The 288,358-nt window shown below is 44.9% G+C and overlaps 3 protein-coding genes across 4 annotated transcripts; 1 reads left to right on the top strand and 2 right to left on the bottom strand.

Moving 5' to 3' along the window:
- Window positions 1-42,609: 42,609 nt before the first annotated feature.
- On the bottom strand, window positions 42,610-76,039 carry LOC115460479 (forkhead box protein H1-like). 2 transcript variants are annotated; one of them, XM_030190243.1, is made up of 4 exons: window positions 75,970-76,039; window positions 70,557-71,125; window positions 50,668-50,772; window positions 42,610-44,548 (listed from the first exon to the last, which is right to left on the bottom strand). In XM_030190243.1, exons 2-4 carry the CDS (start codon window positions 70,800-70,802, stop codon window positions 43,379-43,381), a joined length of 1,521 nt encoding a protein of 506 aa, XP_030046103.1. In that variant the 5' UTR covers window positions 70,803-71,125; window positions 75,970-76,039; the 3' UTR covers window positions 42,610-43,378. The 2 variants fall into 2 exon arrangements, with proteins under 2 accessions (XP_030046103.1, XP_030046104.1); XM_030190244.1 differs by lacking the exon at window positions 75,970-76,039 and adding an exon at window positions 75,132-75,259.
- Window positions 76,040-110,443: 34,404 nt separating this feature from the next.
- On the bottom strand, window positions 110,444-272,025 carry OPLAH (5-oxoprolinase, ATP-hydrolysing). Its single transcript, XM_030220113.1, has 28 exons — window positions 271,967-272,025; window positions 271,722-271,790; window positions 256,989-257,156; window positions 250,896-251,087; window positions 243,268-243,382; window positions 241,044-241,167; window positions 236,133-236,328; window positions 231,452-231,617; window positions 217,862-218,000; window positions 217,324-217,391; window positions 208,030-208,286; window positions 197,659-197,771; window positions 193,480-193,650; window positions 193,252-193,389; window positions 192,392-192,530; window positions 191,593-191,705; window positions 169,526-169,677; window positions 158,690-158,850; window positions 158,224-158,325; window positions 157,375-157,549; window positions 147,781-147,965; window positions 141,104-141,250; window positions 138,700-138,834; window positions 128,706-128,855; window positions 127,729-127,886; window positions 118,170-118,330; window positions 113,065-113,162; window positions 110,444-111,184 (listed from the first exon to the last, which is right to left on the bottom strand). The coding sequence occupies exons 3-28, from the start codon at window positions 257,139-257,141 to the stop codon at window positions 111,017-111,019; spliced, it is 3,876 nt and encodes a 1,291-aa protein (XP_030075973.1). The 5' UTR covers window positions 257,142-257,156; window positions 271,722-271,790; window positions 271,967-272,025; the 3' UTR covers window positions 110,444-111,016.
- Window positions 272,026-272,608: 583 nt separating this feature from the next.
- On the top strand, window positions 272,609-277,028 carry EXOSC4 (exosome component 4). The gene is made up of 3 exons (XM_030220100.1): window positions 272,609-272,922; window positions 274,353-274,559; window positions 275,190-277,028. The coding sequence occupies exons 1-3, from the start codon at window positions 272,752-272,754 to the stop codon at window positions 275,547-275,549; spliced, it is 738 nt and encodes a 245-aa protein (XP_030075960.1). The 5' UTR covers window positions 272,609-272,751; the 3' UTR covers window positions 275,550-277,028.
- Window positions 277,029-288,358: the final 11,330 nt, after the last annotated feature.

The raw sequence follows: 288,358 nt of genomic DNA, 5'->3' as shown, positions 1-288,358 counted from the left end.
AAATTTAAGCTCTTCCAGTATGACAATGAACCAGGGAGATTGCTAGCTAACCTTACTGAAAGTTGGATAAGACCTATGGAGATCTCCTTGCTTCATAATGCTCAGGGTCAGGTTGTGACGGGGCAAAAGCAGTTGGAAACTTTGTGAAATGTTATAGTTCACTGTATAAGGCAGACACCCAGGGCACCCCCTAAGCAAATAGATGCTTTTTTGTAGTTTTGTAACATGCCTACTCTTTCAGAGGAAGATAGAGCACATTTAAATGAGCCCATCACGGGGGAGGAATTACAGAAAGCTATAAAAAGGCTTAAACTACATAAATCCCCCAAGCCCAATGATTTTAGTGGAGAGGGTTAATCTTACAACCTCACGTGGTGTGCCCTTTGGGTGCTTACTTTGAGCAAGCTGTAAAAAGGGAGGGGCTTTCCCTCCCAGTCCAATCAGACCCTTATAACAGTTCTGCCTAAGCCTGGGAAGGATCCCCTTCTCCCTGAGTCTTGTAAGCCAATATCCCTCATTAATGTTGATCTTATTTGCTAAGATTTGAGCAGATAGACTGGCTTTCAGGCTTATTTTTGAAAGAGAAGGGCGCCCATCTTTCGACACAAATCGGGAGATGGGCGTCCTTCTCCCAGAGTTGCCCAAATCGGCATAATCGAAAGCCGATTTTGGGCATCCTCAACTGCTTTCCATCACGGGGACGACCAAAGTTCACGGGGGCATCAGAATCATAGCGAAGGCAGGACTGGGGCGTGCCTAACACATGGGCATCCTCAACCGATAATGGAAAAAAGAAGGGCATCCCTGATGAGCACTTGGGCAACTTTACTTGGTCCATTTTTTCTTACGACCAAGCCTCAAAAAGGTGCCCAAACTGACCAGATGACCACCGGAGGAAATCGAGGATGACCTCCCCTTACTCCCCCAGTGGTCACTAACCCCTTCCCACCCTAAAAAAAACTTTAAAAATATTTTTTGCCAGCCTCAAATGTTATACCCAGCTCCCTGACAGCAGTATGCAGGTCCCTGGAGCAGTTTTAGTGGGACCATCTCTAAGGTCGACCTAAATTTCGTGAGTTGGGCGTCCCCGACCGTATTATCAAAACGAAAGATGGATGCCCATCTTGTTTCGATAATACGAGTTTCCCCGCCCCTTCACTGGGACGCCCTGCGAAGACATCCTCAGGAAAACTTGGGCGCCCCTTTTGATTACCTTCTCTCCCTCACTGCTTTCCAGCACAGAATATCAACACATTGGTATAACATTATTCTCCCTAGATGGTACAGTAGGATATCATCCTGTTACCTACTACTCCACGGCTTAGCAGCCTCTTTTAATTTATCTATTTTTCCCATGTTAACGCTTTTCTAATAATTACCATTTTTTTGACTGCTGAAAGATTGGGGGGGTTTTGTAATAAGCTGATAAAATGAGGTAGTTCATTAGCATAAACATGGGCCATATGCATAAAATCCAGTGCTGGGCCCTAAGAAACATGCTTAAAATAAATCCTATTAACACCAAAGTGCTCTAGATCTCTAAGGGGGTCTTTTATTAAAGGTTAGCTTGAGTTATCTACAGCAGGGCCCATAGGAATAAAATGAGCCCTGCTGCAGATAACTCGAGTTAATCTTTAGTAAAAGATCCCCTAATTCTCTGTTGACTATTCCTGCTATTATACCATTGCGAGATGGAAAAATGTAAAAGTGGATCGGGAGTCTAGGGTCTTGGGGATAACATTAGATTATTTGCTTACTTATGAATCCCAAATTAATAATGTATGGAAACAAACGTTCTATTGCTTGAGACAATTACGACTGTATAGGTCATGCTTCTCTGAGTTTCACTTTGCAGTATTGGTCCAGATGTTGATGTTGGATTATTGTAACTCCCTTTATGTTGGGCTGTGTGCTTAATTTTTGCATAAATTACAGATTGTACAGAACACAGCTGTATGTTTGGTTTTCCTTTTGAAAAAATATGGCTCTAAGGTCACAAATTGTTTTTAAATCTGTTTGTGTGATTTTTCATGTTATCTTTGGGAGCACATCGGAGTTGTTTATTTATCTTTTTCAAATCTTTTTCTTTCTTACTCTAGGTTGTGGGGTCATTTTTTATTAAAACTTCTTCCCTGTAATGGTATTCGACTAAAGCGTTATCTTGAAGCTATGTTCTCTTTTTGAGCCATTTCAATTTGGATTGCACTTCCTCTATATATGCGATCAGAGGTAAATTATATGTTAATGTGTAAAAAATTGATAATGTTTTTATTAAACTTTAGGAAATTATTGAAATCAGTATTGTTTAAAAAGGCTTATTCCCCAGGTTCAACTTAATCAGAATTATACTTTACCATCATATGACCCAATGGACACTAATTACACATTATTATCTTCCTCATTTTATTATTGATTGTTAATTTATTTTACTTAATAACTATTGCTGTTCAATTGTTATTCATACCTTGTTTCTCAATTTGCAAAACTGTACTTATTTGCATTGCAACTTTATTACAGTACTATTGTAAGCCACTTTGAGCCTGCAATCAGTGGGGAAAAAAGTGGGATACAAATGTGATAAATAAATAAATAAATATGATAAACGTGTTTGTATTGTCTATTTTTTTCTAGCTCTTTGTACTGTTCCAAGGTTTCTTAATTTGTTAACCACCTTGAACCTCACGCTGGGATTAGTGCAGTCTACAAGATTAGATTAGATTCTTGCCATTCAGTTTCTGTCCTAATTAAATTCATCCACCTGTGGAGACCTGTTTCTCTCTCTCTCTCTCTCTCTCTCTCTTCATTTACCTTCTTTTGGGGCAGGATTTTTGGACTTTGTTGCCAGTCAGTTTCTCTCTATGCTCATGGAAGTTGTGGTCTATCAGTTTCAAAGACAAGAATTTTGTCAAGCTGTGTGAGGAGAATGTTTTTCTTTTTTTTTTTTTTTCTCAACATCTTTCCATTACCCTCCTTGGGGGTCTAGTCTTTATCTGGTTTTGGTTCATATCAGAGGCCAATGGAACTTGCCAGTAAATGCTGCCATACAGGCTGGTATTGTCAAGTTTTAGTTCTCCTTTCCCCATGTATATGCCTTCCTATGCTTGGCCTGTTACTAAGGGCTAGGCCTAAGGCCTGTACTGTCAGTTTGGTTCTCACATGATAGCCTACTAACTCAGCATCTTGTGTAACAATCATTACTTTCTCAGGAGCTGAGAACTGACACTTCATAACATTTGTTTTTAGCTGAGTATGTTTTTCATATAGGGTGGATGTAACCTTGTAAGTTGCTAGGAGACAGACTGAGGACACAGTGAGCCTAAGAACCACAGAGAGAGGACACAGGGTATTGTTCTATGTGCACGAAGAACTGATAACTGAATAGCCAATGGCCACCGACTGTTCACGTGCAAACACATCAGGAAAGAGTGATATAATACAGGAATATCCATAGTTTCTGATTTCTAGTTTAGGGGAAATCACATGATTTGGGAGAAGTGAAACTTATGACAGTATTTATGTGATAGCAGGGGGGGGGTGAGCTGAGCAGTTCTTGTCTTTCAGGATGCGCATTGCTGACTGACAACCTGCTCCAGGGAGAGAACTATTATTTGTATTTGGCTCTGTGAGATACCAATAAAGGTAATTTACTGGCTGCACCTAACTGAGTCCAAGTTCTCTTTCTTATCTGTGCTTTCCCTCCCTGTGAGGGCGAAGGGACGGAAATCACACCCATTATTGTTTTGTTCTTCTCATTTTGGCTCTGTGTGTTCTGCCCAACAGAGTTTTGGTCTTTCTACACCTGACTTTTTGTACTCATGAGAGAACCATTATTGCCAGAGGAAATGTTCACTGCCCTTGGGAGAGAAAGTTACAGCCTTGTCTGAACTGTGACACATATGGGGTAATCTGTAAGTGATTTTAGCATGTAGAACAGCATTTTTACATGCTGAAATAGGCACATACAAAATTGCTGGATGGTAGATGTTCAGAGAAAAGTATAGGGCAATGCTATAACCGTGCGCCTGTGGTTTTGTGGGCAGCATATGGGAGGACTGATGGTGGAATACTCAGTTACATGTGTAACTTACAAAATACACTTAGGTGCCCACAGTTACACCAGGTCTTTTAGTGCTTTAACTGTGGGTACCTAAATGTAAGATGTGCCAAATCCAGTTTACATCAGTATTCTGCAACTGAATCTGGGTGCCCAGTGTCTTATAGAATAATGTCTCACATGTGTGATCAGGGTGGCTACAATGAGGTTTCCACTTTTAAGGTTCTTATAAAATGGGTATGCATGTATGAAAGGTAGGCACACCACAGGACAACACTTATTTTTACATGATCTGCATGTAGCTGGTGGTGTAGTTTGGGAGGAGTACATGCACACATTCACACCTTTTTTGGCGAGATCATTTGTGCACTACAAGCACTGGTACTGGGGAGGGATCCATTTTAAACACATACAAAGTAAACTTTTGTTGTTGTTGTTGTTGCCATGTGCACTTCTACTAAGTGAAGAGGCCAAGCAGGTGCTTCTTCTGTGGCTGTTTTATAAATATGCATGGCCACCTATAGGAGGGCCCTTTTACTAAGCCACGGTTGGCTCTACGCGCATTCAGTGCACACCAAAATGAGACTACTGCTAGGCCAGCATGGCCTCCTGGTAATTTCTGATTTGGTGCGCACCCATAATGCCTGGATCTTCTTAATTTAAGTGTAGTATCACAGCTTTGGGAAATATGCATCCCCCACCCCCGTCCTCTCACTTAGGGAGCCACCCATCACTTGGGGAGCAATGGCATTACAGGGTTCCACCTCAATTTTTCTGCCTGGGGTCCATTCAAGCCTAGCTACGCCAGTGCATGAAGTAGATGCTCAACTTAATAAAATATTAGCATAGGTGTGAAAAAACACACACATATAGACACTAGCACGTACACAGCTCAGAACCGGTGTAAATGTTGGCATGTACTTTATGCACATATATTCATAATTTAAGGAATTCTATCATCTACACATGTCAGTGCAGGCTCCCCCAATGCTCTGCCGAAACTCCGCCTCTGAGCACCGTCACAGTGAAAGTATGCACTATGACATGTGCATACATTCAAACTATTTTGGTTTTAGGGGTTTTTCTTTTTTACTTTTCCACACCAGAAACAGAAAACTACAAGAACAGGAGGCAAGATAAACAGGACAATGAACAGTGTGATGGTTTTCTCCCCCCCCCCCCCCCCCCCAAAAAAAAAAAAAAAAAGACATATTGGAAAAGCACTAGGACCAGCATTCAATCAAAAAGTCAAAGGTGTAGAGTGTTCAGAATAGCAGATTGGACTCAGGGAGCCAGAACATTCAAGTATGGAGTCCACATCTTTAGATAGTGTTTCTTGATTTTCTGACCATGAGTGTCCAAGGAAACGCGCTCCATAGTCAACAAAGTATACATTTGGTTTCTCCACTAAGTCAAATTTGGTGGCTCAGCACGAATCGACTGCAATAATATACAACGCTTTGCCATTAAAGAGACCTTGCAAAGAAATATACTGGCTACTTGAGTGCCTTTAACAATGTCCTGCAAATCAGTGGTGTAGCTACAGGTGGGCCTGGGTGGGCCAGGGCCCACTCACTTAGGGCTCAGGCCCACCCAACAGTAGCACATGTTTAGCTGTAGCTGGTGGGGATCCCAAGTTCCACCAGCTGAAGACTTCCCCCTGATGGTAATTAAAACACTACTCTCCACGATACCGGCACCTGTGCATTCTCAGTTTTCAGGAAGCATTTTCCCGCCAGCTGAGATATTTTTCTTTTTGGGTGGGGAGGACACTTGGTGGCCACCCACTTCTTGCCTAGGCCCACCCAAAATCTGTTGTCTGGCTACGCCCCTGCTGCAAATCATCCAAAAGGCACATCTGTGGAGTCGCCATCCACGTTAAATGATAAAGAGAATTCAAATAGGCCCAAACATCTCCCATAATGCACATATAGGTGCACGATCCCACCCACAATGTTTATAAGAAGCGTTGTGCTGTCCACATTTAAGACATGTCCTAGCACATAAAAGGTATTCTACTACTACTACTACTACTATTTAGCATTTCTATAGCGCTACAAGGCATACGCAGCGCTGCACAAACATAGAAGAAAGACAGTCCCTGCTCAAAGAGCTTACAATCTAATAGACAAAAAATAAATAAAGTAAGCAAATCAAATCAATTAATGTGAACGGGAAGGAAGAGAGGAGGGTAGGTGGGGGCGAGTGGTTACGGGTCAAAAGCAATGTTAAAGAGGTGGGCTTTCAGTCTAGATTTAAAGGTGGCCAAGGATGGGGCAAGACGTAGGGGCTCAGGAAGTTTATTCCAGGCGTAGGGTGCAGCGAGACAGAAGGCGCGAAGTCTGGAGTTGGCAGTAGTGGAGAAGGGAACAGATAAGAAGGATTTATCCATGGAGCAGAGTGCACGGGAAGGGGTGTAGGGAAGGACGAGTGTGGAGAGATACTGGGGAGCAGCATTTATAGGTTAGTAGAAGAAGTTTGAACAGGATGCGAAAACGGATAGGGAGCCAGTGAAGGGTCTTGAGGAGAGGGGTAGTATGAGTAAAGCGACCCTGGTGGAAGATGAGACAGGCAGCAGAGTTTTGAACCGACTGGAGAGGGGAGAGGTGACTAAGTGGGAGGCCAGCAAGAAGCAGATTGCAGTAGTCTAAACGAGAGGTGACAAGGGTGTGGATGAGGGTTTTGGTAGAGTGCTCGGAAAGAAAGGGGCGGATTTTACGAATGTTGTAAAGAAAGAAACGACAGGTCTTGACGGTCTGCTGGATATGAGCAGAGAAGGAGAGGGAAGAGTCAAAGATGACCCCAAGGTTTCGAGCTGAGGAGACAGGGAGAATGAGAGAGCCATCAACAGAAATAGAAAACGGGGGGAGCGGGGAGGTGGGTTTGGGGGGGAAAATGAGAAGCTCGGTTTTGGTCATATTTAATTTCAGGTGGCGTTGAGACATCCAGGCAGCAATGTCAGACAAGCACGCTGAAACTTTGGTTTGGATGCAAGGCGAGATATCAGGGGTAGAAAGGTAGATTTGGGAGTCATCAGCATAGAGATGGTAGGAAAAGCCATGGGATGAGATTAATGAACCAAGGGAAGAAGTGTAGATAGAAAAGAGGAGGGGACCAAGAACAGAACCCTGAGGTATGCTGACAGGCAGAGGGATAGAAGTAGAAGAGGATCCACCAGAGTGAACACTAAAGGTGCGGAGGGAGAGGTAGGAAGAGAACCAGGAAAGGACAGAGCCCTGGAATCCAAGTGAGGACAGGGTACCGAGAAGTATGCTGTGATCGACAGTGTCAAAAGCAGCGGAAAGATCAAGAAGAATGAGGATGGAATATTGACCTCTGGATTTAGCCAGTAATAGGTCATTGGAGACTTTAGTAAGCACAGTTTTGGTTGAGTGGAGAGGGCGAAAACCAGATTGTAATGGGTCAAGAATAGCATGTGAGGAGAGAAAATCAAGGCAGCGGCGGTGAACAGCACGCTCAAGTAATTTGGAGAGAAAAGGAAGGAGGGAGATGGGTCGGTAATTAGAGGGACAAGTAGGGTCAAGTGAAGGCTTCTTAAGGAGAGGTGTGACCACAGCATGTTTAAAGGCAGCAGGGACAGTCGCAGTGGAAAGTGAGAGGTTGAGAATGTGACAGATAAAAGGAATAAGAGCAGGAGAGATGGCATTAAGAAGGTGGGTGGGAATGGGATCAGAGGAACAGGTGGTACATTTTGAAGAAGAAAGGAGAAGTGTAGTTTCCTCAATAGTAACTTCAGGAAAGGAGGAAAGGGAATGAGGGGAAGGAGAGAGAGGGGAACGGACTAGTGGAGGGAGAGCTGGTGAGGTAGAGAAAGCAAGGTTTATCTTTTGAACCTTGTCGTGAAAGAATTCAGCAAGGGTCTGAGGAGATAATGAAGGGGGAGTTGGGGGAGGGGGCACCTTGAGGAGAGAGTTCAATGTGGTGAAGAGAAGTCGAGGATTAGAGCCAAGAGAGTTAGTCAGTTGGATATAATAATCCTGTTTGGCACGTAAAAGAGCAGATTGGAAGGAGGTCAGCATGAACTTAAAGTGTAAGAAATCAGCAAGGGCCCGAGATTTCCGCCAGAGGCGTTCGGTGGAGCGGGTACAGGAACGTAGGTAGCGGATATTAGAAGTCAGCCAAGGTTGGGGTTTTGTACGCCTTACAGGGCGGGTCATCAAAGGTGCAAGAGTGTCTAAGGCAGAGGATAGAGTATTGTTGTAAGAAGAAACAGCCTCGTTGACAGACGTGGATGGTGCCACAGTAGAGAGGAGGTTTGAAACATGGGAGGATAGAGATGAAGGGTCAATATCGTGAAGATTCCTAGATAAATTAGATAGGATAGGACGGGACTGGGAGGGAGGAGATTTAAGTGTGAAAGTTATAAGATGGTGATCAGAGGAGGGATGATCAGAGGCAAGGAAACTAGAAGGTGAACAGTTGGAGGAGAAGATGAGATCAAGACAGTGACCATTTTGATGAGTGGGGGAGGTGGAGCATAGTTGGAGATTAAAGGACGACGTTAAAGTGAGTAACTTGGAAATATAAGAGTTGGAAGGATCATTAGCAGGAATATTAAAGTCACCAAGGATGAGAGAGGGGGAGGAAGGATCATGGAAGAAGGCAAGCCAGGCATCAAAGTCACTGAGAAAGGATGAAAGGGACTTATCAGGGGGACGATAAATGACCACTATTCGAAGAGGCAGAGGAGAGAAAAGGCGGATAGAGTGGACTTCAAAGGAGGAAAAACAGTGAGATTGAGGTGGAAGAAGGGGTTGAAATCTGGAGGAGGGAGAGAGAAGTAGTCCAACACCGCCCCCACGGCCAGTAGGGCGAGGAGTATGTGAAAATAGATAACCGCCATGGCACAGGGCTGCGACTGAAGCAGAGTCATCAGGGCAGAGCCAGGTTTCTGTTATGGCGAGCAGATGGAGGTGACGCGAGATAAAGAGGTCCTGGATATAGGGGAGTTTGTTACAGATAGAGCGGGCATTCCATAGGGCGCAAGAGAAGGGCAGAGAAGAGGAGGGGAGTAGAGGAATAGAGATGAGGTTAGAGAGGTCACGGTGAGATCTGTAGAGTTTGGATAATAGTTGGTGAGGAGGGCCAGGATTGGGATTGATGTCACCAGCTGAGAGTAAGAGAAGGAGTAAAAGAGAGCGGAGGAGAGTAGGAGAGGTGTGGCCACGAAGGCGTCGAAGGCGAGAGGTATTTAGGTGGAATGGGGAAGGCAAAATGGAGGGAAGAAAGAGACGGAGATTAAAAGCCAAGAGGGAGGAAGAGGGTAGGAGAGAAGGTGAGGAGATGAAGTCAATGGATGGGAAGTGAGTTCCTGTAGCGGAGAGAGGTAGGGGGTGAGGGAAAAGATTAGGAAGGGACAGAGCTAGGAAGAGAATGTGAATAGGGGCCATAAACGATTAAGGTACTTTAGCAACTGGAAAAAGAACGGCGCGTGGCACCTAGAGCGGAGGCCCTGAGTGGATCGGGGTGGACCTGGGTGTCACCCCGGAGAAGGCTGTAAGGATATGCAGATGAGCTGCAAGTCCTCCACAGCACCTGAAGGGCAGCTGGTGGTAGAGGTGGGCACCTCTCAGCTGAGGAAAGGCTTACCAGGGGTTAGGCCGAAGCCAGCATTCCTCTCCCTGAGGGTCGCCTGATCCTAGCCAAAAAGGACCTGGAAACTCTGTGCACTTGGAGGGAAGGCCCTGGGAAGATCGGGGTGGAACTGGAGTCACCCCGGATACAGCTGTGAGGAAATGCAGAAGGGCTGCAAGTCCTCCACAGCACCTGGTGGGAGCGCTGGGCACCTAGAGCGGAGGCCCTGAGTGGATCGGGGTGGACCTGGGTGTCACCCCGGAGAAGGCTGTAAGGATATGCAGATGAGCTGCAAGTCCTCCACAGCACCTGAAGGGCAGCCGGTGGTAGAGGTGGGCACCTCTCAGCTGAGGAAAGGCTTACCAGGGGTTAGGCCGAAGGTATAATATAGGTAGCAGCTTCCATCCCCCTCTGTTTTCCCCTCCCAAACAGAAACACACACACTTTGCACATCACATAATAAGGACAACAGCTTTCACCTCCTTCTTTCTGCCAGTCACACACTCTACCCCAGCACAGGACAGCAAAAAAAAACAAAAACACAGTTCAACAAAACCAAAGGAAGATGATAACAATAGATAAATCTAAATAAACAACTTAATTTTCATGTCTTTAACCTTTCTTTATTAATTACATTTTTCTTTTTCCACATTCCCTCTCCCCTTTGATTTCTAAGTTTTTTTTTCTAATACTCATTTTCCTCTCCCAGGTATTTCTCTTGAAAATTTCCATGCAGCTTAGCGAACTCTTTAATATCACGATCCATTTCTGTATAGCGTCATCATCTTCAGAAAATGAGAAAAAAAAAAGAAAATCTGTTGTTAGCACAATTTTTTTGTTTACAGATTCCATATTGCAGTACAAGGGTGTTTCCTTGATAAAGCCTGTGATGGCGAAACGGGACCCCGTCACCATACTGCACTTGCGGCACTAAGATATGTGTTCGTTTTTTGTTGGGATGAATTGTTAATTAAAATTTCACCTGGAGGTTTTTAGCCGATGAAGATTCCACCCCGGTCTAATAGACTGTTACTATATTCTGAATCGGGAATACAGAGGCTTTTTCCTCCAATAGCATAAATAGCAACTGCCCAATTATATTTGGCCACTTCAGGTGGTAGGTTAGCACAATGTAGACAAACAGTTCTAATCCTCAGATCTGCCACGGAGTTTGCATATGTGTATGACCTTTAGGAAGTCCTTTTACTCCCTTATGGTCCCACTTATATGTATTTTTTTTTTTGGACCTTGAAGATCTATCTGCTCTTTTGCTCTCCGGCACTGTTAGAATCAAGGATGAGATCTGGTGCCATGGGCTTCATTTGCACTATGGAGGGGGAGGGGGGTTCTCTCCTAGTTTATATTTCTCTCCCATTGGCTGGTGTTAGACACCCTAGGGCCTAGGGTAGAAACAAGGGAAGGGAGAGCCAAAAGCCCACTGGCAAACTGTCTTGTAGCCCCATGTGGCATGAGGGCTCAGAGCAGTTGAGTAGCCTAAGGGTTAGTACAGTGCACTGAGAATCTGGGGAACTGAATTCAGTTCCTACTGCAGCTCCCTATGATACTGGGAAAGTCACTTAACCCTCAATTGCCCCAGGTACACACACAAAACAAAAAAAGCCTTAGATTGTTAAAGTACCTGCATATAATATATATGAAAAATGCTTTGGTTGTATCACAGAAAAGTGGTTTATCAAATCCATGACCCTTTCATAAGCAGAACATAAAACAGCCATAATGGGTCAGACCAATGGTCCATCTAGCCCTGTATCCTGCTTCTAATAGTGGCCAATCTAGGTCATAAGGATCTATCTGGCAGTAACCCAATTAGTAGTAACATTCTATGCTACCAATCCCGGGGTAAGCTGTGGCTTCCTCCATGTCAATCTCAATAACAGACTATTGACTTTTCCTCTAGGAATTTGTCCAAAACTTTTTAAAATGCAGATACGCTAATCACTATTACCACATCCTCTGTCAGTGAATTCCAGAGCTTAACTATTCTTTGAGTGAAAAAAATATTTCCTCTTATTTGTTTTAAAAGTATTTCCATGTAATTTCATTGAGTGTCCCATGGTCTTTATACTTTTTGAAAAAGTAAAAAAATTGATTCACTTCTACTCGTTCTACACCACTCAGGATATTATAGACCTCAATCATATCCCCCCTCAGCCATCACTTTTTCAAGCTCAAAAAACATAGTAGCATAGTAGATGACGGCAGAGAAAGGCCTGTAAGGTCCATCCAGTCTGCCCAACAAGATAAACTCATATGTGCTACTTTATGTGTATACCTGATCTTGATTTGTATCTGCCATTTTCAGGGCATAGACCATAGAAGTCTGCTCAGCACTAGCGCTGCCTCCCAACCACTAGCCCCGCCTCCCACCACCAGCTCTGCCACCCAAACTCCGCTAAGCTTCTGAGGATCCATTCCTTCTGAACAGGATTCCTTTATGTTTATCCCACACATTTTGAATTCCGTTACCGTTTTCATCTCCACCACCTCCCGCGGGAGGGCATTCCAAGTATCCACCACTCTCTCCGTGAAAAAATACTTCTTGACATTTTTCTTGAGTCTGCCCCCTTCAATCTTATTTCATGTCCTCTAGTTCTACTGCCTTCCCGTCTATGGAAAAGGTTCGTTTGCGGATTTATACTTTTCAAATATTTGAACGTCTGTATCTTATCACCCCTCTTTCTCTTTTCCTCCAGGGTATACATGTTCAGGTCAGCAAGTCTCTCCTCATACGTCTTGTAATGCAAATCCCATACCATTCTTGTAGCTTTTCTTTGCACTGCTTCAATTCTTTTTACATCCTTAGCAAGATACGGCCTCCAAAACTGAACACAATACTCCAGGTGGGGCCTCACCAATGACTTGTAGAGGGGCATCAATAGTTCCTTTCTTCTGCTGGTTACACCTCTCTCCATACAGCCCAGCAACCCTCAAGCCATGACCACCGCCCCGTCACACCGCTTCGTCGCCTTCAGATCCTCAGATACCATCACCCCAAGATCCCTCTCCCCTTCTGTACATATCAGACTCTCACCGCCTAACACATATGTCTCTCATAGATTTCTACTCCCTAAATGCATCACTTTGCATTTCTTCGCATTGAATTTTAATTGCCAAACCTTAGACCATTCTTCTAGCTTCTGCAGATCCTTTTTCATGTTTTCCACTCCCTCCTGGGTGTCCACTCTGTTACAAATCTTAATATCATCCGCACAAAGGCAAACTTTTCCTTCTAACCCTTCGGCAATGTCACTCACAAATATATTGAACAGAATCGGCCCCAGGACCGATCCGTGGGGCACTCCACTACTCACTCAAAAGCTCTAACCTCTTTAGCCTTTCCACTTACGGGAGGAGTTCCATTCCTTTATCATTTTGGTTGCTCTTCTTTGAACCTATTCTAATTCTGCTATGTCTTTTTTGAGATGTGTTGACCAAAATTGAACACAATACTCAAGGTGAGGTTGCACCCAGGCAAATTTGATAGTGCTTCGCCTTCTTTGAATAAATTGCATTGGTTGCCAATGCAAGCAAGAGTAAAAGTTACATGAGTTCGATTTTGGTTCTAGGGATCATACACTGTTGGGGTTTTCATCTGATCCTCAATTCTCCCTAAAAGCAAGTTCAAGGAGTTATTTGCTTACCAAACTGCTTCAAAGTGGAAAAAGTTTCTCTGTGATGTTTAAACTGGTAGTTCCTATGCTTTTGTTTAAAAGATTTCTTCTTTAATGTTTTTGAAGTTTAATTCCTATTGTAATGTTTTGTTTTGTTTTAATTTAATGTTTATCGTTAGTTGATTTATTGGGTTTCTTCAGTTCTTTTCATCATTATTATTATTTATTGTTAGTCATCATTTTTGTTGTCTAATCTTATTTGATTTATATATTTTGATTCTTATATTTTGATTTATTTTATATTGGATTCCTTTTGATTTAATTGTGTTTTTTATTTCTTTCTATGTTTTTTTTAATTCTTATTGTTATTTGCTTAAAACTTCAGGGAGCAAAGTGGGCTCTTGTAATATGTGTTCATATATGACTTTGGGTTGGGGGTTGACTTTATAAAATTATCTACTTGATAGATATCTACAGGCTTAGAAATAATCCAAACACTAATTCCAACTTGTCTCATATGATCCTTGATGAAACAGTTTCTTTGTACTAGGAAAAGAGAGACAGAGAAAGAGAGAGAAGGGGAAGAACAGGGAGACGCAGACCTTTTCTCATGTTGAAGCTGACTGAGATTGTTCCGATTCTGAGCTCCTAGCAGTGGTCTGTTAAGGGCCCGCTGTCTCCTACCATACTCACCAAATAAGACTGCCATACACTTCAAACCATTGGGGGTCTCACAGCACTTTGCCATCTTGCAGTCTGCATCTACTGAGCAGCTGTGCCCCAGGGATGCGTCATGGTAAGTATTCTCATTTTGGGAGTCTTCTGGCAAGCCTTGAAATGTCTCTTCACCCTCTTTCTCCAAGGGCCAGGTTGCATGATCATGCATGTATTCAGGATACTTCCTAAAGAAATCTCCAGGGCATATCCCATACTTTTTGTCTAGCTCTGGAGAAGAAAGCATGAATGTTATTTATTTATTTCTTGGTATTTTTTAGCTGCTTTTATGAAGAAATTCACTCAAGGCAGTGTACAGCAGGTACTGTTTAACATAAAACTTACAGCAAAACAATAGTAAAATGACCAAACAGAAGCATAAATACAATCAAAGATTAACTAGGAAATGGCAGACTGAAACCTAGTAATAGGACTAAAATGATACAGTATCAGAAATACAGAAATATACACATTTAACAGCACTGTAGAACATCCATATAATAGAAACATTATAAATGTCAGTACAATTTAAATGATAGGCAGCATGTAAGAACATTCAAATGACAGATAGAATATGATTTCAGCATAATACCAATGAAACACTTAGGGCTCTGTTTACTAAGATGCACTAGCCTTTTTAACACATACTAAAATGAGCGTGCACTAAACACTAGAGTTGCCCATATGTTCCTATGGGCAACTTAGTGTTTAGCACATGCTAAAAACACTAGCATGCCCTTAGCGAGGCTTAGTAAACAGGGTCCCTAATAAGCAATGCATTATTACATTCAAATAATATAGATATGATAGGATATCATCCTACTACCAATGGAAGACCTAATAAGCACCCATTAGACCATTGAAATAGGTGATGCTTATATTGTTCTTACAATACAATGAGGCATCATTTTATGTAACCGAGGGGCCAAGTGCAATAAGTCTATTAGCAAATGAATAAAAGTTTGGAGCCCTTTTTCCTCTGTTCAAGTATGAAGTTTTGTGTATGTTTTGAAAATATCTTTTTGTGTATGTATGTGTCCTTGAGTAAGGTGAAGGCTGACTGCTCCCCTACAGTTCTTACAGAGGACAGGTATCCTGTTCTTCTCCCATCTCTTTTTTTTCTTTATCCCCTCACCCATCCTTTTTTTTTTTAAATTTTTCTTTAGGGTTTTTTTTTTTAATTGTATATGTTTATATACAATTCTGCAACTACTGGAGGTTACAAGTATTCCACACTCATTATTGGTTGATTTTCTACTGTTTTGTTACCTATAAGCGTGAAGATATTCAACTTGAATTGTCAGCTGGGAGCTATAAACAGCTTTTTTTTTCTCTTGCTTTGTTTTATTGTTTGCAATGTATACTGTGTTAAATGTTTAATATAAGATCGCTGTGAAATTTTTAAAAGAAATTATTGATGTTAATGGAGCACTCAATTCTTTCAGAGTCCCTTCTGTTACAGCAACATCATCCATATGGTTCCTGCTGTTGTACAATATATACACCTCTAACTCTGGACTATATTGTGCAGATCTCCTCTCACCTTTATATTGATCCCAGGTCTCCTCATCCCTCTAGGAACCAGGAGATCTCTATCAACTTACCGTCAAAGTTCATTAGAGCCCCAGTGAAAGCAAATAGGGCACAAAAGGCCAAGAGGAACGCCATCTCCACAGGTCAGTCTAGACAAAGCCTTAAATTCAAGAAGAAACAAGGAACAGCTTTCCCTCAGTTGCCCAGAGTGAGGGCATTCCCATATTTATAGCACCTGGAGGACGTGACATTGATTGAAGAAACTACCTTTATCTAATTGGATAATCTGAACATCTGACAGTGCAATCATCACCAGTGTCTCCCTCAGGCATGAAAAATATTTCCAAGACTGATGTGACCTTTTCTAATATCCAGCATCCTGAATACTTCATTGTTTCAAGACAATGAAGATCCTGCCCTGGGGTGGACATTTGGGGAGAAAGTAGTTATTCTATCAGTGCACTGATAAAAGCAAAGCATATGGGAGCTGGGATGCTTTTCCACCTTAATGAAAAAGCCATGAGTTGGCATTTGCTGATATCTAAGGGCAAGAAAACATTGTGCATAAAATACAATCATATCTGTTCTTTGTAGAAAGGTCATCGCCTAGAACTTATCTGTTGGAAAAACAGATTAGACAGTTCTGTGGGTCAGAACCAATGCCAGGAGTTCCTACATGCTCATAGAAAAACTAAGATTGATGCTAAGGGTGGGAAAAGATGTAGAGCTGGGGGCTGGGGTAGAAGGGTGCAAAACGAGAGAGAGAGTCTGTTGATAAAGAAAAAAAAAGCAACTAGAAATAATAACAAAACTCATGTGAAATCCACTGAATGTGAGCTCTGACCAGCCATGTTTGAACTGGGCAGGTGAGGGGCAGTACAGGGGGAGGAGCTTCCCTACACCCCTTCCCATGCACTCCGCTCCATGGATAAATCCTTCTTATCTGTTCCCTTCTCCACTACTGCCAACTCCAGACTTCGCGCCTTCTGTCTCACTGCACCCTACGCCTGGAATAAACTTCCTGAGCCCCTACGTCTTGCCCCTTCCTTGGCCACTTTTAAATCTAGACTGAAAGCCCACCTCTTTAACATTGCTTTTGACTCGTAATCACTTGTAACCACTCGCCTCCACCTACCCTCCTCTCTTCCTTCCCGTTCACATTAATTGATTTGATTTGCTTACTTTATTTATTTTTTGTCTATTAGATTGTAAGCTGTTTGAGCAGGGACTGTCTTTCTTCTATGTTTGTGCAGCGCTGCGTATGCCTTGTAGCGCTATAGAAATGCTAAATAGTAGTAGTAGTAGGAGCTGGGGTTATATGGGTGCTGACAATATTCAGCACTACTACTAAAGTACAGCAAGGCTATTACTAAGGTTTGTGGCAGCCACTAGGGGCAGGAGTAAATGGGGTTCGTCCTGCCCCCACTGCCGCACTGGACTACCAGGGACTTCAGGTAGGCCCAGGGGAAACCTATGCTGAGTGGAGGGTTGGGAAGGGGTATAGACTTTGTTGGGGAGGAGGGATCTATCTTGCCTTGGCAGGGATGGGAGGTGTGATTGAAGGGACAAAGGCGGTTAGCATGGCACAGTTTAAAAAGGGGTTGGACGGTTTCCTAAAGGACAAGCCATAGACCGCTACTAAATGGACTTGGGAAAAATCCACAATTTCGAGAATAACATGTATAAAATGTTTGTACGTTTGGGTAGCTTGCCAGGTGCCCTTGACCTGGATTGGCCGCTGTTGGGGACGGGATGCTGGGTTCGATGGACCTTTGGTCTTTTCCCAGTATGGCATTACTTATGTACTTATTAGGCACCTTTTGTACATTATGCATGTCCCAGCCGATATTCAGCTGGTGCCCACATAACTGTCTTGCAAACCCTGGCTGAATATCAGCCGAGACCCATAAAAGCTTCAGCGGCCACTGCCATCTCAATTAGCCCCTGAATAGTCAGTGCCAGTGCCCAGTCATGGCCTGGCACTGATGGGCAGATGATCAAAAGACCTGCGCTGTTCAAAACAGCACTCTAAAAGCGCTGGAACAGCGCGGAGCTTTACCGCCCCTATGATCAGAAATAATTACATGCAAATTTAAGCACGCTGTTCTCTCTGATCATAGAGTAGAAGTGCGGGAGGATTGTGCCTGAGTATGCACTCAGGCACAATCCTCCCTCACTTGTTTGACAGGTCTGGGCTGTCAAAAGCCCAGACCTGTCAAACACCGGAGCTAGAGGTCCTTGGAACCACCAGACCCCAATTATCTACACCCCGAGCCAAGCGAAATGGGGGCTGGAGGTCCCCCCGACCCTGAAACACAAGTTCAGGGGGGCTAGAGATCTGGGTGGTCTCCAGTCGCCCCTAGACCCCCAGCATCCCCTCAGATGTCCCTGTTGGCCCAGTGGGCTGCAGTCAATCCCCCCCACCTGGTGGTCTAGTGGCCCTTCCCCACCCCCCATACCTTCAGTTGAAGGAGGAAGGTGGCCTCCCTCCTCTTTAATCAGCTCCACCTAAAAAATGGCAGCGTCCAGCCCTGCCCAGTGCATCCTGGGATGCGCTGGGCGGGGCTTGACACCATGGCGCCCGTAACATGAGGCAATAAGGTTTAAGCAGGAGGGACTTTCCAAACAAAGATTAAAAATTTGATTGCTCAGTACTGGAGGAGTGTGGATAGGGCAAATAAGCCTGGAGATACTGGGACTGCAAGTTTGAATTTTTCCCACCCATGAGGACTGCAAAACTGGCAACACTAACTGCCAGAGCAGACCTGAAAGATAGCATCTGACCTGTGAGTACCTGAGGCGAGTAGAGGAAAGATCTGCTTTTCCCATGCTTAATGCTTTGGTGGGATAGAAGAAAGCATGCCAAATTGATAATCGCTGTGTGGAATACTAGGAGCAAGTTTTGATTGGACAGCTGACTCGCGTGATCTCACCCACTGGGTATGAGGGCAGAGGTTGAGCATGAGGACTGAGGGTGGTGCACAGGGAGATAAAAACCAGAGCGGAGCACATGGAGAGCATGAGTTAGAGTTCGTGTTCGTTGAAGGACAAGATGTACTGGGCGAGATTGTCCATCAACTGCTGGCAATGATCAAACAGTTGGTGGAGGATGGCACTAATGTGAGCCGAGTTACCTGTCTGGGGTACATGTACCAGAATGATCCATTACCGGTGCACCTATGCTGCCAGGCATGTGATATGAGCTTCTACAGGAGAAAGGAGAGTTCAGTGACACCAGTCAGGGAGATTTCGAACCAGAGAAAGGCAGGAGAGGAGCCTAAGGCTGCAAGTGACTGGAGTTACATCTGGACACGGATACAAGAAAGGAGGAGGGGCAAATCCACAGCTGCAAGTTCCTTGCGGAAAAGCCCCAAAGGGATGATAGTGGCTGACCTGGAACTGCCTTGGCTGGCGAACCTACAAACCTGTTCGGGGACCAGGAGGCCCAAATCTGCCGGAAAAGCCAGAAAAAAGATTGGGAAGTAATGGCATGGACTGTGGAGAGATCAGGAGGTGACACCATCTAGATATTTGTATTCACTTGCATGGCTGATATTTTGGGGGGAATGAGGTGGAAGAGACTAAATTTGCGGGTTTTTTCTTATTATAGTTGGTGGGTTCTTAATGTAGTTTGGCATTACTATTTTTCCAGTCCAAAAAAATAGTGGAAAAAGATTATACTTAGGGGCTCAAAAATCTGTCTGTTCATCTGTCTTCCTGAGGATACAGTATTTCTCTGAAGACTCAATGGACTGGAACCAAATTTGGCTTAAGGGAAGAACTAGGGAAAAGAGTTTGAAAATAGGGCCAGATTGGACTGTAGGCTCCAGAGGAAAATTCTCCTCTCCACCCCCCCCCCCCCAAAAAAAAAGAAGCCCAGTGCATTTCTATAGGAAAGCCAGTTGCAGCAGCTACAGATCTGGGATTTAGCTCACCCTTTTCAGTAGTAATTCAAGGTAAATTATAGTCAGGTACAGTAGATATTAATCTGTTCCTGTAAAGGCTCACAGTCTGCTTGTACCTGAGGCAATTGAAGGGTTAAGTGACTTGACCAAGGTCAGAAGGAATAAGAACATAAGTGTTACCCACTATTGGAATTGTTTGTCATTAGATCGTAGACATGAAATCAATTATGGTTTATTTCGCAAAAATCTGAAAATGTTTTTATTTCAGGAATATTTAGAAGTAAATGTATAGATGATTTTGTTATTTTATACTGATCGGTGCAAATTGCATTTATGATTACTTAATTGTATGCTTGAGCAGTATTATTTTACACTGCTTCGGACCCATTTGAGGAATTTAGTGGTATATTAAGTGCAAGATTAGATTAGATTATTATGTATCAAGTTTCCAAGTTTATTAATACTTGATATATTGCCTGGGGGAACAATCCATCTAGGCAGTTTACAATATCCTGATATAGAAACATGATGGCAGATAAAGGCCAAATAACCCATCCAGTCTGCCCATCCTCTGTAACCCTTAACTCTCCCTTTTCCTTAGCGATCCCATGTGCTTATCCCATGCCTTCTTAAATTCTGACACAGTCCTCAACTCCACAACCTCCACCGGGAGGCCATTCCACTCTTCCACCACCCTTTCTGTGAAATAATACTTTCTTAGATTACTCCTAAGCCTGTTCCCTCTTAACTTCATCATATGCACCCTCGTTTTAGAGTTTTCCTTCAGTTGAAAAAGTCTCACTTTCTGTACATTAGTGCCCTTGAGATATTTAAACGTCTCTATCATATCTCCTCTCTTCCAGCGTATACATGTTGAGGTTCATAAGCCTGTCCCTATATTTTTTGTGTTCAAGACCACTTACTAATTTTGTAGCCGCCCTCTGGACTGACTCCATCCTGTTTATATCTTTCTGTAGGTGTGATCTCCAGAACTGCACACAGTACTTTAATTGGGGCCTCACCAGAGACTTATACAAGGGCACTATCACCTCCTTTCTCCTGCTGGTCATCCCTCTCTTTATGCGCCCAAGCATCCTTCTGGCTTTGACCGTCGCTTTTTCTACCTGTTTGGAAGCTTTAAGGTCATCAGACACAATCACCCCCAAGTCCCGCTCTTCCCTAGTTCTCTATTAATTTGAAATCGTCTTATGCTTGATTTTTAGTTTTAAATTACATAAATAAAAGGATTTTTTTAAAAATGAAAGGGATTAAGGGGGCAACCACCACCACCTCAACTCCTCCAGTGGAGTGCTACTCAATAGCAGTTGTTTACGAGATATTAAATTTGCTTGGTGGCAGGTGTAACTCCTGACATCAACCTTTTATGACATCCAGGTTTAGTCCCCTTCAGAAACGGGCATAAATGTGTATTTATCTGTCATGCCCTTGTCACATCCAAAACATGCCCAGACCACACCATCTTGCAATTTATATGCAGTTGAGTTAGAGATGGAAGTAAAAAATGCATGAGATAACCACATAAGAATCCTATGTAGAAGGCATGGAACCAAACATGCTTAGTGGTAATTAGATGGCAACACCAGTAATTAGAAAGCAAAGCCAGTGCTGGGCAGATTTCTACAGTCTGTGCCCTGAAACTGGCAAGGACAAATCAAGATAAAGTATGCATATGTAGTATCACATCATATCTTATGCTATGAGTTTATCTTGTTGGGCAGATTGGATGGACCGTACAGGTCTTTATCTGCTCTCATCTATTATGTTACTATGTGCAAATCCCAGCTTTGTAAACTGGGGGCTTAGACGCTTATGCAAAATAGACATTTAAGTGCTGGTTTATGCATATCTCAAACACCAAAAGGGCTTGGAAAAAGAGAGCCAGAATCAAAATAAAATGGTAGAATGAGTAGAAGTGAATCAATAGTTTACTCTTTCATAAAGTACAAAGACTAGAAGACACTCCATGAAGTTACATGGTAATTTTATTTATTTATTTATTGCATTTGTAGCCCACATTCCCCCATCTATTTGCAGGCTCAATGTGGCTTACATAGATTTGTTGGCATTATCATAACAAGATATCAGATACAATTAGTAATGTGTAGCGATCAGGTAGGGAGGAGGGAAGATGGAAGGGAGTGATTAGGATAGTTGTATAAGGTGAGCTTTCATAATTGAGTGGGTTGGTGAGGTGACTTAGTGAGATTATAGGTGTTCATTGTAGGCCTTGTTGAAGAAGAATGTTTTCAGATATTTTCGAAAGATAGTTGAAATAGGAGAAAATATTTTTTCACTTGACAAATAGTTAAGCTCTGAAACTTGTTGCTGAAGGAGGTGCTACCTGGGTTTAAAAAAAGGTTTGGACAAGTTCCTGGAGGTAAAGTCTATAATCTGCTATTAAGATAAACATGGGGAAAGCCACTGCTTATTCAAAGTCTCTGTCAGATGTTAGAAACTAGAGAACTGCACAGGAATGGGGATCGTAACCTTGGGGTCATCTTTGACTTCTTTCTCTCTTTATCTGCACATATTCAACAGACTTCTAAAACCTGTCGTTTCTTTTTCTATATCACCAAAATTTGTCTCTTCCTTTCTGAGCACACTACCAAAATCCTTATCCACACTCTTATCACCTCTTGGCCTGGCTGTATCTCTTGGCGGCCCTGATACGATGATACCATTTTATTGGACTAAATACATTTTTCAATTAGCTTTCAGAGGCCAAAACCTCTTTCCTCAGGTCAGGACAGTATACTGCTGTTGTGGTATTGAGGGTTTGGTCTCCAAACATTAGTCAAAAATGTATTAAAATTAGTCCAATAACGATATCACCTTATTTCCATTTTCTATATTTATAAACACAGCTACCACACTACTTTATCTTAAACTAAAAATAAAATTCATTTTTTCTACCTTTGTTGTCCGGCCATTTACTTTTTCTAATTGTGTTGGTCCCAGTCTCTTGTTTCTGATTTGCTCATCTTCTTAACTCTCTTGCCAGCATCTCTAGATGTACGCAGTGCTGTACACTTGAACATGAAGAGACAGTCCTTGCTCGACAGAGCGTACAACCTAACTGGACAGACAAACAAGACAAGTAAGAGATAAGAGAACAATACAGCCCCAAGAAGCTCTTTAAAAACTCTCAAAGCCTCTAGGTTCCCATATTTTTACAACTATCTAAACTCACCACTCTCTCTCTCTCTCTCCTCCCTTTTCCATTCAGTGTCTTCCCCCCTCTCTCTCCTCCCTTTCCATCCACTGACTGCCCCCTCTCTCTTTCTCCCCTTTCCATCCAGCATCTGCCCCCTCTCTCTTTCTCCCATTTCTATCCACTGTCTGCCCTCTCTCTCACCTCCCTTTCCATCCAGTGTCTGTCCCCCCCCTCCCCTTTCTATCCACAGTCTGTCCCATCTCTCTCTTCTTTCCATCCAGCATTTGCCCCGTCTCTTTTTCTCCCCTTTCTATACAGCATCTACCCCCTCTCTTTCTCCCCTTGCTATCCAGCATCTGCTCCCTCTCTCTCCCCTTTCCATCCAGGGTCTGCCCCTTCTCCCTCCCCTTTCCATCCAGCATCTGCCCACTCTCTCTCCCCCTTTTCCAGCTTCTGCCCCCTCTCTCTCTCTTTTCCATCCAGTATCTCCTCCCTTTCCATCCAGCGTCTACCCCCTCTCTCCTCTTTCCAGTCACTGTCTGCCCCTTCTCTGTCTCTCTTTCCATTGTCTGCCCACTCTCTATCTCCCCCTTCCACCCAGCATCTGACCCTTCTCTCTCCTCACTTCCATCCAGAGTCTGGCCCCTCTCTCCCAGGTTCCATCCAGTGTCTGCCTTCTCTCTCCCTCCCATGTCATGTAGCATCTACCTCTTCTCTCCCCCCCCCCCCTTCCATCAAGTAATTGTCCCACCTCTCCCCCTCTTCCAGCATCTCTCCCTCTTCTCCCCCTTACATCCAGTGTCTGCCACCTCTCTCCCCCCTTCCATCAGCATCTGTTCCCTCTTTCCTCCTCATCCAGCACCTGGCCTTCCTTTCCCCCCTACATCCAGTGTCTGCCATGTCTCTCTCCCCTTCCATCCAGCATCTGTTCCCTCTCTCCCCCTCATCCAGTATCTGGCCTTCTTCTTCTCCCTACATCCAGCATCTTCCACCTCGCTCCATCTGTCCCCCTCTCTCCCTCATCCAGCATTTGTCCCCCTCTCTCCTTCATCCAGCATCTGTCCCCCCTCCCCCCTACATCCAGCATCTGCCACAACTCTTCCCCTTTCCATCCGGCATCTGTCCCCTCTCTCCCCCTCATCCAGCATCTGGCCTTCCTCTTCTTCCTCTATTCAGCGTCTGCTACCTCTATCACCTTTCAATCTGGCATCTATCCCCTCTCTTCCCCTCATCCAGCATCTGGCCCTTCTCTTTTCCCTAAATCCAGCATCTGCTACCTCTCTCCTCCATTTCATCTGGCATCTGTCCCCTCTCACCCCTCATCCAGTGTCTGTCCCTCTTCTTCTTACATTCAACATCTGCCACCTCTCTCCCCCTCATCTAGCATCTGTCCCTCCTCTCCACCCTACATCCATTGACTGCCAGCTCTCTTCCTCTCATTAAGCATCTGGTCCTCCTCATCTCCCTACATCTAGCATCTGCCACCTCTCTCCCCCTTCCATCCGACATCTGTCCCCTCTCTTCCCCTCATCCAGCGTCTGGCCCTCCTCTTCTCCCTACATCCATCGTCTGCTACCTCTTTCCCCCTTCCATTTAGCATCTGTTCCCCCACTCCCTTTATCTGGCATCTGTACCCCCTCCCCTACATCCAGCATCTGCCCCCTTTTTCAGCCCCCCCCCCAACATCAAGCATCTAACATCAAGCATCTACCCCCTCTCTCCCCCTTCCAGCAGACATCCCCACTGCCCAGGCTCTCCCCACTCCCATCCAACACCCCGCTGCCGCAGCCACCACTACTGATGCTGTGGTGGCAGCAAAACCAAAGAAAAAGATTGTGGGGCTGCACAGTTCCTGCTCATGGCTGCGGGCTCTGTCCTGGAATAGGAAATGATATCAGAGGAAGGCAGGACCAGCAGCCGCAATTATTAACACTAATTGGTATTAATTAGAATTCACGTGCACAACTATCTAAGCGTATTCTGAAATGCAATGCGCATAAATTCTAAGTTGCATAGTTGAAAAGGATGTGTGGCCAGGGACAGGTCATGGGCATTTCTAAAATCTATGTGCATTGTTATAGAATACACGCATCCTGTCCGCACCTAATTTAGGCGTTGACATTTAAACCAAGTTTTACTTGCTGTAACTGCCCGCAACTATATTTAGTCACATGGACAGGCGGTGTATTCTATAAAATATGCCTAAATTTTGGTGTAATTTATAGAATATGCCTAGGCATATTTTTTTCGGTAACAATTTTTTTAGGTATGATATATAGAATCTAGCTCCTAAAGTGTAAACGAAACATCTCATACACTATCTACAAATTTGCCATTATTTTACTACTTTGAAACACAAATAGCGTTAAATACTGCTCAGTGTCATGAGCTGGATAAAGACTTTCACGGATTACCCCAAAACCTATTTGGAAACAGGATGGCCTTTTGGCTAAGGGGATAGGTCATATAGAAAGTTTGGCTCAGTCCTGGATCTCTGATTTGGGAGTGGAATATACTGTGGATAATTTGGCTAAATTTTGGAATGAATAGATTTCTTACTTGCGCGGATTATCAGGAAACTTTCTTTAAAATGACATACCGCATAAATATTATGAGAGAAAGAGGTCTTAAAATGAAGTTGTGGGACTCAAACCTTTGTTTACAGTGTAAAAGATATACTGGCACATTCCTGAATATTTTTTGGGGTGCCCACATTTAGGTACTTTGTAGACTCAGGCCATTGATATACTTTTACAAAATTGTGGGAAGTCAATTGCCCTGTACGTAAGGGATCCTGCTGTTGGGAAGGGGATGATGGACTTGTACCTACCCCCAGGGTATCTTACCATCTTTAGCAGTGAAAAGGTTTATATAGTATGCCTTGTTGGGAATGCATAAAGTGATTTTTCATTTTGGGAAACAGGAGGAACCTCCAAGTCACCAAAGGTGGATACAACATATGACAACTTCAGTCCAGCTAGAAATTTGGTCTTAGCATATGAATAAAAATCCCAAGTTTCTTCAATACATTCGATATTCGGAATGCTTTCTGCAATACTATGGACACGATAGCCCTATGGAAGAGCGAATTACTCTTCAAATACGTTTTGTTTTGCTGTTACTTCTGTTTACTGTCTCCTTATTATGGGTTGTCTGAATGGAAGGGATGGGGAGAGTGACTGTGTTTTGAGTGTGTGAAAATGATTGTTAGACTGGTTGTTGGTTAATAAAAATGTTTGTAAAAACCCAGTCTTGGATATTAGCTATTGTTCCTCATGTGGATAAGAACCCACCACAGGGGATCTGTGTATCTTTTGAATTTGCTGTAACTCGTTGTTTTTGTGGTTTTTTTTATTTGTTTGTTTTTTGGATGTTGTTTTTTAATGAGTGCTGTTCATATGTTTCCATGACTGTTGAATAAACAACATTTTTAAAAACTATGCCGACTGTGAAAAATTGCAGAAAGACCTTAGGAAACTGGAAGACTGGGCATCGAAATGGCAGATGAGATTTAATGTGGACAAATGCAAAGTGATGCACATTGGGAAGAATAATCCAAATCATAGTTACTTGATGCTGGGGTCCACCTTAGGAAGCAGCACTCAAGAAAAAGATCTCAGTGTCATTGTAGACAATATACTGAAATCTTCTGCTCAGTGTGCAGCAGCAGCCAAAAAAGTGTGTGCGGTGGCTAGGCTGCAGGTGTGCCATGGGAGCTGAGGATCATTTATATTAGTTGAACCAGCTTAATTTGTTCTGGAACCGAGTGTACCTTTTATGTTTTCTTATCTCTAGTGGTCAGCGGCAGCAGTTCATACAGCCTGCTCGCGCCAACTCCGGAGTCTTCTCTCTGATGTAATTTCCTGCTTTCACATAAGTGGGAAGCATCAGAGAGAAGGCTCCGGGGTTGGCACGAGCAGGCTGTATGAACTGCTGCCGCTGACTGCTAGAGACATGAAAACTTTTAAAAGGTACATGGGGTGGGAGGGGAGATGCCTGATCACTGGCTGGTGATTGGACCGGAGGAAAAGATGGTGGATTATTTGTGAGCGTGGGGGTGGGGTGGGGAAGAGAAAGTAAATGCTGGACTATTTGTGTGGTTTGGGGGGGGGGGGGGAGCAGGTAAAATACTGGACCATGTGTGGGAGTGGAGTAAAAGATAAATTGCTGGATCACGTGTGGGAATGTGCCTTCATAATTTTAGTGCTGTGTAAGTTTGCCATCAGACAAAAAAGGGTGAAAATCTCTGGGCTAGATTCTGTATATGGTGGCAAAAACATCATCGCCAAAAAAGCGTTATTCTATAAGTCACGCTTAAAGTTAGGCATGGTTTATAGAATAGCACTGAAATGTGGTACAAATGTATAGGTCTACATTAATCGCATATCCCTGTTATCCTATAACAACACATATTAATTTTAGCAACACTCCCATTATGCCCATGACCCTCCAATTTCTTCAGCCCCCTTTTTCAGATTGCATGTACATTTTGGCTTGTAAATGCAAATTAAATCTAATTAGGGCCAATAATTGCTTCTTAAAAAGCCAATTATTGGTGCTAATTAGGTCATTATTCAATTAAATTGCACACACAAATTTGGGCATGTGCCCAAATTTGCACACTCAACTTTCGGTGGCTTTCATTGAATTAGGGAGTAAGCGCCAATTCCACATTGGCAAGTAAGCACGTAATTAATATAATAGAATTACTAGCACAAATCTACAGTTATACAACTTTAAATGTGGCTACTTACCCTAGCTCAGTCAGGGAAGGTCCAAGGCAAGATGCCACCTGAGGCAGGGCTGAGATGCTGCCCCCCCCCGGCCAAGTTTACCTTCTTTCTTCATGTGTCAAATGCCAGTGGTGGCAGCGATTCCGATATGCTGCCCAGTTGCCGGCACCAGCCTCTTCTCTATTGCGGCCACCACTGACAAAACAAGAAATTACATGAGAGAGGCAGCCGCAGTAAAGAGAAGAGGCAGGCAGCGTATTGGAATTGCTGCTGCCGCCGGCTTTTAAAACATGAAGAAGGTAAATCTTGTGGAACGGGGTGTAGGAAGGAAGGAAGGGGGAAATGCCGCTCTCTGAAGAGTGCCACTTGAGGCCCCCGCCTCAGAGTGGCCTAATGGTCGAGTTGCCTCTGAGCTCAATGGCTGGTGAAAATACTCACACCTAAATGCTGGCAGTTACGCTCATAGGACTAGATTCTATATATGACGCCAAACAATTTGGTGCCAAAATGAAATTCGCTTAGTCATCTACTATAATAAAACTCACCCTCAACATTCTGAAGACAACGTTCTGAAGTTACTCAGTCACTCACTGAAGGGTTCGTGGATTCATGGTGGTGAAGCCATAACACTGACCATGTCTCTCTGCCCCGCCCTCGCATGACGGACCAATCAGAAAAAACACCCTCAACATTCTGAAACACAAAGGACCATCACAACACCGCTCCCAGGCAACACAAGACGGACCAATCAGAGGAAACTACGTGACAATAAGGGAGGAGCATTCCCCAGCAGAATGGCTCATTATCTGTGCAGCACGGAGAGCACAGAACCACCGCTGGAACGAGAGAAGAATATTCCTGCTGTGGGTATGTGCAAAAATAGACCGGGGGGGGGGGGGGTGGGGGGGAGAAATTTTTAAATGCCTAATGCCAGTACTGAAGAGTGCCAGAGGGCCTATAGCACAGACTATATTTGGGATCGCTTGACATGGAGTCAGAGGTGTGGGAAAACAACGTGCCCGCCACCATCTGGGACATGGGCGAACAGGACAAGCTGCGGCCCAGCTGGAAGGATTACCCGTGATCCAGCCAGCAGCAAACAGCGACCAAGGAAGGGGAAGGAGTACTCCTTCCCTGCCTAGGAATCGCTGGAGACTGGCTGTCAAACTAACAAAACAACCGCACACCGACGCACCACCTCCATCATTCGAAAGGCATCCACTCTTTCTTCAACAGAAATGCAAACTAATAATACAAAACAAACAAAGAATACATGGTTTCTCAGGCGGCTGCAGGTAACTCCCCACCCCCTTCCTCTTCCCCTTTTGCCGAAGCGGCCAAGGACGTGCCCAACCATCCCCAGCCTCAGGCAAGCAGTATCCCACCTCGGGGATTCCCCGAGCACCCGGAAAAAGACGGCGCTGATTCCTGAAGCGTATAAATGTTCCAGCATTCCCCTGCAGCCGGCCTGAAATGGACCAAACATACCGGATCACCCCCCGACGGCCCGAGACCGTGCTCTTCTCCCTTCTGCCAACTTAAAACAACCATCCCCGTCCTCAGGCAAGCCATCACCCACATCCCCCAACCCCCAAGCAAAAAACAAAACAAAAAAAAGACACACATCAACAACCTGCACACACACCGCACCCTCACACACTCACAAAATAACTCTGTGACACATACACACACACAAAAAAAAAAACCACATGCTAGTGCCCCTTTCATTAGTTTCGGAAACGGGCCTTTTTTACTAGTATTCTATAAGGTATGCTTTCATTTAGGCGTATCTTATAGAATAAGCCTAAATTTCCGCATGGTTTATAATATATGCCAAGTTCCGGTCCATGCAACTAAAGTTAGTAGCGGTCATTTACACCAAGTAAAACCAGTCCAGATTACTTCAAAAGATGCTGAAAAACATTTCTTTTTGGAGAAGCATTTGGAGAAGGATTTTTTTGATGGTTGAGAGTCTGATGTAATGATGGGCTTATATGCATTTAAGGAATTATTGTTATATAATTTATTTTTATGGTTTTATGACTGTGATATTGATGCTCTATTATTTTTATATAATTATATATGTTCACTATGAGGCATATTTTCAAAGCACTTTGGGAGGCTAAGTTCCATAGGTTTCTATGGAACTTTGGGAGGCTAAGTGCTTTGAAAATGAGCCTCAATGTAATCCGCTTAGAATCTATCACATTTCAGGATGAGTGAGCCCTTGGACTGTGGTGGAACAGTAGCGCCTGCCTGCCCAGGGGACAGAAAAAGTGCAGCAAACAGTAGGCAAGTCCCTGCAGCGAGGATTGCTCCACTAGAAGTGTCAAGAAAGTTGGAAGCTGGACCAGAACAGGGAGCTGAAGCTGTGCTGGAAGCAGAGGCTATGCTGGAATTGGAACCAGGACTGGAAGAAGGAGCTGTGCTGTGCTGTAAGGTGAAGCTTGTGCAGGAAGCAGGAGCTGTGCTGGGAGCGGAAGCTTGTGCTGGTACTGGGACTGGAACCAGGACTGGAAGCTGTAGCTGTGTTGGAAGCTGAAGCTTGTGCAAGAAGCAGGAGCTGTGCTGAAAGCTGGAAGCTGTAGCTGAGCGGGTAGCTAGAACTAGGATGACCTGTTGCAAGGCAGAGAGCAGCAGCTACTGCAGAAGAAGGCTCAGGGTGATGACATCAGCGAGGGGCGGGTGCAAGCTGTGCCAACCCAAAACCAGCCTCCCCTGGATGAGCACGCACACCTGTCGGCAGGCCAGAGGAGCGAGCAGTGTGGAGGGGAGCAAAGCACGTCATACAGGACCCCGATGTGGAGGTAAGGGGTGACCGTGACAGAATCATTGAGATAATGCAGAATATAAGATTTTTATAATAAACAATAAGGTCACCACCACAGGTTTTACCTAGCTGCTGTCTGCTTTGAGCCTAATGTATCTGTTCCTGCATCCATAATTTTAGTATAATTCAAAATAAGAGTCTCCAGAGCCTGGGCGTCCACAGTTGCCACTGTCTTGGTTTCCCCCAAGTGCCTGCCTGCTTTGACAAGAAGATTGTCAAACATCCCACTTTAACAGAATTTGTGTTCTTGATCCAGCTTGACAGAAGAGCTTGTTTTCCTACAAATTAACATTTTTATTTATTTATTTATGGGATTTATTAACTGCCTTTATGAAGAGATTCACACAAGGCAGTATACAGCAGGTACAGTTTAACATAAAACTTACAATTTTGTTTACAGCATAACAATAGTAAAATAAGCAAGAATAAAACTAAATACAATAAATGAGGTAAACTTGAAAAAAGTAGATTGAAACCTAATAATAGAACTACCGTGAAACAGTATAAAAAACATACACATTTAACAGCACTGGAATTCAAATACCAGAGGTATAATACAATGTTAGCATAATACTAGTGATACACCTAATAAGCATGCATTAGAGCATTCAATTAGCACAGATATGATGCTAAAGATTTTCTACTATATGGCTTAACATATAGCTGAGGAACCAAGAGCAGATATAAGATGGGAACAAGATGCATGGTACAGATTCAGTTGGGATAATTTGATGGTTTGCTAAACTCAAGGCAAGTTCTTTGTATAGTTATATTGCCTCCAATGCAATCTTTTTTTCAGTCTCTCTTTGCTTCGCTTATCAGTGCTTTGCATTTGATTTGCCATTCCTTATGTTATTTCTTATTATTTTCAGTCAGATCCTTCTTCCAATTTCTGAAGGATTTCTTTTTTTAGCTTTAATAACTTCCTTCACCTCACTTTTAACCTTGCCAGCTGTCATTTGGTCTTCCTTCCTCCTTTTTTAATACATGGAATATAACCGGCCTGGGCTTCCATGATGGTATTTTTGAACAGCATCCACACCTGATGCAAACTTTTGACCTTTGCAGCTGCTCCTCTACCGTTCTTCTCATTTTATCATAGTTTCCTTTTTGAAAGTTAAACACTAACGTATTGGATTTCCAGGGTGTGCTTACTCCAGAGCTGATATCAAATCTGATCATATTATGGTCACTGTTATCAAGCGGCCCCAGCACCATTACCTCCCACACCAGATCATGCGCTCCACTAAGGACTAGGTCTAGAATTTTTCCTCTTCTTGTTGGCTCCTGAACCAGCTGCTCCATAAAGCAGTCCTTGATTTCATCAAGGAATTGTATCTCCCTAACATGCCCTGATATTACATTTACCCAGTCAATATCAGGGTAATTGAAATCACCCATTATTATTGTGTTGCCCAGTTTGTTAGCCTACCTAATTTCTGATAACATTTCTACATCCGTCTGTTCATTCTGACCAGATGGACGGTAGTACACTCTTATCACTATCCTTTTCACCTTTACACAAAGAATTTCAATCCATAGGGATTCCAAGACGTGTTTTGTTTCCTGCACGTGATTTAAGGCCCTCCCTAACATACAGTGCTACCCCTCCACCAATTCGATCCACCTTATCACTACAATATAATTTGTAACCTGGTATGACAGTGTCCCACTGGTTATCCTCCTTCCACCAGATCTCAAGAGATGCCTATCACATCTAATTTTTCATTTAGTGCAGTATATTCTAACTCTTCCATCTTATTTCTTAGGCTTCTGACATTTGCATATAGACATTTCAACCTATGTTTATTGTTCCTGGAGGAGCCCTCTTTTTCTTTGGTGGCTCCCATCATTCCTCTTTTCCTTTCATCTTTGCTGTAAGTCTGAGTGAGTTGGTCCCACTATTGCTTATTTCCAGTGTTGTATAGTAACAAAGTAAACATAAGTTAATTGAGATAGCATGCACATTCATGGGCAGCTAAAAGCTTGAACAATGAAAGAATGGGAGTAATTTCATACAATGCATCTGATTTCCGCCCCCAAATCTTCCTTCTTTCTGTGCCTGATTGAATTATGCTGGACTGCGATTTTGGGCTCAGTTTTGTTACATCACAAATAGCTGCAAATTGCTTCTCTGTTTGAACCGTCATTGTTCTTCCCAGCTTTGCAGCTCTACGATCTGGACCTGCCCTGTAAACTGATAAAGTTATATATTGATCAGTTACCATGTACCAGAAAAAATAGCTTACTGAAATTAGAGTAATCCTCTTCCATTTACCCTTACATCATTCTGTCATTCCACAACAGATTTTTGTATTAGCAAGTTCCAACAGACTACACACATTTCTCTCTTGCTATATAACATCTCACTGTGGGGTCCTTTTACTAAGGTGCCCTGAAAAATGGCTTGCGGTAGTGTAGGCGCGGGTTTTGGGTGCACGCCAATCCATTTTTCAGCGCGCCTGTAAAAAAGTCCTTTTTAAAATTTTTGCCAAAAATGGACGTGTGGCAAAATCAAAATTGCCGCAGGTCCATTTTAGGTATGTGACCTTACCGCCAGCCATTGACCTAGCGGTAAATCTCATGCCATAGTGACCTATGCACACAAAATGCCACTTGGTGTGCATCCAATACGCGTGGTCGATAAAAATAATTATTTTTCAGACACGTACCAAAAATGAAATTACCGCAAGAGCCAGGCGGTAACTCCATTTTGGCGCACATTGGGTACACGTACAGCCTTACACGGCTTAGTAAAAGGGCCCCTGTATTAATTTTAGATACCATAGCCATATGTATGTTTATGTAGCAGTTATACTGCACTTGACAGCACAGGTTACACATACCAAAAAAATATGCGTAGAAAAGAGAGCAAGATCCTCACAGATAGAAATAAAGAATAAAATGGGTCTAATCAGGTAAAGCAGGTAATTGAAGAAGTCAGACTCAACACATACGTGTTTCAGTGTAGGCGCCTGTGTCAGGGGTCCACTGTTCTAGTCATTTGTGAATCGCAGCGTATCACATCGCTTCCAATGCAAGGAAGGCTAGTATGTTCACTAGTGCCGGCGAAAAGACAAATTTCTGCCATAAGAATAAGAATGCATCTGACAATCACAAACTGTAACCAGATTTAAAAATAGAACATTGGACCCCTGATGCAGGCACCTATGCCGAAACATGGTCATGTCGAGTCCAACTTCTTCAGAGGGAGACAGGCAATGCTGGATGGGCTATAGACAGAGAGCAGAGAGGGGAAATACTACATCGGAGGGGGAGAGGGGCAATGCTGGATGTGGCAAGAGATAGGCAGTAGCAATGATGAATGTTGTGGGGACAGGGATGGGGAGGAGGGAGGGAGAGAGGAAGATAGGGGCAGTGCAGATAAATAGGCAATGCTGGATGATGAGGCTGGGGGGGGAGAGAAGGAGAAACAGAGGTAATACTTCATGGGGGGAGAAAGAGAGAGACAGAGCAATGCTTGATGTGTGGAGAAAGAGCAATGCTAAATGGTGCAGGCAGGAGGGGGAGGAAAGAGATAGGCAAGGCTGCATGTCAGGGGCAGTGGCAGACAGGTGCAAGGCTGGATGGTGAGTGCAGGGGGGGAGAGAGAACTAGATAGGAGATACTGGTTGGGGGAGAGGGGGACAAGAGAGGGAATGCTGGCTAGCAAGGGGGAGAGAGAGTGAGAAAGTAAAGAGGATGCTGGCTAGTGGGAGGAGAGAAAAAGACAGGAGAGGATATGCTGGTTGGCAGGGGGGAGAGACAAGATGCTGGATGGTTGTAGGGGGAGGGAGAGACAGAATATGCTGGATTGCAGGAGTAGAGAGAGAATATGCTGGATGGAAGGGGGGGAGTGGAAAGAGTTAGTGAAAGACTGGGGAGTGAGAGGAAGGAGAATGGGAGGTCTAGAGTGGGGAAAAGAAATGGAAAGCTTTAGGTAGATGCAGTAAAGAGGGAGATTAAAGTCTGGATAACATGAATGAAATCAGAATGGACAGGCAGAAAAAAAATTTAACAAAGCTGAAAGGAACAGATCAGTGCTGAAGTTGTATGTAGTGGAGGAGGTGAAGAAAAAAAAGGAGACCCTTGGAAAGAGTTAAAAGAAAACAGGAAAGCAGTAACCAGAGACTGGGACCAACACAATTAAAAAAAAAATTTAAATGCTTGTCCTAACTTAAGGAAGGATGTTTTGACTTCTGAAAACTAGTTAAAAACTATGTTTAGTCCAAAAAAATTTATTACCTTATTCTCGGGGGGGTTTTTTTTTTTTGTTAATTTATAATGTAGCAATTTGACTGTCAGTTTTTGAAATTTACATCTGCTCTTTTTATATTGCATAGTACAGAGGGTGTCACATTCTATTTCTCTGGTGTTGCACCGTTTGCAGAGTATAGCTTCTTAGGGGTTCAGTTTAATTTTTGTCTACATATTTCTATTTTTAGTTTGTGGTTACTTGTTCTATACTTGAAAGTCTACCTGTGTTTGAAAAAGATTCTGTTTGCATTGATTCTGTATAGGATTGATCTGTACTAATCCAGCTTGTTTAGTTTTCCATTAGGTGTATTAATGTTCTACTGCCTACTATAATGTTTATGGTGCTGCCTTTTCCTGGGAAGGCCTTTGTTGTGTGACACCTAGAAATTAGTACTGTTTATGGTATGATAGAATTGCTTAACATGTCCTGAGTGATTTTGTAGGGGTTTTCTTTTATTACTTCACAGTATGCCTGGTACTGGATTGTGGATTTGGCTCATGCCTCGGTCAGCTTTCTTTGGATATATCTCCTTTTATCTGATGAAGAAATAGGAGCAAAGGTTAGAACCTTTGGCACCAAATACAGCATTGATGTTTCTTCTTCAGCATTGTCTGAAGAAATAAAACACTTAAAAGCAATTCACGCAGCCAATATTGGAAATGACCCAATGGAGCCACTTGAACTATTGAACAAATTAAAGTGTTTGAATCTGTCCTCACTGTTTCCTAATGTCTGTATTGCTTTACGCATATTTTGTACTCTACCAGTATCTGTGGCTCAAGCTGAACGATCATTCAGCACCTTGAAAAGAGTAAAAAGTGTACGATCAACAATGGGGCAGCAGAGACTCAGTTTAGGATTGCTTGCCACTGAGGCTGAATTAGGAAGACATGAACTTTGGCAAATGTTTCTATGAGTGTCAACAAAAAAGCTCGCAAAGCATTCCTCCACTAGAATACAACCACAGTCTATTTAAGTATTCTGTATAATTACTGCAATATATTAAATTATATAAATATCAAATTATACAGTAGATATTTTCCTGTCTCTGAGGAGCTTACACTGTTTATACCCAAAGCCATAGAAGGTTAAGTGACTTGTCCATGAGCTCAAGGAGTGGCAGTGGAATTTGAACCATGGCTTCCCTGGTTCTTAGAGTAATACTAATAAAACATATTCCAAACATGTTTGTTAACTTAAAGGCTGGCAGATCTGAATCCTGGTGGCCTTTTGGCAACCTGCCAAAAAAAACTGATAGGCAAATCATTTTATGGTTGCTATTAACCACAAGATTTTTGTTACAGTATTGCTGAACATCACTGCTCACATGGTGAACAGGAAGATGCTGGACAAAAGCTAGGTTGGTCTGGGAGCCAAGTGTTAAAATACTTTTATATATTTCCAGAATACTGCAAATATTATTCTGTTTAATATGTTGCATTATTTTTATTTTTTGGAGTATAATTTCTAGAGTATATTCAGTGTACAGTAACTGTACGTACTGGGGAGACAGCTGACACAGCTACACTAGAGCCACATAGTGAAGGATTCATTCCATGTCCTTTTACTGTTGACATAGGTGTTGTCCTCCACTCCAAGGACTTTAACTTGCTCCATTCCATTCTACTCCTCCCCATACACCACCATAGCCCCACCCACTTTAGCCTCCCCAAACAGCTGAGTCACTGAGCACCCATGAAGACAGCAACCAACAAAAACAATAGTCCAGAAGTTTGAGTGTTAGTTGTAACCCACTTGGATTTTATAGATAATGCGGGATAGAAATTTGTTAAATAATGAAATTAACTGCATCTACACATTCTGAAAGGACTGTGAAGCTTATTTCTTTCCTTCATAAAGTAATAGATATGGCAGATGGGAAGGTAATATCCTTGCATCTTTGTGTAAGCTCACTCACTACCTGGGCCACAAACAAACCTTAGGTCCACCGACAGTCAGTATCTAGTCTCAGTCACTGGAGCTTGGGCGCAGGCTGGGGCCAGACTTACTAAGCCAGGCTCGCTTGAATATTGTTGAACAGTCCAGGAGCAAGGGTTTCACTCATTTCCAAGAAACACTGAACACACCAAGGATTTGTAGTTTTATGCAAAAATCAAACTTTACTGACCGCTGCACCAGGCAGTTTAAATCCTTCATGCAAGAACACTCAATTTGTAATCCAACTTGCTATCAAATGCAAACTAAGTCCAGAGCAAACTTAGGGATATGGTATATCTTCTTCAAATGCAATTTATAACCCTACTGTGCGTACATATTTACAACTCTGGGTGAAAATCTAAGGCGGTGCCTGCAGCACTTGTGCAACAAGCAGATCTTTTGGCCTAGACCTCCAAGGCTGTTCACTCTCTAGGCTACCACCTGTCTCTCCAAACAGCTCTTCAGTGATACTGCTCCCAGGCCAGGACCCCCTGTCTCCCCCCTGGAGCACTCCTCCTTCTCATGGTAATTTTTGGAATTAGCAGAAACCACCTCTTTGGTCAGTCTTAGTTTATTGAACCCATCCAGGACTCCCCCTCTCCTCCCAAGGTCCCAGCGGGGGTACAGGCAGCCAAGGACCTCATGCACTCCCCATCCATGATACTCACTCCTCTCACCGTCATACAACAACCAGAAACATTTGCCCCTGCCTCTTACCAAGGAACCCATTCCCTTGCACGGGCTCTCACAACTCAGAACCCTCCCCTTATAAAAAAATCTGGAGTTCTCTCATGATAATTAGTAATCCCCAATATAATTACACTTGGGTGACATCAGGAGAGGCATATAGCAAAGTGCAATGATAGGAGTACACAACAAGACAGAGTATTGTGTTCAGTTTTGGCAGCCATATCTGGCTAAAGATGTAAAAAGACTGGAAGCGGTGCAAAGAAAAGCTACAAAAATGGTATGGGATTTGCGTTGCAAACCGTACAAGGAGAGACTTGCTGCCCTAAACATGTATACCTTGGAGGAAAGGAGAAACAAGGGTGATATGATACAGATGTTCAAATATTTAAAAAGTCATTAATCCGCAAACGAAACTTTTCCAGAGACAGGAAGGCGGTAAAACTAGAGGACATGAATTGAGGTTGAAGGGGGGCAGACTCAGGACTAATGTCAGGAAGTATTTTTTTCACGGAGAGGGTGGTGGATATGTGGAATGCCCTCCCACGGGAGGTGGTGGAGTTGAAAACGGTAATGGAATTCAAACATGTGTGGGATAAATACAAAGGAATCCTGTTTAGAAGGAATGGTTCAATGGAATCTTAGCGGAGATTGGGTGGTGACGCCGGTAATTGCTACTACTACTTATTTCTAAAGCGCTACTAAACAAAACGGGAGCTGGGCAGACTTCTACGGTCTACGCCCTGATTGTGACTGAATAGATAGGGATGGGCTGAGTGTAAATTTTAAGGGGCTTTGATGTTAGCTTCAGAACTTAGTACAAGAACAGTACTGGGCAGACTTCTACGGGCTGTGTCCTGAGAAAGGCAAGGACAAATCAAACTCTGGTACACATATTATCACATACCATGTAAAATGAGTTTGTCTTGTTGGGCAGACTGGATGGACCGTACAGGTCTTTATCTGCCATCATTTAATATGTTACTATGTTCATTGTGTGCCCCCTAGTCCTACTATTTTTGGAAAGTAAACAGGTGATTCACATCTACCCATTCCACTCCACTCAGTATTTTATGGACCTCTATCATATCCCTCCCCTCAGCCATCTCTTCCCCAAGCTGAAAAGCCCTAGCTGCTTTAGCCTTTCCTCATAGGGAAGTCATCCCATCCCCTTTATCATTTCTGTCACCCTTCTCTGTATCTTTTCTAATTTTTTTTGTGAGGAAGGTCATTAAGTGTTAAGCTTAAGAAATGTTGCAATACAAATATACAGTCAAGTATTAAAGGTTTATTTTTAAGATAAAAACTTTAATCACAAAATGTAAAACATTTTTTATAAGTGTATTTTGAAAAGGTGAGGCAGGGGAGGAGTGGAGTAAACCAGGGCAATACCATACACATCTACTGTAAAAAGTAGATCGACAAATGGTGTCCATTACATCAAGATAACATATTGCATGAACTTCTTTGCTTGTTATAGTGAAAATAATGCTCTTTGGAATGTTTGAATAAGATTTTATCATCAACTGACACCACACACAAGAAATCATCCTGGCCATAGGAGGAAGAAATAAAGAACTCCATGTTACACTTAGCTAAAACGCCCAACCAGGGTCACTGTTTCACTGTGGGGGGGTCTTTTACTAAGGCAAACTGTCGTTCTTAGCATTTAGCACATGCTAAAAATACTAGCGTACCTTAGTAAAAGGCCTCCTGTGTCTTTTACTAAGCTGCAGTAGAAATCAGCTGGTGGTAAATGCCGAAACACCCATGTCTCCGCTTTTAGCGCCAGCTAATTTCTACTGTGGCTTAGTAAAAGCCCCCCCCCCCCCTCCCTCAATATGGAAGACAAGTACCAAAACTCACCTCTGCTCCATGACCAAAGAGGCCACTCACACCCCCTACTTTAACAATTTTTCTCTACCTTTCACACCCAGACTATGAAAGTTGTCATTTTTTTTTTTAAATAAATTGCATTCACTTAAAAACAATTAAACACACAGCTCAAAAAAGGTACCTGAAATGTACCCAGTTTCTCCTTTTAAATATCCAACGAGGAAGGGAGATGGGAGATATATTCACGCCTTATCCTCACTATTTCAATCACATACATACATACATACCATGCAGTGCAAATGCACTTCTCTTCATTCTAACTGTATTCAACCTTAAAATCTATAAACATCAATTGAAAACCACTCAAGATAAGAGATTGTTTACAAAACCAAACAGGAATTGTTTGACTGTTAGAGTTAATATTGTGAACTGGGGGTTGCACAGAAAATCTTAGTGGATATAATAGAGCAATTAATAGTCATCAATGCACAAGTTGAATTTCAATCATGGACATGAGTTAATGTGTATTATTCACACTGTGATGTTTATAGATTTTAAGGCTGAATATCCAGTGACCACCAGAAGACAGCACAGCAAAAATGGCTGCCCTAGTTTTCCAGGCACTTACCCAGTTAATGGGCTGAAAATAGCCCCTAACTGGGGTAAGACCCAGCTCCACCATGGTACTAACTGGGTAGCGCCACCCTGGTCTATGCTGCCCTTCAGTGGCACAATCCAATTAAGTGCTGCTGAAAACCAGCAGCTGAGCTGGCAAGGCCAGATAGGAGCCTTTCTACACAGTTAAAGCCTTCTAAATATTTGTCCCTAAACCTCTCAGGCCACAGCAACTCAGTGAAGCAAGAGAATAAAACAGACAGATGGGCTTTACACAAAGAAGCATTTATCACAAAACCAAGAGAACTACAGTGTGCTGGGAAAAACACACAACAAACCCAATGCATAAGTTCCACCAGGGAACATTAAAGAACAAACTGCTTAGTACAGCTCTGGCACAAGGCAAAAGGCACACAATAGTCTAAAACCTAGGCCAGTGTTTCCCAGGTCCAGTTCTGGAGAACCCCGTATCAGGTTTTCAGGATATTCACAATGAATATGCATGAACTTGACTTGCATACACTGCCTCCATTATATGTAAACCTCCCATGCATATTCATTGTGGAAATCCTGAAAACCTGACTGGCAAAGGGGTCCTCCAGGACCAGACTCGGGGAAACACTGGTCTAGGCTGTAGGCCATGGCAGGAAGGAGGTTTCCAGCTGTAGCTGAACAGAAGTCTGGAAACCCCACTTCTTTTTCAGAGTCCCCAGCTCCCTTTATGCATGTACCCCAAGAGCTGTCCATCCATCCAAGCTACCCTCAAGCAGTGGAAGCACAGCCTACCATCTCAGAAATGCAACTGGATGTCACTGTCAGAAGGTATAGGCAGTATTGTCCAGAAGTCACTGGCATAGTGTCAAGGGATCAATTTAGCAACAATAAAACCTTGCTCTTAATGTAGTAACAAAAAGTGCATGTGTGTTAGAAACATGCTACATTGTATTACAAAAGCCTGTACCTTCTCATTGCTTCCTCAGGCCACGTGCTTACACCATCTCATACACTGCGTAGCTAATATATCTCTGCAATCTAAATGCTGTACAGCAGGATGTCAGCGTATCAGAACACACACAGCACAAATCCAAGCTTCTGGACTGTAAAAAGCTGGTATCTAAAATCTACAGCTTTTCTGTAAGGTTAGTTTATGAGGGATGTCTCTTGGCATAATAGATGCCAGCTTGCCCAGGTTGGGGGCAGATGGGGGGGGGGGGGGGGGGGACTTGGGTAGGCCCTAACTTGCTTCCGCTCCGGAGAGACATTTCCCACTACTTGTTCCTGTTAGAGACACCTCTCACACACCAGCTTAAAACCACTGCAAGTCCTGCTGGGGATTTGCATTAATACTGGATTTAAGAGCCACTTACATATTTCCTGTTTTACGGTGAGCAAAGCTCACAGGTGCTAGGAGTAAGGAGAAAACCAGCAAGAGGATCTGCACAAGATAAGATGTCACCTCACACAGAATTCAGGACAGATAGAACCTGGCTGAGTCCTCTGCCCCAAATCTGCCTTAGGCTAGACCTCCTTAGCACCTCTCAAGGTCACACACAGCAGAAGCATATCATCAAACTGGACTTAGAACCTGGCTGAGTCCTCTGCCCCAAATCTGCCTTAGGCTAGACCTCCTTAGCACCTCTCAAGGTCACACACAGCAGAAGCATATCATCAAACTGGACTTAGAACCTGGCTGAGTCCTCTGCCCCAAATCTGCCTTAGGCTAGACCTCCTTAGCACCTCTCAAGGTCACACACAGCAGAAGCATAACATCAAACTGGACTTGAAAGGAGGACTTTAGAAGCAGACATCAACCCTTCACTTCCAGCAGCCTGGCATCAAAGGACAGCCATATTCTACTATGTTTAAAGGGTTATATGGAACAATCTGGTAGTAGTTCTTTAATATTTGAAAACAGACCATAAAGAGAAAAGTCTAATATAAGCATTACATTTTGCAACCAGAAGGACCAAGCCCAATTCTATAAATGCATCGGTAAACAAAATCCATGGCAGCGCACCTCGGCTCTGATCCTGCCCGCCAACACTGAACATACAGGAGACATTGTCATATATTTGGTATTACGAAAAAAAAATACTAAGTTAATATAAAAACTTTGTTACCCTGGAAGACAGACCTGTTTGGAAGGACCACAAGGGCTGATACAGAGAAACTCTCAAAACTAGGCCTCCAACACAGTCTTCAGACACACCACATCATGCACATAACGGGAGAACAAGAGAGGATCATGTTAAAAAAAAAATAAAAAGAGATTCCTAGGCAAATTCCCAGCCAGGGAAAAGTCAGCCCTGATCTAGAATTTAGAGAATATCTTGGATCTAGGCTAGTGGCTCCGAAATTTGTCCTGGGGTCAAGCATATTCTGAAAACACAACTGGCTATGAGGTCCCCGGGACAAGTTTGGGAACCTGTAATCTACAGCAAACACATACACACAGTCCACCAGGGGCAGATGTGACGAAAGGAAGGAGCAGCAAAAAAAAAGCCAAGAGTACAACTCTCTGGTCCAGTTCCTTCACCATCACACACAAATATATTCATATAAAAAGATAAAATCCTTTAAAAAGGCAACGTTCTCAGTCCTCATTTAAGGCACTTTTTTTTTTTTTTACCTACTATCACTCATTTCTATCCATACGTTAAATGCAAACCCAGTTTCATCAGACGACCACATTCAAGCTCTATCCCCCCCCCCTCCCAAAAAAAAAAACATGAATAAAAAATATTTGTAGAGAAGAACCAAATTGAATCCAGCCCTAGGTACAAGACTCAAATCAATTTGCCCCTCTGACTTCAATCCCTGGTTTGACCATCAAGCTCCTTAAAGTACAGGGTCAGCAATAAGGGTCAAATCAAGCCATTTCAGCTAAAAGGAACAACAGTCATGCATAAAGATTATCTTCATCCCTCTCCCTCCAGTTTTTTTTTTTTCAGGCCTCTAAGTATGCACCCCACCACACATGCAGCAGAGCATGTAGAAGAATTGCAACACTAAGCACCTTATAGAGGTTTCCTCAACCTTCTCCTCATTACACCTAGAATCCAAAGGACCCCCCCCCCCCCCCCCCCACAACTCACATACTCCAACTCATTTTTGCAAAAGAAGTTACCGTTAACAATGGCAATTGTGTGACCCATGCTATTGCAATCCCTTAAAGGCTCCCTTAGGTTTTATGCAACACTTAGTACAAAACAACTGTAATTTAGGTGGTCATCTGAATGGGGATTTTTCACAACAGAATAAGCCCATCAAAATAAATTTGCATTTAGAGTCTCTGAGCTGTGAAGGTAGTAAGGTACAATGTGGACACATACAATGTTAGCAATAAATTTGGAAAATTTCTCTGAGCTTACTCAAGCACCATGCATGTCAAAGGTGCCAGCAGTACACAAGATTGCAATCCAGATACTGTAGCTTGGTGGGAGCTTATTTCATATGAAATGTTTTAGTTAGACTGCAGTTATTTTCCATGGCACACACAATTGCAAGCAGAGTTAGCAGCAGCTCTCACCAAGTGTTGATTCTTATAAATATGAAGTCTTTCCCACTGAGAATGCAATGGTCATCCTCAGGAAGAGATCATTCCCAAGAGCAGAGATTAGCAGACTGCAGGGAGAAGGACCTAAATTTAGTTTCAGGTATTCTATACCCTTATTGCTCAGCAACACTGGGACCATCTGAAATAAAGCACCCTTAACAAAAAGCAAATTCCTTACACACGCACCACTATAGAGATTTGTCTTATGAGTGTAAAATATCTATCGCCACATTGCTCATTATAAATTCAGTCAACCTGTACAATCTCTATTTAAGATGTCAGAAGTGCCCATGTCTCTCTCTTCCTACCACCAATCTTTAGACTGGATTATTCCCATTCTTAGTTAAATTACTAGCTAATAAATGTTGAGTGAAGAACACTGGGTGTAACATGTCTCCCGGGTGACTTAACCAGACATCAAACACACTTTTATTGGGTGGGATGACCTGCAACATGCTGTCCAAATCCATGAAAATAGGAGGCTGGAGACTCTGCTGTCCAGGAATAGGTGGACCTGGTACCAATCCCCAGTATGACGGGCTGATGTATGTGGTTGGACTATAGCTATAATAAGGCAAGCTTGGCAAGCTGGTGAATGACAAGAAAGGATTTAAGCTAGAGGGGGCCACAACATTAGGAGGCACAGACTTGGTGTAAGATGTTGGCAATTCCCATGGCATTAATGGGACCCTCTTTGAAGGCTCTGGGGTATAGTCTCCAGTATCCTCAGAGTCTGAGCTAGAACTGCCCTTCTCATTGTCCAGTCTTGGGTATTTTGATGGTCGTTTTTGGACCTCTATTTGACGTTGATTTCTGTGGTCTCTTTCATCATCAGAAGAGGTGTTGGAGATGCTAGAAGAGGAAGCCGACGTTGTTAGACCTGTTGAGGCGCCAATTGAACAGCCTAGACTGCAAGAGGGTCTCCAGGAAGCACAAGTCATGGAATCCACAGGAGAACTGGAAGAAAGCATACCTCTGCAGGGAGGTCTCCATGGAACTGGAAGGGATCTGGAAGAGGTAGCATGTGGTGGTGGTGGTGGTGGTAGTGGTAGTGCTAGGTTGTGGAAGCTGGTGTTCCCGAGAAAGCACCATTCTGTGGACTTGTTTGCAAGAGATTCGTTAACTTGGGTACTTCTCTCTGGAGTTTTGTGTTTTCCTGGAAAGCTCATACCCTGCAGATTATCAAGCAATGAGTCGATCATAAAAGAGTTATGGAGTTTGGTCCCATTGCTTCCCTGGTAACCACTCTCACCCTGGGGATTGGAGCTGACAGATGGACTTTTGACCCCTGGTTTCCAACCCACCGAGTCCTCACAGTGGTATTTCAGTCCATGAAGAATGTAAGGAGCAAGGTCAAAGGCAAAGAGGGTATTGTTCTGCCGGGCAATTGAGGTGTTCTGCAATTTCAAAGCCTCTGGGGGGATGCGGGTGACATCCACCATCCAGAAGTTTCCTTTGGACTGAGGCTTCCCTGGATCTTTGAGAACCTGAGAGAGAAAAAGAATTGGTATATTACTGGTAGAGGTGACCACATACGTTAAGGATGTTACAAATGGAAGCTCCTATGGTGGCCATTATAGCACCATGGAGGAGATGCTGTACTGGAATGCACCTCACCCACCCCTTGTTCTAAGGGGTTTTTGTTCAGGTTAGACTATCAGTTACAAGAAGGGCAGTGTCCAAAGATATATTCTAATCCATTGTCCAAGTGCAAGATAGGTTAGATTAGAACAGATCTTTCAACAGTGCCTCTCCTACTATACATACACTACCCAAGAGGACACCTCTGTGCTGCAAAAATTACATAATCTGGTGGGGCTATTTAAACAGTCCCCGACTGTTCTATGATCCCAGCTACAAGTTATCCCCAAGGCACTAATACCATCTTTGCTGGATTCTAGTTCTCTAAAGAGGACACTTGGAGCTTGTTTACCATAGATAGATTTATTAACCACCTTTATGAAGAGATTCATCCAAGGTGGTGTACAGCAGGTACAGTGTAACACAAAACTTACAATTTTGTTAAGAGCATATTGGAGCATAACAGTAAAATGACCAAATATAAATAAATGACGTTAAATAGAAAACAGCAAATTGAAATCTAATAATAAGACTACCATAAAACAGGATCAAAAATAAACACTTAACAGAACTGAAATTCAAATACCAGAGATAACCAGAGATATTAATACGATGTCAGCATAATACTAATGAAATGTCTAATAAGCACACATCCTATATAATAAAACGCACCTCCAACATTCTGAAGCCTTCAAGCCCTGAAGCATTCCTGCAACGTTCCGGAACTACGTGTCATCAATTGAGGAGATGGAGCCTTAGAGCGCACGAATGCTTCAAGGCTTCACTTTCTCACACACACACTCACTCTCCGTCTCTCAGACACACAACTTGTCTCTCTCTCTCTCACTCACTCTCACATACACACCATCTCTCACCCACACACACTCCGAGGAAAGGGGGGCATGGAACTCTGAGCCCCCCCCCCCCCCCACACACACACACTGTCTCTCACACACTCTCTCTCTCTCTGACACAAACACACACACATTCTGTCTCTCTCTCTCTCACTCACACACTCTCTCAAACTTACACACTCCGAGGAAAACCTTGCTAGCACCCGTTTCATTTGTGTCAGAAACGGGCCTGTTTTACTAGTTATTAATGTTTTTCTACAATACAACCTACCATATATCTGAGGTGCCAAAAGCAAATAGATGGGGACAAGATGCATTATAGTGGTACAGGGTCAGTTGGGATAAATAGATCGGTGGCTAAACTCACGGCAAGTTCTTTGTATATTTAAGCAAGAGATAAGGAACTGATTTAAGTTACAGTGTATGTAGCAAGCTAGTCCGTAACCCTATGTATTAAAGACTTGGGAGAAGAGCCAAGCTTTTACTTCAGTTCACACAGGCATTCATTTTCAGTGATCACCTCCTCAAGATTTTTAATTGTGGGACAGATTATTCTATTGTTCAGTGGAGGCTAAATACTGTCATCCCATCCAGGGAGTGCTGATAAGGACCTGAGAGCATCCCTGTTTATCCCCCAGAGCTCCCCAACCCAGCCATTTTTTTTTAATCTGTTTTCTGCACCCTGCTATACATTTTCAGCTAAAGTTGGTCAGAATTCTATATCTTTCCGTGACCTTATGAAGGAACTCCTTAAGACCACGTTAAAGGCTTTCACCTGGTCATGAGAGAGGACAAAGCCCCATGTACCCCAGCGACTCTAAGACGCTTTAGCTCAGCAACAGCTCCTAGTCTTGTGCAAAGACCATCAGCAAACATTTATATCCAGGATTTTCACTTGCTATCTTTTCTTGGTATTTCCAACGGGTGTTCAGTTCCTTCTTTTTAGTTTAAATCATTTTTAATGACAACCATAACAGAACAAAACAAAGAAGAACAGCTATACATGTATCATCAACAATTTTAAGCATAGAGCTGCCCTCATCCCACTCCCCAACGACCATCCATCCACTCCCCTGGGAACATTCAATAAAGCCATAACAACTGAAGAGGAAGTCTTCCAGCTCTCCCCTTTCCACAGAAAGAAAAAGGAACATTCCCAGTAGTACCCCACCCAACAGAGTCAGCCCATAATCCTATCACACCCCATTCACTTCCCAGCCTCCCCACCCCCCAAGAGGATAAAATAAAGAGGCAGAGCAAAACCAGGGATAATACACCACCACCTCTAAGGTCACAGAAGTAAGGTATTAAGGAGCAGGCTGCGGGCTCAAGGAGAGAGGTATTATATAAAAGGCTCCCAAACCAACCAGAACCATTTCCTATGTTTTGCTGTTGAACAGGCAGTCCGAGCCTCCCAGGTCAACAACTGGACAGCATTACGCCAGTGCCAAAAAGTGGGAGAACACCAGGTTTGCAAAACATTTTACTCCCACCACACAGGCCTTATATAGAAAGTAGCATCGCCCTCGTGAAAGGGAACCACCATATATTCCCAACCCCAATAAAATGCCAGAAGGAATAAAATTAGGGGGCAGAGGGAGAAAAAAAAAAAAAAAAGAGCACCTGTTGCCAATCTCCCTGAATGGTTGGACATGTTCAAAGCGCATGAGATAAAGTGTTCTCTATCACCCCAAAAGCACCATAATTAGGAGCTAGAATACACCTGGAATGGAATGCCTGCTGAGGTGAAAAATAAGCATTTCCTATAATGGGCATTGTAGACTACCTGTGGGATAAGGCGCAGCATTTTAAATAAAGCATCCTCACCAGATGTAGACCCAATTCTAAATTCCATCTCGCTATGGTGGGGGAATAAGATTTCTTAGGCATCAGCATTGTTAAGGGATTTATGAAAGTAAGACATTGACGTACAAACCACCTGAGAGGATGTAAAAAGATTTGCAATCGAGCAACCATCAAAACACACCTTGTGCATAGGAGTTGACACAGTGGGCAACTTATAAATATGCATAGAAGTTTCCTGGGTGTGGAGACAAGGTACCAACAATTCAGTCATAAGTTTTGAGGGTGCCTTCCTCACCCAGGAGATCCACAGCACACAGATACCCCTGCCGACCCCATCCATGAAAAAATGAAGAGTAAATACCAGGCATGAAATCCAAATTCCCCTTCAAGAGTAAAAAAAGAAAAAAAGTGTTAGTGGGTGTCCTACACCAGTACCATAGTAAGGACTGCTAGGTAGCCTGCACAGATTTAAGCAGGACGTTATTCAGCTCAAAGACAGGGTTGTCAGTGGTGCACATAGGAGCCAACTTTCCAAAATTATTGGGGGTGCTAAGCCCAATGAAAATAACCCCTCCCTGGACACATACAAGAAATTTTCTCAATATTGGGGGTGCTCAAGCACCCACAGAGTCGGCTCCAATGGTGGTGCATGCAAAAGATAGTGAGGATGTAGTGGCCAACTGCCCTCTCCATAAGCCAGGGGGTATAATCAGTCTCCAATACCCAGTCTCTTAGATGCCAAAGGAGACATGGAGGTTGGGGATCCCCAATCTACCTGCTGCCCAGGACCTATACAGCAAATCCATGCGTAACTTTGGTTTCCGCCCTCTCCATAAGAACCCACTCACCGCTCAGTTCAGGGCCTTAACATCCCACTTCATAACCCAAAAAGGAAGCTGTTGAAGTAGATAAAGCCAGCGTGGGAACAAGGACATTTGATACAAGCTAATCCTCCCATGAAGAGACAGGGCAGAGTTCCAGATCACCAGCTGTTGCTTAGGAGATTGCAGAAACACCTTAATTTAATCGAATATTGCACCGTGGGGTTAGCCGGGAGTTGGATACTCAAATACGTAACCTGATCTGTAAGCCAGGACAAAGGAAAAGGGCCCACCCAGTCCCTACTTATCATCAGGAAGGTTGGTAATGCCTCAGATCCATGTTCAACCAAAACCCTGAAAACTCCCCTTATTCCTGAAAGCTCTCTAAATGTTGGGAGGGACCTGGAAGAATTGGCAAGATGTACCAAAAGGCCATCAGCAAAAGCAGAGATCTTGAAAATCTTCATGCACATCCCCTTGATCTAAGGGTTAGCCAAAATCTCCCGTATCAAGGGTTAAGAAAACAATAATGGAGAGTGGACAGCCCTGCCTAGTACGCTGGCCAATAGAGTGGAGGCGTAGCCATTAACCAATACTGATGCTTTAGGTGCATGGTAGAGTGCACACACTGCATCAAAGAAGCTACCATGACCGCCGTATGTCTACAGCACTTTGAACATAAAAGGCCACGCCACTGTCAAAAGCTTTCTCCACATCAAAACTGATAAGCAGCATTGGCTCATGACATATATGAACCACCTCCAAAGAGGCCAAAATCTAACGTTTTTAACTGCATGATGATCATGCACAAATCCAACCTGTGGGGAGACAATAAGAGAAGGGATCTCCCTGGCAAACAGCTTAGCCTCAAAACATAGAAACGAAAGAGGCCGATATGAGGCGGGTAGGGTGGGATCCTTACAGGGCTTAGGAAGAACTAGAATATGAGCCAAAGTCAGGGAATCAGATAACTGGTTATAATAAACTCATTAAACATGGCTGTGAGAGGTTTAACAATATCCAAGGCCAAGAGTTTATAGAATTCTGCCCTATAGCCATCGGGCCACAGCACCTTAAACCGGGAGCTGTTATTTATGGCCCACATGACCTCATCCTCTCCAACAGGGCAACTGAGGGAGGCTGCTTGAGATTACATCTGAGTTAAGCAGATCAATACTAGAGAGATAGGTATCTGGGTGCAAGCCCCGGTCTGAGTCCCCTCTATATAGGGTTTGATAGAAGTAAAAGTATCAGCACCCCTCCCCCAATCCACACATAGCATCAAGATTTTAGATGAGGTTACAAGGGGTCTTGCCAAGCATGCCAACAGCCTCCCGCCCTTGACCCCCATCTATAGTTGATACTGATAATAAACTATAGATTTCTGTCTTCAGCCGCTGACCCATCTGATTCACTTTTCCACCCCTCAGGGACTATCCTTGGGATAAATCTTCCCCCTCTGTTGCATCTACTGCACTAATCTATGGAACCCTGGCAGCATGGCTAGAGAGGCTCAGGCCCCACAAAATTGTTCCAAGACATGGACAGCGCTTGTCCCTTCTCACCAGCAGGGCTTCAGTCTCTGTTGGCCCTGGGGAACCATGTCCTAGTTTAGCCTATGCAGAGTCCCACAGCACAGATGGTGCTTACCTCCCTAACCCATCAATGCCACACCCAGCAGTTTAGTCTTACTGCACCATGCCTCACACTGCTCCAACTCCCTGCTGGCAGGAAAGCACAGTGTCTGCTCCACCCCTGATCACATGCTCCTCCTTCAGCACCTCCCACCACCCCAAGGTTACTGGTGGAAGGAGTAGTATGGGCCTTCTTGCTGCCTGTGGTAATGCCATCAAGTGTTGGACCCACACAGCCCAAATAAGCACTGCACAGAGGCAAGGTCTACAATATGAAGAGGTACTGAACCTCTCCCGAGGCACATTAAGCAAGAGGGGTGTGTCACCGCTGCTATGCTCTACCCATTCAAGCTAATTCCGTTGGAGCCTTTCGAGGCAGCATTGGATTGACATCACCAGCATCTGGCTAATTCATCCTGCTGTTCACAGAGAATCTTCATTATAGGTAAAGGCTCTCTCACTTACTGGGGAACAGGAGAGAAAAGTATTATGACAAAGAAAATTGGTCCCAAGGAAATTAAATAATGCAATTCACTCCTGCCCTGCAAAAACCCCTGCTGTTCCAGTACTGAGCCTGTGTAATTCTGGTAATGCACCTCACTCCTGCTCTGTAGCACCCTTTACAGTAGCAATACTGAGACATCCATCTCCCCACCACCAAACACACACACACAACTTTGCCAATGCATCTCACTCAAGCAGAAACTGATAATAAATGGTGATTGGGGGGGGGGGGGAGGTAGAGGGGCTGTTGAGATGGAGAAATTTCCATAGGATATTAAGGTGAAACTAATAACCCACTTCCCACTGTCTTCCTTTACTCTCCACCCCAAGCACTAAGTACTACCTCAGCCCTTGTCCAGTTTGCTGTGGACCTGTTGTGGAGAACCATCCCTGACTTGTTCTTTACCATTTGGAAGCAGTCACTGGAGGATAAATTGTGACGGATGGAATCTTTCCACCCCTGATAGTCTCCTTTAAAGAAAGGGAAGAGGGTGCTGATCTCTTTCAGGATCTGAAAAGAAAATGAGAGATTGTTAGATTTCCTCCCAGGACAAGCAGCAAGTTTCAAGCCCCAATGGTAAGGTTCGCACAAGGGCACAGTCTGTCCTATGTCAAGGCCTGGGTTTGCTGTACATGTGTCTTGACCTAGGGAACTGGGTTCAATTTCCACTGCAGCTACTTGTGACCCCAAGTGAGTCCAATAGGGACAGAAGTACTTGCATACAATAAATGTAAACTGTTTTGGCTGTACCATGACCCTTTAACAGATGCTTGAAATACTGCCCTAGGCTTCTGCAGGATCCATCTCTAACAAACCCCTCCACTTTCAGCTCAGGTCTCTCCAGGACTCTAGCAATGATCCCAGGCCTCACAACCAGGGTGTGGTTAACAGGAACAGTAACCCCTCTTACTGCACCCCCTTCCCTACTATGGGGCTCAAACTATGGGTGCATTGAATTCTCATGAATGGCCCTTCCCATCGATGATCTCATGACATTAAGGACTTGCAGCCTCTGAGTTTAACACAGCTGCTGTTCCAACCCCCCATTGTAGGGAAGGGAAGCAGTAATACAAGCTACCACTGCTAGCCACGCTCCGGCTTGCTCCAAGTGCATTAGTTTTGCTCAGTACAGGAGAGATGGCGTTTTGTCTTTCATGCTAAGCTACTCATGGGTCCAATTTTATTTTTTTTGGCGGGGGGAGGCGGGAGATCAGAGCCAGGATGCTTCAATTTATGCATGTTCAGAATGGCGGACAGCCTAAAGTGGGGGAACAACTTTCAGAAACACAAATTGAGAAATTTAAAAAAAAAAAAAAAAAGGACCTTACTACTGAACAAGTGGGTTACCATTTCTTAAAACCTACGTTGCTAGTTTTCATGGCTGAGAACATTCTACACTGGGGGGGGGGGGGGGGAGGAGAAGAGGAAAGCGTGTAGTATCAAAGGTTGCCTGCCTGGTCCAGGTGACCCTCTCCCCAGTGCAGAATTGCCTGGAGCAGGTCTCTCTAAACTCAGGTCCATGACTGAGATGTGGCCCTCCATGCTTTCATGTCACCAGATCAGTTCCAGCTCCCAGAACAAGCAATAATTTTCTCCCATGTACTCTATTCTCTCTACTGTAGCTCAGGGATTTCAGACTCAGTGCCCCTTCCCTCTCTCCCCCTCCTTCCCTCTGTCAGAAAGTGAAAACAGCCCCAGGAATAAATCAGAGTGAAAGGGGCTAGAAAGTGCTGGCTGTCTCCAGAACACAGGCCTGCCAAAAAGGGAATCCATCCAAATTGCCTCTGATCTCCATCTTTATGGGTTGGGCATCACCACTACCAGGAAAGGAGGGATCTGCCTTACTTTTGGGGCTGCAGAAGTTTGTCCACCTCTTTTAGGGCTTCAGCACCTGGTATCTCCCCTGCTCTGGGACTGCAAAACCAGGGTGTGCGTGCTGGGGCTCCCTACGTTAAGTGATGCAGTACCGGGAGAGTATGTTTCATCCTGCTCCAAGATTTCAGGACCATGGAAAGGGGGATGGAGGGAAGAGACAGGGAAATGAAGGAGAGTGGGCAAGAGAGTGGAATGAATTTAAAATTTATTTTTTTCTATACCACCCATTCCCCTTTCAGGGCTAGTCAGAGCAGATGTTCAAGAAATAGCACTCACCACACTTAAAAGTGTATATCAATTATAAAATCACTTAAAAGTCTGAGCAGCAAGGGCTTACAGTGCTAAAAAAGCACAAAGGTTCCCTCAGTTTTCAAGACCTGGGCATTGAATTCCATGATCTGGGCCCCGTGTCATATAAAGCCGTTCAACTCATCACCAGCAGTCTTAACGCCCAAAGAACTACCACTAAACCTTGTTGTGACAAAGTCCGTATTGGTGCAAACTCCTGAATATAATACACAGGGCTGCAAGAAGGGTCATGGGATTTGATATACCACCTCTCTGTGATACAACCAAATTGGTTTACATTTCTATGCAGGTATTTTCTCTGTCCCTAGTGGGCTCACAATCTAAGTTCTTGTACCTGGGGCAACGGAGACTTAGGTGGCTTGTCCAGGGTCACAAGGAGTAGCAGCAGGAACTGAACAAGGTTCCCCCATATTCTCAACCCACTGCCTTAACCATTAGGCAACTCTTCCACTCCAAGGGGCTGGTATGAACATAGAGGAGCCAGATAGTTTTCCATCAATTAATTGTGTCACATGGCACTTAGGAAGACCAATTAACACCACATTACAGTAATCAAAACACAAAGCAGCAAATGCCTGATTGCAGCATCAATGCCTCCTGTGACAGACAAGTGTAAACTATCTTTCAAGGAAGGAAAAAAAAAAACCTTTACCATATTGCTTATGCAGGGGAAAAAAATCTAGGGCAGCAGAATTTGGAAGGGGAAGGAAGGAGAATGAGTGCGCCTTCTACATTGTATCTTGGGAGAGGGGGACCCATATGCCATCAGATCCCTTAGGCTGTGCCTCTCATAGCTTTATGTAGCCAGTTGGTAAAAATTGGGGAGATTCTGATAGGCCGATGCTCAGAACTCCGGCACTATAGGGAACAGTGCCAGAAAATACTGCAGAACCAGCTCACAAAAAAAAAAAAAAAAAAAAAAAAAAAACTTCCCAGTGCTCAATGTTAACAGCATGAAAATTATATGTGCACTGTGCAAGAGGGAGGATCGTGCCTGGCACAAGCGCAGGTTTTAAGGTAAGCAAAGCTCTTGTGTGCATGCTCATTCAAACCCAGAAGCGCAGGCACACATCAGCGCTGCTGTTCTTCTGCTCCTTAAATATAAGATTTTCAAAAAAAAAAAATTTTCACTTGAAAAGCTTGTATTTAAGCACAGAAAACAGTCACCAAAGTATGCTTGCACTTTCAGGTTTGCTTGGACTCAAAACTGGCAGATTTTAAAAAGGAAAATCATGAGAAATCCTCTCTAACCCCTCAATGCGACTTTGGAGCTGGAAGTAGGTTTCCAGCATTAGGGCAGGGGGTTTTTTGTGCACCGTTTCTGAGCATTGGGAGGAAATAGCTAATGACCTCTTAAATCTGTTTGCCTACATTTATGTTTCAACGATTTTTATTGATGACAAGTTGGACAATACAACTTACTGTACCATATTAATAGCATGTTTAACAGGGACACCACTGACATACATTCTTATTATTAGTCATCAAGCTTTTACATTTAACCCTCCCCCTTCTACTAAATGTTCAACTGTTGACAACTGATTAATTATAATACAGCCAATCTTAAGTGCAGTATAACAAAACATTTAAACTTACAGTGCTTAAACCGCCTGTTATTTCAACAATGTCAAGTTATTATTATTCAGCCCTCCTCCCCCCTCCCCCCCACCCCTATTCCCTTGCGTTGCTGGAGGATGCTAATTTAACCAAATAAGTTGCCACTTTGCCCACTCTTATCTCCTTTTTGCTAGGAACCCCCCAGCCTTCGCCCCAGACGCTATCGAACCGATCGTCGCTTTAACCCCCCAAAAACAAATCAGAACACATCCATGGAACTCTGCAATTTGACTTCTCATCAAGTCCTTGACCTCCACCTTATCACACAAGCCTCCATCAATCCAAACCTCCCAACTTGATCCCAGTTCCCCCCTCCCCCCCCCCCAGCAAGCATCCAATGCTCCTATTCTGTCTCCTGCTACGGGCTACCTGCACGCCCCCTCCGCTTCCCATTAATTGTATCAGGCATTAAGAAGCAAGCTGCGCCCTCTTGGGCTAAGAATTTGCAAGTACGGCATCCAGATCTGGATAAATTGTGCTCTACGTTTGGGAGATTGTTTTGAGTCCCTGGCCTCCCAGGAAGCCAGAAGGTGCACCTGGTTTCGCCAATGCCAATAGGCCGGCTCATCCGGTGAAATCCAATATTGCATAATGCACTTTCGAGCTACCAAACTCAGCTTCCTACATAACTTTATAGCGGGGGCACGCAACGGGGCAAAAGCTCTCGGTTGATCTAGCAGAAACTGCCTTTCCGTGCCTTGAATCTTATTTCCCAGTCTAATCAAAAACCCCTTTACTCTTTGCCAAAACGCCCGCACCTTGGGGCATTGCCATAGTGCGTGGTAGTATGAGCTGGGACCCCCGCCACATTTGGAACATGCTGAACTGCCCGGCCCCAACACATGAGCCAGCTGTGCTTTAGACATGTAACCCCGAAGGACCACTCTATATCCACATTCCCTCAGTCTTTCATCCTGTACCAATGTACGAATGCCCTGCAGAGTAGCTGCCACATCCCAAGATGCTAATGAGGATCCCAAGTCCTGTTCCCATTTGTTTTTAAGGCTGTCATATTGTCTTTTAGGTCTACGCCGAACCAGGGCTCCGTACAGAACGGAGACCGAATGCCTCTCAGTCCTCAATTCCTCAAGGAAACCTCGAATTGTCTCACCCATTCTCCCCTTCAGTGTTGTCTGATCCAGAGATTTCATGTAGTGCGTGATCTGTGCATAAGCGAATCTGTTGCCCCATGTAGTCCCTGTTGGAATGTAATTGTATTTTACATGCATTGACTGTCACCTATTATTTCTCTGTGATTACTCTGTGACCTCTGATGTGAATTACTTAGAGAGGTCACATAGCTATGCAACTTCCTGTGGGGGTTAGATGCAGCACATGCAGCACATGGAGCTCATGATCTCTCCTAACCTGAGAGGATCTATGGTGGTGTGAGCATCCATTACCATCTAAGCACATGGAAGGAGCTGATAAGACAAATGTATAGTAATATGTAAATATAAGCCTGTCTGATTATAATCTAACTACAAACTGTGAGTAAACAGATGTTTTGTTACTTCAACTTTAAAGTGACTCAGCAGTGAATTATTCAGGGGTGAATGAGAGAGAGATGAAGAAAGAAATTAACATTTCTAAAGCTGAAGCTGTGTGTACTAAAATCTGCTAATTATTTACTACAAATAATCCAACAAAAGGGTTATGGGCCCAGGGCCAGGAATTGAAAAAGAAGAGAAATATTACCAGGCAGAAAAAAAGGCCACATTTTTCTCTTAAGTTTTAAAGGAAAGATTCAGTCTGTCTCTCTCTCCCCCCACACAGCAGACAGAAGGCTAAGAAAATGGCTGAGGGAGGAAATTCACCATTGTTCTATTCTCTCAAGGTGCCTAGATTAACTGAGTTTAATTATCAGCTGTGGGAACTAAGATTCATATGTCTCCTTCGAGCAAAAGGATTAATATATGCTTAGACCAAGACAGAACAGCTGAAAATATGGCTGAATGGGACAATGCAAACTATTATGTGAAGTGCATGCTTTTGGAAGCTCTCTCAGAGAAACAAGCCATATTAGTGGAGGGAAAAGATACACCAAAGGACATTTTATATAAACTGAGAACAATGTATGCAACTACATATGCAAAGCAGCAACCAATTTGGTTGGCAGAGTTGAATGAAACCAAATTAAGGGATAAAAGTAAATGTAATGATCACATTATGTATCTTATGTCTTCATTTCAAAAGTTAGAACTTTCTGGAATTCCCATGTGTGATGCATTGAAAGAGCATTTCTTTTTACCTCACTATCAAAGAAGTTTGATGTTTTTAGGTCTGTAAATGAGGCCATTGAAGGGCAATCTTTTGAACAGGCAACATCAAAACTAAGGCAGGAATGCATAATAAATGATTCTGAGGAGATGTGTTCTCAAAGTCAGTCAGAGAGAAATGAAACAAATTTCTTGGCAAAGAACAGAGGAAGGCGGAGCTATGGGAAAACTCCACCCAAGGGCAAGCTGATTTGCTACTCATGTGGAAAGGAGGGACATGTATCTAAATGGTGTAAGGAAACACAAAACACTCCCTCTAGCTCACCTAAGCCAATGGAACTAAAGAATTTTCAAACCAGGAAATGTATGAAGGACAAAGATAAACACAAGGGCTTTCTAATGGCAGAAAAATCTTTGACTATGGTAAATAATAATTCAAATGAAAGTACTTGGATTTTGGATTCAGGGAGTACATGCCATTTAACCAATTGTAAGAATTTCTTTCAGGAAATGTGTCCAGAGGAAGGTATTCTTAAAACTGCAAACGCAGGGACTGCTAAGATCCAAGCAAAAGGTATTGGATTCTTAAAATGCAAAGTGTCTAATGAAGTTAAAGAAATTCCTGTAAGTGATGTCTTGTATATTCCCCAAGCAGTTTGCAATATGCTTAGTGTATCTACATTAGATAAGAAGGGATTTGCGATTCATTTTGAAAACAGTAAGTGCACAATCTCTAAAAATGATGAAGTGTATGCTGAAGCTTTTATGCATAATGATGTTTATAAACTGAGCATTTCAGGTGAAGCCTCACATATGGCGCAAGTAAGGAAGAATGATGGTAAATGTAGTCTGGAAATCTGGCACCGCCGCCTGGGACATCGTGATTCTAAGGTGATCCAGGATCTTTACAGTAAGCAACTAGCCACCGGCATTCAGATAAGTGCAGATGCTGGTAATATGGAGAAATGCATAGACTGTGTTACTCAAAAAGGTGTGAGACCCTCATTTCCTGCAAACACAGGAAATAGGAGTAATAAAGTGCTGGACTTAATACACAGTGACTTATGTGGACCGTTTAATATCCCATCATTGGGAAATAACAGATTTGTGCTAATATTCTTGGATGATTTCTCTAGATATTGTGTGGCCTATTTGCTGAAAGAAAAAAGTCAAGTCACAGACATGCTGAAGAAATACGTAGCCATGGTGAGCAATAAATTTGAAAGAAAACCAAAGGTTCTTCAGACCGACAATGGTGGTGAGTTCACTTCACAAAGCATGCGCACATTTCTAGAACAAGAAGGCATTCAGCATATCACAACAGTAGCTTATACACCAGAGCAAAATTCTGTTGCAGAGAGAAAATTTAGGTCAATTGTGGAAATGACCAGATGTATGCTGTCAGATAGCAATCTCCCTAAAAGACTATGGGGGGAAGCAATTCTCACAGCAGTGTACCTACAAAACAGAATGCCAACTAAAGGCGCTGAGCGCACACCACATGAGACATGGCATGGTAGGAAGCCAAACCTGTCACACATAAGAACATTTGGAAGTGCAGCATATGCTCATATACCAAAGCAAAGAAGGCATAAGCTGGATTCCACAACAGAAAGGGGCATTTTAGTTGGCTATGCTCCAGGACACAAAGGATATAGAATTTTGAATCTGAAAACTGGCATTGTTGGCATAAGACATGTTACATATTTTGATGAAAACAAAAGGGTTGATAAAGGCTGGATTATCCCAGATGAGCCTTATCATCCAGAATATGAAACTAGAACCATAATAGACATGCCAGTGTATATAAATGCCATACCAAGGCAGATGTCTGAAAGCAACTCACCTGTATCTAACGAGGAACAGGCAGAGGAAACAGACACAGAAAGGATCATTGAAGAAGACAGTACAGTTGGAGAAGGGGAATCAATTGGAGAAGAACTCTCAGATTTAGAAGATGCGGAAAGGTCAGACCAACCTGTTGTCAGACGCTCATCCAGGGAAAACAAAGGTGTTCCACCCCAAGACTGTCTTACCTAACAAAGTCAGCAGAAGCTCAAGAGCCCTTAACATGGGATGAGATTGAGAAAATGCCAGCAGAAGAAGCTGCTGAATGGCATAAAGCTGCACAAGAAGAAATTGATGCATTGGATAAAAATAATACTTGGATTCTTACAAAATTACCTCCTGGCAAGAAAGCTATAGGATGCAAATGGGTATTCAAGTTAAAAAGGAATGCACAAGGAAAAGTGGAAAGGTATAAAGCCAGATTAGTGGCAAAGGGATATCTTCAAAAATATGGAGAAGATTTTGATGAAGTGTTTGCACCTGCAGTGAAACACACGACAATCAGAACACTTCTGAGCATTGCAGTCTCAAAAGGCATGCAAGTCAACCACATTGATGTGAAAACAGCGTTTCTTCACGGAGATATAACTGAAGACTTGTACATGGAACAACCAACAGGTTTCATAAATACAAAACAAAGACAGCTAGTGTGTAAATTAAACAAAGGTCTTTATGGATTAAAGCAAAGTGCAAAATGTTGGAATGAAAAATTGCATGAAATATTGACAAATTTAGGATTTAAACAAGGTGAAGCAGATAAATGCTTGTACACTAGGTGCACAAATGGACAATATGCATACATTTTAGCTTTTGTTGATGATCTGCTCATTGCAAGCAAAAGTGAGCAAGAGTACAAGGACATTGTAAAGTGTTTAAACCTCAATGTTGAGATAAAAGAACTTGGTAATGTGTCATACTATCTTGGTATAGAAATTGAGAAACAAAATGATGGTTCTTATCTTCTAAGCCAGAAGCAGAAAATAAATGAGCTTATTGAAAGTTTAGGTATGCAAGATGCCCAAGTTGTAAGCACTCCCATGATCACTGATTTTCTGAAGGATGAAACAGTAAGAGAACCTTTACCAGATAACATCCAATATAGATCAGCCATAGGTAAGCTTTTATATCTAGCTACCACATACAGGGCTGATATAGCAAATGCAGTAGGAATTTTGAGCAGAAGGGTCAGCTCACCTACCAAATCAGATTGGACTGCAGTTAAAGGATGGTAAGGTATTTAAAGGGTACCATTGATTGTAAATTAAAGATTTCAGCCAATAGTAATCCAAAACTAATATGTTACTGTGATTCAGATTGGGCAGGGGATCATTCTGATTATAAATCCACAAGTGGATATGTGTTTATGTATGGAAATGTACAAATTTCATGGGCCAGTCATAAACAAAGTATTGTGAGTTTGTCTTCTACAGAAGCTGAATATGTGGCCGTATCGGAAGCGTGCAGAGAACTGATGTGGATTGAAAAACTTATGCTGGATTTCGGAATAGCTGAAAAGAGACCAATCCAGATAATGGAAGATAATCAGAGCTGCATCCGACTGTCACAGAATGACAAGGTTCAGTCACGTACCAAGCACATCGCAACGAAATACCACAACGTGCGAGAGTTGGCAAAAGAAGGGGTCATCAGTCTACACTATTGTCACACCAGTGAGATGACAGCTGACATCATGACCAAACCGTTACCCAGAGAGTATTTTGTGAATCTGCGTATAAAGCTTGGACTTTGTATGAATAAATAATTGCATGACAGTTATGCATGAGAAGGGGTTTGTTGGAATGTAATTGTATTTTACATGCATTGACTGTCACCTATTATTTCTCTGTGATTACTCTGTGACCTCTGATGTGAATTACTTAGAGAGGTCACATAGCTATGCAACTTCCTGTGGGGGTTAGATGCAGCACATGCAGCACATGGAGCACATGGAGCTCATGATCTCTCCTAACCTGAGAGGATCTATGGTGGTGTGAGCATCCATTACCATCTAAGCACATGGAAGGAGCTGATAAGACAAATGTATAGTAATATGTAAATATAAGCCTGTCTGATTATAATCTAACTACAAACTGTGAGTAAACAGATGTTTTGTTACTTCAACTTTAAAGTGACTCAGCAGTGAATTATTCAGGGGTGAATGAGAGAGAGATGAAGAAAGAAATTAACATTTCTAAAGCTGAAGCTGTGTGTACTAAAATCTGCTAATTATTTACTACAAATAATCCAACAGTCCCCACCTTTTCCTGAAGATCGTCAAATGTTATTATCTGCCCGTTTTCTGATAGCAAATGTTCCAAGCGCGTGATACCCAACCCTCGCCAGCTACCAAAGGCTGGGTTGTCCAGCCACGCCGTGAAAACTGGGTTACCCACAATTGGCAACTGATCCGTTATGTGTGGATGTCCTCCCATCTGCCTCATCCACCACTGCCATGCCTCCCGGAGAGATTGGAGTAAAATACTTTTTTTAAATTTAGAAGGGATCAGGCTGCGAGGCAAGTGGATAAGGGCCATCACCTCGTATGGCGCAAAAAAAGCTTGCTCCAGAGTCAGGGGTGTGTAATATTGCGTAACATTGAACACATCTCCCAGATGTCTTAGTAAACATGCCTGATTGTATAAGAACAGATCCGGGAAGCCTATACCTCCTTGCTTCCAGCTCCCAACTAACATGTCTTGGCTGAATTTGGGCTTCTTCCCTGCCCAGCAGAAACGACTGAAAAGGCGTGTCACCCTTCTCAAATCCCTCTGCAACAAACGGATTGGCAGTGTTTGTAAAACATACAACCATCGAGGGAACAACACCATCTGTATTAGGTGCACCCGTCCCATTAATGACAGGGGGAGGTTCATCCAGGAGTCTAATTTATCCCTAGTATGGTCTAGTAAAACCTCAACATTTAAGTGATACAGGTCCGAGGTGTTCATTGTGAGCCGAATTCCTAGGTATTTTAAAGAATCAGTGGCCCACCTCAAGGGGAAATCAGGCCCCCAGTCCCCTCGATTCACCGCCTGCAAGGCCAAAGCCTCGGATTTATTCAAGTTTATCCTAAATCCTGCATAGTCTCCATATTCGCGAAATATTTCCCATAAAGTATCTAGCGACTCTCTTGGATTCACTAGGTGTACCAAGAGATCGTCTGCAAATGCAGCGATCTTGAATATATGGGACCCCACTCGGACTCCCTGAATCATGGGATTCCCCATAATCTCTCTAATAAGGGGGTCTAATACCAAAACAAAAAGAAGGGGGGATAAGGGGCATCCCTGTCTCGTGCCCCTCCTGATAGGGAAGCTCTCTGATTCAAGCCCATTTACCCACAGTGTTGCACTAGGATTAGCATAGAGAACATGAATTGCTTCAACAAACCTCCCGGAGAATCCATATCGCTCCAGTGTGGCAAAAAGGAAATCCCAGTGGACCCTATCGAAGGCCTTTTCTGCGTCGAAACTGATTATCAATGACGCCAAATTTCTCTGCGAGCTATGTTCTAATGATGTCAGAATCGCCCTGAGGTTTTTACTCACCGCCCGACCCCCCACAAAGCCAACCTGGCTCTCATGTATCAATCTAGGAAGCAATCTCGCCAACCTGTTGGCCATGATTTTCGCCAACAGCTTTGCGTCATAGTTCAGTAAGGAGATAGGACGATATGATGTCGGTTCCAAGGGGTCCCTCCCAGGTTTGAGCAGAACTATTATTTGAGCTCTGTTCAAGTCTGAGGGCATCGCCTGTCTCTATTAGTTGATTCAAAAATCTAGTGAGGGCCGGTATAACATTGCCTTCCATTAATTTGTAAAATTCCCCCCGTAACCCGTCGGGTCCCGGGGCCTTCAACCGTGGACTGCGAGCTATGGCCACGCTAACTTCATCTTCGGTGATGATTTGATTAAGGCACCCCAGCTCTTGTGGCGTAAGTTTTGGCAGTGCTACATTGTCTAGGTACATCTGATTAGAAAGGCCCTCATCCTCTGGGGGGGTGTACAGCTCCTTATAGAAAGCTCGAAAAGGGTCACAAATTGCCCTGTCAGTTGTGAGGAGACCTCCCTGTCTTTGCCGAAGCGCTAAAATGTTTCTAGTCCCACCCCAGGGAGTAATTAGTTTTGACATTAATTTACCCGTTTTATTACCATGTTTATAAAGCATATAGCGATAGTAGACCTGTGACTTATGTGCCCTCCCCTGCAGGAGCTCGTTCAAAGCTGTCTGAAGCTCCAGCACTTGTTGTTTATCGGCTATCGCATGTGTGTCCCCATACCTCTTCCGCACCTGACAAAGTTGTTTGCTCAAGCTTTAGCTGCCTCCCAAAACAAAACTGGGTCGTCTAGATGTACTTGATTATGGGTACTATAGTCTGCCCAGCTAGCGTGCAATCGGCCCTTAAGTATTGGATCTGAGCTTAACTCCAAGGGGAATTGCCATCTGCCCACCCGCTGGGCGCTACCCCTAGGGGTCCACTCTATCTTAACCCAGGCGTGATCGGAGACTGCATACGGCCCTATTTCCGCCATGGTCACCTCCCCAAACATCTGACGCGATGTCAGTGTTTGCCTACATTTAAATGCAATTTGTAGGCATCTTTGGTGCGTATGCCGTTTCCTGAGCCAGAACTTTAACATTCTGTGCACATCACCACTGCATTAATTGCCTCTAGCGCCAGTGTTCAGAGTCGCTGGGAGGGGGGGGGGCAGGAGGGGCAAAATTCCCCAGGTCTGGCCTCCAAGGGAGGGGCCCAGGCAAATTTCTTTCTGCCTGCTTCCAGGATGGGTCCGTCTTCTCTCAAAGAGATTGGTCTCTCTCCTGCTACTTGTCAGCAGAAGTACAAGAGGACGGCGGCAGTGGGTAAGGGGCAGGCAGTGCAAGTTGGTGTGGCGGTGGTCCGAGTGTGGAGAGCTAGCGTGGATGCAGTGGCAGCCCAAGTGGGGGGCAGTGGTCCAGTCCTGCCCTGGGCCCGGTTGGGTCTCTCGGCTGCCCTGCTGGTCTTTACAGCCCATGAGGGACTGGAAGAGGCAGACCACAGATCCTTTACCCTGAAATTTAGACTGCTTTGGTAACTTTCATACTACTAAAGAAACAAGACCCCAAATAGCATGGATCTATGAGACAAGCCTAATAAGGTGATAAGAGTTGATCAAGGAGGTGCACCGAATGCAGAATATCAGGGCTTTGGTGAGGGACTAGTACAGAAAGCTGCTAACGGGGCAAGAACTGGATGAGCAATGGCTTATGAAAGCACACTGACCACTGGATTATGTTGGGGCCTGACACTGGCTCTGTTCCATTTCTTTTGCAGCAACATTTTAGAGGAATCTGAGAAGGAAGAGTGGTAACTTTGCAGACACAAAACCCTCAATATATTGGAAGAAAGTGAAAATCATGTCTATGCATGGATTTTCCAGCACCGTTCAACCTTCTCCCCCTTGGAAAACGTTCTTATTTTGTCAGATCGAGGTTATTAATAATAGAGACAGGTGCCAGACCTCGGCGGTACCACCTTCCCCTGGGTACAATATGATGTTTTGTGGAAGTCATTATATCCCATGTGGAAGGGCAGATTTAATTGCTGTTCCCGATGAAAGGGGACTGGCAAAAATCAAAGAGCATGGAAACAAAGCTTCAACGCAGAGTTTAAATTCCTAAACTTGGAGCACAAAAATCATTAGCTACTTGACAGTTAAGAGGGCAAGAAATGGTACATTACTTTTTTGTGTCTGGTAGTCTACACCTTCTACTGTAGAATGACACGGGGACAAAGTTAGTCCCCATCCCTGAAAGGCTCTGTCCCCATCCTGTCCCTGCAGGTTCTGTCCTCATCTGCAGAAGCCTCGAACACTTACGATTTTATATTTAAATCTTACTAAAGTATAAAAAGGAACAACATGCTGTGCAAGTTGTTTAATCACAAACAACAACGAGGCAACTATAATAAACCCCCTCCACCACCCTCCACCCTTCCAACCCCAATAGCTGACTTCTGCTACCCCAAGGAATCCTAATCCACTCTGTTAAAGTGTCCAGGGGTACAAAATACAACCTGTTCTGTATGCCCTAGTGGGGGAGATATGCCCTATGAAGCACCGTTATGACTTTTTATTCTGTGGATGAATAAGTCATCAACAATCTCAGGATTCAGTCTAGCTCTGTCTTCCACAGTCTTTTTTGCTATAGAAAATGTTCTCTCAGCAGATGTGCTGGTAGCAGGAATGTACAGAATCCCCTGTGCAAATTTTGCAAGTTGTGGCCAGCATGTCTGCTCGTTTCTCCAAAAATGTCAAATCATCATCGTCTGCATCATTCAAACAAATAACAGTCCAGTTCATTAGTACAGAATGACATGGGGACAAAGTTTGTCTCCGTCCCCATCCTCGCCCTGTCCCTGTGGGATCTGTCCCCATCCCCATGGGTCCCTGTGTCATTCTCCACCTTCTACTTCATCCAGTTCAAATCTATATACTAGGGCTGGGAGCCTCCATTAACAATTGCCTGGGGTGGGGGATTCCTATTTGTTTAGCCCTCTTTCATCCCAAATTAGTCCAGCCATTGTAGCCACAAGTTACAACTCTCTCTGGAACCCAACAGGGTCTAAGTCTGTCCAGTAGGTGTCGATGTTGCCAATGAGTGGCAACGAGCACTGCCGCTTAACATCTCCAACCCACGAAGGCTCTCTTGCATAGTACATACACCACTTGGCACAAAGCCTCCAGACTGGCATCTACACTTTGGCATCCAAGCTCACTGTTAGCTTGCCCATCAGAAACAGGGATAAAGAAGTAATAAGGCACTTGTACAAGTCAACAGTGAGGCCCCACCTTGAACACTGCATTCAGTTCTGGAGGCCACACTTTCGTAAGGACAGAGGATGGCTGCAGTTCAGAGGAGGACTTGGCCTGCAACACAACTCTACGCAGATCAGATTAAGGGACTCGGAAGATATTTAAAGTGGGAGATAAAAAGATGAATAAAAGAATAAATATCAAACATCACTTCAACAAAAACAAAAACAGCTGGCTTTATTTCCCCATGGAAGTTCAAGATGAAGCTGCAAGGAGGGACCCAGAGGAAAAAAGAAAAAAAAAAAAAAAAAAAAGGAAAGATGGACAACATTTGAAGAGCTTAATCAAAGATAGGAAACCAAAATATGCCAGAGTTGATCCCTGCTTGAACTATATACAGAGCATGGTGGTGAGGGATAGCTGTCCACAGGCTTTGCACTGGACATGGAATTTCTTACATCCCTTTATCCACAGGATAGATACATCCACAAAAGTACACAAAAAACAGAAGCCTGGCTATTTGGTAAGGTCAGAAACACAAGGGCAGGAAAGAACCTCTACGCCAGGAAGTCCAAGCAAGCAATAGAGGCTGACTAAAAGACGAATCCAACGCTGGAGATACTGTAAGGAAATATTTACTGTTGCCGATACAAAGGGACCCGACACAGTCCGTGTTTTGGCGTCATGAAATGCCTACATCAGGGGTCTCATAATAGTTCCTCAGAATCTACAGTATGCTTGAAACGAAAAGGAAGCAGCTCAAGGAATTATAGTGCAACAAAAGCAGCCAAAAGGCATGCGTTCAAACAGAAAACAAGTGCTGCTTTCCCCGATGGGGTCTGCTACAATAAATATTTCCTCACAGTATCTCCAGCGTTGGATTCGTCTTTTAGTCAGCCTCTACTCCTGCTTGCGTATGTCATAAGGTCACCCAGCATGGATCAAACAGTGATCAGCTTTAAATGTAAAACCAAGGAATATATTGAAGGAAATGGGACAGAGGTCTACTGTCTGTTCTATTACACTCTCCTAGCTAAAAGGAGAAAGACAGTGATCAAACTCCTGCAGACAAATGAAAACTGAAAGCACAAGATATGCACAGAGGATCCCTAATGGTGGGAAATCTGGAGACTGGCTGGGGGCTGTGGCATTGCACCAGTAGCAGACTAGACAGATTCAGACACACTTATCACATTTGATGACAGTGGTGGTAGAACAGGGTTGGGAGGATGCAGCATTGGACAAAGGTGCTAAGGGCAATTGAATGGTGGAGGAGGCAGTACAATGCTGCAGGCCAAGGGGTGGCAAGCTGCTGCTCCCAGACACTGATTGATCAGTAGTGGCCAGGAAGAATCTAGAAGTTTGGATGTTTGGGCAATGTCCTCAGTTTTGGCAGCTCTTTATTAGCAAGAGAGTTAAGACTTTGTAAGGGGGGGGGGGCAGGGGAGAATGACATTGGATGTTGCATAGTATTGATCCATCATGGTCAGTAGAGAACCAATGAGAAAGCAAAAGAAAACTGGACTTGGAGCAAAAGCATAATAAACAATAAGTGATAAGGACTGATATCCTACAAGCTGTCAAGCTTCTGTGGCTGGCAGCTGGAATAGATCTTTGCAGCGTGGACAGGAATAACTGAGCAATACTATTTTTATGGAGGTTTTGGTTCTGGTAGGCAAGTGATTAATGTTATGCAGTAGGCTCAAGGGTTTGAAATAGCTGAGCGCTATAGGAGATCTAATAGCATGGCCACTGAAGGATGCCTATGGTTCCTTTTTTTCTCCTCCTCTTTCATTTACATCACAAGATCTTTTGTTCCCTTTTGATATATGATTATTCTTGAGGAGCATTAGCGTGTTAATTACCCCTCTTTCTTTGTTGATGACTATTTGGGTTTCTGCCAATTGCTTGTGACCTGGATTGGCCACTGTTGGAAACAAGATACTAGGCTAGATGGACCATTGGTCTGACCCAGTATGGCAATGTTCTCTATCCTGGTTGGAAACAGTCTCGCTTTCAATTATGCATGTCTAATATATTTCTGGATCTCCGACCACCACTTAAAACTAAATAAAGAGAAGACAGAAGAAACTATCAGGATGAAAGATTTAAATGAGTTTACATGAAATCTTCAGTCTAAAATCCTAGAGGTTGAACTAGATAATTTGTTAACAGCAAGCATATGTTTCAATGATCCTGAAGAAAATCTACACTTCTCTGAGAAAACAGAGCTATTAAATATATTTCTATTGAAACTTTCAGAATGTTTGTTCAGGCACTTGTATTGGCCAGATTTGATTACTGTAATTTGGCTTAACTATTTGTTCCAAGAGACTATTGGATCGATTGCAAGTTATGCAAAATATGGCAGGCTGATTTATGGCCAGACATGCTATGATTAAGTGAAAGAATACTATCCGAGATTACGCTGCAAATCGAAGAACACATCCAATTTAAAGTTATGTGTAATGGTATTCAAGATCTTGTTGTATGCAGCTCCTTTCTATACAATGAACTTAGTAAATCCCCTTCACAGATCTCGTACACAAAAATCAATTCTTTTGTTTTTTCAATTCCCTAGTGCCATTTTAAAATCAGTTAAACATTGTTCTACATCACTTTACTATCAGATGACCAACATGGAATTCACTTTATTTTTGCAATGCTGTCAACATTATGTATCGATAGTTTGCGGAAATATTTTTTAAAAACCCAATTAAGTCATAACTGCCGCAATTGGAGGGTATATGCCAGTGATTCCCAAACCTGGTCCTGGTGGCACCCCAGCCAGTCAGGTTTTTAGGATACCCACAATGAATATTCATGAGAGGTTTGCATGCAGTGGAGGCAGTGCATGCAAATCTCTCATGAATATTCATGGAGTATCCTGAAAACCTGACTGGCTGGGGTGCCTCCAGGACCAGGTTTGGGAGCCACTGGTATATGCCTCAAGTGCTTCAATTTTGTTATTGTAATTCCCAGAAAGTTTGGACAGGTCTCTTACTTTTTGTAACCCGCCTTGAACTGAGACAAGATATATGGCAGGCTATAAGATGTGTTAAGGGAAAGGGGAAGGGAAATGGGACTTGTTTGCCAAATTTTTTTTTTTCTTCATTATTCATATTCGGTAAAATATGCAATTTAGTACAGTTCCAGTACATAAACTTGGCCTGGTTGCAAAAATACCCACAAAAATTAGCAGCCTCCAATATCTAACAATTAGAACTACAGAACTCAGCAGTGCCTCTCAATGGATCATACATTTTTGCCAGCAAGACTTACGCATTGGTCACAATGTTTAAAAAGTGCTAAAAATTCATACTATTTTAAACAATTTTTAAAATATTTTAAATTTAGAAACACCAAATCAACACTCATCTTAAAAGGTGCATTACTAGTCAGTCAGTCGGGGAGTTGGGGGTTTAAATCCAACGTAGGCTATGTTTCGCTTTGAAGCTGAATCAAGGAACACCCCCTTTCTTTCCAAAAGACGCTGGCATTTCTCAGCCTCCATGCTCATACAGCTGAGAAATGCCGGCATCATTTTGAAAGAAGGGGGGGGGGGGGTGATCCTCGATACAGTTTCAAAGCAAAACATACCCTATATCAAATTTAACACAGCTACCATACAACCCCCAACTAGAAATGCACCTTTAATATGATGAGTACAGATTGGCGTTTTAAAATTTTTAAAAAATGTTTAAAATTAGATTCTAAAATGTGTAAAAAAAAAAAGGTTTTATAAAATTCATACAATGACTGATAAGGAGGTGGAGATGGGTGTGAAGTCTTGCTGGCAAAAAGTTATGATCTAGCTGAGGGGCACCACTGAGGTCCGTAGTTCTAATTGTCATATTAGAGGCTGCTAATTTTTGTGGATGTTCAAGGGCCTCTATAAAAGTATTGTGTGGTTTATTTGAGAGTATTACTACTAAAATCATAGTTGCAGTAATAAATACACAATAATTACTTGAACAAAACGGGAACCTAGCCCACAGATACAAGCAGAAAAAGGCAGCACAGCAATAAGCACCCTGGAACAAGTGCCCAAAACTACTGTATTACACTCTGCCCACTGCATGTAGAAAAGAAGGTGACCTGGAAAATGGGCAGCACAATCAAGGCCACGCACTACATGTTACTGTAGGTTGTTTAGGAGGTAGTTACGTGGTTGTTTTCAGGGGCGTAGCTACCTGGGGCCACAGGGGCATGAGCCCCAGTAGATTTGGCCCTGCCCCCCCCCCCCGCCAACCCTTTGACTCCCTGCCGCCGTTGGGTACCTTTGCTGGCGGGGGTCCCCAAGCCCTGCCAGCTGAAGTTCTCTTCTCAGGCGCAGCTGCATTGCTGATCTGCAAGGGCAAGCTTCTGTTTCTGTGAGTCTGACATCCTGCACGTAACAACCAGAAGCCTGCCCTTGCAGATCAGCAACACAGCTGCGCCTGAGAAGAGAACTTCAGCTGGCGGGGCTTTGGGTCCCCGGTCAGCAAAGGTACCCGACAGTGGTGGCGGGGGAGGGTTGGCACTGGGGGGGGGGTCTAAAATGTGCCCCCTCACCTCGGCCTCTGGACCCCCCCTCCCGCCGAAGTCTGGCTACTCCCCTTGCGTTCTTTATATGTGAGAGAGTACGTACCTGTCTTAATTTCAATGGATATTTTGGGATTTTCTCTGTTTTGTAGCCATTTTGGGAATGGAGGAGAAGCCTGATGGTTAAAGCACTGGGCTGACAGAGAAGCCGGGTTCAAATCCTGCTGCCACTTCCTGCAATCTTGTGCAAGTCATTTAACCCTCTTCTGCCTGAGGTGCAAATTTAGGGACCTTCGTATTAAAGGGCACCAAGCCCTTAACACAGGGTTAGCACACAAGAACCAACTGCCACAAAACACATCAAAGCATTTTGTAGTATTTTACTTGTTAGCACATGATAAATTTTTGAAAATATTTCCAGACAGCATGTGATAACTGGATAACACTGGGTTAATGTGGGAGCACTTAGAGCTTCCTAAATTGGATTCATTCAGCATTCATTATCTGTATGCAGGCATCATACGCTAATGACAATGCATGACCTGCATCAAAATATTTTTTTTAAATCCCCCTCCCTCCCGAGTGCTGCTTTACATCTGGATTTAGTGCATGGGAAAGACCCAGGTTAGAAATGCACAAAGCCCAAATTTACTGTACTTTAGTAAAAGGTCCCCTTAGGATTTATGTTCCTTGAGGATATGGAGATACCTAGTATACCTGAGCGTAACTCATCTTGAGCTACTTCTGAAAAGGTGCGAACTAAATGCAAATAAATTACAAAATAAATTAAAATTGTCAAGCAGACTCAATGTGGTCCTGGAGCTGGTTTACAAAAGGAGCTGCAGGGCATTAACTGTAGTAGACCCAATCACCCAGCAGGCTTAGGCTGCACCATAAAACTTTATACATTTCTTCTTTGAACACTAGACAAGCCTTTACTACTACTACTACTTTTTATCATTTCTATAGCGCTACAAGGCATACGCTTATCTGTACATTTTATGTCATTGGTTAATGGGGGGGAAAAAAGCTTCAAAAGCTCACAGAACCACAGATATCTTAAAGAACAGGGTGGTCTCTAGAGAAGTTTGGACAAAGACCCACTTACTTGGGACAGCTTGAGTTTCTTCTCAGGTGAGTTCTGGATCACCAGGGCGATCATGGCCAGGTAAGAGTACGGGGGCTTGGCGTAGCGGTGATAATTTTTCTTCTTGCTCTTCTTGCTCCTCTTGCCGGATTTCTCCTCTTCGATCTCTGGTCCCTTCTCTTCCTCCCCTCCAGCATCATCTGTCTGCTCCTCCTTAGGATCCAAGGTCGACCTCTCTGCAACTGCCAAACCAAGCCCCTGCTCCATGCCTCTGCTGCAGACTCCTCTCCCTGGAGAGACACCCAACTCTTTCCTTCAGGATGGGTCAGATTGGACCTATGGGAGCAGGCACCAGGAGCAGTCCCAGACTCCTGCAGCAGTGAGTAGGCTCTGCTCCTAAAGCCTGGGGCTCTCTGAAGTTGAAGGTGGGCTCCAGGCAGGAATCTAGGGAATCTGGGTTGTTGATGGGTCTTTTTGTCCTCTCACTGATCTTCCAGAGCTTTATCAGACATCAAAGCTGGAATCACAGACAGCTGGCACCAAAGTGGTAGGAGGTTGCACAGCAAACAGCCATCTTCCAAGAAAAGCACCTGAAAGAGTGATCAGGTTAAATGCAGACCTTAGAACATGTGTTAAGGAAGGGGAGGGGGAGGGGAAGGGCTCAAAAAAAAAAAAAAAAGCTGTAGCACACTAAGGTCTCAATGCTCAGAATTCCCGGGGTAAGACAACAGCGCAGAAACCTCTCGCCAATGCTCAAAGGAAATGGTATTCAAATTATATGTGCCCTGCAAAAGCAAAGGGAGGGGGGTGTGCTTGACACACATGCAGAAGAGTTTCACAGTAAACTCAGCTCCTGTGAGCATGTACCTAGCAAACCCTGAAGTACAAACTGGCGTCTGTTCTCTGCACATTTAAATATAATTATTTCAATTTTTTTTTAATTTGGAAGGCTTATATTGAAACACAGGAACCAGGCGCCAATATGTGATTTCAGTTTTGGGTTTGCTCCGACTCACACACATTCATATCTCACTACCAGCACTTAGGGCTTGCACGGGCTTCCTTCTGCTTCCAAATTAAATAAAATCCATCAGAGTTTAAAGAAAGAATCATGAGTAATATAGTAACATAGTAGATGACAGCAGAAAAAGACCTGCACGGTCCATCTAGTCTGCCCAACAAGATAAACTCACATGTGCTACTTCTTGTGTATACCTTACCTTGATTTGTATCTGCCATTTTCAGGACACAGACCGTAGAAGTCTTGCCCAGAACTAGCCCCACCTCCCAATCTCAGCTAAGCTTCTGGGAGGCACCCCACACCTACTCTGAGCTGGGGGTTTTTTTTTTCAGTAGTTAGGTGGCTTTGTTTTGTGTGCTGTTCTCTGAGCATTTGGAGGGAATAGGAAATGACCTCACTAACATTCGTTTGACAACATTAGCATGCTACTTGCGCTAATCTTTGGCGCACACGTTATCTCCTGTGCTACAGCATCTGGGAATTCTTAACTCACTAATGCGGGTGGCTAGTCCAGCGCTAATCACTTCTAGCAACCACATTTGGTTCTGAGCAGCGGCCTATCAGTGGCCAGGCTCTCTCTCTTGCTACAGTCTCTTAATCAGGAGGGGTAAATACCATGCATGCTTAATTTCAGTACTCAGTGGGAAGGACTAAAGACTATGGCATCGATGTTCAGTGGCCCTTCCCCGGGGAAGAGCAGTTCCTACCCACATAAACTCTGCCCACTGTGGCCAGCCACTGACTATTAGCAGCCATCCGGATAATGCCACTGAAAATCTTCACTGACTGCCGTAGCCCTAGTCTGTTATTATCATGGTAGATGACAGGGGAAGGGAGGTGGCCTGAGCTATCTGCTACCTAGATAACTTCTGGTGACCACCCTACACCCAAACATCCAGGGCAGTATCCACATATAAATTTAAAATGACACGCTCAGTGGTTTGAAATTCACACTGACTAATGTTTACATATATTGGGGAGGAAGGGGGCGCTATGTCAATCTTTCCATATTCCAGTTTTCACAGTGGGTCACTAATAAGGATTCTAGAGCCAGATGGATTCACAGTCATTCCAAGTAAACTATGGATTTCTCTTGTAGGCACATCTTATATTTCCAGAACACACATATACAGATTACCTATGTATACATTGCAAGTGTGTGAAGAGGGAAAGCAGTTTCCAAGGAGGTTTGATAAACCCAAGGTGGTTTTCATTCTCCCCAGTGCAGCTGCCACCATCTTGGTACACCCAAAACAATATAACATAGGGCAACAAGCTCCACCTACTGAATTGAGGCCAGATAATGGGCCAAGCATGTGCCTACTGTCTCCTGTTCACCAAACCTCCTTGGCAGTATCTATCAGCCATGAATGAAAGCAAATATTTAGCACCTCTGTAGATGCCTCACAAGATGTGCTTTTAAACACACTAATTAGCCCCAGTTCCTCTGGCTGTACCCGCATTCATGAACGTTAGTACTACTTCCCATCCTCCATCACAAAACCCCATACATCATTAGCTACCAGGCATGTGCCAGTTTTCTGCAATCTGAAACAAGGGTACCTTTCAGCACAGAGCATCCTTGACTATAGGAGGAGTGAGCAGGATTGGAGTTAAGGGGATGCAAACTGGGCAATTGCCCAGGCCCTCATGCCATAGGGAACCTAATCTTCTTGAAGCTCCACAAGACATACAGGCTGGAGCCCCTCCCAAATGGCTGTCTGGGACGTTTAACCCAGACCCTAGAAGTGAGGGATAAAGCCTGTGATAAGTACAAAGGATCTTTAGCTGAGGAGGGGAGGAAATGAGGGGTAAAATCTGGTTTAAATAGAGAAAATTCTTAACTGTAGAAGCCTGGAATAAGCACAAAAAAAAATCCTTGGGGGGGGGGGGAGAGAAAGTGAAGGGTAAAAGCTGGGATAAGGAGAGAGGATCCTTAGCTCTGGATTAGCGAGAGGTAAAGCAGGACCAGCCCTGCCACTAGGTAAACTAAGCATTTGCCTATGGTGGCAAGATTTGGGGGGGGGGGGGAGCAGCATCATAGCAATAGAGTACTATCATCTCTCTTTTCTGCCACCCCATCTCTTTCCAGCTACTCCAAAAAGTATTCAGCAGTGATGCAGGACCTTTCAGTGAAGTCTCAGGCTCTCTGATGTGTAGAACTGAGGGAAGTGCTTGAGTACAAATCCTCCACCAGCCTTGAATATCTTTGGAGTGGCTAGAAGGAGGTAGGGTGACATCAGTAGGAGAGAAAAAGATGCCAGGTGTGACTGAGTTGGGAGTGAAGTGAAGATGCCACATGGCTATGAGTTCACCTAGGGCATCAAGTGCCCTTGGGCCAGCCCTAGAATAATGCCTGCAACAGGTTAGGGGGGGAGGGGAATACCCTTAGGTGTTAAGAAGCCAGGGCAAGACAGATCAACCAGGATCTGGTATTTCACCAGGAGTAAAATTAGACTAGATGGGCCTCGGGTCCTTATCTACTTTTTGAAAGTCTTGAAACTTCACCACCCCCAGTCCCCATGCCCTTGAACCTCTGCCAGCAGATAATTTCTCACACAGGGCACAGACAGAGTAGCCCCTTTCCCCAATATGTCACTGCTTCTAACGAGGCCACGGCCAGGAGCTCAACTTCAATTTACTGCATTGGCGTCTGTCTCTTGTGGTCCGTTCCGTTGTAACCCTGACACTGTTGGGAAACTGGGGGGGGGGGGGGGGGGGTACACTGCCCTGTCCAGGTCCCTATTCTGCTTTCTTAGAGGCAAAGTCACAGTCGCCGACCATTACAGAATATAAAACGTTTCAATCTCATCATAACAACCAAAGTCACCATCTTACACACACACACAAAAAAAAAAAAAACAGTTTTAAAAACCCATGTTATCTACAGTGTTAGTATTACTGCATGTATTTCAATTTTTTTTATTTTACTTTTATTTTTACTTCTTTACTTTCCAATGGCAGTAATTGCATTTGTTTTATTACAAACCGCATGATGCCATGTTGGCCCTTTGCGGTATATCACGTTTCTGTAAAATAAATAACATTCATCCCTATCCCAAACCGCCTGCAAAGCAAAAAAAAAAAAAAAAAAAATCACCCATCAAGCAAAACACCGCGCACCTGAAAGAGCAAATTGTCCCCTCTGCACTTATACGGATTTCAATCCCTGGAGCGAAATCCCTCCGACGGCTGGTGACGTTGCAACTCTAAGACGGAGGATCAGTCTCTTTTACCTACAGTACATAGATTAAGTTTCTTGCATTAACTTATTTTGGTTTAACCACAGGCAGGTTCGAAACCGTTGCAACTTATAGACGACAAGAAGTGTTCACGCGTCTAGAGAGTGCAAGAGATCCGTTCTCAGAACCCGGCACCGTGTAAAGCTCCCCATGGAACAGCTCCCTTTTGTCCCAGTGAGCTCCTTAGAGAATAAAAATCTTGGGATGCCTACTATGTTGAGAGAGAGAGAAGGGGGGGGGGGAGGATGACATAGGGCAAAAAGACATCTTCCCCAAAATCAAACAAGTCATTGGGGGGGGGGATGTAAGACCAGGCTGGAGGGTTGTCATTACCTGAAGTTATTTAGATGCTTCGGGAACAGGAGCTACGGACAAGCCTAGCCCAGAGGCGACAAAGTCAAGTCCATGCCGGCTGGAGACAGCAACAGGTCTTCCTTCTCTCTCTACTGGTGTGAACAGACGCCTCCTGCGCTCCCCGAACCACGTTTAACTATGAGCACAGCAACAACCTGCCCATTCAGCCTTTACACAAAAGGTTACTCTCCCCCCCCCCCCCCCCCAAAAAAAAAAAAAAAAAAACAGCCCTCAGGCCCCACTTCAGCTATAACTAGACACTTCCTTGCTGCAGGGTACCAGGTCCTTGTAGGCCCATCAGCTGCTCCACGGCTTTCTTTTCTAATGCTGAAGAGGTGTTTATGGGCCCCTCTCAGAGCTGGATGGAGTCGGTTCATTCATACAGATGTTGATGAGAGTCTCGGCACAGTTAATAGCTCATTCGGGATGGGAGGGTCAGTGACTTCTAAAGATTTGGCCACTGGATTGTTTGATTTTAATAGTACCCAAACGCTAGTCATGTTACACAGTTAGGCAAGAGATGAGGGTATAGAAGCCCACTCAACCTCAACATTGAGTAGGCTACTTCACTGTGTTCAGGGAGGGGTCATTTATATTGTGTTTGACCACCCTACCCCTCTGATCAATTTTGAAACGTCGGCATCTATAGATGAGAGCTTGCTAAAGCACAATGTGAAAGTCAAAGGCTTCAGAACAGAGAAGATCACTTTTTCAGAGTAATTGTTGAAAATATTTAAAATAATATCACTAGGTAGTAGGAAGAACTTCTCTGTCAGTCTAACACATTTAAAGATACAAAGCTTTTCAGTCTACTAACCTCGTCTCCCGTAGTTAATATCGGAGGAGCGACAGTCCTTGGTCTCTCTAAATATATATATATTTTTTTCCACTAAAGTATTTTCCTACAAGCAATTATCCTTTTTCACTCGTTTACCTGTGCAAAGAATTAATTTGCAAGACTTTAGTTTTGAAAGTAGGAAGGCCAACTAATTGTAAATGAACGAACATCAAAGCTAGGTCTTAATAGGTCTTAATGCCCTTAATGGCAATACAACTTGGACTGGAGTCATCCAAGAGTTTGGAGGAGAAAGGTCGTGAGACAGCTGCTAAGCGAGACCTATTAGCAATCATTTTCAGCTACTCCCCCTCTTAGAGAAAATCATTTTCAGGTGTCTGCAAAGGGCTTGGTTTAGGGGCACCTCAAGCCTGCTCATTATGAAGCTTACTTAAGGTAATGGGAAGCCAATCGCCATTTTGACATCAAAGTGAAACCAAAAACTTGAAGGAAGGCAACAGTGAAAGTTAAAGGCTATTTTGTCAGGGTACCTTTTCAAAACAACAACAAAACCTTGTACAATGTGGTAAAACAGATATAAAATACAACAGAGAGAGTTGATCTATCTCAATATATCAACAGCTTAAGTAAGGAAATCCAAATGTAAAGAAAATAATGAAAAACAAATGTCACATGAAAGCAGATTAATTGCACAATAGACCATAAAAAGCAACCAAATATATTTTACAAAATTTAAGAGAAGCATGAAAACAGACATCAGATTTACTTGTCTGTAAAAACCAAGGTAAATCCACAACCAGTACAGCTCAAACCTTAAGAACCTTGCACCAGGAGGTTACTTCTCTCAAAATAACCAAACGGGTACATGTTTTCTAAAAATCAGATAATCCTTGCAGAATTCTAGGGAGAGCATGGCACAGTGTCGGGGCGTAATAGGAGCTGCCATTCCAGGAGGGAAACTTTTTGGCCAGTCTTGGGTTTCTGCCAACCTTACCCTGGTGTATTATGGGACCTGTAGCACTGATATCAATGGATGAAATCATGGACTACAAATACTACACTGCTTTGGGTGGGAAGTTTAAAACCAGGACCGACTAAAAAGTCTCCCTTTTGGAATGGGTAACTTAAATGTTGGCTCTGAAGCCACAATACGTTTTTTGGTGATGAGCAGAATGATTACCTGGGACCCACAGTTTAATTTTCTTCTGTAAATATTTGGGTTCAACAGAGGACAAAGTTTTACAAATCACAGTCAAAAGATTTAAAGGCACTTTCTACCTGTAGAGAGTTGCATTTGGCATAAGAGCAGGGGTGATAATGAAGCTTTAAGCCTGACATGAGAGTTTGTTGAATAAATGTGTTAACCTTTTCCCATCCACACAGCCTTGTCCTCAATACAAGCTTTATGTTTGAAGTAATCACCCTTTTTAGCCTCTGTAGGAGCCCACAGCCACCCATTCTGCCTCCTGGAAGACCCCCTGCCTGCCATGAGGCTGCAATCTAGCTTCTGAAGCCCCACCTGGTTTTTAGTTGAAGATGTCTTTGTGTATTTCCTATAAATTGGTGACCTGCATTAGAGTCCAGATGGCTACTGTGGGTGCAAAACATAGATAAAACTGCAGGTAGAGGAATTCAAATTCTATTTCTGCAGCGAAAGGCACTCATGTAAAGAGATGGTGTGTAACCTCAACAGGCCAACCCAACCATTAGGCAAGATGAGGCTGTCGTCTAGGGCAGCAGCAAAGAGCGGCCTGGAGTAAAAGCAACATTATAAGTCCTGACAGCCAGACAAACCTAAAGAACCATCAGAGTATAGTTTAGGAAGGGTGGGTAATGTTAATGGAGGAAATTAGTTTTGGAAATTGCCATGATGATGTGTGCTTGATACAGAGATGCCAAGTTACCCAGTTCCAGGCTGGATATTTCAGGACAGTCCTAGATTTCTGACCACCCCCCTTCCTGGTGCATTATGGGTCTTGCAGCACTGATTTCAATGGGCAGGGCCAGGCACTTTAAATCCCACACTGCTTTGGGATGTAAGTTCAAAACCAGGACTATCCTAAAATCTCCAGTCTGGAACTACGTAACTTGGCATCTCTGTTGATACTCCCTCCCCCACCCCTCTAAATAATACACACACATGCAAACACACAAAGTTTAATATTTAAAAGCTTGATGTCTTGGGGGTGGGGAAATTAGGAGCCTGAAAGTTATTTGAGGGGGGTCCTAAAGCCCTAGGGTGCCCAGTACCTTTGCACCAGCTCTGGGCACCACCAACCTCAGTAGTTTCAATGGAATTATCCCACTCCCCCCCCCCCATTCTCCTTTTGACCTTAAGCAAGTCGTTTATCTCCCACTGCCTTTGGTACCCACTTAGACTGTAAGCTCTTGACAAAATTCCAAGAGTGCTGTAAGCCACCTTGAGCATCATTTGGAAAGGTAACTAAAATCCTTACTTATCGCAGACCGCTACTACCAGCCCAGAGCCCAACTAATCTTTGGTCTGAAGCATCACATTTAACACAGAAGTCTTCCATACTCTTTGGGCCGATTAGTGACAGTGTACATCTTGTGCATCTTTTGCTGGCTGGTACATCTTCTTTGGAGGCCCAGATGCTGTCATGGTGAGGTCTGATTGAAGAGTTCAAAAGTTCCAATTATCCAGCTGTTTGGGAGATCAATTACTTCTGCACATTTCCTTCTCATCCTTTGTTAACTATGTTTTAATATTAAACTTCTGCATTGGAAACACATTTAAAGTCACACATTTATCCTTTCATGTGACAAGCTAAGAATTCAGCTCTAGTGCCTTCCAGCCTCCAGTGCTATCCATTTGTCCCAGGGGTGGGCAAGCACAATCCTCAAGATCCACAACCCAGTCATGTTTCTAGACTTGCATAATGAATATGCATGAATATATTTCCATACAATGGAAAGCAGTGCATGCAAATCAATGCCATGCATATTCATTGCGGAAATCTTGAAAACACAACTGGGTTGTGGCCCTTGAGGACTGTGGTTGCTCACCCCTGCTTTCCATGAGGGAGACTTTTTGGCCAATTCTGAATCTGCCCATTGAAATCAGTGCTGCAGGACCCATAGTGCTTCAGGATCAGGTTATCTGAAATCCAGGACTGGCTTCAAATCTCCCTCCTGGAACTGGGTAACTTGGACACCCTGTACACCTGTAGCACTATATTTGAAGAAGATTAACTTTAGCAACAACCAGTGGCTTTTTTTTTATATATACTTCAGTTGGCTGATTTCTGGGTTAAGATGATTTAAAAGCCATGATAGCTAATGGCAAAACAGGAGATCCAGTTTCTGGAATGAGGCATCTGGCTTTTTTATGTCCTCCCCTCCCCCTTTCAACTGCAATATGATTCCTGTAGGGCTGATGGAATCAATAAGACTACAAACCCCACAATACATTGTTGCATGGGCATTTATAATCCAGGAGTGTCCAACAGTCTCCCTCTGGCAATGTCATTTTCTGCTCTGCCTATGTGTTGTCCATTATAGTAGGTTGAGTTGCTAATGGGCTCTGCTGAGTTTTTTATTTTGTCTGACAGGCCGGTTCAGTTCTGGTTCTATCCACAGCATGCAGGGAGATCTGCAGGTCCATACGTGTCTTGGTTGGGAGGAAATGGAACCAGTTAGCAGGGTGAGATGGCACTAAGAGCAAGTGATTTTCAAAGACAATATCAAGTCAGCGGCTTTATAATTGCAGAGTTGCCAAGTTACCCATTTCAGGAGGGATACTTTCTGGCCTGTCCAGTTTTAAACTTACATCTCAAAGCAGTGTAGTACTTGTAGTGCATGATTCTATTCATTGAAACAGGGTCATTCCATGTCAAGTGGTCTGGTGGTCCCTGTGCGAAGGCTGCAGTATGGGGTCAAACAGATTACTATATCTCAGCAAATATTGCATCGGCAAATGTAAAACTTTACCAATGTTCATTGGGGACATGTATGAATGTTCACAGAAAATTTCATCGAAATCCATGATGGTTGCGCAGGGACCACCAGACCACTTGACATGGAATGACCCAACAGAAACATAGAAACATGATGGCAGATAAGGGCCGTATGGTCCATCCAGTCTGCCCATCCTCAATAACCACTAACTCTTCCTTTTCCTAAGAGATCCCACATATCTGTCCCACACCTTCTTAAACTCAGACGCAGTCTTTGTCTTCATGACCTCCACTGGGAGGCCATTCCACGCATCCGCCACCCTTTCCGTGAAAGAGTATTTCTTCAGATTTGTCCTAAGCCTATTTCCTCTTAACTTCATCTTATGCCCTCTCATTCCAGAGTTTTCCTTCATTTGAAAGAGGCTCACCTCCTGTACATTGATGCCACTGAGGTATTTAAATGTCTGTATCATATCCCCTCTCTCCCGCCTCTCTTCCAGTGTATACATATTGAGGTTCATGAGCCTGTCCCTATATGTTTTATGACTGAAATCACTGACCAATTTTGTAGCCGCCCTCTGGACCGACTCCATTTTGTTTATATCTCTCCATAAGTGTGGTCTCCAGAATTGCATACAGTGCAAATCAGTGCTGCAGGTCCCATAAAGCACTAGGTTGGTAGAAATCTAGGACTGGCCAAAAAGTGTCCCTCCTGGAAAGGGTAACCTGGCAACTCTGTAAAAATTGCAGATTGGTCTTATCTCATGGCACAAATAAGATCGCTAATGAAGAGTGAGGCACAAGGGACAGACCAGCCTTAGCCTGGTTTTGACACAGAGAACTGTAGTTTTGAATTCCCAAAGGAGAAAAAGCAGGCCTGGGTCAGCCTCCCCCATCAGTGAGTGGAACTATTTGGTTAACTTTGTTTCATTACCTATGCTGCTTGCCAAACATCATTCCAAAATACTTGTGTTCCGCCTGCACCAACAGCCCTCAACGTAAGCTGAGAGGAGAGTTCATGCTGTAAAGACTTTTCTGGATAAGTACGTTTTAATCTTAATTAAAAATTGGAAAGGGGAGGCTCCATTTAGAGATTTAAAGGGAGCCCATTCACATAAAAGAAACCAACAACATACACTGAGATATGCATGCAAGATAAAATTCACATGATTATTAATATCTGTTTACTGTTTCCAAAAATACTAGGACTAGGGGGCATGCAATGAAGCTACAAAGTAGTAAATTTAATATGAATCAGAGAAAATGTTTCTTCACTCAACATGTAATTAAACTCTGGAATTCGTTGCCAGAGAATGTGGTAAAGGCAGTTAGCTTAGTGGGGTTTAAAAAGGTTCTGGATGGCTTCCTAAAGGAAAAGTCCATAGACCATTATTAAATTGACTTGGTGAAAATCCACTGCTTATTTCTGGGAAAAGCAGCATAAAATATATTGAGCTTTTTTGGGGATCTTGCCAGGTATTTGTGACCTGGATTGGCCACTGTTGGAAACAGGATGCTGGGCTTGATGGACCTTTGGTCTGTCCCAGTATGGCAATACTTATGTACTTATATACTATTATGATCCTAATTAGACATTTTCAGCTAGATATACAGATTATTTAGAAAGCACATATCTTGTAAAGAGAATAGTAGGTTTATTAAAGACTTACATGCCCAGAACATGTAGCCATCACTGGGGCTTCTAAAGTGTGGCACTTTGAGGGTTGTATCTGCCACTCTGTATTTTAATGTTTTCTTGTTGATCTGATGGAATCGCACCAATGCTCTTTTGGATCGTATCCCCATGCAGGTTACCCCAGTAGTTCATATCCATCCTCTTGTCTCCAGGATCCACTTTTTTGAAAGCCACTGCTGTTTTTTGTCTCTACCACCTCATCCCTGAGGGCATTCCATGTTCTACCCCCTTTCCATGGGAAAAACATATTTTCTGATATTCCTGAGTCGTCCCTTCCCCCCTGGTTCTAGAACTTCCTTTCCATTGGAACAGGTTGGCCTCTTGTGCACCATTAATACTTTTTGGGTGCTAAATGTCTCCACCATATCCTCCTTCCTTCATCAGTCTTCTCCTCTAGGGTTTTAAAGTTTCATCTTATAGGTCTTTGTGTGCACACCCTTTCCTCTAGGCATCCTCTTTAATTCTTCATGTGATATGGAGGGGCATAATCAAACGTCGCCGGCGAAATAGATCGCCGGCAATCTATTTTGGCGGCAGCGCTACAGCTGGCCGGAACCATATTATCAAAAAAGATGGCCGGCCATCTTTTTTTTTTTCGATAATACGGTTTAGTCCGGCCAAATGCCAGAGTTCGCCGGGTTTGAGATGGCCGGTTTTGTTTTTCAACGATAATGGAAAAAAATGCCGGCGATCTCCAACCCAGTGATATCCAAGGCATTTGGTCATGGGAGGAACCAGCATTTGTAGTGCACTGGTCCCCCTGACATGCCAGGACACCAACTGGGCACCCTAGGGGTCAGTGCGGTGGACTTCAGAAAAAAGCTCCCACATGCATAGCTCCCTTACTTTGGGTGCTGAGCCCCCCAACCCCCCCCCAAAACCCACTACCCACAAATGTACACCACTACCATAGCTCTTAGGTGTGAAGGGGGCAACTACATGTGGGTACAGTGGGTTGTGGAGGGCTCCCATTTACCAGCACAAGTGTTACGGATAGGGGGATGGGCCTGGGTCCACCTGCCTTAAGTGTACTGCAGTACCCACTAAAAGTGCTCCAGGGACCTGCATACATGCAGGCTTCTAGGACTTGTTGCTGCTGTATAACCTTGGTACACCAGTTGACACCTGAAGACAAATCTCTTTGAAAAGGTTCTTTATTTGAATAAGCACATTTACTCACAGTTAACTGCAGATCAGAGGTTGTGCCCCACTGGCAAAGAGTCTCCCTGGTACTGAGATTAGCAGTAGGTCAGAGCTGGCAGAATGGTGTACCATGCCCTCTTTCAGCAACATTCAAGGTAATAACTAAGTTCTCTAACGTGGGTAACACATGAAAGGGATCTAAAAGTGGCTGACAAAAATGGCCACTACCTCATGGACTATCGGAAACAAAACTTGACACACTCTGACCCAGTTAGCAGGGGGAAAAGCACGATGGAAGTAGAGCCCACTACCCTACACCCACCACAATGTATTGCTGATGTGACTCTGCAGGGCACCTGACAGAAAAGGTGTCACACTCACCCGAGAGCCACATCACAACCAGGGAAAGGCTGTCAGAGGATAGAACACATTCTGCTGTCATAGAGGTGGGTACGGCATTTGAGGCTGGCATACAGGCTGGCAAAAAAGGTTTTTAGTTTTATTGTTTTAGTGTGGGAGGGGGTTGGTGACCACTGGGGGAGTACGGGGAGGTCATCCCCGATTCCTTCCAGTGGTCATCTGGTCAGTTGGGGCACCTTTTTGAGGCTTGGTCGTGACAATAAAAGGACCAAGTAAACCCGGCGAAATACTGCTGAACACAAAGTTTTTTTCCATTATCCACGAAAGCTGGCCATCTGGTAGCCACGCCCATGCCCGCCCATGTCCCGCCTTCGCTTCACCGCCGACACGCCCCCTTGAACTTTCACCGGCGAGGCGACAGGAAAGTGGCGATGCTGTCAAAAAAGCCGCTTTCGATTATACCAATTTGGCCGCTTTTGCGAGAACGCCGGCCATCTCCCGATTTATGTCAGAAGATGGCCGGCGATCACTTTCGAAAATAAGCCCGATGGTCTCCAAGACTGGTTACAGTACAAAGAAGATACATACCTGTAGCAGGTATTCTCCGAGGACAGCAGGCTGATTGTTCTCACGACTGGGTGACGTCCACGGCAGCCCCGAGGAATGGAAATCTTCCTAGCAACAAAAGTTTGCTAGAGCCTTTGAGTGTGCGGGGGTGGCTATCTTCCCACCCGTCGCGCAAGAGTCAAAGCAAAAAGGAAAAAGACAACTCCAAAGGGGAGGCGGGCGGGTATGTGAGAACAATCAGCCTGCTGTCCTCGGAGAATACCTGCTACAGGTATGTATCTTCGCTTTCTCTGAGGACAAGCAGGCTGCTTGTTCTCACGACTGGGGTATCCCTAGCTCACTCAAAACAACAAAGAAAGGTCAATTGGGCCTTGCAATGGTGAGGACAGAACAAGGATTGACCTACGAAGAAACATCTAACTGAGAGTTCAGCCTGGAACAGAACAAAAATTGGCCTAGGGGGGTGGAGTTGGATCCTAAACCCCGAACAGATTCTGCAGCACCAACTGCCCAAACCGACTGTCACGTCAGGTATCCTGCTGAAGGCAGTAATGAGATGTGAATGTGTGGATTGATGACCACGTCACAGCCTTGCAAATCTCTTATATAGTGGCTGACTTCAAGTGGGCCACTGACGCTGCCATGGCTCGAACACTATGAGCCGTGACATGACCCTCAAGAGTCAGCCCAGCCTGGGCATAAGTGAAGGAAATGCAATCTGCTAGCCAATTGGAAATGGTGCGTTTCCCAACAGCAACTCCCCTTCTGTTGGGATCAAAAAAACAAACATTTCAGCGGACTGTCTGAAGGGACTTGTCCACTCTACATAGAAGGCTAATGCTCTCTTGTAGTCCAAGGTGTGCAACTGACGTTCAGCAGGGCGGGTATGAGGACGGGGAAAAATGTTGGCAAGACAATTGACTGGTTCACATGGAACTCCAACACCACCTTCGGCAAGAACTTAGGGTGCGTGCGGAGGACTACTCTATTATGATGAAACTTAGTATAGGGAGCATGGGCTACCAAAGCTTGAAGCTCACTGACTCTACAAGCTGAAGTAACTGCCACCAAGAAAATGACCTTCCAGGTCAAATACTTCAGATGGCAGGAATTCAGTGGCTCAAAAGAAGGTTTCATCAGCTAGGTGAGAATGACGTTGAGATCCCATGACAAGGTTCAAAAGATAAACCTTGAATTCTCTACCTCGTCACCTCTCCCTCCACTAGTCTGTTCCCCTCTCTCTCCTTCCCCTCATTCCTGTTCCTCCTTTCCTGAAGTTACTATAGAGGAAACTACACTTCTCCTTTCTTCCTCAAAATGTACCATCTGTTCCTCTGATCCCATTCCCACCCACCTTCTTAATGCCATCTCACCTGCTCTTATTCCTTTTATCTGTCATATTCTCAACCTCTCACTTTCCACTGCAACTGTCCCTACTGCCTTTAAACATGCTGTGGTCACACCTCTCCTTAAGAAGCCTTCACTCAACCCTACTTGTCCCTCTAATTACCGACCCATCTCCCTCCTCCCTTTTCTCTCCAAATTACTTGAGCGTGCTGTTCACCACCGCTGCCTTGATTTTCTCTCCTCACATGCTATTTTTGACTCACTACAATCTGGTTTTCGCCCTCTCCACTCAACCGAAACTGCGCTTACTAAAGTCTCCAATGACCTATTACTGGCTAAATCCAGAGGTCAATATTCCATCCTCATTCTTCTTGATCTTTCCGCTGCTTTTGACACTGTCGATCACAGCATGCTCCTCGATACCCTGTCCTCAGTTGGATTCCAGGGCTCTGTCCTTTCCTGGTTCTCTTCCTACCTCTCCCTCCACACCTTCAGTGTTCACTCTGGTGGATCATCTTCTACTTCTATCCCTCTGCCTGTCGGCGTACCTCAGGGTTCTGTTCTTGGTCTCCTCCTCTTTTCTATCTACACTTCTTCCCTTGGTTCATTAATCTCATCCCATGGCTTTTCCTACCATCTCTATGCTGATGACTCCCAAATCTACCTTTCTACCCCTGATATCTCACCTTGCATCCAAACCAAAGTTTCAGCGTGCTTGTCTGACATTGCTGCCTGGATGTCTCAATGCCACCTGAAATTAAACATGACCAAAACCAAGCTCATTTTTCCCCCCAAACCCACCTCCCCACTCCCCCCGTTTTCTATTTCTGTTGATGGCTCTCATTCTCCCTGTCTCCTCAGCTTGAAATCTTGGGGTCATCTTTGACTCTTCTCTCTCCTTCTCTGCTCATATCCAGCAGATCACCAAGATCTGTCATTTCTTTCTTTACAACATCCGTAAAATCCGCCCCTTTCTTTCTGAGCACTCTACCAAAACCCTCATCCACACCCTTGTCACCTCTCGTTTAGACTACTGCAATCTGCTTCTTGCTGGCCTCCCACTTGGTCACCTCTCCCCTCTCCAATCAGTTCAAAACTCTGCTGCCCGTCTCGTCTTCCGCCAGGGTCACATTACTCATACTACCCCTCTCTTCAAGTCGCTTCACTGGCTCCCTATCCGTTTTCGCATCCTGTTCAAACTTCTTCTACTAACCTATAAATGTACTCACTCTGCTGTTCCCCAGTATCTCTCCACACTCATCCTTCCCTACACCATTCCCGTGCACTCCGCTCCATGGATAAATCCTTCTTATCTGTTCCCTTCTCCACTACTGCCAACTCCAGACTTTGCGCCTTCTGTCTTGCTGCACCCTATGCCTGGAATAAACTTCCTGAGCCCCTACGTCTTGCCCCATCCTTGGCCACCTTTAAATCTAGACTGAAAGCCCACCTCTTTAACATTGCTTTTGACTCATAACCACTTGTAACCACTTGCCTCCACCTACCCTCCTCTCCTCCTTCCTGTACACATTAATTGATTTGATTACTTTATTTTTTTGTCTATTAGATTGTAAGCTCTTTGAGCAGGGACTGTCTTTCTTCTATGTTTGTGCAGCGCTGCGTACGCCTTGTAGCGCTATAGAAATGCTAAATAGTAGTAGTAGTAGTAGTAATGACACTGGTGGAGGTTTGACAGGGGGCTTTGACAAAAGCAAACCTCTCATGAAGCGAACCACTAAAGGCTGTCCAGAGATAGGCTTACCCTCTACACGATAATGAAAAGCACTAATCGCACTAAGATGAACTCTTACTGAGTTGGTCTTAAGACCAGACTCCGACATGTGTAGAAGGTATTCAAGCAGGGTCTATGTAGGACAAGAGCAAGGATCTAGGGCCTTGCTCTCACACCAGATGGCAAACCTCCTCCATTTAAAAGAGTAACACCTCTTCGTGGAATCTTTCCTGGAAGCAAGCAAGACTCGGGAGACACCCTCAGAAAGACCCAAGGAGGTGAAGTCTACGCCCTCAACATCCAGGCCATGAAAGCCAGAGACTGGAGGTTGGGATGCAGAAGCACCCCCTTATTGTGAGTGATGAGGGTTGGAAAACACTCCAATCTCCACGGTTCTTCGGAGGACAACTCCAGAAGAAGAGGGAACCAAATCTGACGTGGCCAGAAAGGAGCAATCAGAGTCATGGTCCCGCAGTCTTGCCTGAGTTTCAGCAAAGTCTTCCCCACCAGAAGTATGGGAGGATATGCATACAGAAGACCCTTCCCCCAATGTAGGAGAAAGGCATCTGACTCTAGTCTGTCGTGGGCCTGAAGTCTGGAACAGAACTGAGGGACCTTGCGATTGAGCTGAGTGGCAAAAAGATCCACTGAGGGGGTGCCCCACGCTTGGAAGATCTTGCGGACTACGCCCAAGTTGAGCGACCACTTGTGAGGTTGCATTATCCTGCTCAGTCTGTCAGCCAGACTGTTGTTTACGCCTGCCACATACATGGCTTGGAGAAGTATGCCGTGCTGGCGTGCCCTAAGCCACATCTGGACGGCTTCCCGACACAGGAGGCAAGATCCGGTGCCCCCCTGCTTGTTGATGTAGTACATGGCAACCTGATTGTCTGTCCGAATTTGAATAATTTGATTGGACAGCCGATCTCTGAAAGCCTTTAGAGCGTTCCATACCGCTCGCAACTCCAGGAGATTGATCTGAAGACCCGATTCCTGGAAGGACCAAGCTCCCTGGGTGTGAAGCCCATCTACATGTGCTCCCCACCCCAGGAGGGATGCATCCGTTGTCAGCACTTTTTGTGGCTGAGGAATTTGAAAAGGACGACCCAAGGTCAAATTGGATCGAATCGTCCACCACCAAAGGGAATTGTGAAAATCGGTGGACAGCTGGATCACATCCTCCAGATTCCCTGCAGCCTGATACCACTGGGAAGCTAGGGTCCATTGAGCCGATCTCATATGAAGACAAACCATGGGAGTCACATGAACTGTAGAGGCCATATGGCCCAGAAGCCTCAACATCTGCTGAGCTGTGATCTGCTGAGACGCTCTGGCCATGGAAACAAGAGACAGAAGGTTGTCTGCCCTCGCCTCGGGGAGATAGGCATGAGCCACCTGTGAGTCCAGCAGAGCTCCTATGAATTCTAGTTGTTGAACTGGAAGAAGATGGGACTTTGGATAATTTAGAAGAAACCCTAGTAGCTCCAGGAGTTGAATAGTCATCTGCATGGACTGTAGAGCTCCTGTCTCGGAGGTGTTGTTTACCAGCCAATCGTTGAGGTAAGGGAACACATGCACCCCCAGTCTGCGTAGCAATGCTGCAACCATCGCTAGGCATTTTGTAAACACCCTGGGCGCAGACGCGAGACCAAAGGGCAGCACACAATACTGGAAGTGCTGTGTTCCCAGACGGAATCAAAGATACTTCCTGTGAGCAGGAAGTATCGGGATGTGTGTATAAGCATCCTTTAAGTCCAGAGAGCATAGCCAATCATTTTCCTGAATCATGGGAAGAAGGGTGCCCAAGGAAAGCATCTTGAACTTTTCTCGGACCAGGAATTTGTTCAGGGCCCTTAGGTCTAGGATGGGATGCATCCCCCCTGTTTTCTTTTGCACAAGGAAGTACCTGGAATAGAATCCCAGCCCTTCTTGCCCGGGTGGAACGGGCTCGACCACATTGGCGCTGAGAAGGGCAGAGAGTTCCTCTGCAAGTACCTGCCTGTGCTGGAATGAAGGACTGAGCTCCCGGTGGGCAATTTGGAGGTCTGGAGATCAAATTGAGGGAGTACTCTAACCGGACTATTTGAACAACCCACCGATCGGAGGTTATGAGAGGCCACCTTTGGTGAAAAAATTTTAACCTCCCCCCGACTGGTAGATCGTCCGGCACAGGTACTTTTATAGCGGCTATGCTCATCTGGAGCCAGTCAAAAGCCCATCCCTTGCTTTTGCTTGGAGCGGCAGGGATGTGTCTGGGCGCAAGCTGTTGACGCGAACGAGTGCACTGGGGCTGAGCCTGAGAAGGCTGTCGGGAAGGTGGATTGCACCTACGCTTATTGTAAGCATAGGGAGCATTCCTCCTTCCCCAGAAAAAACGTCTACCTGTTGAGGTAGATGCTGAAGGCGCCCGGTGGGAGAGCTTGTTGAGGGCGGTTTCCCACTGGTGGAGCTGCTCCACCACCTGCTCAACTTTCTTGTCAAAAATATTATCCCTCCGTCTTGATGGTGCCAAAAAGAAGGACACAAAAATGAGAAACATGTACACGCGGCCTAAGAGGGCCACGACGGAAACGAAAAGAAACTTAAGAGGGGACAAAACCTAAGAAATAAAGGATTTGGGTTTTTTTTTTTTTTTAAAGAAAACAGCTCAACCAGAGCAAAAAAAAAGAAAGAAAAACGGAGAAAACTGTAAAAATGAAGGCTCTTTTCAGGGGCACACAGAGAGAGACCGCAAGCAGTCCCTCCCTCACCGCGGAAAGAAAAGAACTGATCGGGACTCTCGCATGACGGGCGGGAAGATGGCCGTGCATGTGCGATGTGCGCGCTCGAAGGCTCTAGCAAACTTTTGTTGCTAGGAAGATTTCCGTTCCTCCAGGCTGCCATGGACGTCACCCAGTCATGAGAACAAGCAGCCTGCTTGTCTTCGGAGAATCTAGGCATAGCCTTGTCAATGACCAGAGTTCAGGGGTGTCTGCTGTGTTGTAGATCCTATTGTCATGGGCCTTTGTCAGTGGACTTTGATCCTGGGGAACTGAGTTCAATTCCCACTGGAGCTCCTTGTGACTCTGGGCAAGTCACTTAACCCTCCATTGCCCCTGGTACAAAATAAGTACCTGAATATATGTAACCCGCATTGAATGTAGTTGCAAAAACCTCAGAAAGGCGGTATATCAAGTCCCATTTCCCTTTCCCCCTTTCTCTGTTGAATCCAAAGTCTCCAGATTTTCAACCTAAGTGCTGACTCTAGAAGGACTCCCCTGGTCTCTGGGCCCATGATTATACATAAAAAAAAAGTTCTCCTTGGCTGCTGGGATTACAGATCTAGCCCATCTATTTAAACAAACACATTTATCCACAATCACAGGTCCTTTCTCACTGCTTTGGAAGACAATACCCAAGTTTAACACCTGAAAGTGTCTGATAAATGGTTTTGTACTCATGACACCCCAGTCTGAAGCAAGCTGAGGTCCCTGTTGGTTACAGTAAGGTCATTCCTCAATTTGTAAGCTAATATCCTTATTCTTTTATGTAATGTGCCTGAATTTCCCCTATTTTTTTTGTTACATTTTTTTCCCCCGCGCTTTCCCACTCATGGCAGGCTCAATGCGGCTTACATGGGGCAATGGAGGGTTAAGTGACTTGCCCAGAGTCACAAGGAGCTGCCTGTGCCTGAAGTGGGAATCGAACTCAGTTCCTCAGTTCCCCAGGACCCGAGTCTACCACCCTAACCACTAGGCCACTATTGTTCAATCAAATCTCTTCTGTCTGATAAAATTAATCTTAAATGAAAACTCCTTGTGCCAGAGAACTGGTTCTGATCATGGTGCTGGTTCTGGTGCAGCTCTGCTGAACAGCTGGGTGGGCCCTGGCACCACAGAGAAAGCTGGTCTGCAGAGCTGTGTGACCTTCATAGTCCCCTACCCCCACCTCCACCTGCCTCATGGCCATAGCAGACATTTGGCATATGGCTGCCCAGGCAGATTTCACTCTTTAATGCCAAGAGCTGCTCAGCTGTAGCCCCTGGTGGAAGTTCTCTACCCCGTTTCTCTGTTGGTGATATAATGTGAGGGAGAATATGGGGGAATGGATGAGGGACTCTGAGGAATGAAAGCACTGGGGAATGATGGGCCGATGCTCAGAACCTAACCATGGCACTAGAGCTGATTAACACTGGACTAGCGCAGGTGTTATTCTGTTCAGTGTTCAGAGAGCTGTAGTGCAGGAAACAACATGTGTACCAAAGATAGTTTATTGAACTTAATTGACCACATTACATAATTCTATATCAAAGCAGTTTACAATAAAATCATAATACACAAAAAGAAGAAAAGAACTACAATGGTATAGGAAAGTCCACATCACTCAAGGCATTCAATCTCACTGTAATAAAATCAAATAATTCCCCAGAGAGATAGAAGGAAAAACCAATGAAAACAAATACACTTTTAACAATCATTTTAAAAAGCTGCAGACAGTGTAAGATTAGCACAAATAGTATTTAAATGTAATCAAACGGATGTTAATAAGGTCATTTCCTATCCCCCCCCCCCCCCCCCCCCCCCCCCGCGAATACTCAGAGAATAGTGCACTTCAGGAAGCAGGTGAAAGCTTGGCTCTTCAACCAGGCCTTTAATGGAAGAAGTAACTAACTTGTTAGTCTCACTCACACACACAAGGAGTGACTCAGAGTCAGGCTACACATACTGCAGCAGGACATGTTTATCCACTCCTACCCTAGCTGAGATAATATTTAACCAGCTCTCTGACCTCATGTGCAACTTTCTTTAGTCACCTTATTTTCTAACTCTTCTTAGTCACTTACCTATCTATATGTTCCATCTTTGCTTATACCCTTCACTGTCAGTTAAAATGTTCTGTTACTTATTGTGTTGACATTGTAAGTAATATGCTATTATCTGAATATTTTTACTGCTTTAATTGTCTATTGCTCATGTTTGATCTATTCTTACTGTACACCGCCTTGAGCAAATTCCTTCAAAAAGGCGGTAAATAATTCCTAATAAATAAAACAAACCCACCCTTAATTCTGAAAACCCAACACCACCTCGGAGCAGGCGTTAGGGTGTTTGAAGAGGGGATTTCTCTGAATTGTTTCTTTAAAAACTGCCGCTTTTTATTTAATTTGGAAGCAGAATGAAGCCCGTGCGCGCCTCTAAATGGTAGTAGTGAGAGAGGAATGAATACGAGTCACAGCAAACCCAAAAGTAAAAGCACACATTGCTGCCTGTTTTCTGCACTTAAATATACGCTTTTCAGGTGAAAACAAATTTGAAAAGCTTATATTTAAAGGCTCAGAAGAATGACGCTGATATGTGCTTTGCTTCCACGTGTGCCTAGCACATGCGTACAAGAGCTCTGCTTACCACAAAACTCTTGTGCGCTTGCACCAGCCATGTTCCTCTCCCTTGCTTTCAGTCAAACAATGTGCATATCATTTGCACCTTTTTACAATTGAGCATTGGGGAGCTATTTTTCTGCACTGCTCCTGTAGTATTGGTCGGTCTGTTCCATATAGCGCTGGAGTTATGAGCACTGGTACAGTGATGGAGAAACTACAGGATGAACAATGGAGGTGCTTGAAAGCAAAGAAGAGAGCACTAGGAAAAGGCCAGGCAGAGGGAAATGGAGGAGGGGGACTAAGTAACAAGGGAGGAGACAAGGGAGAATGAATATCAGAAATAGCACTGAGGAATAGTGAAGCACAGAGAAATGGAGGAGGGGGACTAGGTAATGGGGAGGGGGGAGCCGGTTAGGGAGCATGGGGAATGAGTAACAGAGGAGTTCTGGAGAATAGTGAGGAATAGGGAACTGAAGGAGGGAAACTGAGTAACAAGGGGGAACATAGGGAATGAGTAAGAGAGGGAGCACTGGGGAATAGTGAAGCACAGAGAAATGGAGGAGGGGGACTAGGTAATGGGGAGGGGGGAGCCGGTTAGGGAGCATGGGGAATGAGTAACAGAGGAGTGATGGAGAATAGTGAGGAATAGGGAACTGAAGGAGGGAGACTGAGTAACAAGGGGGAACGTAGGGAATGAGTAAGAGAGGGAGCACTGGGGAATAGTGAAGCATAGGAAAATGGAGGAGGGGGACAGGGTAATGGGGGGCAGTTAGGGAGCATGGGGAATGAGTAACAGAGGAGTGCTGGAGAATAGTGAGGAATAGGGAACTGAAGGAGGGAGACTGAGTAACAAGGGGGAACATAGGGAATGAGTAAGAGAGGGAGCACTGGGGAATAGTGAAGCACAGAGAAATGGAGGAGGGGACTAGGTAATGGGGAGGGGGGAGCCGGTTAGGGAGCATGGGGAATGAGTAACAGAGGAGTGCTGGAGAATAGTGAGGAATAGGGAACTGAAGGAGGGAGACTGAGTAACAAGGGGGAACATAGGGAAAGAGTAAGAGAGGGAGCACTGGGGAATAGTGAAGCACAGAGAAATGGAGGAGGGGGACTAGGTAATGGGGAGGGGGGAGCCGGTTAGGGAGCATGGGGAATGAGTAACAGAGGAGTGATGGAGAATAGTGAGGAATAGGGAACTGAAGGAGGGAGACTGAGTAACAAGGGGGAACGTAGGGAATGAGTAAGAGAGGGAGCACTGGGGAATAGTGAAGCATAGGAAAATGGAGGAGGGGGACAGGGTAATGGGGGGCAGTTAGGGAGCATGGGGAATGAGTAACAGAGGAGTGCTGGAGAATAGTGAGGAATAGGGAACTGAAGGAGGGAGACTGAGTAACAAGGGGGAACATAGGGAATGAGTAAGAGAGGGAGCACTGGGGAATAGTGAAGCACAGAGAAATGGAGGAGGGGACTAGGTAATGGGGAGGGGGGAGCCGGTTAGGGAGCATGGGGAATGAGTAACAGAGGAGTGCTGGAGAATAGTGAGGAATAGGGAACTGAAGGAGGGAGACTGAGTAACAAGGGGGAACATAGGGAAAGAGTAAGAGAGGGAGCACTGGGGAATAGTGAAGCACAGAGAAATGGAGGAGGGGGGACTAGGTAATGGGGAGGGGGGAGCCGGTTAGGGAGCATGGGGAATGAGTAACAGAGGAGTGCTGGAGAATAGTGAGGAATAGGGAACTGAAGGAGGGAGACTGAGTAACAAGGGGGAACATAGGGAATGAGTAAGAGAGGGAGCACTGGGGAATAGTGAAGCACAGAGAAATGGAGGAGGGGGACTAGGTAATGGGGAGGGGAGAGCCGGTTAGGGAGCATGGGGAATGAGTAACAGAGGAGTGCTGGAGAATAGTGAGGAATAGGGAACTGAAGGAGGGAGACTGAGTAACAAGGGGGAACATAGGGAATGAGTAAGAGAGGGAGCACTGGGGAATAGTGAAGCATAGGAAAATGGAGGAGGGGGACAGGGTAATGGGGGGCAGTTAGGGAGCATGGGGAATGAGTAACAGAGGAGTGCTGGAGAATAGTGAGGAATAGGGAACTGAAGGAGGGAAACTGAGTAACAAGGGGGAACATAGGGAATGAGTAAGAGAGGGAGCACTGGGGAATAGTGAAGCATAGGAAAATGGAGGAGGGGGACAGGGTAATGGGGGGCAGTTAGGGAGCATGGGGAATGAGTAACAGAGGAGTGCTGGAGAATAGTGAGGAATAGGGAACTGAAGGAGGGAGACTGAGTAACAAGGGGGAACATAGGGAAAGAGTAAGAGAGGGAGCACTGGGGAATAGTGAAGCACAGAGAAATGGAGGAGGGGGACTAGGTAATGGAGAGGGGGGAGCCGGTTAGGGAGCATGGGGAATGAGTAACAGAGGAGTGATGGAGAATAGTGAGGAATAGGGAACTGAAGGAGGGAAACTGAGTAACAAGGGGGAACATAGGGAATGAGTAAGAGAGGGAGCACTGGGGAATAGTGAAGCACAGAGAAATGGAGGAGGGGGGACTAGGTAATGGGGAGGGGGGAGCCGGTTAGGGAGCATGGGGAATGAGTAACAGAGGAGTGATGGAGAATAGTGAGGAATAGGGAACTGAAGGAGGGAAACTGAGTAACAAGAGGGAACATAGGGAATGAGTAAGAGAGGGAGCACTGGGGAATAGTGAAGCACAGAGAAATGGAGGAGGGGGACTAGGTAATGGGGAGGGGGGAGCCGGTTAGGGAGCATGGGGAATGAGTAACAGAGGAGTGCTGGAGAATAGTGAGGAATAGGGAACTGAAGGAGGGAGACTGAGTAACAAGGGGGAACATAGGGAATAAGTAAGAGAGGGAGCACTGGGGAATAGTGAAGCATAGGAAAATGGAGGAGGGGGACTGGTAATGGGGGGGGGGAGCCAGTTAGGGAGCATGGGGAATGAGTAACCGAGGAGTGCTGGAGAATAGTGAGGAATAGGGAACTGAAGGAGGAAAACTGAGTAACAAGGGGGAACATAGGGAATGAGTAAGAGAGGGAGCACTGGGGAATAGTGAAACATAGGAAAATGGAGGAGGGGGACAGGGTAATGGGGGCAGTTAGAGAGCATGGGGAATGAGTAACAGAGAAGTGCTGGAGAATAGTGAGGAATAGGGAACTGAAGGAGGGAAACTGAGTAACAAGGGGGAACATAGTGAATGAGTAAGAGAGGAAACACTGGGGAATAGTGAGGCATAGGGAAGTGGAAGAAGGGAACTGGGTAACAAGGGAGAGGGAGCATGGGGAATGAGTAACAGAACTACTGGGTAATAGTGAGGCAGAGGGAAATGGAGGAAAGGGACTGGATTACATGGAGAAAGAGGCAGGGGGAGCGCTGGAGAATACTGATGCATAGGGAAGTGGAGAAAGGGAACTGGGTAACAAGAGAGGACAGCATGGGAAAAGAGGCAGGGGGAGCACTGAGGAATAAGAGAGGGAGGCATTGTAAGCTCTTTGTGCAGGGACTGTCTTTCTGTGTATGGTATACTCCTCAAGACCCTTCACTGGCTCCCTATCCGTTTTCGCATCCTGTTCAGACTTCTTCTACTAACCTATAAATGTACTCACTCTGCTGCTCCCCAGTATCTCTCCACACTCGTCCTTCCCTACACCCCTTTCCAGTCACTCCGCTCCATGGATAAATCCTTCTTATCTGTTCCCTTCTCCACTACTGCCAACTCCAGACTTCGTGCCTGGAATAAACTTCCTGAGCCCCTACGTCTTGCCCCATCCTTGGCCACCTTTAAATCTAGACTGAAAGCCCACCTCTTTAACATTGCTTTTGACTCGTAACCACTTGTAACCACTCGCCTCCACCTACCCTCCTCTCTTCCTTCCCGTTCAAATTAATTGATTTGATTTGCTTACTTTATTTATTTTTTGTCTATTAGATTGTAAGCTCTTTGAGCAGGGACTGTCTTTCTTCTATGTTTGTGCAGCACTGCGTACGCCTTGTAGCGCTATAGAAATGCTAAATAGTAGTAGTAGTAGTATGGTGTACAGCACTGCGTATGCCTTGTAGCGCTATAGAAATGATAAGTAGTAGTAGTAGTAGGAAGCATTGGGGAATGATCTGGGGTGGGATGAGCACTGTGAATGAGCTGAAAGATACTGGGCAATGAGTGAAAGAGCCCCTCCCTGACCCCCCACAGGGTGAGGAATCCACAACATTTGCAAGGTATGCAGAGGTGAGATCCCAGCAGCAGGGGAACAATGCCTGGGGCTCCAACTGCAAACAGGTCTGTTCATCAGTTTTATTCTAGGCCTAATTTATTTCTATCTTTAAACCATTGCCTTTCATGGGTTTTGCAAATATATTTGCATTTATTTGTATATTGCTTTCTCAAGTGTTTTAATTGCTGTTATGTTCTCATTTTTATTACATTTTGGGTTTTGAACGCTATTGCATCCCATGTTGAGCAACTGGGAAAGGTGGTTTCTAAACAAAATAAATACAAGAAAATGTGCTAAAAGCATTCTGACAGTACAGTTAGTGCTTCAGTTCTCTCTGGTTTTAATGCAAGTTAGTAAGCTCTGAAAATAAACTGCCCCCCCCCCCCCTTTCCTGGTGTTCTCATATTGTTTCTATTCTCCCGTTCTTGGTGCTTTGTTGGTCACTTCCATTAGGATTCGTAGTTGCTCTATAAAACCGAATAAGCAGTGTGAATGAAACTCAGCCTGGATCGGAGTACATCAGAAAGGAAGTCAAATATGTCACCCAGGGGTGGTAGACTCCAGTCCAAACATCCTACAAGCAGGACAGCACTCCAGGGCCCTGATATTCAGAACTCCTGCAATAAGCCAACAGCACAGAAACTATACCGCCAGAACAGTGCAGAAAATTAGCTCAAAGGAAATGGTATGCAAATTAGATGCGTGCTGTTACAGTGAAAGCAAGGAGTGGGGACGTGCTTGACACATGCGCAGAAGAGTTTTGCAATAAGCTCAGCGTCCTGTGCGCATGAGCCAGGCAAACCTGAACGTGAAGCTCACATTACTGTCTGTTTTCTGCACCTTGCTTTTCAATTTTTTTTTTTGTTTTACTTGGAAGGGTTATATTTAAACGTAGGAAACAGGCACCAATGTGCGCTTTCACTTTCGGGTTTCCTTGGACTCGTGCACATTTGTTTCTCACTACTAGTGCGTAGGGGTTTCTGCTTTGAAATTAAAGAATAAATAGCAGATTTTAAAGGAAGAATCCTCTCTTCAAATGCCTGATCTGAGCCAGTGTTAGTTTTTGGCTGCTTTGTTTTGTGCACTGTTCTCTGAGCATTGGGAAAGGGAAATGGGACTTGATATACCTCCTTTCTGAGGTTTTTGCAACTACATTCAAAGTGGAGGAGTGGCCTAGTGGTTAGAGTGGTGGACTTTGGTCCTGGGGAACTGGGTTCAATTCCCACTGCAGGCACAGGCAGCTCCTTGTGATTCTGGGCAAGTCACTTAACCCTCCATTGCCCCAGGTACAAATAAGTACCTGTATACAATATGTAAGCCACATTGAGCCTGCCATGAGTGGGAAAGTGTGGGGGTACAATTGTAATTAAAAAAATATATACAGGTACTTATTTTGTACCAGGGGCAATGGAGGGTTAAGTGACTTGCTCAGAGTCACAAGGAGCTGCAATGGGAATTAAACCCAGTTCCCCAGGATCAAAGTCCCCTGCACTAACCACTAGGCTACTCCTCCACTAGAAACATTCTATGTAGAAGCCTACTCACAGGCTTCTGTTTCTGTGAGTCTGACGTCCTGCACGTGCGTGCAGGACGTCAGACCCACAGAAACAGAAGCCTGCACAGCCGTGTTGCTGACCTGCAAGGGCAGGCTTCTACATGGAATGTTGCTAGTGGAATAGCAACATTCCATGTAGAATCTCAAATAGGGAAAGGAAAATGGGACTTGATATACCACCTTTCTGAGGTTTTTGCAACTACATTCAAAGCGGTTTACATATATTCAGGTACTTATTTTGTACCAGGGGCAATGGAGGGTTAAGTGACTTGCCCAGAGTCACAAGGACCTGCAGTGAGAATTGAACCCAGTTCCCCAGGATCAAAGTCCACTGCACTAACCACTAGGCTACTCCTCCACTCCAATGGGGAAGGAATAGGAAATGACCTCATTAACATCCATTTGACTACATTTGCATACTATTTGCACTAATCTTTGACACATTCATTGTTTCCTGTGCTATAGCCTCTGAGCATTCTGCACTCACTAATGCAGGTTCTAGCCCAGGGCTAATGGCCTCTAGCGTATGCGTTTGCTTCTGAGCATCAGGGCCCAGGTTGCCAGTTGGGAGTCCTTGTGTATAAACAAACCTCATATCCAGCCCTGAGTGCTGCTGTAGGATTACAGTTCATAAACCCTGAATCAATAAGGTTCCTTCACGTTAACCTTCTTGTGAGGGACTGGAGGGCTCAGGGATTGGCAGAGAGTTATGAAACCTTCAGTCTGTAAGAAGAAGGCAACGTGACCAGTGCATGGCAGCCCCACTTAACAGGGTGCTGTGTCCTTGGCCCTCTCCCTGCCTTCTCTTCCAGCTAGCCCAAACCGTGGAAATATTTCCTGCTCTGTGATAGGTAGGGCATAGGGAGAGGATATCAAGATGCTACACTGGATGTCGTCTTACCTGGATTCTGGCTGGCCATGTACACATCTGCCTCTCTACCACACATACTGTTGTTTGCATGGCTGTTATGTTGTATTTTGCATTGTTGCAGATGATGGGTGTACCCAAGCCAGGGATTATAATTGGGGACTTGTGAATGTATATGAACATGGCAGGGATGTCCCTATGGCCAGTGTGAGTTAGGAGGAACCCTGAGATGCCATGTGCTACATGCACGAATTAGCACTGACACTGGTTGGTACCCTCCCTGAAAGGTGAGGCAGTCTGGAAATAATTAGTAGATCTCAGCTTAGAGGGAACCCTGAGATGCTGTGTGTTGCATGTCTGGGTTAGCTTTGCCTCTAGCTTGGTACCCTCCCTGAAAGGTGAGGCATTCTAGAGATTAGTAGATGATAAACTAGGAGGATCTCTGAGGTGCCGTACTTTTTTTTTGTTACATTTGTACCCTGCACTTGCCCACTCATGGCAGGCTCAATGTGGCTTACATGGGGCAACGGAGGGTTAAGTGACTTGCCCAGAGTCACAAGGAGCTGCCTGTGCCCGAAGTGGGAATTGAACTTAGTTCCTCAGGACCAAAGTCCACCACCCTAACCACTAGGCCACTCCTCTCTGCTTTTAGTTAGAGTACCCTTCCTAAAAGGTGAGGTACTTTGGAGTAGTAGATAATCAGCTAGGAGGAATCCTAAGATGCTGTGTGCAGTATGCCTGGAGAAGTTCTGCCTCTGGTTGGGTACCTTTTGTGAAAAGTGGGGTGCCCTGGAGTTCAGTAGATGATGACAGTTCGGTTGGTCCCTCAATGAGTTGGGTGCAGAGTGCTTTCTGATGCATGTTTGTGGGCTCAGATACTGTTTCAATATTGTTTTTTTATTCATTCAAATTTAGTTTACACCTTTTCCAGTAGTAGCTCAAGATTAGTTACATTCAGGTACAGTATTTTTTCCCCCTGGCCCCAGAGGCCTCACAATCTAAGTTTGTATGTGAGGCAATGAAGGGTTAAGTAACTAATAAAAACATAAGAGTTGCCCTGCTTAGTCAGACCAAGTATCCACATTCCAACAGCGGCCAATCCAGATCACAGATACCTGGCAGAGTCCCACAAAATGGCAAGATTCCAGGCTACTTAACCTCAGGGATAATCACTGGCTTTCCCCAGATCTAACTTAATAACGGGTTATGGACTTTTCTTCCAGGAAGTTGACATAATATGCTCAAATAACAAAGCACAAAAGTGGGATTTAAATCCTAGCTTCCCTGGTTGTTAGCCCAGTGCTCTAACCTCTAGGCCAGTGTTCCCCACACCTGGTCCTGAAGGCACCCCAGCCAGTCCGGTTTCCACAAGAGATTTGCATGCAGTGGAGGCAGTGTAAGCAAATCTCTCTCATGAATATTCATTGTGGATATCCTGAAAACCTAGCATGTGTTGCTTTAGTTGTACCACAGAAAGACAGAACATCAAGTCCAAGTCCATGACCCTGACCCTTCATGTGGGAAAGAAGGATCTAACATTCCCCCTGCCTATGAAGACCCAGTTCCTCCACAATGGTTAAAAAAACAAAAAAAAAGTTTCTGGAAGGGTGCAAGGATGGTTGGGTTTCTTTGCCATTGGAGGGTGATGCCCATTGGGGGAAGGGAATCTTGCCTATATAGAGGGAGAGTAACTACCTATCTGAGAAGAGAGGGGGTAATACTGACTGCGGAGGGGATTTCTGCTTGACAGGGAGCAGTTGAGAAGGAAGCGCATTCTCGTCACCAGGGTTCAGGGAGAGAATCTCTGTACTAAAAAGCACAAAGTGAAAGGAATAGTGAGTAGAGAGGAATTTAGGCCACAGTGTGCAAGGTAAAAATTAAAACTCTGGATTGGATGCAATTACAGCAGCTTTGTCTTTGTTGGACCAAGAGGAAATTGCAGATGGAGCACTGAATGCCCTGGGCCCAGTAAAGCAGAGCTTCCCAAACCTGTATAGACAGAAAGGTTTGAATGTGTGCTTGAACTATGATTTCATCGGCTTTGTACAGTGGCGTAGCCACAGGTGAGTCTGGGTGGGCTGGGTCCTATCCACTTAGGGCTCAGGCCCACCCAACAGCAGCACATATTTAGTGCTAGCTAGTGGGGATCCCAAGCTCCACCAGCTGAAGACCTCCCCCTGATGGTGCTGAAAACACTGCTCTCCACTTCAGCAGTCTAAGCTTCCTAAGCTGCCTATACTGGCCTCATTGCATGGGGAGAGGGGGGAGGAGAACACTTGGTGCCAACCCACTTCTTGACTAGGCCCACCCAATATCTGCTGTCTGGCTACGCCCCTGCTTTTGTACTGTGTTATTCCTGAAGACTGTGGCATCACCGAAGTATTAGCACTACAGCAGATGAATGTGGAAAACCTATGGTGAAAGGCTAAAGTGGCTAGGGCTATTCAGCTCAGAGAGAAGACAGCTGAGGGGAGATATGAAAGAGTGGAACAGATAGACGTGAATCAATTGTTTACTCTTTCCAAAAATACTAGGACTAAGGGGCACGCAATGAAGCTACAAAGTAGTAAATTTAAAATGAATCAGAGAAAGGTTTTCTTCATTCAATGTGTAATTAAACTCTGGAATTTGTTGCCAGAGAATGTAGTAAAAGCAGTTAGTTTAGCAGGGTTTAAACAAGGATTGGATGGCTTCCTAAAGGAAAAGTCCATAAAGTGGAGGAGTGGCCTAGTGGTTAGGGTGGTGGACTTTGGTCCTGAGGAACTGAGTTCAATTCCCAGCACAGGCAGCTCCTTGTGACTCTGGGCAAGTCACTTAACCCTTCATTGCCTGCTGCATTGAGCCTGCCATGAGTAGGAAAGCACGGGGTACAAATGTAATTAAAAAAAAAAAAACCATTATCAAAATGGACCGGGAAAAATCCACTGCTTATTTCTAGGATAAGCAGCATAAAATGTATTGTACATTTTTGGGATCTTGCCAGGTACTTGTGACCTGGATTGGCCACTGTTTAAAACAGGATGCTGGGCTTGATGGACCTTTGGTCTGTCCCAGTATGGCAATACTTATGTAAGGCAGTGTGGAGTCGTTGATGCAGTGCAGCCTAACTGTAGCACAGAAGCATGAGACCGAGATCACTGAATTAAATCTGTTCATCTTTTTCCAGTTTTACTTTTTCAGCTGTGTCTTCTGCTGCCTTTACAGTTTTCCAGTGTATATCTAGCTGCTGGGGGTAAGCACCAAAAAACAAGATTTTAAGAAGAGCAGATATCACTGACAGGGCTGTTCTTCTGTGGGAGGGTGAAGCAGATTTTAATACTGTTTTCCTGTCAGACAGTAACAGGTTTAGAGCAGCTGCTCGCCCGCCCAACTTTTACACAATAATACTCCCCACAGAGTAATCCCAAATACCCACTTACAGAACAGATGCATTATGTAGGCACAATCCTGTGGTATAAATTCCATCCAGGCAGTCTCCACAGTGGTGATGAAGGTAGCTTGGGCACAGCCCAAAACAAATAGGAATGGAGGGGTGGTAGGCCCTGAACGATTTTCAGAGGGCTGTATTTATGAGGAGCTGGCTAAACAAAGGTGGACAAAAGGATGGGGCCGGATAGTACACATCCAAGGGTACTGAAGGAACTTAGGGAATTCTAGCAGCTTCGCTGGCTAACATTTTCTATACTTCTCTAGAGTCGGGAATGGTCCCAGAGGACTGGAAAAGAGCAGATGTGGACCCGCTCCACAAAAGCGTTAAGTAAGGAAGAGATTGGGAACTACAGGCCAGTAAGTCTGACTTCTGTGGTAAGTAAATAATGGAAATGCTTTTAAAACAGAGAATAGTACAGTTTTTGGAACCCAGTGGATTACAGGACCCAAGGCAGCATGGTTTCAGTAGAGGCAGGTCTTGTCAGACAAACCTGATTAATCTTTTTTGACTGGGTGACCAGAGAGTTGGATCGAGGTAGAGTTCTAGATGTGGTGTATTTAGATTTTAGCAAAGCCTTTGACACGGTTCCACATAGATAGTAAATAAACTGAGTGCCCTTGGTATGGGCTCTAAAGTAACTGACTGGGTTAGGAATTGGTTGAGTGAAAGGTGACAGAGGGTAGTGGTAAACGGAGCTCATTCAGAGGAAAAGGATGTTACCAGTGGTGTGTCGCAAGGTTCAGTTTTTGGGCCAGTTCTTTTTAACACTTTTATAAGCAATATTGTTGAAGGACTGTCTGGGAAGGTTTGGGTCACTGCAGATGATACCATGGCCCCATATAGTTATGCCACTGGTAACAAGGGTAAACATAGGCGATGAGTAAGAGAGGGAGCATTGGGGAATAGTGAAGCATAGGGAAATGGAGGAGAGGCACTGAGTAAGAGGGAGGGGAGCATAGGGAATGAGCTAAAAACTAAAAGGATGCTTGCGTGCATAAGGAGAGGAATGGCCAGTAAGAAAAAGGAGGTGATGATGCCCTTGTATGACTCTGGTGAGACCTCATTTAGAATATTGTGTACAATTCTGGAGACCATATCTTCAAAAAGATATAAACAGAATGGAGTCATTCCAGATGGCAGCTACTAAAATGGTCAGTGGTCTTCATCGTAAAACATATGGGGACAGACTTAGATCTCAATATATATTCTTAATTGTCTTGTCTGTCTGTATTTTTAGATTGTAAGCTCTATGAGCAGGGACTGTCTCTCTGTGTCAGGTGTTCAGCGCTGCATGCGTCTGGTAGCGCTATACAAATGCTAATAATAACAATAATATACATTTAAATACGTATGCAGCATAAATGCACAGGGGGTGAGTCCCTTTCAATTGAAAGGAAGCTCTGGAATGAGGAGGCATATGATGAAGGTGAAAGGGGATAGACTCAGAAGTAACCTGAAGAAATACCTCTTCACGGAAAGGGTAGTGAATTCGTGGACCAGTCTCCCAAGGGAAGTGGTGGAGGAAAACAATATCCGAATTCAAGAGAGCTTGGGACAAGTACATAGGATCTCTAAGGGCATGATAAGGGGAGAAGATGGCATTGATGGACAGACTGGATAGGCCATATGTTCTTTACCTGTCTACACTTTTCTCTGTTTCCTATAATTGCCACCCTGGAGCAGCCAATTAGGGTCAGTACCTGCTGCTGATCTTCTAGACCTACTCACACCATAGTAGCCAGCTTTTCAGAATGATTGGGGGGTGCTACATCCATCAAACATTACCCCTCCTTGGACAAAGTGAAGGTGTCAGCTGACCCCCACCCCTCCTCCCCACAGAGCTGGCACCTATGACTCACATACCCTGCGCCTACTTGTTGCCTTTTATTATGGAAACCAATGGTAAAAGGTGTCTGTGATTACATGACAGTAATCAGGCCCCACACTGCCTTTCACTCTGTTGTGGAGCCCCCCTCACTAGCCTTGATGTGAGCGAAGCTAAAGGGGGGGGGGAACCTTCTGAGAAAGAACCCTGGGAGTAGGTGGGAAAATGATAGGTGGCCCTTACTGCTTTGATTGAATGTCCTTGTACCATATATGTGCCCCTGCACCTTTAAAGGAATCAGATAACATGTTCCAAGCGTAAATGCACATGATATTAAGAGCTGGAGCTTGAAAAAGACCCTCTTCTCCCCACCCCCACCAGGGAGCCTTTACAAAATGTTTGCTTGGAGGTCTGCAATTTGAACACATACTACTGCCACAGCCCAGTTTTAATGAGGTTCTTCACTGTCTCAGGGGAGGGGGTTAAACTCTATAAAATCCTCCTGGCAGGGAGACAAAGTTAGCCAGTCTCAGGAGCTGAAAAGTCTGTAAATGGGACATAGATCCAGTTTATATTCTGTTTTAATGGCTACAGGCATTTGGTTAGGTTCCTTTGCTATAGACTAAGGAAAGAGTGTGTACTTATGCCAGTTATCGCTCTCTCAGTTCTTTAGCTCATTCTCATGTGGAGATTCAAAACAAAGAATAAAGTCAGCTGATGATTTGAATGTTCTGAATTATGGTGCCTTATTGCACACTTTTACCGACGGTCCATATCCCCAAGTCAATCATGGCCAGAGTGTGTGTGTTTTATACACACACACATATATAAAAGGGGGGGGGGGTGATTCTATACTCTTGTGCACCAAACTTTACACACGCAACTTACAGAATAAGGTCTGTTGTGGTATAACATAATATAATGAGCTGATACTTAATGTTAAAGAGCAATAATTGGCACTGTGTTGGTGTTAATTCACGTCATTTAGCAGTTATGTACACTACTGACCTTAGTATCCTATAACATGCGCATGCAAAATCCAAAGTGTGCAAGCGCACTGGTGGCATGGACTGGGGAAGGGAAGAGGCAGACCCAGGACTTCCACGCACATCTTATAGTATACCCACAGGTGCAAGCACTTCCACCACCTTTTGAGCATACCCATAATGGTCTGTGAAGTACTGTCATTACCGAATTGACACTTAGGAGCCAAACATTTGAGTGCTAACTTTGGGTGACCTTTCTTGAATTTACCCCAGTGAGGAAAATTTCATAACAGGTCAGCTAAATTAGGAGGCCATGTACCAGTAGGTAAATAATTTGGGGCTATTCTATAAAGAGACAAAGGTTGTATGGTTCTCTATTTTGTTGTTGTTCAAATACACTAAGGTAAACAAAGTCTCACAGCCAGGAAATAAAAGTCATTGCCAGCTCTAGGTTAACTGGTTTTATTGTGCAGAAATTGACTTTGCCCTCCTTTCCCTAGCTCTAGCACACGATTCCTCCCTTCAGCAGTCCCAGTGTTTCCAGCACTGCATCCTCCTTTCTCTCTGTAGCTCACTCCCTCCATGATGTGTTATGGCAGGGCAGGAGAGAGCAGACAATGACATAGCATCGCCCCCTTGTGTATGGCACCCTGTGAGACTGCACACTCCAAAAGCCAGTCCTGGATAAAGTGAGTCACTCAGGATAACAGTCAGTGAAAAGAGGTGGGATTATTAAAGTTTCTTGGATTGACGTGCATGGGGATTTTTCTGTTTGCCTCAAGCTTGGGTTTCAGCACCATGGAGAGCACCCCACTACTTCAGAGAATCCTGGCGACCTGATGATTATACAAGCGGCTACAGAGGGCGAGCAACAGTGGAATTAATCTAGAGAGAACCCTGAAAGATGCCAGTATTATAAAGATTGAACTTAAGATAATGCTGTTGAAATGATACTAACATCAATTATCTCCTCTGATTTATGGATTTAAAATAGTGTAGGAGCCGTGCCAGGCCATTGTTAAAGGGCAATAAAGAGAAAACAAAACATAAAAAGAAGATAGAATAATACCTTTTTATTACACTAACTTAATACATATTTTTGACTAACTTTCAAAGGCAATACTTTCTTTGGGTCAGAAATGAGCAAGCGATGACATAATAGAATATATAAGTGAAACATGAAAGCATTCCAATGACAGAGAAAGTGTGTGGTGGGGGGGGGGGGCAAGAAACAGGGAGTGATGATGAGTGCTCAGAGGGTAACAAAGCAGTATAATTTTATTTTTTATAATATGATAGAAACCCCCCATCTTCGTTAAGTCCTGGCTGGTGGGTGTCAATATATTTCATCATTTTAACTTCAAAAGTCTTACATTCCTGGATTGTTTTAAAATGTCATTTTAGTATTCTCATCCGTAAAGTCATTGATACAATGCTCTGGGTTTGCCCCTTCAAAAGCTACTACTACTAAACATTTCTATAGTGCTACTCCATGTAGGCAGCGCTGTACACATTATATGTAAGCACTTTCTCTGTCCCTAGAGGGCTCACAATCTAAGTTTTTGTACCTGGGGCCATGGAGGGTTAAGTGACTTGCCCAAGGAGCTGCAGTGGGAATTGAACTCAGATTGCCAGGATCAAAGCCTGCTGCACTAACCCTTAGGCTACTCCTTCACTTGTATTGTATTAATAAGTGTATTAAATTAGTCCAATGGAAAATGTGTTGTTGTTTTTTAATTTGTTTATCTCCTTTGATTTTAAATGCTGACCAAGAGTGTTTTTTTTTTTTGGGGGGGGGGGGGGGGGAGTTGTACTTCATTTATGATAAAACTGAGCTTCAAGGAGGAGATATCTATTCTTGGTGTAGTCTAGGTACCATCCTAACAGTGTACTATATTAAAGAAAAAAAAGAACTATGGCCAATGGGTTAGTTCAGTAGGATATATAAGGGTCAACAAACAAGTAGTGTTATATCTGTGAGAGTTATCTTTCTTTCTTTTCCAGATCACTGCAGCACCTCTCACTATTCAAGTACTAAAACACTCTTCCCCACATCATCACAGCTGACAATGCACCTCACTCCTTCCTCTAAGCTGTGCACATATTAGAATGTTGCCAAGTGAACTCCATGTTGCAATAGAATACAGGTGCCACACTTCCTTGAGGTGGTACATGGAAAGGAAAGGGATGCCTACAGATGACAGCTTACATCCTGTCCCAGCCCAAGTCTAGCATCATCTCCTCTCCATCCTCTCTCTCAACCCTCCACCCACCGCATCTACTTTCAAAACTGTCTTTAGGAGCAGAGGTTACAGGTGGTGACAGTGATTCACATATGCTGTCTGTAGCTAGCCCCAGAACCTTCCCTCTGGAAACAGAAGTTGCATCAGAGAGGGTGGGATGCGGCAGAGGGGTCAACTGCAGACAGTATGTGTGAATTACTGTCACTGCTGACCACCTCTGGCGCTATATATATAAGCTCCATGAGTCAAATTAGACCACACTGGCTCCCAAATCTTCTGAAATCTTATCTGCTTTTATAAACTTAAGAGGATATACTTAGTATGTTTTGGGTTTTTTTTTTAAATCTCCATCAGCTTTGCTGTATCCAACTAGTCCAAAATATGGCAGTGAGGCTTGTGACTGGCACAAAGATTTATGTCACTCTCCTTCTGAGTTCTGAGCACTGGCTACCAATTTGTCACCATTAACCTTCAAGACACTTCTGGTACATAAGACCTATCAATAAGGACTCCCACTACACCTTGTGACCTTGCCCATCACCTGATTCTGTACTCCTCAGCACAAACCCAGTTATCACTGAAATTACAGATATTGCGGAATGCAGCTGCAAAATTGATTAGTGGGGGGGGGGGGTGTAAGTTTGATCATGTTTCTCCCATGTTGCAATATCTGCATTGGCTTTCTATTGAAGTGAGATGTAAATTTTAACTTTGTTTTTATTCATAAATTGTTTTATGGTTATCTCCAAGATTACTTAATGGAACTATTTACAGTGGAAATAGCTTGTTTTATTAAAATGTCCATCTGTAAGAAATGTGAGGTATAATACGTATTATGGCTGTAGTTTTGTATATTGCTCAGTACAATACTGGAACTCTCTTCCTGTGGAGCTAAGAGTGGAAAAATCTTATTTATGGTTTTACAAATTGTGGAAGGCTCACTTATTCTCAATTTACTTAACACATTTTTATATGTATAGATATAGTCTGTGTAATTACTGTACTTTTATCTAGTGATGGCCTAGTTTTATCAGATTGTAATCCACATTGATCCTTTTTGGGTAAATAGCAGAATATAAATTTTACTGTATTGTATTGCCAACTAAATCAATTAATTATTCCATCCTTTTGACGCATTTGCTTTGAATATATTAGAAGTCATATTTTTGTGTAAATGCCCCTCACTCTGGAACACCCTCCCTACCCACCTCGCTCAGAAAATTCTGTGTACTTTTGGAAAGTTCAAAGCTGAGCTGCAGGTCTTTTTCTTCCAGGATGCCTTTACTTGAACATCAGCTCCTTCCCTGGCCTACTGTTTCCCCCCTGGAGGTGGGGCACTTAAAACCTATTTTTTTTACTCAGCAGTCCTGTCTCTGATGTAGCTCCTTTTGCCTTTTCATTTAATGATCTGTAATAGAATGAAACTGCTCTGAAAGCTATTATACAGAGCGGTATATCAAATTACAATAAGCTTGAAACGTGATAAAAACTTGGATTCTCCCATTTCTTGTTAATGACTGTAATTCTCCTTTATTTTAAACTCTGTAATTTTGTTTGTTTAAATACTTCTACTTTTAATAGTCTGTAAACAGCCTAGTGTTCTAATAGGCACTAATCAAATAAAAGTGAACTTTGAGATTTGAATTTGAATCCTGGTAATTTTGCTGGGTGGCATCACTCTCCACAAGAGAGTAGTATAATCTCATTCATAGAAGGCCGTTCTATAACGACGTCACCCTACCTCAGTGTCCTTGGGAAAACAGCATGGAAGTTCTTCACAAGGTGGAGAACTGTAGGAATCCATCTGCGTGGGAGATTCCATCACCACTGGCTCATTAAGACTGACAGTTAGGACTAAATTCTATATATGGCACCAAAACGCCTAGGCATATTCTAAGCCTAAATCACACACGGATTATAGAATGCGCTGAACACCTATCCACGCAACTAAATGTAATCTCAGGCAGTTACATCAAGTAAAACTTGTGTAAATGCCTACACCTAAATTAGGCGTGGAATGGGTGTACTCTATAACAACACGCATACATTTGTGAAATGCCCACAACCCACCCATTCCATCAGTGGCGTAGCAAGGGCGGGGCGGTGGGGGCGGTCCGCTCTGGGTGCACGCCGCTTGGGGGGTGTCAGCTCCGCTGGTTCCCTGCTCCCTCTGCCCCGGAACAGTGAGCTGAGAACCTGGGAAACTGGGTTTGATTCCCACTGCAGCTCCTTGTGACCCTGGACAAATTACTTAACCCTCCATTGCCCCAGGTACAAAATTTAGATTATCTTTAATCTCTTTATTGGTCAAGATGCATATACAACAACAGCTCTACCAAGTAAAAGTACAACGTTAAAATGCAACACAACCAGCAAACTGTTTGACAAAAAAAAAAAAGGAGATAGAGACTATACAAAAGCAGGGCTAAAACAGAATTTGTCACCCATTTTGGAATGGTGTTAGGGAAAGTTCATGCTATTTCTAGAAGAGACAGACCCTCATAAAAATTGAAGTATGGAATATTTTATTAACAATATTGCAACAAACTCTAGATTTGAGCATGGTGTCTTCCATCTGAGGACCCTTTGGTCTCTGCTATAGTTGTGAGTCCCAAGCCCTCAAGGCCCAGTAAATGATTTTTGAGAAGTAGGTCTTCCCCTACCCTCACTACCATGCCTTCAAACCACCTCTTCCTTCCCCATCAACTTCTCATACCATCTCTTCTATCCCCTATCATATCCTTACACCACCGCCTCCACCTCACCCCAAAGAACCTACCACACACATTCACTACCATCCATATCACACCCTCATATCACCGCCTCCATCCCACACCCTCTCGCACTACTTCTGCCCCTTTCAACCTATCAGGTCACCTCCTTCACACTATGAGCTCCTCACACGTCTAGCATCACCTTCTCCACAATCCTCTTGCACCACCTCCTCTACTAGGACTAGGGGGCATGCGATGAAGCTACAAAGTAGTACATTTAATATGAATCGGAGAAAATGTTTCTTCACTCAACATGTAATTAAACTCTGGAATTTGTTGCCAGAGAATGTGGTAAAGGTGGTTAGCTTAGCGGGGTTTTAAAAGGGTCTGGACAGCTTCCTAAAGGAAAAGTCCATAGATCATTATTAATTTGACTTGGGGAAAACCCACTGCTTATTTCTGTGATAAGCAGCATAAATGTATTGAGCTTTTTTGGGATCTTGCCAGGTATTTGTGATCTGGATTGGCCACTGTTGGAAACAGGATGCTGGGCTTGATAGACCTTTGGTCTGTCCCAGTGTGGCAATACTTATGTAAATCATTGCTCACACACTCATCTCCTCAGCACCACTGCATCAGGCTCCCTCATTCACCATACTTCCTCCACTGCCCTCCTATCTGTACCCATCACACCACCTCCCCCACTAATCCCTCAAACCTTTCCATCAACCTGTCACACCATCTCTTCCATCTCCAATACACCATCTATCCTCCTCCACTGCAATCATCCATTCACTCTCATCCATTTTTCCACACCTCTATCTCTCTCTACTGTGCACTAACAACCCCTCCCCCCCACACACACACACACAATCTTTGCTATCCCCAATAATCCACCCCTTTCCATCCCCATAGCAGTCACATCTCACATTCTTCTATCCCCACAACCTTCATATGCCTACTGCTCTTTCACACTATTTCCTCCATCTCCATGGTCCCTTACACACCCTTCTTTACCACTACTACTACTATCTTCACCCCCACATCCCACCCTTACATGCCACCTGCACCCCCACCACACTCCCCCCTCCATTGTCCTCTATACAGTCTCCTGTGCCATTCGATATTCATACACGCTGCCTCTCTCTGTGAAGCATCTCTCCGACTTCCGCTTCAGCTTAGTGCTGCTCTGCTCAAGTGGGTAGGCATCTGACCCATCCCTCATGCCAAATCCACCACCTCCAGGGGTCTGCAGGCAAAATATGTCCTATGAGGAGAAGGAGAGAGGGCAATAAGAAAAACAGACTCACACCAGCCACCAATCATACCAATACTGGATGACACTCCAGTGCAGACAGGTAGCACAGCTGAGACAGGTCCTGAATCCAGGCCAGAGAACCAGGAGCATCATCAGAACAAAAAACGTAGAGGGCAGCTGAAAGCTGATTCAGAATAGAATCCAAATGTTTGGTGGAGTGCCACCTGCTCTCACCTGTTCTTTCTAGTTTGTGATAAGATCTGTTTTTCATTTTCATAAGGGAACCTTTCAGTTGTTTTCTAGGATCAGCCATGTCCTTCCATTGTTCTGGTAGCAAGTTTCAGTGGCCAACACCAGATTCTGAGCAGTGCATTGGATTCTGAGGGGCTTTCTGCATGGAGGTGAGGGGCTAAGTCATTTATTCAGTTATCTAGTAGACAGCAGGGAAAGGGACCAGCACATGCGGTCTGCCCAGTTATTTCTGTCCATACTAAAGATATATCCCAGCTGCCAGTCAGAGTGTCCGTGTCTATAGTATGTCACTTCTTACTGAAAATACTTTTTTTTTTTTTTTTTTTTAATTCTCTCAGTCTACTTTTTTTCAAGAAAAAAAAGTTATTGCTTCTCTGTACTAGTCCCTCCTGGGTAGCATGAAGACTCCACTTGTTTACCCCAATACCCCCTCCAACCTGCCCACCAAGTCTAACCATAACATAGTGAATGGTCCTACAATAATCAAACACAGCCATCGACAACAGGGGTACTCAAACATCCTGTATCCTAAAGTCCCTGCAGCCTGTCTGGATGGTGCCCATCAAGTCAGCCAACACAAAGAGCAAGCAGCCTGCCAGACACAGCTGCTAGAACTCACCACAGTCTGACACAGAGACCCAGCTGCTGGTCCAGTTCTATCACTATAGCCCAGCCTAGTGGTTAGAGCAGCAGGATGAAAATCCTGCCTCTTTCACACACATTCCTTGTGACCTTGTGCATGTCCCTTCCCTGTACAATGTAAACCCATCTGAACAGAGAAATAACATGTAGATCTGATTGAAATTCACCTTGATATCAGATTAAGAAAAGGTGACTAATTCAATCCAAAAGTTTGACTGTATGGTTTACCTGCCTTTTCACTAGGACATCTAACATTTCATCTACCTATCTGGTATCGTACTACAAAATATTTCAGTAGCAAGTAATGAGCATGCCAGAATTCATGACAAACATGTAATGGACTGAGTAACAGCCACCTTCCATGTCTGAACAGAAGGGTGACCAGAAATAAATTTTCCCAATGGAGGAACAACCAACTGGGTTGAGGAGTGGGCCGAGAACCAGGGAAACCAGAATTCAAATGCTGCTTCTCTCACCAATACTCCTTGTGACCTTGGACAAGTCACTTTATCTCTATCCACTGACAGGGAAAGGCCGGGCCCCAGGACATTTTTCAATGGTATTTTCGGCTTTTGTGTCAGTTGGAATCTCCTTGTGGAATGAACTATCTAGCCAGCTTCAGCGATGCTCTAACCTTAAGCAGTTTAAAAAACTTTTGAAAACAAAACTGCATTTTGGTAATTATACATGAGTCTGCTGTTTGATGTTGAGTAATGTTTTTGTATTTGTGGTTGATTATGAATATTTTTATGGAAACCACCTAGTTATAAGTGGTATATAAGTTTTGAAAATATATAAATAAATAAATTAGATAGGACATTTTTCTTTTTTTGAAAATGGGTATATTTCCTATTCGGATTTGGTATGTTTAGCACAAAATGTCCAAAGTCCAACTCGGACATACTATTGAAAATGCCCCTCCTTATGTGCATAACTGCCGCACTCAGTTATAGAATTGCCCTGAAAGTAACAGACACAAAAAGAAAACTTCTTACCCCAGGGCAGATGGGAACAGATGTCTTTCCTCCTAGGTTGATGGTTCGCCCATTTCTACGGAGCAGAAGATTTAGGCCTCGAGTCCCATCCTCTCCCCCTAGGAAAAAAGGGAGAGCAGGATCCAAAAGTTAGCTCACCAAGAAGAAGAAGAACAGACAGCGAGCAATCAGCAACTGGTAAAAGAACGGATCACAGGTTTAGACAAAATACATATTAAAAAAAACAAACCAAAAAGAAAATAACTTGGAATAAGCATGCAAGCAAGCAAGTGGGGAACACAAGAGAGAAAGAGAAGGAAGCGAGCCCGCAGACAAGAACTAAAGTACAACATCTTCAGAAATCTGCTCGAAAAGAGTTCTTCTGTCCATATTAACACTTGTGTACTAACATAAGTAGAGTAGGGCCTCTTTTACAGTGGTTAGGGTGGTGGACTTTGGTCCTGGAATGCCCCTGTCAAAAAATCTATGTCAGCAAAACTACTAGAGCTTTGAAACAAAGGTTAAGCAAACATAAACACAATATTTCCCATCAAAAAATGGAAGCTCCGATAGTTGCTCACGACACAGCACAACAACACAAATTCAAAGATTAAGTAATGAAGACTATCAGAGGATGGTATGGGATTTGCGTTACAAGACGTATGAGGAGAGACTTGCTGAACTAAACATGTATACTCTGGAGGAAAGGAGAAACAGGGGTGATATGATACATACGTTCAAATATTTGAAAGGTATTAATCCGCAAACGAACCTTTTCCGGAGATGGGAAGATGGTAGAACGAGAGGACATGAAATGAGATTGAAGGGGGGCAGACTCAAGAAAAATGTCAGGAAGTATTTTTTCACGGAGAGAGTAGTGGATGCTTGGAATGCCCTCCCGCGGGAGGTGGTGGAAATGAAAACGGTAACGGAATTCAAACATGCGTGGGATAAGCATAAAGGAATCCTGTGCCGAAGGAATGGATCCTCAGGAGCTTAGTCAAGATCGGGAGGCGGGGCTGGTGGTTGGGAGGCGAGGATAGAGCTGGCCAGACTTATACGGTCTGTGCCAGAGCCAGTGGTTGGGAGGCAGGGCTGGTGGTTGGGAGGCGGGGATAGTGCTGGGCAGACTTATACGGTCTGTGCCCTAAAGAGCACAGGTACAAATCAAAGTAGGGTATACACAAAAAGTAGCACATATGAGTTATCTTGTTGGGCAGACTGGAAGGACTGTGCAGGTCTTTTTCTGCCATCATCTACTATGTTACTATGTTACTATATGAGAGGAAAGCGGTCACAAATTATTACAAGAAGAACAGAAATGGATCTATAAGCTGCAATCTCTGATGCCTAAGGACTTAAATAATAAAATAGAATGGAAAGAATTCTTAAAAGCATGTTATGGTATTTATCAGATGGACAGCCATGTAACATCGAAGCATAAAATTCTTATTCAGTCCCTTTAAGATGAAGTATATACAAGTAGCTGATTGGTTCAATGATCACAGTGTTCTTTTAAATTTGGAAGGCGCCATTTTTAAGATTGCCATTCCCACAGGGCTGAGCAAACTGGAAAAACTGAATGAAGTATTTTTCATAAACAGATAAGTGCCCCTTAATTCTCAGTTGATTCAATAATGTGAAGTAATGAAAAGAAAAGCAAAGAATGTATTTATACTAAAAAATTGAAAAAAAATGAGGGTTTTTTTTAGACCAGTGAGGACGTTAAAATGGCATTTTTGTTGTTAAATCAATGACAACAAGCCGAGCATCTGACGTATTTTCCTTCCTCTAAAAAATTAAATCATTAGATTATTTGGAAAGATAACTAGTAAAATCATATGAACTTGCTATTTTTCAAATGTTGAGTATTCTCCTTAGCAAGACATAAGCCACTAAAGCTATCTATATGTTAGCCAACTCTCTGACCTCATGTGCAACTTTCTTTAAATTAGTCACTTTATTTTCTAACTCCTCTTACCCATCTATATGTTCCATCTTTGCTTATACCTTACACTGTCAATTAAAATGTTCTATTATGTATTGTGTTGACATTGTAAGTAGTATACAAAATTGTGGCAAAAAGAACAAAAGCTAATTTACCAGTACAACACAATAGAACCATACGGTTTAAATAAAAATGTAGAATGGAAAGCATTTTTCTAGAAAGTTGTTTTTCAAGTACTAGAAGTGAAAGCAATAGTCCTTTAAATATAATGGAATAGCTGATTGGATAAGAACAAGCTTGAGCGTTTGTTACAAAAACCGCGGCCATTTTGAAAAAGTGCAAGGAGGATGTCAGAGATAGTGTTTCCTTCCTGATGCAGCAGTGAGAGCAGCGAAACGAGACGTTCTTGTTGAAGGGACAGAAGGAATCAGAATACATCACAATGGGAAAGAGGAAAGAAGCAGTGACATGCAGCTTGTAGCTGGTGGTTCACGGAACAGCTTGTAGCTGGTGGTTCACGGAAAACCCTGAAGCTAAGTACAGACTGTTTATGTTTGGGGAGAATAGAGATCCTACAAATGAAAAGCTGTGAGATTGAGCACTGCATTTAATTCTATTTAAATGTAAATGTAGGACAGAATCAGTTGCAGAAAATATTCTGCTTGATACAAGGGGAAGCTGTGTTTCAGAGGGCAGGAATCACTGGTTTTTCTCCGAGTGGGAGTTTTTTTCAGTGATTTAGAATCCTGACCTCTGAAAGAATTTGATAGCAAATATAGGACCGGTGATAATAAATACTTCCAGAAAACAGCTTAAGCGCATGTAAGAAAATATCATGCAAAAGAGTTCTGAATAGAACAGCCAAGCCGGGAAGATCTGAGGTCCTCTTAATAAAAGTAAGAATAAACAAATGTGATTTACAGCAGCAGTTGTTGGAAGCAGAATATTTTGAATACCACGTGGTAATACAACATTAGAATTAGAATATTTCACCAGTGGTCCCTATTTAGGCATTATTGTGGTTTAACACAAGTAGTATACTAAGCCATACTTTGTATTATTGGAATATATTTACTGCTGTAATTGTCTATTGATCATGTTTTATTCTTACTGTACACCGCCTTGACTGAATTCCTTCAAAAAGGCGGTAAATAAATCTTAATAAATAAATAAGAAGAAATTTACATAAAGTCTGCCTACCCACCAGAACTAGCAATCTATGTATTAACCAGAAAATCAAAAGAAGCAGGTATAATTATGTTCATTTGTAGTAAATCTAGGCAGAAGATAAAAATAAGTCAACTTGCAGTTTGAAAAACAGAAAATTCTGGACTGCCTGAAAGTGACACTGAGGATAAGGACCTCAATGGCTTTTCATATGAATGAACTGTTTGATTTCCAAATTTATTAAACACTCTCTAAATATAATAATCACCTATTATCTAAGATAAATTTACTTACTAATATATTTCATGAAGTTCATTTTAATATTTATGGTCTACTCTCAGCCACATACATTAGCGACAGTCAGCGTATTTTGGGCCTGATCTCAGCATCAGCAGCACATTCCACATGTCCAGAGGTGTGACCTATACACTGGAGCGACTTATTAAGTTTCCATAATTTTTTTTTTTCAACGAGCATCTTATAGTCTGGAAAATACAGGTACATAGACAAAGTGTCTCTCATGACAGTGTGCATAGTGGTAAGAGCTAGAACCTAAGGGGAGCAAGCTGCTGCTTTTCCAAGATTTTTCAGCATACTGCACACAATTATTCAACAAAGAAATCTACTTCACCATGCAGACACAGTGAGAGTGTTTTTTTACTAAGAAGATGCAAACTTGTTCCAGTCTGCAGAAGAACTCAAAACATTCATGCAGGCACTGAATGTAACAAAGAACAGAATTAGAGTTCATTCAGAGACACGGGATTCAGCTGAGGCGGTATGATAACAGCACCAGAGCAAACACGGGTACAAGTTATGGATATAAACTGAGACACTGTACAGGAATTGTGTTTTAACTTTCAACATACAAAGTAGGGGACATTGAGGAACTCAGAGGGCATGTTTCAGACCTTGGACTTTCGTTACATGAAGCTGCAGCATCTAAAGAGGTAACAGAGGATGATATAAAATTGTAGGGAGACACACTCAGCGACAACAGCAGGAAATTTTTATAATTTTCTTTTTTCTTTTGTTATGCAAAGGGTGGTGGATGCCTAGAATACCTTCCCTAACTGGATGGTGGAATTAAAACAGAAATGGATTTCAAAAAGTTATTAAACGCCAGTTCTATGGCTGGCAAAAGTGTTGTGTCCCAATTTACAAATGTGTATTCACACTGCTACCCTAGTATTCCGCAAAGATTAAAGATTTCAAGGAAGGGCCACACCTGCTCACTTAATTAATCGTTTCATTGCAAATCTTCCCTTTGTTTCTAAGATTACAGAAAAAAAAATGAAGAACCACAGTTCTCTCAAGATTACGTTGAGAGAACTGTGGTTCTTCATTCACATCAAACAGGCTTTCGCCCACACCATAACACAAGAACATAAGCATTGCCATGCTGGGATAGGCCGAAGGTCCATCAAGCCCAGCATCCTGTTTCTAACAGTGGCCAATCCAGGTTACAAGTACCTGGAAAGTTCCCAGAACAGTACAATACATTTTATGCTGCTTATCCTAGAAATAAACAGTGGATTTTCCCAAGTCCATCTTAATAATGGCTTATGGACTTTTCTTTTAGGTATTGCCACCCACATCTTACACCACCTGGATCAAGGCCATACAGTTCTTGTTCTCTCTTTGGATCTTGATTTATTGTATTGTTATGTATGTAAACCGCTCAGGCAAAATTTGATGGGCGGCACATCAAGTAATAAAAAGAGAGGAGACTCTAAAGAGAAGTAGAAGCCTAAGTTCCAGTATAGAAGAGATTCCTACCAGGTGACCTGAGAATTACCCATGTGACACAGTGCTCTAAAAATAAACAGATAGGGGACTTTATCTTTATAGCATCCGCCACTGTGTTACTAGAAGAGGAAGAAAAACACCAAGGAGGCAGAAGGAGGATGAGGAGGCGTGAAGAAAGGAGGAAAACAAATATGCTGGAGTGAGGGAGGCAAGAGAAGGGTAAAGGGAAAGAAGGCGCAGTGAAGAATTGTGAAATTTTTACCCTTCAGCCCATATGGACGAAATGCTCGTCGCTCTGTCAGTACGGAGAGAATGACCTCTTCTCGGAACTGCAACTCTCGGATGACTCCATCCCCGCCACAGAAACGTCCTTTCCCACCTGTGCCAGGGTTGAGCTGGAAGCGCTTTAGGATGACAGGATACCTGGGGAAGACACAGTTCTGACCAAGTCAGTGCCTGGGCTCATATTAGCATCTCAGTGGCAGGCAGTAACAGGGTGCTTGCTGAAGTTAAGCAGCTCTTAGGTGCCTGCCTATATCAACTGGTACTGGGCACCAGCACAAACTATTCTACACAACCACGCAACATCTGAACAGTGTCCAAATTCCCTCTTTCCCTCTCTCACCTTCAGCCAAACCTCCCCCCACCCCCCCCTCACCACCACTATGTAATAGGAAGACCTAAAGCTCTCTGGGGGAGGGCATCACAATCAATCCAGGTACGTGACTGGTTCAGTGGCGTAGTCAGACCCAGTATTTTGGATGGGCCCAGAGATAACTTAGATGGGCCCTGCCACACCACATCATGGCCCCCCGCTCCCGTAGATATAAAAAAAAAATTATAAGTATTTTTTCACCTACCCCACATAAACATCTCTCCTCTTCTGCGGTGTCCCAACATTTTCCTGCCCATCGCTGAACCCCGTCCCTCCCCGGTGTACCTTACAGGTAAGTATTGCCATACTGGGACAGACTGAAGATCCATCAAGCCCAGCATCCTGTTTCCAGCAGTGGCCAATCTAGGTCATAAGTACAAGGCAAGATCCCAAAAAACTACTATACTGCTTATCCTAGAAATAAGCAGTGGATTTTCCCCAAGTCCATTTTAATAATGGTCTATGGACCTTTCCTTTCAAACCTTTTTTAAACCCCGCTAAGCCAACTGCTTTTACTGCATTCTCTGGCAAAGAATTCCAGAGTTTAATTACACGTTGAGTGAAGAAAGATTTTCTCTGATTTGTTCTAAATTTACTACTTTGTAGCTTCATTACATGACCCCTAGTCCTAGTCAGGGGCGTAGCCAGACCTTACCAGGAGGGGGAGGCCAGAACCCGAGGTGGGGGGGCACTGTTTAACCGCCTCCCCCCGCTGCCGACCCCCCCTGCGCCCGCCACTTTGGACCCCCCTGCCGACGACCCTCTTGAACCCCCGTCCCGCCACCAACCCTCCCCTGCCATCGCCGCCTGCCCCGCCGCCGCATCAGGTACCTTGTTTGCTGGCGGGGGTCCCCAAACCCCTCCAGCCGAAGAGTCTTCTTCAGCGACAGAGTAGACTCCGGCGCCTTCGTTCAACGAAGTTCGTTGTGTGATGATCAGCTGTTTCTGAAGCCTTACGTCCTGCACGGAGCTACATGCACGGTGCAGGACTTAACGCGTCAGAAACAGCTGATCATCACACAACGAACTCATTGAATGAAGGCGCCGGAGTCTACTCCGGCGCTGAAGACTCTTCGGCTGGTGGGGTTTGGGGACCCCCGCCAGCAAACAAGGTACCTGATGTGGTGGCGGGGTGGGCGGCGACGGCGTGGGAGGGTTGGTGGCGGGAGGGGGGTTGAAGAGGGTCGTTGGCAGGGGGCCAGGGCCGAATCTACGAGGGCCCAGGCCCCCCAGGCCCCACGTAGCTATGCCACTGGTCCTAGTATTTTTGGAAAGAGTAAACAATCGATTCTTGTCTACCTATTTCACTCCAATCATTATTTTATAGACCTCTATCATATCTCCCCTAATCCGTCTTTTCTCCAAGCTGAAGAGCCCTAACCGCTTTAGCTTTTCCTCATAGGGAAGTCATCCCATCCCCTTTATCATTTTTGTCGCCCTTCTCTGTACCTTTTCTAATTCCACTACATCTTTTTTGAGATGCGGTGACCAGAATTGAACACAATATTTGAGGTGCCTGCAGTGATTCATTATTGCTGCCTGCGCCAGCCCCATAGGTTTTCATCAGCCGGGTCCTGCCTTCGCTGATGTAATTTCCTGTTTCCTGTCTGGCAGGACCCGGCCAATGGAAGCCTGTGGGGCCGGTGTAGGCAGCAATAATGAATTCTCCAAAGCAGTGGCGTAGCTACGTGGGGCCTGAGGGGGCCGGGGCCCCCGCAGATTCACCCCAGGACCCCCCTCCCGGCGAACCCGCCCCCGCCACCGCCTACCTTTACTTTTGCTGGCGGGGGATCCCACTCCCCGCCAGCCGACGTCTTCTCAGTCCTTCCTGCTCTTCAATTTGTTTGCTGACGTCCTGCACGTAATTGTACGTGCAGGACGTCAGACTCAGAGAACAGTTCAACGTGCAGGACGTCAGCAAACAAATTGAAGAGCAGGAAGCGACTGAGAAGAAGACGTCGGCTGGCGGGGAGTGGGATCCCCCGCCAGCAAAAGTAAAGGTAAGCTGCAGCGGCGGCGGGTTCGCGGCAGGAGGGGGGGGGCGGCAATGTCAGCGGTGGGGGGGCGGCGCCGGGGGGAGGGCTAAAATGTGCCCCCTCCCCCCGGGCTCTGGACCCCTCCCCCACAGAAGGCTGGCTACGCCCCTGCTCCAAAGACAAGCAGGCCAATATTCTCACAATTGGGTGACGTCACGTCGGCCCGGAGGACTTTCTAGCAAAGTCTACATCAAAATCAAAAAAAAAAAATGTCCCTCGTCGCGCGGGCGGATGCAGTGCGCATGCACGCGTCCGTTTTCCCGCCCGCCGCGAGGACACATTCCTCAGTTTTTTCTTCTCCGCGTCTGAGGTGACACGGGGATTGATTTCGTCTTCGTGTTGCTGTGCCCGGAGGTGAAGAAGAACTTCGAAAAGTATCCTTCTTTAGAGTTTATTAGTAATGTTTTTCATTTATTAAGTTTCCTTTCTTTTAGCCTGCGATTTTATTTAAATCGCTCGTTCGGGGCTTTTTTTCCCTATTTTTGTTGTGTCCTTTTCTTTTTACGACACAATCGCGTCTTTTGATTTGGCAGGGGCAGTTTTTCCCGAGATGTCATCGAAGACGCCCAGCGGCTTCAAGCCTTGTGCCCGCTGTCATCGGGCCATCTCCAGCACTGACCCACGCTCGTGGTGTTTACAGTGCCTTGGGCCAGACCACCGCTCGGAGGGCTGCAAAATGTGTCTCGCTATGAAAAAGCGGACACTGCTCTCCCGAGATGCCCAAAGGGAGAAGATTTTTGGGTCCGGTACTTCGGCGTTGTCTAAGTCGGCGCCGTCCAAATCGGCGCCACTAAAGTCGGTGCCGGTGAAGTCGGTGCCGTCGAGGACGATGCCTTCGAAACCGGCGTCGTCGAGGTCGACGTCGAAGGAAGCGTCGGCACCGGGAGACCGGGGACAGGCTGCCATTCGACCGATGCACGCTGGGAGCAGTGATGCATCGAGTGGGTCTCCACCCACCTCGGCGCCTCCTGCTTTGCAGACCCCCCGGGACCGTCCTGCATCGGACCCGGCCCCGAAGAGACGTGTGGATTCCACGTCCTCTTCTCCGGTGCCGAGGAGTCTTGACGACGGGCGTCAGGCGAAGGCCAAGAGGCACCGTCGTCGTTCTCCTTCGCGTCACGGCACCGGGAGCTCCGGGTCATCGATACATTCGATACCCGAGAAGCGTCGGTGCCGAGAGGATCGCTCCCCCTCTATTACTGAGGTACCGACGCGTGGGGTCACTGGCAGCCGAGTCCCCACTCCCCAACCTCAGCAGACTTTGCCTCCAATACCTCAACCGACCCCTCAGCATCTTCCGGCAGCAGCTCTTGATGAGCGTATGCAGGCCTTATTTCCTTTTTTTATGGAAATGATGCAGCAGTGGCAATCGGCACCGAGGTTGTCGGCGCCGGCGGTGCCGATGGTTTCAGAGACACCGGTGCCGACGGCGTCGGAGGTATCGACATTGCCGGTGCCGGATGTTTATGCATCAGGCCTACAGCCTGTGGTGAGGTCTGTCTCACCGGTGCCACCTCCAGCGCCAGTGTCCTTGACTTCCCGGGTTGGCTCTCCCGAGACATCGGGGCAGGAAGCTTCTCCGGAGTCTCAGGGACCGTCAATTTCTCGACATCATCATAGAGGCCGTCAAGCCTCTTCGTCGAGACGGGCTCAGATCCAGGCGGCTCTGTCTGAGCTTTTAGCCCCATCTGACAATACCTCATCAGAGGATGATGATGAGATGCATGGGGAGTTCTCTGGTGAGGACTCTCAAGGCATTCCATCTGATTCTACTCCCTCGCCCCAAAGACAGCGTTCTCCTCCCGAGAGCTTGTCTTTCTCATCTTTTGTTCGGGAGATGTCTGAGGCCATCCCCTTCCCTGTGGAAATTGTGGATGAGCCCAGAGCTAAAATGCTTGAGGTTTTGGACTATCCATCTCCACCTACATCTTCTGCCACAGTTCCTTTCCATGAGACTCTCAAGGAACTTATGTTGAGGAACTGGGAGATGCCTTTTTCTTGCCCAACCGTCCCTAAGAAAGTTGAGTCCCAATACCGGATCCACGGGGAACCCAGTCTCATGCGGGCTCAATTGTCTCATGATTCAGCAGTGGTGGATTCCGCTCTCAGAAGAGCCAAGAGTTCTAGGAACTTCTCCTCGGCGCCCCCGGGGCGGGAGTACAGAACTTTGGACTCTTTTGGGAGGAAGGCGTATCAGGCTGGTCTGCTCGCCGCCAAAATTCAATCGTACCAACTCTACACGAGTATTCATTTGCGGAACTCTGTGAGGCAACTTGAGAGTTTGGTAGACACACTCCCACAGGAGACAGCCGAACCCTTTCGCCAAGTGATCAGGCAGCAGAAGGCGTGTCGCAAGTTCCTGTCCAGGGGCGTTGTTGACACTTGCGATGTGGTATCTCGCTTCTCTGCTCAAGGTATAGCGATGCGCAGGCTCTCATGGCTGCGTGCCTCTAACCTGGAGGAATGAACTCAGCAGAAGATAGCAGATATCCCATGCCGGGGGGATCACCTTTTCGGAGAGAAGGTAGAAGAGATGATTGATCATCTCTACCAGCGTGACAACGCTATGGATTCTCTCTCCCGCCGGACGCCTTCTGCATCCACTTCCACTTCTAGGAAGTTTTTTAAGGGAAAAAGAGGTGCTCCTTACGTTGCTAGAAACCGCAAGTACACTTCTTATTCCCGTCAGCCGGATCAGGCTCGACCCCAGCCCGCTCGCTCTCGTCAGCAGCGGACACCGAAGCAGGCCCCTGCAGCTCCCCAGCAAAAACCAGGGACGGGTTTTTGACTGGCTCCAGCAGAGCATAGCCGGAATCAAAGTACCTGTGCCGAACGATCTGCCAGTCGGGGGGAGGTTAAAATTTTTTCACCAAAGGTGGCCTCTCTTAACCTCCGATCGGTGGGTTCTCCAAATAGTCCGGTCCGGGTACGCTCTCAATCTGATTTCCGAGCCTCCAAATTGCCCACCAGGAGCTCAGTCTTTCAGCTCCTACCACAAGCTGGTACTTGCAGAGGAACTCTCCGCCCTTCTCAGCGCCAATGCGGTCGAGCCCGTCCCACCAGGGCAAGAAGGGCTGGGATTCTATTCCAGGTACTTCCTTGTGGAAAAGAAAACAGGGGGGATGCGTCCCATCCTAGACCTAAGGGCCCTGAACAAATACCTGGTCCGAGAAAAGTTCAGGATGCTTTCCCTAGGCACCCTTCTTCCCATGATTCAAGAAAACGATGGCTATGCTCTCTGGACTTGAAGGACGCTTACACTCACATATCGATACTTCCAGCTCACAGGAAGTATCTTCGATTTCAGCTGGGATCACAGCACTTTCAGTACTGTGTTTTGCCTTTTGGCTTGGCGTCTGCACCCAGGGTATTTACAAAGTGCCTGGCAGTTGTGGCAGCGTCGCTACGCAGACTGGGAGTGCATGTGTTCCCTTATCTGGACAATTGGCTGGTGAAGAACACCTCTCCGCAAGAAACTTTGCAGTCCATGCGGATGACTATTCAGGTGCTAGAGATGCTGGGGTTTGTCATCAATTATCCCAAGTCCCATCTCGTCCCAGCTCAGAAATTGGAATTCATAGGAGCTCTGTTGTGCACAAAGACGGCTTGTGCTTATCTTCCAGGACCCAGAGCGGACAGACTTCTGTCTCTGGTTTCCAGAGTGCAAGCGTCTCAGCAGATCACAGCTCGGCAGATGTTGAGATTGCTTGGCCACATGGCCTCCACAGTTCATGTGACACCCATGGCACGTTTACATATGAGATCTGCTCAATGGACCCTAGCTTCCCAGTGGTTTCAAGCCACAGGGAATCTAGAGGATGTTATCCGGCTGTCCATCAATTTTCGCAACTCCCTCAATTGGTGGACCATTCGATCCAATCTGGTCTTGGGACGCCCATTCCAAATTCCTCAGCCACAAAAAGTGCTGACGACGGATGCATCCCTCCTCGGGTGGGGAGCGCATGTAGATGGGCTTCACACTCAAGGAGCTTGGTCTCTTCAGGAGAGGCATCTCCAGATCAATCTCCTGGAATTGCGAGTGATCTGGAACGCCCTAAAGGCCTTCAGAGATCGACTATCCAACAAAATTGTTCTCATTCAGACAGACAATCAGGTGGCAATGTATTACACCAACAAGCAAGGGGGTACCGGATCTCGCCCTCTGTGTCAGGAGGCCGTGCAGATGTGGCTATGGGCCTATCAAAATGGAATGTTTCTCCAAGCCACTTATCTAGCCGGTGTAAACAACAGTCTGGCCGACAGGCTGAGCAGAGTTATGCAGCCTCACGAGTGGTCCTTGAACATGACTATTGCCAAAAAGATCTTTCAAGTTTGGGGCACTCCATCGATAGATCTTTTTGCTTCCCAGGACACTCACAAGGTTCCTCAATTCTGTTCCAGACTTCAGGCCCACGGCAGACTAGCATCGGATGCCTTCCTCCTTTTTTGGGGGACAGGACTCCTATATGCGTATCCTCCCATCCCTTTAGTGGGGAAGACTCTCCTGAAACTCAAGCAAGACCAGGGAACCATGATTCTGATAGCGCCCTTTTGGCCCCGTCAGATTTGGTTTCCCCTTCTCCTGGAACTTTCTTCAGAAGAGCCATGGAGATTGGACTGTTTTCCGACCCTCATTACTCAGAACAAGGGGGCGCTTCTGCATCCCAACCTCCGGTCTCTAGCTCTCACGGCCTGGATGTTGCGAGCGTAGAAGTTGCCTCTTTTGGTCTCTCTGAGGGTGTCCAGAGTCCTGTTTGCTTCCAGAAAAGAGTCCACACATAGGTGTTATTCTTTTAAATGGAAGAGGTTTGCCGTCTGGTGTGACAGCAAGGGTCTAGATCCTTTCTCTTGTCCTGCACAGACCTTGCTTGAGTACCTTTTGCATTTATCCGAGTCTGGTCTTAAAACCAACTCGGTCAAGGTTCATCTTAGCGCAATCAGTGCTTATCATTCACATGTAGATGGTTTGCCTATCTCTGGACAGCCTTTAGTCATGCGTTTCATGAGAGGTTTGTTTTTGACAAAGCCCCCTGTCAAACCTCCTCCAGTGCCATGGGATCTCAACGTCGTTCTCACCCAGCTGATGACAACTCCTTTCGAGCCACTGGATTCCTGTCATCTGAAGTACTTGACCTTGAAGGTCATTTTCTTGGTGGCGGTTACTTCAGCTCGTAGGGTCAGTGAGCTTCAGGCCCTGGTAGTTCATGCACCTTTCCTTGTCTTTCATCATGACAGAGTAGTTCTCCGCACGCACCCAAAGTTTTTACCGAAGGTGGTGTCGGAGTTCCATCTGAACCAGTCAATTGTCTTGCCAACATTTTTTCCCCCTCCTCACATGAGCCCGGGCGAAAGCAAGTTGCACACTTTGGACTGTAAAAGAGCACTGGCCTGTTACGTGGAGCGGACATGCCCCTTCAGACAGTCCGCCCATCTGTTTATTTCTTTTAATCCCAATAAGAGGGGAGTTGCTGTCGGAAAACGCACCATTTCTAATTGGCTAGAAGATTGCATTTCCTTCTCTTATGGCCAAGCTGGGCTGACTTTGGACGGCCATGTCACTGGCTCATCTAAAGTCAGCCACCATAGAAGAGATTTGCAAAGCTGCGACGTGGTCTTCAATCCACACATTCACATCGCATTACTGCCTTCAGCAGCATAGCCGACGCGACAGTCGGTTTGGGCAGTCTGGGCAGTCGGTGCTGCAGAGTCTGTTTGGGGTTTAGAATCCAACTCCACCCCCCTAGGCCCATTTTTATTCTGTTCCAGGCTGCACTCTCAGTTAGCTGTGTTTTGTTTCAGGTCAATTTCATTTATGTCCTTGCCGTTGCGAGGCACAATTGACCATTCTTTGTTATGTTGAGTGAGCCTGGGGGCTAGGGATACCCAATTGTGAGAATATTGGCCTGCTTGTCTTTGGAGAAAGAGTAGTTACTTACCTGTAACAGGTGTTCTCCGAAGACAGCAGTCAATATAGTCTCACAACCCTCCCACCTCCCCTTTGGAGTTGTATTCCTCTATTTCTTGAAATTTAACTGAGGAATGTGTCCTTGCGGCGGGCGGGAAAATGGACGCGCGCATGCGCACTGCATCCGCCCGCGCGACGAGGGACATTTTTTTTTTTTTTTATTTTGATGTAGACTTTGCTATAAAGTCCTCCGGGCTGACGTGACGTCACCCAATTGTGAGAATATATTGCCTGCTGTCTTCGGAGAACACCTGTTACAGGTAAGTAACTACTCTTTACTGCAGGCACCAGAGATGCCTGTAAGATACACTGGGGAAGGATGGGGATCAGTGATGGGTGGGCAGATGCCAGGATGCCGCGGAGGACAGATGTTGATGTGGGGTGCCACCTCTGGGTGGGCCTGAGCCAAGAACCCAGGCCCACCCGTAGATATGCCACTGGACTGGTTGAAGCTCACAGCGGAAGAATTCTCCTCGTGTCAGTGGAAGCTGTGCCTAAAGTACTGAACCTGACTGATGCTTCAGTCAATGCAAACAAAGATTTTGGCATCAGTGTACATAGAAAGCAACTGAATTTCGGTTTTGGTGCCAAAATAGACCCAAAATCCTAATTTGGTCCTTTTTTTGGTTTCAGACAAAAATACAAAGTGTATTTGTGGCTGAAACCAAACCTCTTGGGCAGTCCCTGTACCCTCCCCTCCCCATACCCCCCACCCTCAGGCCTACCTTAAAAGCATTGTGAAGTGGGGGCAGGAGCTATCCATACTCACTCCATTGTCAACATGACTGCTGCTTAAAGTCCCGGAAGCCATGTTGACAACAGAGCCGGCAGGGGCAGGAGCGAGTGCAGATTACTCCTGCCCCCACTGCTTTTAATGTAAGCCTGGTGGTGTGGGTCTAGCCCTACAGGGGGGGAGGGGTCTGAGTGGGAGTCTTGTTTCAAGTGGGGTGGGGAGGAGCGGCTGGGCCTTGGAGTTGTTTCTTTTGGAGAAAAGGGAGGAGGTGCAGTGTGGTTTCATTTATGATTTCTGCTTTGGCCAAAACTGAGAGACATAATTCAGTCATAGGTTTGGTTTCAGCCAAAACTGAAAAAAAAGGTTTTGGTTGGCCTCAAACTCCCTGCTCTCACAGCCTCTACCTCCCACCGCCAGCGAGTATGTGGGTACCGTTTCTCCAGGATCTCAGGGTCCGTGATCCGCGTGTTGGTCATGTGGGTGTGAATGCCACTCCGCCCATGCCAGTAGGGTCCTGCCCCAGCGCCTCCAGCCACTGTTTCATAGTAACCAACCTGTTCGTTGCCAAAAGTGATGTTATTCATGCAGCCCTGTGGTAAAGAGCATATCATTAGTGGCTGCCCAGACAAGAAGTAGAATTAACAGTGCTCCAGAGTCTTGGCAAAAAGGAAACGAGCTAAGGGCCCAACCAGACAGAAAAGCAGGGCAGAATAACAGTGCTCTAGACCAGGGATAATCATGGCTTCTGCAGAGTCAAAGATAGGATTAAACCTTTGACATTAGGAGCAGCATGGCAGATATCAAAACAAGGTCACCTCAAGTTCCAGAAGGCTCTCTATCACTCCACAAGGTCAATATAACCAAGTACAAGACCTGCAGCCACATTTTATATACACAAATGGACTAGTGGTTACAGCAATGCACTGAGAACCAGGGAAGCCAGGGTTCAAATCCCACTGCGGTTCCTTGTGATCTTGTACAAGTCACACCTTCCATTGTTTCAAACTTACAATGTAAGCTCTCTGATTAAATATCACCACCATATAGTCCAGTAGTGTTATAAAAATGTTAAGTATTATTCTCACTCACCAGCCCCCAGCAGAGATTGTCTCCACATTGTCATTCCTCCACTTCTCCCTTCCTTTTCCTCACTCTCTCACCATTTTTTAAAATATAGTTATCAAATTTTAAAATTTTATATCAACAATACAAGCAATAATAATAACAAAATATATACAAAGAAATAAATCAAATAAATTAATCATCATCTTTAGCCCACATTGATTGGGGAAAAGCCCTTATAAAAAATAAAGAGACATAAATCTCAGATAGAAGCAAATAAGATTAAAATACTCTTACTCAATCCTCTCTATTACCCCCTCCTCCCCCTACCCTTCACTTTTCCTTACCTGCGATGCAGCACAAACCCCAAAAGCTTTGAAGATCACATCCACAACTCTCTGTGATGTCAGCACATTACCTCCCACCACAGCGGCTTCTGGGGATGGATCTAAAATGGATCCCTTGGGAATAACAACTGTGATGGGGACCAGACAGCCCTGAAACAGGGAAAGAGAAATAAGGCAACATTGTGTCACCAGGAACAGCTAGGACTTCTATGCCTATCTCTCTACGATCTGGACCCTCATGCCAGGAAAAAGTTGTCAAAGCAGCACCTGAACAGGGTTTCCAATAATGAATTAATCCTCAAGTCCAAAGCAGTCAGACTGAATAATGACGTGTGTATAGAATGGGGAGGCATCAATTAAGTGGTCCAAAAAAAAGTTTTTTTGTTAGCGGGGACACTCAAAATATCCACAATCTCCTGGCTAATTAATGTAATTCAATCAACTTTATAACACACAACCAATTTCTTCTTTTTTCATAATTTAGACAAAGGTAATCATAGAAATAGTAAAAGATCAGTCTCATTCCTTCTTGTACAGAGAAAAATCATCCATAAGAAGACAAGCATAACTTGGCTTAACTTTTATCTTCACTCGTAAATCATTATTTGGCACTTATCTTTTCAAAAAGCCAATAGATTGGTAATTCCATCTCCATCTAAAGCTAGATGGGAATCAACGTGAACATCTGCATTCTTCTTCTTAGCCCCTGCTCTTTGGAACTGCCTTCCCAAAGAACTTAGGCTTGAAGATTCCTATACTCATTTCCATAAAATTTTAAAAACTCATTTTTTTCGAGATATATTTGAAGATAATGTTTAATACAATTTTAATTATTTAAAAATGGAAAGGTATAGGAGAAGAAAAGAAAAAACAAGGGGGGACAGAGAGAATAGGAGATAAGGGGTTAAATAAAAGGGAGAGAATACATTTTTCTCTTTTTTTCTTTTAGATTTTTTAGTAAATGTTTTTATGATGATGATTATAGTTTTAGTAACTCGTATTGAATTGTTTAATTGACTGTCTGGTTTGCTGTGCTTTCCTATCATAAATGGATTTCAGAGTATGCTTTAGAGTATTTTAATGGTATATTTTAATGTTATATTATATTGTAAACCGTTCTGATTTACCTTTGTAATAAGTGACGGTCTAGTAAATGAATAACCGATAATATTACAAGCAGGAACGTGAATGGGAGAGGTGGGAGATTTGCAATGCTCAGCGATGAGTCCCATCTACAAAGAAAGAATCACTTGAGGCTAAAAGCCTGTGGGAAAAAATAAGCTTTGAGTAACTTTTTAAATTTGCAGAAAGGACTTCTCAGAACGAATATATAAGGGAAGGTTATTCAAGAGGGTATGGGCAAAAACAGCAAAAGGAAACAGATCTAAACGAAAGGACAGTATCAAGCTCATTTTCAAAACACTTAGCCTCCCAAAGTTCCATAGAAACCTATGGAACTTAGCCTCCCAAAGTGCTTTGAAAATATGCCTCTATGGCTATCAGGTGTTGCTGGGAAGACCTAAGAGTACGAGAAAGTGAGTAAGGAATTAGAAGACTTGCAAGAAAGAGGGGATGCCAGAATCAAGGATTTGTGGGTTAATACTAGACTTAAATAGAATGCAGTAGGCAATATGAAGCCAATAGGGAGTCAATGATCAGCAAGAAACAGAGGGTTGACATGGTCACATTTACATTTCCCAAAGAGGAGTTTAACTGCCATGTTCTGTATAAGTTGTAAGAAAACATCCCTTAAACTGGATGGGACCCTGAAACCCCTGCTTTAAGCATCCCTGCGTCAGAAGTTGTGTCTTCCTTGACAAGGACATCCAACCTTCAGTGATTCAAGAACGTATGCAAGGTAGATAATGTAGCCATTGTACGAGTACAAATCTGGATGAGAAATCGACTGTATATGACTCTGTCCACGAAGTCGCCATGTTCCAAGTTGAATGAGCCTCAAGAGCCTTAAGGTGGCACTGGGCTTTGGAGAACATAAGCTGAAAAAGTAATCTCTTTAAGCCAATGGGCAATGGTAGCCTTTGAAGTGGCATCTCCTTTCTTAGAACTTCGCAAAAGGATCAACAATCTGATTTCTGGAAGGCATTCATTGCTTTTGTGCTAAACCCGTTTTAAAGTTTTGGGCCCTGTTGATGACATCTCTCTTTTCTAAAGCCTTTCCGGGTGCGTCAGGGCAACAGCTGTTTAGTTGAGCAGATGGATGTTCTCTGTTCCCTTTTTTTTTTTTTTAATCTTCTTTCTTTACTATTCTTTGCATTGTATTCTGGGAGTTCCTTTTTTTCTATTTTAATTTGTATTGTAAACTGCTCTGCCAATTATGGAAGGCAGTATATCAATTATTCCAGCTAATAGTAAAGTACAACTAGACTATTGTAATGCAGCATATGTAGGGTGTAAAGAAAGCACATTAAAATCATTACCAGCCACTCAAAACACGGCAGCAAGACTGATATTTAAAAAGTCAAAATATGAAAGAGCAACTCCATTGAATGAAATGCTACACTGGCTTCCAATCAAGGCAAGACTGTTTTTCAAAACTAGCACCCACATTTTCAAAATACTATTTGGAATAGCTCCTGAATACATGAAGAATCTGATTGAACTATCCCCAAGAAACACAAGCCCTGAAACCACAAGCTACTTACTTCTTCATCTACCCAACTGCAGAAAATAACCTACAGAACCATCTACACAGTTGGATTTAGCTAGCCGGGCTCCAAATGGTGAAGGAGTGGAGGAGTGGCCTAGTGGTTAAGGTGGTGGACTTTGGTCCTGAGGAACTGAGTTTGATTCCCACTTCAGGCACAGGCAGCTCCTTGTGACTCTGGGCAAGTCACTTAACCCTCAATTGCCCCATGTAAGCCGCATTGAGCCTGCCATGAGTGGGAAAGCGCGGGGTACAAATGTAAAAAAAAAAAAAAACTCAATGCCCAAGGTCACAAGAAGTATTACTATCTTCAGTTCAGAAAAGAACTGAAGACCTACCTCTTCAAAAAACTCTATAGCTAAACACATAGGGTAATTATGTCACATTCCACTCTGTGACTGCCACACACTACTGTAACTTCGCTCTGTGACTGCAACTCACTACTGTAACTTCACCTAACTGTATATTGTAAGCCGAAACATGTTTTTGGATAATAGTGGGATACAAGAATAAATAAATAAATGATCAATAAACAAACAAACAAAGGGGAACCAAGATGGCCGCCGAACTAGACGTGTGTGCGTGAGCTCTGGAGTTTCCAGTTTAGTGGGTCTATGCCACGGAGCGCTCCCCGGGAGAAATGGGGAAGAGGAAAGGAAAAGCGGCGGCTCATACCTCCTCGAGCGCTGCTGGTGGTCCCGCCATGACACAGCCCACACTTGAGACTTTCGGAATCCGCCCACCGGGACCGAGGAATCCTGCTACTGGAACCTCCGAAACGACATACACGGAGCACAGTATAGAGGGCGCTACTTTGAGCCCGTTGGCAGGCCTGACCCCACCACAACCTGGAAGGAGTAGCGGAACAGAGGAAGCGCTGATTGAACAGCTGTCCGAAGCGGGCAGACTATCGTCGGCGGTGGGAGGTCCGGTTCTGGCTTCAACCCCAGGTACTGATACAGCAGAAAGGGGATTTTCGTCCCTAGCCTTAACCCGAGAAGTAAATCTTCTAGGGTTGGGAGGTGGTATGGAAAAGCCTGCAGAAGTCACCATGGATGTGATTTGGGAGGCCATTCAGGGGGTGAATGTGAACCTCCAGCGAATTTTTAATGCCTCACAGACTGAAATAAGTCAATTAAAGGAACAATCTAATCAGCTTACCACTAAAGTCGAATTACATCAGGAAAAAATTCAGACTTTCGATTTGAATTTAAAATCCACGCAGACTACAGTGGGGGCTGTTATTAAAGAAAATAAAATCCAGGCAAAGAAATTGGAATATATAGAAAATCAAATTAGAAGGCATAATCTCAGAATACTTAATTTCCCGATTTCACCATTTCTTACTCCAGCTGAACTATTGAAAAAGTATTTTTTGGAAGTTCTGGACATTCCTGTTGAAAGTCACCCTCGGGTGTCAAAAATGCAATATATAAAAAAGATTTATGCCTACAAATTCAGAACCTCCTCAAGATAATTTGACTGACTTTCTAGAACGTTCTAAGATTTCAGATCGAGCAACATTATTTATAACGTTTGCCTTGGAGTCAGATAAGACTAATTCTACGTTCTTATTTCAGGAAAATGAATGTTAATTTTATGGGCGGGAAAATACGTATTTTTCCAGATTTAGCCAAAGAGACTCAAACCAGGAGAAGGGAGTTATTGGCATTGAGGCCAAGAATCCTTTCCCTGGGTGGAACATTTATCCTTAGATATCCATCTAGATGTATGATCTCATTAGATGCTGTAGATTACCTTTTTTTCTGTCCTATTAAATTAAAAGATTTTCTTTTAGCTAAGGAGGCTATACGTGACCCGTCTGTGATGGCTGCTCCCACTTAGCTGTACTGTCTAGGCTGCAGGATACCAAAGTCCTTCTAGTTCAGTTTTGATATGGGTCATTTTATAAATTGTATTAGTTAAAATTTCCTATTCTTGGTTCCCCCCTGTTGTGGACAAATATGATAAGATTTTGTTTGTAATATAAAAACTTGGAGTTATATTCTAAATCTATACATCTTAATGTATAAACATTGGTGTGTTATTAAGATGAAAATATAAATAAACAGTTAAAAAAAAACCAAACATATAATACGTGAGAATTCTGCAAAAATCCAGAAGGCGGAGACAAAACTCCTCCCCATAATTCTCCCGCGTGAAGGAAGGTAGTACTACTGACTGATTAATGTGAAAGTGCTTAAAACACCTTTGGTAAAAAAGAAGTAACCTGATAAATGGAAACATCTGCCTCCATAAAATGCAAGAACAGTTCCTTGGCAGGATAGCGCTTGCAACTTGGAAATTCGTCTTGCATACGTATATACAGATGTCATATTTACTACTACTACTACTATTTAGCATTTCTATAGCGCTACAAGGCGTACGCAGCGCTGCACAAACATAGAAGAAAGACAGTCCCTGCTCAAAGAGCTTACAATCTAATAGACAAAAAAAAAAAAAAAAGAACTTGCCCTGACACAACAGCAGCTCAGACCCGCCATAAAATTTGGATCATTACAGGTACGTGGTCCTTTCATCTGCATTGCTCAGAAATATCTTTGCATCACACAGAATGCTCATTTTAATACTAATAAGCTTATTCTCATAGACTTGCATAGCATTTTTGTTCATTGCTTCCAGGAATATTAAAAGCTGTGCCGAGACCCTTTGTGCATTACTTGCACAATAATGTACATGCTAAACTGGCTAAAACTGGTCTAACTGAAATGCTGCAAGCCCGGTTTGCCTTGTGCATCCCCCCAGAAGAGGAGAAGGGGGTTGGGGGATGAAGAAGCCTGGCCTTCTCTAGGTATCTAATATCTCTCTATATAAAAGGCAAAACCAACGTTCTATGAAGCCTCCAGCTGGTGTGAAGGGGGCGAGATATCCGGTTTCCCTATGAGTGTCTGCCCCGTCCTCTCTGTAACACAGTCAGTGAAGGAAAACAGCAGAGCACGAAATCAAATCGCTGGCTCTGTAACAGTGAAGGACTCAGAGGGGGGAGGGGAGAGAGGCCAGAGGGCAGGGACACACACACTCCCACATGCACACAGAAGAAAACATTGCTAGCCCCCGTTTCATTTGCATCAGAAACGGGGCTTTTTTTTTTTTTTTTTTTTTTTTCCAAATATTTTATTGGTAATATAGCAAATTACAACCATAACAAAATAACATCAGCTATCAGTAACCAATTCTTGTTCATGGTCCCCCTCCCCCCCTCCCTCCCCCCGTCAGTGGTGTTGCTTCTGATTCTTGAGATTGTTCATATATTGACCAAATGTTCGTGAACACTTTCATGGTGCCTTTTCTCTTAGCAGTCAGTTTCGACATCTGATACAGAAAGTCCACTTTGCGAACTATCAGTTGTAGTGCTGGTGTTTCAGCTTGTTTCCAGGCTCGGGCTAAGGCTATCTTGGCCGCTGCAAAATACTGAGTAGCCAATCTATGTTGTCCACTGGGAAGTGAGCTAGGCCGGAAATGGAGGAGGCAATGTTCTGCTTTCTTTGGGTATGGTTGAGGCAACACTGTATTTACCAACTTCACTACTGCCTCCCAAAACAATTCCACTTTCGGACATGTCCACCAAATATGGTAGAACGTACCCTGAAGACCACATCCCCGCCAACATTTTCCCGAGGTCCCCGGATATATCTTTTGCAATCTATCTGGGGTATAAAGAAACGGGGCTTTTTTACTAGTAATCTAATAAGGAACGTATTTACCGCGCAAATCCCAACTAGTAGTTCTAGGCGTCTTACAGCAAAAAAAAGCCCATGTAATATATATGGGGAATTACATCAGCAATAAAACATTAAAACTTATAAAAATATCAAAAATTATCAAAGAAAAAGCTCTTAAAACTTATCAAATAAAAATGTTTATAGTTTCCTTCAAAAATGAAGATAAAATTGAGACAAACTAATACATTTAGGTAGATCATTCCACGTAACGATGGCATGGTAAGTAAATATCAAATTTTGATGCTTGTAACGTAATAATCCTTTAACAGTAGGATATCTTAATAGAAATGTACTGTATGCCCGATGATTCAGACAGAAGTTAAATCAATAAATCTGGAGAAAAAGAATGCAATATATGAAAAATAATACAAGCAATTTAAAAAATGATTCACGCTTTTAAAGGGAGCTAGTGTAGCTTATGAAGATACCCAGAGATACTATCATATTTTCTTAATCCGGAAGATTAGTCAAGTCTCTGTATTCTGTATCTGCTGGACGTTTCTTAAATAATACAGAATTATAATCCTATATACAATGAGTTGCAGTAATCTAATTGGGACAAAACCAATATTTGGACCAGTAGGGCAAAATGGCGCTCATGAAAATATGATTTAGTTAAGCGCAATTGCCTTGATTGAAAGATCTTCCATAGATAAGCAACCCTAAGGTTTGAAAGTGAGAAAAGAATCCAAAATGACACCAAGAACCTTTGAATTATCATCAATATTTTATTTATTATTATTTATTGCATTTGTATCCCACATTTTCCCACCTATTTGCGGGTTCAGTGTGGCTTACAATACATTGTGAATGGTGGAAATACAGTTTGTGACAACTCAGTTATGGATTACATTGTGAGGGGTTATGCGAAAACAAAGTTAAAGTGTCGTTAAGGGAATAGAACAATGGAGAAGAACAATGGAACAATGGAAAGAAACAACGGGAACTAATAGGGCAACTGAACAGTAGTAGGAGAACAATTCGGTATAACATTTTTCTATGAGTAGAGGTATAAATGTGGTAAAAAATTACGGGGGATTGGAATTCAGAAGAGAATGTATTGTTGCATTACTAATAGTGTGTGCGGACTTAATGTGTTTTGATTCTTTCAGTAAATTTTATCAAACAGATGGGTTTTCAATGATTTGCGGAAGTTGGTTAGTTCATAGATCGTTTTCAGGTTGCGTGGTAGTGTATTCCAGAATTGCGTGCTCATATAAGAAAAGGTTGATGCGTGTAGCGTTTTGTATTTTATGCCTTTGCAATTAGGGAAGTGAAGATTGAGGAAAGTTCGGGATGATCTTTTAGTGTTTCTGGGTGGTAGGTCTATTAAGTCAGACATGTAAGCTGGGGCTTCACCGTGAATGATTTTGTGGACTAATGTGCATACTTTAAAAGTAATGCGTTCCTTGAGTGGGAGCCAGTGTAGCTTCTCTCGTAAGGGTTTGGCACTTTCGTATTTTGGTTTTCCGAAGATGAGTCTGACTGCTGTGTTCTGGGCTGTTTGAAGTTTCCTCAGTATTTGCTCTTTGCAACCTGCGTATAGTGAGTTGCAGTAATCCAGATGGCTGACTACGAGGGATTGCACTAGGCTGCGAAAGACGGATCTCGGGAAGAATGGTCTTATTCTTTTCAGTTTCCACATGCAGTAGAACATTTTCTTGGTTGTGTTGTTTGCATGAGTTTCAAGTGTTAAGTGGCGGTCAATAGTAACTCCAAGGATTTTTAGAGTTTCTGAGATTGGAAGGTTTAGTTTAGGTGTGTTTATAGCAGTGAATTCATTCGTGTTGTACTGGGAGGTATCAGGCATTGAGTTTTTTTCTGCGTTTAGTTTCAATCGAAATGCATCTGCCCAGGATTTCATGATGTGTAGACTTTGGTTGAATTCATTGAGGATTTCTTTAATGTCTTGTTTGAAAGGGATGTATATTGTTACATCATCGGCGTATATATACGGGTTGAGGTTATGGTTTGATAGAAGTTTTGCCAAGGGGATCATCAATAGGTTGAAAATAGTTGGTGAGAGGGGTGATCCTTGTGGTACTCCACATTCAGGTGTCCATGTAGCAGACGTAGTTGAGTATAGAGTATTGAGTATTGAGTATATATAGAGTTTTGCCCAGAGGCACTGTCATTTTGGAAGGGACTGGAATAGATGGATTCCGAAACCAAAGAACTTTGGTTTTGTTAGCATTTAACTTAAATATATTAGTATTTGACCAACTTTGAATTTTATCCATACAGCAGAATATTTTCTCAAAAGTACCCTCCAATTTAGCGCATACTGGAACCTGCAATAATATATCATCTCAGCACAGGAAAATAATCTTTCGCCATCAGCCAGCAAAATTGTTCCCAAAGATCTCAAACAAATTAAACAGCATAAGCGATAAGGGTGAACCCTGGGGTACACCACAGGTCGTTCGCCAACTTTGAGAAAATTTGCCATTTGGCAAACAGTAGCATCAATTGAGCAAAAAATCCTTAAACCAACTCAGAACAGATCATACCACCCCAATTTCACATAATCTCTGCAGTAGTAGATCATGATCCACAGAGTCAAACGTGGCAGATATGTTATACTGTAATAAAATTATGCTTACCCTGACTTAAAGATTTCCTTATCTCCGAGATCATTGTTAACAAGCTTTCAATGCTGAGTTTAGCTCTAAGCAATGTAAACATGAGAATTTATATATATACAGATAACTGCCTGCTTATAAATGTCTCCAAAATTGAGTGAATAATGGAATACCCACAATAGGTCTAAAATTGGAAGTAGAAGATAAATCTAGACCCTGTGATTTAGATATGGGAGTAAGAGCTAGCCCCCAAATTCTATATAATGCGACTTGAGTTGCACGCTCAAATCTGAGCGTATTCTGATTTGTGCACATAACTCAATGGGCTAACAAGCCAATCAGCACTGATAATTGGATATTAAGTAATTATGGACACTAAATTAGAATTTACGAACACTAAAGTATTCTATAAACTAGTCCACGTAAATTCTACAGTGCAGATCTCAAAGGGGGTGTGGCCATGGGAAGAGCATGGGTGGGTCATGGGCGTTCCTAAAATTTACATGCAGTGTTATAGAATAACCTGTTCCGTACCTAACATTAAGATGCAGGCATTTACATCAGATTTTCATTGGTGTAAATGTGCCTAAAGTTTAATCACAGGGACAGCATTACATATATTCTATAAACCGCACCTAACTTTAGGACTGACCCCACGTAGAGATTTGTAGGATTATATTCCATACAATAAGCAAGTCAATACAGGAGGTGAAGTAAGGGGTAAAAGCTGAAGTAAAACAGCCCTTTTTCACCCTAAAGGAGTCTCATATTTGAGAGGCTGGCCTCCTTCACCCGTAATCCCTGTCTGACTTGTGCTAATCAATCATTCAACACATACCTGTGTTCTCTTATCTGTCTGTACCACCAGAGAAGTTTCCCATAAGTGTGGAGGATCCCAGACACTGCCTCTCCCCACTGTGTGCTCTCAGCCACTAGAAGACAGCCATGTGAAGAGAAGAGTTGGGTGTGCTGGGGGAGGAACAGAGAGCTACAGGTCTTCTTACCTGGTTCAGTGGAATGTCCTTTCCTACCATGCAGCGTAAGCAATAAATGAGGGCCGAGAGAGTGATTGCACGGGGGGCATTGCAGTTCCCAATGACCTCAGGACCAGTGCCGGTGAAATCAAACAATGCACTGCCCTGCAAGAAGAAAGGGCAGAGAGCAGCACTAAGTACCAGACACATCTCTTTCCCATCATACCTCCCTCCTTTACATAAGGTTCTTCCCTGTGGAAGGATATGGGCATCATTCAGTCCTTTTCTCCAGACTGTAGGCTATGTATACAGCCCAACTTCACTCACCTCATCCAGAGTTCAGTATCTAAAATTCATGAACAAGGCCCAAGACTGACTTCCTTCCTTCAGTATGCTTCCCCTTGATTTCCGGTGGCTCTATCCCCTTGAAGAACCTCAAATATCCTTTCCCTCCACAAAGAATCACAGAATGGCACCATCAATATAGTTGTCATACTGTCTTCAATCTGCCCCTTTTTGTTGAGTTCTTCTCACTGGCCTCCTTCCTTACTGCCTTCAATACTACTGGGTCAATATTCAGCTGCTATGATCAGATAGTAAGTGCCAGTCTCTGGACTGTGGCTGCACAATCTGGTTAGCATTACAAATTGTATAGAATGCTAAGGGGCAAGGTTAGTTGTTGGAGTTTCAAAATTTGATCACATTACACTGGTGATGAAAGAACTACATTGACTACCAGTAAAATATTATTATTATTATTATTAACTTGGATTTTGCTCACACCTTTTCAGTAGTAGCTCAAGGTGAGTTACATTCAAGTACACTGGGTATTTCTCTGTCCCTGGAGGGCTCACAATCTAAGCTTGTACTTGAGACAATGGAGGGTTAAGTGACTTGCCCAAGATCATAAGGAACAGCAGTGGGATTTAAACTGACCACCTCTGGATTCAAAGACCTGTGCTCTAGCCACTAGGCCACCCCTCCACTCATATAGGGTGCCATGCAAAATGTTGTCCCTCATTCAGCAAGTTTGTCTTTTTCTGGTAGCGTGTTAAGATCAGACTTTACTAAGCAATTAGCTTTGGATTTAGTTACAACTATGCATTATGCTGTGACAAGAGCTTCTGATTTTTCAAAAGCAGAACCATTAATGTGGAATGCGCTACCTGGCCAGCTGTGCATGAATTGTTAGTATTTTGCAATTTAGGAAACTATTAAAAACGCAGCTTTTTGATCAGTCTTTCCTTTCTTGATTATTGTTGGTGAACTGTACTGATAAAATGGAGAATGTATATATGGAAGTACTTTGCTGATGAATTGTATTGATGGAGAGTGTATATAGCAGTACCTCTTGTCTGATGTCTTTGTACTTTTTTAATATGTATGTTATTATGGTAACCTCTTAGGCTGTAAGCGGGTTAGAAGTTTTAACAATAAATAAATACATAAAATATTAAAATACTATTTGGAAAGCAAACTAGACAAAACACACACAATTTTTCTGTTCTAACTTTATTCAGTTATCCGGTCAGCAGTTAGAATATCGCCATGAACTGGATAACTGCCAGCTCTGGCCATGGTTGCTCTCACAGCATCTGCATACTGCAGAAATAGTTTTTCAGAAGCATTATTGTGGGAAATTTTGATTGGTCGCCAAATCTCAAGAAATACATAGCAGAACTTGAAAAGATGCAGAGAAAGATAACCAAAAAGATAAAGGGGATAGAATGAGTCCCCCTATGAGGAAAAACTAAAGATGTTAGGACTCCAACTCAGAGAAGTGATAACTGAGGGGAGGTAAAAAAGATCTATAAAATTATGAGTGGCACAGAACAGGTAAACATGAAATTAACGAGGAGTAGATTTAAAGAAATTTAAGAAACTTTTTCACGCAACATATGAGCTGTGGAAATTATTGTCAGATAGATAACTTGATCAAGGAAAGTAGTATAGTCAAGATTTTAAGGTTTAAACAAGTTTCTGGAGCACAGTTCTATTAACAATTATTAGCTATGTGGCCCAAGGAATTGCTCTCTCAATTTTAGATATAAACAGGGAAGGATCTTCCCATTTTATCTGCCACATGAACTGGATTTCTCTCATTGTCAGAGACAGAATGTTAGACCACTCGACTGACAAAACACAGCATTTATGTTACCCAGGTCTTGGGAGACCTCCTCGCCTTCCAAGCCTTAGGAGATGTCAACTAGTCCCTAGACGACCTTCACTCCAGTGCTCAGGAGACCTCCTCACCTCTCTGGAAAGGTTTTCTGCCAAGTCTTAGACAGCAACTGATCTCTAGATCTCCTCTCTTTCCTGGATGACCTCCCATGGAAATCCCAAGACACTTCAGAATCTCTAACATCTCTAGCACTTTCTACCTCGTTTATGTGCCCCCTCCCCCCACCCACAGAACAGTCCTTGGCAAACTCACCTTTTCTTTGTTGATCTGCACCTTCAACCTGATTGGTGATCCGTCATCCATGTGATCTTCAGACACCATATCCAAAGAGCCAGTCTGCTGCTGCCAGAGATCGGCAAATTCCCTCAGCATATCCCTGACTGCAATCTCGGCATTGGCCTGCAGGGAGGAGAGGTAGTGTCAGGGAAGGAAGCAGGCTCTCTCAACAGGGATCATTACAAGAAAATGGTGAACAGACTTCCATATCACAGGCCACCCCACATTTTTCATGTTGCTGCATTAAGAGCTCTGGGATATCAGGGACAGAGTGAACCGGTCCTGATTTTACCTTACTGTGTCCATGGCCTTGTAGTTCTGTTTTTCTTAAAGAAACAAAGTCCACACACCAAGAGAACAAACACAGTCCACACACTAAGAGCAAAACCAGGATTGGCTCAGCCTAGTCCCAATGACCCCGAGCTATTTGGTAACTAGTACCTTGTTATACCGCCTTTAATGTTACTATGTCAAAGCAGTGTACAAACTAAATTAACACAGAAAGGAACGCCAATGCATAAACAGAAGTGGAACGTGAAAGCCCAAAACAATCATACAAACCATCCATAGAATACATAAACTCCTTTACAAAAAACAGAAAGGAACTGTGGCAAACAATCTCACCCGAGCAGCACCCCCATCTCATTTTCACCTTTTTGGAAAATGAGGAGGATTGTCTTTCTACCTTCATCTTTGTCCAACTAAAGAACACTTTACAAGTCAGAGAGATGTTTGCAGACCTGGCTGAAGCCAGAATCCTCACAGTACCTTGGCAAGGGTTCGTTGTCCCTCTTAACCAGTAAAAGAAGTGGGTTTGGGATGCATTCCTGTACTTCCAGACCAAGGTCAGGCACTGCTATGAAATGTTCCAGGCTCATCCCCAAATTTCACATTTATTTCATCCAGGTGCAAAACTGTCCACTAGACTAAGTCTCATGTCACACAACAGAACAAGAAGTTGGCCATGGGCACAAAGGATGAACCATAATAATTCTGTTGGTAACATAGTAAATGCCAGGAGATAAAGACCCAAATGGTCCACCCAGTCTGCCCAATAATCACATTCATTATCAATTCATGATTAAATCAACAATGAATGTGATATTATATACTTGATCATTGTGTTTCTGGAACATACACTATAGAATTTGGAAGGCTCTGTCCTTATGCTCCAACTACTGGGGTTGCCGTTAAAGCCCACTCCAACCTATCCAAATCCGTCTTGTCATTTGTGGGACACAGACTACAGAAGTCTGCCTGGAACTATCCTCATGTTCCAAATTACTGGAGTTTGTCAAAGCACTCTCCAGCTCATCCTAAAATGGACTGCTATATGCAGGGCCCAGACAGTACAAGCCATCCCAACACGGCCTTAGTTTTTATAGCCAGAGTTGCCATCTAGGCACCATTTGACATGCAAACACATAAGCAACCTTTTAAGTTTTGTTTTTTTTATAGAATTCATTTTCTAATTCAAGATCCTCTGGGTTCATCCCACACCTTTTTGAAATCTGCCACCATTTTTTTCTCCACTGCCTCCCTCAGGAGGGCATTCCAGGCATCAAACTACCTTCTCTGTGAAAAAGAATTTCCTGATATTACTGTTAAGTATACCACCTTGCAACCTCAATTCATGTCCTCTAGTTTTATCATTTTCCCTTCTCTGGAAAATATTTGTTTCTATATTAATACCTTTGAAGCATTTAAATGTCCGTATCATATCTCCCCTGTCCCTCCTCTCCTCTAGGGTATAGATATTCAGGTCTTCCAGGCTCTTCTCATATTTCTTTTGGCGTAAGCCCCATACCATTTTTGTTGCCTGCTTCTGGACCACTTCAAGTCTTCTTAAATCCTTAGCAAAATATGGCCTCCAAAACTGAAAACAATACTCCAAGTGGGGCATCACCAATGACAGGGGCACCAACACCTCCTTTCGTCTGCTGGTTACACCTCTCTCTCTATCCAGCCTAGCATCCTTCTGGCAACAACAGCCACTACATTGTCACACTGTTTCATCACCTTCAGATCTTCAGATATTATCACCCCAAGGTCCCTCTCCCTGTCTGTGCATATCAGTCTCTCACCGCCTAACACGTATGGCTCCTTTGGATTTCTATTCCCTAAGTGCATCACTCTGTACTCTGTACTTTCCACTCCCTCTGGAATGTCCACTCTGTTACAAATCATGGTATCATCCACAAAAAGGCAAACCTTACCTTCTAACCCTTCAGCGATGTCGCTCACAAACATATTGAACAGAACTGGCCCCAACACCAATCCTTGAGGCACTCCACTACTCACCTTTCCTTCCTCAGAGTGAATTCCATTAATCACCACCCTCTGGTGTCTGTCTGTCAACCAGTTCACCACTTTGGGTCCTAACTTCAGCCTGTCAAGTTTATTCAACAGCCTGCAATGAGGAACCGTGTCAAAGGCTTTGTTGAAATCTAAGTAGATTACATCTAGTGCATCTCATCAATCCAATTCTCTGATCACCCAGTCAAAGAATTCAATCATATTTATTTGGCATGATTTATCATTGGTAAAACCAAGTTGTCTCTGATATTGTAACCTATTGGTTCCAGGAAATTCACTATCCTTTCCTTCAGCATTGCTTCCACTACTTTTCCAATAACCAAAAAGTGAGGCTTACTGGCCTGTAGTTTCCAGCTTCTTCTCTATCACCACTTTTGGAAGAGAGACCACATCTGCTCTTCTCCAATCCCACAAGACCTCTCCCCTTTCCAAGGATTTATTAAACAAATCTTTAAGACGACCTGTCAAAACCTCTCTGAGCCCCTCAATATCCTGGGATGGATCCTGTCCAGTCCTGTGGCTTTGCCCATCTTCAAATTTTTAAGTTGTTCATAAACACTTTCTTCCATGAATGGGGCTATATCCACTCCATTCTCATTTCTATTTATTTAGACAAATTTGATATACCTTCTCTAGGATTTTCTCCATGAACACAGGACAGAAGTGTTTGTTTAGCACCTTTGCTTTTTCCTCATCATTCTCCACATAGTAGTTCACAGCATCTTTCAGTCTCACAACTCCATTTTAAGTGTTCCTACTTTCATTAACATACCTGAAAGAATTCTTATCCCCTGCCTTACAATTCTAGCCATTTGTTCTTCTGCTTGTGCTTTTGCCAGACGTATATCTCTCTTGGTTTCTTTCAGTTTCATACAGTATTTCTCTGTGTTCCTCTTCTTGAGTTTTTCTGTATTTCATAAACGTCAACTCTTTTGCCTTTATTTTCTCAGCCACTTGCTTGGAGAACCATATTGGTTTCTTTTTTCTCTTGCTTCTATTTACTCTCCCCTGACATAAAGGTTAGTAGCCATGTTTATAGCTCCTTTCAGCCTGGACCACTGCCTTTCCACTTCTTGTATGTCCTCCCATCCCATCAGCTCTTCCTTCAAGTACTCCCCGTTTTTACTACAGTCAGCATATTTGAAATCCAGGACTAAGTTTTGAATGGCTGCCCTCCACTTTAGCTGTTATATCAAACCAAACTGTTTAATGATCATTGCTGCCCAGGTGGGCACCCACTCGGACATTAGACACGCTTTCCTCATTTATGAGCACCAGATCCAGTGTCTCTCTTTCCCTCATGGGTTCCGTCACCATTTGTCTGAGCAAAGCACTTTGAAAAGCATCCACAATCTCTCTACTTTTTTCTGCAGATGGAACTTAAATCTCCAGCAACGGCACCTCTCCTTTCTTTCCCAACTTTTGGGTATCTATAACCAGATTTTTATCTAGTTCCTCCGATTTTGTCAGAGGTCTGTAGACAACACCTATGTGGACAGACGTTCCATTTTCTCTTTTCAAGGTGATCCATATCACTTCTTCCTTTCCCCAGGCCCCCTGCATTTCAGTCGCTGTGATATTGTTTCTCACATACAGAGCTACTCCTCTACCTTTTTGACCATCTCTATCCTTCCTAAGTAGATTGTAGCCTGGTATGCTTGCATCCCATTCATCAGAATCGCTGAACCATGTCTCCGTGATAGCAACAATGTCTAAGTCTGCCTCTAAAATCAGAGGCTTGCAGATTATGAACTTTGTTGCTTAGACAGCGAGCATTTGTGGTCATTGATTTCCAGCTACATTTCAGTAGCAGTCTCATCTTCTGTCTAGTCTCACTCCCTACTATGTTGATAAGAAGTGATTTGCTAACGTTGTTTACATTGCTTTTACTACTGTCATACCTTCTCTTTTGCTGGGGGGTGGCCAATGGAAGTGACCTGCTTCCATATGTCACCTCCACCTTCTAGTTTATAAATGCCTAGTGAGTCAGGAAAATGAATTTATTGAAAATGGCAAGACATATTGTGTTTCGGCACTTTGACTGCATCAGGGATCTGTAGTTTGCATTTTGATATGCTTCACAAAATTTATGAAGATATAGAATTAGCTTATTTGAATACACTGCTGACAACTTACTTCTTGCAGCCTTTGGGACATACCAACCTCTGATGCAAGCAAAGTGCTGAAAGACAGTCTGTGTCAGGTTGTTCTCAATACAATCATCTTCCTGGTTCACCAATGGAATTCTTGTGGTTCATCCTTTGTGTACGTGGTCAACTTGTGCAGCAACTTCTCTTGGTGTTACATCCCTTTCTGTTGTGACTAAGTCTATCGTGTAACTAAACCAATATACGAATTACATTTTTTTTCTCCCAACTCAAATCAATGTACTTAATATTAAGGAAAAATCTCTAATATAACATCAGCAAGAGTACCTGCAATGAAGACTGATCACAAATAGGTTTTTTTCTTGGGATATTCTTATTGCATCACTGTGAGCACTATGAACTTTGGAAGAAGTTTTTGTCTGAACTTGATAAATTCATGAGACTCTACAAGAAAGTCACCTGGTTCCAGAAATTAAGCTAAGTGAAAAAGTGTACATGTGTATTTGAATAATATTAGACTCATTGGGTAAACTGGACTTAGCATCTGGACTGCTGAAATGATTGAAATCTTGGAGGTTCAGCCTGTGGTTGAAACAGTTTTAAGATTCTGAGCACCTTCACTAAAAAATATATATATATTATATATATAGATATATATAGATTTTTTTTTCAGTGAAGGTGCTCAGAATCTTAAAATCGTCCAAATCTTTAAAACGTCCAAATCGCGACTTTCGAAAGGCAGAATTTGGAAGTCCCACTGTGCAGGTCATCCAAATAGCAAGGGGGTGTGTTTAGGGCAGGACTAGGGAGGACCCAAATTTAGGACGTCCAACAGCGATAATCGAATGGGAAGAAATATCCAAGTCAAAAAAGAAAGGCATCCAAGGTTAGACCTGTTTCAATCATGTCCAACGTGTAAAAAGGTGCCCTGATTGCGTTGCTGACCACTGGAGGGATTAAGACATGACCCCTCCTTAATCCCCCAGGGGTTACTGTCTCCCTCCTTCTCTCCTGAAAGTGACACCGGAAAGGGAAAGTAGGCTCCATGACATCAGGTATTATGGGCATTCCAAACACAGCAGCAAACAGGTCTGTAGGGTGGCCTAGTGGCCACTGCAGTGGACTGTAAACCAGAGGACCCAGCTTCAAATCCCACTTCAACTCTCTTTGTTTACCTTTAAGTTGTGAGCCCTCCAGAAACAGAGATACATCTACTATACCTAAACATAAGACACCTGCAAGCCTGAGGGCTATTGAGGTGATGCACAGTAGGTATTTCCATGTCTCTGAAGGGCTCACCATTTAAAATAACAGAGTTGCAGATGAACCTGGGTGCCTTGGATTAAAAATTCACTGCACTGACCACTAAGCTCTCTCCACACTCGTCCTTCCCTACACCCCTTCCGGTGCACTCCGCTCCATGGATAAATCCTTATCTGTTCCCTTCTCCACTACTTCGCGCCTTCTGTCTCGCTGCACCCTACGCCTGGAATAAACTTCCTGAGCCCCTACGTCTTGCCCCATCCTTGGCCACCTTTAAATCTAGACTGAAAGCCCACCTCTTTAACATTGCTTTTGACTCGTAACCACTTGTAACCACTCGCCTCCACCTACCCTCCTCTCCTCCTTCCTGTACACATTAATTGATTTGATTACTTTATTTTTTGTCTATTAGATTGTAAGCTCTTTGAGCAGGGACTGTCCTTCTTCTATGTTTGTGCAGCGCTGCGTATGCCTTGTAGCGTTATAGAAATGCTAAATAGTAGTAGTAGTAGTAGTAAGCTGCCCCTCTGCACTGCAGGGATGTCTGTGTGACCATTTTTGTACAAAATCTGTCAGAAAGACATCCTTGTCCCTGGTTTTTTGGCATTTATAATTTGGATATTTTACTTTGGAAAATGGCTGTTCATTTTGGACGTTCTCACATATCTTTGAACAGGAAATCCCGATGTTTTTCCTGTTTGAAAATGGCTGCGAGATGGACCTTTTTTTTTTTTTAAAGTTATGAGCAGGATGTCCCAATTCAGACTTGGATGTCCTTTTTGAAAATGCTCCTTTATGTGTATCAAGTTTCTTCTTATTGTGTGTTCTTGGGGGATATTCTGCAGTTATTACCTTTGTAATGTGTATTTGTTTTGTATCAATTTGTTTTTATTGCTGTTGTTCATACTGTCCTTCGATCTGACAATGGATGCGTCAAAAATATTAGTAAAGAAATAAAATTATTACCTGGATATGTACCATGTAGGCCTGCACCACTTCGAGTCCATAGGCATTAATCAGCTCGTTCACCAGCTGAATCCCTTTCTGATTGGCTGCTACCTGCGCCCGGAGGTCAGATAGGTTGTCATGGAGATTGCGGGTTCCACTGCTCCCTGGGAATAGGCCTGGAGCAAGTAAGGCCTCCATCACAGCTAAAATGGGAATTTAAAAACAAAAATAATACAAGGTAGGGACTGGTCAGTAATGCAGAAAAACAAAACGAAACCATAAGGAAAAAAAGCAACAAGAGAGAAATAAGAGAAGATGCAGGAAGGTACAACAAAAGCAGGAGGGGTCTAGAGTTCTGGCAGGAGAAAGAGAGGGGAGAGGGATTGCAAGCAGAGATGTGAAGTTATTCCGCTCCAGACTGGAGATTTTGGGATCTCTGACCACCCACTCCTGGGGCATTATGAGACTCGCAGCACCAATTTCAATGGACACGATCAGGCACTACAAAATCCCACACTGCGTTAGAGTGTAAATTCAGTATCAGGATTGGCCAAAACGTCTCCAGCCTGGAAAAGGGTTAACTTGGCATCTCTGCTGAAAGACTAACCCCCCAGAAAGAGAGGAGAGTTATAGAAACAGATGATGGAAGATAAGAACCATGTGGTCCTCCCAGTCTGCCCAATTGTACCTGTCCACTGTGCTGTCACATGTCTTACTTGATTGACATCTGGCCTTCTCTCCTTCTCTCTCTAGATAAAGATGAGGACTCCCCAATTGTGCAGTTTAGGAAAGAGGAGCTTCCACATCTCATGATCAGACCATCTCAGCTCTGTGCATTTCAACAGTAGCCCAGATGGAAGCCTCAGATTGGGATCCTTGGAAGGGATGCAAAAGCCTTCCAAAGTCTTCCCAATCCATAGGGCAGGTGGCTCTGGCAAAGGGTGGCAGATTCAGGCCTCCCAGTCTTGATTGAGCAAACTTCCCTTATGAAGCAAGTTGTTGTTAGGTGAAGCTTGTAAAGGGCCTAGGGGAAGCTAGGCCTCAATGGCTTCCAGATGAAATAAGGTCAGTGACCCAGGCCTCAGAGGGCTGGAATAGTCTGGGTGGGCAGACCCCAGCTATCTCCGCTTCTGTAAAGGGGCAGAAAAAGGACAGCCATTTGGGGATCAAGATGGTCAAGAGTCACTGGTGCCTCATTGGTAGGTGCCATTGGTGGATGTACAGGTAGGCAGCAGGCTTTGTCTGTTCTATCCTGAGTGGGCCCTCATTATCTCCAACCACTGACCGCATCTATTCCTGATATGGTGACCCAATTACAGTCTATTTTTGACAGTATAAGCGCACTGTTTTGGTAGTAAGGCTGCCTTCAGTATAGCGCAAAGTTTCCTCTAAGGAGTGGCCTGATGCGTGCAAATTTTTTTTCGTGTGAGCAACAAGCTTTAAAATCCAACATTTTTTGAGTGCCAGTATTAGCAATGCACTTCTGTATATAGCACTGTCACAAAATGCCTAGCCACCCGCCTGGGGTTACCCCGCGGCCTGCACCTGCCTGTTGTGCTCTACACTAGCACCCTCTTCCCACCGACTGGGTCACAACCACCTCTGGATGAGTCTCCCGCTCTCTAGATGAATGTAGCCACACTCCCAGTGGTCCCACAGTTCCCAGAAAGCAGTCACAGACCCAACACACAAACCACCAGGATTCTATATCAGTCCAGACAAACAGGGCGAGCAATTGTTTATTCTCTTACAAAATATTTAACAGTGGAACAAAATAGTGCAATTGGCAAACAATAAACACTTGCATACTTCCTAGAAAGTACCTGTGGAGATCTGGACATATATCTGTTCACAGAGCTTCAGCAAAGAGATATCTCTCTCCTTCTCCCGGGCTGAAACTGAAGCAGCCAGCCAGCCAGCCACTGCTGGGTAATTTCAAAACTCTACTACTACTACTTAACATTTCTAAAGCGCTACTAGGGTTACGCAGCGCTGTACAATTTAACAAAGAGGGACGGTCCCTGCTCAAAGAGCTTACAATCTAAGAGACAAGTGAACGGTCAGTCCGATAGGGGCGGTCAAATTGGGGCAGTCTGGATTTACTGAAAGGTAAGAGTTAGGTGCAGAACGCAGCATTGAAGAGGTGGGTTTTAAGCAAAGACTTGAAGATGGGCAGGGAGGGGGCTTGGCGTAAGGGCTCAGGCCAATCAGAGTCCAGAACAGTCAAGTTTCAAATAAAAACTGGTTACATCACTACAGGCACTTCCTATTATCTGTGTGCCAAAGAAAAGAAAAAGAAGTCAATCCTCTGTAATAGCTTTAAGCATAAACATGCACCATCTGCTGGCCAAACAGGAGAATTACACTTCAGACATATTTAAGACAGGAAAATATCCAATACATTTTACAGGCTTAAAACACACTGTGACTTTGGATTTGCCAGTTTTGTAGTTGTTTGAGCTAGGTTATGTTGTCTTTTATTTGTTTTTATTATGTATCCATGTATTATTGTTCTCCACTTTGTATAAAAGGCAGATTATAAATAATAATACCATATATACTTGAATATAAGCCGCGATAACATTTTTCCCCTGAGGGGAAAAATATTCACTCAAATATAAGCCAAGAGTTTATATTCAAGTATTCCTCCCCTATGGTGATTGGCATTTCACCCTGTCCCTTTTCCTCCCACGGTGACCAGCATCTCTCCCTCTCCTACCTCCCTCCCACAATAACCAAAACTTCTCTCTTCCCTCCCCTCCCCGCAGTTACCAAAATGTCTCTCTCTTCTCTTCCAAGTCCCTGAAGTGACCAGAATTTCTCTTTACCGGTAAGCCTAGACACAGATGCTGACGCTGGCGGGCCTTGAGGTTTTTTTGGACCCAAAAATCTCAGCTTATATAATTGAGTGCATATAGTAAAAAAAATGAAGTGAAAAAACTAGTGAGTCTTGGAAGTAGTTCAGCAAGGCTGTGGAAGGCAGAGTGCAACGGTTACTTCATTTAGGTGCAGTGGAACCCATTCCACATAAGAAGACGGTTGGGGGCACAACTCCATTTGTTTTCTAGTTCCTGAGAAAGAGGGCACCTTCTGCCCCATTCTGGACTTGAAAGGAGTCAATGCCTCCCTGTGAGTCTCAGTTTTGCATGGAGACCTTGCATCAGTGATTTCTTCTGTCACCAGGGGAGTTTCTCTCCTTACTCAACCTTGCAGAGGCTAAGCGCTTCCCGTGTTTCTGCATCTTGGATAAGCATTTTCATTTCAAGGCTCTAGGTTTCAGCCTGGCTATAGTACCACAGACCTTGTCTAAGGTCTTGGTGATAGTGGCTGTGCACCTCAGCAAGAAAGGAATCCGAGTTCACCCATACTTGGACGGCAGGCTAATTCAGAATAACTCAGAAGTGAATTCAAGGGTGACAATGGCTGAAGGAATTGTCTCTTGGAATGTCTTGATTGGGTGGTGAACTATACCATCAGCTTGTTCCCTCATAAGATTTGGGGTCTGCTTCAAAACCAGAAAGGTGACCGTTTCTCTCACTGAATAATGGTTGCACAAGCTCTTGATCCAGAAGAGAGATTAGGCCTGGGACTACCTTCAGCTCCTCGGGTCTATGGCAGCAATGCTGGAAGTGGTACTGTGGGCAAGGAACCAAATGAGACCACTCTCCAGGGGGCATTGTGGTGTCAGAAATACAAGACGCAACTTCCACTCTCCTGGTCCCTACATAGGCATCTTGCTCGGTGGGACAGCCTGGATCATATTCTCAAAGGGGGGTCCCTCTCAATTCCCCCCCCCCAATTTGGTGGTGGTCACCACAGATGTAACTCTATGGGGTTAGGGGGCCTAGTGCTTTGGGCAAATTCTGTGGGGGCAGTGGTCACAGCATGGGGCTCTGGTACAGTAGGCTCAGCTGTGTAGTCAAAGCTTCAGAGATAGAGCATGGGTTAACAGTGCCAAGAACCACTCAGGCCCCACATGGACTGCTGGTGATGTGGATCTCAGCTTCCTTCAATAGGTCAAACAGCTGTATTATCTAATGGAACAAGGTAGCGCACAGCTGTGAGCTTTGCTGCCCCCAGAATTTTCTCTCTCTAGGCACAGGCCTAATACTCATGCGGAATTCCAGACCTATTCTTTTTTTATTATTATTATTTTATTTATTCAGTTATCATTACATTTATATCTCAAACGTAATATAGAATTAAAGAAATATACAAAATTGAACTAAACAATCAGGCAAAATATAAATTTGTTAGTCCACATTTAAATGATCCAAGAACTAGGAACTCAAACAAAAATAGTATAGCTTCAATCTACTGAAAACATTTTGCAAACAGGAAGGGCAAGAAATCAAGTCGGGGCAGCCGATAAAGCGTACAATCCAAACAAACAGTAAATTACTCTTTACTGACAATGAATTCTAAAAGTTTATCTGGATCAAAGAAAATATAATTAGTAGATTCCAACGAGATATAGCATTTACAAGGAAATTTAAGTATAAAGGTCCCACCTAATTGTAGGACCCTTACTTTCAATAATAGAAAAGCTTTTCTTCTTCTTTGCGTCTCTCGAGAGAGATCAGGGAATACTTGAATTTTTGAACCAAGAAAAGGTGTGGAGATGTGGCGAAAAAATAATCTAAATATGTTATTACGGTCCAGTTCTAAAGCAAACGACACCAACAGTGTTGTCCTCTCCGTAATAACTTCCATAGAGCTTTCCAAAAACTGTGTCAAGTTCAGATCAGATTGAGGAGGTTGTAAATTTCCAATTCCAGCCCCAGAGATGTATAGCACTCTAGTTAAAGGAGGAAAAGCTTCCGGGGGGAGCCCCAGAATTTCAATAAAGTATTTTTTCAGCATTTCTTTGGCTGGAATCAAAGGGGATTTAGGAAAATTCAGAAACCTGAGATTATTCCTCCTTAACTGATTCTCCATATAGTCTATCTTCTTCCTTTGAACAGTATTATCCTTAATAACTGCCGAAATAGAGTTTTTAATGGAATTTACCTCAGTTTCAAAAAGATCCATCCTATTCGTCTGTTCAGTAACCTTACCCGAAAGCTCTAAATGAGCCTGAGACAGCTTCCCCACATCTCCTCGCAAAGTTCCTGCCACTTGGAGTAACGTACTGTTTAATCCTTGGATCGCTTCCCAAATGGAATCCATTGAGATAACGGGTGGTCTCACAAGTTCCCGGAGACTAACGGAGGGCTCGCTCAGTTGCCGCTCGGGCAGAGAAGCTTGCAGCATCAGGCCCGCTTGCGGAGTTGTTTCCAACGGAGACGAGGTCGCTATGGGGTCTCCACTGCTATCCGCAGGGACTCCACTTCCGGAAGCCCCCGTCGGTTGCCTCTCCATAGCCAACAACTCCCCTCCGGGTCTCTGGGGCGTTATCATCGGAGGGGGGCTCAACGTCACTCCCTCTATGCTAAGGTCCGAAGAATCCCTCGGACCCCTCGAAGCACTGGCTTGAGTTCTCTGCAACAGCATTCCCGCTTCTTCTAACGTCGTCTGTCGGGTGGTAAGGGAGTTCACCCGTCCCGTGGAGCGAGGTAAGCTGGGTTTACCCTTTCTCTTCCCCATAGACAACTAGGGGAGATTCCCACACACGACTTCGGAGTTGAGGGGCAGGAGCTGCTGTTCATGCGTCCTTCCTAAAACGCCATCTTGGATCTTGTCTCCTTCCAGACCTATTCTATAAGAACATAAGAACATGCCATATGGGTCAGACTAATGGTCTATCTAGCCCAGTATCCTGTTTCCAACAGTGGTCAAGCCAGGTCACAAGTACGTGACAGAAACCCAAATCGTGGCAACATTCCATGCTACAAATTCCAGGGCAAGCAGTTGCTTCCCCATGTCTGTCTCAATAGCAGACTATGGACTTTTCCTCCAGGAACTTGTCCAAACCTTTTTTAAACCCAGATACACTAACCGCTGTTACCACATCCTCCGGCAAAGAGTTCCAGAGCTTTAACTATTTGTTGAGTGGAAAAATATTTCCTCCTCTTTGTTTTAAAAGTATTTTTCCATGCAATTCCTTGAGTGTCCCCTAGTCATTGTACTTTTGGAACAAGTAAAAAGCCAATTTACTTCTACTCATTCTACACCACTCAGTATTTTGTAGACCTTAAACCACAGTCTCACTGCTTCTCATCCTTTGAAGTCCACTCCATCCGTCTATTCTACCCGTTGCCACTCAGAGTGGCAGTCATTTACCGCCCCCCTGATAAATCCCTCCCTTCCTTCCTCACCGACTTCGATGCCTGGCTTTCTGTTTTTCTTGAACCCTCATCTCCATCCCTCATTCTCGGAGACTTCAACAAACACGTTGATGACCTGTCCAACTCTCACGCTTCTCAGTTCCTCACTCTAACATCCTCCTTCAACCTCCAGCTATGTTCCACCACCCCTACTCACCATGATGGCCATTGCCTTGACCTCGTCCTCTCCTCTTCCGGCTCACCCTCCAATTTCCACACCTCAGCTCTTCCTCTCTCTGATCATCACCTGATCACCTTCACACTTCTTCACCCTCCCCCTCAGCCCCGCCCAACATTAACCACTACTTCCAGGAATCTCCAGACTATTGACCCTCCCACCTTATCATCTAGTATTTCTAATCTCCTCCCCTCCATCATGTCCTCCGAGTCTGTTGACGAGGCTGTCTCCGCTTACAATGCCACTCTCTCCTCTGCTCTGGACACCCTTGCACCATCCACCTCCCGTCCCACAAGGCGTACTAATCCCCAGCCCTGGCTGACCCCTTGCATCCGTTACCTTCGCTCCTGCGCCCGATCTGCTGAACGCCTCTGGAGGAAATCTCGCACCCATTCAGATTTCCTTCACTACAAATTCATGCTATCCTCCTTCCAGTCCTCACTATTCCTTGCCAAACAGGACTATTACACCCAATTGACTAATTCTCTCAGCTCTAACCCTCGTCGTCTCTTCGCCACCCTTAACTCCCTCCTCAAAGTGCCCTCCACTCCCACCCCCCCCGTCACTCTCTCCTCAATCACTGGCTGACTACTTCCGCGACAAGGTGCAAAAGATCAACCTTGAGTTCACTACCAAGCCACCTCCTCCTCTTCACCCTTCAACCCTCTCCCTCAACCAACCAACCCAGACCTCCTTCTCCTCCTTTCCTGATATCTCCAAGGAGGAAACCGCCCACCTTCTTTCCTCCTCAAAATGCACCACTTGTTCCTCTGATCCCATCCCCACCAACTTACTTAACACCATCTCTCCTACTATCACCCCCTCCATCTGTCATATCCTCAACCTCTCTCTCTCCACTGCAACTGTCCCCGACACCTTCAAGCATGCTGTAGTCACGCCACTCCTCAAAAAACCATCACTAGACCCTACCTGTCCCTCCAACTACCGCCCCATCTCCCTCCTACCCTTCCTCTCCAAGACACTTGAGCGCGCAGTCCACAGCCGCTGCCTTGATTTTCTCTCCTCTCATGCCATCCTTGATCCGCTTCAATCCGGTTTTCGCCCTCTTCACTCAACAGAAACAGCACTTTCTAAAGTCTGTAATGACCTGTTCCTTGCCAAATCCAGAGGCCACTATTCCATCCTCATCCTCCTGGATCTATCCGCCGCTTTTGACACTGTCAATCATGACTTACTTCTTGCCACACTGTCCTCATTTGGGTTCCAGGGCTCTGTCCTCTCCTGGTTCTCCTCCTATCTCTCCCACCGCACCTTCAAAGTTCACTCTCATGGATCTTCCTCCACCCCCATCCCCTTATCTGTTGGTGTTCCCCAGGGATCGGTCCTTGGACCCCTTCTCTTCTCAATCTACACCTCTTCCCTGGGCTCCCTGATCTCATCTCATGGTTTCCAGTATCATCTCTATGCTGATGACACCCAACTGTATCTCTCCACACCAGACATCACCGCGGAGACCCAGGCAAAGGTATCGGCCTGCTTATCCGACATTGCTGCCTGGATGTCCAACCGCCACCTGAAACTGAACATGTCCAAGACCGAGCTTATCGTCTTTCCACCAAAACCCACTTCTCCTCTTCCTCCACTTTCTATCTCAGTTGATAACACCCTCATCCTCCCCGTCTCATCTGCCCGCAACCTCGGAGTCATCTTTGACTCCTCTCTCTCCTTCTCTGCGCATATCCACCAGATAGCCAAGACCTGTCGCTTCTTCCTCTTTAACATCAGCAAAATTCGCCCTTTCCTCTCTGAACACACCACCCGAACTCTCGTCCACGCTCTCATTACCTCTCGCCTGGACTACTGCAACTTACTCCTCACCGGCCTCCCACTTAGCCATCTATCCCCCCTTCAGTCTGTTCAGAACTCTGCTGCACGTCTCATATTCCGCCAGAACCGATATACTCATATCACCCCTCTCCTCAGGTCACTTCACTGGCTTCCGATCAGATACCGCATTCAATTCAAGCTTCTCCTTCTTACCTACAAATGCACTCAGTCTGCTGCCCCTCACTACCTCTCTACCCTCATCTCCCCTTACGTTCCCGCCCGTAACCTCCGTTCACAGGATAAATCCCTCCTCTCAGTACCCTTCTCCACCACCGCCAACTCCAGGCTCCGCTCATTCTGCCTCACCTCACCCTATGCTTGGAACAACCTTCCTGAACCCTTACGCCAAGCCCCCTCCCTGCCCGTCTTCAAGTCTTTGCTTAAAGCCCACCTCTTCAATGCTGCGTTCGGCACCTAACCCTTACCGTTCAGTGAATCCAGACTGCCCCAATTTGACTGCCCCTATCGGACCGACCGTTCACTTGTCTATTAGATTGTAAGCTCTTTGAGCAGGGACTGTCTCTCTTTGTTAAATTGTACAGCGCTGCGTAACCCTAGTAGCGCTCTAGAAATGTTAAGTAGTAGTATCAGTCTCTTTTCTAAGCAGAAGAGCCCTAACCTCTTTAGCCTTTCCTCATATGAGAGGAGTTCCATCCCCTTTATCATTTTGGTTGCTCTTCTTTGAACCTTTTATAATTCTGCTATATCTTTTCTGAAATACGGCAACATAAGGTGTGGTCGTACCATGGAGCGATACAGAAGCATTATAGTATTTTCGGTCTTATTCACCATCCCTTTCCTGTTGTCTTATTATTCTCTTTTTATTCTTCCTCTTTCCAAAGAAAGATTTACCCCCTGCCTTTAGTGTCTGAGCAATATACTCCGACATTTGAGGCTTTGCCTATTTAACTGCTTTGTCTGCCTCTCTCTCTCTCTTGATTCCATTTCTATTTTCTAACCACTATTTTTGTTGATATTAATTTTTTTCCTCCTGTTTTGGTAAACTGGTCTTTTCATTCTGTTCCCCTTAGTGACATACCCACACAAAAGATTTGTCCAAGGACTAAACCCCATACCCCCACCCTACTGACAAAGAGCACAGAAATGGCACCCTAGAAAAAGGAAGGGATCTACTAGAAAGTGCAAGCAAGTGAGCGAGAGTGTTTTCTGCACTAAAAATCATCTAAAGAGCAGGAGCTCTCACACAGTAACAGAGGGGCTCATTTTCAAAGCACTTAGACTTACCAAGATCCATAGATTACTGTGTAACATTTTAAGTCTGTGCTTTGAAAATACGCCTCAAAGTAACATAGTACTCACCATCCTCCTGGAAGATTCCATCCTTCACCAGCTTGAATGAAATGAAGACAGCGCCCTCTTCCTGCAGTGCTTTGGAATGAGGGGGCATGGATCCTGGGGTTATCCCACCAATATCTGCATGATGCCCACGGCTTGCCACAAAGAAGACTGGTCTGGGAACTTCCTTGCGAAATACCTGCCCCACCCCAGGGAAAGAAAGCTTTTTAATATACAGAGGAAACAAAAAGAGCAGAGTGCCATAATGCAGCAGTGAGCTGAGTGTACTGAACAGCAGCTTAACGGAGCTGTTTACCAAAGGCAATTTGCCCACAGATTTCCCTCTTGGGGGAAGTGGCCATGCTAGAGAACTTTAGTTGTGAAATTACAGAAGCTGATCATCTTGTTTCTTATTTTGAGCCAATAGTTGGCTTTTTGGCACTTCCAGAGCAAACCGAAACCAGGGCTCAGATCTAGCACCCTGAGTCTTCATTCCCAGCTACACAGGGAGCAAAGTACATGGGTTAAATCTGTGACAAGCAGGCATGGGAATTTGAAAATGAAACCTCTGTGCTCTCACACACTTTCCCCGCAGATGTCCTGGGACAAATTCCAAAAGGGCCTTTTTCTGCAGTTAAACACCAGTTTACCCATGGAAATCCCTTTGAAAATTATCCCCACAGTGACTTGTCCTGAGTCATTCACACAGAATCTGTGACCGAGCCGAGACTGGAACTGAGGCACAGTGAGAAGCAGGACTTGAACATCAATGTTCTAACCAGCAAAGGAGACGATCTACATAAAGTCAGTGATAAATCCATATGAGAGGAGGCAAGTGAGGTAGCCAAGGGAGGAGGATAGGGAAGAACTTACTGGGGTAATAACGGTGAGGTCTGGGAGATGGCTGCCACCAGCACAAGGATGATTACTTAGGATCACATCCCCTTCTTTCAGGTCATCACCGAGGTTACGGATCTGAAATTAAAGACAGAGGGCAAATACAACGGAACTTGTTTAAGAGCTCCGTGTGATCCTAGGATTAACTCCAGTACAAACATAGATTGTCTATTTACACCTGCTCCAGGGCCTGTAAGGTAGGTGCAATTTCTGACACTTAAGCTAGTAGGCAATTACTTACCCCTGTTAAACCAGGCACTCTGTTATAAAGTTATCCTCTCTATGGCTATAATACAGACCTTGCTGCTCTTCATCCTATTGATTTATCCCAAACACCAGATAAAGTCCCCATGCTCTCTCTTCCTAATCTGGGAATGAAGGTCCATGAGATGAAGGCTCCAATTTGATTACTGAGAATCATACAAATCTTCTCTAAACATACCTGAAATTGGACGGTCTCCTGCATGGCCCCAAGATGCACGGGGATATGGGGTGCATTGGACACCAATCCTCCATCTGGCCCAAACAGGGCACAAGAGAAGTCCAACCTCTCTTTGATGTTGGTAGAAATAGCGGTTCTCTGCAGAATCCGGCCCATTTGTTCTGTCAGTAGAGGAGAACAGCCAGAGGTGAACTACTGAGACTCCAAAATAATGAAACTTAAAGTTAATGTAGTACAAAACAGTCCAGAATACCTAGAACGGGCAGCAGGGACATTAGGGTTTGATTACAGTGAGTCTAGAAGACACTCAACATCTACCAAATATGGAACAGAATGGGTTTTCCTTGTATGCCAAGAGCTGTGAAGACAGCTCCTCATGGATCAAACATCTCATGTTGTAATAGAAGATTTATGGAGGTATAACTACAGCACAGTATCCCACACCTCTATTTGAGTCCTGTTGTGCTTGGACTGAAAGAGAATGCATCTTTTCCTGGTTCATCTGAGGATTCTCCATTTGTAACAACCAGCTGACAAAGAGATAGCATCACCCAATCAGGTAAAAGCAAGACACTGGGAACTGGAAGGAACTGAGGGCAAGATGCACTAAACTAAACGAGGCTTTAACGAGCCTTTAACGAACAGTTTTCCTACCCTGGCATGCATTAAAGCCCAATTTCCGACGACGGTAGCAGCAAACGAAAACGGAATGCAGAGAGGAAATTGTGTAGAAACCCTATTGAAATGAGATGCACTAAAGTTTTCCGCTTGCCCTAACGCAGGAAAACTACAGGAAAGTTAACGAGAGTCTGTACCTCTTCGTTGGAGCTGCCCGGCTAAAACTTAAATGTAAAAACAAACAAAAATAAAATCGCGAAGGGGGCAAAAACGCTTGTCAGGAACGTCCTTTATTAACGCCCGAGGTCGCCGCTGCTCCCCACTCCCCCTGCATTAAAATCCAAATGCAAAAAAAAAAGGATCTGGAGGGGGCAAAGGCGCTCGTCAGGAGCATCCTTTATGGACGGCCTTGCCCCCCCCCCCGCCACGCCCGAGGTCGCCGCTGCTCCCCGCTTCCCCCTGCATTAAAAATCAAAACTTTAGGCTGCCCCGGCCCCTCCCTTCCTCTCTTTCTCCCCAGCTCTGCCTCCCGCCATCCTCCGCCCCCGTGCCCCGCCCCCCCTGAGGTCGTCGCCGCGGCTCCCCCCCTCCACCGGGCCCCCCTCCATCTTACCAGGTCCGTGCAGCGCCTCTCACCTCTGTGTGAAGGCGCTGCACGGGCAAGAACAGCTGATCACCTCTTCGCCGAGTCTTTGGACGTCCCTCCTTTCCTCGTGGGCCCGCCCTCGTCTGACATAAGTAACCTACGTAGGTTACTTACGTCAGACGAGGGCGGACCCAGAAGGAAAGGAGGGACCTCCGAAGACTCGGCGAAGAGGCGATCAGCTGTTCTTGCCCATGCAGCGCCTTCACACAGAGGTGAGAGGCACTGCGTGGGCCCGGTAAGACGGAGGGGGGCCAGATGAAAGGGGGGAGCCGTGGGGGCGGGGCACGGGAGAAAGAGAGGAAGGGAGGGGGGCCGGGGCAGCCTAAAGTTTTGATTTTTAATGCAGGGGGAAGCGGGGAGCAGCGGTGACCTCGGGCAGGGCGGGGGGGGGGGGGCAAGGCCGTCCATAAGGGATGTGTTCGGCTGCCGAAAAAGATCCTGGGTAGGGAGGGAAGTGGAGGAAGAGAGAGGGGGATCTCTTCCTCCCCGCAGCCTGTCCCGATCCTGCGATTCTCTGCACTCAAGGCACCGGGTTACGCTTACTCTTCACAGGTCTGGCTCCTGCTGCTCGATCGCTGCGTTTGTGGGGAAATGTACAGGCACATGCAACAAATCTATGATCCGTCCTGGAAGGAAAGAAGGGAGCGATCAGAGAGTGGACCTGTTTTTTTTTACGTTTGTGGCATGCGCAGAGCATCCAGCGTAACGCTTGGCTGCTCTGCGCATGCTTTACGGGCTGATTACCGACGTTTTTAATGAAGGGTTAGTGAATGCAAGTGAGCTGCAACGAGCAGCTCATTTGCATTCCCTTTCCTTCGTGAATAGCCATTCCGTACCGATTCGTTATGGAATTCGGTATGGAACGGCTCTAACGAGGACTTTTGTGCATCTTGCCCTGAATAAATGACAAAACGATATCAGAAAGACCCTTCTTACTGGGAAGGTGGTCAAGCACAGGAAGATATTACCTAAGGAGGTGGTGGAATCGCCATCATTGGAAGCTTCTAAGAAAAAGAGGGACAAACAGCTTCCTAGTCAAGTGCAGGCACAGTGGTTCTTACAGGGATGGACTAGACATCTTGAGCTCCATTCTAGCCCCAACTTTCTAGGATTCCAGATGAACAAACAAATCTGATCAATTTCCACGCACTGGATATTATAAACTAGGATTTTAGCGACATTTTATACAGGAGGTTCATAAATATGCTGAATAGCCTGCGGGTGGGAAACTGGGTTAAAAACCAGTTGAACGACAGGCAACAGAGAGTGGCAGCAATTCAAGAAATGAGAGATTATCAGTGGAGTGCCTCAAGGACTGGTCCTGTCTAGTTTAGTTCAATATTTTCAAAGCAGAGGGGTTGGTAAGAAGGGTTTGGATTTATGCAGAGAGCACTAAGGTCTACAAAGAGATGGACCATCCAAACAGAGTAGTATAAAAGGAGACAGCTAAGGAAATATAAGGAACAAGCAAAGGTTTAACAACTGATATTCGATGCCACAGGGCGTAGTGTCATATATTTCAGGTGTATAAATCAGAAAGGAGGAAGAGATGGAAGAGAAAGATATTGATTTCATGTGATAACTACACTGGATGATCTCAAGGTAGTAGAAAAGGGACACGGCAGCAGTCAACAGCCAAAAGGTATAACCAACAGGTGATAACGCCTCTATATTTAAGAGCAAATCTGGAATATTATGTCCACTCCAGAGACTATACGCCTGAAACTATAGTTCACATGGATTAGGTCCAACGATCTATAAGAAATAAAATATAAGGACTACATTCAATAATGAAACTGCTCACAAGCAATTCTGTAACTAGACCCCCGCGATTACGTGCCTTATGCATATAAATACTGGGACAATTAGCCCTGTGCTAGTCTACAAGGGCACACGAATGCTACGGAGTGCAACTGTATGGGGGCTGTTCTTACAGAATAGTGTAAATTATGCGCCCTTACAAAATTTAAGCACCAACAGTTACATCAGCACGATCACTGGTTTAACTGCTGATGAGTAAATACTGGCCACACAAATGATGGCTCATGGTAGTACTCTAATAGAATCTAGGGGCCCAGATGCCATTATATAATAGGTGTGAACCATGTGGCACCAGGGCACTTTAATAGGAGGTGCCTAGTTATAGAATTTCCCCTAATCTGGCCAAGCCTGCAGGTAGCCTAATGGTTAGAGCAGTCAGCTGAGAACCAAAGAGTCAGGCTCAAATCCCACTATGGCTCCTTGTGATCCTGGGCAAGTCACTTAACCCTCCATTGCCTCAGGTACAAAATTAGATTTTAAGTCCTCCAGGACAGAAAAATATCTAGTCTACCTGAATGTAAACCACTTTGATGGCTTGCAAGTGGTACAAGAAATTAAATAAATACAAGCCAAGCTACACTACAATCTTATAAAGAAACTAAGGTGTCTAACACTGATGTTATCCACCTGGGAACAAATGACCTGGCCAATAATACGCAACTTGCAACGCACAGAGCTTTTCAGGAGCTGGGGGAGAGGTTAAAACCTTTGGTACATACAGTAGTTTTTTCTGAAGTACTACCTACTTTTGGAAAGAGACAGAAAAGTTTACAAAATACCGAGAATTTCAATAGCAAGCATTATATCTAACTACCGCCCTGTTGCAACAATCCCGTTGTTAGTCAAGACTATGGAAAGCATGGTCAATATGCAGCTCACTGATTATTTGGATACATTTTCTATTCTCCATGCCTCCCAATCCGGGTTCCGGTCTCAACATAGTACCAAGATGGTACTGGTTACACTCCTATCCAACTTCAAGAAGGAAATATCAATTGGGAAAACATCTTACTGGTGCAATTTGATATGTCCAGCGATTTTGACATGGTTGACCACAGCCTCCTTCTTACTTTATTAGCTGAATTCGGTGTTGGAGGTAATGTTTTAGAATGGTTTAGAGGATTTCTCTCATTTCGATCCTATCAGGTTAAAGTCCATTCTTCTATTTCGCCACCTTGGAGATCTCAATGTGGAGTTCCTCAGGGCTCCCCCCTATCACCAACCCTGTTTAACATTATGATGACTCCACTTTCAACGGCCTTATCCAACCATGGCCTGAACCCTTACATCTATGCAGATGATGTAACTATCTACATTCCCTTCAGATCTTCCTTAACTGAAATCTCAGACACAATTCAGAACAGTTTTGCAATCATGGTCAATTGGGCGAACGCATTTAAGTTCAAGCTTAACAAGGAAAAAACCCCATGCCTCATTCTCTCCTCCCAGTTTAATAAATCTATCCTGAGCTCGGTTGCTGCGCTGGACTATACCCTCCCTATCGCAGATAGCTTGAAGTTGCTTGGTGTCATTCTGGATTCCCACTTGTCTCTCGACCTTCAAGTAACATCTATTATGAAAAGAATGTTCCTCTCCATGCGGTCACTTAAACGCATCAAGCAATTCCTACCGTGTGACCTCTTCCGGACTCTAATCCACTCTCTAGTATTGAGCCATTTCGACTACTGCAATGGGATTTACACCGGCTGCAAAGAACACATCCTAAAGAAACTCCAGTCGGCGCAAAATACGGCAGCAAGATTAATATTTGATAAATCAAGGTTTGACGCAGCAAAACCCTTAGAGAGAGAAACTTCACTGGCTCCTGATAAAAGAGCATATCGAATTCAAAATCTGTGCTCTAATCCACAAGATCGTTTACGGGGAAGCACCAGCTTATATGTTCAGCCTGATTGACCTCCCTTCCAGGAATTCCAAAAAGCCTTCTCGTATCTATCTCACTCTCCACTATCCTAGCTGCAGGAATCTGAGATACAAATTCCTCTTCTCCTCCTCCTTTTGCTTTGTGAGTCCTCGCTACTGGAATGCTCTACCATCTACATTAAAGGAGACTACCAATCACCATCTGTTCAAGAAGTCCATTAAGACTTATCTATGTGATAAATCATACTCCTCTGTTATTTAACTTCCTATCGGCCCTTGTTTGTACCTCCTGTTGTTTGCTCCCCTCCCAAGATGTTCCTTATTCTCTATTCTGACCTTGAATTTGTATGATGTTCTTTTTATAAATGTTGTTAGCCACATAGAGCCCGCCATGGTGGGAATCTGTGGGATATAAATGTTCTAAATAAATAAATAAATAGGTGGCTCAAAGCCTGGTGTCATCAAGAAGGTTTTAGGTACATAGAAGGATGGGGTAATACATGGAAAAACAAAAGACTATATTGTAACGATGGGATGCATCTCACTGTGGCAAGAAAAAAAAATCCTTGGTGAGAAATTCAGAGAATATGTTTCTAGAAAGTGGGAGTGGCATATGGGGGCAGGTCACTTCCAGTGGTCACCCCCAGCTAAAGACAAGATGTGACAGTAGCAAAGAAAGCAATGAAAAAAACAATCTTAGCAAATCACTTCTTACCAACACAGAGGAAATGAGACTAAAGAAAAAACTAGAAGATGAGACTACCACTGATATGTAGGTGGAAAACGATGACCACAAATACTCGCAGCCTCTGATGTTAGAGGCAGACTTTGTTGCTATCACAAAGACATAGTTCAATGATTCCCATGAATGGGATGCAAACATACCTGGCTTCAATGAGAGATTGTGCATACCTTTCAAAGTGCTCTGCTCAGACAAATGGTGACAAGACCCATGAGGAAAGGAGAGACGCTAGATCTTGTGCTTACAAATGGGGAAAGTGTGTCTAATGTCAGAGTGATCATCAATTTGGCTTGATATAACAGCTAAAGTGGAGGGAAGCCACTTAAAACTCAAAGTCCTGAATTTCAAACATGCTGACTTTAGTAAAATGAGGGTGTATCTGAAGAAAGAGCTGATGGGCTCGGAGGACATACAAGAAATGGAAAGGCAGTGGTCCAGGCTGAAAGGAGCTCATGTCTATTATTTATTTTATTGAATTTCTATCCCACATTTTCCCACCTATTGGTAGGTTCAATGTGGCTTACATGGAACAATGGGGGCGATTACAATGTATCAAGTGGGATTAACAGTTCGATGGAGACAGCAAGAGTCTATAGAGGTCTCTCACGGAAGTATTGAGCTGGTTAAAACCTTAGGAGATCCCATGTGGTTTACATGATTCATAGATAGGGGGTTAGAAAGACGGTCGAATAAGATCACAGCAGAGACAAAATAGAGTTGCATCATTGCTCAGGCTGGGTTGTTCTTCCGGTGGACAATGGCAGCATAGTACATATGGTGGGTTGGAATGTAAGTTTTGGAAGGTGTGTTAAGTGTTTCGGTCCGGGGTGGTTGATGTGAGCTTGAGCCTTTTCCATTCCAACTGTCTAGTTTGTGGGTAGATCTGATTGGTCACCTGGATGGTTAGGTTGGTTCGACAGGGAAGTGTTTTATAAATAGGTGGGCCTTTAGGTGTTTTCGGAAGTTTAGGTAGTTGTCTTTCAGTTTTAGGTCTTTAGGAAGTGTGTTCCATTTTTTGGTGCTGATATAGGAAAAACTAGCTGCGAAAGTCGATTTGTATTTGATGTCTTTAAATAATGGGAAGTGAAGGATAAGGTAGGATCTTGCTGATTTGTTTATGCTGCAGTCTGGTAAGTCTATTACGTTGGTCATGTAGCTTGGTGAGAGGCCAAATATTATCCTGTATACCAGTGAGCAGATCTTGAAGGCTATACGGTCCTTGATTGGTAAACAGTGCAGTTGCAGGAGGAGGGGTTTGGCACTGTTGAACCTTGATTTTTCCGAAGATAAGTCTCGCTGCTGTGTTTTGTGCAGGTGAAGGCGGACCTGAGCTGTGCTGGGGATAGAAGTGTCCGCAAGGATAACCCCAGGTGGGTTACAGGCGTTCCATGACAGACCTGGCCTCTTTTCTTGTGGCAGCATGGTGGGATTGTCAGGCTCAGTGCATGGGTGAGGGTCACCATCCACTGAGTGGTTCAGAGTTTTTATCTGTGACCTCCAGACACAGAGCACAGTGAACAAGTGCAGCAGTAACAGGGTCCCTTCCCTGTTTTTTTTTTGTGTTAGGAGATTAGCAGCGTGCTGAAGACAACTGGTAGCTGACCTCAGACATCGGATATGACTGACCTAACACAAGAGAGACCGGATAATCTCAGCGGGGAGGAGCTGCAAGGTCCGCCTGTGCAGATTTCTCCTGGGGGGAGAGCAGACTCCTTGTGGGAAGAGGTCCGGGAGCTGGCAGGGCCGGATGCCACATCAGCTGAAATCTGATGGATCAGGGAACAGAGACAGAGGCTAGAAGCACAAGAAGAGCGGGAATTCTAGCTGCGACATGAAGAGCATGAGTGTGAATTCCAGCTGGAAATGGCTCGTATTCAAAGCTCCCATCCAATACCTGCGCCAAGGCCTGAGGCAGGATCCACAGCCCAGATCAGGAACAACTTGCTTGCACAGTTTGGTAATACCCAAGGCGACACTGATGGATATCTAACTGCCTTTGAAAAAATTTGCTGCCTCAATGACATTCCTCAGGAAGACTGGGTGCGCTATCTGGGAGGAAAGCTCACTAGTGGAGCGCTTGAGGCATTCCAAGGACTGTCCACAGAGACGTGCTCCCAGTTTGAGGAGGTGCGCAAAGCTTTGTTGAATCGTTATGCCATTACCTCCAAGACCTACAGACTAAAGTTCCGGACTTTGCAAAAGGGGGTGGATGATACTCACAGCGAGTTTGTGATCCAGCTAAGATACCAGCATCAGTGGTGGCTCAGTGGAGCAAAGGATAAAATCCTGAAGGACTGCCAAAACCTGATGATCCTGGAGTAGTTTCTTTAGCGTTGTCGTCCAGAGGTGAAGAAGCACGTTCAAGATCACCAGCTCCATACTCCAGAGAAGGCGGTTGAGTTGGCTGACATCTTTCTGGCTAACTGTCCCTGGTTGGCAAAGAGAAGCCATCCTTATCCACAGTAGCTGGGATCTAAGGACAACCAGGGCCCTAAGCCAAGTATCCCTGCAACCTCAGAAACAGTCAGCAAACCCTCCAGTATTCCCCAGAAACCTAAAGACTTTAGGCATGAATGCCCTTGTTACCAGTGTGGGCATACAGGACATTTCAAAGCAAACTGCTCAGATAATCCTAAGCCTGGCTTGAAGAGCACTTCAGTCCTTGCACTAAAGCTGGTGGCTTTTGTGAGTGGCTCCAGTTCCATGAAAGAGGTCTACGCAGTTGCCACAGCACAAAAAGTTATTGGTCATTCATTAAGCAAGGAAGCAGATGGGTCTCCACAATACTACAGCACTCCAGTAACTATGAATTAGACCCAGGCAATTGGGCTTGTGGGCATTGGCTCTAGTATGACTTTGTTATGAACAGAGCTAGTGCTGAAAGATGCTATTCTACCAGGGCGCACTGTGGAGGTTTTGTTAGCCAATGGATCCAGAGAGACTGTACCCACTGCTCGAGTATTTCTGGATTGGGGTACCAACCCTGGATACAGAGAAGTAGGAATAAATGAAATGGTACCAATGCTGTGTGGGACTGACATAGGTCCAGCTCTGTCTTTTTATGATTCTAGATGACCTCCTGAGGTCTTTCCTGGCCCTGTCGTTCTAAAAGTGGTGTACAACTGTTAATAGAAGGAAAGACAAAACAATATACAATACATTCAATTATGAAAGGTAAAAAACAAAGCAAAACAAAAATTAAAAAAATAAAAATAAAAACTAGTTAAAATCTAGCTAGTTGAAGGTATATATAAAAGAACTGTGGGGACTATAAAACAGTGCCAGTTCTCCACCGACCTCAGTCCTGCTCAAATTAAAATGTTTCCAGACCTCATTTAAATTTAGCAAGGGAATCTTTGCCTCTTGTGCTTCTTTCAGACTACTAGATTGACATAGTGAAAAGGAGACTTGTCACACAATGTGGCTAAAATAACACTTATTTAACTCTTGCATCTTCTTGGGCCTCCTATGGAGCTGCAGTGCTGCATGTGTGACCAGTCAATATTTTTCCGCATTAACAATGTAACAAGGTAGGCTGGATAGCGCCACTGTGCAAGGGGAGTCTGCTTTTGTATTTGTGTAAGAAATGAAAAGCTGCAGAGGCTGGGGATGTACAGATGGGGGAAGATCCTGGCTATTGAAATACCCAGTGGTCATCTATTCAGACTGGCACCATGATGGGCCATGAGAGAACACTCTTACTCATACACAAGAGGAATGATTCAGCAGGACCCACAGAGGTACTCTTACCAGATAGTGCTTGCCAGTGCCTGTTTTGTAGGGGGGGGGGGGGAATCACTAACTATGGCTCCACCCCCACAGTAGTCACACCTCTTTTACCAGCCATGGAGCATATAAAAAGGCATCACTGAAAATATGTTCTCCAATTTGCTTTAACCCTGGTCCTGGAGGCACCCCATCCAGTCAGTTTTCAGGATACCCACAATGAATATTCATGAGAAAGATTTGCATACACTGCCTCCACTGCATACTACTACTACATATTTCTATTGTGCTACTAGACGTACACAGCGCTGTACACTTGAACATGAAGAGACAGTCCCTGCTTGACAGAGCTTACAATCTAATTACAAATCTCTCATGAATATTCATTGTGGGTATCCTGAAAACCTGACTGGCTAGGGAGCCTCCAGGAACAGAGCTAGGAACCACCGACTTAGTAGCTTCATTGCGTGCCCCCCCAGTCCTCGTATTTCTGGAAAGAGTAAACAAGCGATTCATGCCTACCCACTCACTCAGTATTTTAGAGACCTCTATCTCTGCTGCACTCTCCTCTCCCTCCCTCTCTCTCTCTCATTCCCCTTCACCACTGGGTCTGGATCCAACATTTCTCCCTCTCTCTCCATCCCATGATCAGACATCTCTCTCTCTGTCCGTCCTTTCCACCTCTGGGTCCAAATCCAAATTTCTCCCTCCCTCCCTTATCAGGGTCCTAGATCCAACATCTCTCCTTATCTCCTCTCCCAGCATGTATCTCTCCCTTCCTTCTGTGCCCAGACTCAAGGATCTTCCTCTTCTGTCTGTAACCCCACCCCCCCTTTTGCACAGCTCACTTAGCTCCCCCTTTTCTCTTACCTGGGTTGGAACCGTCTTCTTCCCTGCCTGGGTTAGAGATCCCTCCCACTCTCAACCTCTCACGAACCTTCTCCCCACCCCAACTCTGAGATCTGGCACCTACCCCACAGTTTATCTTTAAACTTGTTTCTTTCGCACAAGCAGCAGCATTTCAGAGTTTCAGTCTCTTCTCTGCTGCACTCCACCCCCATGATGTAACTTCCTGTTTCCGCAGGGGTGTGGCAGAGAGGAGACTCCAGGGCCGCCACAGGCAACTTTCTCTGAAACGCTGCTGCTGCACAAAAGAAACAAGTTGAAAGAAACTAGGGGGAGCTACCATGGCACCTTTGGCTCCCTTCCACCCCATCCATTCCAAAGCCTATGGACAGGGATCAGGTAAAAAAAAGGTGTTAGTATGCTGAACCGGCACAAAAAAAGCCCTGGTGCTTGCATTCCACCATGACTGGGGATAATCTAGAAACTGTGCTAGGCAATTAGGTAGCAGGGACTGGGAAGGATTGGAGATGGCATGAAATGAGGATCTATGTACCTGCAATACTCATGAAGCGATGGGAGAAGATGGAGAGCTGAATGGCGTCCAGCTCAGGGCCAACAGTGCGAGGTTTCCCACTGCCAATGGAAATCTTCACGTCCCCAAATTCAGTGATCGAAGCTGTACAGTCTGGCTCCACCAGGATAGTGCTGAGGGCAGAGATATAAAGAAGAAAGGATTACGCCACTGACATAGCCATGGGGGGGGGGCTTGAAGGCTTGCCCCCCCCCAATTTGATTTCAGGGCCACCAAGGTCTGCTGGTTTGGCTGGAGGGGTCCCCAAGCCCCGCCAGCAGCAGCTTTCCTGCAGTGATATTTGCCGCCGTATTGCCTGCCCTGCTTTCCCCCTCCCTTGTGCGCATGCTTGTTTTTAGTGCACATGCTCGTTTTACACCTGTGGATTATGCAAACCCACAATACAAAGGACAGGAGACCTGGAGTGAGAAGAGAGGAACAAAGGGAAAAAGAGGGCGTGGAATAGAGGGAGAAACAGACGCGAGGACCAGGGAGCAAGACTATCTTTGCTCTATTACTCTACCTTGGTCCTCGGATTTCCCCCAGTCTCCTTCACCTATTTCAGCTCCAGAATCTCAGCACTCCTAATCTTGCCCTCACCTCACTCTTGCATTGTGCTGCCAGTCTGGCAATGCTAACCCAATCACTCCTTCCAGTAGTCTATGTGGGTCACTAATTAACTGAATGAACCACATAGTGCTTTGTATCTATGGAGTGCTACCTAATTAAATTTGCTGACTGCATGGACTAAGGGAAGAGGGGGGTTAGCAGTGAGACAGTCAGCTTGTTTTTCTGTGTTGTACTCATTCAATGCTTAGAGCTACTCAGGCCTCAAGGTACATACAGGCCAGACTTATGCTAAGCTACAGCTGTCCCAAATAGTATATTTTACTATTCAGCCAAATACAAATAATGGGCATTGAGCTTTATCATAAACAACAGAAGAAGCAATCCTATTTCAGTAGGATTTAGCACAGTAGAGCCCTGGATTATTCATAATCAAATTTAAATCACCATTTGGCTAAATAAAAATAATGTATTTGGGGCCAAATCGAATACGAATATTCGGTACAACCCTAATGCTAACTTCTGCTAATAGGGATGGAAGCTGCTAGAAGCTGCTGAATTTACAGAGTGAATATCAACAATTCTTGTAAGAACTGCTACATTGGTACAATGCTGCAAGGTCACGTCGCTTTATTCTGATTCTCCATAACAACTACAGACAAACTTGCTGATGAACTTAAATTTACCTTGTGAGCTACAGTGGGCATTTTCAGAATTGATTTGATTGTTAACTGAGCTTACCTGTGTCCTAGAAACTTTCTGATAAAAACTGTGGACTCTATTATATCTCTTTAAAAAAAAAAAAAATAACCTGTCCTTTCACTTGCAGAGGATCTATCCTCTCAAACTTTCTATCCTATTGCCTATAACTTACAATTGTTGTTGCATTGTGATTTCATAATTTTATGCTGGTAGTTTCTTAATTGAACTGTGTTGAACTTCTGTGCCAGTGATTTCATATTTTTATGGTGCAATTGTCTTAAAGGTGCTCTCTAGAACTGTGTTTTGAACCTGTGCCAAGTGACTTAATCCAATCAACTTGGTTATATAGAATTTGGTGTCTCTGGTTCCGGTGTCTGTCTTTTTAAAATTTTTTTATTTATAACCATTTAAATTTTTACAAGCGATAAAACAACTTGCTGGAAATACAGAGAAAGTAATATGTAGGAATTATTTCAGTCAGGTAATTCTATTCTCTTCCTTAGACCACTAAATAGGGACAGTGAAACAAGATAAGGAGATCAATTAAACAGTAAACAGAAAACAAAAACGTGGTATTAACCTGATTATCCCCAGATATTACTCGTCTAATTCATTATTCCACATTGATCATCTGGTTGGCTTCTTCAAGGCCAATATGGTGTATAGTCAAATCATTTCATTGAAAACATACTTATTGTCCAATATTAGTTAGAAATAATATATCTGATTACATTCTTTCTCTTTTAAAAACCAGAAGTTATTTAACAATACATATACTTAAGTCTCTAATTCAAATCTCACTGATTAAAGTAATCCCAGTTTTCACAGGCTTCACTCCTTTTAAAGTAATAATTTGAGGAAATATTTCAAGGAAAACTTTAGGAGTCATACCTGGAACTCTGGGAAAAACAATAATCTCGATATTAATCATCTATAATAATATTCATTTTATTATTCAAAATTTCTGGTCTATTATCATAACCACTTCTTGCTCATGTAGAATCATTTGTTATATCAATTTTTTACTCTCAAAGGGTTCAGTTGAATTGTCCATTTAACTCTCTAATAAAATTATATCTGAAACAAAATTATTTACTGCTGGTGTCTGTCTGAAAGGTGTGTTTATTAGAATTGGGGTTTGACTCTTCAGTGCTAGAGACTTAATTCAATCAATTTGGTTACATAGCACCTATGGGCAGATGATCAAAAGCAAACGCCGGCGCTAGAGGCTGCTAGCGCCATACTAGCGCCAGCGTTTGCTACCGTCCCATGATCAGACCCCTCGAGCGCGTGAAACAACCTCGAGCGCATGACTCATACCTTGGGAGGAGGGGCAATTTGTATACAGTTGTGCGGTAAAAGAAAAAAACAAAACTTAAGTTTACCTTGTGAGCTGTGAGCTACGCTGGGCATTTTCAGAACTGGTTTGATTGTTAACTGAGGTTACCTGTGTCCTAGTCCCACCCACCTACCCCTAGGTGAACTCCCTTTATATAGAGCAATCAAGGGACAAGTATCTTCATTTCACCATAATTGGACAATCTTATTCCTTGTTATCCCCTATCATAGTTAACCTCTTTTTTACACTTGTGAATCACATCAAAATGTCCTTTATTCAGTGCAATACATGTTATGCTTTCATCCTAAGGCAAACTATCTGGAGCCTTGGAGCTTGTCCCATCTGTCTCCAATTATCAGCTTTGAAAGATGAGATCAACAAACTCAAGAAAGAATTAGCTACAACTAAAAAAGCATCCAGGATTACTCAATTCCCTGCCAATTTACCACCACCACTGCCACAGAGAATGCAACAACAGAGGAATACATGGGTCACAGTAGGCTCAGGCAGACTAAGATCTGTGACACAGAAGCTCTCACCTTCCCAACCTTTGCCCCTGTCAAATTCTTTTGCTGCGCTGCATCATTATGATGCTGAAAAAGAAGTACTGTGGTGGAACCAGAGGCTATGAAAGTAGCACAACCCAAGTAACATCCCCCAAACAATGACGGATTGGTGAAAAGCAGAAAACTCTTACTCCTCAGAGACTCCATTATCAGAGGCATTAACTTAGGAACACAGTTCAAGAGTTCCAACCTAGTGAAATGCCTTCCAGGATCATCAGCTACCAGATGTACCAACCAAATACTGAAAGTGATCCGAGAAGAGAGCAAAGCTTCAAATACTGATGTTGTAATTCACCTGGGGACAAATGACCTGGCCAACAATAACAAGTTTACAGCACAGAGAGCGTTTCAGAAGCTAGGGGAGGGACTGAAATCTTTGACTCGGACTGTAGATTTTTCTGAAGTAATTCCCACGTGGGGAAAGGGAGAGGAAAGACTACGCAAAACAGTGGAGTTCAATAAGTGGCTTGAGTCTTGGTGTAAAGAAGAAGGTTTTGGTTACATAGGAGCGTGGGGTAATACGTGGGAAAATAACAGGCTGTACTGTAATGACGGGCTACATCTTTCTGTGACGGGAAAAAGGATCCTTGGGGAGAAATTCAGACAGTATGTTTCTAGACATTTAAACTAGAAGGCAGGGGTGAGAAAAGGAAACAAAGGGAATTCCGAAAGTCACCCCCAGAATAAATTTGATGGCAGAGGGAAAGGTCATCTAAATATAGAAAACCACCTAAACTCACTATGCAGATGGAAAGCAATGAGCACAAATGCTCGTAGTCTAGATAAAAAGGTTCAAGACTTGCAAGCCCTAATGTTTGAAGAAAACTTGGATATTGTTGCTATTACAGAGATGTGGTTCAATGATTCCCATGAATGGGATGTGACTGTACTGAGCTATAATCATTTTAGGAAGGATAGAGAGGGCTGAAGGGGTGGAGTGGTGCTGTATGTGAGAGACAATATCAGAGCGGCTGAAATGCGGGGAACCTGGAGATAGGAAGAAGCTTTATGGATCGTCCTGGAAAGAGAAGATGGAACCTGGGAACAACAAAGGGATATTGGTTTTAACATGGGTGTTGAGAACACACGAGCACTACACTAGGGTGAAATGTGATAGGCAGCAGCACAGCCAGCCCTTGGCACTGAACAAGACACGCCTGAAGTTAAGTGATTATAATCATCATTTAGAATCTAATATTAATTGTTCAAAGAGAGAGACTCACTTAACAAGATGGAAGAAAGGCAGGCACAGTGCTGTGATGTTGAAGGGCTGTTATGCTAGCAAGCCATGTTATGGCATAGAAGCACAATAGCAATACTGAGCACTGCATATAAAAATTAATAAAAATTAACCAGATATAATTGTTTTATAGTGATATCTGGTGTTAAAGATACATTAGTAATTGACAGATAAACACCAGTTACAGGGATTGGAGCCCAAAAGTTAAACAGAGATACAAATTAAGGTCACATATACATATAAAATAGCACATATGAGTTTATCTTTTTGGGCAGACTGGATGGACCATACAGGTCTTTCTCTGCCGTCATCTACTATGTTAGTGAATGATACATACCTGTAGCAGGTGTTCTCCGAGGACAGCAGGCTGATTGTTCTCACGACTGGCTGCTTGTTCTCACGACTGGGTGACGTCCGCGGCAGCCCCCACCAACCGGAAAAAAGCTTCGCGGGACGGTCGGCACGCAGGGCACGCCCACCGCGCATGCGCGGCCGTCTTCCCGCCCGTGCGCGACCGCTCCCGCCAGTTGAATGACTAGCAAAAGATGAAACACACAACTCCAAAGGGGAGGAGGGAGGGTAGGTGAGAACAATCAGCCTGCTGTCCTCGGAGAACACCTGCTACAGGTATGTATCATTCACTTTCTCCGAGGACAAGCAGGCTGCTTGTTCTCACGACTGGGGTATCCCTAGCTCTCAGGCTCACTCAAAACAAGAACCCAGGTCAATTGAACCTCGCAACGGCGAGGGTACAACAGAAATTGACCTACGAAGAACAACTAACTGAGAGTGCAGCCTGACCAGAATAAATTCGGGTCCTGGAGGGTGGAGTTGGATTTACACCCCAAACAGATTCTGCAGCACCGACTGCCCGAACCGACTGTCGCGTCGGGTATCCTGCTGGAGGCAGTAATGAGATGTGAATGTGTGGACAGATGACCACGTCGCAGCCTTGCAGATCTCTTCAATAGTGGCTGACTTCAAGTGGGCCACCGACGCTGCCATGGCTCTGACACTATGAGCCGTGACATGACCCTCAAGAGTCAGCCCAGCCTGGGCGTAAGTGAAGGAAATGCAATCTGCTAGCCAATTGGAGATGGTGCGTTTCCCGACAGCGACCCCTAGCCTGTTAGGGTCGAAAGAAATAAACAATTGGGCGGACTGTCTGTTGGGCTGTGTCCGCTCCAAGTAGAAGGCCAATGCTCTCTTGCAGTCCAATGTGTGCAACTGACGTTCAGCAGGGCGGGTATGCGGCCTGGGAAAGAATGTTGGCAAGACAATTGACTGGTTAAGATGGAACTCCGACACCACCTTCGGCAGGAACTTTGGGTGGGTACGGAGCACTACTCTGTTGTGTTGAAATTTGGTATATGGAGCATGAGCTACTAGGGCTTGAAGCTCACTGACCCTACGAGCGGAAGTAACTGCCACCAAGAAAATGACCTTCCAGGTCAAGTACTTCAGATGGCAGGTATTCAGTGGCTCAAAAGGAGGTTTCATCAGCTGGGTGAGGACGACGTTGAGATCCCATGACACAGTAGGAGGCTTGATAGGGGGCTTTGACAAAAGCAAGCCTCTCATGAATCGAACGACTAAAGGCTCTCCAGAGATGGCTTTACCTTCCACACGATAATGGTAAGCACTAATCGCACTAAGGTGATTCCTTACTGAGTTGGTCTTGAGGCCAGACTCTGATAAGTGCAGAAGGTATTCAAGCAGGTTCTGTGCAGGGCAAGAACGAGGTTCTAGGGCCTTGCTCTCACACCACACGACAAACCTCCTCCACTTGAAAAAGTAACTCTTTTTAGTGGAATCCTTCCTAGAGGCAAGCAAGACCCGGGAGACACCCTCAGACAGACCCAACGCAGTGAAGTCTACGCCCTCAACATCCAGGCCGTGAGAGCCAGGGACTGAAGGTTGGGGTGCAGCAACGCTCCGTCGTTCTGCGAGATGAGAGTCGGAAAACATTCCAATCTCCACGGTTCCCCGGAGGACAACTCCAGAAGAAGAGGGAACCAGATCTGACGGGGCCAAAAGGGCGCTATCAGAATCATGGTGCCGCGGTCTTGCTTGAGCTTCAGTAAGGTCTTCCCCACCAAAGGTATGGGAGGATAAGCATACAGGAGGCCGGTCCCCCAATGGAGGAGAAAAGCGTCCGACGCTAGCCTGCCGTGTGCCTGAAGTCTGGAACAGAACAGAGGCAGCTTGTGGTTGGTCTGAGAGGCGAAAAGGTCCACCGAGGGGGTGCCCCACTCTCGGAAGATCTTGCGTACCACTCTGGCGTGGAGCGACCACTCGTGCGGTTGCATGACTCTGCTCAGTCTGTCGGCCAGACTGTTGTTTACGCCTGCCAGGTACGTGGCTTGGAGGAGCATGCCGAACCGACACGCCCAACGCCACATCCCGACGGCCTCCTGACACAGGGGGCGAGATCCGGTGCCCCCCTGCTTGTTGACGTAATACATTGCAACCTGATTGTCTGTCCGAATTTGGATAATTTGGCAGGACAGCCGATCTCTGAAAGCCTTCAGTGCGTTCCAGATCGCTCGGAGCTCCAGGAGGTTGATCTGCAGATCCTTTTCCTGGAGGGACCACAGACCCTGGGTGTGAAGCCCATCGACATGAGCTCCCCACCCCAGGCGAGATGCATCCGTCGTCAACACTTTCGTGGGCTGTGGAATTTGAAATGGACGTCCCAGTGTCAAATTGGTCCGGATGGTCCACCAGAGCAGTGAAGTGCGGCAACTGGTGGAGAGGCGGATGACATCTTCTAGATTCCCGGTGGCTTGGAACCACTGGGAAGCTAGGGTCCATTGAGCAGATCTCATGTGAAGACGAGCCATGGGAGTCACATGAACTGTGGAGGCCATATGACCCAGAAGTCTCAACATCTGCCGAGCTGTGATCTGCTGAGACGCTCTGGTCTGCGAAGCCAGGGCCAGGAGATTGGTGGCCCTCGCATCGGGAAGGTAGGCCTGAGCCGTCTGGGCATTCAGCAGAGCTCCTATGAATTCCAGAGACTGGGTTGGCTGGAGATGGGACTTTGGGTAATTTATCACAAACCCCAGCAGCTCCAGAAGCTGAATAGTGCACTGCATGGACCGGAGGGCTCCTGCCTCCGAGGTGTTCTTGACCAGCCAATCGTCGAGATATGGGAACACGTGCACTCCCAGCTTGCGTAGGTAGGCCGCTACCACCACGAGGCACTTGGTGAACACTCGTGGGGCAGAGGCGAGCCCAAAGGGCAGCACACAATACTGAAAGTGCCGTGCGCCCAGGCGGAATCTGAGATACTGTCTGTGAGCTGGCAGTATCGGTATGTGAGTATATGCGTCCTTTAAATCCAGGGAACATAGCCAATCGTTTTTCTGAATCATTGGCAGAAGGGTGCCCAAGGAAAGCATCCTGAACTTTTCTTTGACCAGGAATTTGTTCAGGCCTCTCAGGTCTAGGATGGGACGCATCCCCCCTGTTTTCTTTTCCACAAGGAAGTACCTGGAATAGAATCCCTGCCCTTCCTGCCCGGGTGGTACGGGCTCGACCGCATTGGCGCTGAGAAGGGCGGAGAGTTCCTCTGCAAGTACCTGCTTGTGATGGGAGCTGAAAGACTGAGCTCCCGGAGGACAATTTGGAGGCAGGGAGGCCAAATTCAGGGCGTATCCGCACCGCACTATTTGGAGAACCCACTGGTCGGAGGTTATGAGAGGCCACCTTTGGTGAAAAAATTTTAACCTCCCTCCGACCGGCAGATCGTCCGGTACGGACACTTGTAGGGCGGCTATGTTCCCGTGGATCCAGTCAAAAGCCCGTCCCCGGCTTTTGCTGTGGAGGCGCAGGGGGCTGCTTAGGCGCACGCTGTTGACGAGAACGAGCGCGCTGGGGCTGTCCCTGTGCCTGACGAGGCCTTCGGGCCGGCTGGTTGTACCTACGCTTCGCAAAAGAATAGGGTGCAGCCTGCCGGGCCTGGGAAAAACGTCCACCTGTGGAGGTGGATGCTGAAGGCGCCCGGTGGGAGAGCTTGTCGAGAGCGGTTTCCCGCTGATGCAGTTGGTCCACCATCTGCTCGACCTTCTCACCAAAAATGTTATCCCCCCGGCAAGGGACGTCGGCCAGTCTCTGCTGGGTGCGGTTGTCCAGGTCAGAGGCACGCAGCCATGAGAGCCTGCGCATCACTATACCTTGGGCCGCACCACGAGATGCCACGTCACAGGTGTCATAGATACCCCTGGACAGGAACTTTCTGCACGCCTTCAGCTGCCTGACCACCTCCTGATAAGGCCTGGACTGCTCCGGCGGGAGCTTCTCGACCAGGTCCGCCAGTTGCTGCACATAGGTCCGCATGTGAATGCTCATATAGAGCAGGTATGATTGGATGCGGGTCACGAGCATGGAGGATTGGTAGGCCTTCCTCCCAAACGAGTCCAGAGTGCGAGACTCCCGCCCCGGGGGCGCCGAGGCGGTATCCCTCGAACTCCGTGCCCTCTTGAGAGCAGAATCCACGACCGCTGAGTCATGGGGCAATTGTGGCCGCATTAGCTCTGGGTCGGAGTGGATCCTGTACTGGGACTCTGCTTTCTTGGGAATGGTGGGGTTAGTTAATGGTCGCACCCAGTTCCGAAGCAGCGTCTCCTTAAGGACATTGTGCAGCGGCACCGTGGAGGACTCTCTAGGTGGTGATGGATAGTCGAGGACCTCGAGCATCTCGGCCCTCGGCTCTTCCACAAAGACCACGGGGAAGGGAATGCTAATAGACATATCCCGCACAAAGGAGGCAAAGGAGAGACTCTCAGGAGGTGAGAGTTTCCCCTCCGGTGAAGGCGTGGGGTCCGAGGGAAGGCCCGTAGACTCCTCTGAGGAGAAATATCTAGGGTCCTCCTCTTCCCCCCACGAGTCCTCATCCTCGGTGTCGGACATAAGCTCATGTAGCTGAGTCCTGAACCGGGCCCGGCTCGACGTCGAGGCACCAAGGTCTCGGTGTCGTCGAGCGGTGGACTCCCGCGCCGGCGGGGACGGAGCTCCCTCCATCGACGTCGACGGGGACTCCACCTGCGTGGCGGTCGAGACCGGCACCGCAAGCGGCGGCGGTGTCGACGGCCCCGGCGCCGGGCTAGAGCTCGCCGGCGCCACAGTCATCGGCGCCGAGGGCGCAAGCACCCCCGGCGCCGGCACAGCCTGGCGCATCAGCCCTTCCAGGATCCCCGGAAGGATGGCTCTGAGGCACTCGTCCAGGCCCGCTGCCGGGAAAGGCGGTGGGGCCGGTAGGGGTGTCGGCGCCAGAAGCTGCTGGGGGCCAGGAGACGGCACCGAGGTGCCGGAACCCCGACGCGTCGGTACCTCCACAACCGACGGAGACCTCTCCTCTCGACGATGACGCTTCGGCGTCGCCTCCTCTCCGATATCCGGATGCACCGAGGGCGACCGGTGACGACGCTTCTTATCTTTCTTACGATGCCCGTCACCGGCGCCGGAAGGCATGGAGGAGGAGGTCGATCCCCCTTGGTCTCGAGGTACCGGGTCAGACAGGGTTCGGTCCCGTGGCCCACGAGTTGAGGGAGTGACCGGGGCCGACTGCCCACGCGGCCTCTCACCCCCACTCTCACCGGAGGACCGGCTGGCCGACGGGACCTGTTCTCCTGGGGTCGCTGCCATCGGTGCCGATGTCTCGGGCATCGATACCGGTACCGAAGGGCCGGGCGTCGATACCGATGCCTTCGAGGTCGACGTCGAGGGGCCGGCGCAAGTTCCAAAAAGACGGTCCCGCAGAACTTGCCTCGCAACCTGAGTCCGTTTCCGGAGACCGAGACACAGAGAACACGACTTGATATTGTGCTCCGGCCCGAGGCACTGGAGGCACCAAGCGTGGGTGTCGGTCTGCGAGATCGGCCGGCCGCAGCGACCACACTTTTTAAATCCACTCGGGACCTTCGAGGACATCGACGGAAAAATCGCGTCCGCGAAGTCAAAGTCGTCAATGGTGGCTGAAATCACACTACGAAAAAGGAAAACGACCGTGCGGCCACTAGGCCGCAAAGTAGCGTCCCCGCTGGAAGCGAGGGAAAAAAGGGAGCGCGTGCTCCACACGCGCAGGGTTTCTTTTTTTTTTTTTTTTTTTTAAAAGAAACCGGACGGTAACTAGACCGAAATAAACAAAGAAAAAGCACGATCGGCGTAAACGCGATCGAAAATCCGGCGGCTGAATCAGAGAGAGCGGCGGGACACGACTCTCTCCAGACGCGGAAAAAAAGGAACTGGTGGGAGCGGTCGCGCACGGGCGGGAAGACGGCCGCGCATGCGCGGTGGGCGTGCCCTGCATGCCGACCGTCCCGCGAAGCTTTTTTCCGGTTGGTGGGGGCTGCCGCGGACGTCACCCAGTCGTGAGAACAAGCAGCCTGCTTGTCCTCGGAGAAACTATGTTATGTTACTACCAATCCAACACAGGCACCAGCGGTAGTTCCAGCCCCAGTGCACGCCATTTCCCACATTAGCGGAAATATTCAAAAAATATTTCCACAGGCGCTAACCCGGCGGTAATTGGACAGCGCCATATACTACCCGGTTACTGCCGGTTTAGCATGGAAGCCCTTAACCTCAATGGGTGGCGTTGTGCTCCCCCTCCCACCACATGGCCATGCCTTTTTCAGCCTTTTTCCACGCTGTGGTAAAAAGGGCCTCAGCTCGCAGCAAAAACGGCCCCTGCCAGTAATGCAGGGCCCTTTTTATCTCAGTTTGGTAACTTTGATAACTTTTTGGTGTCTAAGAATTATTTGGTTTTACTTTCAAGTTTAAATTTATTCTTGATATACCACATCATAAGTGCATAACCATCTGAGTGATTTACAATTATAAAATTATAAGTATAATTATTTTGGTACTGTTACTGAAACACGTGTATTGACTCACTGGGTCATACCAAAGGTCCTTCTAGCCCAGTATCCTGCTTCTAATTTGTTCCTCTTGAGTGAGAGGCGGGCATCCCCAGCGTCCAATGACATAAATGTAAAGAGTGCATTCCTTCATTGCCTGTGTGATGGAGAACTGTCCCCCACCCAGCATTGAAAAAATACATTTTTTTGCTCTTATGCTAGCTTTAGTTAGTAGTAATTTTTCCCCTCTGTGCAGCGAACCACATTCTGCCACCTTCCCAAACAGACCCAGAAGGGACAGGACAAGATGTTTCCCCAACAGAGATCCCAAATACTGTATGAGCTGTGCCCAGTAATGCTGCACCTTTGAACAACTCCAAAAAGCACATGAAAATGTTCCCTCCTCTGTTCCAGACTTTGTGCACTTGGTGAACCTGGTAACCCCCCACTCTAAAAGAATGTTTTGGTGAAAAATATGCTCTCAAGAGGGAATGAAATTGGAATTCCTGCAAGCCAGCACTATACATATAGGACAAGGTTTGCTCAATAACTGTACCAGCTCTTTATCCTAATACCCAGCTCCGTTTATGAGAGTCTGAACAGTGTTCCAAAATCTTTTGGTAGGAGTTTACAGATCTCCTTATGAAGTTATCTGTGGGGCATCTACTTTAAAAAATTTTGAGCTGTGTGGCTAAACCCACAGAGAAATTATCCTTTCGTAGAGCCGATACATAGTGAGCCCATCCTCACCTTTCTTCACCTTGGATATCCTCTATGGATCTTAAAGACTCATCCTTCCTAACAACCTGGTGTAATAAATGGATTCCCGTACCTATCCAGTTCTGAAAGACTATATTTTCCTTCCCTGGTAGGAAGTCTGTGTTACCCACTGTTGGGAGAAGGTCACTAATGAATGGGTTATGGCTCTAGAGGTGCAGAAGTCTCTTCCAGACTGCTCTCACAGGGTATACAAGAACACTAAATCACAAATGTGGGAGTGACAGGTAATATGCATGCAATATAAAATTAAGATGAAGGTGTGCTCCCCAAGCCCTTTCAATAGCTAATGGGGTGAAAGTGTTAGTATTGAAAATCCAGTCTTGGAGATGGTGCAACAAACATGCTTGGTAATACCTTTGTAGATCAGGGATACTCAGCCCCATAGGTTTTTTATTCCCCGAACAAAATCTGGTTATCAATCTGGTGATAATGTGCAGGTCTTTGCATCGTATTAGAAGGGGAAGATTCTGGAGCACATAGCGGAAGATAGACTGATCTCCCGCTATGTGCTCCAGAAGAAGTTGCCCAGAGAAGGGGAAAAAAATCCCCCCAGTGCCCTCTTGAGAGCGGCATCAGAGGACAGGGCTTTCAATTTTTGCATACTGAGCTTGAAACCTGAAAAATCACCGAACTCTGCAATGCTCTCTAGGAACACTGCTAGTGAGCACCTGGGTTCTTCATCGTGTGCTAGGTGGTCATCCACAAATGCAGCAACTTTAAAGTTCCAGGATCCCAAGTGAACACCTTTTATCTCTGGGTTCATTAATATTTTGCAAATCTATGGGTCTAAGACAAAAAGGAGAGGCAATAGTGGACATCCCTGCCTAGTCCCTCACTGAATAGGAAAGAGGACTCTCCACACCCCACTGACCACTATGAAAGCCCTAGGAGACCTACAGGACTAGATTCTATATATCATGTCTAAAAAAAAAATCGGCACCAAAAAGAAAAATACGCTTAGGCATACTCTATAAAATATGACTAAATTTAGACATACTTTATAGAATATGCCTACATTTCCATGTGATTTACAGAACACGCTGAGCGCCTGTCTGCACAACTAAATTTAGTTGCAGGCAGTTACGCTAAGTAAAACTTGGTGTAAATGCAGACATCAAAATTAGGCACTGACTGGGTGTATTCTATAATGCAGCACATAGATTTTAGAAACACCCATGACCTGCCCATTCCACATCCATGGCCACTCCCCTTTTCAACTGTGCGACTTAGAATTTACCTGCACTTAATTGTTTCAACTTGGAAAAATAATATGAATCTAAATTATAATGAATGGTGGAGTTACGTCTGTGTGATAAGAAAATATGAAACAATTCTGGCTCATAAACATCGTAGAGTTAGGTCTGTCTTAAAGACTTGGGCTCGCTTAGACTTATTTTGTCAGGAACCCCATAGCACTAATTGACCTTATGTATCCATGCTATTTGTCTAAAGGTATTGTCATGGAACGATGATAATGTTGTTCTGATCTTTTATTTACTTTGTGTTTACTTTTATGTTATGTTTTGAAAAAAAACTTTAATAAAAATATAGAAAAAAAAAAAGAATTTACGTACATCACATTACAGAATATGCTTACAGTTACCTCTCAAGAACTCTATACATAAATTTCCAAGATAACCGATCTAACGCCTTCTCCACATCAAAACTGACAAGTAGAAAAGGCGTCAATTATCATCATGCCTTCTCCAGAATAGCTAGAAAAGCTCTAATATTTTTAACCGCATGACAATGGTGAACAAAACCCACCTGCGAGTCCGCTATCAATCTGGCAATACCCTGGCAAGATGATTCACCAGACAATATTTTTGCCATAAATTTTAGTCTCACAGCAAAGCAGTGAAATAGGTTGATTCCTATCAACCTATTTCACTGGCAAGTAGGGATCTTTCCCAGGCAAAAGGACAATTTGGGTGTAACTCAAGGTATCCAATAGGGCTTGTCTAGCTATCATTCACTGAACTGTGCCTGTATGGGGACCTACCACTTCAGCTTGTAGAGCTTGGCTCTAAACCTATCAGGTTCAAGGGCCTTCCCTAATTTGCTCTGTTTGATGACCCAAGACACCTCCTCACTGCTGATTGGGGCATTTAGCATTCGTCTATGTGTAACTCACCATACACTCACTCCGCACCTGGACTAGCTTGCTGCACACCCCGTAACTTAGGTTAATTTCTTGGTCATTTGTTTTATTTTATTTATTTACATATTTATTTACACGATTTACAGCCCACGATTTTAACATATTCAGTGGGAACCAAATAAAACATACATAATCAAATTAGCAAACCACATCTAGGGGAAAGGGATATACTGCCTTTCTGTGGCTTTTGCAACAATATTCAAAGCAGTTTACATTGTATATAAAGGTACTTAATTTTTTACCAGGGGCAATGGAGGGTTAAGTGTCTTGCCCAAGGTGGAACTTGAACCCAGTTCCCCAGGATCAAAGTCCACTGCACTAACCACTAGGCTATCCTTCCACTCTGAGTAAGACCATACTACATAAAATTCACACAATTAAGCTCCATTACTTCTATAAATATCAGTCTAGCCAATGATCTACAATCAATAAAACCTAAGCAAACTACAACATAAATATAGTTTATACTAAAACACTACAGTTAAATAAACCACATAACATAAAATCATATAAATCTCCTTGAGTGCTGCATTAATACGGAAAATCACTGAACCGTCAACACATTGTACACTGGCTCCCTTACAAATATCAAAAGCTTGTAAAAAAAAATGATAAACCTTCAAACATTTTATAAACAAAGAGGCTTTAGTACATAAATGTGAAACAAGTTGCCTGTACATTTAAGACAGGTAACCTGCAATAGAGAAAGCAGTCTCTCTTGCATCAGCATAAGATATTTTTATTAATGGCAGAACCAAGAGCTGTCATGTACTATCTGATTGCAAAGTCCGAGAAGAATGGTAAATTTGTAACACTTGAGCCAGATATAAAGGCTTTGGGCCAAATTCTATAAATGGTACCTTAAACATTGGCGCTGAAAAACCATGCAGTTAGCATGATTCTATGAACTACACCTAAAGTTAGGCGTAGTTTATAGAACCCGCTCACATGCTGTTCTTGAGACTAAAATTTAGGCACATCCATTTAGGCCACCTAAAAGCGGGCCTAAATACCTGCATCTAAGTTAGGAGCAGATCGGGTGTATTCCATAATTGTGCACATAGTTTTTTTTGAAACGTCCACAACCTGCCCATTCCACACCCCCTTTTCGACTGCATGCATTAGAATTTATGCTCACCACATTGTAGAATATGCCTAGAAAGTTGTGCGTATAAATTCTAAGCAAAGCCAATTACTGCCGCTAATTGGTTGTTATAGTCACCCAAGAGTGCATAGTTCAGTGTGGAGAATCTACTACTACTATTTGACATTTCTAAAGCGCTACTAGGGTTACGCAGCGCTGTACAATTTAACACAGAAGGACAGTCCCTGCTCAAAGAGCTTACAATCTAAAGGCAAATGTACAAACAGTCAAGTAGGGGTCGTCAGATTGGGGCAGTCTAGATTTCCTGAAAGGTATAAAGGTTAGGTGCCGAAAGCAACATTGAAGAGGTGGGCTTTGAGTAAGGATTTGAAGATGGGTAGGGAGGGGGCTTGGCGTAAGGGCTCGGGAAGTTTATCCCAAGCATAGGGTGAGGTGAGGCACAATGGGCGGAGCCTGGAGTTGGCGGTGGTGGAGAAGGGTACTGAGAGGAGGGATTTGTCCTGTGAGCGGAGGTTTCGGGTAGGAACGTAAGGGGAGATGAGGGTAGAGAGGTAATGAGGGGCTGCAGACTGAGTGCATTTGTAGGTAAGAAGGAGAAGCTTGAACTGTATGCGGTATCTGATCGGAAGCCAGTGAAGTGACCTGAGGAGAGGGGTGATATGAGTATATTAGTTCAGGCGGAATATAAGACGTGCAGCAGAGTTCTGAATGGATTGAAGGGGGGATAGATGGTTAAGTGGGAGGCCAGCGAGGAGTAGGTTGCAGTAGTCAAGGCGAGAGGTAATGAGAGCGTGGATGAGAGTTCGGGTGGTGTGCTTAGAGAGGAAAGGGCGAATTTTGCTGATGTTGAAGAGGAAGAAGCGACAGGTCTTGGCTGTCTGCTGGATATGCGCAGAGAAGGAGAGGGAGGAGTCGAAGATGACTCCGAGGTTGCGGGCAGATGAGACGGGGAGGATGAGGGTGTTATCAACTGAAATCGAGAATCCTTGAAGGATACTATTAAAACAGGATCTTTAGGGAATCCCAATAGAGAGGTTTCAATAATGGTGAAAGAAAGCCAAGAGTGTTGAATGGGAGAACCGAGTAAAGAACGTAAGTTATTCCCATTAACTTCAAAGCAGCCTGTAGATGCAAGGAAAAAAGACAATTTAAAGTGTCCATATACAAATGCTAGGAACCTTAAATATAAGATAGGAGAATTGGAGTATATAGCACTAAATAGGTATATTTCGGAAACCTGGTGGAAGGAGGACAATCAATAGGACACTGTATTAGCATGGTAAAAATTATATCACAATGATAAGAGTGGATCAAATTGGAGGGGGAGTGCGCTAAATGTTAAAGAAGGCATTCAGTCAAACAAAATAAACTTTCTACACAAAACAGATAGCAGAGTAGAATCTTTATGGATAGAAATTACAGGTGTGAAGGGAAGGAGTATTTTGGTAGGGATGTACTACCCCCTGCCAGGACACAAAGAACAGACAGATGTAAATAGGTTTACAGAAATTAGGAAAGCTGGCAAATTGGACATTATAATAATGGCCAATTTCAATTATTCTAATATTGACTGGATAAATGTTATATCTGGGAGTGCTAGGGAGGTAAAAATTCTACATGTAATAAATGACTGCATCTTCGAGCAACTGGTCCAGGAACCAATGAGAGGAGGAGCTACTTGGAATCTAGTCCTTAGTGGAATGAAGGGCACAGTACAAGAGTTACCGGTGTTAGATCCACTGGGAAACAGTGATCTTAACATGATCAAATTTGAGCTGATATCTGGAGTGAAGTCACTAAGGGCCCTGTTTACTAAGCTGCACTGTAGGAATGCTAGCATTTTTAACACTTGCTAACACTATAGACACCCATATATTCCTATGAGTGTCTCTAGTGTTAGCACAAGCTAAAACTGGTAGTGCACCTTAATAAACAGGGCCCTAAGGAAATCTACTGTAGCAGCTTTTAATTTTCGAAAAGGGATTATGACAAAGTGAGAGAAATGGTTAAAAAGAAGCTGAAAGGATAGGCGACAAAGGTTAGGACTTTAAATCAGGTGTGGATGTTGTTTAAAAATACCATCATGGAAGCCCAGACTAAATGTATTCCACATATTAACAAACATGGGATAAAAAGAGCAAACAACAGCCAATGTGGTTAAAATGTGAGGTGAAAGAGGCTATTAGAGCCAAAAGAATATCCTTCAAAAAATGGAAAAAGGATCCGAATGGAGAAAATAAGAAGCAACATAAGCACTGTCAAGCTAGATGTAAAGCACTGATAAATAAGGCTAAAAGAGAATATGAAGAAAAACTTGCCTCAGAGACAAAAACTTTTTCACACATATCAGAAAAAGGAAGCCTGCGAGGGACTCTGTGGGACTGTTAGATCAGGAAGGAGCATTCATGGAGGACAAGGCCATAGAGGAGAGATTGAATAAATTATTTGTTTGGTCTTTATAGAAGAAGATATAAGAGATCTACCTATACCGGAAACTGTTCTTAGGGATGACAATGAAGGCACGAATAAACATGTCAATAAAGGTGAACCGGTTGATGTAATGTATCTAGAATTTCAGAAAGCTTTTGACAAAGTACCATATGACAGACTTCTGAGAAAATTAAGGAATCATGGGATAAGAGGCAGTGTCCTTCTGTGGATTAAGACTTGGTTATTGGACAGAAAACAGAGGGTTGGGTTAAATGGCCATTTTTCTCAATGGAGATGGGTGAACAGTGGAGTGTCACAGGGATCTGTACTGGGAATGATGCTATTTAATATATTTATAAATGATTTCAAAATCAGAACGAGTGAGGTGATTAAATTTGCAGATGACACAAAACTATTCAAAGTGGTCAAAACACATGTACTACTACTACTACTTACTAGGGTTACGCAGCGCTGTACAATTTAACAAAGAGAGACAGTCCCTGCTCAAAGAGCAGGTAGATTGTGAAAAATTGCAGGAAGACCTTAGGAAATCGGAAGACTGGGAATCCAAATGGCAGATGAAATTTAATGTACACAATTGCAAAGTGATGCACATTGGGAAGAATAATCCAAATCATAGTTACCTGATGCTAGGGTCCACTTGAGGAGTCAGCACTCAACAAAAAGATCTAGGTGTCATTGCAGGTGATATACTTAAAATCTTCTACCCAGTGTGCAAAGGTGGCCATAAAAGCAAACAGGATGCTAGGAATGATTAGGAGAGGAATGCAAAATAAGACCAACAATGTTATAATGCCTCTGTATCGCTCCATGGTGCGACCTCACCTTGAGTATTGTGTTCAATTCTGGTCGCCGTATCTCAAAAAAGATATAGCAGAATTAGAAAAGGTACAAAGAAGAGTGAGCAAAATGTTAGAGGGGATAGAACTGCTTCCATATGAGGAAAGGCTAAAGAGGTTAGGACACTTCAGCTTGGAAAAGAGACGGCTGATATGAACAAGGTCTACAACATCCTGAGAGGTGTGAAGCAGGAGGAGGTGAATTGATTTTTACTCATTCAAAAAATATAAAGACTAGGGAACACTCAATGAAATTGCATGGAAATACTTTTAAAACCAATGGAGGAAATATGTTTTCACTCAAAGAATAGTTAAGCTCTGGAACTTGTTGCCAGAGAATGTGGTAATGGCGGTTAGCGTATTTGGGTTTAAAAGAGGTTTGGACAAGTTCCTGGAGGAAAGTCCACAGTCTGTTATCGAGATGTATATGGGGAAGCCACTGCTTGCCCTGGGATTGGTAGGATGGAATGTTGCTACTAATGGGTTTCTGCCAGGTACTTGTGATCTGGATTGCCCAAGTTAGCTGGAAGCAAGATACTTGGCTAGATGAACCATCGGAGTGGAGGAGTGGCCTGGAGTGGAGGAGTGGCCTAGTGGTTAGGGTGGTGGACTTTGGTCCTGGGGAACTGAGGAACTGAGTTTGATTCCCACTTCAAGCACAGGCAGCTCCTTGTGACTCTGGGCAAGTCACTTAACCCTCCATTGCCCCATGTAAGCCGCATTGAGCCTGCCGTGAGTGGGAAAGCACGGGGTACAAATGTAACAAAAATAAATTGGTCTGATCTATTAACTATTCTTATGTTCTAATAGCATTAGAATCATATCAATGCTCCAATGCATGCCTAGTAAGGTTTTTCATATGTATTGTATCAAATCTGTAAGCTATATGAATGATCTTCCACACTCTGTACTTCTGTTGTCATTCATCGTATTTCTATATGATACAGACGTTCAAATATTTGAAAGGTATTAATCCGCAAACGAACCTTTTCCAGAGATACGAAGGCGATAGAACGAGAGGACATGAAATGAGATTGAAGGGGGGCAGACTCAAGAAAAATGTCAGGTAGTATTTTTTCACAGAGAGCGTGGTGGATGCTTGGAATGCCCTCCCGCGGGAGGTGGTGGAGATGAAAACGGTAACGGAATTCAAACATGCGTGGGATAAACATAAAGGAATCCTGTTCAGAAGAAATGGATCCTCAGGAGCTTAGCCGAGATTGGATAACAGAGCCGGTAGTGGGAGGCGGGGCTGGTGGTTGGGAGGCGAGGATAGTGCTGGGCAGACTTATACGGTCTGTGCCAGAGCCGATGGTGGGAGGCGGGGATAGTGCTGGGCAGACTTGTACGGTCTGTGCCCTGAAAAAGACAGGTACAAATCAAGGTAAGGTATACACAAAAAAGTGGCACATTTCTTGGGCAGACTGGATGGACCATGCAGGTCTTTTTCTGCCGTCATCTACTATGTTACTATTGTTCTATACAGTGTCCAGAAAAAATGGGACCCTTTACATAGTTTCAGTATACTTTGTAATTGTATAAACAATAAACATTTAGTATGACCTTTGAAAATACATTAGTATAATGGTTTTTTTCTTAGTTAATTCATAATTTGTGTTCAAAGTGTCCTCCTTCAACCCTGACACTTTCATTAAGGGGTCCTTTTACTAAGCCACAGTAAAAAGTGGCCTGTGCTACTGTAGGCTGTTGTATTGGGCACACGCTGGCCGCTGGGCCAGTTTTTACCTTGTCTGCAAAAAGGGGCTTTTTTTCTTAAAATGGGACAGGAAAAGCACATGCGCTAAAAATGAAACCGGTGTGCGCCCAAAACCAGCCTGAGCCCTTAACAACACCCACTGATCTAGCAGTAAGGGCTCATTTGCTACATGCGCAGTGACTGGTCAGCATGCGCCAACTACTGGCATGGGCATGCACCAAATCTAAAACTACAGCCAGGGGGGCACGGTAGCCTGGCAATAGTCTCATTTAGGCACGCACTGCACGCACGCAACACCTAACGCGCCTTTGTAAAAGGGCCCTTAAGTCTTTGCCGCCACTGAGCAGTTGGATCAATGAATTCTGGAGTTTCATTAATTAAAAGCTCAACCTTTTGCAAGCTCGATGCACCAGAGCTCCATCCTGTTGAAAAATAAAGCACTCAGAAATTCTTAAATTTCAGGCAGAGGTTTCTGCTGCAGTAGGTCCCATTTGTTTACGGACACTGTGTACGTTGTACCATGTTTACCAGAATTCAATTTGGTTTTGCTCATTGATTGTATTCTTGCTTAAAATTTGGTCATTTTATTATTGTTTTTACTGTTAACAAAATTGTAAGTCAAACTGTACATTGCCTTGGAAGAATCTCTTTATAAAGCCAGTTAAATAAATCTTGCTTACTCCACGTTTGGTGTTTTTTTTTTTTTCTGAAGATCTCAGTAAGCTTTTATACTCTGCAAATAAACCTGCTGAATTTTCTCTCTCTTTCACAGTTAAATTTGTTTACAGGGGAGTTGAGTTCCTGGGCACATACACAAATTAAATTTGCATTACCTGCATGACCTACAGATTCCCAGATTTTGCTAGATTCCCAATATCATGCAGTGCTCTCTCTCTCGTCCTCCATCTGTGCATATACAACACCAAGCCTCCCTTGTGGTTGATCCCATTCAACTTTGTCCCTTTTAACTCAAGGCACACGTTCTCATGTTCCTTTTAATGCAAAAACATGCTCTCACAGATCAGCTCCGCTACTTCATACATTCTTACCTTTCTCTCCTTATTTTCTACTGAAGCCATAGGCTGCTGAGAAATTCACTGGCTCACGTGTAAAATGAAATGATGGATTAGCATAGGCCTGCAAGATGTCTACACAGACCTGCACTGACATTCTCCACATGCCCATTGCTTTTCACAGAAATAAAGCAGCAGATGATCACACTATGGAATGACAATGTTGTTGGGGTTTTTTTTTTCCCCCTGAGGTTTAAAACTCTCAAACTATGCAAGTTTTGTATGAATCAACTTACACTCAACTCAGTTCACTAATACAACGGTTAACTGATCTATTTTTCACCATGTTTATGTGACTAAAGTAGCAAATGAGGCATTTAATGCTTGTGTTTTCTCGTGCTTCCTAATGAGCTGCAGTGCCGTGTATGTGACCAACCAGTTTCGATTTCCTTATTGGCAGCCATTTTTGGGGTGATGGAGGATCCTGTTTATGCCTTGAATCCTTGTCTCATTGCAAACGCTGCTTCTATTGTGTCCAACTGGCTATCACAGTTACCTCCTTGGACAAGTAGTTGGGAGAGACAGCGATTTTTCTTGCAGGTTTACTGATTTCTGGCTTGGTCCTAAGACCCCTCAATATAACAAAACTTGGTTCCACGAGTTGGAGGTTGTTTCTTCTCCACTGACGGTCAAGCTCCCTCCTTACCTGTTTTTGTCAATGATAATGGCTGGGCCGGTAATGGTGTGGTCACAAGACAGGTCTTCCAGGAGGTATACACTAGTGTCCAGGTAGCCATCCTCAAAATAGCAGCGAGTGACCTGAGGGGGAAGAAGGAAGATAGTCACAAAGCTGGTGCTGTGGAGACCTGTAAGATTCAGACCAACTAATATTCAGATAGCAGTGGTCAGTGTTTTTTTAATCACTGACCATCAGCAGCTAACTTAGACCCAGATATTCAATTCCCGAGTCTCCTCTCCCCTCACCCTCCCTGCCAAACACAGGGTCCTTTATCTTACCCTTATTCATCTCTCTCTCCCTCTTCCCCATCTTAATCCCTTTCCCTCTCACTCTTCTAATCTCCATTTACCTAATCACCCCCCCTCCTCCAGTCTCACAGCTGGCAAGAGGCTGATAGCTCTTTATACCCACATCTGCACCCATGTAGCAGAGGAGACAATCCCACAAGATCTAGGACACATCATGTCATTCTTATCACAACACTGGACCTGTGCAACAGAGAGGGTTAATTGTCACTCGCCTCCTGATGGCTGGGTAGGGTCAGGGTAAGGGAAGGAGAACAGAGGGCCCAGGATGAGTGGGGGAGGATGTAAAAGTATCAGTGACAGAGCTGCTGATCAGGACTCAGGCACAAGGTCACAGGTGATTCTATTAAAGTCAGACAGAAATGAAGGGGAGACACTAGATTAGAATGGTTTTCCTGCCATTCATTTCAGTGTTTGGGCCATGAGATGAATCCCCACCTCCCTCCAACAACAAGCCTCACCCTCTCCACACGTGCAGGATAACCAAAGGGTTTGATTTTCATTTCACATTGAATCCCGGTGCTGCCAGTCCCTCGCACTCTGATGTCATCCACAACTATTCTGCGCTCAGGGATGGTGAATCCAAATTCCTTCATGTACCTACAAATAAACACAACTGCAAAATCTCTGACTTGTTTCGCTGAAGTATCAGGTAATCTCCAAAGCACCAATGACTTAGCCATTACCCTAATCCTGTCCTTCTACCTCATCACTACCAGCACACAAGGAACATCAACCCTACCCCATCCCTCAGCACTGCACATGGCAACTTCTACCCTGATTCCAACCATTACCCATCACTGCTAGATAACCACACGCTCTAATCCCACTTCATCAGTAATGCAACCTGGTCCCACCTGACTGCCAGCTCTGTACCCTAATCCCACCCCCTCACTGTATGCACCTGATCCCACTCGACTGCCCAGTACTGCCACCTCAGTTTATAACCAAATCACACCCCCTCACTGCATGCACCCTGATCCCACCCTACTGCCCATCACTGCCTTATCAGTGTGTACCCTAAACCCACCCAATTACTAGTGTACCCTAATCTCACCCTACAACCCCTCACTGCCACTTCAGCGCATACCCTAAACCCACCCCATCACTGTGAGCTCAGCCTATGCTCCAGTCCCACCCCATCTCCCAGAACTGCTAGCTCAGCGTTGTATGCTGATCTCATCCAATCACTGCAGGCTCAGCGAGTTCCCCAATCTCAGCACTCACCGCTCAGCATGCATCCCGTTTCCAGCCCAGATTCTAGCACTGCCAGCTCAACCTCCCTGCCTCAGCCATCCCCCAGCATCTCTTGCTTGCTCACTTAGTAGTGAATGCCTTCTTGAAGTTTCCTGACTGGCAAGAGTCCTTGGTAGCAGGATGGTCCCTGGCGGAGCACATGAGGGCGCAGTCTGTCCGTTCATAGCGCAGATGCAGGAAGGCTTCTGTGTTGATCTGGGACCTGCAGCAGGAGTTTGCACAAGGGCTTTATTTAACTTAGTTTACCTGTACCATGGTCGAGACTGAAAGCCCATTGAGCACAGAGGATTACCTGAGAAACCCCTGCTGCTCCAGTGCCTCTATGCAGCGTTCCTGCAGCATCACAATGCGCTCATCTAGCAGTGGAAAGGATTCCTGCTCATAGACCAGTGAGCAGGGCTCCTGGGCCTCGTGTACCACATCTGCCAGAGCCATACCATAGGCAGAGAGGATCCCGCTGTACCTATGGAAACAGGAGCGAGAACTAAGGGGCTGTGGGAGAAACAGGAAACCTGGGATCAAATTCTGTCTCAAACACTTATCATTTACAGCAGCACATTTTATCACAGTATGTGGGAGGAGTAGCCTAATGGCTAGTGCAGAGGGCTGAGAAACAGGGGAACCGGGTTTAATTCCCACTACTTTGCCCCAGGTATAAAAACTTAACTTGTGAGCCCAATATGGACAGAGAAAATATCTGTATGTAATATAGAAACCACTTTGATGGTAGCACAGAAAAGTAGTATATAAATAAATCTAACACATGCCTCTTGCAAGACACCCACTTGGTCCCTTTCCCCAGATAGCTTAAAATCTAATTGTACCTGTAATTTATTATACATACCCAGCCCAATCCACACCCAAAAGGAGCCCAAAGATAGCCCATTGGGCAGCTTCGGCTATCTGAGCAGCAGGGAGGGGGTCCCACCCGTACATGCGCGCCACCTCTGCTGCCTCCTCTTCCCATGAGGCTGCTGTGCTGTGCCTCTGTTCTCCAGCATGACCCACAAGCTTGCTCTCGTCTCCTCTCGCTGCGGCTATGAGCAGGTCTACCTATATATGATGCCTGAGATCAGGACAAGCAGGCTCAGCAAGATGTCACCTGTCACAACCTCTCCCACTGGACATCCAGAATGAGGCTTGAAACTCATTTCAAGCCTCATTCTGGATGTCCAGGAGTTCTGTTTCTCTTCTCCAGGGCTCCAGCACGCAGCCATGCGAATGTAAGAAAGTACCCAAAAACCCACGATGGGTCAAAATTTCCCACAGATGTATTTAAAAACCCGGGAAAGCCATGAAGTTGGCAACCCAAACAGCACACACCCTTTTGTTTAGCGCCGATTTCTGAGCAGTATTTATAGAAATCCCCATGCGCATCCCTGAACACATAGGTGTTAATGTACACCCCAGCTCTATGTCTGATGTGACGGCGCCTAAATACCTGATTCTGTTAAGCACCCTATGTCCAAAGGCTGTGAGGGCAATTCAGTATCTTAGCACCTCAAGTTAGGTGCTTCGATGCCACATGCTGAGTGCCAGATTTATGTATTATTTTTTTCCAACAGCACCAGTGCGCCAAGAGGCCGTTAAGAATATTAATAACACAAATGGGCAGCAAACCAGTTCTTTCTTCAGAGACAATCCCCAGATTCTATAATCATCGACTAAAGTTGCGCACGCAAATCAGCACACATAGAGGCTCATTTTCAAAGCACTTAGCCTCCCAAAGTTCCATAGAAACCTATGGAACTTAGCCTCCCAAAGTGCTTTGAAAATATGCCTCATAGCCAATTTGCACACACAACTTAGTTGCTTAAGATGTCAATCAGAACCGATAACTGGCCACTAGCAAGCAATTATCAGCACTAACTGGCACTAATTAGAATTAATGTGTGCAACTTTCTAAACGTATTCTGTAAAGTGATGCACGTATATTCTAATGCTCGCAGCACAAAAGGGGGTGTGGCTATGAGAGGGTCATGGGCAGGTCATGGGTGGTCCTAAAAATTACATGCAATGTTATAGAATACACCCGATCCACGCCCAAGTTAGGCACAGGCATTTACACCAGGTTTTAGCTGCTGCAAACGGTCGTGCCTATATTTTAGTCACAGGGACAGGCGTTGGGCATATTCTATAAACCGCATCTAACTTTAGGCAAGGTTTACAGAACAGCACTAAGTGAGGGGGGGGGGTGGTTTCGGCATCAATTTTTTTTTAGGTGCTAATTATAGAATTCTGTCCAATATTAATAAACAAAGAACCTAGTTCCCCTACTATTTAAGTGGGCCTTTTTTAAAGCTGCGCTACAGTTTTTAGCTCATGGTAAAACTCAGCATGCGCTAAACGCTGAGACGCCCATAGGAATATTATTATTATTATTAGCATTTGTATAGCGCTACCAGACGCACGCAGCGCTGAACACCTGATACAAAGAGACAGTCCCTGCTCAAAAGAGCTTACAATCTAAGTAATACAGACAAACAAGACAGTTACGGGTGAGGGAAGTAATGGGTGAGAAGGGAGGAAGGGACAAGGGGAAGGTAATTGTGGCTAGGAGCTAAAAGCAGCAGTGAAAAGGTGGGTTTTCAGCATAGATTTGAAAACAGGTAGAGATGGAGCTAGACGTATAGGTCCAGGAAGTCTATTCCAGGCATAAGGTGCCGCGAGAGAAAAGGAGCGAAGCCTGGAGTTAGCAGTGGAGGAGGAGGAGGACGACAAGAGGGATTTGTCAAGCGAGTGAAGTTCACGGGGAGGAATGTAGGGAGAGATGAGAGCGGAGAGGTAATGGGGGGTTGCAGAGTGGATGCATTTAAAGGTCAGTACGAGAAGTTTAAACTGAATGCGGAAGCAGACAGGGAGCCAGTGAAGTGACTTGAGGAGCGGGTTAGTATGGGTATAATGATTCTGGCGGAAAACAAGTCGTGCCACAGAATTTTGGACAGATTGGAGAGGAGAGAGATGGCTGAGCGGAAGACCAGTGAGAAGTAAATTGCAATAGTCCAAGCGAGAGGCGACAAGGGTGTGGATAAGGGTTCTGGCAGCGTATTCAGAAAGGAAGGGGCGAATTTTGCTAATGTTGTAGATAAAGAAGCGACAGGTTTTGGCGATCTGTTGAATATGGGCACAGAAGGAGAGAGAGGAATCAAAGATGACTCCAAGGTTACGAGCCGAGGAGACAGGGAGGATATGAGTGCCATTAGAGATAGAGAAAGGGGGAAGAGGGGAGGTGGGTTTAGGGGGGAAAATAAGAAGTTCAGTTTTGGTCATGTTGAGCTTTAGATGGCGTTGAGACATCCAAGCATCAATGTCAGACAAGCAGGAATATAATAGGGGTCTCAGAATTTAGCCCACACAGATTTTTAATGTGAGCTAAAAACTCTATCGCAGCTTTGTAAAAGACCCCCTAATTTAATCAGATCATCAGAAGATGCGCTTAACTGAAAAGCATCAGAGAGCTTCCACAATGATTCCTCATAGGTCCGGATTAGGGTTTTCACTTTTAAATATTTTTCAAAAAAAGTGTTTCAATTATTATAAATAATTGTATTATTTATTTCAGTATTTATATACCATCTAGACCTAAGCAGTTTACAATTTTCTTTTTCAGGTACTGGTACTGTCCCTAATGGGCTCACAATCTAGTATTATATTGTACCTGGGGCAATGGAGGACTAAGTCATGGTCGCCAAGAGACAAAGCCAGGCCTGAGGCAAACAATGCACCCCCCCCCCCTGCAGTCCCCTCACCCGGTTCAACGTCTCTCTCATCTTTCCCTCCTCCCCGCCCTCGGCAGCGTTCCCGCAAGGTGCTAGCAGCATAAAAAAGAAGCAGCTTGCCTGTGGCTGGCCTCTGAAGTGTTTCCTCTGCTGTGTTCTGCACGGATACAGGAAGTTGTGTCAGGACTGTCAGAGGAGTGTCAGAGGAGGCAGGACAAAGCATAGGGAACACACTTCCAAAGCCAATCAGAGGCAGGCTGCTATCGTTTTAGACGCTGAAAGTAGCTTCAGGAACAAGACAAGAGAGATACTGAACCAGGCACGGGCAGGGGTGGGGAGAAATGCTAGTTTGCATGTAAAGCCATTTGTGCCACCATACAGTGACATTGCTGGGCCCAGGGGAATCTTGCCCCCCACCACTACCTCGGTGGCCCTGGGCTAAGTGACTTGCGCAGGGTCACACAGAGCTACCGAGGGAATTGAACCTAGTTCCCCAGGATCTCAAAGCACTGCTGACTATTAGGCAGAAGCAGGAATCAAACCCGGTTCCCCAGGTTGGCAACCTGCTGCAGTAACCATTAGGCCACTCCTCCACACCCTTATAAGAAATTTCACTTTATTTCCAAAAATCTTCAATAATTCAATAGGAAGGTTGCCAGAACGTTTGATATATGTGAAGATACGTTGTTTTTTTATTTTCTGTTTAAAATATATGAATTATTGTGGTTTCAGGAAATTGAAGCCATGCATACTTATGAATGAAAACCGTCTTCATTCCCAGGGCCCGAGCAATAGCACAGGCATGCTGCCCCCCTGCACCACCAAAACATGCCAAAATGTGACGTGAAGTGTCATGACCCTTGGCCTGCAGAAAAGAGAATAAGAGAAAGACATTAGCTAAAAAAAAAAAAAAAAAAAACATGGGGAATCTTTCAACATGTCAATTTCAAAACCACAGTGATTAACTGAAGGGAAGTGAGGAGGGCAGATAGAAGAATTTTCTTTCCTGCTGTGCTGGATGAGCTATCCCACTTGTGGCAGTCAGGGAGCATAAAAGTCAGCTCTTTGTTTTGGGGGAATTCAATAAGCCATACTGTCAGTGGATACTCTATAGTATCTCACCTCCAGACTGCTAAATGGAGCTGGGCAGGTCAGGCAGTACACCAATACCAATGACATATGGCAAAGTATTAAACTCACAGCCTGGGAGGCAGAATTTGCTATGGGGATGCTGGGTGCTCAGGATTTTATAAAATGGCCACAAACATGTGAAAAAGACTACAAGTACTTTTCGCAGGATGACAGTATCTCCCTATTATTTTCAATGAAATCTAATCTACAAGAAATTTCTAATGTGATGTCAAGTGTATTTGATAAAGCTGGCAAATGGGTGTTAGCTCATGGTTTGAAAAATCAACCCTGACTAAACTAATATTCTATGGATTAGGGGAAAGGATGAAGATCTATCTCACTATAGTTTAAAACTGGCTACTACCGAAATAGCTATACGATCAGATATTAAAATATTGACAGTGATGCTAGATTCAACCCTAACTATGGAGAAGTATGTTAATGAACTAATCAGGAAATCTTTTGCCAAAGTGAAATTATTATGTCGAATTAAACCTTTCCTAGAAGCCTCCCAACTGCAGAAGGTACTATTGGCAATAATCATAAGTCAAATTGACTACTGTAATGTTGTCTTGCTAGGTCTAGCTGGCTCATATTCTGAACAATCTATAGTGTCCTAAACTGCAGTATATAAACTATACTACTTCATTGTTAGGGTTTCACCGGCTTTCAGTTAAAGTGAGAGTTCATTTTATGTTGTTGATGTTGGTCTTGTGCCCAGTACTTTTTGGATTCAACTGTACTGTACTCAGCCGCTAGAACACGTCGCTCTACACAAGAAATTGGACTCTCAATACCATCTAATACCGTGTGTCAAAGTATCTAGCAGAAAGAAATCTATTGTGGGTTGTAGTCTAGTCTTATAATTGATCTTATATTACGAGGTAACCTATTCCATGTTACCCGGTATTCAGAAAACAGGTGAAAAGCTTAAGATCTTCAAACAGGCAGAAAAAGCAACGGTCAAAGCCAGAAGAATGCTTGGCTGCATAAGGAGAGCGATGACCAGCAGGAAAAAAAGAGGTGATCGTGCCCTTATATAAGTCTCTGGTGAGGCCCCATTTAGAGTACTGTGTGCAATTCTGGAGACCGCACCCATGGAAGGATATAAACAAGATAGAGTTGGTCCAGAGGGCAGCTACAAAATGGGTAAGCAGTCTCAGTCATAAAACATATAGGGACAGGCTTAGGGACTCAACATGTATACGCTGGAAGAGAGACGGGAGAGAGGGGATATGATACAGACGTTTAAATACCTCAGTGGTGTTAATGTACAGGAGGTGAGCCTTTTTCAAATGAAGGAAAACTCTGAAACGAGGGGCATATAATGAAGTTAAGAGGAAATAGAATTAGGAGGAATCTAAGAAAATATTCCTTCATGGAAAGGGTGGTGGATGCATGGAATGGCCTCCCGGTGGAAGCTGTGGAGACGGGGACTATGTCAGAACTTAAGAAAGCATGGGATAGGTTTATGGGATTCCTTGGGGTTCCCCAAGGATCTGTCCTTGGACCGCTCCTTTTCTCGATCTACACCTCTTCCCTGGGCTCGCTGATCTCATCACATGGTTTCCAGTACCATCTCTATGCTGATGACACCCAGCTTTATCTCTCCACTCCCGACATCATAGTCGAAACCCAGGCCAGAGTTTCGGCCTGCCTCTCAGACATCGCTACCTGGATGTCCAACCGGCATCTGAAACTGAACATGGCAAAGACTGAGCTCCTTGTCTTTCCACCCAAACCCTCTTCTCCTCTTCCCCCACTTGCCGTTTCTGTTGACAACGCCCTCATCCTCCCCATCTCTTCAGCCCGCAATATCGGAGTCATCTTCGACTCCTCCCTCTCCTTCTCTGCCCATATCCAGCAGACTGCTAAGACCTGTCACTTCTTCCTCTATAATATTAGCAAAATTCGCCCATTCCTCTCTGAACAGACCACCTGAACCCTCGTCCACTCGCTCGTTACCTCTCGTCTTGACTATTGCAACCTTCTTCTCGTTGGCCTCCCGCTTAGCCATCTATCCCCCCTTCAAGCTGTCCAAAATTCCGCCGCACGTCTTATCTAACGCGTGAACCGATACTCTCATATCACCCCTCTCCTCAAGTCACTTCACTGGTTCCCGATCCGCTACCGTATTCAGTTCAAGCTTCTCCTATTGACCTTCAAATGCACTCAATCTGCAGCCCCCCATTACCTCTCTACCCTCCTCTCCCCGTATGTTCCCGCCCGTAACCTCCGCTCTCAGGACAAATCACTCCTATCTGTACCCTTCTCCAACACCGCTAACTCCAGACTCCGCCCCTTCTGTCTCGCATCACCTTATGCCTGGAACAGACTTCCCGAGCCCATACGCCAAGCGCCCTCCCTACCCATCTTCAAGTCCTTACTTAAGGCCCATCTCTTCTCCCTTGCTTTTGGCGCCTAACCACCTTCCCCATTCATGCTACCTACACTGACTACATAGTTTGTAACCTTTAGATTGTAAGCTCTCTTGAGCAGGGACTGTCCTTCCCCATGTTAAACTTGTACAGCGCTGCGTAACCCTGGCAGCGCTATAGAAATGCTAAGTAGTAGTAGTAGTAGGATGAGCAGACTGGATAGGCCTTTTGGCCCTTATCTGTCGTCATGTTTCTATTCAACTTTTATTTGGTCTAGTACTGATTTTGTAATTTGCCCATTGTCTTTTTCTGTATTTAATTTGTAGGCTTATGCCCATTGTCTTTTTCTGTATTTACTGTGTTCCGCTTTGCGCCATACCCAGGTTAGGCAGAATAAAAATACCTAGATTAGATATAAAATTACCCCCCCCCCCCCGAATCTTTTAACCCATCCCTGCCAGGTGCAAAAATATAGAAGCCTTTGGTGTAGGGGCAAGGGCCTGGACCTGGACCATAGGAATCTAAACCTTGCCATTTGGATTCCCAGTCTCCCACTACTACTACTTATCATTTCTATAGTGCTACTAGACATACACAGCGCAGTACATGTTATATGAAGGTACTTTCTCTGTCCATAGAAGACTCACAGTCTAAGGTTTTCTTGTAACTGGGGCAATAAAGAGATAAGTTACGAAAAGAGGAAGTGACGTCACCGGCGGAATGGCTGCCTGAAGATAGAGCTCCGAGTGACCCACAGGGAAAAAACAGAAATAATACTCGACGCGAACGCGGGAACTCTCCGTAAAACCGCTAAATATCACTGCTCACTTTAGCGGGTCGAACAGCTGTGCCGAACGCGAAGTGCAGAAGTGGATCTTTCGCGATTCGCCTTCCCGGGTGCGGGGACAGCAAGAGCGGCGAACAAAATGGCGGCCGCGGCGCACACCCAAGAACAGCAAATGGCAAGCACATCGACTGCAGAGCCCCAGAGAGAAGGTATGGAAGCAGAAATTTCGGAGGAGGACCAATGGCCTGACTGGAAACAATGGCTACAAGAAATCAAAGTGGACTTGAAGGCCATGTGGGGCGATCTGGCAACTTTAGGCACAGATCTCAGAGGGGAAATACGAGAGCTGGGGGCCCGACTAGAAGATACGGAGACCCGGTTGGATTCCCACGATGAAACACTGAACACACTTGACCAACAAGTGGGAGACTTGCAGACCTCCCAACAGCAAATCCTGGACAAACTGGAGGATTTAGAGAATCGCAGCCGGAGATGCAATCTGCGCTTTAGGGGCCTGCCTGAGACACCAACATACTCAAATTGTGAGGACACGATCCAGAGGCTAGTACGGGATCTCCTGGCTACGAGCGGAACCCAGTTGGAACAATCAGCGATTCATCTAGAGCGGGCTCACAGAGCGCTCGGAACTCCGCGAACGAATCTGCCCAAAGATATCATTGTGTGCTTCAAAGATTATAAGCTGAAGGAACAAGTGGCAAACATAGCGCGCCAGACCCCAAACTTTAAATGGGATTCGTATGAAATAGAAATATACCAAGATCTGGCGGCAGCCACTCTAAAGCGTAGAGCGGATTTAAAACCAGTCACCAAGCGATTACAAGAGATGGGTATCCGCTACAGATGGAGACACCCCTTCGCGCTGGTCTTCTACAAGGAGGGAAAGATGCAACAAATCCGATCTTTGATGGAGGCCAAGGAGATTTTGCCAGAAGAAAACTTGGGAGAGTCACTAAAGGCACTGAAACCACCACAAAGAAGGTCGGATGCTCCCCCAAAATGGCAGAGAGCGGGGAAGGGAACACGACGCCTACAGCGGCAGCAATCGGCTGCTAAGATAACCTGACTTTGCCCTTAATCAATCTACTAAGAGACATGACTATAAGACTGTTGGGCACAGGACACTGCTTGACGTAAAGTCAGGAAAAAAGGTTTGAAATAGTTTGCAAAAGTTAATAGAGTTATACAAAGTGAGGCACTGTATAAATATTGTTGGGTTATAGTTTTAACAAAAATGCCAGTCGAGGATTGTTAATTAGTACAATGAAACCTGTGGGGGCACTTGAGAGGCACCATCCGCCTTCCACTTTCTCCTTACACTACCCACGTTACTTAACGTGGGCAGCTACAGAATTTTTGGGGGGAAGATGGGGAGGGAGGGAGGGGAAGAAGAAGGGATGGGATGGTTGGGTGGGGGGAGGGAAGAGGGGAACAAAAGGGAGAGAGCGAATACTGTGAGGAGCGTGACCATGACTCGAAAGCAAGGGAGAGAGTCACAGGAGGGGACACTCAATTTAAGCAACTTATATGATTATCTTGGATAACTCATGGCTGAAATAAATTTTCTACTGCTTAATGCACGAGGGTTGAATATTCCTAGAAAACGGCAGCTCCTGTTCAGGGAGCTACTCCGCCTTCGGACAGATGTGGCCCTGGTACAGGAAACACATCTCCTACCTAGGCATGAACACTTGTGTCAACATAAGAAATTCCCTGGTATATACTTTGCATCCAATAGGGATAACGTCAAAAATAAAGGGGTATTAATAGCATTTAACGGAGCTAAGCCCTGGAAGATACAAAAAATTGTTAAAGACAAAGGGGGACGTTACATCTTAGTGATTTTTTCCTTAGCAGAGCAGGTATATACAGTAGTTAACATTTATGCACCTAATGCAGATCAGGGATCTTTTTTTTGTGAGCTAGACCAGATAATTCTAAAACACTTAGAGGGCTCATTACTGATAGGAGGGGATTTTAATCTAACGCTACAGCCCCATTTAGACAACTCCTCACGACACACAGGATATGGCCAGAGAGATAGGGTGGCGCTACAAGAATTTATTGAGCGCTGGCACCTGGTCGATTTTTGGCGACAGGCAAACCATACCAAGCGCAGCTATTCCTATTTCTCGACAGTGCACCAGTCTTCATCGAGGATAGACTTCTGGCTAGGAGAGGCTGTGATGCAGGGGCTTATAGGTTCACAGCAAATCCTACCCCGTACATGGACAGATCACTCCCCCATATTATTACAACTAATCCTCCCTAAGACTCGACGAGAAAACGGGGGCTGGCGACTAGATGATACTTTGCTCCAAGAGCCCGCTAACATACTAAGCCTGGAGCGACATATTAAGGAATACATTCAGTTCAATGACACTGGGGAAGTGACTCCTATAGTACTTTGGGAGAGCTTCAAAGCAGTCATGCGCGGACATCTGATAGCATTAAAAACCCACATAGGGAGAACAAAGAGAGCCAAAGAAGCCGAACTGCGGGGACAACTGGGGAAAGCGGAAACCGCACTTCACCGAGATGGGCCCCGGCCGGCAGTGGAGATTATCGATCAAATACATAGACTGCGAAAACAGATAAATGAGCTGGAGCTGGCGGACTTGGCAGAAAAACTTCAGCGGGTCCGCCAGTCCCACTTTGAATTTGGCAATAAAGCCAGCCGGCTTTTGGCTTATAAACTTAAACAAACTACACTCCGGAATGTGGTGGTGAGTCTAAAAGATGAGGGAGGGATAACACGCGTAGACCCCGAGTATATTGAGGCGGCATTTGGGGACTTTTATAAAACACTATATATGGCAGGGGAGGAGGTACCGGAAGAGGAAATGGAGGATTATTTTGCGGACATAGAACTCCCAAAACTAGCAGTTAGTGCAGATCAAGTCCTGTCACAACCGTTTGAGCTAGAGGAGCTCCTGCGGGTTCTCAAGGAGCTTCCTATAGGTAAGGCGCCGGGGCCCGACGGATTCACCAACAAATTTTATAAGGTGTTTGGGGGGGTGTTGGCTCCACTGTTATTAAAGGTCTTCAATTCGCTTGAATTTAGTCAGGAGCTCCCCCCCACATGGAATCTGGCTAGCATTACAGTTATCCCTAAGCCGGGAAAAGACCCGCAATTATGTGCATCATACAGGCCGATTTCTTTGTTGGGGGTAGATTATAAGATCTTTACAAAAATTTTAGCGACCAGACTCCAGAGATACCTCCCAACACTAATCCATGAAGACCAAACGGGCTTTGTACATGGAAGACAGACTTTTGATAACATCCGCAGGGCCCTCCACATGATACATCACACACAGGAACATAAACTTTCTATGTGCCTGCTATCCCTTGACGCAGAGAAGGCATTCGACCGGGTGAGTTGGCCTTTCCTGTTTACAGTCTTGGGTAGGATGGGTTTCACCGGGCGATTCACACACTGGCTTAAACTGATCTATAAGGCACCCTTAGCATCGATAAGGGTAAATGGGAGACTCTCCAAGCCATTTCAACTACATAGGGGGACCCGACAAGGTTGTGCGCTATCACCATTGCTCTTTGCGATAGTTATGGAGCCATTGGCTATTCAGATACGAACGCACCCTGATATCAGGGGACCACGGGTGGGGGGCCTGGAAACACGGGCGCTCCTCTTTGCGGATGACATACTACTTATGCTCCGGGAGCCAGGACCCGCAATTCTGAAGATACAAGAGTTGCTCCAGTCGTATGGGAGAGTATCTGGCTTCAAGGTTAACCTAGACAAGTCAGAAGCGTTAGATATAAATATCCCAGCCCCACAAAAAGCACAGTTGCAGACTACTTCCCCATTTCGATGGGCTGCACGACATATTAGATATCTGGGAGTCAATATTCCGAGGAGTTTGGATGAGCTATTCCAATCAAATTTCCCAGAAATGGTAAAAAGGCTCTTTGCAGAACTACATCGATGGGAGGGATTGACACTGTCTTGGAGTGGGAGGATCAATGCAGTTAAGATGGTTATATTACCTAGAATTTTGTATCTTTTTATAGCCCTGCCCATAGCCATCCCAGATAGTTTTTTGCGAGGCCTACAGAACAAGGTATTTTCATTTATTTGGAGAAAACGACCCCCGAGGGTGAAAAGAGAAGTCATGTATCAATCGAAAGAGAGGGGAGGGATGGGAGTTCCTTCCTTCACACACTACTTACAAGCAGCCCACCTTAGAGTAATAGCTACATGGCTTCAGGATACAGGGAAGGCCTGGACAAGGGTGGAACAAAAATGGATGGGACCTTTCCCGCTGTGAGCTATCCCCTGGTTATCGCGGGAAGATTTAGGAGAAATAATCAAGGGAAGCCCGCCTATGATGCGCTGGCCTCTATTGACGTGGAGTAAGATAAGGGGACACTTTTTCCCAGGGCGAATATATTATAGGCATATGTTCCTTCGCTTTGCTCCCCAGTTCAGACCGGGCAAACAAGATAAAGCTTTCCAGCGATGGGAGGAGATGGGGCTTTGTGAATTAGGCCAAATGTGGGAAACGGATAAGACGGTGCCATTCCAAGAATTATGCCAGGAGCATGGCCTCTCTCCCCTGCAAGCTTTTCAGTACTATCAAGTGAAGGATTTTATAGCTCGCAGAGCACAGGATGAGTTAAAGTTACAAGAAACTAAATTGGAGGAGGGGATGATGAAGGGAGGAGGAAGGGGTAGCATCTCAAGAATATATAGGGCACTACTTCTACATGCTAACCCAGTGGAGCGATACCTATCAAGGTGGGAGAAAGCCATGGGGGAAACCTACACAAAGCCCCAGTGGAAAGTGGCACTTAGATCTCTGCTAGCAGTCTCGGTGTCTAGTGCCTTAATTGAAAACGGTCACAAAATATTATACAGCTGGTACTACACTCCCCATCGCTTGGTTAAAATGTTTAAAACAGGGTCAGCTTTGTGTTGGAGGCAATGTGGAGAAGTGGGGGATATGATTCATGTGTGGTGGGCATGCAAGCATGCGCAGGAGTATTGGGGGGAGATATTGAAGTTTCTAGGTGAAGTTACAGGAGTGAACTACCAGATGAGAATGGACTACTGCTTACTCCATTTTAGACCTACAGGAATTCCTAATGCCATACACCGCTTTGCCGTACAACTATTCGTGGCCACCAAATTGGTGCTGGCGGCGGCATGGAAGCAACCTACACTTCCGGAACAGCGGTCAGTGTTGCGGAAACTGGACTATATTCATTTGATGTCGAAGTTGACAGCCTTACGCACTGGCCGTATTCCGCAGTACCATAAAACGTGGAACCCTTATGAACAATGGTTAACCTCTCGGACACCCCAGATCGATGTGTCACATGGACAAGTCTAAAGAGAATTGGTCACAAACCTTCCTAAGAGGAGGGACTACAATAGGGGAGGGAGGGTATTAGTTGGAAACATGTTAGTTGAAAGAGGAATTCTAATTTCTGTACAAAGATAAAGTGTGGATATTGTTATGTTTCTAATGGAAAATAATAAAACAAATTTGGAAAAAAAAAAAAAAAAAAAGAGATAAGTTACTATGCCCAAGGTCATAAGGAGATGAAGTGGGAATCGAACCCAGGTTGCCAGGATCAAAACCCATTGCACTAACCATTAGGCTATACTCCTCCACTCCACTTCCAATTTCGTAAGGTTCTCTTGTAATTTCTCACAATCCTCTTGCAATTTAACATCTTTGAATAACTTTGTGTCGTCAGCAAATTTTATTACATCCCTAGTTACTCCCATCTCTAGATCATTCATAAATATGTTAAAAAGCAGCGGTCCCAGCACAGACCCATGGGGAACCCCACTATCTACCCTTCTCCATTGAGAATACTGACCATTTAACCCTACTCACTGCTTTCTATCTTTTAACCAGTTTTTAATCCACAATAGGACACTACCTCCTATCCCATGACTCTCCAATTTCCTCTGGAGTCTTTCATGAGGTACTCTGTCAAATGCCTTTTGAAAATCCAGATACACAATATCAACTGGCTCACCTTTATCCACATGTTTGTTCACCCCTTCAAAGAAATGTAGTAGATTGGTGAGGCAAGATTTCCTTCACTAAATCCATGTTGGATTTTGTCTCATTTATCCATGCTTTTGAATATGCTCTGTAATTTTGTTCTTTATAATATCTCTACCATTTTGCCCAGCACTGACGTTAGGATCACCAGTCTATAATTTCCCGGATCACCTCTGGAACCTTTTTTAAAAATCTGCGTTACATTGGCCACCCTCCAATCTTCCGGTACCATGAATGCAGAGAACAGAAGGGTACTATGCAAAAGAAACTTGGGATAGATGGAGCAGCAGGCTAAGAACCAGGGAAGCCAGGGTTCAAATTCCACTTCTCCTACTAATACTCCTTGTGACTTTGAGCAAACACTTCACCCTCCATTACCTAAGCTCTCTAGGGCAGGGATATAACAATTGCACATGTAACCGAACATCATGCTGACAACTAAAGGAGATCGACTATGCAGCCCAACAAGAATTCCCTCTCTCAAGATGATGAGAACATCTTGAACCACGTGGGCTGATTTTTCCTTGATGAGTGCTCCTGCCTCTGCTGAGGACAGCCATTTTGGTCCTGGCTGAAGAACTCCTCACTAGGGGAGCTCCTGGACACTGAAAACTAATACCAGCATAAAATGGCTGCCCCGGGCATCGGTATAGAGACCTCTTTATGATAAGCCAGCTCAGAGACCACCTCAAACTGTGCTGGGCCTTGGCATCAATTATAATCATTCCCGCAAAGATTCAGGAGCTGCCTCAGGGAGCTACGAACCTGGGTGAGTGATCGGATTGGTCGACACATGGCTTCATTAGCGACCCTTATAAAGCCCATGGCCACCTCCTCCACCATCAGTGGGGGTCTCCCTCCTTCCAGGAAGGCATTCACCTGTGCCGTAAGCTTGTGGAATGTGCTCAGAGTGTCTTCAGTGGAGAGCGGCTGATCCTCTGCAGGACCAAAGATCCGGGGGAAGTAATCTGGCAGCAGGCGACCCAGGCAGAGGTTGGCATCAGTTACTGTTAGAGGACCCCCTGGGATGGAAAACACTGGTCAGTCTGATTTCCATGAGCACCAGAGTACTTCCAGCAGGATTAAGAGAAAAAAAACCCTTTAGAACAGGCACACTTGCATTTTCCCCATTTTCTAGACACTTTTGCATAAAACCAAACTCTCTGCAAGTGTACAACACCAGTTTATCAACATTACAAGAATTTGTATCTGGATATAGTCTGTTACCACAGTGTGAAAAAAATGTGGTCAAAAAAAAAAAAAGCAAACCACAGGGAAAGAGATGCCACTCTCCTTCCACACACCTCTCCCCGCAGGGGGTATGAGACACAAGCAGAGTAAGACCATCCCTCTCTCTTCAGGGAAGCAAACCACATTGACATATGGATGACCAGAAGCTGGCGCTAGAGGCTGTTAGCGCCATACTAGGGGCCTGCGTTTGCTACCACCCCATGATCAGAGTCCCCGAGTGCGTGAAACAACGCACTAGCAGGCTCTGAACGCAACTAGCATGCAAATGCATGCAAAAACAGGGCTCTTAGTGCAAATGCATACTAAACCTATTCATCCCCAATGATCAGCGACCAGCGAGCCAAAGATTGACTTGCTGGCTGCGGCAAACCCTATGCCAGCTCCAAGCTGGCGCTAGGGTTTGCAGACCATTGGGAAGGAATGGTGATCCCTGTCCAGCATGCAATTGCATGCTAGCAGGCCCCCATTCCCCCCCAACAAAGCAACCTCCCCAGGAACTGATGACTCACTTCCCCCCCCCCCAGCGACAGGAGGCTGGAGGTCCGGTGGACCTCCAGTCCCCCCGACACAGGTTCAGGGAGGGCTGGAGATCCAGTGGGTCTCCAGCCCCCCCCCCCCCCCCCCCAACATTTCTAAAAAGTCCCTGTTGGCCCAGTGGGAAACCAATGAACCCCCCCCCCCCCCCCGACACAGTTCAGGGAGGGCTGGAGATCCAGTGGTCTCCAGCCCCCCTAACCCCCCCCCCCCCCAGCATTAGCAAGGGGTCCCCTGGGGGTCCAGTGGGCCTCTGTCAATCTCGCTACCCCCCCTCCCCACTCCCCTACCTTGAGTTGGAGGAGGGAGGTAGCCTGCCTCCCTCCTCTTCCTTCGATGCCACCTGCAAAATGGCGGCACCAGCCCTGCCCAGTGTATCCTGGGATGCACTGGACGGGGCTTCACACCATATAAGGGAGCTCTGAATGCTTCAGGATCAGCAAGTTTTGCTTGGGCCATAACGCACAACAGAGTTTCTGTCAAGGAAATCAGGCAGAAGTGAATGACTGCCACATTAGGGCTGCAGACGGGTTGCGGTTCAGGCCCCAACTCACTGTCAGTGCAGGGAGGTGCATCAGGGTGAGGGTAGAAACTGGGCCAAACCTCAAGCATCCAGGTATGCACATGCATGAGAGAAGGATGAGCAATACACTAGGTCAGCAGTGCCAGGGGCTGCGGGTGAAAGAGCTGGGCCAGACCTAGAAGTGTGTGCACACAGGTGAGACTTGGGACCAGGGCTCAATAAGAAAAAATAAAATAAGTAACTGGCAGGCCCAAGGTGAGAAAGTTGTAAATAAATAAAAAAAAAAAAAGAAAAAGAGGAGCGAGTGCCACATGGTCATGGATTGACTGTTTCTTGGTCTCTGGTGAGCTATTAGGGGGGAATTAAAGATACTCAAATAGGCCCAGCAGAATCTGTGTTAAAAATTCACACAACGATCTCTCTTCTTGGACATATAATTATAGGGAACAATTTCATCTTTAGAGATGGACATAGTGTTTATTCATGTTAAAGTAAAAGGAAGCAAGGATTTATAATATATGTCTAGATATGTATTATGTATAAACTAGTAAAAAAGGCCCGTTTCGTAAACAAATGAAACGGGCGCTAGCAAGGTTTTAGAGAGAGTGAGAGTGTGTATATGTATGTGTGTGTGTGCCTGTGTGAAAGAGAGTGTATAAGGGTAGGGTGAAAATGAAGAGACAGCAGTTGAATTTTACATGGGACAGCTGAACCATTTGAGGCGTGTTTGTGTGTCTGTGTGAGAGAGTGTGTATATGTGTGTGAGTGCGTGTGTGTGTGAGATAGAGACAGTGTAAGTGTGTGTGTGCGTGTGTGTGTGTGAAAGTGAGTGTGAAAGGGTAGGGTCAAAATGAAGAGACAGCATTATAACTGTACATAGCAAAGCACAAACATTTGAGGCAGTTCTTGCTTTATCTCCCCTGCCGCCCCCTCCATACCCAACGATTCTTTCCTTGTCTTCCATCCCCTGTGTGTCCCGTGTGTGTGTCTGTGTGTGTGTGTGAGAGAGAGAGAGGTGCTAGCTGTCCCTGTGATAGTGGCAGGTCAGTTGCTCATTCTAGCCAGTTAAGAGAGAGAGTGAGTGTGTATGTGCTGGTTTTTTTCCTTCCCTCCTATACCTTCCATGTTGGTTGTTTGTGTGGAGAGCAGAGATCTATATGGTGCATAGCTAAACTAAGGACGTATTCTTGACTGCAGTGTTTGTTTTTCGCGGGTTTTTGTTGTATGCTCCTTCTTAGCAGTTGGATTTTTGTTGAATAGCGATGTTGAGTAGCGATTTTGTGTTCTGGTAGTGCGTTTGTCAGGGGGAAACACATACCGTGATCTTAAGCATGGCGTTTTGTCAGTGGAAAACACAAAATGGAATCGGCTTCCTGCGAGGTTCGTCGTCTCCTTGTTGTTCTGCAAGTGCCCGGTTTTGTTCTTCCTTCTGCTCCCTTGTTCCGTAGTAGTGTTTCGTGATTGGTCCTTTTAGCGTTGCTGTTGACGTGTAGCAACTGTGTGCTGCTGGTTTTCATTGGTCCGCGATGTGTTTCACATCACGTACCGTCGCTTAGTAACGGGATCGCGATGCGATTGGTTGAGTGTCATTGTTCCGCCCTCGACGTCAAGACGTTTGACGCGGGGGCGGGGCAAACACTCATGAGCGAATTCTGGGTTTCACCACCATGCAATTAGAACGTTGGGACTTGTGGAGGCTTCAGAACGTTGGAGGTGCGTTTTATATAGAGAGATATGTTCATTTGAGTATGAGAGTGGTATTGGAGGAAAACAGATATGGTTAGCATACATTAAGATTCATATTACTACTTTCTAGTGTCAAAATAGAGAAGGGTAATTATTTTAAAGAGTGGATGATAGAATTGGTATGAATTATTGGATGAATGGGAGATTGAATGATATGAATGAGATTGAATGAGGTATAGTATTTAAGACATGGGTAGTAAGCTCTATGTGGGAATGCTTTTTTATGAAAGTTTTGTAATGAAAAAGTGAAGTTGTATTAATAAAGAATATATTAATTTTATGAGAAATATATTATAATTGCGTATTTTGGATATTGAACATCAGTGTAACTATATTGAAATATTAAGGTTATACCCAGTTAAACTGATTGCAGTACGTATACTTTGGAAGAAAGGCGAGAAAGGGGAAATATGATACAGACATTTAAATACCTATGCGGCATAAATGTACAAGAGGCGAGTCTCCTTCAATTTGAAAGGAAGCTCTGGAACGAGGAGGCATAGGATGAAGGTGAAAGACTCTGAAGTATCCCAAGGAAATATTACTTCACAGAAAGGGTGGTGAATTTGTGGACTGGCCTCCCCATGGAGATGGTGGAGATCTTTTCTTTACATTTCCTTTCCCAGGGTCCTGTAGATCCCAGAGGAAGACGTTTCAGGGGTGTGTCTGTATCTGAGTATGTATGGGGTTTTTTTTTGTTTGTTTTAAACTTTTATTGTTTCTCTTTGAGTTCAATAAATATCTGAGGAATGTCAGTATGATGCACTAATGCTGTGTCCCAGTCTCTCTAATTAGGCGTTCAAATTCTCATAACAAAGGAGAATAAAGGAAAAAATAATAATTATGGTACCAGAAGACTTGTACTTAGTTCTGCCCCTCTGAGGCAGGAACAACTCATGATCAGTCCTACCCTGCTGCTACTTGAGGAATTCTGTAAAACTGCACAGTGCAGAATTTTGCATAGATTTAACCATTCCCCTGGAGAAGGCAGAAAGCTGTGTTGTATTTGCCACTATTCTGAGGCAGATAAATTTAAGCTTCTAACTCAGACCCTTTTACTTTCCCAACTAGATTATTGTAACCTTGTGTATCTGGGTGGGCAGTGTTTCCCCAAGTCCAGTCACATTTTCAGGATATCCACAATGAATATGCATGAACTTGATTTGCATACACTGCCTCCATTATATGACGAGAAGACTGCAGACAATATGGAATATGGCAGTACGCTTAATTTTTGGTCTACGTATGATAGTATCTCATCCTTTTATATGAGATTACATTGGCTACCTACTGAAGCCAGAGTTCTTTTTAAAATTATATATGGCCTAGCACCAAACTATTTCTCTGCCCATTTTCGATTCACTGTTTCCCTAAGGGCTAGACAGATTAATAATGCAATTTGCTTTTCATTTCCCTCTTCTAAGGGGAAGAAATGGTTAAAGCTATTTAAACTAACTTAGCTGCAGTAAAAGGGTTCCTGTGATAGCTACCAGCAGCAGCCGTTTTTGCTGTGTGCCAGGGCCCCTTTTACCACAGCGGGTAAAAAAAGGTCAACAAAAGAAATGGCTGTGCAGCAAGTTCACACTTGCCACGTGGCTATTTCGGGGGGGGGGGGGGGGCACTTACCGCCACCCACTGAGGTGGCGGTAAGGGCTCCCGTGCTAACCTGGCAGCGCGTGACACTGCCCAATTACCCACTGTGGAAATATATTTTAAAATAAATGCCTGAGCTCTGCTACACAACAATACTTAAGTTCGTAATGGATATTACACAACTCTTCCGTTGTACGATTCCTTTATGTGGTCCTACCACATAACCTTATCCTACCACAACATCACTTTGTATTTGTTTACTCCGGAGTCTGCAAACACCTCTCCAGTACTATGTAAGCCACATTGAGCCTACAAATAGGTGGGGAAATGTGGGATACAAATGTAACAAATAAATAAATAAAATATTTCCGCTAGTGTCTGAAATTGTGCACGCTGGGGGTGGAACTACCGCCGGTAGTGGGTCCAGGTTGCCACGCGGCAACCCTTTAGTAAAAGGGCCCCTTTAGCTTTTCAGGCTGCTAGACAATGGAAAGAATTTGCTGGTATTTTTCTCTCATCTCAGTCTTACCTGATTTTCAGGAGAAAGATTAAGACCTCTCTTGTTTCAGACGTTTGTTTTGCAGAATAATTCAGAATTTTTAAATGATTTTTGATTATCATGTTTTTATTTTCAGTTTTCCAGAGGACTGTTCTGGTCTCTTAATTACTGTTACCCGCTTGATATAATACTAGATTTAGATTAAATTTAGAAGAAACAAACTGAAACCAAAGCTGGAATGCAGGAAGAGGTGAGAGCCAGCTGAGCAAGCCTGCAGGATGCAGAGCAGAGGAGCAGATCTGACACTGCAGCATTCAATGAAATGTAACTACCTGGAAATACAGCTTCTTGATAATTAGGAATGTTAATCTTGCTCTTCATGAAACTATGTTGTTTTCTCAAGTGGTAAAACCAGAGGGACACACTGGTGGCCATGCAGTAGTGATGCTAAAAAAGAAATCAACAGCACCGCACTGCTGCCAACACTGCCGGCAGTATGACTGTGCACTCAAAGGGTGCACTCAAAGGAAGGGTGCACTCAAAGGGTGCACTCAAAGGGTGCACTCAAAGGAAGTCCTGCATTCCCATGTAGGCTATGTTGTAGCAATCATGAATATAAAAGCATGTTCCCAGAGAACCACGTTGCACAATTCTGAGCCCCATGTAATATGTGCTAAAGCATTAGCTGTTGAAAAAAGGGACATTGCTAATAGTCCACAAGTGGCCACGTTTTTCTTCCCCAGCTTTGCCTCTCTTGCTTTAAGAAGTTGAGTTCAGCCATATCCAAATGATCAGAGGGTTCATTACATCACATACTACTAACTGATAAATTTATGGTGTCTTCAAAAAAGTGTAATGATTAGAGTGCAAAATGCAGGCTTACAGCTCTCGAAACCCCACCTCACCCCAACGTGCATCTCAGTAGAGAGTGGCAGGCAGCAGCAGCACTTTTCACATCCCGTCAGCCACCGAGCTTGGAGCCTCCTCGCAGTTGTGTCCTGCCCTTGCAGAAGCAGGAAGAGACATCAAAAGGAGAAGGGATGCAGCAGCGAGAAGGCTCTGGGCTCAGTGGCCGACAGTATGTGAAAATAGCTGCCGCTCTCTGGATATATGTTAAAAATGCAGAGCGGGGGGATGTTCCGAGACAGGGGGACAGGACAGACATGGCATGCAGGAGCTCGGGGCCCTGTACGACTGCCCCTGTCTCCACCACCTAACAGCACCTATCAGAGTCTAAAATAATCTAGAAGAATTTCTGGGAATGTACAACATATCTCCTCCTACTGCTCACCAGTCTGTTTTATCCGCTTTAGCGTCTAGACGATCAGCTGCTCTCTACTATTTTCAGCTCCAACGTACCTACAACATGGCAGACAAAAAACAAAATTGAAAAAGCCCAGATTTAAGACATGCCAGCAATGCTCATATATGTCCCTGTCCAGTGCTCACCCCATATGCATCTGCTGTCTGCGGCCTAACCACGTGGTCTCGCATGCAGCAAGTGTGCCCACACGTCTCCGACGGCCCATCACAGTAAAGGACACATCCTGCAGGAGCTGCGCCTATCTAGAAAGGCTGACAGTGCTATCTCCCCCTTCAAGCACTGACTCAAAGACTTTTCATGTGACAGCCCTCCCTACCCACTCTACCGGAATGGCACCAAAGCTCGCAGTGCACCTCAGTCATTAAACTTACAAGTAATATATAGATACAAATGGCACTTTTTAACTATAAGAAGTTGTCACTCTTCCTTATCAGGAAAAGAGATTCTCTTTCATCTCTCTCTGTTCAATCTAGATGAAATCTTGAACAGAAATCTAGTACTCCACAAGACAGTTTCTCCCTCAACCAAAATCATCTCTTTCCATTAAAATAAATGAATCTAATGCCCTCATTTCCACCACACACTTCTCTTTCTCACAAATTTCAGGCTTTAAACTCTTGTCTCAGTGAGTCTTGAACACCAAAGCCACCCCTTCTATGACTATTTTTCCGCCTGGCAAACGAAAAAGTCTCTAAAACAGAAGATGATCCAGGAAATTACAGATCGGTAAGCCTGACGTCAGTGCCAGGAAAAACGGTAGAAACTATTATCAAGAATAAAATTACTGAACATATAGACAAATATGGTTTAATGGGACAGAGTAAACAGTCTTGCCTCATCAATTTGATTCATTTCTTTGAATGTGTGAATAAACATATGGATAAAGGTGAGCCAGTCAGTGTAGTGTATCTAGATTTTCAGAAACGCTGTTGACAAAGTTCCTCCTGAGAGACTCCCAGAAAATTAAAAAGTCCTGGGATAGGAGGCAATGTTTTGGTGTGGATCAGGAACTGGTTATTGGACAGAAAATAGAGAGTAGGGTTAAACTGACATTTTTCTCAATGGAGGAGGGTGAATAGTGGAGTGGCACAAGGGTCCGTAGTAGGACCGGTGCTATTTAACATATTTATAATGATCTAGAAATGGGAAAATCAAGTGAGGTGATTAAATCTGCAAATGAGACAAAACTATTCATAGTTGTTAAAATGCATGCAGACTGTGAAAAATTGCAGGGAAACCTTAGGAAATTAGAAGACTGGGAATCCAAATGGCAGATGAAATTTAATGTAGACAAATTCAAAGTGATGTACATTGGGAAGAATAATCCATATTATAGTTAATTGATGTTAGGTTGCACCCAAGAAAAATATCTAAGTGTCATTATGGACAATATTTTGAAACCTGCTCAGTGTGCAGCAGTGGCCAAAAAAGCAAACAGAATGCTAGAAATTATTAGGAAAGGATAAAAACTAAGACAAATAATATTATAATGCCTCTGTATCACTCCACGGTGCAACCTCACATTGAGTATTTTGTGCAATTCTGGTTGCCATACCTCAAGAAAAATATAGCGGAATTAGAAAAGATTCAAAGAAAAGTGACCAAAACGATAAAGGGGATGGAACTCCTCCAATACGAGGAAAATGCTAAAGAGATTAGGGCTCTTCAGTCTGGAAAACAGATGGCTGAGGGGGGATATGATTGAGGTCTACAAAATCCTGAGTAATGTAGAACAGATAGAAGTGAATCTATTTTTCACTCTTTCAAAAAGTACAGAGACCAGGGGACACTCAATGAAGTTACATGGAAACACTTTTAAAACAAATAGGAAGAAATATTTTTTTTCACTCAAAGAATAGTTAAGCTCTGGCACTCGCTGCCGGAGGATGTGATAATATCAGTTAGCGTATCTGGGTTTAAAAAAAGGTTTGGACAAGTTCCTGGAAGAAAAGTCCATAGTCTGTTATCAAGATAGAAATGGGGGAAGCCACTGCTTGCCCTGGGATTGGTAGCATGGAATGTTTCTCTCTTTGAGTTTCTGCCAGGTACTTGTTCATTGTTGATTTAATCATGAATTAAGAATGAATTTGATTGTTGGGCAGAATGGACGGACCGTTCAGGTCTATAGCTGATCATTGTTGGCAGCACAAACCCGTTAGGAACAAGCCAATTAGCCAATCAAAATGTGGCAGTTAGCCGCTTCTGTCCAACTCCCACAACAGAAACTCCACTGTGCACTGCAGTCCCAGCAAAACTTTCCAGTTCGGTGCTACAGCTAAACTGCTCCCTTTAGTCTTTGGAGCCCCAACCAGACCCCAAGTAAAATAAATAAATAAAATAAATGTAACCTATAGTTTACAGTATTTTTTAAACAAAATATTACGAGTCCCTACGAGCAATGTGACAAAAACAAGTCCTGCTTAACCTGTCCCTGAAGACCTGAATCAGATGCTGAGCCAAATATCAGGGCTCACAAATGTTCTTCATATCTGAGAAAACAAAATCTGCTCTGGGGAGAGAGGGGTGAATCATTTCTACTGCTGGTCTCACAGTTTTCTTCTGGTGCCCCAAAATCCAATCCACTCTTACCCTTTCTGTAACAGGCAGGGCCTGGGTGGGCTCCTGCAGACTCTGGGCCAACCACGAACATGCCTGACCTGCAAAAGGAAATAATGTTACCAGGGACTCTGATCAAGTGAAGATCTCAGGCTACAGTCAGGTGATGTGTCCCACCTAAATGTGGACAGGAAGGTCACACTCCTCTCACAATTCTGAAACTTTGCTGTTCAAACAACGAATGCCTAGAATTAATTCCATATCTGCAAGAGTAAGAAGTGAAGATAAACCAACTGTATTTAAAAAATAGCTTGTAGAGCAGTGCCCAAGGGTGGCAGAGACCAGTCTGTAGAACAGCATGGAGCACCTGCCCCCAAGATCACAGCCAGCAGAGACTCACCTGAAAGAGCACCAAGCCCCTCCTGCTCCTTCTGGAATCAGCATCTGCCAAAGACCCTCCTGAAAAAGAGCACAGAGCCTGCTCTACCTGACACCAGAGCCAGCTCAAGACCCACTGAAAAACAGAACAGAGCCCTCTCACCCTGCTGATATCAGTCAGCCACAGACCCACCTGAAAAACAGCATGGAGCCCCCTCCTGCTGCCACCGTGTTAATGTCCAGCTGTGGCACCTGAATGCTTATCCCAGCAGTCGTGGCTTCAAAGACATGCTCATATTCCCCTGCATAACGGCTAACATCTGTGGATGTTCCTGTGGAAGAGGAGGTAGAGGGTCAGCGAACTCTTCCTTTGATGGATAGATCAAGTAGTTGGGTTAAAAATAAATAAACAACTCAACTGCTCTGTGCCACCACCCTGGGATGGAAATCAGTGGCTGGAAAGGCAGTTTCACATCCTGGGGCTTTAGTGTGAATCTTATCAGGCCATATCACAGATTACAGCATGCCAAATTGTCCTCGGTCAGTCATGTCTTATTGTACATACTTTTGTGTGCATGGTTTCGTTGCTATATTTTTAGGATTACGCTTTTATGTGCAAATATATTTATAGTATATTTATGTTTTGTCTTATTTGTAGTGTATGTGACCCCTGAAGCAGGCAGTTTCCCGCTGAAACACGGTCCCGTGTTGGGCCATTTTATGTGAGGTACTTTTCCAATAAACAATTTATTTTCATCCATCTTCTGGATGCTGGAGGGTCATTTGGTCCACAACTACTCTGCTTCTGCATTCTGTTCACAGCTCTGTTGCTCACCTCCAAATACACTCACTTTATTACTTCTCTTCTCCTCTCTCTCCCTACATTCTTCCCCTGAAAAATCATTCTTATTTGTGCCCATCATCATTGCTAACTCTTGTCTCTGTTCTTTCAACCTTACTGTGCCATTTGCCTGGAACGGACTACCCTCTCTGGCCACATTCAAATCTAGATTAAAAACTCGCCTTTCTGGCGGTTACTTGTGTTTATTATACATTTCTGGTTCGTCATGTATATTTGTCTTGACTAGATTGGGCTCAAAAAGGTTTAACCAGGCAGGAGCCAACATGGCGGCGGTTCCGGGGCCACCCAACCCGACGGTCAGCTCTGAATGGATGGCAGAGATTTTTGCTGAGGTCTCAGCAGCGATGGAAGCGGCAATTGATAGGAAGCTGCAACAATTTTTTGATAAAATCAATTCAGACCATGAGAGGTTGGACAGTATTGGGTTGGAGCTGGATGATACTCAACAGCGTGTAAGCCATTTGGAGGATAAATATGCTAGTGTGGAGACTACTGTGGGCTCTAGTAGTAAACTGAAGGAACTGCTACAAAAAGTGGACAATTTGGAAAATAGGGCCCGGAGAAATAATTTTAGATTACTGGGTCTACTGGAACGGATCCTGGATGGCAAGCTCATCGTTTTTTGTTTTTTTTTTTAGAGGCTTGGTTTCCTCAATCTTTACAACTAGGCACTCATCATGGACCTTTTCGAGTTGAACGAGCTCATAGACTGGGCCCTAAAGATCAAGCAAGTACCAGGCCTAGAGTTGTAATTTTGAAAGTTTTAAATTACGTACACAAGGTTACTATTCTGCAAGCCCTGCGGTCTGGTAAAAATTTAATGTATAAAATTTTTTTTTAATTATCTGCTTTGAAGATTATTTGGCATCTGTGGCAGCTAGGCGCTGGGAGATTTCTTCAGTGTGCTCTGCTCTTTTTGCCAGGTAGGTAAATTTTGCGCTGTTATACCCGGCGTGTTTACAGGTTGTCAATAATGGCAAATCAGAATTCTTTGAGACAGTGGCTGCAGCCCGCTCTTTTCTGACTTCAATGGATGCACAGGACAAACGAAACACGCAGACCAATGAAGAAATGGAGTCTGGACAATTAACTTTACTCTATGATGTTTTCATACAGTGTTATATACGTGTTTAAGGGCATTTCACATTCTCACAACTAGCATGTAAGAATGGATAAGATGCAGCCATGTGTTAAATTGTAGCACAATTTTAGTTTTTTGAGTAACATTGAAGTAAAGGGCACAGATGGTGCTGACAACTCCAAGGGATGGTGGGAAATTTTTTGTTATAGTTGAAGAAGATTGGTGTTTGGCATGATAGAGTGGGGAGATTAGGTGATCACTTGGATAGTTGTAACAGGGTATAGGGGAGCTAATTTGGGTAGGTTATTAGAAGGTGGGAGTTTGGGAGACAGCCTCAAGATAAGGCTAATAGGGTATAAAGGGAGAGGGATGGTATTGGCATGTCTCAGTTTACTGGGGCACGAGCAGTTTTAAGATTGGGCTATCTAATATAGGACACAAAATGGGAGGTTTCCTGAGGGCTGGGCAGGGGATGTCCTAGAGATTGCATACTAAGTTGATTCTGATAATGAAAGTTTGGCCATGGGATCGTCCACCATGAAAATTACCTCCTGGAATGTTGCAGGTATAAATTCTCCTATTAAATGAACAAAGATATTGCAGGAGCTGAAGAGACAAAATGTGAATGTGGCCTGTTTGCATGAAACTCACTTGTCTGATATAGAATACCAGAAGCTGTATAGAGGATGGATAAAGGAAGTTAATTACTCATCTGGTACTACTCATAGTGCAGGGGTAGCTATATTGTTCAGCAAACGTTTGCCATATACTATTCATAAAGTAGTGAAAGACGAATCGGGAAGGTATACTATGATACACTTTGATATTCAAGGTTCAGAATCAGTGTTATTGAATCTTTATGCACCTAAAATTTTTTATATTAATTTTTTCCAAAAGTTAATAAAAATTTGTGCTCCTTACCTCCACCTACCATTAATGGCAGTGGGAGATTTCAACTCTGTATTGGATCTGCGGATGGACCACATGGGTGGTAACAGTCTTGGGAATTCTAGAGCAGCTCGAGGATTGAGTCAATTTTGCAAGGTATTAGACCTGGTTGATTCATGGCATGTATTACATCCATTAGACAGGGACTTAACCCATGTGGCTCGTGACCATCCCTCCATGTCACGTATAGATTTGATGTGACCTTGTTGTTTCCCAGGGTGTTGCAGGCGGAGATTGGGCTCTCAGGTTTGTCAGATCATGCGATTGTATGGTTGGAATTTGGGGGATTCCAGGTGGGGCCCAGCTTCAAATCTTGGTGTTTTCCAAATCATTTATACTGGGATAAGGCTTATAAACAACACATCACCAAAAAACGGAAGTGTTAAGTGGAAGACAATCTAGCCCATGCTTCAGATCCTGTAATACTCTGGGAGGTAGCTAAGACAGCCTTAAGGGAAGAAACAATAGCATATGTGGTGGGTCACTGGAAAGCAGAGGCTAAAGGGGTATTATACTTACAAAAACAAATAGAAAATTGTAAGAAGCAATGGCTTTTCACTAGGAATTTATCTGATAGAGATACCCTTTTGGCAGCAAAAGTGGCTTTAAACGTAAGAATACAATGCACTCTCACAGTTAATATAAATATAGATTGTATAGCTATGGAGAGCACACAGGGAAATTACTTGCTCACCTGGTTCGCCCATGGAAAGGACCCCAATTCTGTACTTTGTCTGGGACACAGTTGATCACTAATAGGACAACCATAACTGAACTCTTTTCTCAGTTTTTCAAAACTTTGTATCAAAGATACCAGGTTTCATTGGCAGATATTGAATCATATAAATCTAAACTTCAACTCCCATCAATTCCTGAGCCAGAATTGCAGTCACTGCATATGCCTATTACTGCAGAGGAAATCCGGCAGGTGATTAAACAGGCTCCCTTTTCTAAAGCACCTGGCCTAGATGGGCCGACTGTAGAATTCTATAAAATTTTGCAAGATCATATCTCCGTAACTTTAGCAGAATATATTGAACAGGTCTTTCAGAAGAGGGCATTCCCTCCTCATGTCAACCGATCCCTAATAGTAGTGACACCAAAGCCAGGAAGGAATCCGGCACTATTAGATTCCTATAGACCTATTTCTCTTGATTTTGAGATGAAGCTGATTGGCTAAATTGTTGCCTGGGATCATTCATACAGACCAGGTGGGGTTTGGGCAGGGGAGGCAGGCAGCGTGGAATGCTCGTGGGGTGATGGTTGCCATGCGGCACATTGCAACTCATACAATACCAGCCCTTTTAGTGAGTTTAGATGCACATAAAGTGTTTGATTGTGTAAACTGGAATTATCTGTTTACCTTAATGGAAAAGTATGGCTTCGGGGGATATTTTTTGGACATGATTCTCATTTTATATTCCAATCCTTTATCAGCAGTTTTGGTTAATGGTCAAATATCAGAATTTTTTCCCCTACGCTGGGGCACGTGATAAGGATGTCCTTTGTGCCCATTATTATTTATTCTTTCTGTGGAGCCACTGCTTGTTGCATTGAGGGAGGCAAATTCGATTCAAGGTTTATGAATTGGGACTGAGGAAGTTCGCTGCATGGCTTTTGCTGATGATTTGCTATTACTGTTAACAGATCCCAAACAATCTTTGACAAATGCCTTCTTGCTTATATGACAACATGGCCATGTCTCTGGACTGTGTTTAAAATTAGATAAATCTGAGGCCATGGCCATATCTGGCTATGGCTATTAGGACTGGACTGAGATCTTTCCCCTTAGAAAAGTGGAACACAAACTTAAGAATCTGGGGATTTATCTGACTGTATCTGTGGCTACAGCATATGCTGAAAATCTTACTATCCTCTTGCATAAATCACACGATGTTTTGACATTATGGACGCCCCTGCCATTAGGTCTGAGGGGTCAAATTGCTCTACTCAAGATGGTTCTGTTCCCTAAACGATTATATGTGCTTCATACCATGTTCTTAACTAATATGGATTACAAAACATTCTGTTCTGCTTTACGAACAGTTCTTTGGAATAATAAAAAACCCTGTACTACTATGCAACAACTGATGTTACCTATAGGGCGAAGGGGGTTGTCCCTCCTGGATCTTATAATATGTGGCATGTTTGATGAGACATTTGGTGGATTGGATTAAAGGTTCTCAACATTATACACCGCTTTCCATAGAACAATTGCTAGCGCAAGTACATCTTTTGTCCTATCTGCACGTCAAAGCTCTACATTTGATATTTAATACAAGACAACACCCGATCCTGAAATCTATGAGACAAGCCTGGCATTGGTTGTGCAGACGAATGCAGGTCTCTTCTCATGTTACAATTTTATTGCCATTGAGAGGTAACAAAGACCTAGATCCAGACGGGTCTAAACGATACTTGCAACGATGGCAATGGCAAGGACTTGGCTCTGTCAAGGACATGATAACAGATAGGGGGACTGTGAAATCGTTTGCAGAATTAGAGGCTGCTGGATTCCTTCAAGCAAGGGACTGGTATGTTTATGGCCAAGTAAAACATTATATCGAAAGTCTAGATCACTCGGCACTGGTGGAAGATGGTAAAATTATGTATCATACCTGATAATTTTCTTTCCATTAATCATAGCTGATCAATCCATAGACTGGTGGGTTGTGTCCATCTACCAGCAGGTGGAGATAGAGAGCAATCCTTTTGCCTCCCTACATGTGGTCATGTGCTGCCGGAAACTCCTCAGTATGTCGATATCCAAGCTCCATCCGCAGGACTCAGCACTTAGAGAATTACACCCACAAAGGGACACTCTGCCCAGCTCACCACCGCCGAAACGGGGGGAGGGGAATTAACCCAGCTCATCCCCACACAAGTGGGGGAGGGGAATCCGTCCAGCTCATCCCCGCGGAGCGGGGGAGGGACACCACCCCGCCGATGCGGGGGGATCTGGCTTATCCTGCAACCGCAACCGCGGGAGGAGCTGACTGACCTTAACACCGCCGAAGCGGGAGGGGTACAAAGCTGCCCTACAGCCGCACGAAGCGGGAGGGAGCGCCGGCAGAATTTAAGTCTCAATCCAGCCCCGTAAAACGGAGAGGAGAGGAATGCAGCAGCTCACTGTAACACAAACTCGTCTCAACTCTTGAAGAATCCAATTGAAAAAACTTGAACACGAAGTCCTCCTGAACAGGAACTGAAGACTAAACTTGAACCTGAAATGCAACCAGAATATAAACAATACAGATATCTGGGAGGGGCTATGGATTGATCAGCTATGATTAATGGAAAGAAAATTATCAGGTATGATACATAATTTTACCTTCCATATCATCATGCTGATCAATCCATAGACTGGTGGGATGTACCGAAGCAGTACTCACCCAGGGCGGGACATAGAAATCCCTGACCGCAACACTGAAGCTCCAAACCGGGCCTCCGCCCGAGCAGCCACAGTCAAGCGGTAATGCCTAGAGAAGGTATGGGCCGATGCCCAAGTTGCCGCCTTGCAAATCTCTTCCAAGGAGACGGACCCGGCCTCTGCCATCGAGGCCGCCTGAGCTCTAGTGGAGTGAGCCTTCAGCTGGATAGGCGGCACCTTCCCCGCGGCCACATAAGCCGCTGCAATGGCTTCCTTGACCCATCTTGCCACTGTAGGCTTAGCAGCCTGCAGACCCTTACGAGGACCTGCAAACAGGACAAACAGATGATCCGACTTCCGGAAATCATTGGTCACTTCCAAGTATCTGATGATGACTCGTCTCACATCTAGATATTTGAGAGCAGAGTACTCCTCTGGGTAGTCCTCCCTACGAAAGGATGGGAGACAGAGCTGCTGATTCACATGGAAGCGAGAAACAATCTTGGGCAGGAAGGAAGGCACTGTGCGAATAGTCACTCCTGCCTCAGTGAACTGCAGGAAAGGCTCTCGACATGATAGTGCCTGGAGCTCGGAAACTCTTCTGGCTGAAGTGATAGCCACCAAAAAGACTGCATTCAACGTCAGGTCTTTCAGAGATGCCCTCGACAAGGGTTCAAAAGGCGGCTTCTGCAAGGCTCTTAGCACCAGATTTAGATTCCACGCAGGCACAACTGAGTGCAGAGGAGGGTGCAGGTGATTAACTCCCTTGAGAAAACGCACCACATCTGGCTGCGAAGCCAGGGAAGCACCCTTCAGGCGGCCCCTGAAGCAAGCCAGAGCCGCTACCTGGACTTTAAGGGAACTGAGCGACAGGCCTTTCTCCAGACCTTCTTGCAGGAACGCCAACACTGAAGAAATTGGAGCAGTGAAGGGAGAAAGTGAGCCTGCTTCACACCACGCTGTAAAGGTACGCCAAACCCTGGCGTAAGCAGTAGAAGTAGAGCGCTTCCTCGCTCTCAGCATAGTGGTGATGACCTTGTCTGAGAAGCCATTCTTCCTCAGACGCTGCCGCTCAATAGCCAGGCCGTAAGACCAAAGGGGGAGGGATCCTCCATCACCACGGGACCCTGATGCAACAGGCCCTGCTCCACTGGCAGCCGCAGAGGATCGTCCACTGAGAGCCTGATCAAGTCCGCATACCAGGGACGTCTGGGCCAGTCCGGACCCACCAGGATTATCCGGCCCGGATGCTTTGCCACCCGGTCTAGTACCCTGCCCAACATGGACCAGGGCGGGAACACATAGAGAAGCTCCTGTGTCGGCCACTGTTGGAGAAGAGCATCTACTCCCAGAGATCGAGGGTCCCGTCCTCTGCTGAAAAAGCGCGGCACTTGGCAATTGGCCGATGACGCCATCAGATCTAGGCTCGGCTGGCCCCAGCACTTCGTGATGTCCAAGAACGCCTGAGCCGATAACTGCCACTCTCCGGGATCCAAGGTATGGCGACTGAGAAAGTCCGCCTTGACATTCATGACTCCGGCAATGTGGGCCGCTGACAGCTGTTCCAGGCTCGCTTCCGCCCACTGGCATAGATTCATGGCCTCCTTGGCTAGAGGGGCGCTCTTAGTACCTCCCTGGCGGTTGACATAGGCCACAGCCGTGGCATTGTCCGACAGGACCCATACTGGCTTCAACGTCAGTACCGGGAGGAACTCCAAAAGCGCCAACCGAATGGCTCTGAGTTCCAGGAGGTTGATAGACCATTTTGCCTCTGCAGGAGACCAGAGCCCCTGCGCTGTCCTTCCCAAGCAGTGGGCTCCCCAGCCCGTCAAAGAGGCGTCCGTCGTGACGACAATCCACTCCGGGGTCACAAGAGGCATTCCTGCAGACAACTTGTCTGTCTTCAGCCACCAGCTCAGTGCCTTGCGCACTGCTGGGTCCAAGGGAAGGCGCACAGCATAATCCTCCGACACCGGAGTCCAGCGCTGCAGCAGAGAGTGTTGTAGTGGTCTCATATGAGCCCTGGCCCAGAGCACTACTTCCATCGTGGCCGTCATAGAGCCCAACAGCTGCACATAGTCCCAAGCCCGAAGAGGAGAGGCTACTAGGAACTGGTCCACCTGAGCCTGAAGCTTGACAATCCGATTGTCTGGCAGGAACACTCTGCCCACTTGGGTGTCGAAACGAACTCCCAGATACTCCAGGGACTGAGTCGGGCGCAGCTGGCTTTTCTCCCAGTTGATGATCCACCCCAGGGAGCTCAACAGAGCAATCACCCGGTCCACAGCTTTGCCGCACTCTGCATAAGAGGGGGCTCGGATCAACCAGTCGTCCAGGTAAGGATGGACTTGTACTCCTTCCTTTCGCAGGAAGGCCGCAATGACCACCATTACTTTGGAGAAGGTCCGCGGAGCAGTAGCCAACCCGAACGGGAGGGCTCTGAACTGGAAGTGTCGGCCCATGACTGCAAAACGCAGAAAGCGTTGATGAGGAGGCCAGATGGGAATATGCAAGTACGCTTCCTTGATGTCCAATGACACCAGGAACTCCCCTGCCTTCACTGCCGCTATAACAGAGCGGAGAGTCTCCATGCGAAAGTGCCGAACTTTCAAGGCCCGATTGACCCCTTTGAGGTCGAGGATAGGCCGTACAGAACCTCCTTTCTTTGGTACCACAAAGTAAATGGAGTAACGTCCCTTGCCAAGCTGATTTTCTGGCACCGGAACGACCGCACCCAGGCGGATCAGATTGTCCAAAGTCTGCTGCACTGCCACAGCTTTGACCGGAGACTTGCAGGGACAGAGTACAAACCCGTCTCTTAAGGGTCGGCAGAACTCTAGCTTGTAGCCGTCTCTGATGACTTCCAGCACCCAAGCGTCTGAAGTTACCCTGGTCCACTCGCCCAGAAACGAGGACAGGCGTCCTCCAATCTGCACTGGGCCATGGACCAGGGCCCCGTCATTGGGTACAAGACCCCGGGGGAGGACCGGAGGGCGCACCTCCGGGATGGCAGTCTCTGCGAAAGGAATGCTGCTTGGGGGAGAAGTTCCTCTTGAAGGAAGAGGGAGCAGAGGAGCCCGACTTGCCCGGGCGGTACCGACGGGCTTCCTGAAACCATCCTCTGGAGTTACCGGGGCGAGCACTGGCCCGAGCCCTGACCTCTGGTAACCTCTTGCCCTTAGACGTGCCGAGATCGGTCACAATTTTGTCCAGCTCGACCCCAAAGAGCAGCTTGCCTTTAAAAGGCAACTTAGCCAGGCGGGACTTAGAGGCGTGGTCAGCAGACCAATGCTTCAGCCAAAGCCACTGCCGCGCAGAGACTGTCTGAGCCATACCTTTAGCCGAGGCTCTCAAGACATCATACAGCAAGTCTGCCAAAAAAAGCCAAGCCCGATTCCAGGGCCGGCCAATCAGCCCTCAAGGAAGAATCCGAGGGAGAAGCCCGCTGCACAATCGTCAGGCACGCCCTGGCCACATAGGAGCCGCAAACTGAGGCCTGCAAACTTAAAGCAGCCGCCTCGAAGGACGACCTTAAGGCCGCCTCCAATCTTCTGTCTTGGGCGTCCTTTAGGGCAACGCCGTTTTCTTAGTCACCGCAGTGATTAATCCACTGTAGGCCAAAGAAAGGCCTCCCGTGCACTTTCAGGCAGAGGATAGAGGCGGGACATAGCCCTAGCCACTTTGAGGCTCGCTTCCGGGACATCCCATTGAGCCGAAATCAAGGTGTGCATGGCATCATGCACGTGGAAGGTTCTAGGCGGGCACTTCGTCCCCAGCATAATGGTGGAGCCAACAGGAGCTGAGGGAGAGACGTCCTCCGGAGAGGAAATCTTCAAAATGCTCATGGCCTGCACTAACAGGTTGGGCAAGTCCTCTGAGCGAAAGATCCGCGCTGCAGAGGGGTCATCCGCTCCATCCGAGCGGGAATCCGTCTCCTCCAAGGAATCCCCAAAGGACCGTTGGGAGAACACAGATACGCTGCCCTCATCTACATCAGAGGAGACAGAGTCCTCTAAGGCCTGGAAATCCACCCGAGGGCGTTTACTTCCGGGAGCCTCAACCCCTTTATCGGACAAGGGAGCAGGGGCAGCGTTTTGCATAAGGAAGGCCTGATGCAGCAGCAAAATGAACTTGGGGGAGAAACCCCCCAGACTGTGCACTTCAGCAGCCTGGGCCACAGCCCTAGACGCACTCTCAACCGGCGCTCGCAAGAGCAGGGGAGAAACATGCTGTGCATCCAAAATGGCGTCCGGTGCAACACTCCGCGAAGGAGCCGCGCGGGAAGAATGGCGCTTAACTTTGGCCGCTTTTTTGCCGTCGCCCAAATCGAGGGCGGCCATAGAATTAACGTCTCCCACCTCAAGGGCGGCCCAAGAAGAAGCTGTCCGAGCAGAGTGGCCGGCCAAGATGGTGGAGGCGAGCAGCGGGGGATGGGCGTTTATGGTGGGAAAAACCGCCGCACCGGAGGAAGAACCGGGACACTGACCGGCCTCCAAACTGACACCCAACAAGGGCGAATCAGACTTTAAGACCCCCGCATCCCCGCTAGAAGCGCACACGCGGTCCGGGGAGCGATTCTTTGCGCCCTCGCCCTCCGACGCCATAGGCCACGTGGAGACCGATCGGGGAATCCCCTGCCCGCTACAAAAAAGGTAAAAATTACCTGCTTCTCGCTCCGAGCTGTAACGAACTGGTGTCCCAGTGAGTAGCTGCAATAAACGTTGAAATAAACGCCCTTAAGGACGTCCAAAATTTTTTTTTTTTTTTTTTAAAGGAGCCAGCGGGAGGGGGGAGAAAAGGAGGGACCTGGCACCACCAGGTTTGCACTTGCTCAAGAAGAGCCCTCAACCCCAGGTACTCAACAAAACCTAAAAATTAGGCTTGGAGACCTAGCCAGAGTTGCTGCTGTGTGTGACCACCACCTGCTGAGATAGAGAACATACTGAGGAGTTTCCGGCAGCACATGACCACATATAGGGAGGCAAAAGGATTGCTCTCTATCTCCACCTGCTGGTAGATGGACACAACCCACCAGTCTATGGATTGATCAGCATGATGATATGGAAATGGCTGATAAACTTACGGAAACTTTCATCTTGTCACGACAGACTAAAGCAAGCCTTTCATTTTATCAACATAGTCTGGAGGGGGTCTTTCAGATACCCTGGGCCTACAAGGTTCTGGCTGCTGTTTGGAATGTAGAACTTCCGCCCTGGGAGCAGGTAACAGATGCTGGACTTTGTCTTCTAATTAAACATGTTAAAACATTAGTGAGATCAGTGCCATACAGGAAGAACAATATAAGTTTCCCTTGCGAATGTATGTGGCTCCAGGATGGGCATTCAAAGCTGGAATTGCGGAGTCGGCGGAATGCCCCCGATGCTGCTATGTTCCAACTACTTTAACACATATGTTTTGGTCCTATGATTGTATAAAATTGTTTTGGAAGAATATTTTGGCATCTACTATAATAAAAAGCACCTCCAATGTTCTGAAGCTGACTCCGTGGCAGTGAAGGGCTTGTAGGGTTCGTGCTGCCTGTAACGCTGTATCCATCTCCTAACGTTAGCAGTGGCTTCCCCCATGTCCATCTCAATAACAGACTATGGACATTTCCTCCAGAAACTTATCCAAACATGTTTTTTAAACCCAGATATGGTAACCGCTATTACCACATTCTCCAACAGTGAGTTCCAGAGCTTAACTGTTCTTTGAGTAAAAAAATATTTCCTCCTATTTGTTTTAAAAATATTTCCATATAATTTGGCCTTCCTTCCAACTACTGGAGTTGCTCTGCACCAGTTTAGCCATCAAAGTGAACTGAATTTGGAATCTGTGGGTGTACTGTGTTTGATGGAAAAATGTGGTCTTACCCACCAATTTTCTTTCCTTGAGTCCAAGCAGACCAGTCCAGAATGCATGGGTTATGCCCCTCAGCCAGAAGATGGAGACAGAGACCCAGGAGCTGTGAGCTAAGCCCCACAAGAGGAACTGTACAGTATCAGCTTCTCAGTATTTCTTTATCAAAGCAAATGTACACCAAAAGCCTCCTCCAAATATGGAAGGAAGCAGTCCAGAGTCTATAACCAAGGCAGAGGCCCCCTTCCAGGACACCCCAAGGGCCTCCTTATGGTTAACAGGTATTATTAATGGACTGTGACAAAATATCCAAGAACCAGCAATAGGATGGGCCTCTGGACTGGCTGGATTCAAGAAATTAGCAGGTAACAGCACATCTTTCCTTCCTTATCATCCACCAGACTCCTAAAGCTCCAAAATTCAGCCATCCCCAGGCCAGACCTTAGGAGATTGTGTGAATGTACCTGAAAGAACTTCCTCCCATGGTTGAAACTATTACTGACCCATGCTGAGGACAAAAGCAACTTGTACCCTAAATATGTACACTACTTTCAAGAAATTAAAAATGGGAGCTAAGTGGGAAGCTATTTGTGAGCCTTTTGTGTCTCACTGTTTGTGGTGAGGCGTTGGTTGGGGGGAGGGGGGAGAAATTTTTTTTTCTCTCTTTTCTCAGGGGGAATTGAGGTGGGGTATTAGAAACTCTTATTACTTAAATCTAAAGAGCTGATTGTATGTTTTTGCACGAGCTTTGAGAGCCTATCATTACGTCAGTTGATGTTTTGGTTTGCATATATATAATGATGTGTGAGATGGTTACACCTCGTGTGGTTTTGTTATTTCTCAAAGGTTTCAATAAAGGCTTCTTTACATTAAAAAAAGAAATTAAAAATGGGAACGAGAAGGAAACTGGAAGAAGGAAAAGGAAGACAAAGCCTGGTGTTGACTGCCTGGGAAGGGGAGGGACCTGAACCTCCCTCTGACCAGACTGGTCAACAGGGGGATCAGTTCTCCAACTGGGCCCAGCTCACCACCAGATCAGCTGCTTCATGGTGCCTCTTATGGAGAAGAACTCATTGCTCTTGGGTCTCCGTCTCCATCTGCTGGCTGCGGACATAACCCATGCATTCTGGACTAGTCTGCTGAAAGATAAGTCATCCCTTTTTATTCACATAGTTAACGTGATACTTATATATAGATAAAAAAAATGGGGGGGGGGGAGGTTCAGGGTTTGATTTTCTGATTTGGCAATTATATATTAGTTTTGGATTGCATCATGAATACGGCAACTATTTTATGTTTTACACAGGGTTAAAATAAACAGCATAAGGCTGAAAATAGAGGCCAACTTTAGGCACCTAATTTAGAGCTCTAACTTAGCAGCTTAGCTTACTCTTGAATATTGGTCTCTTAAGTGTTTGTCTCTTTGTATGTCTTGAGGTTTTTACCTCTCTAAATCTGTTGGTTATATGCATTTGGGGTGTATATCTTGCTGACTATTTGGGGATTTCTGTCACTCTGTCTATACTCCTCAATCCTCTCTGGCTTTAAGTTTTGCACTTTTAGGTCTACATCTCTTACTCCCTCTGCGTATGAGTTGGAGTCTCTCTCCCATACAGCTATCCCCGCCTCCCCCCCCCCCCCCCCCCACCTTGCCTTCTCTCACCTCCCATGTCAAAGCCGATGACTGGCTGCTTGTCTTCCTGGTGGTATGTGGTGATGGCATAGCCCACCACGCCACCTGCTGGGCCCGAAAGGATGGCTCTGGAACCACTGAAGCTCTCCATGGGTGTCAGCCCACCATCCGAGCGCATGAATAGCACACGGACATCCTGAAGGGAGGGAAAGAAAGCACAGAGCAAGAGTTGGGTATAAAAAAAGAAGATACCGGCCTCTCTCAGGAGGGTTGGGATCACATCAGAAGAAAAAAAAATCAATGTCAGCAGGATATCACTAATACATTCTAATCTTTGTTCACAAACTAAGATTGCCACAACTTTGTTACATCAGGTCAGATGCTCTTAACCCCTCCCCCCCTCACCCACTACCTTTTTTTTTTTTTTTAAGAGTGTGGCAAATATCTCTGACTAGATATGTTTCAACAAGGAAAAATGCATAATTCATCAGCAAGCACAATCATCATCATGCCAGTAGCCAACTCTGTGTACCCCGCCCAGCAAATGTTTGTGCTCTGATGCAACAAGATACAAAGAGGATTGGGTCCCCTCCCCCCACCCCAGTGAAGGCACCTATTTGGGGACAAATCTAGAGGAAATTCCATCAATATACACAAACACTTTGGTCCGGGATGAAGCAGAGTCAATGGAAAACCTTGAATGCTCTGCAGCTACTGTCTGAAATTCTCTGCAGCAGATTGGGTCCAATATATCCTGGGTTTATAAATTCAAAAGCAAACTGGCAATGGGTATTTCATCCTCAGAGGTAATACACCCTCCAATTCCTATTACCATGGGGGGCCCTGTAGAACACTACTGTGTATTTTACATAGAAAAATAAAGGCAGATAAAGACCATATGGTCTATCCAGTCTGCCCACTCATGCCATCTATTCCCCCTATCACTCCCTTAGAGACCCTCTGTACTTGTCCCAAGCTCTCTTGAATTCAGATACTGTTTTCATCTCCACCACTTCTACTGGGAGCCCGTTTGACAAATTCACCACCTTTTCCGAGAAGAAGTATTTCATCAGGTTACTTCTGAGTCTATCCCCTTTCACCTTCATCCTATGCCCCCTCGTTCCAGAGCTTCCTTTCGACTAACTCACCTCCTGTGCATTTATGCCACGCAGGTATTTAAATGTCTCTATCATATCTCCCCTCTTCCAAAATATACATATTGAGATCTAAGTCTGTCCCCATGAGATCTATGCAAAGAGAACTGACCATCTTAGCAGCCGCCCTTGGGAATGACTCCATCCTGTTTATATCTTTTTGAAGGTGCAGAATCCAGAATGGTACCCAATATTCTAAATGAGGTCTTACCAGAATCTTATACAGGTGCATCATCATCTCCGTTATCCTACTGGCCCATTCCTCTCCCTATGTACCCAAACATCCTTCTGGCTTTCACCGTCACCTGTTCTACCTATTTGGCCACCTTAAAACCATCACCCAGGTACCATTCCTCTTTCTTGCACAAAAAAAAGTTGTTGTTTTTTTTTTGTTTTGTTTTTTTAATTCTGCAGTTATTAAGAAAATATACAACAAATAAAAATGATGAAAATTACACCAGATAACAACATGTTCATAATATAAGGGGGAAAAAAATGTTTTTTTGGTTTTCTCTCTACCCTCCACCCTCTTCCCTAACGATTATCATACTGAAGAAGAAATAGAAACCCATCTACCTGGCAGGTGAAAATCTGACTCATACATCAATGTCTGCCTATAGGTTAGTCAGAGAGCGAAATATTTCTCCACGCCACATAGATATGCCAGACTTTGTGGAATTTCAATAAATAACCATTGTGCATTGCAGTTAGCTTGGCCATTTGGCATATATAAGCCAACTTCTGAAGGACTCTAGATAGCGTTGGCATCTCCAGCTGTTTCCAAGTGATGCAATTACTAATTTGCTCACAACAAAGAGACTGGTGGCGAATCTATGAGAGTCTTTCTTGATTCCCCATGGCTTGAAGTGTAGTAAACAATGTCCTGCTTTATGAGAATAGTGAACTTGCAATATTGTCTGTAGCAGCTTTAAAATACCTGTCCAGAACCGGTAAGCCATGGGACAGGTCCACCAAATATGGGTCATATCACCCATAAATCCACAATTCCGCCAGTATTGACCTGATCCATGACCAAACATTCACAACAAGCATTGGGGTGTATAGTACCAATGATAAAATATTTTATACCCATTTTCAATGAGGCTAGCTGAAATGGAAACTTTTTAAAAAGATTCTTAAAGCATTTCTCCCGTTGACTGGGTTCATAACTGGATCCCAACACGGTTTCTCATTTATGAGTATAATGTAATGCAGGATTATCTAGTGAGAGTAAAGACTTATATAATCGTGATATACAACCTCTGCCATCACCTAATTTCATTGCTCGTTCTAGACTAGTTTCTGCTAATTGTAATTCTCCCAAGGCCCTCCTATGAAGATAGTCTCGGAATTGCTGACAGTGAAATTCATACTGAGGAGGCAAAACATACTCATCCTGTAGGTTCGCGAATGACAGAAATTCCTCCTCCTCCCACCCCTGACCTAGAGTAAGACGGCCCCGTTGTTCCCAGTTATGATAGCATGAATCCACCCCACCCAGGGAGAACCCCAGGGCAAATCAGATTGCCGTTTGCAAACAAATATTGCCTTCCTGGGAAGAACTTGTCTCACCTTGTTCCATATAGATAAGGGACATTGAATTAACATGGGGGCTGAACAGAATATAGTTAATAATTGAGTCTCAGGTAGCCAGGCCAGAGCCCACAAAGGAACAGAGTCTATCCAAGCTTGTTCCAGGACCACCCATGGTTTTTGCAGCTGATGACCCCATTCAGCTATAATACGGTGGGTCTCCAGCCCCTCCTTACCCCCTCCTCTAGTGTCCCATCAGATAGAACCCTAGTGCCCCCCCCCGACCCCCCCCAACACAGGTTCGGGGAGGCTGGAGTTCCGGTGGGTCTCCAGCCCCCTAACCCCCCCACCCCCGGCATCCCCTCACATGGAGCCCTGGTGGCCCAGTGGACCATGAGTCAATCCCCCTCCCCCCAGTGGTCTAGCGACCCTTCCCCACCCCCTACCTTGGTTGGAGGAGGGAGGTGGCTTCCCTCCTCTTCCATTAGAGCTGCCTCGAAAATGGTGGCGCCCTGCCCAGTTCATCCTGGGATGCACTGGGTGGGACTTCACACCATATAAGGTTTTGGATCCTGAAGAAGCTAATTGTGAAACGGAGGCGCTCTGTTGAGTGAACCAAGATATACAAGCCACATTTGAGATAAGTGCCCTTTCATAATTCTAATTGAAAAATGCAATCAAACATAAGGTATTAAAATATTAACGAAAATCAATACCAGAGGTTTTTTGACTAGTGAGGAAGCTCGCCCGGTATCCATCTTGAAAAATTCCGTTTGTGAAAGCCAAGCTTCATGAAGTCTTTTCCTCCGGTTAAATATAATAGTCAAAGATTTGATAACACAAAATGGGAGAGGAAGTAATACTTGCTTATTTATAGAGTTGAACGTATTCATTGGCAACTACCACTCACACACACACACTCTCTCAAACATACACACTCCGAGGAAAACCTTGCTAGCGCCTGTTTCCTTTAAAACAGAAACAGGCCTTTTTTACTAGTAAATACATAAATACATAACTATTGCCATACTGGGACAGACCAAAGGTCCATCAAGCCCAGCATCCTGTATCGATATTCAAAATTTGAATATCGACCCCCTTATTATATTTTTATTATATTATTACTTCTATACCACTTACAAGCCCGACAGTTATTGTAAGTTTCAAGTGAGGCAGTATGTAAAGCTGCAATGCTCCAGGCCTATACGGAGGGCCATAATAAGAAGCCATTTATCCTGGTAAATACAGGGAACTTTGGTGCTTCAACAATTGCCTAGCCCCAGTGGCATATTTAAACCAGTTACGTCAGTAGCGTACACACCCCGTCAGACCCCCTCACACACACCTTAAAATCCTCTCGGCTTTAGTCTTCACCCAGGCAGTCGCACTCATAGGCTGCCTGCGGCCTGCTCTGGGACTTCTTCCCTGAACCGTTCCGCTCTTTCACAAAACAGGAAGTTACATCAGAAGGGTAGGGATGGTTCAGGGAAGAAGTCCCGGAGCAGGCCGCAGGACCAAGTGAAAACTAAAGCCAGGAGGATTTTAAGGTAAAAGGGGGGGGGGGGGGGGGTTGCACCCCATGTAAAAAAAAAAAAAAAAAAAAAAGAGGGTCCTAGCTATGCTACTGCCTAGCCCTTCCCCACCTAAAACTACGCACAGACACAAATCACAAAAGCACTTCCACCTGCATTTGCAGTAGGCATTCCCAGTGGTAAACTCAAGTTTGTGTGGGGGAGAGGGGATATAACCGGAAACTGCAGAAAAAGCAGACACAAACCTCTCTCCAAGATCCGTTTTCAAAGGCCACAGTACAAGCATGGCAGGCATGTCTGAAAATTCGGATGACACCCACTAAATAGGCAATATCCAGTCAGAAACTGTACCTATGGTTTCTGGAGACAGCAGGATGAGTGGGGTCCAGTCAGCGACTTACACAGATTCTTTAGACCAGATAATATAGGAGGCAATTACACAGACATGCTAGCTCTTTCCTTTGCCAGGACCACCATCCCCCAGCCACTTACCTGCAACTGGTTCTGGAACCCAGCCCGAAACCCGTCCAAGTACCTCCGAATACAAGGGGTAAGGTAAGCATCAGCACAGGCAGTATAACCACGGGGAACAATGCGTACCATCGGCATCACCTCTGAAGACAAGGACACATGAGCAAACCCCAGTTCCTGGGCCAGCTTACCAATCTGCTGCTCATGGACTGACCACCTGCCAGGCAAGCACAGAACACTGCAGGTTAGCTGAGACCCACTGCTATCCAGTCCCAGAATAGCAAGGGATAAACAAAGACTTGCACTCATGCATACACCAAAAAAAAAAAAAGCCCACTGGACAACTGAGGCTCCCTGCCACGCACCCAGAACAGTAGAGCGCCCTGCCCTAAGGATACAGTAATGAACGTTAGTCAAGACTGCCCCATCACGCACCTAGAACAGCACAGCCCCCTTCCCAGAATAGTGCACATTAGCTGAGACCCCTCCCCCCAAACACAAAATAGCAAGAGATAACCGAGGCCTGCAATCACACACACAGAAAAACTACAGGACAACTGAGACAACGCGCCATGCACTCAGAACAACAGAGCCCCCTGCCCTCAGCACAGAGTAATAATACATGTTAGCTGATACAGCCTCATCATGCACCCATAATACTGCAGGTTAGTTGAGACCCCCCCCCACTACCACCACCACCATGCACTCAGTACAGCAGTGCCCCATGCCCACAGCACAGAATAGTGGAGGGACTCTGACATACACACAGAGGCAGAGTCTGGCATCCATACACTGCCGGGAAAGCGGCAGAGAATAGAAGGCTACTGCTAACTCTCTCAATCTAACCAGAGGTACCCAATTTACAGTAATTCAAAAGTCCCATCCTGGGTGTGATTTTATAACAAGTCACCTACATATGGCGGGCAAAAAAAAAAAGCATCTATTTGCAGCCTAGTTTATAAAGGGGCATTAGATCATGTGACGTTCGGCGAGCAGTAGCTGTGGATTAGCACTGCTCCAAGGTCCCCACGCTTTCCTCGGCTAAAAACTAATCCTTCAGCTCATTTATTTGGGCAACGACGGACGACGACTACAATGGAACCTCTGATGGACCAATATATGGTACCAATGCCAGCCATGACGTCTAAAAGAGGAACTAAACTTGGAAAAGACAAAACACGAGGTGCAGAGCTCAAGATGGCGGAAATGGTATTGCAACCGGACCTAAAGTTCTCCGATCGCCAACTGGCACAGATAACTAATGCAGTGGGAGTTGCCCTTGAGCCTCGCTTTGAGAACCTTGCTGGACAATTTAGTAAAATGGAAGCAATACTGACAGAGACGACAAAAAGAACTTCAGAATTAGAGAAACAGGTATCTGACCAGAACTGGCACACATGAAGCGGAAGCTCCAGAAGCAGGCAGATAAACTCGAGGACATGGAAAACCGGTCACGCCACAGCAAGCTCCGTATAATGGGATTGTCAGAACACCTACCTAAACAGAACTTAGCTACTCTCCTGGTACAATGGTTGCGTAAGGAATTTGCTCTTTCAGACAGCTTTGGCCCTTTCTGAATAGAGAGGGCACACAGAATTGGCCGTTTCCAAGATGGCCGACAGAGACCTCGGGTTGTCATTATAAAAATCCATAACTATGCACATAAAACAGAAATATTATGTGGTTATAAACAAACAAGATACTCTAACATATGAGCGAGATCCCATCAAACTTTTCCAGGATTACTCAATAGCAGTGCAGGAGAAGCGGAGGCGTTTTACACCTATTTGTGGGGCATTATATGAAAAAAAGATCTGCTATATGCTCCATTACCCGGCATTTCTAAAGGTGAATGTGGCCGGGAAGTGGATTACCTACAAAACAGTGTCTACTGCACAAGATTGCCTCAACACTCTGGAACGGTGAAGGATTTATACATCACCTCAGTTGGACCTCCAGCACAAAGGAGAGTACACTTCACTGAATATGATAGATTACAAACAGAACCTTATCTAAGTGATGTTATTCCTTACATAGCTCTTGCATACCTCTCTGTTACCAATGTTTAGAGTCTTAAGCTTGGATCTGGATATATTCGATAGCCGGAGAAGGGTGGGGACCTTAACATTTTGTGATCGAATCTCTGCCACGGCAGATAGACGGGCAGGAATGTGAGGTTTTGAGATTACTTCAGGGAAGGGTGGGAGCTGGTACGGGAAGGATGGGGGGGGGGGGTTAGGGATTCAAGAATGTTTGGTTAATCTTTGATATGGGGGCCTTCTGTGATGGGGAGGAAAAGGACAGGGGGAGTTTGTTAAAAGGAATATTCGTACAAATGGTTCCATGGCTGTGGGTCTATATATAAAAGTTGGTAAGGTTGGTAAGGAAATACGTCAGGCGAGGGTGGAGCCATGTTGCGAAGGAAGGGAAGGCTGGAACCGAGCTGAGCCTGCTGCCTTCGCTTCAATGCCGGCGCACCTCGAGGGAAAATATAATTTTTTAAGGCAGAGCAGCGGCGCAAGAAGGAAACCAGGGCTATCGGGGAGCAGAGCTGCAGAGGGCCGACGGATGATGGACGACAGGGGGAGCTGGAAGAAGGCAGATGGAGGGGAGGAGGGCAGGGGGGGAGACGAGGGTTGCTGGACATGGGTGGGTGGATGGAAGGCAGGGGAGAGGAGGGTCGCTGGACATGGGTGGATGGAGGGCAGGGGGAGGAGGGTTGCTGGACATGGGTGGATGGGCAGGGGGAGAGGAGGGTTGCTGGACATGGGTGGATGGGCAGGGGGAGAGGAGGGTTGCTGGACATGGGTGGATGGAGGGCAGGGGGAGGAGGGTCACTGGACATTGGTGGATGGAGGGGAGAGGAGGGTTGCTGCTGGACATGGGTGTATGGAGGGCAGGGGGGAGAGGAGGGTTGCTGGACATGGATGGAGGACAGGGAAGGGAGAGAGAAGAAATGCTGGACATGGATGGAGGGGAGGGAAGAGTGAGGAAGGAGATGAGATGAGGGAAAAGGAAGAGAGGAGAATAACTGCACATGGATGGAGAAAATAGGCAGAAGCTGGATCCACTGGACAGTCAAGTCTGCGGAGGACCCTGCTTTTACTTACAGATGTAGGACAAGAAATGAAGAAGAAAGGCGGAAAGTAAAGAAATAAATGGAAAGGAAGCCCTGGAAATGGAGTTAAGAGGACAGATAGCAGCAGAATCAGATACTGGGCCGGCACGATCAGAAAAACAAAGTCACCAGACAACAAAGGTAGAAAAAAATCATTTTCATTATAGTGTTTGGAATATGTCCACTTTGAGAATCAGGTGCTCAACATTAAAAGTTTATTTTTATTTACTTATTTATGGCATTTTATCCCACATTAAACATGAATTAGATTGCCCCCCCCCCCCGGCTCTCTCCCCAGCTATAGCCAGCTCTGCAATTTGGGGGGGGGGGGGTGCAGAGGTGGACCGGGGAGACAGCCTGTTGTTAAACATTTACCAGCATACCACTGCTCTGGTGGAAAACAAATACAGAGTAATGATACTGTCATTGAGATAAATAAGTACAGACACATTAGGGAATCGTTAAAGAGGGAAGTCATATAGTGTTCATAATGTTCAATACAAGTTTAGGTATCTTTGTGTTGCTGGGTTCAGGCACTTAAGTTAGGTAAGTGGGGTATGCCTTTTCGAACAGGTAGGTCTTTAGTGATTTCCGGAAGTTGAGGTAGTCGCACGTAGTTTTTACGGCTTTTGGAAGTGCATTCCAGAGTTGGGTGCTTATATAGGCAAAGCTGGATCCATAAATTGATCTGTACTTGAGTCCTTTGCAACTAGGGTGGCGGAGATTTAAGTATGTTTGTGGAGATCTGGTTGAATTTCTGGATGGTAAGTCTATGAGGTCAAACATATATCCCGGGGCACCACCATAGATGATTTTGTGGACCAGGGTGCAAATTTTAAAAGTAATACTTTCTTTGATTGGCGCTTTCGAATTGCGATTTTCCAAATATAAGCCTGGCTGTTGTGTTTTGAGTGGTCTGAAGCTTCTTTATAAGATTTTCTTTGCATCCCGCATAAATTCCGTTGCAGTAGTCTGCATGGCTTAGAACCATTGATTGTACCAGGTTGCAGAATGTTGCCCTCGAGAAGAATGGATTCAGTCGTTTAAGTTTCCATCTTTTTGGACAAGTCACATAGGTGCCCCTGTGAGGAAATTGCCCCCACTATGTATAACACGGCACAGTAAGGTTAAGTGACATATCATTGCTGTGGAAAAGGCAGCTGGTTCCTATTTCCAGCTTTACCTCAGAATGAATTTGAAGTTTCCGGACTCAGAGTCCCTCCGAATGGCTCTGGTTAGCAGCTGCAGGGCTGGTGTATTTGGCTGTAAAAAAAACTTTTCTTAGGTACTACATGAGCAACATCCAGCCAACAGCAGTCAGTATTTCTTTACACACTAACAGCCGACAGCTAAATTAGACCCAGATATTCAGTGCTATCTGGGAACTGGAACTGAATATGCAAGTCCTGGGGTGGCCGCCGGAGTTAGCTGAGCACTGCTGATCTTCAGCGACAGTACCCAACTACCCAGCTTTTTTGCAGTCCTAAACTTACCCGACAAGTTATCTGTGTACAAAAGCTGAATATCGGCAGAGTCCAGGTAAACTCCTGCTCTGCCAAACGGTACCCCGAATCACCTCGGCGTTAACCGGAGAGTGTTGTGGCAGTCAGACAAGACATTCAGTGCCAGTAAGTGCTTATGTGTCACTAATACCCAGATGGGACCCAGACAGCACTAGATAACCAAGTAGACGCCTCTCCTACCTAGTTAACTAGCATTGAATATTGTCCTCTGCCCCCCCCCCCATTCACATGTCTGAGCCCACCTTGTGTGACTCAGGGTGAGGAGTGCTTTAAGTAGGCTACGTGACTCACGTGTAGGAGTGCATGAGCACCACGGCTATGCTGCGGATCCCTCTCGCTAACACCCCCTCCAGATCCTTCCGCAGGCTCATCAGGTCCGGAGGTTGCCACACCTCCAGGGAATCCCCTGTTGAGCCTGTGAATGAGAATGAAAAGGACCAGAAACTCATCAGAGGAGCAGCCATGGATGGAGAAGTCCCATAGCAAAGCTTCAGACAGTCCCCTCTGTTTATCCCAAAGTTCATCTCTTCCAGTCACCAAGACTCAGCTTAGCTCCCTCCCACCTCCACTCTAAGCCTAGTGCATCCTCAGCTATGAATGGGATATATAAAAAGACTACCAAAGTACCGCGGTGAAACTCCAAAAGAAGTCTCTGTAATAAACAGCCAACCAACACCAAAATTACTGGAGGAAAAAGGATCTCAAAAACCTTGTGGCCAACTATATAAAAGCATTGCCTATCCAAGTAGGTCCCAATTTACTATCTTTGATCACCTCCAAAATTTAAATTGCACCATTTACTATAAATTTAATACGCTCAAAAACAATGCTTTTAAATGTGTATTTTAACTAGTAAAACAAAAGCAGCTGCACTTAACTTTGGCTTCCCGCGCTAGGCATTAACTTCCCAACGGGACCCATTTCGCTAAAAATCACAGCTTCATCAGGGATCACATGTAAGATGCTACTCCAGACACTGCAAAAAAATTAATAAATACGTTCAATCATATCAAATTTCAACATGCAAAACTTGTGATTTTCATCAAAACAGGTCCTATTGGAAAGTTAATACCTAGTGCAGGAAACCAATGTTAAGTGCAGCTGCTTTTGTCTCAATAATTAAAAATGCTGAAGCATTGTGTTTGAGCGTATTACATTTATAGTAAATAGTGCAATTCAAATTATTGGATGTTATCAATGATAGTAAATTGGAATAGGATGCACAACACTTATATAGTTGTCTGCAATGTTTTCAAGATATATTTATTTATTGCATTTGTATCCCACATTATCCCCCCTTTTTGCGGGCTCAATGTGGCTTACAACCTTTTTCCGCCAATATTTTCAGTGTTGGTTGGTTGTTTAGAAAGCCAAAAAAAAAAGTGTTCCCCTAGCAACAGTCCACAACCCTGCAACAAAATAGAAAGAAGAAAGGGGGTAGACCAATGTAGTTCTGAAGCAGATGGTTTATTGGAGAACGGCAATAAAATGACTCTCAGTCCTACATTTTGACGCCACATGCGCCTTGCTTCAGGAGTCAAATTATTTCAGCCACAGATGACAAAATGCAAACGTAAGGGCAAAAACTTCCAACAATACAGCATCCAAAGTGCTAATCGACTTGTTCTTTTGCTTTGTCACTTTGTTCGTCAGCACTTTGGATGCTGTATTCTTGGAGGTTTTTGCCCTTATGCTTGTATTTTATCATCTGTGGCTGAAATAATTTGACTCCTGACGCAGGCGCATGTGGCGCCGAAACGCAGGACTACGTCGAATCATTTTATTGCCGTTCTCCAATAAACCATCTGCTTTGGAACTACACTGGTCCTTTCTTCTTTGTTGCTGGGTTGTTTATTACAGAGTTTGCCCAAGGGGATCCTCAGAAAGCTGCATAAGCAGCAGTCATGTGATACACTGTGCCCCCTCAATCTGTACAGTGCGCCAAACGTTACGTGCCAGTTTGGTGCGTAACTTACATGCTACGATGGCAATTACGTGTCAAAATGGGGAGTGAAACGGCATGTACGTTGTAAGTGCACTTAGGTGCTTTTCTGTAACTTGGAGCTTAAGTGTTGTAGGGCATAACTGCAAGGGGGTGTGGGTGGGAGAGGCATGGGCAGGTCACCAAGCAACGCATGCAACTTCTAGAACAATGTCAGTTGTGCGAGCGTTACACTTGCTATTGACATGGCAGAAGTGGGTGTGTCTAAACGTAAGCACGTAACTGCTGCTTTACGCTAACGTTCTGTAACAGATTTAACATGGAAATTTGACTAACTTTTAGCATCCTTATAGAATTGTGCTCTGTGTCTATGTGGACGCTGGCATCCAGTTTCAGTGAGATGAAAGCATCAGTACTCATGACAAAAATATGGTGTTTGCATTACAGGATATGGCAGGCTTCAAAAACAGGGAGCAGGGCGAGACTTCCTGGCCCTCTCTTCTCCCCCAGCCCTGTATAGCCGCAACCATCAACCCCCCCCCCCCCTTGCCCATGTCCAGAATGTGTACAAACCTCTTACAGTCTGATGGGAGCCCTTCTCAGAAAGCTGGCAGGTGCTGTGGGCAAGTATTACCCTCTCATCCACCTCTATTACCTCCTCATATAGCAGCTCAGGCATCACGATCTCCTGAAAGAGACAGAGGCAGGCTAGAGAGATATCTCCCTTCACTGATCACTAGCAAAACTGAAAAGCAGAGCTTTCTCCTTAAGGACCAAAATCTCCAGAGCACAGCTGCTTTATCTCCAGGATACTCAAATACCAACAGGCCTGGATAGTCTTAGGCAAGTTTCAAGTTTATTGTACTTTTACTATCTCATCCTATTGGAGTATCTTACTCCCACACCCCTCCCCCCTCCCCCCCCCCAAAGCCAAAGAAAAATTAACCACTTCTACAGCAAATAAAACGTGTCACTCCTGACACGATTTCCAGCAAGGGGCAGGAGGGAGGGAACAAACCAGGAGCCCCTTCTATTATCACTGCCCCCCACCTCTCATAGCCTTAATTTAAGGGGCTGTAAAATTTCTCCTTTTTTTTTTTTTCCTTTAACCCCTGTCAAACCTCAGGAAGGGGACAGAGGGTGGGCAAATCAACCCCATCTAGCATAGAGATACAAAGATGGATGCTCAACATGGCAGGAAGATAGGAGCATAGAGAGAAGATGTGCCAAATGGACAAGGAGACTATGGCAAGACAGTTAAGTAAAGTACTACAAAAAGCGGCAGCAGACAAAAAAGGGAACAGGATAGGAAAGGGATGCAAAATAAGACTAAGAATACTTTTTTGAATATTCTTTATTGAAATTTTCAATAGTTAACATGGAAAACAATAGAGAACATACTAAATGTGAGTTGTAAATAACAAGTAAAAGAAAAATGAATACATCGATGAAAAGAGCAATGCACATACATATAAACAAATTGGATATGCAATACGATGTAATATAGTGAAATAGTGAAGACAAAAGCCATACATGCTGGTATAAGCTGAGTTAAGAGGAACCCATGTTTTCTTAATAGATGATATGTTACATGACTTAAAACCTGCTGATTCTTCATATCTCCTGATAGAGCATAAGTCATTCCACCTTTCATGGACATTAAGCTTAGAGTTATTCTTCCAGGAGTAGACTATAAGGTGAGAGGCAAGAGCCAACATTGTGTCAAAGAGTTTCTTGGTAGAAGCATGAAAATGCAGTTCCGGGGGTGGTGGAAGATCAGAGGATGACTCTTTTGTAAGAAACAGTAGTGTTGGGATCAAGGGACAGAGCATCAGAGATTTTATTCTGATGCCCAAAAAGTATAGACATGATCACAGTAAAACAGGAGATGTGAAAGACAGCCATCTGGTTTAGAGCAGGACCAACATTTTGGAGGAAGATGATTTCTTTTAAATTTAGGCAGCTTAGCAGGTGTCAAATAGGGTCTGTGAATGATGAAGAAAGAGGATTGTGAGACGCCCGCTGAAAGGGTGGGGTGGATAACAGTAGACCAAAAGGAAGGCCAGTCCATATTTGAGGATTGCAGATTTATTTCATTTTTTTTTTTTTTTTTGTTACATTTGTACCCCGCGCTTTCCCACTCATGGCAGGCTCAATGCGGCTTGCATATTGGGGCAATGGAGGGTTAAGTGACTTGCCCAGAGTCACAAGGAGCTGCCTGTGCCTGAAGTGGGAACCGAACTCAGTTCCTCAGTTCCCCAGGACCAAAGTCCACCACCCTAACCACTAGGCCACTCCTCCACTCTGTAATGGAATGGAATGTAATGTAAGCTCAGTTTCAAAGTTCTTTAAGATTTTGACACATGGATTTCATAGATTTTCATGTAGTATTTTTGTAAATTTTTGATTACCAAGAGTGAGAGGAATGGGGATTCTGTAATGAGTTGATCGCATCGTCGTCAAATGAAGATAAAACATTTCTTAGCTGTAGCCAGGTGTCATATTTGTGGAGAAGAAGACCATATAACTTAGATGTTTTCAAAAGAAAGCATAGTATTGCCTGAAAAGAAATTGTGCAATTGACCATATTTTGCAGTTATGTCAGAGTGACCAATCTAGGTGTAAATTTGTAGGAGTAAAGGACCCCTGCCTAAAGCACTATATACAGCACTGTATGTACCTATATAACAAAGTATATGGGCTTATAATATGACACTATTCAGCATTTCCAACCTGTCTTTACATACAAGCTTTGGCTAATTTCATCTTTCATTGCTAATACGTGTGTACGTGTGTGTACACAGTTACCAAGGACACTGCAGACATCAAAAACTGCAGGCAAGCCAAGGACCACTGGAAATTCTCTTGTTGACCGAGCTGACACAATGGCTGGAGAGACAGAATATCACACCATGCTGTGCTGTTTCCTGGGACAATGCACTCCATGGTCAGAGTGGCTCTGGTACATTACAGATGTGATGTAGTGGTTGGATCTGTAAACCACAATGTTCAAAAGTCCCAGGCCTGTTATCCCAGACTCAGTGTCACAGCTGCAACTCAGGAAAGCACCTTCCACCCTGTAACACTGACTTCATGTTTAAAGTTCCCTTCATTGTGGTGCGGACAAAATAGCACTGTGGCCCTTAAGTCATAACAATCTGTAACAAACAAGGTTGCTTCATCGAACACGCGGGGTCTGGATCAAGCCAAGCCAGGGGTGACATCACAACATCAGCTGGAGCTGGCTTTTTCTTCTATAAAGAAGGACTGTAAACAAAAACAAGGGGCTGATATTCCATCTAAGCAGACCCTGACCATCTAAGAAACACTCTGCCATCTGCCGGTGTCTCCCTTCAGGTCGTAGAGTAGCTATGAATAGTCATTTTGTAAGTGCTGAGGGTTTAGAGTAGAGGACTAAATTATAAGTCCTAGGGTAATGTGCGTTTACTCTTAGCTGTTTGTATGATAAGACCTTCATTGTCTTCATTATTGCCTTTTCATATTGTTTTTGCTGCTATTGTAAATAAATAAGCACTCTATTTTTATATTACCCTTGGTGTGGAGTAATCTCTATTATTTGGGTGTTATGAGCTCACATCTGTAGATAAAAGAACACATTTGCTCCTGACACAACATTGTCTAATGCTAGAACGGTACAGAGCCACATTCTTCTGTAATTCATACCAAATGTTGTGTTCCCAATAACACCCCAAAATGTTATCTGTGTAAGTCCCACAGATTGTTAATTTTAACATGAATTGCGCCATAGTGAGGTATCAGAGGGAAGCATTTGAACATATTTAAGAGATTCTTTGGCTTCATTAAAAGTGAAGACAGTATCTTTGATTAAACGGTAAGACATAGTATAAGGAAATTTGTCCACGGAGGGCAGAAGGGATAGGGAGAGATCAAGGCGGATTCATACACAAGCCATCTAGGGGAAACAAGCGGAATTGGATTTTGATACCAATTGGCAGTTTGGGATAATCTAAAGGCAAAATTATATGATTTGAAATCAGGTACATTAATATCATCATTATATTTATTTCTTTTCAATTTTTGAAAGAACTGTACGAGAGGTTTTGTTCTGCCAGATAGATTTAGTAATTCTACTGTAAATTTGTTACAACAGTATTGGGGGGGGGGGGGGTGGAGGTAATGAAAGAGATATCATGCTAAGGATATAATTTAATCTAGGAGCTAGTACCATCTTGACTGCTTCAGTCCTACCCCAACAGGATGTAGTAATGGCGATTAGCGTTATCGGGTACAGCTTGATTTCAGTGCTGCTTTTGACACTGTCTCTCATATTAAATTGCTTCAATTGTTAAGGAGCTTGGGGCTCAGTTCTACAGTGTTGAAATTCTTTTCTTCTTATTTGTTCAATAGATCACAAATTGTAAAGTGGAATCAAGAAATTTCTGAACCCAAGAAGTTAGTTTGTGGAATTCCACACTGATCACTCTTGTCACCTCTTTTGCTTAATCTGTATTTAGTTCCCTTAGCAAGGTAATTGAGAATATGGATTTGAATTTTTCATTTTTTTTGCAGATGACATGCTATGAAGAATTACCACTTAGGAGAAGGTAGGTGATGCTGTCACCAGACCAAAAGGAAATGCACAGAACTGAAAGAACTGATCCAAAAATCACAAAGCGAAGGAATCTCTGATGACTCTGACAAATTGAGTATAAACCTCTGTCAAATCCAGGGAGATAGTCATCACGGCAGTTCATTCCAGAGAGTCAGAGTGTAGAGTCTCTGACTCACTCTCGCTGTGGGGAACTGAACAGACAGCTTTGAGGTCCAACACACAAAGAAGCTACTTTACTAAGTAGTACATTTAAAAGAAACCGGAGAAAATGTTTCTTCACTCAATGAGTAATTAAACTCTGGAATTCATTGCCAGAGAATGTGGTAAAAGCAGTTAGCTCTTCAGGGTTTAAAAAAAAGTTTGGATAATTTCCTAAAAGTCCATAAGCCATTATTAAGATGGACTTGGAAAAATCCACTGAATATTCTAGAATAAACAAAATAAAATGTTTTGCTGTTTTGGGATCTTGCCACGTACTTGTGACCTGGATCGGCCACTGCTAGAAACAGGATACTGGGCTTGATAGACCTTGGGTCTGTCCCAGTATGGCAAAATGATTATGCTCTTATGAATAGGAGGGTAGGAGTTAAAGGTAGCCTCAAAAAGGTGGTCTTTTAGCTTAGATTTGAATATGGCCAGAAATGGGAGCTTGTTGTACTGACTCGGGAAGTCTATACCAGGCATATGGTGCAGCAAGATAAAAGAAACTGAGTCTGGAGTTGGCAGTGGAGGAGAAGGGTACAGATAAGAGGAGAGACTTACCTGATGAACAGAATTCCTGGGGAGGAGTGTAAGAAGAGACAAGACTGGAGAGATACTGAGGCTTTTAGTTTTTACATTTCTACTAGTCTCTACCTTGTTGGTATGTGTGCAAAACCTATTTGTCTAGGCCTGTCTGGAGGGACGATGAGAATGTGTTGCCTTTTTGTCTTTCAACTGTGGCATTGGTGACTTAAGTTGGAACCTTGCAACAGTGCTGTCTAGATATGTGATCATTAGAATCTTCCTTTATTTCTCAAAAGATTTTTTGAATTATTTTTCTTATTTATGGTATTCTGGGTGACTTGTACTAAAGTTTGTTTTGGAGCACATCAGGGGCAAATGATTGAACAACTGAAAGAGCAGTCTGGATATTAAACGAGATGTTCCTGTTTAAAAGTCCTATGGCCTTGATATTTAATGCTAACCTCTGATGCCCCTCCCATTTCTTGAAAAAAAATGTTTTGGCATGGTTATGTAAAATTTATGAGTAAGGAGTATTTTTTCTCTACGTTTGAGCTGAAATATTAAATACTTCTGGGAAGCTGAATACCGTACTATTTTTTTGTCTCCCATTTATCGATCCCCCCCCCATTTTTTTTTAAGTTAGTAGTAATATTAACAGTATATAAGTTTCAGCAAAAAAACTATGAGGGTAATCTATAAAGAGGCACCTAGATGTAGATGCCCCAAAGTAGCATGGGGCGCGTCTGGTCTGCTACTAATCATTTCTATAGCGCTACTACAGGTTCCGTTATAGAAATCTAGTGCAAACCCACATCAGCATGCCCAAGTGGAGGCAAGCCTGCAGGCGTAACTGGGTACACTTATGTGCGACTATGTGTGCAATTTACAGTACAGTTTTCCCAACACCTCCTTAGTTACACACTATTTCACTTACACGCACAGGGCATGCATCACTGCAGAGACACAGTTATAGAATCGCCTTTATGTGACCCAGATGGAGAATCTGGCTTTCTGGTGCTGTCTGCAGCGCTGATAGATCATATTATAGAAGGTTATTCATTATAGGCCTTAAGAACACTCCCTGACAGTGTCAGGGCAACCTTTATCTTGTCTTCCTCTCTTCAATAGTCCCCTTTCCCTATGTGTCCTACCCTTATCCTTTATTTGTCCTGTCTGTCTGTCCTGATTTAGATTGTAAGCTCTTTTGAGTAGGGACTGTCTTTTCTTCATGTTCAATTGTGAAGCGCTGCATACGACTGGTAGCGCTGTAGAAATGATTTGTTGTTGTAGTAGTAGTTGTAGTTGGGGTGGAGTTAGGAGGGCATGGTCCAGGAAGTACAAAAGGCCAGGCCACAGCTAGTTTAAGGAGGCCCAGAGGAAAGCAGCACAGCCACTGCAGATGCCTTCACCTCGAAGATGGGAATCTGCAACCACTACATTCAGGTAGGCCCATGTTCAACTTGGAACCAAGAAAAGTTTGTGTTTTGACCTGGCCGGCTGCAGGCCAGCCTTGTGTACCTGCTATAGACACTGCTAGTAACTCTGGACTCAGGGACCAGGCCAGAGAACAATAAGAGCGGTTACTGGACACTGTGGCCCTGCAGGAGCAGGCCACCTGGAGGACACTTATTTTAATAAATATAATTTGCTTCCACCATAATTTGCTGAGTGTGTGTGGCTTGTCCTACCTGGCTTCACGGCCCGCCTCACTCACTCTTCCACAGTCATTATCTCTGACAACAGGTAGAGGTTTGGGATGCTCCCATCTCCCCGCCACAGCTGCCATCTTGCTGCTATTACTGTTATTAATTCATATTGTGAAACACTTTAATTTTCTTGATTGGGTTATTAGATTATTTTCTTGAGTGTCACCTCTTTGTATCTTAAAGTTTTCTAGATGGTCCTATCATCGTGTTTACATCCATCAACAGGATAATATGTATTGTACTCTATCACACCCTCCCCTGATATACACTTTATTTGGTTAATGTCACGAAACACCTAGCCACCCGCCTGGGTTACCCCGCGGCCACTCAGAGAGTCTATCCCCAGCACAGATCAGATTCGCCTGCACCTGCCACTTGTGCTCCACACTAGAACCCACCTCCCACCGACTGGGTCACAACCACCTATGGGCAAGTCTCCCGCTCTCAAATTATCCCCAGTGATTTCTAGGTTACTGGAGGCCACATTCACAATTCCCAGAAAGAACTCAACAGACCTAACACACAAACCACCAGGATTCTTTATCAGTCCAGATAGACAGAGTCAACAAACTAAAATTGATTGTCTGAAAAATTGAACAGTGAAACAGAAAAAGTGCAATCAGCAAAACAATAACAGGTAACTGAAATATGGATAAACTATAACACTATCTAAACATTTGTTTACTATCTAAGTAGCATCTGGGAAGATCAGGGCATATAACTGACTGTTCACAGAGCCTCAGCAAAGAGATCCATCCTACTCTCTTTTCTTCCTGGCTAAGACTGGAGCAACAGCCAGTAGCTCCTGGGTAACTTCAAACTCCAGGCCAATCAGAGCCCAGAAAAGTAATAAAAAACTGGCCCCATCACTGCAGGTATTGTCTCTGTAAAAAGCTTTAAACATAAACATGCACCACCTGCTTGCCAAACTAGAGAAATACACTTAAAGAATGAAGGTAGTTTTACAGGCTTTAAAAAAAACCCACTGTCTTGTCACAATACTCCTGGTTGCCACAGCTTCAGCAAGGTTACACTTTCTGGAAGAGATGAGAGTTAGCCTGGCTGGCAAATTACAACACTTAACCTCCCTGCACTTGTACTCACAATGTTAAATTCTACAATACTAATTATCAGTAGCAGAGCGGAATAGGTTGACTGGAGGGGACTGAACTCACCAAGTCAAATATCTTTGGTCGGGCCTGGTTCCCAATGTGCAGCAGGTCCCGGAATCCCCGAGTGATCAGCAGCGCCATCCTCTCCCCTTTCCGCTCTAGCAGTGCATTTGTGGCCACAGTCGTCCCCATGCGGATCCACTGGATGCGGGATGCATCCAGGGGGCGGTCCCGAGGGAACGGTATGCTGCACTCCTGGAAATACAAAAATAAACTCAGAGTCCAGGACTTTTCACTGCCACCAAAAGTTTTGAGGTATCAGTTCAATGTCTTGTGCCCCACCCGAAGTAGCTAAATACTCATCTTTCCCCAGCTACATAACGATGAGAATCAATGAAAATATATTTGAGGCTGACTGAAACCAACCCAAAATCTGGGTTTCATAAAAAAACATAAGCATAGCCATACTGGATCAAAATTGTGGCCAAGACTGCTAGAGGAGGTCAGTGCTACCATTTTGGGATTGGAACCAGCATGGGCAGGAGTAACTCAGGATGCTCCTACTCCAAAGAGGCCACTAGGGCTTTTAGAATGTAGGCCTGGGGAGGGCCTATGAGTGGAGAGTGGGGGGAGAATGCTGGCCCAGGGGGATGGGCTTGTGGAAGTGGCAACTGGGAGCGGGGCCACACTTTCAGTTCCAGCCAAAACCAAACGGCAAATTTCAGTCGCAGATTCGGTTTTGGCCGGAACCAAAACCACCAGTTTTAGTCAGTCTCTAAAATACACAAACATTCATAAAAAAAGCCCTTTGAGACAAGAAACGTGATTAGTCAGCAGCAGGGTCTCCAGCCAACCTTGGATGCCACAAAAGGGACCACAAGGGACAGTGGAGAAAAATCTTGTCTTCTTTCACATTTCTTGCCTTTAAAGTTATTTTGGAGGTAATTTTCTAAGGGGATGCCCAGTTTCAAGCATTAACAGCACATGTAAATGCTAGTATTTAACCAATCATAATGATACCATCTTAGGACATCTTATAACGCACCTGTTTCAACTTCAGGCCTTTAAGTCAAAATTTTAATCTGTCAAACCTCCACCACCCTAAATTAACAAGTACGTTTAATTTTATTGCACGCTATGAACAAAACACAAAACTACACAAAAAAAGCCAGTAAACCCAATATTCAAAATGAAGAAATCATTGCTTACCTTGTGTACGAGTTCAGAGCTGAAACATATAGCGATATCCAACGTTCACAAAAAATCAAAGCGTTTCGGCATCAAGCCTACTTCCAGGGTTAACGCCAAATGAAGGCACTCACTGGCAATTCAAATAACTCAGGTAGTGCCATTGCCCGAGTTATTTGAATTGCCGGTGAATGCCTTCTTTTGGCGTTAACTCCGGAAGCAGACTTGATGCCGAAAAGCTTTGATTTTTTTGTGAGCATTGTTCATGGTTTATATCTGAAAGGGAATTGTAGTTTCCTCTCTTTTGATGAAATGCTAAGTCATTTATGTGTGCAAACAATCATTTACTCACAAACTGTCTCTCATAGAATCCTGACTAGCAGAAAAGTCTGCGGCACAATATGATGGCATGACATTTCCAGTGAGTGTGCACTCAGGCAGAGCTTGGGCTGACCACACAAGTGTGCGTGTAAACTATAATGTACATGCATTCCAGCTCACAGAGGTGCAGGACAGGTGTAAGTGATCACACCCTAAATTAAGGTGCATCTTCAGTCACTTACACTACTATTTTGTAAAATTAGACTTCAAATAGGTGCCTTTAACAGTGCTTTAGTACATACCGCATTATCAAATGAACCTGTTTCTAATGGTTCTGGTCTTACGCTTGTCTTCAGTCGAAAGGACAGTAATTTGTCAGTTTGGCTTCTGCACACACTGGGGTGTTATTAGCTCACAAAACCCTTAAGAAACTGAACACCTCTGAAAAAGATCTTTAATTCTTTTTATTAACAGCAGGCCTTAGTACTCCAGGAAGTCATCACTGAATATCCATGGACCCATACCCACTGCCCCCCAGTTTCCCGATTCTGTGGCAAGAATGAGAAAATCCTGTGGCTATTTGGCAGCACATTTACATTATATTACAACTTAAATAAAGGTAAATATCTATTGCATTATAAAAGTTAAAATGTTCTAGCCCTATAACTTATGTTCACAAGGATCATACTATATCTGGATGTATAATTAGTTGTGTGAGGATTTAAATTCCTACTTTTGTTTGTAATACTCAACCAATGCAAGACCTATTTTATTCTACTATGTCCAAGGCTCTTATTTAAAATGGGGGGGGGGGGGGAGGGAAGCAGGGGCGTAGCTACGGGTGGGCCAGGCCCACCCACTCTTTTGCGACCTGACAACTTAATCTTCTTGCCCGCAGCGGCAAGCAGGCGGACGTAAAAGCAGCAAGCAGCCAGACTCAACTCCATCGTTCGCTTCCTGCCCTCTCAGCATCCCACCTGCCTAAAAGGAAATGACATCAGAGGAAGGCGGGGCGCAGAGAGAGGGCAGGAAGCGAACGATGGAGTCGAGCCTGGCTGCTTGCTGCCTTTACGCCCGCCCGCCGCTGCAACTGCTTCAGTTCCCCGTGCGGGGCAAGGTGTCCATCTTTCTTTGCTGTCCGCCTGCTGTGCACCGGTGCTCCATTCCTCTTCTCATGTCCTTGACTCGCCGAGCGGCTGAGACGGTGGCTGAGCTGCGGTCCGGTAACACTGTGCGCGTGTCAGAACGAGCCAGAGCGGGAGGTGTCGGAGCGGAGCCTTTCTGTTGTCTTCATTAGCAGCGGTTGCTAAGCAACCAGAAAGAGTAACAGAAGCTGTACGTCGGGGGCGGGGCTGGTGCTAGGTCCCTCCTCCCCCTCGGTCCCCGCATCATGGGCGACCTCCTGGAGCTGCTTGGTTTGCTGACAGAGTATGTGAGCTTTGCAGAATTAAAAAAAAAAAAAAAAACTAAAATGTTTTGCAAAGGAATGCAAACTAAAAGGCAAACCATTACCCAAAACAACTGGAACTTCCCTAAGAGACTCCATTTTGCAGTTTTCCCTTGGAAGCACTCGGTAGGAAAGCTGGACAAAGCAGATTTTGATGACCGAATCTCTCACTTTAAAACCTATCTGGAGACCAGTGGAGCAGCTTTGAGCCAGACCACAGAATTTCTTCCCTTTTATGCTTTGCCATTTGTTCCCAACCCTACAGTGCACCCCTCTTTTAAAGAGCTCTTTCAGGATTCTTGGACCCCAGAGCTGAAGACAAGGTTGGAAAAATTCATGTCTGTGATGTTGAAAGCAAGCAGTACCCCTTGGCTCTTCACGTTATATAAGGACAGTAGACAGAGCAGCAAAGGTACCGCACTGCAAATGCTTTGTAATGTTACTCTTCCAAGAGACACTTTGATGCATGCATGGCTGAATGAGAGGGTGCTCTTTCCCTAATAAGGTTAATGCAGTTGGTGTGCCCTCTCCTTGGGTAGAGTTGCCAAAGAAAAACCTGACACCTGCCCCACCCATGCTCCTCCCTTGTCCCACTCTCATACCATGCCCCAGTACAGTACTTTGCCTTCATATTTTTTGATTTCTAGCTCCTTGTGTCATGTCTGTTGTGTCATGTGTTTTTCATGTGTGATCAAGGTGCAGTATTCTGCTAGCGTGTAGTATTTGCAGCCCTTTTTGTTTTGCTTTTTTTTTTCACGAGGTAGTGTATTGGTGTTTTAGAGCCTGGTGTAATTACAGTTCTGCCTTTTCATGCATAAGGTTGTAGCTCATCCTATCCTTGGAATTAGTGCTATTATGGTTTAGTAAGGATATGAGTGTGTTTTTGCACAAGTTTGTGTACAGCATTTTGCAATGGAGAGATTGTGGGATAATGTAATTATATTTAAAAATATCATTTTTTCCATTAAGTATGTATGTGGTTATACTGATGCAGGGCAGCTGTTGGGCAGACTACTTAGAAATCCATCATCAAGTGAATTCTAAGGCATTATATTGTAGGATCCCAAGAGATGCTACTCATATAGACAGTGCATGCCCACCCATATTAGCTCTGGGCCCACCCAAAATCTCAGGTCTGGCTACGCCACTGGCAGGAAGACTTCAGACGCTCAGCAGACCGTCTTATATTGAAAACAGCTGGCTCATATTGGCTCAGCTGGAACTTTGTTTTCCATATAAAGCAGTCTTTAATATAAGACAGCCTGCTGAGATTCTGAAGTCTTTTTTCCCCCTATTTTGAACAAAAGCCTTGGACATAGTAGAATAAAATAGGACTTGCATTGGTTGAATACTGGAGTACTTCTTAAGCAAGACTACAGCTTATGTATATTATTACTTTTCTTTATAGAAATTGCTGGTTAATATAGACCAGCTTCCTATGACCTTCTTAAACCTCTTGTCGCCCCTGAGGTGGGCTATAATCCTATTATAATTTTCTATATTCCATAGTTTTGGATGTTAATATCTCCTGATTTTTTTGTTTGTTTTATTCTTGTTTCAAGACTTTTGTCTTTGTTCTATATTAAACACACACACACACAAAAGTTCTAACCTTACTTCTGTGTATGTATAATTTATTTCATTCTTTTGCAGGCAGGGACAATCTACGCACAGGTCTACTGGGCCCAGGCTCAGTGGCCCAAAGGTATGGGGGGGGGGAGCCCTTCTCATTATCAAGATGGGCTTTGTGTACCAGCCTACCTGTATAATCTGGTGCTTGTGTTTTTAAGCAACGTGATTAGTCTATTAATAATCTCTGCTGAAACCCTGACATTTACCATTGCAGGGTTTCTGGATAGGAATCTTAGGACTGGGAAAGGAGAACTGGAGAGAAAGGAGACTGAGATCTGCAAAGTGGGGAAGTGAGGAGTAAGAAAAAAAAGGAAATGAGGACCAGAGCTGGGGAGGGAAATATTCTTTAAGACCTGCTCTGCCTCGCCATCCTCAGGCTATGTCCCTTCTCCCTTGCGGAAGCTCAGCTGATAATTATGCCACCAACCTCATCACATCCCAGACAACATGTGGGACAATATGTGCAGAGAGGTGCATCACCACCGTGCTGCAGCACTGAGAAGATTGGGGGGGGGGGGGGGGGTTGCCTATAAGAAATGTGCACAATCCAATGACAGGGTTGATTCTTTAGGAATTAATTTCACATGCTAAACCTGTTTTTCTTTGTAAAACACCAAAGGAGACAATTACATAAAGTGGCAGGCTCCACTTGGACGTGTCAAAGGCACCATTAAATTGGCAGGTACATATGTGCACTAGCTGCTATTCTATAAGTGCCATAGCACCAAATGCAGCAGTGCTACGGAGAAGGGATGAGTGAGGTTTGTTCCTGTCCCTTAAGACTTCACTAGACAACAAGGTTTTCCTAAGCTAGGCCCAGGGATGGCAGGAAGTGATTGTGAGAGGAGGGAGCGAGTTTCGGCTTTCAGATGAAAATGCACAGGCATTGTTGGTCAAATCCTGAACCCCAGGGCCACCAAGGGGGGGGAGGAATTCCCCAGGCCCAGCTTCGGGGGGGGGGGGGGGAGCAGCACCAGCAAGCTTCTTCCTGCTTGCCTACTTCCAAATCTGTCTCTCTCCTGTTCCTGTGTGCCAGAGGGACCTGGATGATTGTAATAACGCCATAACCCGGGTGGACCCAGGTTATTGCATTAATGCAATCATCCAGGTCCCGGCACGCAGGAGATGACAGACTGAGGGAGGAACATTCAGACTTAGGAAGATAAGGGGACGGGCAGAGATAGCCCTGCCCTGAGCCCGGCTGCGTGTCTCAGTGGCCCTACTGAACACGGATTTCTGTCCGGTTTTGGTGCCAAGTCCAAAACTGAAATTCGGTCGGCCTCTACCTCCCAGTTAGGCATATGATATATAGAATACTACAAAACCACAATTAATTTACTTCTGCTATTGACATGGCGTGAGAGGGAGCACCAACACCAATCTTATGCTAGCCTTATATATTGGAATCTTGGCAACAAGACACTATTATAGAATTGGTACTAGAGGTACAACATTGAGGTTTCTAGACTGAGATGTCAATCTATAGAATTTCTCTTCAAATAACTTACAGCTCTCAAAGCCCTCAGGGAATCCACTGTGGAGGCCCCAGTAACATGGAGTTCACTCACCTCCTCGAGTATCCGTCGAATCCCTTCGGTGGGGGCGTCCCTGTAGTTCTCCGGGTCCTCCGAGAGGAGCTTCAGCACCCTCACTTTACCACCGGGGCAACGGGCGAAGACATCCGTGAACGTGCCTCCTCGATCTATGGCAAACTGAAACATCTATCCTGAAGCAACCTGCAGAAGGAGGCAGTGTGAGGTGGAACTGAAACACAAGCTTAGACAGAACGGACAGGGAGAAGTGGGGAGTGAGCATGAAGCACACACTCGGACAAAGGTATGGATGGGAAGAGACAGAAAGCCTTGTTGTCAGCTCTTAAATTAAAAAAAAAGGCAGCAGACACTGTGTAAAGGCTACAGCTGACGATGCTGGATTATGGCCTGATCTACAGCTCAGGGCCTCACAGCTTGTGGCTGTTAAAAAGGAGATAAAGCGGACTCCATTTCAAATTTTGCAAAAAGACTCCAAACCTGGAGTTCACTCTAGTACCAAAGTAAGTGGTGAGACGGGTTCTCACTGTTCCTCTTCCCTCTCCGCTCCCACACTAAAGGGCCACCGAGGGAGGAAGTGACAAGAATGGGCTGACCATGGTGTCTGCCTATCACAGAGAGGAGGAGGTGATAATTCCTGTGCACTGCTCATGAGGAGAGACTCACTTGGAGCACAATGCTCTGTTTAGGAGGCTGTACCTCCCTAAGGATATAAAAGATAGAAGGGCCCAATATTCAGCCGGTGATGGCAGCATTTCTTTAAATGCTAACCACTGTAAGCTAAATTAGACCTGAATATTCAATGCTGGACAGGCTCAGACCTTGGCATTGAATATGCAGGTCAAGCGTGGACCCAGAAGTGATGTGGGTCCTGTGCAAAATACAGGATTATTTAAAAAGTAGTCCTACTTCTTATATATTGCTTAAATCTATTGAAGCTCAAGTATGTTCAGGTACAACAGGTATTTTTCAGTTCCTGGAAGGATCACAGTCTGAGACTGTACATAATTATTGCCATACTAGGAAAGACCAAAGGTCCATCAAGCCCAGCATCCTGTTTCCAACAGTGGCCAATCCAGGTCACAAATAACTGGCAAGATCCCAAAAAAGTACAAAACATTCTATACATAGTAAATGACGGCAGAAAAAAACCTGCATGGTCCATCCAGTCTGCCCAACTAGACAAACTCATATGTGCTACTTTTTGTGTATACCCTACTTTAATTTGTACCTGTCCTCTTCAGGGCACAGACCGTATGTCTGTCCAGCACTATCCCCACCTCCCAACCACCAGCCCCGCCTCCCACCACTGGCTCTGGCACAGATCGTATAAGTCTGCCCAGCACTATCCTCGCCTCCCACCACCGGCTGGCTCTGCCACCCAATCTCGGCTAAGCTCCTTAGGATCCATTCCTTCTGAATAGGATTCCTTTATGTTTACCCCACGCATATCCCAGAAATAGTGGATTTTCCCCAAGTCCATTTAATAATGGTCTATGGACTTTTTCTTTAGGAAGCCGTCCAAAACTTTTTAAAACTCTGCTAAGCCATCCACCTTTACCACAATCTCTGGCAACGAATTCCAGAGTTTAATTACACGTTGAGTGAAGAAACATTTGCTCTGATTCATTTTAAATTTACTACATTGTAGCTTCATCGCATGCCCCCTAGTCCTAGTATTTTTGGAAAGCATAAACAGACGCTTCACATCTACCCGTTCCACTCCACTCATTATTTTATAGACCTCTATCATATCTCCCCTCAGCCGCCTTTTCTCCAAGCTGAAGTGCCCTAGCCGCTTTAGCCTTTCCTCATAGGGAAGTCGTCCCATCCCCTTTATCATTTTCGTCGCCCTTCTCTGTACCTTTTCTAATTCCACTATATCTTTTTTGAGATATGGCGACCAGAATTGAACGCAATATTCGAGGTGCAATTGCACCATGGAGCGATACAAAGGCATTACAACATCCTCATTTTTGTTTTCCATTCCTTTCCTAATAATACCTAACATTCTATTTGCTTTCTTAGCCACAGCAGCACACTGAGCAGAAGGTTTCAACGTATCATCAACGACGACACCTAGATCCCTTTCTTGGTCTGTGACTACTAACATGGAACCTTGCATGACGTAGCTATAATTCGGGTTCCTCTTTTCCACATGCATCACTTTGCACTTGCTCACATTAAACGTCATCTGCCATTAAGACGCCCAGTCTCTCAGTCTCGTAAGGTCCGCTTGTAATTTTTCACAATCCTCCCGCGATTTAACAACTTTGAATAACTTTGTGTCATCAGCAAATTTAATTACCTCACTAGTTACTCCCATCTCTAGGTCATTTATAAATATGTTAAAAAGCAGCGGTCCCAGCACAGACCCCTGGGGAACCTCACTAACTTTCTCCATTGAGAATACTGTACCTCAGCAAAAGATCACAAGGAGCTGTAATGGGATTTGAACCAGGCTCCCCTGCTACAGATTGCTCAGAAGAACCTAGCTAAGAATGCTGCAGCTCATATTCTTTTAGGATTGAGGCAATTTGATCATATTACTCCTGCGCTTATTTATTTACATGATTATAGGATTATTATTATTTATTGCATTTATATCCCACCTTATCCCACCTATTTGCAGGCTCAAAGTGGTTTACATATTTTTGTTATACACAGTTAATCCTGGATGTCAGGTACAATTATTGTTATGCAGAGATTAATTAGGGGAAGAAGTAGAGAGAAGAAGGAAGGAATTTAGTAGGAATATTAAACAATTGGTTTTCTTAGACGATGGGTTTTCAGAGGTGGATTAGTACAGTTCTGGGTTTTCATTGTAAGCTTTGTTGAAGAAATACGTCTTGAGGGATTTGCGAAAGATAGTTGTTTCGTTGATTGTCTTCAGGTCTCTAGGTAGTGCGTTCCATAACTTCGTGCTCATGTAGGAGAAGGTGGTATCATGCATCCTCTTGCATTTTAGTCCTTTGCAGTTGGGGAAGTGCAGGTCAAGAAATTTACGGGATGATTTTGAGGCGTTTCTGGGAGGTAGGTCCACAAGGTTTAACATGTAGATTGGGGCGTCTATGATCCAATATAAAATTCTGTTGTTAGTTTTTAAAGTGATGGTGAATACAATTTCTCCTGCCATTGCATCTACTTTACATTTGCATCAACCATCAAGGTCACTGAGATCTGCATCTCGTAATATATTAAATGTCCCATCGTTTAAAATGGTTATTATTTTTTTTTTAATATATTGCAGGACTGAGGCTGTGAAATTCTTTACCTTTAGGTGAGGGCTTTGAAGAATTTGAATGATTTTAAAGAAGTTTTAAAGACTATGCCAGTGGTTCCCAAACCTAGTCCTGGAGGCACCCTAGCCAGTCAGGTTTTCAGGATATCCACAATGAATATTCATGAGAGAAATTTGCACGCACCACTGCATGCAAATCTCTCATGAATATTCATTGTGGATATCCTGAAAACCTGACTGGCTGGGTGCCTCCAGGACTAGGTTTAGGAACCACTGGATTATGCTGTTTCAGCACGCGTTTAATATTTCTCACTGATATGGACTTTTAAAAATATTTTTACTGCTTTTCTGTGAGGTTCATAGTCTTATATTGTTTTGTTGTTATTTTATATGTATGTTTTTGTACTCTGCTCAGAACTGTAAATTATGCAGACTAGAAATCTTTATAAATAATTTTTTTTTTAAATGCTACTAAGCTTATACAAGCAGTAGTTTAATAAAATAGTTTCCTACCCTTACAGTCTTTAGTAGGTTTCCTTATGAACACTCTGTCCTGACAGAGGTTCCTGATAAATGTTCTTAACAGCTGTACTCTCTCTCTGGACCCCTCCTCCAGAGGAGTGCTGCTCTATAAATCCCTTCTGCTGAGAGAAACCCAGCTACTGGATCTCTGTGTCCTAGGGATCCTCCTTTGGTCCCTGATTTTTCTTTCAACTTTGATTTTGCAACTCTTTCTCCCCTTATCTCTGTGCAGACAGGGTGTTGAGCTGGTTCTCTGTTCCACCTCTCACTTCCTTCCTTGTCTCTCCAGGTGCAGTGGCTTGGACAGCCAAAGTCCCTCTTCCTCCTTAGTAGGTGTATTTCAGTTAGAGGGCCTTTTACTAAGCCGCAGTAGCATTCTTAGCTCGCAGTAGAAATCAGCTGCCAGTAAACACTGAGACGCCCATTATATTCCTATGGGCGTCTCAGCATTTACTGCCAGCTGATTTCTACCGTGGCTTAGTAAAAGATCCCCTTAGGAAGGTAAGAACTAAGCCTCTTCCCTTGCAGCAGGAGAACAGTGATCAGAGAGCAGTACCCAAAGACAAGGTTAACTACCTTACTGGGTTTGCTATTTATACTAGCAGTTTCCCTCCTAAGATTACCCCATTCAAAGAGCTAAGTTTTAAATTTAATATAAATAGTGAATAGTAAGGTTTTCACTTTACTACTACTTAGCATTTCTATAGCGCTGCCAGGGTTACGCAGCGCTGTATAAGTTTAAACATGGGGAAGGACAGTCCCTGCTCAAGAGAGCTTACATGTTAACCTATCTCATCATTAGTCCATTTTATATGACAAAGTACTCAGTGAGTTGTGTAAAACTGATAAAGCAATATTTTCAAAATCTCTGGACATCAAATCTCAAAATTTGTCTTGTCATCGCTCTATCAAACCTCTTATCTTAAAAATCCCCTTAAGATTGACTCTCCTACCCGTGATTGACAATTCTCTGATCTGGAAATTCTGAGAACACCCCAAGGTGAAAAGTTCAGCAGCTATTAATATTGGTAGAACTGTTATGGAGAAATTGAACTGGACTACTAGAGTCTAGCAGGAGTTTAGGGAGAGCTGGAAAGTCACGTACGTTAAGGCAGAACTGGAAAATCAGTCACATAATGAGGAAAAATTTTTCAGTTTCACTCAAAGCAGAAAGCCGAGATCTTCAATGCTGTGAACCATAAATGTGTAATTTTTAATGCTATCTACTGAACCTAAATGTTCTAATAGAGCAGAGGCCTTGAATCTGCATGAAACAGAGCTGATTTACTTGTGTGTTACATGATGCAAGGTTCCAACATTAGGAGTCACCGACCAGGAAAGGAATCCAGGTGTCATCATTGATGTTACGTTGAAACTCTCTGCTCAGTGTGCGGCGGCAGCTAAGAAAGCAAATAGAATGTTAGGTATTATTAGGAAAGGAATGGAAGACAAATATGAGGACGTTATAATGCCTTTGTATCACTCAATGGTGTGACCGCACCTCGAATATTGTGTGCAATTCTGGTCACAACATCTCAAAAAAAGATACAGTGGAATTAGAAAAGGTACAGAGAAGGGCGATGAAAATGATAAAGGGAATGGGATGACTTCCCTATGAGGAAAGGTTAAAGTGGCTAGAGCTCTTAAGCTTGGTGGCTGAGAAAAGATATGATAGGTCTATAAAATGAGTGGAGTGGAATAGGTATTTACTCTTTCCGAAAATACTAAGACTAGCGGGCACGCAATGAAGCTTCAAAGTAAATTAAAAACAAATCTGAGAAAATATTTATTCACTCAATAAGTAATTAAATTCTGTTATTTGTTGCCACAGAATGTAGTAAAACAGTTAGCTTAGCAGGGTTTAAAAGAGGTTTGGATAGCTTCCTAAAAGAAAAGTCCATAAGCCATTATTAAGATGGACTTGGGGAGAATAAAATGTATTGTACTGTTTTGGGATCTTGACAGGTACTTGTAACTGGATTGGCCACTGTTGGAAACAGGATGCCGGGCTTGATGGACCTTTGGTGTGTTCCAGTATGGCAACACTTATGTTCTTATGATGATCTTAAGGTGGCTAAACAAGTAGGAAAAACAGCAAAAGCCAGAAGGATGCTCAGGAGCACACGGAAAGGAATGCCCAGCAGGAAAAAGGAGGTGATGCCTCTGTATGTCCGTGGTCTTTATTCTTAAACCACATTGGGACAGACTTAAAGAACTCAACATGCATACTTTGGGTGGAGAGGGGAGATACAAAAGAGACACTTAAAAATATTGCTGTGGCATTAACCAGCAAAACTGAAAGATTTTGAATAACTCTACCGATGTGACTTATACTCTGCATTCTGTTAATGTGGGAACACTATTTTCTCTGACACATGGTTGATGTTTGCTGAATAAAATATGTATTTTTAAAATATTGCTTGGCATAAATACACAGGAGGCAGGCCTCATTCAATTAAAAGGAAGCTCTGGAACAAAGAGGATAGGACAGTGGTTCCCAAACCTGGTCCTGGAGGCACCCCAGGCAGTCAGGTTTTCAGGATACCCATAATGAATATTCATGAGAGATTGGCATATAGTGGAGGCAGAGAATGCAGATCTCTCTCATGAACATTAATTGTGGGTATCCTGAGAGATTTGCATGTAGTGGAGGCAGTGAATGCAAATCTCTCTCATGAATATTCATTGTGGGTATCCCGAAAACCTGACTGGCTGGGGTGCTTCCAGGACAAGGTTGGGAATCACTGGCATAGGATGAATGTGAAAGAGGACAAACTTATGTAACCTAAAGAAATACTTCTTTATGAAAATGGTGGTGGATGGTTGGAACAGCTTCCCAATGGAGGTGGAGACTAGGACTGTACATGAATTCAATAAAGAATAGGACAAACAGAGAAACATTTCTAAGAAGGGATTGTAGAAAGGCCATATGGACTTCATCTGCCATCATTTTTATGTATTTATGTGTGCCTTCTATGTGTGCTTGTGTGGGAAGGGGAGGGGGAAGTAATGGGGGGGCAGTGGAGCAGTTACAGAAGTCGTTTTGAAGGTAGCAGCAGTTTGGGGTGGTGGGGGCAGTTGCAAAAGATTACTTTTCGGGGTGCAGCAGTGCAGTCAAGCAGTTGTGCGGGGCAGTTCAGGGGGGATGCTGCAGAGCTGCTGAGCGGTAGAGAATGGGGGGGGGTTTGAAAGGAGCGATGTCTTAACTGTGTTTCACTTTAACAATGTCTACATGGAGAAGCTGGAGCTACCTCTCCCATAGAAATGTATTAGACCACTGGAAAGATTATTTCTTTGAAACCCCCAGTCCAATCCAGCCCACTTTGGAACTTAGTATGTATTCACTGGCTTTTCCCCCCATGTCAAGTTTCAGTCCATTTTGGTCTTTATTCAGAAAGTTCTTTTGTCCCAGACAGACATTCTCTATCCCTTGCATCATTTACTCTGTTTTGTATAATTCTTTCCATATTTCTGTTGGGTTGGAAAGAAGATAATTAAAAGCTGAAACAGAGGGGAATAAATAAGAAAACGATTCATAAACTCAAAAAGGTCAGATCATCATTGTTTTGCAGGATAAATACTGCAAGTTTCATGCTGTCGAAACAGGAGACTGTGTATTAAGTATCTGAAGCCAGTCTCCTGCCTGTCTTTTTGCCAATATTTACAAAGCGCAGGGCAAACAGGCTGGTACTGTTTACAATGTCACCCTCACACCTTTCAAAGACTTCCAGAGCCGGGAGAGACACACTGAAAAGGTCAGTATCCAACAGAACTGAAAAGGAAGGGATTGCGGCAAGATGCTAGAAGGTCAGAGACTTCTACAAAATGTGGCAGAGTCCAACAGAAATAAAGGGCCCCACACTGAAGGAGGCCCCAAGCAAACCACAGACTGCCCAGCGACTCCTCTTTTTGGAAATGACATTTCCCCATTTCAGGGCAGAAGAGGTGAAGGAGCTCAGTCCCACACCTCCTCCCTCCCCTCCAGTTACTGTACACAATTCAAATACAATGAATAATATAATTCACACCAGTGCTACAGCTGTGTTGCTCACTGTCCCTAAGATGATGCTTAATGTGAGCAAGTGCAAAGTGATGCATGTGGGAAAGAGGAACCTGAACTATAGCCACGTGATGCAAGGATACACATTAGGAATCACGTCCAGGAAAAAGATCTAGGTGTCATCGTTAATGATATGTTGAAACCCTCTGCTCAGTGTGCAGCGGTGGCTAAGAAAGCAAGTAGAATGTTAGGTATTATTAGGAAAGGAATGGAAAACAAAAATGAGAATGTTATAATGTTTTTGTATCTCTCCATTGTAAACCACATGGAGCTCTTATGAGACCTTGCGAGGTATAAGTACTGATTGTACTGTTGTATTATATTGAGTACTGAATGCAATTCTGGTCAACGCATCTCAAAAAAAAAAAAAAAAAGATATAGGGGCTCTTTTTCAAAGCACCTAGACTTTCAAAGTTCCATACTTCTCATGGATTCAGGAGTCGCATCAAGGGGGCAGAGCATAGTGTGAGATATATTTTTCTCCCCACCCCATTAATGGGGGAGGGGCAAAAAGCGGAAAGGGGTTGATCAAGGGCATGCTTCAGTTCCTTCAACGACCCCATGCTGCAGGTTCAATGAATCATCACCTCCAGCGTCTGGTGTTGGAACCCGGACCACACCCACTAGTGGCGGCTTGGGAGCCATTGGAAGCCACTGCTTTGGCACACAACACCTCTCTCAGTCCGGAAGAGCAGCATCTCCCGCCAAATCTGGCAATGGAAAGATATTCAGGGGTAGCGCTGAAGTGGCCTCAGTGCCGGATGCACTGAGAGCGGACCTAGAACTGGGTTCCCTACAAAGTGCCGGGCCTCCAGAGGGCAGTAGGACTTTCCCCCTTCAAAGGGAAGATCAGGGAGTTTCCAATCTGCAGCACCAGGAGCAAAGATTTTAGTACATAAGTGTTGCCATACTGGGACAGACTGAAGGTTCATCAAGCCCAGCATCCTGTTTCCAACAGTGGCCAACCCAGGTCACAAGTACCTGGCAAGATCCTAAAACAGTACAATACATGCTATGCTGCCCATCCTGGAAACAAGCAGTGAATCTTCCCCAAGTCTATCCTAACGGCCTATGGACTCTTCCATTAGAAACCCCGCTAAGCTAACTGCTTTTACCACATTTTCTGGCAATGAATTCCAGAGTTTAATTACACACTCAGTGAAAAATATTTTCTCCAGTTTGTTTTAAAATTTACTACTTTGTAGCTTCATCGCATGCCCCCTAGTCCTAGTATTTTTGGAAAGAGTAAACTAGCAATTCATATCTACCCGTTTCACTCCACACATTATTTTATTGATCTCTATCATATCTCCCCTCAGCTGTCTTTTCTCCAAGCTGAAGAGCCTCAGCTGCTCTAGCCTTTCCTCATAGGGAAGTCGTCCCATCCCCTTTATCATTTTCGACGTCTTTCTCTGTACCTTTTCTAATTCCATTATATCTTTTTTGAGATGCGGTGACCAGAATTGCACACAGTATTAGAGGTGCGGTCACACCATGGAGCGATACAAAGGTATTATAACGTCCTCACTTTTATTTTCCATTCCTTTCCTAATTATTCCTAACATTCTATTTGCTTTCTTCGTCACTGCCACATACTGAGCAGAGGGTTTCAACGTATCATCAATGATGAAACCAAGATCCCTCTCCTGGTTAGCGACTCCTAATTTGGAACCTTGCATCACATCCTCCAATTTGACGTCAAGTGCGTTCGACATGGTTAAGCATAACATACTGCTAAGACTTCTAGAATACTTCGGAATTGGTGGCAACACTCTCAAGGGTTTTCTAACCACAAGAACTTATCAAGTGAAATCAAAAACAAACATATCATCACTGTGGAAACCAAACTGCGGAGTACCGCAAGGATCACCACTATCACCGATCCTTTTCAACCTCATGATGACACCACTAGCCAAGACCTTATCCACCCAAGGCCTTAACCCATTTATCTACGCTGATGACGTTACATTATATATCCCCTACAAACATGATTTGGCAGAAATCACCAACGAAATCAAGCTCAGCTTAAACATCATGAACTCATGGGCTAATGCATTCCAACTAAAACTCAATACAGAAAAAACACACTCATCTCATCCCAATACAATACATACAAACCCACAAACATTAACACCCCAGGATACACCCTCCGTATCTCAGACAGCCTGAAAATTCTCGGAGTAACAATCAACCGTAACCTCTCACTAGAGACCCAAGCGAAATCCACCATAAAGAAAATGTTTTTCTCAATGTGGAAACTCAAACGCGTGAAATCATTTTTCCCCGAGGGAAATATTTCGTAACCTGATACAATCAATGGTACTAAGCCACGCAGACTACTGTAATGGAATCTATGCGGGATGCAAAGATCAAATCATAAAAAAACTTCAGACCGCCCAAAACACAGCAGCCAGGCTTATATTTGGAAAAATACGTTTTGACAGAGCCAAACCACTCCGAGAAAAACTGCATTGGCTACCAATCAAAGAACATATCACCTTCAAAATCTGCACGACTGTTCATAAAATTGTTTCCAGTGAGGCACCTAGATACATGACAACAGACCTGTTCAAAAGAGCATACCCCACAGACACAACATAAAAAATACATGGACACCTGTGACACGATGTAACCAAAGAACGTAATGGATATTACCTGACTCCTCCTCCCTCCCTCCCTCCCTAAATTCCCCCCAATTGTACTTACCATATATGTACCTTATCTACCACAATATCACCTTGTATTCATTCACACCATGCATTTGTTCAGACCGGAATCAGCTAACGCCATTAACAGTAATATGTAAGCCACATTGAGCCTGCAAAAATGTGGGAAAATGTGGGATACAAATGCAACAAATAAATAAAATAAAATAAATACATGCATCACTTTAAACATCATCTATCATTTGGATGCCCAGTCTTCCAATCTCATAAGGTCCTCTTGTAACTTTTCACAATCCTCTTGTGATTTAATAACTTTGAATAAAAAGACATAGTGGAATTAGAAATGGAGGAGGTCGTGTCGTTCCAGTTTTCCTTTACTTTACAGCATCCTGCTGAGATATCCGACATCGATTTGAACTGCGATAGAAGAGCTAGGTAAATGGTAAACTTTTAGGTTCACAATTCTCTATTCAGGTTACACAAAAGCGAGAGATTTAACTTGTCAGAAAAGTCTATCAACAGAAATTCGATTTAATGAAAAATGGATATGCAGAAAACAGGTTCCCAAGTAGAATCTGTTTCTCAGCAGAATTCTGCCTTGATTAAAGATAATTTTCTCTTGCTCAAGATTGAGAACATTGAAAATGTTTGTAGACGAAAAAATGTGTGTTTTATAAAACTTTCCCAGGGTCCCCAAGGTTTCCTAGAGAGAAACATTAAAGAAATATTTTCTTGAAATTTTGAAGCCTCCGGAAAGTGAACATCCATCTACAGTAAAGGTTTATTATATACTAGAAAAGCCAAAGTCTTCTCCAGGAGTTTCTCCAGATTCTTTGAATTCAGTTATGGAAATGGAGGATATGGGACCAACTACTTTTCTTGAGATTTCTATAGAGCAGCAAGCAGTTTCTTCTACTGTAGTAGTTACCTTGAGTTTAGAGATGGATAGAGATAAAATTCTGAGCTATTCAGTTACTTCTGACAAAATGGTTTAGGGATGGGCGGATCAGTGTTCATTTTGTCTTTGACATACTTAGAGGGACGTAGGTTGAGTGTGCATAGTGGGGGAGTTGTTCCTCAAGGTTCGGCCATCAGCATTATTATTTAATAACTACATGTCTTCTTGGGGGATGTTTTTCGAAGATTGGGCATTGGCTATCATATATATCTTTTCCCTAATTCCTCTTGAGGTGTTGTTCTTGATGCCCAATTACAGTTGTACATAGACGAGATAAAGTCTGGATATGTCAGCATGGTTTGTTGCTTAATGTAGGAAAGTTTGAGGTGATGATTGTTGGGAAAATAATGCAGGAGTGTTGCCCACTTTTTTTTAACCTTCAAGGGGTTAAATTACCTGTACAGTATCATATGAAGTTATTAGATGTTTTATTAGCTTAATCGGCTATCAATGAAAGATCAGGTAACAAATGTCATTCAGACTTGTTTTTCTCAGTTTCAACTGTTGTTCAGACTTAAACCAATGCCAACGCCCTATGATTTCATAGGATTATCCAGAGTATGGTGCTATCATTATTGGACTACTGCAATGCTCTTTTATCGTGGACTGGCAAAGACCAGGGTTAGGGCATTACTGTTAGTTCAAAACGCTGCTGCTAGGTTGGTATCAGGTGTAACTCGGGAACACATATTACTCCAATTTTGACACACACACACAAAAAAAAAGGAGGCAGCAATTTCTCTGGTGGAGGAGTAGCTTAATGGTTACTGCAGCAGCCTGAGAATCAGAGGAACCAGGTTCAATTCCCATTGCAGCTCCTTGTGACTTTGGGCAAGTCACTTAATCCTCCATTGCCCCAGGTACAAAATAAGTACCTGTATCTAATATATAAAGTGCTTTGATTATAATCACAAAAAAAGTGGAATAGTAAATACTTCCCTTTCCCTCTTATTACACCCTAGGATTCTGCAAATAGGAGGTACTTTTTTGTTGAAAGATCCTAATTAAATATCATGAAAACATGTACGTTTTTTATGTTCCCACACCGCTGTTTTTTTTTTGCAGATGTCTGTAGTTACTTCTACGTCAGGTTAAGGCGTCTCCCCTTCTATAATTGCTCCAGGTAACGTTAGCCAGGTATAGAGCTGCTATAGAATTGTATTTGCTGTACTCCAATCTAGACTATCTACTAGTTCTTGTTGAATGGTTCACTATTGTTCCTGTTTACCATTGCTCTGTCCCCCTAATATTTGTGGGCTATGTTGTAAGATTGTGGAAGATGAATATATGTTTGCTGTTGATTTCTTTGACTATAATATCACTGTTTTTCACTTTCTTAAGACCACACCAATTAGAAAAGGTACAAAGATGGGCGACAAAAATGATAAAGGGGATGGGACAGCTTCCCTATGAGCAAAGGCTAAAATGACTAGGGTTCTTCAGCTTAGAGAAGAAGACTGAGAGGAAATATGACAGAGGCCTATAAAATATTGAGTGGAATAGGTAGAGGTGAATCACTTGTTTACGCTTTCCAACAATACTAGGACTAGGGGAGCATACAATTAAGCTACTAAATAGTAAATTAAAAACAAACTAAAGAAAATATTTCTGCACTCAATGTGTAATTAAACTCTGGAATGTGTTGCCAGAGAATGTGGTAAATGCAGTTAGCTTAGCATGGTTTAAAAATGTTTGGCTACTTGCCTAAAATAAAGGTCCATAAACCATTATTAAGATGGACTTCGGAAAATCCACTGCTTCTAGGCGCCCGGTAAAAGAGGCTTGGGTAGGCTAAGCCTCCCCTGCTGCAGCAGGATGGATCAGCTGTGGAGTCCCGCTGATCTGGGGGGTTTAAATTGTTGATTTACCTCCATCCTCACAGCAGGAGCTGCAGTGAAAACCTTGTGTAACCAGTTGTAGAAATTGGTTTATGGTTTAATTTGTTTACCTTACTGCTGGGAGAGCAGGGGGGGTTGGTTGGAGGTGTCCTGGGTTGCCAGGGAGATATTTAACGAGGATGACTTCCTGACCTGCACATGAGCAGTTCATACCAAAGAGACTTGCACTGACACCTGACGACAGATAGCAGCAGATCGGATACTGGGCCAGCATGATCAGAAAAAGTCACCAGACAACAAAGGTAGAAAAGATAATTTTATTTTCATTATAGTGTTTGGAATATGTCCACATTGAGAATCAGGTGCTCAACATTAAAAGTTTATATTTATTTACTTATTTATGGCATTTTATCCCACATTAAACATGAATTAGGGTGTTTTGTGGCTCTACATGAGAATTGTGATGATATGATCCCTTGTTTCATATTGTTGACGGTCTGCATTTTCCTTATGGGTGGTATATTGGTGTATTAGGTTCTGCCCAGTGTAATATTTATGGTACAGTAAGGTTCTGAGTGTGTTTTTGCACAAACTTGTGCATAGTGTTTTGCAGTTGAGCGATTGTGGTTAGAATATGCTTTGAGCAACCACTTTATTCTTTGACATATGATACATATCTAATATCTAAATTTAATAAAAGGTATTGTGACTTTTATTTTTATTTATTTTTTTTCTGTGTGTTATCAGACAATTGTGGATTTAAGCTCCACCCCTGGCCCCACCCCTAACCCTGCCCCCTTTAGCCTTCCCAAACAGTTGGGCCACCGACCGCCTATGATTTTGTTCTGGGATCTTGCCAGGAACTTGTGGCCTGGATAGGCCATTGTTGGAAACAGGGTACTGGGACTACTACTACTACTATTTAGCATTTTTATGGGGCTACAAGGCGTACGCAGCGCTGCACAAACATAGAAGAAAGACAGTCCCTGCTCAAAGAGCTTACAATCTAATAGACAAAAAATAAAGTAAGCAAATCAAATCAATTAATGTGTACAGGAAGGAGGAGAGGAGGGTAGGTAGAGGCGAGTGGAGTGGACTAATGGACCTTCACTGTCCCGGTATGGCAACACTTATGTTCTTATGAGTTTACAAGTATACTGGGTGTGGAGGGAATTTATGGTTGCCAAAAGCATAGGTGTAGCTCGTCTTCCTAATCTGAGAGAGATACAGACAGTAAAGAAGTCCTGGGACCAATTCAGCATTAGAACCCACAACATTTGGTGAAAGGGGAGCTCCCCCATGCCCAACCCAAACCACATCTATATCTAGCAGTCTATGAATAAAATACCTCTTTTTACCTCTTCCTTGTTTGGGTAAATTTCCACATCCATCTTTGTATTTCAGATGCCTAATACCTACTTAAGCTGTACTAGTTAAGTGGCGCCGTCCGGGAAGCCTTTGCTTACCTTGGCCTTAGTCCTAGAAGCTGCTGATGTGGAAAACCGCTTCTCCCGGTCACCCTGACACCAGACACCCTGCGAGGCAAAGGAGGTCAGCTTTTAGCACGAAGCTAGAAGATACCTGCTGTAGGAATCTGAAATGATCAATCCTCTCCAAGATCATGCAAACTGTGATCACGGTGCCAAGAACTCGCAGTTAAGCCCAAGGGCAAGTGTTCATGTGGGAACAAGAGCAGACAAAAGATAGAAACCTTAATCCACAGCTGCAGAAGCAGAGCACCTGCAAAACTCAAACTCCAAACCTGCAAGAGCTCATCAGCTACTGTTCCCTTGCCTTCCCGCTAGCATCCTACCTTCCAAGGATCCGCCCCACCCCCAGGTATTCAGCTGCAGCCAATCACAGGCCGCAGGTCATTTCCACCCTGCGCTCATTGGACCCGCTTTGTATTCTTTGCCCGCCCCTGCCTTATTTCCATTCTCATCCCCGGGAGATGGGGATGGGACATAGATGAAAAAACCCTCTTGCTGGTGGTTGATAAGTGCTTTTGAACATTCTTAACAGAACCGGGCCATGGGTAGAAACTTCGAGAATACACAATATCCTCAAGGATATTTTTATGTGACCTATCGCGCGCTCTGCGGTTTAAATCCATCGGAAGTTAGACACTACGTTTCCCAACAGGCAACGCTCTGGCTTCGCAGCGTCCTGGCGCCACATAGTATGCCGGGAAACGTAGTTTCGTGTAAGAAGGGCGCGCTAGCGGGCAGTTGTTTTGTTACTTAGCGAATGTTTTGTCTTTTCTGCAGGGAAAAGAAGTTTGCTAGACATGCGCGGAGCCCCTGAGCGTAACTACTGCATGGATACTTTGTTTTGTGCAAGGAGGTCCATTAAACCTCCTTGGTTTTGTGTGTTCCATTAGCGCCTCAGTAAAGGGAAGTGACGTCAGGAGAGCACATTTGAAGTTGTAGTTTTCCTGCTGGACGTGCCCCCACGTGGTGGTACGCGTGCGAGACCAGCGCGGTTGCTACAGTACTCATGGCGGGGCTGGAGCTCTTGTCGGATCAGGGTTACCGGCTGGATGGGAGGAAGGCGGTCGAGCTGCGCAAGATCCAAGCCCGCATGGGCGTGTTCGCGCAGGCTGACGGCTCGGCCTACATCGAGCAGGGGAATACCAAGGCATTGGCGGTAGTGTACGGGCCGCACGAGGTGAGATGCATCGTTGCTCAAGGGGACAGTGTTGGGAGGCCGGGTTTCCCTCTTATTTCCGTGTTCAGGGCACACAGGAGGCTCGTAGTTAAACTGAGAAGTTACAGCTAGATCCAGTCCTTGGCTTACCCCATTACATGCAGGGATTTGTACCCTTTCATTTCTTAGGGAATCCAATGGGGAAATCGGGACCATACGTCCCTTCATGCAGTGGAGTAAGCCCAGGTCGGACTGAATGAAATTTAAAGAAATGGAGGTCCCTCTTCATCACTCTCCTCTCCCCCACAGTGTAAGAACCAGAAGGGGTTATAGGAACCCCTGATCTCTCTGCATGTCTTCGATGCAGTAAGCATTATTACAACGCTGCGCTAAGCTTCAGTGCACAGTCTTCTAATGTGAGCATTGGAAACACTTTTACTTCCAGTGCAGTAAACAAACAGCACGCAAATCATGGTGATTAAAAAAAAATGTGCTGACATGAAAAACAGTGCACAACATCATGCAGCCTTTTGCTCAGAGTAAAATGCCTCCCCCTCCTCTCTCTGCAAGAGCAGATATTTTTTCACATACTGACAGGAAAGGAGGCATTATTTAAATGTAAAAAAAACAAACAAACCCCTCCTCATCCCCTACCCCTGTTTTTTCAGATTTTCCCTGGTGTCCCAGTGGGTCTTAAGCATCCTTGACCCTCCCATCCCAAAACTAATCCTTGCTGGTTCAAATTGACTTCCTACCACCACCCCACCCCTAAAGCACAAGGGTTCACTCGGTGCTGCCTCTGTTGTCAGCATCTTCCAAAATACTGTCACGACTCTGGGTCAGTTTACCAAATAAAGCTCCCAAAGACTGACCTCCCTAGAGCTCTGGAAGCAGTAGTGAATGGGCATGACCTCTCCCGTCAGGGTTTAGTAGTGGGATGGGGTCCACTTGAACCACCAGGATTATATTTTGGAGAGGGGGGGGGTGGTGAACCCCATTTAATCCACCAGGGATTTATTTTTTGGAGGGTAGGGAGAGGACGTTTGGTTATCTCAGGTGAAGTTCCACACTTCACCTCAAGTGATCCTTTTGCCAGCTCTGAGCTGGTGTAAAGATTCAGCACAAGAGAAAGTGTATAAAACTGTGCCAGTTTTTAGTGCAGATTTTTACAATAGGAGCAATTTCTTAATCAGCAGTTCACATATATTTGTGTACCCTTTAGTACACTGATTTTCCTATACTAATGTTTTTTTAATGCATCAGGAGAAGGTTAGCATTGTAAAATTGAGAGTAAACCACTGTATTAGAGAGTCCATGTGTGAGCTGCCAGAAGCTGCGGGTTTCTGTAGCCCACCTCTTATGTGTATGGTTTTGAATGTCACAGTTGAACAAGTAGTGGCACGGTACCTCCTGGTTCATTGTTTCATGTGTTGTTCCTGGATTTTTCCCAGATTCGGGGCTCACGCAGTAAAGCTCTGCATGACCGGGCAGTGGTGAACTGCCAGTATAGCATGGCTACCTTCAGCACAGGTGAGAGGAAACGCCGCCCACATGGAGACCGCAAGTCCAGCGAGATGACCCTTCACCTGAAGCAGACCTTTGAGGCGGCCATCCTCACCCAGCTATATCCTCGCTCCCAGATTGACATCTATGTGCAGGTGGGCAGGGTCCGGGACTAGCATGGGCCTAGAGTACAGCGCTGCATACATCTAGTAGCACTATAGAAATGATTAAAAGTAGTAGGCCCCTGTTCAGCCAGGGGGGACGGTGGCATGTTTTGGGAGTGCTGTGCTTCCTACCTGCATCTGTTTCCTCCTATGTGGGCTGAAGTCTGCCAAGGGCCCATATTCTTATGGGTTCAACTGGCACTGTGCATTCGTGGTTCAATCTGAAGCTGATAGAGGAGGCAGTAGAGGTTGGTAAGACACATTATATTCCTTTTGCGGTAAGGAGAGGGAGAGGGTGGAGAAAATGGTAAATGTATGTCAGGCTGGTTTTTAGCACATGTTGAGTCTCGGATTTTAGACTGAATAACTATGAATTTAAGAGCATAGAGCAGATGCCATTTGGTGAACCACATATGGTAATGTATAGGGGAATAGTATCCAAAACCTCTTCACAGCATTTTGAGCTGTTGTGGTCTTTACTCTGAAATTAGTAGAGCACATGGACTATCACTGGGCCTAGCAGAAGAATCCCAAGTGCTATCTAATTAAGCTGGAAGTTCTTCGCTGTGGGAGTCTCCTGGTAAGAGAAACAGGTTAAACCTCTCTTTTTATCCCTCACAGATCCTCCAGGCAGACGGTGGGAACTACTGTGCGTGTGTGAACGCTGCCACACTGGCCATCATGGACGCTGGCATCCCCATGAGGGACTACGTGTGTGCCTGTTCTACAGGCTTCATTGAGGACACCCCTCTGGTGGACCTGTGCTACGTGGAAGAGGCAGCTGGGGGCCCCCAGCTGGCCCTGGCCCTGCTGCCCAAGTCTGAGCAGATAGCGTTGCTAGAGATGAACTCGCGCCTCCATGAGGACCACCTAGAGAAAGTCTTGGATGCCGCCAGTAAGGCTTGCCGAGATGTGTATGCTGTGCTGGACCGGGTGGTGAGGGACCATGTGCAGGAGGTGTGCACACTGTTGGGAGAGTGAGCTGTGTCAGAGTTCTGCAGCTCTCTTTGTAACAAAGGGTTCCAGGAAGCTCCAAGTCCCTGCAAATAGGCTGAGCCTAGCTGGTCTTTAACTCATAGCATCTGTGGACAACTCGAAAACTGCAGTAGGGGTGAAAGAAACCAGCCAGGTTCACCCTGTCTCTGATGACTTGGAGCCGTCTGGTTACTGTGCCCTCCATACAAGCACTGATGCTCTAAAAGCAGACGTGGTGCGTAGCCCCAACTAACTAATCATCCTTCTCCCTTTTAAAGGGTTGGTCTCCCAAAATAAAGCGAGGAAACTTCAAGGCGCAAAATGACTAGAATCAGAAAAGTTCCAGTGGAGGGAGGCTGAGGTGAGGTATTTAAAACTAAGTTAAAGTTCTGGCTTGTTATGAGAGGTCCAGAGGTCACAAGGTAGGTTTCTGTCTTCTGGGGATCCAGAGCGTGAAAATCATTGGACTGGATGATTTGCAAACTGGCAGATTACAGAGAATCAAAGGTCAGAAAACAAGCTGGAAGTGAGATGGGCCAGTGGAGCACTGGGTGCCCTTCCTCCCCCCAAAGGATGGGAGTAACTGAAAAGCTTATTAGGAAGATGGAATTAAGCCAGTGAAAAAGTGTCGCTTTTAGCTGTAACTTTATTCCTCTGCCTCTAAGTGGACCAATCAGCTGCCATCATAAATTGTTCAAGGCCAGCAGGAAAAGTGTACAAATCGACAGGAGAGAGGGAGATTCAGTGTGAGCTACAGGGAGGTTCTGGAAAAAAAGAAGGGTGGAAGCACCTCGGAGCAGAAAAACAGACAGTGTCTGCAAGGGCTGGGGGGGGGGGGGGGGGGGGGTCAGTGTTCAGCCAGGGCTATGAGGACACTTTGGCCTGCTCTAGCTGCATGGATTTTTGTAGCATTCCTCTGAATAGGTTTATTTTAAGTTAACTGGTTTTTCCTGCCTCTCTCTTTAGCTGCAAAATTGAGGGAGGGGTGGGTCTTGGTCTTATAAGATTACCAAGTGGTTCCAGCCCCTTGGAAATAGACTGTCCTGGTTTTCCCTTCAAACCCATTATTAGAAATGCTATATGCCCCTTATGAAAAGTGGACCTTCACAGCCCTCACACACTGGGTTCAGCCAGGATCTGATAGTGTCTGAGCAGGTTTAGAAAGGAGAGCTGGGGCCATATGTCCTGACTCCCACCTTTCCTAAAGAGCTGCTCACGGGAAGGGTAAATTGTGGGTAAATTAAAATTCCATTGCTTTAGAGTAATATTTTTGTGGAATGTGTTAGTCTTGATACTGGGCTGTTTGGGCATCATAGTTCACTGCTATTACCATCTGTGATGCCCACAGCTGCTCATGTGTGCATTTGGCTATTTCCATGCTAGTTGTTTTGTAACTCCTTGCTCCCATCTCTTTGTGATACTTGAAGAAAAACTTCTAGATATTTCTCTCTGTAAATAAATGTGACAGAAGTCTGTGTCTTTCAATTTTGTTTTTATATGCAGTTTCATAAAATATTCACATTGCCCATATTAAATGTTGCCACCTTGAAAGTTTAAGTAGGACTCAGAAGGCAGAGCTTTTTTCAGGTTAACAGGGAGGTGGCAGCGAGTACAGGTGTTAGAAGTGGGATTCTGAAACATCCCTGTGTGTCTCACTTGGGTTTATCTGTGCAACAGGGTGCTGAGTTTAGATTTTAGTGGCACTGAGACCCACCCCTTCCTTAAAGTAGAGGGGCTCAAACTTTGGCCAGAGGGTTGTTTAAGTGGAGGGTGCTCTGTCAGCAATAGGCATCTTTCAGAGCACCAGTTGATAGGTGAGAGGATGGTATCCCTGGAAGTAGAATGTGCTAGAAGAGAGGCTTACATCCTGGCCTGAAGCGATAACATCACTTTCATAGGTTTCTAGTCTGGTTATCTTTTCCTTCTGCAAGTCAACAAAAGTGATGCCACCATTGTAGGTCAGGGCACTCAAATTTCCCTGGACCAAAAGGACACCTGCAGGCTGCTATTTGCCTACCTCAGCCATTGAGTAGGGATAGGTAGGTATCGATGAGAGAAGAAGGGTCCTGAACCAATGTGCCCCTGTAGCTTTCCTGGGTTAAGAAAATCAGCATTGCCATAATGAGACAGGCTGAAGGTCCATCAAACCCAGTATCCTGTTTCCAGCAGGGGCCAGTCCAGGTCACAAGTACCTGGCAAAATTCCAAGGGTTGTGTTAGCCCTTCACAAATGGAGTTTCAGGATTAGACTTCCCCCGCTGGTATCTGTGCTTTAAAATGATGTTATGTTAAGATCTAAAATACTAGACTCTAAAAACACATAAGAACATAGAGTACCTGGCAAGATACCAAAACAGTAAAACAGTTTTTATGCTGCTTATCCTAGAATATGCAGTGGAGTTTCCCAAGTCCATTTTAATAATGGCTTATGGGCTTTTCTTTTATGAAATTATCCAAACCTTTTTTAAACCCTGATAAGCAAACTTCTTTTACCACATTCTCTGGCAACGAATTCCAGAGTTTAATTACTCGTTAGTGAAGAAATATTTTCTCCAATTTGTATTGAATGATTCACGTCTACCTGTTCCACTCCACTCAGTATTTATATAGAACCCTGGCACAGATTTAAAAGGTTGTACTATTGTCTGAACTGATTTTGCTAAATATGTAGAGTAATTTAACAAAAAAGGCAAAATTACGATGAGTACCGATAGAATTGTTAGTAGTATGTAATTTATCTTTAAAATAAAAAATGGTACTGGAAGATTGGAGAGTGGCCATCTTAAGAGCACTGGTTCCCCCCCGGGAGGAAATGAGCTGGGAGGGGAGGACCCCATACCTGGGAGTATAAAAGACAGGGCAAGCTGAGGTTAAGAAGGCCCAGGTAGAGAAAATTTGAAAATCCCCAGCAAATGATGCAGAAGCTACTGTTCTCCGAGGACAAGCAGGCTGCTTGTTCTCACTGATGGGTGACGTCCACGGCAGCCCCTCCAATCGGAATCTTCACTAGCAAAGGCCTTTGCTACCGCGCATGCGCGGCCGTCTTCCCGCCCGAAACCGGCTTGTGCCGGCCAGTCTTCTTTTCTCCGCGCTCGGTACGGTTGTGTTTTACCGTTCGTGTCCCGAAAAGTCGGCCTCGCGCGTCGTTTTCGACTACTTTCTGTGAGAAATTCCAGAAATTATTTGGATTAACCACTTTTGGTTTTTCCTTCCTCTACTTCGAGTTTTTTCGCCCCGTTAAGTTTTCTTTCGTCGTCGGGGTAGGCCTTACTTAGGCCCCGGTCAAAATTTCCCTTTTTTCTGTGCCAAATTTCGTCTTTCGATTTCGCCGGCGTGATTTTTCCGCCCATGACATCGAAGCCTTCCAGCGGCTTCAAGAAGTGCACCCAGTGCGCCCGGGTAATCTCGCTCACTGACAGGCACGCGTCGTGTCTGGGGGCTGGGCACCGCCCTCAGGCCTGTAGTCTGTGTTCCCTTTTGCAAAGGCGGACTCAGGTAGCGAGGTTAGCCCAGTGGAACATTTTGTTCTTGGGCTCTTCGTCGGCATCGGCACCGGGGGTATCGAGTGCATCGACGTCTTCAGCGTCCAGACCTTCAACCTCGGCGGCCAGTACATCGAGTGCATCGAGGCATCGGCCCTCTGCATCGGCGCCGAGACATCGGACAGCTGCATCGACGTCGGTGGTACAGGGACCTCGTCTGCTGATGTCGTCGGACGGTGGTGCTTCGTCTGGAGTGCAGGTGAGGGCTGTCCATTCCCCTGCTGGTGGCGGTGAGCCTTCGGGTGGGTCTCCCCCTACCCTGAGGGCTCCTGCGGTACAGCCCCCCCGAGACCGACCTTCTTCGGTCTCGGCCCCGAGGAAGCGACGGCTGGATTCTACGTCCTCCTCGTCGGTACCGGGAAGCTCCGGTGACATGCTTCGTCCCAAGAAGTCGAAGAAGCATCGTCACCGGTCCCCTTCCCATGTCGGTACCGAGAGCTCTGGGTCGCCGAAGGAGTCGGCACCCGGCAGGCATCGGCGCCGAGAGGACCGCTCACCCTCTGTTCAGGAGGTGTCGATGCACTCCACTCTGGACAGCCCGGAACAGCCTCCACGCCCGGAACAGGTTCTGACGTCGACGCCTGCATCGACCTCCATGCCTTTCTCTGCAGCCGCTCTGAACGAGAGCCTCCGGGCCATTCTCCCAGAGATTCTGGGAGAGCTGCTGCGCCCTACCCCTCCGGTACCGGCGGTGCTTGCGCCACCGGTACCGTCGAGCGTGGCGCCGGCTGGCCCATCGCCCGAGGTGAGGTCTCCGGCGTCGGTGCCGCGTGCGGTACGGGCTGCCGTCGCCTCCCAGGAAGGCTCCCCGACTACGTCGGCGGAGGGAGCTTCGCCGATGCGGGCGAGGGAGTCTACCTCTCGACGCCCCCATCGTGGACGTGGCTCCACGGAGTCGAGTCGGGCACGGTTGCAGACACAGGTCCGTGAACTTGTGTCTGACACCGAGGGTGAGGCCTCGTGGGAAGAGGAAGAAGACCCCAGATATTTCTCTGACGAGGAGTCTGAGGGTCTTCCTTCCGATCCCACTCCCTCTCCTGAAAGACAGCTTTCCCCTCCTGAGAGTCTGTCTTTTGCTTCCTTTGTCCGGGAGATGTCTACGGCCATCCCCTTCCCGGTGGTTGTGGAGGACGAGCCCAGGGCTGAAATGTTTGAGCTCCTGGACTATCCTTCTCCACCTAAGGAAGCGTCCACTGTTCCCTTGCATCATGTCCTAAAAAAGACATTGCTTGCGAACTGGACCAAGCCTTTAACTAATCCCCACATCCCCAAGAAGATCGAGTCCCAGTACCGGATCCATGGGGACCCAGATCTGATGCGCACTCAGTTGCCTCATGATTCTGGAGTTGTGGATCTGGCCCTAAAGAAGGCTAAGAGTTCTAGGGAGCATGCTTCAGCGCCCCCGGGCAAGGACTCTAGAACCTTAGACTCCTTTGGGAGGAAGGCCTACCATTCTTCTATGCTCGTGGCCAAAATTCAGTCTTACCAGCTGTACACGAGCATACACATGCGGAACAATGTGCGGCAGTTGGCGGGCTTGGTTGATGCGCTCCCCCCTGAGCAAGCCAAGCCATTTCAGGAGGTGGTCAGGCAGCTGAAGGCGTGCAGAAAATTCCTGGCCAGAGGGGTGTATGACACCTTTGATGTTGCGTCCAGGGCCGCTGCTCAAGGTGTGGTGATGCGCAGGCTCTCATGGCTGCGTGCCTCCGACCTGGAGAATAGAATCCAGCAGCGGATTGCGGACTCGCCTTGCCGTGCGGATAACATTTTTGGAGAGAAAGTCGAACAGGTGGTAGAGCAGCTCCACCAGCGGGACACCGCATTCGACAAGTTCTCCCGCCGGCAGCCTTCAGCCTCTACCTCTACAGGTAGAAGATTTTTTGGGGGAAGGAAGACTGTTCCCTACTCTTCTGGCAAGCGTAGGTACAATCCTCCTTCTCGACAGCCTGCGGCCCAGGCTAAGCCCCAGCGCGCTCGCTCTCGTCAGCAGCATGCGCCTCAGCAAGGCCCCTCGGCTCCCCAGCAAAAGCAAGGGACGAGCTTTTGACTGGCTCCAGCAGAGCATAGCCGACATCCAAGTGTCAGTGCCGGGCGACCTGCCAGTCGGAGGGAGGTTGAAAGCTTTTCACCAAAGGTGGCCTCTCATAACCTCCGATCAGTGGGTTCTCCAAATAGTCCGGCAAGGATACACCCTCAATTTGACCTCGAAACCTCCAAATTGTCCACCGGGAGCTCAGTCTTACAGCTTCCAGCACAAGCAGGTACTTGCAGAGGAACTCTCCGCCCTTCTCAGCGCCAATGCGGTCGAGCCCGTGCCATCCGGGCAAGAAGGGCTGGGATTCTATTCCAGGTACTTCCTTGTGGAAAAGAAAACAGGGGGGATGCGTCCCATCCTAGACCTAAGGGCCCTGAACAAATATCTGGTCAAAGAAAAGTTCAGGATGCTTTCCCTGGGCACCCTCCTTCCCATGATTCAGGGAAACGATTGGCTATGCTCTCTGGACTTGAAGGATGCCTACACACACATCCCGATACTGCCAGCTCACAGACAGTATCTGCGATTTCAGCTGGGCACACGTCACTTCCAGTACTGTGTGCTACCCTTTGGGCTCGCCTCTGCGCCCAGGGTGTTCACAAAGTGCTTGGCTGTAGTAGCAGCAGCACTTCGCAGGCTGGGGGTGCACGTGTTCCCATATCTCGATGATTGGCTGGTGAAGAACACGTCCGAGGCAGGAGCCCTGCAGTCCATGCAGATGACTATTCGCCTCCTGGAGCTACTGGGGTTTGTGATAAATTACCCAAAGTCCCATCTTCTCCCGGCGCAGAGACTCGAATTCATAGGAGCTCTGCTGGATTCTCGGACGGCTCGCGCCTATCTCCCAGAGGCGAGAGCCAACAATTTGTTGTCCCTCGTCTCGCGGGTGCGAGCGTCCCAGCAGATCACAGCTCGGCAGATGTTGAGATTGCTGGGCCACATGGCCTCCACAGTTCATGTGACTCCCATGGCCCGCCTTCACATGAGATCTGCTCAATGGACCCTAGCTTCCCAGTGGTTTCAGGCTGCTGGGGATCTAGAAGACGTGATCCACCTGTCCACGAGTTTTCTCGAATCCCTGTATTGGTGGACGATTTGGTCCAATCTGACTCTGGGACGTCCTTTCCAAATTCCTCAGCCACAAAAAGTGCTGACCACGGATGCGTCTCTCCTGGGATGGGGAGCTCATGTCGATGGGCTTCACACCCAAGGAAGCTGGTCCCTCCAGGAACGCGATCTACAGATCAATCTTCTGGAGTTACGAGCAATCTGGAACGCTCTGAAGGCTTTCAGAGATCGGCTGTCCCGCCAAATTATCCAAATTCAGACAGACAACCAGGTTGCCATGTACTACGTCAACAAGCAGGGGGGCACCGGATCTCGCCCCCTGTGTCAGGAAGCCGTCAGCATGTGGCTCTGGGCTCGCCGTCACGGCATGGTGCTCCAAGCCACATATCTGGCAGGCGTAAACAACAGTCTGGCCGACAGGTTGAGCAGGATTATGCAACCTCACGAGTGGTCGCTCAATTCCCGTGTAGTGCGACAGATCTTCCAGGTGTGGGGCACCCCCTTGGTAGACCTCTTCGCATCTCGAGCCAACCACAAAGTCCCTCAGTTCTGTTCCAGGCTTCAGGCCCACGGCAGACTGGCATCGGATGCCTTCCTCCTGGATTGGGGGGAGGGTCTGCTGTATGCTTATCCTCCCATACCTCTGGTGGGGAAGACTTTGTTGAAACTCAAGCAAGACCGAGGCACCATGATTCTGATTGCTCCTTTTTGGCCGCGTCAGATCTGGTTCCCTCTTCTTCTGGAGTTGTCCTCCGAAGAACCGTGGAGATTGGAGTGTTTTCCGACCCTCATCATGCAGGACGAAGGGGCTCTTCTGCATCCCAACCTCCGGTCCCTGGCTCTCACGGCCTGGATGTTGAGAGCGTAGACTTTGCCTCTTTGGGTCTGTCAGAGGGTGTCTCCCGTATCTTGCTTGCTTCCAGGAAAGATTCCACCAAGAGGAGTTACTTCTTTCTGTGGAGGAGGTTTGCCGTCTGGTGTGACAGCAAGGCCCTAGATCCTCGCTCTTGTCCTACACAGACCCTGCTTGAATACCTTCTGCACTTGTCTGAGTCTGGTCTCAAGACCAACTCTGTAAGGGTTCACCTTAGTGCAATCAGTGCATACCATTACCGTGTGGAAGGTAAGCTGATCTCAGGACAGCCTTTAGTTGTTCGCTTCATGAGAGGTTTGCTTTTGTCAAAGCCCCCTGTCAAGCCTCCTACAGTGTCATGGGATCTCAATGTCGTTCTCACCCAGCTGATGAAACCTCCTTTTGAGCCACTGAATTCCTGCCATCTGAAGTACTTGACCTGGAAGGTCATTTTCTTGGTGGCAGTTACTTCAGCTCGTAGAGTCAGTGAGCTTCAGGCCCTGGTAGCCCAGGCCCCTTACACCAAATTTCATCATAACAGAGTAGTCCTCCGCACTCACCCTAAGTTCTTGCCAAAGGTCGTGTCGGAGTTCCATCTGAACCAGTCAATTGTCTTGCCAACATTCTTTCCCCGTCCTCATTCCTGCCCTGCTGAACGTCAGCTGCACACATTGGACTGCAAGAGAGCATTGGCCTTCTACCTGGAGCGGACAGAGCCCAACAGACAGTCCGCCCAATTGTTTGTTTCTTTTGATCCCAATAGGAGGGGAGTGGCTGTGGGGAAACGCACCATATCCAATTGGCTAGCAGATTGCATTTCCTTCACTTACGCCCAGGCTGGGCTGACTCTTGAGGGTCATGTCACGGCTCATAATGTTAGAGCCATGGCAGCGTCGGTAGCCCACTTGAAGTCAGCCTCTATTGAAGAAATTTGCAAAGCTGCGACGTGGTCATCTGTCCACACATTCACATCTCATTACTGCCTGCAGCAGGATACCCGACGCGACAGTCGGTTCGGACAGTCAGTTCTTCAGAACCTGTTTGGGCTTTAGGATCCAACTCCACCCCCCGAGGGCCCTGTTTGTTCTGTTCCAGGCTGCACTCTCAGTTAGTTGGTAAATTTTTTAGGTCAATCTCAGTTATGTCCTCGCCGTTGCGAGGCCCAATTGACCATGGTTGTTGTTTTGAGTGAGCCTGGGGGCTAGGGATACCCCATCAGTGAGAACAAGCAGCCTGCTTGTCCTCGGAGAAAGCGAATGCTACATACCTGTAGAAGGTATTCTCCGAGGACAGCAGGCTGATTGTTCTCACAAACCCGCCCGCCTCCCCTTTGGAGTTGTGTCTTCCCTTGTCTTTGTCTTGCTACATATGAGACTGGCCGGCACAAGCCGGTTTCGGGCGGGAAGAGGGCCGCGCATGCGCATCGGCGCGCGAGGGCTAGCAAAGGCCTTTGCTAGTGAAGATTCCGATTGGAGGGGCTGCCGTGGACGTCACCCATCAGTGAGAACAATCAGCCTGCTGTCCTCGGAAAATACCTTCTACAGGTATGTAGCATTCGCTTTCCATAATTGTGACTCGGCTGAGGTAAACCATTGGATTTGCCAAATTGAACCTTATAAGTTTTGCTTTGAGGTCTGGCAAGAGCCAGACCTGAACCTCAGCAGAGAACCAAGAACTTAATGGCTATGTTTGGGGCATGGCAACCCCAGGAGTCGCAGACTGTGTTTGGTCTACCTCCAGAGGCTCGCTGAATATACTGAACTGCAGTTTCCTACCCTAAAGCTCGGGCCCTGTGAAAAGAGCAGGCCTAAGGTTTTCTTTGAATAAATACCTATTTTTGGTTTCACCCCTTTGTTTTTCTGTGTTATTTTACCGGTCCTCTCCCCAACTTATGCTCATGGTTTCACATCCAAGTTTACCTTTTCCTAAGTTTGAATGCAATTTTCAGCAGGGGCTGGGACTTGATATACTGCCTGTCTGTGGTTTTTGTAATTACATTCAAAGGGCACCTGGGTCAATGGGAGGGTTAAGTGACTTGCCCACAGTCACAAGGAGCTGCAGTGGGAATTGAACCCAGTTCTCCAGGATCAAAGTCCACTGCGCAGGTATTATCAGAGCTTTTTCGAGGGGGGTACTGAGTACCAGCACCTTTTCCGTTGTCTGCTAAAATTGATCCATGGACCCCAAGTTTTAATGAAAGAGCTCAGGCTCTACACACGAATTCTGCCTTGTCATAGATTCTGTGACTGGTTGCAGGGGGCCTGGCCATTGTAGGGGGGCCTAGCATTTGAGTACCGGCACCTTTTTTGCTAGAAAAAAAAACACACTGGGTATGGTACACCAGTAAAGTTTTCCTCCCTTCAGAACATGTCTGGTAATCAGTCAGGATTGTGCAGTGCATGAGACCACTGGGTTAAACACAGTAAGGACATACTGCACTGAGGTAGGCATGGATGAACGGCTGCTCATGGGATCCAGAAAGTTGCCAAACTCCCATCAGTTCTCGAATGAACACACAGCATTATTGCTGTACATTTGGGTCCAGCAATCATTCTTACTGAAACAACAGTCTTTGAAAAGGAGCAAGAAGTGACCCAAGGAGCTACAGACCAATAATCCTAGAGCCTGTTCCCAGAAAAGTGATACAGTTGTAATAAAAACTAAAATGAATTACATGGGTAGATGTAAAGAGGGAAATCGTGTTGCATACATCTGTTGGAACTCTTTTAAGGGCAAAAATAAACAGAGGTGCTGATGGATATCCCATAAACCATAGATCAGGTCTCTTGCCAAAACCCATACAGTAGTTACCTGTGGGATAGGAAGAAAAGTCTTAAGAGAAACAAAGTGGGAATATCGCCATCACACCTTGCCTGTCCCTTTTTACATGAATGCAGAGTCTTGCGCCAGAAGTTGAACATAAAAGCTGTAATAATGAGATTTTGCCACAATTCTTTTAGATTGGTGCCATTAAGTGCTGTATACCTGTGTCCCACAGCTTGTGTTTAAAGAGATTCCACCCCTTCCCCCAAGATCTTAGGATTACATTATAAACCAAATCATAACACCCAACACAAACCAGTTAGCAGTGGGATTGCATATCCAGCTTTTGTCTTCAAAAGGTGGTAACATGATAGGGGCTGTCGAAGTGTCCGCCACCATGAGAGAGAGCTTCTTACAAACTAATTAGGAAAAGCCCCCCACCCTCCAGCACATCTCTACTAACTGCTTCCAGAGAGGCAACATCTATAACATCCGTTGGCTTAAAACACTTGCAGGTGAATTTTCGAAAGAGAAGGGTGCCCATCTTCCGACACAAATCGGGAGATGGGTGTCCTCGCAAGGTCGCCCAAATCAGCATAATCAAAATTCGATTTTGGGCGTCGTCAACTGCTTTCCGTCATGGGGACGACCAAAGTTCACGGGGGCATGTCAGCAGTGTAGCAAAGGCGGGACTGGGGCGTGCTTAGGAGATGGGCATCCTCGGCCGATAATGGAAAAATGAAGAGTGTCCCTGACGAACAATGGGCGACTTTACTTAGTCCATTTTTTTTCAAGACCAAGCATCAAAAAGGTGCCTGAACTGACCAGATGACCACTGGAGGGAATCAGGGATGACCTCCCCTTACTCCCCCAGTGGTCACTAACCCCCTCCCACCCTCAAAACAAATGTTTAAAAATACTTTTTTGCCAGCCTCAAATGCCATACTCAGGCACATCACAGCAGTATGCAGGTACCTGGAGCAGTTGTAGTGGCTGCAGTGTACTTCAGGCAGGTGGACCCAGGCCCATCCCCCCCTACCTGTTACACTTGTGGCAAATGTGAGCCCTCCAAAACCCACCACACACCCACTGTACCCACATGTAGGTGCCCCCCTTCATTCCTAAGGGCTGTGGTAGTGGTGTACAGTGTTGGGGGGCTCAGCACCCAAGGTAAGGGAGCTATGTACCTGGGAGCTTTTTCTGAAGTCCACTGCAGTGCCCCCTAGGGTGCCCGGTTGGTGTCCTGGCATGTCAGGGGGGCCAGTGCACTACGAATGCTGGCTGCTCCCACGACCAAATGGCTTGGGTTTGGTAATTTTTGAAATGGACGTCCTCGGTTTTCATTATCGCCGAAAACCGGGGACGTCCATCTCTAAGGTCGACCTAAATTTCATGATTTGGGCATCCCCGTCCGTATTATCGAAACGAAAGATGGGCGTCCATCTTGTTTCGATAATACGGGTTGCCCCGCCCCTTTACAGGGCTGTCCTGTGAGGACGCTCTCATGAAAACTTGGGCATCCCGTTCAATTATGCCCCTCTTGGACTGTCCTTTTCTGTATAAACAGAGGCTGTGACAGTAGATGAACTTCACAAGGGCCATCTAAATGTCATCCTAGTGCAAAGCCTTAGAGCCCACATCATCCTAGGCTGTACTCACCCCCCCCCCCCCCCGCCCCACCAAGCAAAGGATCTGTGCTTATCTCAGACTTTACCCATAACTTGCTTCAGAGCTACAGTTCCTCTGTACTTATTTCCAGACTTTACCCCTCACAGCTAAGGATTCTCTGCTTTTCTGAGGCTTTACCTTTCATTCTCTGTATTTATCCCAGACTTTACCCCAACTCCCCCACAGCTAAGGATCCTCTGTGTTTATCCGAGACTTTACCCCTCAATTCCTCCACAGCTAAGGATCCTCTGAGCTTATCTCAGGCATTACCCCAATCCCACCCACCCCCAACACACACACACACAGCTATGGATCCTCTGTGCCTATCCCAGACTTTACCTTGATGCCCCCTGCAGCTAAGGATCCTCTGTGCTGATCCCAGCCTTGCTTGTGTTCTTTCATTGTATCTCTTGTCTGTCTTTTTTTTTTTTAATATGTATTTATCTTTATTGATGAGAAAAAAAATAACAGCAACATATCCATATCCAACATTCAGATAACAAAAAAACGTACAGCCAAAACCTCCCTCCCTAATGCATTGCCTCAGTCCCCAATATCCCCCCCTCCACAAAAGAAAAACTTCTCCTGCAAGACAAATTTAGTCTAGGGAGCAGTCAGGTGTGACGTCCATTGAACATATAAGTCCCAAATCTTGTGATAGGTCAACAGTTGGCCTGTGCCCATAGCTGTTATTTAGGACATCAAATGAATATAATCCAACTTGCTTGGGGAGTGTAGGGCTCTTCCATGCTGCTGCTAGGACCAGCTTACCCACCAAAAATACCTGCATGGCAAAACAGTGAATTGTTTTTTTTAATTCCCCATGGTTTGAAGTGTAAAAGACAGGATCCATCTTCATAGGGTATTGGACCGCAGTTACCCGAAAG

This window comes from Microcaecilia unicolor, chromosome 1 (genome assembly GCF_901765095.1).
Source record: "Microcaecilia unicolor chromosome 1, aMicUni1.1, whole genome shotgun sequence".
NCBI classification, from domain to species: Eukaryota; Metazoa; Chordata; class Amphibia; order Gymnophiona; family Siphonopidae; genus Microcaecilia; species Microcaecilia unicolor.
The sequence above is the reverse complement of the archived record's forward strand: the minus strand, read 5'-3'. Positions and strand labels throughout refer to the sequence as shown.

What these genes read in the sequence shown, in the direction of transcription:
- LOC115460479 (XM_030190243.1), bottom strand. Translation starts at nt 70,802, where the DNA reads ATGGAGCAGGGGCTTGGTTTGGCAGTTGCAGAGAGGTCGACCTTGGAT. An exon ending in AGAAACTCAAGCTGTCCCAA is followed by an intron (nt 50,773 to 70,556) that starts GTAAGTGGGTCT and finishes TTTTCTTTTCAG; the next exon opens with ATCCTGAAAGAGATCAGCAC. An exon ending in CCAGTGACTGCTTCCAAATG is followed by an intron (nt 44,549 to 50,667) that starts GTAAAGAACAAG and finishes TTTCTCTCTCAG; the next exon opens with GTTCTCAAAGATCCAGGGAA.
- OPLAH (XM_030220113.1), bottom strand. Translation starts at nt 257,141, where the DNA reads ATGTTTCAGTTTGCCATAGATCGAGGAGGCACGTTCACGGATGTCTTC. An exon ending in CAATCCGATCACTCACCCAG is followed by an intron (nt 197,772 to 208,029) that starts GTTCGTAGCTCC and finishes TCTTTTCTGCAG; the next exon opens with GCCAAGGGTCATGACACTTC. An exon ending in ATCCTGCACGTGTGGAGAGG is followed by an intron (nt 191,706 to 192,391) that starts GTGAGGCTTGTT and finishes CTTCCCCCTCAG; the next exon opens with GTCACTCGCTGCTATTTTGA.
- EXOSC4 (XM_030220100.1), top strand. Translation starts at nt 272,752, where the DNA reads ATGGCGGGGCTGGAGCTCTTGTCGGATCAGGGTTACCGGCTGGATGGG. An exon ending in TAGTGTACGGGCCGCACGAG is followed by an intron (nt 272,923 to 274,352) that starts GTGAGATGCATC and finishes GATTTTTCCCAG; the next exon opens with ATTCGGGGCTCACGCAGTAA. An exon ending in AGATTGACATCTATGTGCAG is followed by an intron (nt 274,560 to 275,189) that starts GTGGGCAGGGTC and finishes TATCCCTCACAG; the next exon opens with ATCCTCCAGGCAGACGGTGG.